The sequence below is a fragment of the Pagrus major genome, chromosome 17, assembly GCF_040436345.1.
Source record: "Pagrus major chromosome 17, Pma_NU_1.0".
Taxonomy (NCBI): domain Eukaryota; kingdom Metazoa; phylum Chordata; class Actinopteri; order Spariformes; family Sparidae; genus Pagrus; species Pagrus major.
The window spans coordinates 28,767,990-29,056,347 of NC_133231.1; the positions used below are offsets into that span (position 1 = coordinate 28,767,990).

Here is a 288,358-nt window from a genome sequence, read left to right on the forward strand (position 1 = left end):
TTTTAAAACATACAAGCCCACATCAAAATTCCACAGGCTCGTCCTCTGACTCTTATTATCATATCTATATATAACATTCATTTATAATTTACTGCTCACAGGCTCTGTGTACACCACTAATGCAATTTCATTTAACTCTCTTCCTTAATGCCACCTGTATCTACTATACAAGGACAGATAACAGATTGAAGGGTGTCAAAATTAATTACATTTAGAGCAGAGTTCTGCGATCCATCTGTCAGTGTGGCACATTTTAGAAACATACATTAAAAGAGTAGCTGCACCGTTAAAGGACACATGATTTGCTGAATTCATGCCACATTCACATGATGTCTGCATTTTAAAATACGGGCAGAAATAGGAGCTTTCACCTCTTTAATTTTTTACAACGACAACTTCATTTATATGTATGAATTCAAAATCAATCATTGATGAAATGAAACAGATTTGTCACTCGTTTCCTAAGTAAAGCTGACTGTGTGAATATGACAGATGATAATTCAGATTTCTATTAACCCAGGGTGTCAACATTGGTGGATTAGCTGTCCCCTGTGCTGTAATGTATGATGCAGAGGAGGGGGGAACTTCCAAGCCTTTGACAAACTCCTGCATCAGTCGTAATTACACAGAAAAAACTAATGTGAAAGTTTTTCCTTGCTGGCAGTTTGTGTTTGCGGTAAATTGGACATGAGCAGACTTAGAGATGTAGATGTACTGTAGAGGAGTTTTATTTACTTTTTAGCCTCGTGTTTCATTACATTTTGAAGGAATCTAAGTAAGTAATCTAACCCTAACCCATACAAGGGTTAGACTTAGCGGTGGCTCAGGGATAGAGCCAGCGTCTTGTTATCACAAGGTCGCTGGTTCAATTCCCCCAGTCTGCATGTCAAAGTGTCCTTGGGCAAGATACTGAACCCCAAACTGCTCCTGATGTGCTGGTCGGCACCTTGCATGGCAGCCACCGCCATCAGTGTACGACTCACTGTAAGTCTGCTGTATTTTAACCATTCTGTTTTATGTCATTCTCTCAAGAGTCCTCCAACTTTATGGAAGATAAATACTAAATCACTTCTCTTTTAATGCTCTTCATCTAGTCCTCCTTGGTATCAATTACTAACTCAGCAGTAGCCTCCAACTCAGATAAATTAGTGCTGAAGTCAAAGACTTGAGCTTCTGACCTGAAGATGATAGAGATTTACTTAATCCCTTTTTCAATAACCAGTATCGAGTTTCCCTCAAACACTGAATAAAAGCTGTCTGAACTCAGCAGGATCCAGATTTGATGGTGTTGAACTGTGTGAATACAAACTTTGGTACTTCATGTTAAGTGAAACCAGATAAAGATGATGAAAAATCATTTCACAGATCTCATCACCTCCAGCTGCTCCTTTACACATTTTGTTCCCTCTTTCTCCTCTTTTATTCTCCAGTTGGGCTTTTCGTCACTGCACATTGCCACCCAGTACGGTCATCGCTCCACCGCAGAGCTGCTGCTGCGTGCCGCTGTCATCAGGCACCAAGGTGGATAAGACCCCTCTTGGCATGGCTGCTTCAGAGGGTCACTCCATCGCAGTGGACCTGTTAGTGCGGGTGAGAAGAGACATCTGCTCGGTGTATGTGTATGAAGAAGATCTGATCATATTACATGAATGTTTTTTCACGTTGTAAAGATGATTGATTCTGAGCTCTAATGATACACAATATGATTTTAATAGATCAAAATCAGAACAACAGCAGGAGAGCGCTACCACCAGTGGAGCAAGCAGTTAAAACAACAGAAGTCAGTCAGTAGAAGAGTGAAAACATCTTTTCCACCAAAAAACAAAAGCCTTCAGTGCCATTCTTTGCTTTTCTTTCAATGAGATGTATTCTCCACTTCTGATATAACTGAAGCTATAGCATCTATGCTAACCTCTTTAGGAGCCGCCATTGTTGTTTTCAAACAAACAGTCGCTTCTCTTGCTGGTCGTCACACCTAAACCACGCCCGCAACCACCTTGACTTTTTTTAAATCTTTTTTTAATTTTTATTTTTTTATGCAAGATCACATACAAAGTGCAAATCCAGCTGCCTCGCAAAGTTATTCTCCTACATCAAACTGAAAAAAATAGTCTTGGACCTGGCTTTGTACGTGTGGAGGATTGTCTTGTTAAAACATGAAAGGACCGAACACAAACTGTTGCTATAAAGTTGGAGGCAAACTACGGTCTAAAATATGACTGTTTGTTGTTGAATTAAGAATATCCTGAAGTGGAAGTACGCGGTTTTGGCAAAAAGACATGAAAAAACTGCCCCAGACATGTGTCCACATACTTTTGGCCAGATTGTGTATGATATGAGATTGTACCATTTCCTAAATAATTTGTACATTTGTTATCGGTGACCCTGGTTTTAGTGTTTGAAATTGTTTCTATGTGCAGCAAACAGCCCTCAAACAGTTTTCTAGTTGCAGACACAAACACGTGAAGCCTGTCTGATGTTTGAGAGACTTCAACATGAGCGATTCATTTTTCAACCATCTAACACCGTTTTGGACATTATTAGATTGTGTACACTCCACCTAACCTTTCAGACATGCCCGATCGCAGACATCTGTGTTCATCACCTCCCTCTGTCTCCCTCTCTTTTGTCTTGTTTTCCTTTTCCTTTTCTGGCCACCGGGGGGCGCACTGCATCTGCGCAGAATGGCGCCAACATCAATGCCAAAGACATGCCGAAGATGACAGCGCTGCACTGGGTGGCTCAGCGCAGCCACAGGGAGGTGGCCGAGCTCCCGCTGAGGTACGAAGCAGACATCCACTGCCTCAGCAAGTTCCACAAGACGCCCTTGGACATCGCCATGGATACCGGCAACACTGAGGTGATGATACTGCTACAGGTGGACGGACGGAGGATGGGGACGTGAGACACAGAGACACTCGGGGGGGAGAGAGAGAGACAGACACTCAGACAGAGTTGAGAGAAAAACAGAAAAGGGGCAAAGATGAATCAGATGTCAGAGTGAGACAGACAAATGAAGGGTGGGTGAGACAAGGATGGATGAAGACAGGAAGAGAGAGAGGGGAAAGAGAGAAGGAGACACCATGAAGACGATGAAGGGAGGGAGAGGATGAAAGGGAGGAGAAATTGATGACAGGGAAAAATAGATATAGAAGGACAGACAACTGAGAGGGGAAAAGAAGGGTGAGGCAGGCAGGGAGGAGGACAGACAAGCAGAGACGAGTCAAGTCGGGTCATCTCTGTTTCTCAAACAGCAAACACGTTGTTGCAAGGTTATTAAGTAAGATAAGAGAACAGGAGACACTCGGAAAAATGACCAAGCACATTTCAGCCAATGCAGGTAAAAATGAAAACGGGGAGGAGAGGCGGCGAGAGAGATGGACAGATAAATGAAGGCGGGGAAGACAAGGAGACATGGATGGATGAATGAGGGGCTTGTGAGCGAGGCAGGGAGGCAGAGAGATGGACAGAGATTAGGGGGGAGAGCGCGCCCGACAGGAGGGGAGAGAAGAGGAGAAAAGGGGGAGGCAGCCGTGGAGATTAACCAAAAGACAGAAGGAGGAGGAGAAAAGTCAAAAGAAAATAAGAAGACGTGAAGTGTGAGACTGCAGGCGCAGACATGTTTGCACGGTGCCCCTGTGATTTCAAACATACGTTTGATGTTTTCTAAGTGCGACTCGCGAAGCTCCGGTCGGACTTTCACCGGCGTTGCTATGGTTTCAGTGGCCATGCAGCCTCGCTCTGCCAGACAGCCATGTTGCAAACAGTTCTTACCATAACACCCGTATTTAGACACCATTTCACATAAGATGGGATTAGGACCTCATCTTTGAGAACAAACAGGATCCACATTAATAATTAAAATAACAGAACTGTGTTTGAGGATTATGTTGAAATGAGCAGATGCAGTATTTCAGAAAAATGAGATTATAATAGGCCCACATGCTCTCCTCCAAAGGGTTTATGTAAGAGAGGTGTGTGTGGGCCTTCAGGTGCTACGTAGGCGGCTGTAGTTAGCGTTAGATAACGCCTCTCCCCGGTCATGACTCTTCAACTAGCCAGGATACAGATAGTAGGGCCTTGAGCAGAAAAGCAGCTGGTTGACCCGTACAGAAGTGCAGTGACACGTGTTTATGAAACATATACACCCACCTCAGCCATGAGTGTGAAATGCTCCCCTGACGTCAGAAGTTGCGAAGGATGAATCACTGTTAGTGCACCGTGATAACTCACCGCTGTGCTCTGATGAGGTAAAAGCGAGACAAAAATGGAATATGTGAACAAATGTTTGTATCCCACCCGGAAAATAATGACAGTGTTTCCCTCTGTCATTAAGTCTGTGCAGATAAAAATGTCTTCCTTTATTTGAAATCACTGCAGATGCCACAACTTCCTCAACAGCACTGAAAATGAATCACCAATGGCCAAACAATTTGTTTTAAACCTACTGCGGCCATCATATTTTATCCACCATTAACTGCTTGATTACTTTGAGCCGCAAAATGGGAATGTCTCACCATAAATGACTCTCACACCTGCAGTTCTCCAGGGCAAAAACTGTTTAGCTGTGACTCTTTCTAATAGAATGAAATTAGCAGCTAAAAGTGTCATTTCCAATTACGTAATACTGATATACTGGAGTGATGTCAACTAAAGACACTAACACCAGATGACTGCTCTGTTATCTTTTGTGTAAACCTTTGATGTCAGTTTCAGACCGATGAAAATGGAAACAATAGGCTCCTACTTTATACATCAAAGCCTCCCAGTGTTTCATTTTATGCCTTTATGTCATTTTTTAATTGGATTACACATTAATCTAAAATGTAATAAGAGATGAGAAACTTTATTATATGCCACTTTCTCCCTCAGAAGGGCCTGTAAATGTCAGTGTAAAAGTGATGAAAAATGAGGATTTAGGTTTTAGTTCTTTAAATTCTTACCTAGAATGATAACCAAGAGGTGATTTACAAAAAATCTTTAAGGCAAAATTTGGTTACAGTGCATTTTAGAGTGCTTTTAATCAATATTTTTTTAATAATAATGTGTCACATGACTACTTGTGTTGTGAAAGGGGTCACGCAAACTGATTATTGTTGTTAGGTAGTTCCCCACCACTTTATGGAGCATTTTAGTGTCTTTCAGCTAATTCTTTTGGTTTGTTGCAACATCCAACTTTAAAGTTATCATCCTCTCTTACTTTCTTGCTTTGTTTTTGGCTTCTGCAGGCAGTCGTTTTCAGTGGAAGCTCTAAAAACCATCTGTACACAATCTGCTCAGCACCAGACAACAGATAACAATTACCAACTAGCTGGTGAACATAGTGGAGCATTAAAAAGCTTAAGAACGGGATATTTTGCCCAGGAATTGATGTAGAAATAAAAAGCCAAAACAGAGTAAATGTGGGACTTAGATTCATCAGGTGGACACAAACCCATCTCTAAATGAATGCTAATGTTGCTCTGTAACTGCTAGGGTCTATAAACAAGTGTTTGATAACAAGTTAGCCAACTAAGAAGGTGATAATAAGTCAAGTTAGTTGTGTTTACATCTTGTTTCCGCTGTGCCCAAGTAGCCAAAAAAAATCAGTTATTTGAGGTTTATGTGCGTGTTATTTTCGGCCCCTGGAGTCCACTCTCTTGTGCAGCATATCAGTTTGTAAATTATTATTAACTGCGACAGAATTCAAAAGCTTCCGTTATGTGTTTGCACAGGATGGCATCCAGAACCAGATAAATATAAACTCAGATTCCCACTACATCATCCCGGCAGGTGGGCCACTCAACCCGTCAGAACTGATCACCACCACCAAGACAACTGCAGGCAGGCAGCACACATGCATTCATCACTTGTGTTAAGTTGCAGTGATTAAGTGCAGAAATGAAGAGACAGAAATGATGAATCAAGAGCAGATGGCAGGGATGCGAAACTCAAATTTGTGCAGGTGGGGAAAAAAAGAAATCTCAGGAGACTTACTGTGTTATCTCCAGAGACGTATAATCACATCTGACAACAAACAAGGAACACCTGGAGTGAACGCCACCATCTAGAACAGAAACAAAATGGCAGGCAGTTGTAAGAACAACAATCAAGATCCACCCATTCGTTCCTTTCATTTCATCCATACATGTTCATTAAAATCTCAACTTGTTAAACTTTTGTTTGTTACGTAACATTCTGGTTCATTTTTGTACAGCAGCATAATGTTGGGAGTAGTCGATGGCGGCGGCTGTTATCTAACAATACAGGCGAACTGTTGTCTTCAGGCAAGACAGTAGACGGGTCGACCGCTCAGAATGTTGTGGGCGACAGTGGGCGGAGGGTCATTACCGCAGTGACGGACCAACGCGGCAGTCTGCAGCCAGCGGCCCTGGGCGAGCAGTTCATCGTCACCCTGCAGGGGCAGCAGAGTGAGTGGGCTATCAGTGCTCTCCAGTACCCACCAGAACCTAACTGAGAACAGGGATGCACTGACGTCATAAAACAGATTTAAAAACAGCAGACATATACCAGAAATTAGCACAAGATACGCATCCGCAATCAGCCAGTTAGCTTATTAAAATTCTACAGACTTTACTGTGACACTGCGGAGAATTCAAGCAAAACAGAGGCACTGAAATTACATAAGGAGTCTCTTATTTATACCTGCTGGGACTAGTTCTGGCAACCTCAGGATGACATTGCAGTTCACTTGCATCTTGAATTCAAACACGACTCAAGTAAAAACCTTAAAACAAATCCTGAATACATTTCACTGCGAGTGGCAAAAACCTGCTTATTAACAGGGGTTTATATGTGATGGGAGGACAAAAAGGAAACAGATACATGAAACATCTTACAGTAAAAATGTCTGAATATGGCAAATACCGTATTCCAACATAGGTCTATGGAGGGAAAAGGAAAGTAAAACAAGTTTATCGTAAGAACAGGTAGTTTTTAACTGTATTAAGTTTAATTTCATGTCACATTCTCTCGCTACAGTACGTCTACCTCCCACAGAAACATCATAACTACATCAGTTAGCGTCACTAGATTTCGTTCCTTCAACCATCCTCGCTTATAGTAATAGCTCTACCAAAAGAATAAGCACCCCACTTAATCTTATATATATTTTTATGAATTATTCTGTGTATTATGTGTTTACGTCCTTCTTCCCGACCTGATCTGTAATGAGGGCCCTCAGACTGTGATGTGTCACTGTGCCTCAATGAAGGTGCACAGTACGGACAAAAATAATCATGAAGCAATTACAGTAAGAGCACTTCATGCTCTCTTATCCAGGGTGACCTACAGTGAGCAGATAGGAGCTCAGTGTTGGGCTCAAGGACTCTTATACAGAATGCATGGCAGGTGATGGATACAGCTTATCGTTTCTGGGAATCAAACTGGTGACCTTTATGTTTATAGAGAAGCCTCCTTAACTGCTAAGCCACCATTCATCCAGTTCTTTTACTACGTATTATTATGGGAAAAAAACTAAAAGCAGGTGAAAAATGACATGTCCCAAAATGGCTCTCTCTCTCTGAGCCACTAAAATCATGTGCAGACTGCAGATACAAGGTGATCATTATTCAACCTTTAAACATGGCAGCATTAGAGACATTTCTCACAGAATACATTTAGGAGCAGGTCCAGGATTTTGAGCCAAGAAAACATTTGGTTAAGGGGAAAAAAGCAAGTCTTTCTCTCCTCAAGAGAAAAGTGCAGTCAGCAATAATAATTGATTTGGGATGGGGTTGTTTTCTATCATCCATACACCCATACACTCCTTATTGAAACTGTCAGGTGACATTTGGGGACATTTTGTTTGCACCTAAGGACTTTAGTCAGGCAGCCTGTGGGAGGAGGCAGAAATTCAGGAGCAGGAAATCTGACTTTTAAATCTGTTTTAGGGTAGCCTGCCATCGCCACACCAATTTGCACATGCAAATTAGTCTGGAACCTCTCAGTTCATTTTTAGATTTCCAAGGGTTATTATCAAGGGGGCACGAGCCTAAATGCCTCTGGAGGCAGGTGGATAGACCTGCAACCGAGGAGAGCAATGAAACATTCGATCCAGCACTGAGCTAGTTATTGTGATAGCTGAACATGCACAGCTCAAAGATTATTTATAACACCCGTCTTTTAAGACTGCAAAGTCTGTCATTGTCAGGGAAAATGAAATGCCAATTCTGTGAAATGAGTTAAAGTTAAATATGTTTTGTAGCGGTAGTATTATTTCAGTTCACCCATGTTTTGTCACATTGGGGGACTTTGGTCCTAAATTTTGACACCTGTTGTCTTTGGTCATCAAAGATCTATATCGGCTGTCAGTGGAGCTTTCTCACAGTAACTGTTTTTAATGAAAGATTTCACAACGTTTCTCTCATAATTGTTAACTGTCGTGGGACAGAGCAAAATTACACAGTGTAAAGGAGTCTTAAAAAGTAGGACGCCTCTGTTGCTCTGATTTTTACCATTTTTAATCTGTGCCGTGAGAGTCTTCCAATCGCTGAAGTACTCTAATAAAAATGCCTCGTTTTTGGAAAAACAATTCTTATGTAATTTTTTCTCTCTGAGGCAATGGAGGGCACCTAAAAAGGATAATGCTGTGCAAAAAAATACAACCACCACACTTATTGGCATTGTATGTTTATGTATATAAAAATCCAAACACTAACTAGTTAATATTTGCATGTGAATTTATGCAGTCATTTATGTAAATTGTCCACATTATTTTGTTCTGCAGCCAGTGGAAGCACTTATCCTCCAGCTGCGCTAGTGAATCTCTCCAGTGGTCACCAGTAATGACTGTCATTACACTGGGCAGCTCCCAGTGGCCAACAGTCGGACAGTGTGGTGAAAAAATACCGTTGCACTCCTAAAACCCTTGAAGTGTTGGCACAAACCGGCTCAGAGGGAGGCGGAGCTGGTGTTTGATGTGATGTGTTCTCCAGCAGCTGTCTTCACACTTTAAGGACTAAAGCAGATTGTGGCTGACATGAATCTGACAGACCAGCTCCAAACGAAGGAGACGGATCACATCACCCCTGTTTTATCCTCCTCACACAGGCTGCCTGTAATTTTCAGAACGGATCTCAAATTTTAGCTTTAAAAGTGCTACATGGCCTGAGTCCTCGCTATGTTACGGAGCTTTGAAGGTTGTGTGAGCACTCACATAGCCTGAGATCACCTGGCGGGGGCCCTCGGGCTGTCCCAAGGAGACCAGAAGTGACAGCACCTCATCCGTTAGGGCCCGAGGCCCAGAACAACCTGCCTGAGGAGAGAACGGCTAGTAGAATCAGTGATGTCCTTCACCTCCTAAAATGCAGCTGCACTGACTCTTGCCTTCCTATTTTGTTTTCATGGGGGGATTTGAAATACCCCCTTACACAAACCAATTCAGCAGACTTAAAACAAAGACTTTCAATGCATGGCTTATACTGTTGCGTTGGAAGTTCTCATCTCAACTGAGGTGATTTCTGTTGCTGTTATACTGGATTGCATTATCGTTTTGTCCGACCAACCATCTATATACGATATACAATATAATTTATTGTCCCTGTGTGGAAATTTGTCTTGGACTCAAATGCTGCACACATAAATGCCTCCAACTTACAGTAAAATAAACTACATAAAACAAAACAGCACTAGCTGTGTCAGCCACAACAATAAATGGCACATACCAAATATTGCACCCACCCCATGGTAAAACACTTGTTGTATAATCCATAATTAATTAATTTGCAATGAAATAAAGTAAGATAAAAGCAGCAAAACCTCACATTTAAAGAGCTGGAACCCACAAATATTAAGCATTTTTTCTTCATGAATCAAAAATGATCAAAATTGTTGTTGATTCATTTTCTGTCATTCAGTTGTTGTTTTAGGCACAATTTTTTTTTGTGCAAAAACCTTTATGCATGCGGGCTGTATATTTGAACACAAAGACACAAAGAAATCCAATATTTCTCTGAAGGCTGCAGACTTGAAGCACTCTTGAATAATGCTGGCAATCATCTTTTCTTTGGTGCCAATGTTCACTGAAGTCTCACACGATTCGTCACCGAAATAGGCGGCAGACTTTTGTAAACGTCACTGGCTCTCGGGGATAAGAGGAATCACAGCTAAAAATCAATTATACACATATCAGTAGTTCCTCTCATATCCTCACGCGCAGCTATCCACGCTCACAGAGGGAACAGTCCATTCCAACCTGTTCAGAGACCATTAAATTAACTGGAGGCTGAATAGTGAAATGGGGCATTTGGAAAGGGAGTGAATTCAGCATAAGGCGTTTGAGCGTGCACAGCAGAGAATGAAAATAATTCAATTATCAGTGTCTTTCTTTTAATATGAGTCATGTTGCATAAAGCATGACTGTGATATTGATCCATAATGGGTAATGTTCCCGGCTGCCGCTCCCACTGGCTGTATAAGTGCGTGTTTAGATTGGATTATAATCTTTGTTTGGCAGGAGCTAATGAGATTTCAGTAAGAGAAAATGAAAGCTTTCAATTCCAAAATGATTTGTTTCTATTTTGGTTATCGCTCAGAATGATCAGAGTTTCAAACCTCTGAGGTGAAATATAGAGAAAAACAAAAGTATTTTTGGTTTTAGGAGGACTGATAGCTCCTACGGTGTCAGTGCATGTGTCATTCTTGTCAAATGAAGGATGTCTAATCACTCCTCTCTTGTGTTTCCTACCTCCCAGACGATTGTCTTCACTACTTACAGCTGCCTGTGTAACAAACTGGCTTCCTCTGTGCCAGCATGCACTGTGCGAGGAGCAGCTTTCTCAACAAACGATGCATGCTTAGTTCTGCTTCCACATTACAGCCGTTATCAGCCGAGGATGGCATCCACACCACTATTTTGACTTTTTAGAAATGAGCAAACAGTGAAAAGGTTTTAGTAAAGACGTAGGTTGTCTCTCTTACATAATAATCCAGAAAGCTCAGACTGCACATTTCTCCTCTGTGGGATCAGCTCGCATTTAAAATTCTGATCCGCTTCAGCTCACGGCCCTCCCTAAAAAAATGGGGGAGAAAAAAAACAAAAAAACCTGTGGATGTCTGATATCAGCAGAATTATTAAATAACACACAACAGATTCTCTCACAAAACAGAATTCACAGGTCGATCAGTCCCACGTTTTGCTTCAATGTGGTAAAATGATGCAGGTTTCTCAGGGAGGCGTGCAGCAGATGATTGCATATCAACATATTCAGCGTCGGTGTCAGGGAGATTGTTATTCTGCATGGCGTTCTGGAGGGTCTCGGCTCAAAGAGCAGCCTCGGCCTGGAGCCTGGAGACTAATGTGTGTGTGTGCGTGTGAGTGTGTGTGTAGCCAGACAAAGTGTCTGGGTTCACAGAAAACCAATTGAGACACCTGCCGGCGCACGACTGCCTGCCGCTGATAAAACAGGAAAAGAATATATCGGGCCTCCGGCACATATGGTCGCCTTGAAAAGGGCAGTGTGGTTTGGAAGAACCATTTTTTTCCCGGTTCTCATCCATTTTTTGTTTCTCCTTAACACCTGCCACTTTGACCGCCTGGTGAATGAACCTTATAAAATAAAACACATTAAAAAGGCAGTTGTTCACTCTGATCATTTTTATTACAAAAAAACGTCGGCTCCAGGCGAAAAACAGATCGAAACAAAAAGGCTCCAGTACAGACAGGAAATAGCTGCTTGAGCAACTGACCCACAGCTACAACATCAGGATTAAAGCACTTCACCATTTATCATGCACGGAGAGAGGCAGGAAATACATGCGAAAAAAAAAAAAAAGGAACACATCACCTCAGCACAACATCGCAAAACATCTGCGATAGGTAGGAAAAGGCCACAGCAGATCACAAGAACATCACATGTCGTCGAAAGGGTCAGAGTTCACTTCCTGTCCCGGCAGGAACAAGAGCAGGGAAGGTTTTTTTTTCTTTTTAACAGGTTGTATGACATCTCCGTGAAGTGCAAAGACACAGTCGCATCAGTGACTGGCTGATTTCCCCAGTGTCTCCGCTACCTACGATACTGTAAACAATCTACACTATAAGGCGCACAGTTGAAAAATTTGCCCAACGAAAGAGCCACAACATCAGTTCATAAAGGGTTTGATGAGAAAATGCATCATCTTCAACACCAACACTCTGCAGATCTGGCATACCAACTGTCAATATACCAACTGCAGGCAGTAAAATGCTGTTTAAGTTCCTTTAGATGGGCACTACACACACAAAAAAACAAAGACATTTAAAGACAAAAATTCATGAAACCCATTTTCTTTCATTTTTCCTAAAACATCAATCTAAACTTTAGTTTGCTTTTTTTTTTCAAATTAGGCACACGGTACAGCACAGTAAACGTTTTTTATCTTCAATACCTCTTTTGGTCGTTGACATCTAAAGACGTGGACACCGCACTTCCTTCCAAGACTGAAAGGACAAATTGTTTTTTTATCACACACACAGAACAGTTACAGTTACTCACTGCTGGCTTCTATCTGTCAAAACCTCTCCAGAACATTAAAGGGACTTTTCCACAACTATTTCCTTCTTTGTGATTGCCTAACCCTTGAAACAAGTCTTATCTAACTGTCTAGAAGGAAATGACCACCACAGAATATCTTACAAAGACATAAGGCAATAAATTCCTCTCATAGAAGAATTCACCACAGTCACACAAAGTCTTTCAGACCTCTAATTCGTGTTTGTCCACAAATGAAGACAAAATACGCTAAAAAACAAAGACCTCAACAACCTCGACTATTTACTCTGCAAATTCTTATTTTTACTAACTGCTTTAAACACTGATTGTCTACATTATCGATAAAAATCTAACGACGTAAACATGATAAGATGTAAACACTGTTTTTATCCAACTGGCTTGGACCGCAAAAAGATATTCAACCCTGTGAGGAGATGTGAGAAAAGTCTTCCACACATGAGATGGAGGAGGAACGAGGTAGTCCACAAGAGAACTGATGCCGGGGGAGGGGAGTTATGAGTAAGTGGCTCTGGTGCATCACTTGGACTTCATGGTAGTTTGATCAATAATCTTCATAGCATAGTTCTGGTTGTCATGTTATAGTTGAGAATTTTCTGATTTGGCAGGGAGAAGCTGTTGAACTCTGATTAGCCGACAAGCCGTCGAAATTCTTCTCAGTCTGAACTTTCAGAAGATTTCCTGAAAGCTGTTGTTTTCCTGATGAATCAGTAGTCATTAGGGCCAAAGTGCTTTTTTTTTTTAGCATCAAATTAGTTTTTTATTTCTATTTTTTTTTTTCTCCAATTTGTACACCCGCAGGACTCCTCAGACGATGCGATAATCAAACGTGTCCTTCTCAGTGTGGTCTGTCCAGTTGGATGAGGGCATGCTGCGGTACGGGTCCAGCAGGATGCGAAAACAGCGTACGATGAGCAGGGCCAGGAAGATGAAGAGCAGCAGCACGAAGACGAATGCCGCCTTCTGCTCCAACGTCAGGTAGGAAGGCACGTGATGGCCGCCGCCCGACGAGGACAGCGTGCTGCTGAAGAGGCCCTCAGCCATCCTGGGCACATCCATGCTTGATCGTCTCGGCTCCAGCTCTTTGACGGTTGCTTAAAGATTTTGGAGTGGAAGAGGGGCTCAGCGGATAAGACCTGCGAGAGAATCCAAACAGACGGATTATAGTGGAGATCGTGTCCTCTGCGGTTTGACAGATGAAACAGAAAAACCAATATGTCAAGTTAATGTAATCGTAAGAACAGAAAAAGAGTAAAATAACAGAGGAGAACAACAAAACAAAATGTGTCTTGGACCAGAACAAAGTGACGCTCAGATTGGTTTATTTTCGGAACTCCAGGCAAAAAGCCCGTTCTGTGAGTAAAGAAGGCTCAGGGGACTCCTCTGGCCTTGAATTTCTGCTGCTCAGGGGGTTTGAAATGGCACTTTGGAGTTTTAGTTATTCGGCATTTATTGGAGGCAACACTGAAGGTAGGCCTGTCACTGTTTTCATTAAAACACAGCCTGCTTTTTGAAAATTCAGACCCTGACTTCAACAAATTATATTCAAATGCAAACCAATCTGTATCTGCAAATCAAAGTCAGTGTCACCGTTTCGTTTTAAGAATGGATTACCCACCAGGTAAATGGGGAAACTGTTTTGTGCTAATGAAACTGAAGGTGACACTTTATAATACACACAAACAGTACACAAATATGGAAGAAACAAGAAAAGAAGAAGAAAGAATTAATCAAGAATGACTTGATAATGAATCGTTGATGATTATGCCGCACTAGAGAACTGACTAGCAGATACTATATAAATGAGTCATTAGGTAATAATTAGTTCATAAATATCCATGAATCAACATGCTGAGTACGTTCTTCATTAATTTCTCCTGATTAACTATGATCCAGCTGCTGAGTGGCACAAACTAGTAACGACTTATTGATTACAAATCACTTTATAATAAGTTACTCTTTCTAAGCCCCTTCAAGTAAAGTGAAACAAAACTAGTAGACCTGAAGAAACCTCTTGGATGAGAAGTGAAACATCTTCAAGAAACTGAAACAAGTCCAGTTTTGCGCCCCCATCGATTTATAAGTATTAGTATAATACTGAGTAATTAATAAGTAGACTCATTAATTACCTATTACTTAATCATTAGTTACTATTTTTGCGCCCCCCCAAGTAGAGTGACAATACCAAGTAGTTACTAAGTAGACTGATTAATTACTTATTACTTAATCATTAGTTACTCTTTGTGTGCCCCCCTCAAGTAGTGACATAATACTGAGTAGTTATAGGGACACTCATTAACTACTTATCACTTAATCATTAGTTACTCTTTGTGTGCCCCTCAAGTAGTGACATAATACTGAGTAGTTACTAAGTAGACTCATTAACTACTTATTACTTAATCATTAGTTACTCTTTGTGTGCCTCCCTCAAGTAAAGTGAAACATATTACTGAGTAGTTACTAAGTAGACTCTAACTACTTATTACTTAATCATTAGTTACTCTTTGTGTGCCCCCTCAAATAGTGACAATACCGAGTAGTTACTAAGTAGACTGAATAATTACTTATTACTTAATCATTAGTTACTCTTTGTGTGCCCCCTCAAGTAAAGTGAAACATATTACTGAGTAGTTACTAAGTAGACTCTAACTACTTATTACTTAATCATTAGTTAATCTTTTTGTGCCCCCCTCAAGCAAAGTGAAATATGATACTGAGTAGTTGCTAGGGATACTCATTAACTACTTATTACTTAATCATTAGTTACTCTTTATGTGCCCCTCAAGTACTGACATACTACTGAGTAGTTACTAAGTAGACTCATTAACTACTTATTACTTAATCATTAGTTACTCTTTGTGTGCCCCCTCAAGTGAAGTGAAACAGAATACTTAGTAGTTTGTGGTTTTAAGGAAAAGGCCAGTGATATTCTATATTTGTCCTACGGTCAACCAATCCCAAGAAAAGACCAAAACAAACAATGAATTTCTGCTAGTAATAAGTATTGTCTGTGTATCCCTCTGTGCCAAAGAGCTCCATTGTTGTCCAAAAACTATTAAAAAACACATCATTGAGCCTCGCTGTTGCACTTGAGTGACGTGTTCCTTCATTACCCCAACACAAACACGCCAGTATATTTTGAGTCAGTCACACATAAACTGTCCCGCCGCCAAAAAATACTCACTAGAGCAGCAAATGTGTATCAATCCAGAGTTAAAAATAGTCCCAGACAAATGCACTGTTTACTCATGTTTGAGTAACATTTGCTTAAAATTTGCTTTAGACCAGCTGTTTTTGGTACGTACTGAGCCTTTTAATGGGACTCATTGACAGTAAGAAAAACATACAGTTATACACACATTACCCAGAAAGTCGAGGAAACAGCAGGTTAACGGGCAGAAGATTTTGCCTCGGTCCAGCCTGGCAGTTAATAGATTTGCCTGAAATAGATTTGTACTAGCTCCTGGTCACACTGGGCTAAAGGCATAAAAAACACCTTTAAATTCAAAAACTTGGTTTCAATTCTTGTGTCATACAATGCATGTCTAATATGTTAACTTAGTTTGGTTGGATATGGTTAAATTAGTTGGATTAAGTTATGATTAGATTGCAGAAGTCAATTTACAAGGACTTCAGACAGGTTAGTCAGTTTTAGTTGCCTAGGCAGTGTACTCTTTAGCATTGGACACAATTTTCTCACAAAACACTTCCATTTTACCAAAATGTGGTGAAATGTAGTTTGAACAAGAAGAGCAGCTTGCGGCTTTCTGAGTGGATCATTTGTTCTGGCTAAAAGAGGCACAATACATTGAATTTGGAAAAGATCGCTGGCTTGTCTGTTCTATAAAAAGGGTTGAGGGCGTGGGGGGATTCATCAATCCAAATACAGCCAGCAGGACTGTTGAGCGTTTTTTTTGTCTCACTTGCTGCAAACCAGTTTGATATATAAATACAGCAGGGTCCAAAAGTCTGAGACCACTACCGTTAAAATGTTCTGTTTTGCATTTCCAGTGATAAAACCAGGTTTAACAAATTTAAGTCAAAGGTTGAACATTTGAACATTTTCATGTATTTCAATAGCTCAGTATTTGTTATGTCCCCCTTTGGCTTTGATGACACCATGCACTGGAGCTGGCATGGACTCCACAAGTTTGTGCAAAATCTTATGACTCGTGTTATCCGAGCATGATTTGACACAAAGCTCTGCAAGAACTACCTGAAGTGGACTACCAGCCCAGACAGTCCTCCGCAGGAAACCAAGCGTTCTGTGACATCTTTGTGGAACACGCTGGGATTACAGGTTTTACATAAACTTGTGGAGTCCTTGCCAGCTCGAGTGCATGCTGTCATTTGGAGCAAAAGTCTGTGAGACTGCTCAGACATTTAAGGTTGTTTTCATGCTTAAAGGGATTTTCTGCCATTTGTCATTTCTGTAGCTTTGTAGCTTTGGACATGAAATATATTCTTTAACATTTGTTAATACTTAATGCTTCACAAGTGAGTTCAAAACTAAATCTAACCAGAGGAAGCAACATGAGTCAGATGCAATTATCTAAACCAAAGTTTCCCAAACTTTGTGGCTTGTGATCACTTAGAACAAAGTAATGACTACTATTAACAGCGGCTAATTTAACGAGAGTATTTTTGTTTTCCTTGTTTCCTTTGAGTATTTTATAAAAGACCTAAAACAGAATGGTGGGTTGAAGAAACGGTCCTGTTTTCCTATCCTGCTCATCTTCTCACAACCCTCAGATTTAACTTTTCTGAACCTTTTATCTCCAGACGGGAGGTTTAGAATTTGACAATTCTGCTGCGTCACCAGATTTTTGGGGTTTTCTTTCTAAGTAAAATTTATAACTAAATAGGAGCCAAAATTAAGAAAAATAACACTCAAGTTGCTGAGTGTCCTTGGCTTTTCTTGAATGTTGAAAAACTTTCTTAATTGGCTCCACTTATCATCTTCAGACCAATTAGATCATAACCAGATTATCAATTGCCTCCGAGAGATGTTTGCGTAACCCAAACACCAATCTTTTCGGGTTGTGTCCTTCGGTCACGCTTCTGTGAGCGTGAAGGGCCGTCATACAGACTGCCAATCACATGGGAGGGGTTGCTGGATGTTATGAGACCGCTTGAAGTGACAAGACGGGCAGGAGAGCTGTCTCTTTCTGCCTTTAAAAAAAAAAGAAGAAAAAAATCCTCTGTAGGCAACTCTCAGGAGAGAGACAGAGAGGGAGCAGCCTCCAGCCCTGCCTCGCTGATCAGCAGCCTGTAATCCATCACACTTAAAACTCAAAAAATGATATTTCACAGCAGTGATTCATTGCCCTCGCTGTGAAAAATGATAAGGAACGGGCATTTTCTCTTTGTCTGCTGGTCTTCCAGCAGCGTTTACTGTCAAATCATAATCTTGTCCTCCAAGGACACAGTGAGGTTACGGAGTATTAGCACTCTGAGGCCAGAAATCACTCACTATTTGTTAGCAGGTTATGTAATGTACTTCAAAAGACTCCCCAACATTTACATCATCAGCAACTCTATGACTAAGTACTCAGAGTTTGGAGCTTTACTTGACAGAGACACACGAAACATTTAATCTTCCCCTGACAACTGTAGAGAGAGAGAGCAACACTTCCCATTTCAAAGTAAAGTCTGCACCGTTTGAAGAGCGACACATTTATCTGTCTACTTCGCTCATCAGCAGCTACGTTTAAAAACTTCTGTAAACCCAAAATAGCCTGCAGATGACAGGATAAATACACTTTGTCTGATTTCAGATAGTGACCAGCATTGTATTAGTGCACAAGCTATTTTTGTTCCAGCTGTACGGCATCAACGACGGTCGCTGTGGTGAGGAGATGAAACAGTGTCATTAAAATCAACAAAGAAGTGAGCGTGATACGACACGGAGACAAATTTAGAAATGAAGCCAATTATGTTAAAAAGTTGATGGTACCTGCAGGGCTGAGTGAGTGTGTTTCGTGACTATGACTGATGAAATGGTTTAGGAGAATTAATTCGACTTTATTTTTCAGCATGTTGTCGACCATTTCACGATATAAAAGGTCGTGACTGCAAAGACGACTGCTGAGTGGCTACAAAGGAGTTTTTGCAATGTAAAAATACAGTATAATAGGCACTAAACACTTAAAACTATAAAATAAATGGTCATAAACATGAAAAGTATGTACATATTACATATATTTGTTTCTATCTTTGTCTTATTTAATATACTAAGTCTCCTATAAAGTCTTTTTTTACACGTAATTCCACACATATTGTTTGTATGTGACAAAGTAATCTCTGAATCCATATATGTCAAAACATATGAGCAAGATTGTGTGTGTGTGTGTGTGTGTGTATCAGAGGAGGTGATGTGAAATGGTTTAGGGGAATTATTAGACGCCATTTTCCAACAAGTTGTCAATCATTTCATTATACAAAATGACCTGTTCTATCACATGACTGCAGAGACGACTGTTGAATGGCCACTGAGGAGCTTTTACAATGTAAAAACACACTATAATAGGCACTAAAACACTTGAAACTATAAAATAAATGGTCATTAATATAATAAAATTTACATTTTACCATTATTAAGTCTTTTTCACAGATAATTCCACACATATTGTTGAATCCATAAGCCAACACATGCTCACATTTCAATACAAAAACCAGTAAAACTGATCAAGATTTAGTAAAAATTGTCATTTCCATGTTTGTGTGTATCAGAGGAGGTGAAATGAAACGGTTTAGGGGGAATACTGGATCATTTTTCAACAGGTTGTCGATCATTTTATGATATAAAATGTCCTGTATTAGCAACAATCATCTCTGCAGTGTTAAAATACTAATATATATATATATATTATTTATCATACTGATCACGTATCAAGTCTTTTTCACAGGGAATTCCCCACATGATGTTTATGCATGATGTGACAAAGTCATCTTTGGATCCTTAAAAGCCGACACAAGATCACGTTTCAATATAAAAACCAGTGAAATTTGACAATTGCAATGAAAAAAACATACATGGGGAATGTTTTTTTCTAACTATAGCCGATAAAAAACATGAAAGCCTCATATTTCCTTTGTAATAAAATTCATTTTTAACATCATTTCCCAATAATCTTCTATAAAGAATTACACATTTTCATGTGAAGAAAATGGGGGGTGAACATCACATAATTACTACTTTAGGTGCAAATATAACGCCATTCTGCATAAATATGCATTTCATAAACGTATAAATGCAGGAGAATATGAATCGTCATGCTGATAAAGTTTCATTTATTTTTCCTGGTCCTTCAAGATGCATGTAATCCAATTGTGATCAAAGGTAGACACACCCGCAGCTCCAACAACGCAGGAAGGCTCAACAACAATTCAATGCGAAATGAGAAGCCGCCATTTAAATGAAAATAAAAAATAAAATACTGCACATGATCTGTCTGCTGCTGCTTATCTGCTGCATCTGTACATTGTGCTGAGCCGGTATATGATCAGCTGGACTCCTCAGCGCACACGTGGATGCATCAAAAACCTGTTTTTTTCCTCCTCTCTGGTGCGTCTGAGGGACGTTTCACACCTTGACAGCACAAAATCAAACAGACAATAATAATAAAAAACCACAGGTGAAGGTGAACGTGGTCGCACGAGCCGCCTGCAGGTGAGAGTGACCGGGTCTGTCAACACTAACCTGTTGTTATCAGAGGGGGAGCTCGGGGATCTCCGTCAGCGCTGGCTCTCCATCTCCGCTGGATGCCGACGCGTTTGTTCTCTTTCTCACCGAAACAACAACAACGTCGAGCGGACACGTCCTCTCAGAACCGCCGGGCTCCTCACTTCATGACAGGAAGGGGGAAAAAATCCTCCTTTTTGTCTGTCTTTGCTGACTGAGCCGGGCAGACCTCACCCTCTGCTGCTGCTGCTGCTGCTGCTGCTTGTTGTCTTCTGCTTCTTCTTCTTTTTTTTTTTTTTTTCTTCCCGTCCTCGCGCGCCGCTCATCCCCGCAGACTCACACGCGCAGAGATGTAGTGGTACCCCCCTCCCCGTCGCTACTGGCAACCTGTTGCCATAGCAATCCTCCAGGTAGGCTATATATGTTGCAAGCTGATGAGGGGGGGTGAAAGGTGTGGCCTTCATGTGATATATCTGATATCTGCAAATCACTGATGTGACACATGAACACTGATTTAAAGAGAAGTGGGTTGATTTAAAAAAAAAAGGGCTCGTTAAGAAGTTTTTAACTGGTTAAGAAACAGTTTAACACTGATGCCTCTGTGTGACCTACATACTATAGGCAAACAAGACCATCAGAGACAAGATTGGATTTTTGTTATTCACCTGTTGTCAGAATAAACGGAGATCTCCTCCAGAGATGTCCTGGTCTGGTCGTCTCCGTCAAAACACAACGCAGACTAAACTAAAATCAGACTAAAGGATTCATGGCCCGCAGACCGGGGGAGCCCATGTTTACACTTTTCCAGAGTATAGTTATGGAGTGAGTACCTCAGCCAGTTAAAGGTCTAGTGTTTAGGATTTAGTAGCATCTACAGCAGCTGCGTGGTTGTATACTGCAACCAACTGGATACCCCTCGCCTCACCTTCACCTCCATAAAAACACTCAAAACTCAAAAGGCCCTCTCTAAACTCTAGTGTCTGGTTTGTCCGTTCTGGGCTTCTGTAGAAACATGGCGGTGCAACAGGTGGACTCTGCAGCTCCCTCTGTAGATAAAAAGGCTCATGGTTCTGGCTGGATCTTGCAAATCCATATTTCCACGCTTTAAATTGTGCTCGTCTGAGGAGCTAATGGCGGCTACAGGTGTGGTTTGGATCTGACAACCAGCAGGAGAAGCGACTGTTCATTTGAAAACAACACGGCAGAGTTGACAAGAGTTTAGCGCAGCAGCTGCTACGAAGGACGGCGCTGGTGGTAGCACTCTGCTATCCTTTTCCAAAGTGTTGCTAGTGGCTCCTTTTTTCAGATGGTTCTGTGTAACAAACCATCTGGCATGTTCAGTTAGATACCAGAGCAGGATCAGTCAAGAGAAAAGAATTGACCGAGAAACAAAAAAAAACTAAATGTGATAAACGATGGATTCAAAACCAGTCTTCAATGGCTCTCTTACTCTTAGACAGGGATGTAATATGTCTATCACCAGGCAACATGACATGAGAAAGCAACATGAGAATTTGCGGTCTCCATTTCAGGGAACACTACCACTTCTGGGACAGCCTGAATCAACAAAAAAAAAAAGAAAGTTCCCTGTCGTTGCCAAGTGTAAACCCGCTGTGACGTAACCTTTTGGTTCGTGAGCTACTATTTTGTAGCCTCGAGCCGTCGAAATCTTTGTTTTTTCTGGAGCCCAGAAGTGACCATATTTGGGGGCGAGAGTGGGAGAGGGTATCCTGATTGGATCTGACACACCATGCTAGCAACTTGTCATTCACAAGGTAGCCACGCCCTAAATCATACCCTGCTTTCTTTGACTCTAAATGTCAATTTACAAAATGGACATCGTGCTGTGTTGGAGAAGACTTGAAACTAACGATTGAGACCATAAACTCATTAGGAAACTGTTTACTGAGGTGAGAAACCAAGTGAGAAGTAGGGTCATTTTCTCATCAGCTTACATACAATCAGACTTCTTTATTAAACCAGTGGAGTCGCCTTGCCAACTATGAGAGAGAATGCAGGTTTAGATGGGGGTTGCTTTAAAGTGGTATTTTAACAGCCCCTATCTTGTTACCACAATCCTTTAATTTCATTATGAAGACACTTTGTTATGGTGTGAAATCAGTGCTCAGCTTAGCCTCCAAGAAAAAAGGCTTTGTAAGAGCAAATCCATATCCAGGAAACACTCGCACACCCGTGGGGAGACCAGCACCGACTCTGCTGCAGATGGTCTGCTGGTAGCTCAGGCCGGATGTGGGCAGCGACTGTGTTGATGTTAAGATGTGATGAGCATCTCAAGCAGAAAAACACTCATCCTGTGTATTTATTTATTTTTTTCGGTGACAGGCGGGAGGGTGTTTGCTGTCTCACTCTGACCTGATCCAAATCCCCCTCAGAGCTGTGGGAGGACGTGACAGTCCATGAAGGGGTCACAGAGTGACTGTGCACAGCAGTCAGGGGGGAAATCTGTGGTTACATAATGTCTCCAGTCACCTGTCAGCAGCCAAACGTTGTGCAGCGTCTCCACCTGGTGGAGGGTAGTGAGGATTGTAGGTGCTGAGACGGATACAGAAAATGCACCGACACTCAATTTACAGGCATTTTAAAGTGTAATGAGATGTTTTTATTCCTTTAAACAGGCAGCATCCAAAGACCATCGCAGCAGAATGTCTTTGTAGATTCAACTTTTATTAAAAAGGCCTGAAATCAGTAATCTCTTTATGTGTGCACACAGCCCTTAAAGGGGCCCGATGAAACAATTTGTAGCAATTTACATGAATGAATCACTTCTTTATTGGCCATATGTGAGCAGATTGCAAGAAGAGGTGAAAAATGAGACCTCCTCCGTCTCTCTCGGTTGCCGACAAGCCTGTGGAGGGTTTGTTGAAATTGTTAAATGCTGCTGGATGGTGAATTTCTTTCAGAAGGATGGGGGTTGGATTTTTAGTGACAGTCCAAAGGATGTGACTTTATGCATGTTCTCAAGTGCCTCGTCTCAGTGCATCGCTCCTCAGTCTAGCCAAATGTTCGTTTAGAAACGGAGTCCGCTCACATGAACTAACGACTGGCTTCGAGCACAACACAGAAGTTCAGAGTGGCTGAACAGATCTAGTCAGGAGTTAAACCCTTGAAGGAATAGTTTGACATTTTGAGAAATATGATTATTTGCTTTCTTGCCAAGAGTTTGAAGAGAAGATCGATGCTACTCTCACATCTGTACGGTAAATTAGACGCTTTAACCAAGAGACGGGAGGTAACAAAATCCAGCTGCTAGCATTAAAATCACTCGTACGTTTTATCAGGCTGAGATTTCAGAAGTGTCGGTAGGCAGATTTTATTCCATGTGGGCTGGCTATAGCTTCTTATTTCAGGGATGGGCCTTGCCACAGGATTTGGTTTTCGATACCATGAGCCAGGATTCCCAATATCAATATAGATATTAATAGTTTTGATAGTTTTATTGTTGTTATTCAGCCCACGTACAAACATGAGAGTGGTTTTGATCTTCCCATCCGACTATTGACAAGAAGCAAAGCTATTCCTTTAATGCACATTCTTAATGTTAATTAGCCATCAAACCCATAATCCCATAAAAGACGACAAGTCCCCTGAGGATCAAATACATACTGATTTACCCCTTAAATTATCTTAATCTTTACATGAAATGTTTTTAAAAGCATAAAATTAGTGGATTCTGTTCTGTTTTGGTTGTAATTGTCTCAACTTTGGGTTCTGGAGCCCATTTTGGGTTGCTTGAAATGCTGTCAGGGTCGTGGGAGTCTGTATATGTTGTTTGTATACAAATAAATTGCATGAATAAGATATATTAGATGCACCGTACACTTAGATTACGACAAGTATACCCTACCCCACTTCATGTGACTACTTAACATCTGTTTAATAGCTGCACTGATGAGAATTTCAGGTCCAATGAATGAGGTTTAAAAGGTGTTTTAGGTTTTCATTTTGCATTTTAGACGAGCATGTAAGTTACTGTTACCATGACATTTTTAAAAACTCGAGACCTGACTGCCACTTCACACACAGTATGAAATACACATGTGTGATACACCACACACAACGTGGTTATGAAATCCTGAGTGGTGGAGTTTCCGATTGGACAGCTTAGGACAGAGGAGGTAGCCGATTGGTTCTCGCTGCTGCTGTGTCAGTCTCTCAGCCCTCAGTTCATGCTTCAGAAGACAAAGATCAGAGAAAAATAAGCGCCTACCTTTTGCACAAATTCACCATTTATAACAGGTTTCTGGAGCAGATCTGTGAATACTCAGTGAGCACTGAATCAAAGAGAGATATGTAATATGCAGCATATGAATGCATCCGTCTCTCCTCTGCACTGCACGTGTCAGCAACAGTTTGACTGTGCAACATGTGATCGTATCCCACTGAATATTTTAAAGTGAATCTGCTGAATCTTCTGCCACAAGAGCTCATTTCACTCATCGTGCCTGTTATTCTTTTTGATGAAAGACTGTGAACAAGACTTTGAAATATCTGCAGAGCTTTCTGTAACAAAAGGGAGTGTGGATCATTTAAAAATACAGTTTCAGCATGTCACTCTAAAGCCAAGTGCAGACTTTAAGGTCCTGCTGCACAGCTGATCCCAGACAAGACGTACTGATTACAAGATTTTTAAACTCCTGATTGGAGAAAACTGATCGGGATATTCAACAAAAGTCACTGTTGGGCAGAATAAGTCGGTCTTTAAGGTTCAGATTTGATGCTTTCTGCCTCAGACACATGCAGTTATTTATATCAAACAAAAGAGCAGGTTGACAAATAGCAAAGATGGTATCAGCCACACCACAAGGAAGGGTTGTGGAGAAAAAAAACAAACTGATTAATCTTTTATCTCACTGATGTCAGACAGCGAACACATCACTGAAATCCAGAAAGCAACTCAACTCAACATAATCCGTCGTTAGGTATGAGAATGCGTTGATTAACTGCAAGAAATACATTAAAAAACGATTCTTGGAATGAATTATAAATACAATGAAGCTTGTTTAATGAGTGCTATTACTGGAGCTAGATTACAGAATAATAGACTCCTGTTCGAGACATAATTAGTGCCTGTGTGTGTTTTTAATTTGGCTGTGTGTTTGTGTGCCCGCCTGCCTGTGGTTTCCTGTTGTGCATCCGTTGGATAATCACTTTTCTTCCGTCTCAGACTCGTCTCCAAGCTGCTCCAACTACAAGCACAATTCAAGCAGTGAACGAAAAATAACAATAATTAACATCCAGGGCTGCAGTGAAGACTCAGAACCAGAGGACCCGATGTGACGAGTCTAAATTTGTGCCGACTTGAGGGGTTTTGTCCTAGATGTAGGCAAAAAGTCTTAAATATCCAGTGTGTAGGATTTAGTGGCATCTAGTGCAACCAACTGAATACCCCTCGCCTCAACCTCCCCTACAGTGGCTGCTAAAAAAGTCCCTCTCTCGATCCAGTGTTTGGTTTGTCCATTCTGTGCTACTGTAGAGACATGATGGCAGCAAAAACACATTGATTCTTAGTTTCAGGTAATGAAGACAGAATTATAACCATTTTATTCCATCTCTGCTCCTAAATCCTCATACTGGGCCTTTAAGTCCGACTGACGACGCTGAGTCAGCCCCAATCTGCACCTGCTAAACTTCACAACTGAAAACTTCCAAAACTACTTGGTCGACTGCTTCTGAACTTTCAGTAAATATAAAGTTGAATCATTCTGATGAGTCAAATATCTCACGGCCGGGCAACTTTTCAATTCAGTGGATTGTTGTGTTTTCATTTTCGTTACGCCGCGATACCGAGGAGCGAGGCGGGTTCAGCTCATCCTGGAGCCCCTGCAGGGTGAAACATCTCCGCTCTCTCCTGTCAGCGCTCCATACAGAAAAAAATCTTGCAGAGGAGCTGCAACCTGACCTTGTAAGCTCCGATACCTCCTTCGGCTGGGAACCAATTTCCTTTGTCTGACTGCTAAATGTTGGGGATGCAGCTGCACAGAGAAAACCACAGGAAATGGATGAGAGTGAGGTGAATACTGATCATCTACCAAAACCAACAGCGGGCACATTATTGTTTAAAGCTGGCAGTGAATGTTAATTTATATGAGCTCAGCTGACTGCTTCCAAATCACATGCATATTTAAATTTGAGCATAGTGACTCATTTAGGGCTGAAAACCAGCAGAAAGACGAGCACATAGATGGACTATGCAAGCAGCTTATTAGGAGGCGACCTCTAGTGGCTGTAGTAATTATTAAGGCAGCAAAGGAGGCAGTCAGGTAAAGTAGTATAAAGACAGGGAGGACCTCGGTGTGGACGGATAGGTCGAACAAATGGTGACTGATTGTGTCTTACATAAGTAACTTAGTTATTTTAACCAAAACCAGAATGTTTTCCTAAACCTAAGCAAGTAGTTTTTTGTCTGGTACGCTTGTCGCTGGTGCGCTGCAACAGTCATGTTGTGTTGGGAATCCATCTATTCAGTCTTCTTGGTATGAGGATGCGTTTGTTTTGGACGACTGCTGCTAAAAGCTGATATTTAAACAAAACTGTTTTTATACAAGAGATAATTATATTTTTCAAAATTACCTCCGGGGTGAAACGAAATTCAAAAATATAAATAATTTGACACTAAAACCCTCCACCAAAACCCAGATTATAGAAATGAATTGATTGCAGTAATTAGAGATTTGAGAGTCAATCAACAGAGAATTAATTATCGTTTCAGTCACTTCACAATCAAAAGTTTTTGTTCCAGACTAAAATGTGGTGATTTAGAAAGAGATAAGAGGAAGAGAGGAAATCATTTTAATAATCTTGGAGGAAATTGCTCAAAATTAGAGCAACATAAGAATATTAAAACAAAACCGCAAAAGAATAATAGTGTTGCAGTAAGATGAATCGCTGATAATAGTGCCAGTGTGATACACCACATAGTGTACGATACACAGGAAGCTGAATATTTTGGTTCTGAGAAAAAACGCTGGAAGAAAATAAATCAGCAGAATAATCAATAATTAAAGTAAAAGCCAGAATTAATATTATACCTCCAGAAAAGCATCCAAAACAATATGTGACCTTGCCGTCTTCAGAATGATGTCTAACAGCCAGGTGAACACATCTTTAAAGCAGGACTCACTGCAGGTTACACTGACACTGGTTGAGTATAACAAGATCTTTTCCTCTGGCAGCAGACGTGACTATCTGTCCAGCATCTGCGTCTAACTGCCAAACCAGTATTGGCATCTGCAAAACCGATAACATTGCTGTAACCTTAATACACACACCCATCACACACATTGTCATCGTAACGGCCTCGGAAGAAAAGAAAAAAACGAGCACGTTGCCAAAACTGGCAGCCAACACATGCTGCATGATGTGATGCCAGCGACTTGGCAGCTGTCAGCTGAAACCTGCTCATCAGCACTCGATACCTCTCAGCAGCTCAGTTATCCTTTTATTATGTGAATCCTACCTGGCTTGTGTCAAGGTGGCTGTGAGGCGGGAGGAGAGATCCATTAAGTACACAAGCGCTGATCGACCCTGGCTGGGATGCCTGTCGTTGACCCAAAACACAGTCACCGGATGATGTGTCTGCCTCAGAACAAACACAAAATAAATATCTGTGCATGCTGTTCACTTCTTTTGCGAGATTTCTTTTGGTGTTTTGTCGTTTTTTAGAGTCTGAGTGGAAAATCACACCAAAAAATGGATTCTTATCTGTTTTTCTTGTTACGCCTGGTGTTAAAAATGATCAATTTTCCTGCGTGAAAAAAGGTCATCGCCTCCACTTCCTTATCTAAATCCAGGTAGAAGTAGGATCAGATGCTGTGAGAATTTAGCAGTGAGGATTAAACCAGGACATGTGGCCAAACAAACCCTAAAACCACTATCGGACTCTGTCACAGTTCTGGCTGCTGCAACAGGTCCAACATACAGACACACTATCAGGCATTTTACTTTGTTGTGAGTCTTATAGTCGGCTGTGGCCAGGCAGTCTGGTGAACAGACACATAGCGAGTAGTTAAAGAGGAAACGGGTTACAAACAAACAGGTGCAGGTGACAGGGATAGCTGGAAGGCACAAACACCCTTGGAAACACAATCAATCTGGCCAATGCTGGCTGTGAACTGGTCTATATATAGACACTCGGGCTGATTGTGACCAGGGGACTCCTGGGATTGCATCAGGTGATCTCTAAAGGAGAAAAACACACCGAGAGCGAGGCCTAATCCCGCTTTGAAGTCATTCCCGGTGAGTCCGTGAGGGTTTAGTGCTGCCCCTGTGTCAAAATGCAAAAGTGCACGGCAGCTCTTTCACCGACATTTTGAGCCCTTTATGACCACTTTCTTTCTGTAAGTCCACATTTCTGCAGACTTTGCTCTTATGCAGGTGTGCCCAAACCTTTTCCCTCTGAAGGCCATAACTGAAACCTAACGGCAGGGTCCGGGGCCAAAAGCAAACATCTACTGTATAACGTTTTTAAGATGCAAAATGTTACCAGGCTCCCAACTGACTTCAAAGTGTCCCTCTGCCTGTGAGAAAATGAACAATTAATTAGGGATCTACATATTTTAAGAGGCTTTTTTTTTCTTCTTATGATTTATATCATAATTATTTAAAGGTGCAATATGTAAAAACGTGTCATCTGTCGAATTCTTAATCAGAACAAATAGGGGGGCAGCATTTAACCAGAGTTAGCGCTAATTGCTGTTAACAGTAGCGTCCAATATCTAGTTAGCTCAGGTAGCAGTGGAGCTAGTGGTCTCGACTGTGAGCTTGGAGTGCCAGTGAAGTGAAGGTGTTGTCACCGCTAGCAGAGGAGCTTTGGACCACAACAGGCACGTTTGGAAGTATTCAACTCAGACACGTAGAGAGTCTAAAGATGACATCCTGTCCCTGAAGGCTTCACCCTGCAGGGACACGTGGTGACATCCCCTCAGGGTGGTGCCTACAGGACACACAGGCTGAACATCACTGAGAAACAGACAGAGGCAGAGTGACTCAGAGTTCAGTTAGGAAAGGTCTGGTGGCAAAGTAAAGCAGTGAAAGTATTCTAAATACAGCGAACACGTAAAGTGATATTTATATATTGTTTTTCTGCTTCCCCTGTCCACAGCAGTACATCACTTAGCTTCCTACTCCTGCCGCTCCTCCAAACTGGAGGCATGTCGACTGTCATCTGTTCTAGGTAACACACTGACTGTGGACTATCTCTTCAAGACTGAGCCTCACACAGAGACGAGTATATGATCACACAGAAAGACATTTTCAGGCTCAGACTCAGACACAGAGACAAATTCAGAGCTCAGACAGAAAAAGCAGCAGTGCACTTGATGTGAGCTGGACTTACTAGGACACGGAGTGACTAATAGATTACAGGGAGTGGAAGATGATGCTCAGATTGAGAGGCATACGGAAAGTGAGCTGACTGAGCAGCAGAGGCCACACTAGCTGAGGATTTTAAAAGAGAAACTGCTGCAGAGAAACAAATAAGCTGCAAGACAGAAAAGAGAATCCCTGACCAGCGAGGGCTGCCTAATGAGGGTCCGGGGGTGAACAACCAACTGGGAAGTAAAAAGACTTGACTGACTGGATGACTCGGAGGGTGGCCGGCAGCAGATGATCTGAAGTCTTACACAGCAGAAAATGTGCCCCGGGAACCACAGGCAGCAGGCCGGGGCCCAGGGGGGGCTGATTTGATGTGAGCTCTGGAAGATGACAAGCAGAGAGTCCACAAACGGCGCCCGCTGATACTGAGAATGGATTTCCAACCGACATGAAATATATAAGAATATGAGAACAAATGTGTTGTGTTTATACCACTGAACCTCCCTCAGTGCAGCTGTGTACTGTGAAGTGTTCTGATACGAGCGCCTCAGTGTTGGTGCAAATGTTAAAAAAAAAACACTTCTTGAAATCTGACTTTGACGAATATAAGCGTGCTTTAGCCTTTCTAACAAAATAATAAATAAATAAACTAAACTTCTCAGATGTTAATAAAAGTTGAAGAGAAACAGCTGCACAAACAAAACAATGAGATCTTTGTTATATATTTTGCTGAGCTGTGTGCTTAGATGATCCCAGATGTTTCCAGAAATGTTTACAACCAAGAGAAATCTGTAATATTACCCAAGGGAACGGTTCATTAGTCCACCTTTCACTATATCTTCCAGGGAAACATCAGATGATACGTCGGAAAATGCCAAACGTGACTAAACTTAACGTGAATTAAAACTTTGAAGAACAGTTCACACAAAATTGAGAATCCAGTCATTATCTCCTCCCCCCACGCTGATGGCAAGTTGGGTGAAGTTTTGTCGTTCACAAAATCTTTTTGGAGCTTCACAGCGAAAGAGTGTTCTCCTAAACAACTGAAGTAAATGGGGACTTTTAAAACTTTTAAAACGTAAAAACATGTCCCGAGATCCCAAATTGATTTGGGAAGACGTTATTTACAACGTCCTTTCAAATCAGTTTGGGATCTCAGGGCTTCCAGAGCCTTGGATCAGGCCAGACGAGCTGTATGGAGCCATTTTATGTTTGTTTTGGGTTGTTACATGTTTTAAAACAAGTCCCCAGCTACTGCAGGTGTTCAGGAGAATGCTGCAACGCTGTTTTGCTGCGAAGCTCCAGAAATGTTTTATGGAACCACGAAACTTCGTGTGACTTTTCGTTGGCTTGAGGGCGAGTAGACAGTGACTTTTGAATTTTCCCTTTTTGGGTGAGCTGTTCCTTTAACAATGAAGACATCCACTCTCATGATCCTTTGCTTCTTTACGATGCAGTCAAACTCATACTTTTGTTTTAAATTGAGAGACTCCTGTTGGCGGAAATAAAATACTGTGCGCTAAAATCAGGAACTATTTGATAAACTAATCATTGAAAAAGATTTGATCAGACATTCAACACTGTCTGTAGCAAAATAGTATCATGGTGGAATAAAACACAGCAACTGGTGTGCAGCTGCAGATTTATTTGTCGTAAGATATATTTTTTATTCACTCTCCAGCTCAGAGGAAAGACACCACCGACATCTAACTGCTCCTTTATTTCCACTTTTGCATTTCTCATAATAAAAAGTCAAACTGAGTCAGAAATTATCCTTGAAAAGACAAAAAAAAAAACACTATGAGCATCCAGCACAGACCTGAGAGTGAGCAAATAAATTAATCTATTCCTGAATGTGCTATTAAAGTCATATATAAATATCACACTGAATCATTTCAGGGTCAGAAACACTACTCGTGTATTTTGCTTAGTAAGTGTGAGTGTTTTTTGCCAGTAAAGCAGAGAAAAAATGGCTGCATATGAAACCGACTACTGCTGCTTACTCTGCTGAAACTCAAAGGGAAAAATATGACTGGCACATTTAATCCCTGTTAGCGAGTTTGGAGCGAGAGAAGTCTTGTTTGCTCTGCTACTGATTGTAGTACGGGGTTTTAAATATTCCTTTACTCTCCATATCTCACTTTCTTTCCTCAGACTTTCATAATGCCTGTTTGGCTCACACAGCTCTTACATAAAACCCCCCAAAAAACAACAACACATAATGGGTTTTGTATTCTATTTTGTCTTACATAAGAAACACAAGTTCTGACAAGTGTTTTCCAAAAGTCGACAAGTTGAACCAACAGAAACATCACAAACGTCAGTAACGACTAAATAACGAAGACAGAGGCAGATTTGTGAGCTTCTGCAGGAATAATCCTCATCTTCAAACTCTCTTTTATGTCCAGTGTTTCCAGAAAAGAAGAAGCCATTTGACCAGATCACTTCTGCTCATGCAACAGTGTTATGTAACCCGGCATTTGCATTTAAAGAGGTATGTCCGACACTTGAAGGCAGTTCACATTCAACTCGAGTGCCCCTCCACTCCGGGGACCGCTCGCCAGTTGCATTTGTGGACTGATGAGACGGTTTCTTGGAGCCTGTGGTCCTGCCCTATCCCCACGACAGGCGCCTTTCATGTTGCCTGCTTGGCTTACAGAGCTCTCAAATTAAATTTCTAATGAGGCCGCTAAGTGTGAGAAAACATGTCAGCTGTACACTTTACAAACTTTGGGATTGCTAAAGTTCCTCAAGACTCTCTCTGCGAAGCAAACTCCATCCAAGTCAGCCATCAAGGGTACTAAAAGCACAGCTCAGGGCGTTATTGATTTCCTCGCCGCTCTCAAGGCTTTTTCCCTCTGATGGGCTACTTTACTTGACACCTCTTCTCCCACAGCGGCTCGTCTTCATCGCTGCAGTATGAACTCAGTGGCACATCTCCCCTCCAGCTTTAATTAATAGCTTTGTGCTTCCTTCAGCTCATGTATTCCCTCAGACTAATTGCTGGCAGAAGCATCTCTGCTAATCCAATTTGGAGCCCTGAATAATCTCCAGGAGTGTCTCAGGCGTTATTGAGTATTTGTGAAGAAGCTGCAGGTCTAATGGCTACTGTGTGTGTGGATTTTTATTTATCTGATCTTACAGAAGGATATCCTCTTTTTTTGAGGCTGTTATCCTCAGTACCAGCTGCCGCTTTATGCCACGCTGACTGGATGGGACTGTTCTGTGTGAGTCTCTGGAGCTCTGTGTGTTACCGACAAGACGGCCTTAAATAAGTCACTCTTTCTGCCACTTCAACATAACAACACATATCAAAATGTTGATACTAAAGTGTAATTACTGTGAAATTCAGTGACCTCTATCTGATGCCAGTGATACTGTCTGTGCCGACATTTTTGCTCAAAGCAATCCAGTCCAGCTGTTTCCATCTGTGAAGTCCACAGCAGAAGCTGCTGGAGGCTGTCAGGTCACACGTACACTTCAGTAAGTCTAATATAAATGCAGTAATTACTCGTTATTATTCTCTGCTTACTTATAGACTAAAGGCAAGAAAGACAGAATTAAATAAAGATGATAAAGGTGAGAAAAGTTGTGTAACAGGCTAAGACGGATTATGAAATAGTAACTTTTCAAAAAAAGATTGTTTTTCAAGTGATAGAAGGTTATTTTAAAGGTTGTTTAATACATTTGTATGAGTGAATATGTGGTCTTTAAAGAAAAAGAAAAAAGAAGAGTGTGATGAAGAGCTAAGTGACTTTACAATTTATTCTCATTCCAGGTCATTTGTCCTAATGAACGACTGAATTAAATACGTGCAACATACTGAAGCAGGCGTAACTTGCATCTAAAATGTCAGCACTGCATTATGTTTTTAAGTCATTATGTACTGTATGCATCTATTTTCATGCACATTTCAATTTCAGACAAGAAAATCCAGAGAGGGAAACCGCCTAGTAGAAAAGAAGATGAAATATTGTCTGTGGTGAACAGGTTAATGTTGAGGTACCGTCTGCTCCTTCTAGTGCAGACAAACCTTCATGTCATACTGCTGCTCGCTGGTAGATGCCTCCACTTCACCAGTGAGCCTCAAATATAAAGAAACAACAGAGCAATAGATCTGATGGAAACATTACTGCTGAATGAACATACTTGTGATGGAGACTCACAATTTATTTTGCTGAAATGTCTGAAAAACATCAATTTTTTTCACTTTTAAAGATGGTGGAGTTTTACTGTAAACAAACAGAAGTTGTGCTTGTGTCACTCATCAGATCACACAGTTAGTATCTTATGAACGTGTTGAAGGCAGTTCCTTCTTCAAAACTTTTGCAAAGCTGCTTGAAACCTGCATTGTTTTACTTCCATGTTTGCTCTCTATCATTCTTCTTCTTCTTTCATGCCTTTGTCGGCCCATTGGTGTGTCTTCTTTCACCTTACTGCCACTCGTAGATCAGTGGAATAGTGTGACGCCATTAGCAGGACTGTGTATGACATTACTTGCATGCGTGTGGATGATCATGTGCATTAGTGAGAGCAAACAAAATGGCGCCCACTTATGAAAACATTGTTCCATGGCACTAAAGGTGATTTTAACTCCACGGGGGGCCTTTAAATACACATTGTCCTCGATGTACGTTTACAAAATTAAAGTAAAGTGACTGTACATGTTGGCACATCTTAAATTCAAGTTCAAACTCACAAACATTTGTTGTTTTATAAACTTTTGTCTTGAATCATCTGAATACATCATGAACATCAGATACATGTCTGTGTCATCGATACAAAGTCCTGTGCATTTAAATATACGACCAGAAACTTTTAACTGGTTATGAAACGGTCCACAATTAACAGTAATTCTTCCATATGACCCAGATATGCAAACGAGACCATCAGTGAGAAGATTAGCTGATTCTGAATAATTAAAACAGATATTCTTAATGTCTGTCACCGAGTTGGACTCTGACTTATCCGGGTCGAATAAGTCATAAAATTAAAGTTTTGCTGAGTGCTGAGGATGAACTGAGGAGTCTCACAGCCTGAGGAGAGAAGCTGCTCTGCAGTCTGGTGGCACGGCACTAAAACAAAGTTTACCTTCTTTCACCATCATCGTCTTTTATCCAGGAGCCACCAGAATCAACGAAAAAGTGAAAGTTCCTTGTCGTAGCTTTAAAAAAAAACACAGTGAATGACTCTTATAATGAGCCTTAGTCAGGCTTCAGGAAATAAATCAATACTTTTAACTTAACTCAAACAAATGCCACTTGGACTGTCCTGGATTTACAGAACAGCTTCCTAATAGAAACAAGAAAAACTGTAAGGTTCAACATGAGTCAAAAAAAGGGCTCTAACACCACATGAAAAGCTAAAAAAAGAAAGAAGAAGAAGACGTATGTGTTGGTAAAGCTTCTCAGACTCCATCAAGACTCCCTGCACCACCAGTCAGTGGCCACACGGTGTCAGTCTGTAGCTACGAATCTGCTTCCACCTCCAGCCGGCCTCCTTCAACAGAGACATCCAGTGAGTTTGAGGAATTAATGGCTGTGGTTAAACACTGTTTGGATGGGAGTCTGGGGGCGGTCAGTACAAACTGATGGTACACAATGCTGGCCCTCATGAGCTCCGGCCAACTGGACAAGTGTTTAATTTACTAAAGTGACTGTTTGGAAGAGTTATAGGCCCGTCACCTACAGCACACTGCAGAAAACAAACTGTATATTATATCTCACGCCGTCTGGTTCACATCCCCACATGCACACACACACACACACACACTCACACTGCCTTTGTGTTTTTTGGGCTATTACATCATTTCTGACCTCTACCCCTGTGAGAAGAAATCACACGGCAGCAGTTTAGCTCATAAAATGGCCCAGTGCTTTTGTCTTCATCCAGTTGTTTACCGTGTAAATGGATGAGATCAGAAGCCCTGATCAAAGACTGCAGTCGGTCCACTTGGTGGATAATTAGCTGGATTAACTAACCTTCTGATTGCTTCAACAAGGTTTTGTTGTGTCACACCATTTGAATTAATGAGGCAAACCGAAGAGAAACTCTGAACCGATGGAAATGGAGTGAAAGGGGACGATTGTCTCGAAGCAGAGCGATAAAAACGCCTCATTGGCCTTCAGTGTCCACTGTCTGCTGGATGGCTCACCTCTATCTGGTTGTCAGAATCAAATAGTCTCTTTGTTTTCGATACATTTACAAGAACTTGCACTTCTAACTTTGGTGTACAGACAAAGTGAGTTATATTTTGTAGTGAAGGCTCAAACTTGGACTGATAATAAAATAAAAAAATTTGATTTCAGGTCTGCAGAAGCTCAGGAACGGCCACGCTTGCAATTTTTTTTTTTTCACGCCGTTATCTCAAGAACACAAGTTAATTATTTTGTTATCTCGAGATAACAAAGCTCGTTTTCCAGCGATAATGGATTCATTTACTTCGTTATCTTGAGGAAACAAAAGGCCGATGTCTCGAGATAAGGAGATAACACACTCATAAGATCCACAAGAGTGGAAGATGACATGCACACAGCACTCTGGTTTGGTTTGAGACGTATTTTTAGTATTGAGAGCTTGTATAATATATGTGAAAAATATTTGAATAATAATAAGTACTGTACTTACGTTAACTCCTTTGTGTTTGATAACTGTAGTTACTAGTTACTTTGCAGATTGCGTGCTGCATCAAAGTCAAAGCAGCACACTTTTCAATATAATCTATTTTATCCACAACTGGAGGGGAGAAAAAAAACAACAACAACCCTCCACTAATTCAAATAATCAGAAAAATGCTGAATATTAGATTCGATAATCTGATAATTGGTTGAGCCATAGTATACAGTGTGTACATACATGTAAATATATGTATAATTTACATAATTAATACATAATTAGTATCACCCCTGTACTACTCATAAGTGTGCCTTTCACCTTTTGCCAAAGTAATATTTTAACAAGATGTTTACTTTTACTCAAGTACATCTGTTTTTTATGAACTTTTGCCATTTGTTGTAAGAATATTTCCCCTTGTGATTTGATATGAGGGTATTTATATCATGGCTAATTGGCTGAAACAGAATCTGCAGATTTTCTTCCAGCAGTGATCCAGAATGAAAATCTGCGAAATTCAGTGAAATGTGTGATAGACAATATTCAGATAACAAAGATTGTTTTTGAGCAAAACAAAGCAAACATAATACATTAAGACAACCTGAAATGACCTCAAGCAAGTTGAATTAAATGTGCACTACTTAGTTCTTCACCAGTAAATCTGTATTTTTCACATATTGTCAGACTGAACCACAAACTTTGTCCTTAATGCTTAATGAAAATGAAAATCTGTGGAAAATCTGCAGAGTTGACGTCTGAATCCCGCAGCCGCAGATTACTTTTCCCTTCTGATTTCGTTAAGGGATAGACAGTGGATACAGTAGTCAACTTAAAGCAGATAAAAATATCTAGTGGGCTTAGTATGTAGCCTATATATATATATATATATATATATATATATGTATATATATATATATATATATATATATATATATATATATTTATATATAAAAATAGGTAAGATTTAAGTGCAGTCTGATGCATTGATCAGTTACAGAGATGATAAAACTGCCTGCGTGGTTGAGATCACGATATAATTAACTTGTGATCTCGAGACAGCAGCATTAAAAAAAAATTATTGCAAGCAGGCCCTTCTGGGCTTCCATACAGGTCTGTTCAGGAAGTGCATCCATTTCAAAAGACCCTCAGTACGCGTGTGCAGGTTTCTGCTGGCTTTGTTGTAGCACACATTAGTCAAATCTTTAATAATGATCTTAATATTCTTTAACAATGCTGCAGCATGAAGGGCAATTATCATCTGCACTTCCAGGACTCCCTCACACAGCGGGAGATAACCACGCTGTGTGAGGGAGGTCCACGCCTAACAACCTTGATCTTAATGTTCATCTAACAGCTCAGCCTCATTGTTCTTTGATCCGCTCTCACTTACTGCGTAATTGGACTTTAATTGTTGTGTTATGATATTGCTGATTCCCTGCCACGGCCTCTCGTAAAAAGCTTCATGCTGGAGGACCGCTGGATGGCCTTTATTGTAGAGCGGCCATAAATGTGTAATAGTCCTTTATTTTTCCTGCAATTAACTGACACCAGATCAGCCGTAGCACACTAATCAAAGGGTGTTTACCCAAGTACATAATGGCATGATAACGTACCTATTATAACCACAGACTACTTCTAAAATTACCCACCAGTACGACCAGATCGAGTTCTCGGTCATTACTGTGCATATTATTCATGTGAGCGACTGAATTACAGTGGTAATCATTACTTAAAGGGGCACTACGTAGTTCTGGAGAAGAAATTCAGAGGAAAATAAGGTCCCTAGAAAACTGTTTGAAGCTAGAAAGGTGGCAGGGTCCGCCACATATAAACAATGTAAAACAGTATGAAATTGTCCTTTAAGGTCAGTTTGTTAATTTAGTTTGTTTAAGCATAAAAAATGTGAAGATCTTTCTCCCCAAAACTACATACTGCACCTTTAAATTTATGAAAAATACAAAAATTGTACATATTTTAACCAAATTTCCAGAAAATTGTTGAATTGAAAATGCACATTAATGTGTGTCCACTACTTTTGTGTGAATATTTTGAGTTGGGTCGCATCGAGATAAACGGCGTCCAGTCAGCTCCATTAAATCATTGCAGGAGAACAAGGCACAGTGGGGCGGTAAACAGACTTCCATTTTATGGCCCTTTTCATTTATTCCGACCGACTCTTTACGACACAATCACCCATTTACACACGCATTCATAAACTGATGGCTACAGCTGCCACGAGGAGAGATACAGCGCTTCCTGACCAAAATAAGTGCCCCACGATATTTTCTTTGTTCAGCCATTCACACGTCGATGAAACAGCCATCAGGTTCAGTATCTTGCCCAAGGATGCAGCCAGAGCAAAAAAAAATCGAACTACCACCTGAGCCGCTGTCGCCCCCAAATGACGTGATTAAAAGCGCTCCAGTCAAACGATAGACAACCATGTGGAACGACGTGCTGATTCATGTTTGCTTCAATTTATTAATTCGAGAAATGTTCCTCATCACTCCACAAAGCTTGAGTCACAGGCTCCATGTCACATTTTTCCGCTTAAGCCAAGCATTAAAACAATTTTGCAATAGTACAATATTAATTTTTAGCATTTTCATTCAGATTTCTTTACATGAAAATTGAAAAAAAATCAAATAAGGTGCTTGAAAATTCACTTTGAGAGGCAGTTTGTGCAATTAGGCGCCCCTCACAGTTTCTGAGTGGAACAGCACTGTCATAAATACAACTCCCAGGTCTTTAATAGTTCATCAGACGTAACTGTAGGTGCTAACTACAGACAAAACTCATTACGTCATAACAATCATATGTGTTTTGTAACGCTGTGATCCTGCCCTCTCACTGATGTAACATTGTGCAGAAACAGGTGATGGGGGGGTGGAGCGGCTGCGACAGAGACACCGTAGCATCAAAATGACTTTGAAGCTCGTATTTTTAGGTTAAAAAAGTTACATAATGTCCCTTTAACTCCACTGTGATTCAAGCTGCATCAATTGATTTTGGCCACTAGGGCACAGAAAGTCATTATGCTCACAGATATACAGTATCAGTGGCTTTTACAGCTAACATTTTAGCAAACGGTTGCCTCCTTGCAAGTGGCGCACCAAGCAGAGTTGTGTTTCTGGCCTCCAGATGCTCAGAATGCTTAGTATTCTCTTACCTTTAGCTCTGGTTTGGTGTCCATCAACTCCAGCTTGTGGCAGGTTGTGTACTGCAGGTTTATCAGCTCTTTGTTTGTTTTTGTTGTTGCCGAAAACGTCTGTCTGCTGCTACAAGGCACAAAGTTGATGAGAGCGGTGAGACGGGACCATACACTGCTGTCAATGCGTTGCAAAAGCAATGAGCTGAGAGCATAAAAAAGCTTCAAAGACTGGCAGGATTGGGTGATAATTAAAAAATATTGATTAGTGAACCTTCACCTCGCGCATGAAAAGGAGCCCACTGTGGCTGTATCAAGGTTGGAGTCCTGCTTTGCCAAAAGAAATCTGTAAATCACATTTAACCATGAAAACCCCCACATTTCTACAATCCGACAAAGCTCGCATGGTAATGAAGCACAATGGGGCCGACTGTGCCGCGTGTGTTGTACACAAACTAAAAGGAATGATCACATATTCATTAACCAAACACTTCTCACAGCCTCTCCTCCCCCTGCGAGAGCCACATGACTCATATGATGCATGTCTGTTGATTCATCGAACAAGAAAACAAATGGGTGGCGAAGAAAGAAATCAATGAGGTGAGTCTCGGAGATCAATCCTGTGGTTGCACTCCTGGCTTCCATTTTCTCCTCACACACACACACACAACCACACAACCACACACACATACACACACTCGCACAAACACTCATACATGCTCCACACGACCCCAAACTCATTTAGGGTGACAGAGACTAAACACGATACCGCCTGCACAGAGAAATCTACATCCCTCAAAACTGTCATCTCTTCAATCTCAGCCCGACATTAATGATCCTGAGACGCCGCCATTTTAAGACACGCAATTTAAAGAAAAAATGAGCTGGAGGAGAAGAAGAAATGTCTCAGGGTGAGGAAACTAGTGAGAAAAGGAAAGAGGGAGGGAGGGGAGGGGAGAGTGTTTGGGTTTTGCTCTGAATCATTAGTTCGATGGGAGCGCTGCTGTTCCAGGACTAATTGAGTATCAGCGTGAGCCATGGGCGGGTCAGCCTCGAAGCTGCTGCCGTCAGCACGAGCAGGTGGGCGGCCGGGAGAGGTGAGGTTAGCAAAAAATGGATGCGATACGGGAATCCCTTAAGTTTAACAAGATGCAGCTTTGAAGGCTTCAGTGGATGAAAGCAAAATAGGACGGCCCTGACTGTGGAGAGTTCAACATCTGCAGCGAACACTCTCCTTACATCAGTACTTTTGTAGGCTACCACAGTGGAGAGGAGGTTGTGTGGCTCGGGCACCTATTGCATGTGTGTCCGTCCTGGGAGAGGGATCCCTCCTCGGTGGCTCCTCCTGAGGTTTCTTCCATCACCCAGCTTCCCCCAGCCTGCGGTACCTTCCTTTTATAATATTAACGTAAATAGCAACTCACCATCCCTTCCTCCTGACAAGTCAAGTAGGAGGCAGTCAGCTCCTACACATGTAATTTGAAGGTGACAGAATACACACAGTACTGTAGAAATGTTGACATGAGACGTCATAAACTTACAAATGTATCTTATCTGTGGTTAACAGAAATGCACCTTAGTAACAATTTATTGGACACTGGGCTGGAGTTGTGCATCTTCAACTTATCTGAACCTTTAATTCCAGGAAGGTGTTTAAAAAATCCACTTATTTTTAGCGTATTTTTTAAACTAAGAAGATCAGAACTGTATTTTTTAGCATGTAATTTCATGTTTCTTGTTGCTCTTCACACTATTTCTGTATATAGCGCTGTATAAAAAAGTCTGTACAGATTCAAGCACCACCTCTTGGGCGCTCTTCTCCAGTTTATGGACCTAATATGGTCTCATTCATGTCCTTTATTAGACACTCTACTCACCTCTAAACAACAACAGGCCTGAAGCCACACGGCTACATAACAGTCCCACCTCTGTGGGCGCTGCATTGGCTGATACGTGTGTGGATGTATATGATTGGTTGTATTTTATATATATATATTTTACCTTGTTTAAATGTGTAAGTTTGTATTTTGTTTGACCCTGGTGACCCTGATGAAGGCCACAAACTGAAACGCATTGTCGTGTCAACGTCTGATAAAGTTTTATCTACATAATAAAACTGTTGCTGGAGTTTTTTGGCTTCTTTAGGCTTTTCCCTCCTACATGCACCTTAGAAGTAGGTGAAGTTTTGCCAGAAACCCCGACTCTGCTTCTACAAGATCAATACCGCTCTCATATGTATTTGAAATATGAACCTAGAGCTAGCAGGTGGTTAGCTTAGCATGAACAAAAAAAGCCTTCAACAACAAGAAGTAAGGTGTTAATGAGCGGTTCTGGCTGTAACTTTCTCTCACTGCGTTTCTGCCTGCTAGCACCATATTCAGCGAACACACAAGAGAGAGAGAGCGGTATTGATCTTCTCATCTAACAAGTGAATAAGGCTAAGTGTATTTCCTAAAAATTTAACCTCCTCTAACAGAAGAGTGGGCTGTTACGGTGAATTCTGCTCGTCATTAATTTTGACCTTTAATTATCCTTCAGCGAAACAATTTTCCATCTCTGACCACAAACTGCTACAACTTTTCATTTTTCTTTCGCCCCCACAACTCTGCGTCTGATCCTTTCAGAGAAATCTGGTGAAATTGGAGCACACTTAATCTTTTTTCTTTCTTTCTGATAATAATGGTATTATTATCGCTACACACACACACGTGTTCAAGAGATCGTCTGACTGCTGACTAGTTGGTGTAAAGACTCTGATATGAATTGAAGGGTTTAGTTTATTTCATGTGCACTAACACATCCATAACAAGATGAAAAGCGGCTGCTCCCTGCCGGTTAATCTCTGACACTATTGCAACAAGCGCCAAAGACTGAGTTTGTTATCAAGATCCAATTATGTTGTTTTTTTTCACTTACTTCTCTGTGTTCGCTGAAGTCCACGTGGTGTCAAGGTTTTTTATTCCCTCTCTCAGGGATGCAGATGACATATTTCGCACTGACATGCGAGTCACATAAACAATTAACTTATGACCTGCAGAGTAATAAGCCCCGATACCACAAACTCAGGAGAGGCAGAATACTGAAAGAGACAATTTTCTCTCTCCTGCAAGGAAAGCAGCAGAAACTGTCCTCTAATCTTCACTCAGTGATTAGAAAAAAGGGGTTGAAAGGGAAATGATGAGTTCGTGGGAGTAGCTGTAACCTCAATATAGTCAAAAAATAAGAGTGTGATAATGACGAGACAGAATATCTGACTTCATTTACGGTTGTGATTGTAATATTTCATGAGGGGAACTGTGACAGCTGCACAATTTATTGAATTATCAGTCAGTATAAAGACCATACAGGAGGATAATAACAAACAAGCATTTGATTTATTTAACATCATCTTAATCCTGGAAAACGCCTATCCTAGTCTAGCCCACAGTTTCCCAAGATGTCAGGATCTCTGTAAGTGCTTCTGGCATTCATCTATACGAGTTTGAACACACTGAATTATTTATTTATTTCATCTCGCCTACATTTTTTAATTAAAAAAATTGGCCTGCAGATGACGTATAACAAAACGGGTCTACATGATATAGTCTTACATGGTCCAATATCACTGAAAATGAACACTAAACACGTTTTACTGAGTAAATATTCAGTCGCCTGGCAAAAACAAATGCCATTTTGTGACCTTAAAATAATAATAGAAGCAAAAACTATATAGGGCTTTAAAAACCTGATATAAAAAACTATATACTGTTGGATTTTAAATCTCATTGGCTACATGATGCATTATTCATCCAGAGGCTGTCGTGTAAGTGGCTCAGGACAGAGGAGAACAGAGAGGCAGTGGGTCACCTTGTCTACACGACCACTCATTGGCTGTTGTGGGCTATAGGCCGGGCATAGAAGCTCATACCTGCCAAAATGAGATTTACAGATAAAAATGAAAAAGCATCCACGATCGCAGATATTTTTTTTGACATTTTGTCTCCCTTTAATCATTGAATACTGTGCTTTGGACTAAACATATGACTGAAATGTGGACATTTGGACTTTGAAGTATGCTGGAGTTTGAAGCACTACTGAAACACCTAGACCCTTTATTGGTGAGCTGGCAAAACTTTGTATGCTAGTTTGTTAGCTTGTTTGTTAGCTTGTTTGTTTGTTTGTTGATTGTACCTCACTGATGTGGTTAAATCTGAGCTCTCTAACGATCCAAAGTCACTTTGGATGAGGTGCAACCTTCAGCGAGGTGCTTGTTCAGGTAATACTTCATTACTTTATTTGTTTCAGAACTGGGCTGAAGTTCGCTTTAATGATTTACACTTTGTTATGAACGGGTCAAACAGAATCTAAATGGAGTGTTTGTAACTTTAGCCGAAGCGTGATGGACTCGTCTGCACTCTTTGCCTTTTACTTTCCTTCTTTAAAAGGAATTGAGAAATGTGCTCCTTGGCCCCTGAAGGAGGAATTTCACCTCTTCTTGGCTCCATGTTTTTTCTTCAGCTCATTTTTTGTAACGCTCAGCTTTCCAAGCATGAGGAACGACTGGATATCAGACGCCAACATCTGTCTCCTCATACCCATAAACCCTTGAATTTTGGGTCGTTTTCTTTCTCTATTTGGTCAGGATTATCTTCTCACTCTTTTTACTGCTTCACCACAGAGCAGTTATCTTGTTAGCCTGCAGATACTGTACTTACACTCTGACTTTCTCTGTGTTGCTCTTTGGTGTCATCTGGGTACCACTGGTAGAATTAGAGGAATAAACACTCTCGAGTTCAAATAAAAAACTTCCTGCTTACTTGAATACCTAGTCAGAATAAATATCCATGAGTACACGGGCTGACCTGAATGCTTCAAGGCTTCCATTGCCATGGAAATCATTGTTAAAACGTCTGTTTTTTACCTTTTTAAAGGTTGCGTAGGCTGCACTGACAAAGAGGCATAAGTCTGATAAAGAGCAAGAGCCTCTATTGCGATTAATTAGTCTCAAAAGCAGCACACATAATAGCGGGCACATGCACCACTCGATACAAGCGCACAAAACAGTATTTGTGACGAGGCGGCGGCTCGACCCTCTCTGAGCGCACACAACAGCTCGACACTCTTCTCAACACTCGTCAAGTTGACTTTTGACACTTTGGAGGCGGGAGTGGAGCAGACGGAGGCTGACGTCCTTCAATCCGGTCCTCGTCTCTCATTAGACTCATAATTACAGTAATAGTAAGTAAGACTCACCATTAAGCGTAACTTGGTTCAGCCTGAGAACTGATTGCTTTTGTTTATTTGTCTTTATTGCTTCCAGTAATATATTTTATAGCGTCATTTATCCATGAAAACCTTTTTGAGGTTACAGAGGTTAGTTTAGTTTTCTGAAATAAATATCTGTCAACACCATGGTCCAAGTTGTGTGAGAAAATAAAGAAAATGTGCCATTTCTATTCTATGTTCACTTTTTATTCATTTAATGACACTAATTACAGTAAATACATAGCATATTAATAACGTCAAATAAGATCATTAAGCAGGTTTAGTGTTTTTTTAAAAATCCATGTCATAGAGTAAGTCTTTTTGTGTCTTTATCTGCATGATGTCCTATAAAAGGTGTCAGAAGTCCTCTCTCTACAGCCCTGAACACTGTTTATCATCCTCCCCACAGAGAGCAACATCAGTTTATAAGACCTAAGCTCCAATATTAACATTTCCATATTAACAGTCAATCAAACGACCGCTTCTCAAGCACTGAACAGAGGGACTGCTCACTGTAACGACGACACATGGAGTCATCATCAAACCTCTCGCTCAGTGGAACATTTTAACCCCTTTTAGCCTCTTTTGGGCTCCAAACAGTGGAGTGGTTTGGCAGCTAAAGAGCCAAACCAAATCTAACAGCCCAGAATCAAATGTTGGTGGAGAGGATGATCTTCTTGGTATGACACCAAGATGAGACGGCAGCCAAGCCAGAGACCACTGTTCAAGACAGCGTTTCAACATTTGTTAGTGCTGCTTTAAAGAATAAGTCGTGACATTTTTTCATCCATGTTTGTAGTGGTAGTTTTTGTGCCTGTGACCTCAACAGACGGGCTGAAGTGGCTGCACTCTGTCTCGAGCGCGTTGTAACTGATGCCTCCAAGTTTTAATAAAGCAGCCGTATTATAAAGTCCTTCACCATTACAGCACCTAAATCTAAGCACAGCACAAAACTGAAAAGTGAACATGAAGAAATGCAAAGTTGCAACATAAGGAAACGTGACTCTGAATGAATGCTAATGTTGCTCCGTGTCTGTGTTGAAAAATAACTTTATAAGGTCTGATGAGGGCTGTGTTTCTGTTGATTCGTCTTTATGTCCCCCAAAAGAAATCTATTACTGCAGATTTAAGATTTGTCATTATAATCATCTGAAAAAATATCAGAAATTTTCACAAATTTATCAGTTTGCATGCCTGCAGCAACAATCTCTGAAGTATTCATCAGATCGGTTCAGCAATCAGTCATTTTGCTCTGATTCTTTCAGCTCTGGGCGTCGACTCTAACGGCAGATCGCACCACACACACACACACACACACACACACACACACACACACACACACACTCTGCCGTCACACTGTCAGCTCACACAAGTGAGAGCTGTTTACCAGACGAGGGTAACACCCTGAGCTGTTCCTCTTGTGGAAACACGATCCGGCAGCATCAGTGTCTGCTCATCGATTATGGCTCCTTCACCTATCGCAGAGAGATCGACACGAGCCCTCTGTTTGTCTGCAATGAGAATCTAATATCACAGCACAAAGGGGGGCTGCCCTGGTCTGTGACGGCAAACAGTAGCAGTATTTTCAAAAAGGTCAAACATCAGAAGAAGGACTTGGATGTCACTGTAAGAAAGAGTGTACTTATAAATGCTAACATGATATGATTCAGTTCAGCAGCAGCAGTGCTTCGAACACTTTTTGACCTTAGATAGTCCTGATTTTCTGTTTTAATATGGACACAGTTGGTCTGGCAGGACAGATTAGTGCAGACTGAGCTGTTGGATGATGGTTATCATTGTGGACTGGGAGGGAGCGCCCAGAACCGGTTGTGCTGGGGGATTTCCAGCTGGCTCCGAGAGGACAGTGATGAAGTCCAGGCTCGCAGAGAGGAGGTGGTGGTGAGGTGAGATGACGCGGGGGGGCGTGAAGGGGGGGGAACTGGGGTGAGATGTACTGGTGAGGACAGGTGCAGGGTGAACAGGTTATGGCAGGCTGAGAGAGTGTGAGCACAGATGAGCCTGCGTGTGAAACCAGAGTCCTCGTGAAACAGACAAGCACAGGTGGGTCCTTGTCTCCGGGTGAAAGTGTCTGAACTGCTGAGTCGAGACCTCTGCTTCGCCTGACCGCTCTGGATTGAACCGGTCACACGCACGCATAGACACGCCACTGTAGCACCCGGGGGTGTGCGTCAGGCAGCGGGCCACGAGTGCCAGGCATGCCAGCCATACCAGCCATACCGCATGACTGCCTACTGACCTCAGCTCTTAATTGTGGTGGAGGGCAGAGCCACAAACTACAGCCCAACAGGCAGCGAAAAAACACATCAGCTGCAACACACACTGAACATCGTCACTGTTTTCAGTTACAGTTTTCTGATGGCAACGCTGAACTTTAGTGAGAGGCATCAGTCTGATTCTGTTTTAATGTCCCACCCTGTCAAAAATGTGTTTTTCTTCACTACTGTGCCTCCAGTTGAATAATGTAGAATAATCTCTGTGGAGTTTGACACTAGAAGGCTGTTTTCACATTAATTAAGGGTAAACTTTTATCAGTGCTCATTGGATATCCAAAGGGTCCGCCTGTAAGCATGATTTGTGACATGACAGCTAATTTGGAAGCCGATCCCGGTCAAATATATTCATACATCTGAAGCCTCCAGTGCACAAAGACTGAGAATAGACTTTACATTAAAGTAGGAGACATCTCCTCTTGTGAAGCACTTAACATTTGCATAATCATAGATTCAGGATTTTTTAATGAGGGAGAAGGAGTAGATGTCAGTGTTAGGATTTTAACAAAATTAAAGAATTTTGCTTTGGAAAACAATATCAGAAACACATTATTGGTCAAAGTACAATGTTTTATTAGTGTGGAGGCGATCCTTACGTTTCTATTAGTATATAAAGGGTCAGTTCACCCAAATCACACTTAGAAAAGTGGTTTATTTGAATTTGAATAGAATTTTTTCTTTAGTTTTTTTTGTTTTTGACACTACATTTCTTTAACTCTATTCAGAAACAATGTGGAAATGCTGCTTGGATGAAGATTTTTCTATAGTATTTTTTCTTATTCTGCTTTATTTTTATTTGATTTACTTTTTTCTATTTTTTTTTAAAGGTATATTATGCAGGATTTTCCTCTCAATCATCACTTATGATGACTGAGAGTTAGTGTGAGGAGGTGTCTGTATCTGCTCTCTGCCTGTTTTCCTTTATCTTCTCAGTATTTTTGCCCGGTTCAGGAAGTTTCTGGGCATCAACCGTTGGGCAGTGAGTCATTAGCCTCCAGCAAATGACAGCGTGCAGGACTTGAGGTCGGTATTCTCTAAAAACAGTGACCAGGTTGCATTGCCGTCTTCGTCTCTCTCTGCTGCTCTCGGTCTGTCAGAAAGAGTAGCTGCTCTGTGTTGTGTGTCTGTTTGACCAAGGGTGGGGCTGAGCTACACACATACACACATACACGCAGAGCAGAGCATAAAAAATCCTGCATAGTACACCTTTACATACACATTTGGTGAGGGTGAGGGATAGTTGAAGGGAGGTTTTGGTTTATGTGCAAATGCTGCAATCTGCTCTGACATATGCAATATGACCTATCCGTAAATAAACAAGTGAAAAAAGTGTTTTTTTGTTGTTTTTTTAAAATGTTATCACTTCTAGACATGGTAATACAGTAGTTGTGGGAAGAAGAGCCAAGGGTTTGAGCTTCAGCAGCGTCTCAGAAGGTGTCACATTTCTTCTTCTGTTGTAGTCTCTGTTCTAGGCTGATAAGACTGGCATATTGATATATGAACGAGTGAAACACAGAGTGAGATAATTCCACTTGTCACACTAAGGTTCACACAAGACGATGTCATTCGAGTGGAGAAAACTGATGAAATATGAAACACGTGATTGAAGTGGAAGCTGGAAAATGAAAACTAGAATGTCAGCCAGCTCGGTTGTTTTATTCCCCACTTGTTTAAAGGAAGACAAAGACTTTAACACCACATTTACATTTGGCGTTAGCTTGTGATCCATTTTTGTATATTGTAACTGAAATTACTCGTTGAAAATACTTCCAGTATGTGTCCCGACCTGAGAGAAAGGAAACTGTAAGACATAAGATGGATGGAGGCTGGAGGACGCCATGCTTTTCACCGCTCAGAGTAAAATATCTTATGAGTGGTGAATGTTACATAGTGACATGTCGACAGGCTCTCTCTCTGACCTCTCCACTTATATTACCTGGGAAATTAAATAACACTCAAACAGGTTTGAGGAGACAAAACATTCTTGGAATAAATCTGGTTTGTGAAATTGAATTGCTGTTATCAAGGTATGAAAACACTGTGTGTATATTTGGTTCTTATTATATTTGTTAGTCCCTGAAGACATGATTTCAGCCAAACAATCAGAACAATTTATTATCAAACGTGCAAAAACCCAGCATCTTCACAAATAGCGTAATGTATTTTCATGTGAAACAACCAGTTGTCCTGTGTTCATTTATGACCCCATTGCTCACAGTAATAAGCTGATTTATCATTATTCTTCCCGACTGTTTTACTGAGATTGAAATAAAACCTTACAGAGAAAAAATAATAACTATAAGTCTAATCCTGTATTCAAAGCATGTATACCAAGTAAATAAAAAAATCAAGAGTCTACAGCAGCACTGTCAGGCTCTCCTTGGGAACAGTGTTGCTTCGCAGCTAAATGCTAACGTAATCATGCTAACCTTTGCTAATTAAAGGCAGAGTGAGCGATTCCCGAGAAAGATCGCTGACTGCCAGGTTTCTTTACCTTTCAGCTCGACTTCTCAGTAATAATTACTCCATTATTACAGGACACCATCTCCGAACTCAGCCTTCATTCTGATCTCATCTACCCACCTGTCTTAATACTCAAGATGGCTTCTGTAGTAGTTACTGCTACAAGAGGTGTGTCCAGGACCACATTTCAGACACACAAACTGTAAACAGTAACAGCCCTGTCATCTTCCATCACAGACTTAAAGGTCCAATTTGTAAGAATTCCCAACTTGTCAAATACTATGTGATGGCAGCCGACCCGACCTGCAATCCCAAAGCGTCAGTATTTGACGAGTTGGGAATGAGAGTCACAAATCAACTTTCTTACAAACTGGACCTTTAAAGCTCATCTCTGCAGATAACACCTTTCCCCGCGAGAAAGAACGAAAGAGTTTCTAAATGCAGCACTTGAAGCTCTTCATCTTATTAGATGAAGCTAATGTTCTTGCACGATTCTTGCAGTTTTGAGTTGTATCCGTATGGCTGAATGCATTTCTTGCAAGTAGCTTTGGATGAAAGTGTCAGCTAAATAAATAAATAAAGTAAAAAATAATATAACACACACTAAACAGCTGAGACTGATGACAGTATCATAAGGTTTTGCAGATATGTGGTTATACTCATGGCCAAATTAAATCTAACCCCTAACCTCTCCAGGAAATGCTAACGGGTCACCCAAAGTCCCTATAATTCATCATCTGAACCATGAATGTCCGGACCAGTTTTGGTGCCGATCCATCCAGTAGTTGTTGAGACATTTCAGTCTTGACCAACAGACCAACTTTGCCTCCCCTACTATGAAATCATTTTTGAGAATAGTTTAATAAAAATCCCTCTTTTCTCATCCTGTACTACATGAAAACATTTGGGTGAATCACTCTGCATTCTAGGGCTGTGACATAAATGCATCCAATCAAATGTTATTTGGGACAACAAGTTATCCCCGCCCATCATTTAAAATCTCATTACGCAGTTAGCGTGTGGGTCATAGTAGCGAGCAGAGTTATTACGAGTTGGACGTGCGTGTTCGGACATCAGTCGCCAAGAACTGTGTTCACATTTCTAAAGAATGCAGCTGAGGTGTCATTTATCATTTCTTCCCTCGTCCTCCACCTCCCTGATGTAACAGAGCTGGTGATGAAGAGGTGGGTGGAGGCTGATATTCACAAAGCCACGCCCATGACTCTGGGCCAATTACAATTACAAGGATTTGATTTAAATCCCACTTCTTCAACTTCGCCCTGCCAAGACATTCTGTTTCACTCCGAAATACAAAACACCACAGAAGATAAAGAGGCTCTCGCTGCCTTGACGTGACGTTATGGTGAGACTTGGCTGCAGAAAGAAGCACTGACAACACACACAAAAGAAAAACAGACGAAGAACACAATAAAACATAATCATGTCGGAGGGAAAAGCTGATAAAAATCACATAATAAGTGAACTTAAATTTTCGCAACAACAGAAGGATTCAATCCTAAAGCAGACAAAGAGGATCAGGATCCAAGCCCGGCCCGAGCCAAACACAGCAGAGACGGCTTCTCACTGAGCCGGCCCCAACATCCTCTATAAAATGTGCTGAAAAAGAGGCGGTAAACCAGATGTTTGTGAAATGGCCATCGCTCATGAGCTTGACGGAGGTGAGACGAAGGGCAGAATCTGTCAAACTGAGATATAGGTCAGCTGAGAATCAACGTTGAGCTCCGTGACTCAGTAAAATAAAGTCACATTGTGTTCGCTTAACAAGCACCGAGGTTTGATCCGCTCCTTCTGAGAGTCCTGCCTCTCGGTAGCCACAAGGTTGGTTTTTTTTAACTGTTTATCGCTCTGACTGGGTCCCTGCTCCATTCGATCAGTTAGGAAGGATTTCATAAGACGGACTGAGCTCCCTGTGATGTTCCTGGCAGCCCAGACATCATATAACAACTGTAATTTCTCCTCTCATTCGCCTCGGCATAAAAGGCTCTTTCATGGAAATGCTTATGAAAAGGCAGCGAAGGCGTATCAGATTGAGAAATGTAATAGTTTTCACTGAAGCCATTTTCGGGAAAAGAGAAGTCGGTATTTGGCTCGGCGGGGGAGGGTGGGGGTGAAGGGAGGCAGCGGACGGACGTCTTGTCGGTGTGTGTGTGTGTGTGTGTGTGTGTGTGTGTGAGTGCTGCAGCTCCGTGTGTTTCTGCAGCAGTGTTTATGGGGCATTTAAAAGCCTCCAAATGTGCTGCGGTTTGCGGCCTACGAGTCCTCCCCAAACCCTCCGGGCGAGCTGCCAGCGTGGGCTTACAGTTAAAATAAACAGTACAGACACAGTGGAGTGAGAGTTATGGGGGTTTTTGCAGCAGAGAGTGAGTTGCTGACTCTATTCCTGGCTTGTAAAATAACTTCCACGATTTTATTTTTATCAGGCCGATAAGAGTGTGTGGGCAATCCAACCGGCTCTCTTTAGCTGCACTTCCATGTAAATATTAGGTAAAAACCTCCTAAATATGTTCCAAGGCTTGCTAATCCTTATTTAGCCTCCACTTACTGGAGTTCAATGAGCAAAAATTAAAAGGATCAAACTCCAGCCCTTCAATGTACTGTCTTGTGTGTTTGCACAGGCTTTAATGAGCCCTCTGAAATTGGCAGATCATGGAGAGCAATTTGTACAGTTCACATCTCGTTTCATTGCCCCGTGGTTCAACATTCCACTTTGTAATTATATCATTACTCTGTATATTTGGTACATAAGAATGTTATAGTCATCGGACTAATGCTGGGATCAGATATCGGGATAATAACGGCCTGGCCTTTCTCCCCGTCCGATTTGACGTTTACAACTTGCTCTCGAAAGCTTCTCAGCTTCTGCTCACTCCCGCCCGATCTCCCTCTGCACATCACGCCGGCCGTGAAGTATTTGAAGCTATAATTGTTCAGGGTTCGACATGTAGTTTGACATTAGTTCATCACTGGGTCATACATTCTTGCTGTGAGAGTTGTAAGACCTGACCAATCATAACTTGGCTTTCTTTTTTTGTGATGTGCAAAAGGGTTATGCCTCCCTCTCCATATACCTCTTGCATCATATGGCAAGTTTTGGCCACGCCGAGTCAAACCGAGCCGCTCCGATTTGCTTTTCCATCACCAGTTATACTGCGGCGAGTTGAGCTGCCCCGCACCCCGATAGACCTGTACCGGAGCAGGGCCGAGCCGAGCCCGCCCCGCCTCCGAGCGAGCTGCGGTGACGTCTTGCGACTCCGGCCAACCCGAAACAAGCCCCCGATACTCAACTCATGTCTGTGCAGGAAACCTGAGAGAAAGATGTTTTTAACAGTCAGTGTGTTCAGCTCTCAGTACTTTATTCAGTGATTTGGATGAAACTGGGTCATGTTTCATGGAGCAAATATTTTCTGGTTTTTACTCTGCTGCCCTCGGGCGGCTCTGCCTGAAGAAACTCTGGACAGATAGCTTTATTTTTCACTAAAGTAACCGGGTGGTGGTACGTAACGTACACTCTAGCAACTAGCCTTCTATTAATCCATCTAAAAATCCATGACACCCAATTTCCACTCTAATTTTCACCCACATATGACACGGACACACCCCCTGCAACGTCTCCTTCCAGCTGAGGACTTATCTCATGGATCTATGACCAAATCCCATCTTTCAAAGACCGCACTCTTAGTAATATTAAGTCTACCTGGGGTCGGGATGTGAGGAGCAGAATGCAAAAATATGAACAATCATTTCCACCTGTGTTGTAACTGTAAGGTGATGCGTAAAGCCAACAGACTTCCACATGAAGGCACCAACAACAAATGTTTGCACATGTGATTACAGTTTTATGGATAAAAGGGAACCTGGACCGGCACTCGGCAGAAAAGGTCGGTTCTGTCTTTTCCCGTCTTTTAAAAGTTCCTCATATTTATCTTGAATGTATCCAGAAGTACAGACACAGGCTGGTTCTTGTTCATACTTTTATGGTTGCAGTTTGGCATTACGGGAGTTGCTATTTTGTTTTTTGTGAGCCAGAAGTCCATATTTGGTGAAGAGTGTGGAGCTGCAGAGGATAGTCAGATTTGTCTGAGAACCCAATAACTTTCAAAATGAACATCCTGATGTATTGTAGAAGACTTGAAACTGCAGTTGGGACCATAAACTCATTAGGAAACTGTTTACTGAGGTAATAACATCAAGTGTGAAGGAGGGTCATTTTCTCATGAGCTTAGATACAATCGGATTTGTTGTTTGAAACCAGTGGAGTCGCCCCCTGCTGGATATGGCCCTTTTTTTAAATTATTATTATTGTTATTATTTATTTATGTATTTTTAAATGTATATACATATATGTGTTTGTGTGTACATGTAAGTATGTATGTATATAATTTTGATTCATTATTTTGACCGAGAATGTTGTGTAATTGATGATGGGAGGAAGGACTTTAAATGGATGTCTGTTCTGTACATTCAATAAGCAAAAAGTCAATAAATATATTGTTAAAAAAAAGATACAATACTGTTTCATTTCTTTTTCATTTCACCGTGAAATTCAGCTCAACCCACATGAGATAGAGCTACTTTTGTGTGGACATTATGTGCTATATGACCGGTGTTTGTGCCAACACTTAAAATAGTCTGTTTTTCAGTTTGGCTCACCAGGAAAAAAAAAAGGTTCTTCATATATTTATTTGTGTTTATTTAAAAGGGTATTTATTGGACGGATTTGAAGGCAGAGCCGACTCGATGCTCGACCCGGACGCTCTGACAGTCGCAGCTTCTCTAATTAAAAGAAAGTAAACCTGCTGAATGGACACTTTTCAGTTCAAACACTGGAAACTGACCTGAGTAGACAGATTTCAGTATCATGACAGCCCCGAGTTATGATGCAAAATACTGGACAGTGTTGCAGAAAAGAGAGTCCGCTCTGCACAGGGACTGAATGTTAAACATGGCACTTTAAAGGATAACTGTTAAATACTCTGCAGACTTTTTACTGCTATTTTATATCTAAAGACCAAAACCAACAGTGAACGTCTCCTACTCAGTGTGATTAATGTATCCGAAGCCTGACACATCTTCTTCACTGTGGTTAAACAATGAAATGCATTTATAACTGTTCAAACAGCGAACCGGGAAGGTGGAGTGAAAAGCCGACTGTTAAAGAGAGCTGGGAGATTCAATAATTGCTGCACGTGGCGATAAAGACGTAAATTTCAGCCCCGTCGCCAGAATAAAATGTCGGCATTTAACGTTTCTGCAATCCAAGGGTACATTTAAACATGGACACATTGTCAGACATGGTCAGGTCCCGTTTATAAACTACTGGTAGTTTAATTTACACCAATGCATCGTATTTTAATGCTCAATTTTGCAAAGTAACTCCATACTCCCTCCAAACTGTAGGAGTGAAAATACAGAGTGGTAGGAAAGCCAGCCACCCCGTAGTTTCACTGAAGTACAGAACTTAAAGTCAGAGTGTGGTTACATCAGACCGTTGATAATAACCATAATGATGCCGGGACATCTAACCTTGAGAAAACACACCATGCTGACACCGATCTTTACAGGGCGGCTGTCGACATTTTAACACCCGCTCCTCCTCAGACGTGGACACACACACACTTCACACGCGATGCTTCAAAGGCTCAAAAAGTTAATTAGAAAAGGGACTTCTGAAAAGTTCTGCCCGACTCCTTCACCCCTGCCTTCATAATCCATCCTGGCAGGGAAGAGATCCAGCTGCCGACTTTTAACTGAAAACTTCCTTTACTGTCAACTTCAGCAAGATGTTTCTGTCACAAAGGAGATGAAAGGCGTGCCGGGGTGTTTAACAAACTCAAATTAATGCCCGCTTTAACGAGACACTTTCTCAGATCCTTTCAATCGAGTCTTAGGGGCAGGCAGAAATGCAGCCTTCGCATTTCATCCTGAGAAAAAGCACAAAGCACTGAGGTAGACTTCAGTCCCGCCGTTTAAAGATAAAATTAAAAACACAGGAAATACCCTCTGATCCTCTTACATGTTGGATGATGATGACAAAGCAGACAGTCATCAGAAACGCACTCGGATCAGCCCAACGTGCTGGTACAGATGGAATATCAGCTTAGCTAAGATAAGCTAATTTAACTAAGTTAGGTTAAGATAAGAGTTCATTAGCAACAATAATGGATGGCTTGCTCTAAAATTTTGGAATAACATTCATGGTCGTCAGAAGAAGAATTCATCATGGCATTCATCATTCCTGACTCGGTACAATACGAGTGTTAACATGCTAATTATTAAAACATGATAGTGTTTATACGCAAACTGTGTGTGTTTTCACATAATTAGCACGTTATGGAGCTAATACACTACGTTGTACGTGTGATTTATGGTGCGGTGTTGAACACTTTGAATGAATTTCTTGTGACAGGAAAGACATAAGTGTCGACTCGCATGATGAGAATTTTGTCGTTGTCACTGTCATATTTTGTAACACAATGTGATTGGGTAACAAGCAGTCAGAGGGATATATATATATATATATATATATATATATATATATATATATATATATATATATATATATATATATATATATATATATATATATATATACATATACATGTTGTGTTTGTGTTGTTATTTGTTATGTTATGTCCGAGTGTTTGGACAGATGCTTTGGCAACATTGTTGTCAAACTTTCATGCCAATTTTCATGCCAATCATGCCCCTTTGAATTTGAATATATTTTATATGTATATATCTATATCTATCTCTATATCTCTATCTATCTCTATCTTTCTATATCTACCTCTATATTTCTATATCTCTCTATATCTATATCTCTCTCTCTATCTATCTATGTCTATATCTATATATCTATCTCCCTATCTCTATCTCTCTATATCTATATATCTCTATCTATATCTCTCTATCTCTCTCTCTATCTATATATATATATCTATATCTATATCTCTATCTCTATATCTCTATATCTCTATATCTTTATATCTATCTCTCTATCTCTATCTCTATCTATATATATATATATCTATATCTATATATCTATCTCTATATCTCTATCTCTCTCTCTATCTATATATATAGATATAGAGATAGATATATAGATAGATGGCTGCAGGATTGCATTGTCGCCACTAGAATGGCTTGAAGTGTCCCCACAGACTCAAACTGTGGTCGGCCATTTGGCAGCCCTGCTGGCTTGTAATAACGCCACCTTCTCCCCTCCACTGCCTTACATGTAGCCATCTGCCATTCCACGTGAAGATGATTTCCTGGTAAACCCTTTTGATTGGTAACAACTTGACCTTTTCTCTGGTGCCCCCAGACCAAACTTTACATTTTTTGCCCCACTTGTGGCAAAGACTCCAGAGTAAAGTCGTCCACCTTTACCCCAGTCTTTAAACCACAGTTAGAAACTGTCGTTAATGATCATGTGAATGTGCTCGTTCTGGGTTCAGCACAGCTTCCGTGTTTTGCAGGATGGCGAAAGGGTCTGTATGGTTTTTACCTTGAAGCCGGTGACAGTGATGAATGAGACAATATGAAGCGAGGCCTTGGATAAACCCGGGAAACGCTGACGGAGGGCAGGAGCGTGACTTCACGTAAGGGGACGAGGAGCGGTACACGTGTCCTGAAACCAGGATCAGTGTGTCCGTAACATCTGCCTGTTTAATAGAAGAGAGCTAAATAAAAAAAAAATAAAAATAACTCCCTGGCAACTTGTCAGTGCCGGTGATTATTTCACTGACAGGTCTCGATAGTGAAATATGGTGAGAGCTTCTCCCCGGCCCTTTGCAGCCCTTTTCCGACAGAGACATAATGAATTGTGATGCCAGCTGTCAGCGGCTGCTGCCAGGGTGCAGATGTGGGGAATAGAAAGTGATTTTGAGGCACATACCACGATTCCACCGTAGATGTATTTTATAAAAGTCAGAGGGTTGTGGGGAAGGTGCGGGAGGTCACACTGGAATGGCTGACAACACAAAAACCCATTTAAAGGGGTAAAAAAAAATCCATGGAGTCACCAGACAGACAGATTAAGGGAGGCAGGGGACCGTGTACTGTAATTGGAAAATGTTTTTTTTCTCCGTCAGTCACACTACAATGTTTTCTTACCCTGTTTCCCTTTTTTTTTTTTTAAGGACATCCAAAGTGCAGACGAGGTCAGAGTCAATAATTGGATTAGTGATCAAAATGTTTTGCAGGGGAAAGTCTCCGGGGGGGGATTTCACCACATTAATGTTCACTAAAGGAAACAAAACACAGAAACAAAGAGGTAAAAATGTCAGTCTCACTTGCAAATTGCACAATCTTGAATCAGGGATTTGGACGTAGCTCCAGGCTAGACTGAGGCCTGTTTGAAAACATTTAGGCTTCAGCTGACGATGTGATACGCTCCTGGGAGAAGAAATAAAAAAAAACACAATTAAAAATTAAAACCTTTATCGTCTTGATGGCAAATCATGTCACAACATTTGTCTTTATAACAATGACTGCCATGACTGTGTTTTCCCCTCTTTTGTTTGAAAATTAACATTAATAAAACAAGTCTATTGCTTCACTTACTGGAAGAAAAACACTTTCACCTCCTTTGAGTGTATTTAAAATTATGTTTAAAGCTGCAGTGTTGAACTTTCGGCTGTGAGAGCAAATACACGAACACTGTTGAGGTGCTTCGGACGCCATAGCCTTAAAAACAATCCGTCGCTACTGTTGCACGAGCAAGAGAAAAGATTTTTAAATGGTATACCTCAAAATTGCACACAATTTTGTATCCGTAGCTAGCACGGCTGCTATTATTATCTAAAATGTTGCAAAAAGTTATTCTAGGGTCACATTAGGTTAAAATTCTCATGCCATGCTGCTTCTATAACATACCTAAAATGTCCTAAAATGTTCAGCAGCATTCAAGAAACATCGTTACGGTGATGAACTCGATAAACATTATATGAGCAACAAAGCATCTATAATTCTGCTTTAAGATCATGTCAGACTTTGTCTTCTGTCGCCATCATGTCCCGCCTGAACACACATCTTCAAATGTAAACACCAAAATCCCAATAATCAACAACACACCACTCAAATGACATTTCCTCAGAGTCAAATAACGACCTCATTTCCATCAGCACTCATTCATCATCAGCAGCCATGTGAGTGGAAAACGTGCAAACAGGCCTGGAGAAAAGCCCCGACCTCTCTGGGACTCTGGGCCATCGACTCGCGTTTTGTTAGAATCCAATAATTATGTTGCGGCTAATCGCTGTCCATTATCCAGCCTGGGTTCAATCTGCAACAAACACCTCAGTCTCTCAGTCACCTCCTCTCCTCACGATACACAGCCAGGGAACACACACACACTCACACACACACACTCACACACACACACCGACATGATTATCTAATAGACTGCGGGGAGGATAATTGCATAAACTAATCGATAGCACCTCATTAGGAGAACTGTTGCGGTAAAAGGTCAATCTCACCACCCATCACAGTCCTCTCACTGTGGATATTTAGAGGAAAACATCATTTTGCTTGAATGCCAGAATAGGTTTATCCAAGAACAACTCAGCGGTGATGCATTTACAGGAGGATGATACAGCAAACTGAGAGGCGTCGCAGTAAAGTTTGGCTCACTAATGTCATTGAAACGGCAGTGAAGCTCTTTTTTTTTGTGACCAACCTGCACAGACTCTGCAGTCAGACCGGAGGAACCTGCAGAGAGTTTCGGCTGCAAACAAGATAAGAGGATGATTGAAATTATGTGCTTTTCTAGTCGAGTTTCGATGCAAATCTCTGCTGTTTTATTTCCCCGGCGAGCTTCAGAACAACATTTCCTCTCATTTGCCTGAAGCCTTGAGAAACATCCACATGTGAGATCTGTGCCTCCGACATAACACAAAGATGAATTTAAAGAGATTTAACAGCAACATCTCTTTCTAGGAACAATGTCCTCATTATTCTGGTTAATACACACAATACTGTCAACAACTTTCTGATTTTTACACCATACTTCATGCCTTTTTTTGTCTTTTTAATGAGGCTAAACCACCTGAAAATACAGTAGACAAGTTGGCCTTTCTGTTTATTTCTTCTGGTGTGTCACGTTCAGCGTCACAGCTACACTGGAAACTAGGGAACAGTAAAAAAACAGCAGATGAGGAGACTCGACTCAACGCCGACGAAAAGATATTCAAGCGCTGCTCCAACGGAGACGGACAGTAATTTACAAACCAACGTCCGATTTCCATCACGGCCAATCAGACTGCTGTGACCGTGACTACTGCAGAGCCATCTGATCCAGGAACAGTGTTGGACAAGTTACTTCCAAAAATGCAATTCATTACACATTATTAGTTACTATCATTTTAAAAAGTGTGGTAGTAGGTTGGTGTTGTTCAGCTGTGTTTGCTCGGCTGCCCCTTAACCGAACTAACCATCCATACAAAGTTGGAAAGGGGAAAATGATTGGCTACAATCACGGGTGATTTATTTGTTGATAGCTATTAACAGTTTGTTCTTCCATGACTGCCAACAGTCGACTGGCCTTCCAAACTGGGAGCACTTGTATTACTCGGTGGGGACGTTTTCATGTTGTAGGCGGAAACATAACCAAACGGCAGACGGTGACCGATGAACTTCACAGGACAATATTCATGACTTGGATTACATTGATGAAAAAGCTTTTTACGGATTACAGGAAGACAAAAATTATCAAGGAATGGACAAAATGTAGGATTTAAAGACCTCTTCAGAGGGAGTCACCACTTTTTTCCATCTCTTTTGTGGACCATGCCGACAAATCTGAATAAATTATCCGTCGGTTCTTCTGGTTTCTGTTAAATGAACTGAGCGACTGGATATAACCTATAAACTCTCTCATTGTGGGCGGTAACGCGTTACTGGATATTGTAACTGTATTAGTATTACTGCAGATCCTATTAGAAATGCGTTATATCACTCTGTTACTGCTTAAAGTAGTAGCTTAGTGTGAAAGGGGTGTAATAAAAAACATGTTGTGCATGATGATATATCATCATCACTGTCACATTTTGTAACACTTGATGAGGATGATATGATGTAACCAAAAAAATATTCCAAGATTCTCAAATTTTGGTTCAAAAGTGCAAATAAAACTTTGTTATCGCATGTTGGATCAGTCTTCTGATAGTTTCAGTCAGATTGATCCGGTGTTAATAGAACGACTATCACTAAGCCTAAGGTTCTCATCCAAACACGGTGTTTCCACCAGCAGACATAAACTCTGCAGAAATGTCTCTCAACACGACCCTGAAGTTCCCGGCTGTTTACTCGCTGCAGGGGTGCGCTCACACCATGATAGTTTATTATCTCTTATGTAACGGCCTGCAGGGAGTCTATTAGTCAATGAGACTCAGCAGTTGAAGTCAGAAAGCTTGTTTTGTTCAGGCTGCTATTCACTCTGCCGTGGCGTCAAGTAACGACGGAAAGATTCAGAATATGGATCTTCCATTTAACCACTTTGATTCCGTTTGACCTTCTCGGAAACGCAGACGATCCTGTTTGAGTCGTCGTTCGTCCGGATAGATTCCTGCTTCCAGTCACATGTTCCTGGAGTGTAACGCCTCACAGTACACCAGCCTGTATGAGTTTTAAAGCGTCATGTATTTTTTCCACACAAACATTATGGAAGCTCCTTCAGTACTGAGCTGGAGGAACATTATGTCCAAGGTGATGACTGGATAATGTTTCTGTGCCAAACACACTGCAGGTGGTACCGAGGCTGGACAAAATAAAAAACAACACCTGTCCTTGAATAGTGGAAGGCACTTAGAGTGCACGCAGCTCCTCCAAGTTTCATATTTCACACTATGACACTTTATTAAAGGATCGCTATTTAAGGATAATTATTTAATAACTAATCATTCATTAATTCTTGGAAACGTTGTTCTTGTGTTATGTTGGATTGCCAATTTTGGAAGGTGACCTGTTGTGCACTGAGCAGCTTAGCAATTTATTCTAATATTTGTATTTTAGATGTATTGATCGTGCTGCTCTTTGCAGGAGGAACTCGCTGAACAACTGGTCCAGAATGCTGCTGCACGGCTGCCGACCAGGTCCAGCAGCATGACGCATATCACGCCAATTTTACAGCCTTCACATTGGCTTCTGGTTAATTTCAGGATCCATTTTTAAGTCCTTGTCTTCACATACAGAGCCCAGAACCTACCGTGCTTTTGAAGTGGTGGCTGTCAACACTGTGCAATGCTCTTCCTGTAGACTTACATTATGCGGTCTCTGTCGATGCCTTTAAAAAGCAGCTGTAGATTTATTTATTCAAATTGCCATTCGTCTCACCTGCTGGTATCAAGTGTTGTAACCTGTATGCTTCCATTTGTTTAGTTTTTTATGGTTTTGATGTTTTATTTAATCTTATGTGACCGTAAAAAAGAAAAACATTGTGTAAATACGCCCAATAACGGATAAAACTCACCTTCCTTGTGGCTTACCCAAGTAAGAAAGGAGTGCGCGATCTTCTTCACTTCATGCTGCCGGCTGTAACGTGCTCATTGTTGCCTCGTGTATTAACACGATGAATACATTTGTCCTTGTAGACTGCAGTTTGAGTTGTTTTTCCCACCCGGTGGACAAGCTAGCTGAAACACTACTTGGATCTCTCTGTAACCCACTGATTTAACAAGATACTGTTTTTATAATGCAACTCCCAGCAAAGCAGTGTCTTCTAACAGTATCTTTTAAAAAAAAAAAAATCCTGGACCTGCATTAAAAATTAAAACCTTGGCCGATGCCCAAACTTTCCACCAGTCGATTATTTTTGAAGACATCCTGGCAAACAAACAGTCCTTGGTGGAGGTAACGCAATATAACGTAACACCAGGTCCTAAATAAACTTACAATTGAGAGTTAAATCAACAGCTGACAACGAAACAAAGTCCTGTAAAGTTACTGTGTTTGTTTCCACCCCTCGTGCATCACCCACACACATTCACCAGTGAGACACTTGCATCATATTTTTAATTTTATTCCTAGTATAAGAGACATACAATGGTATTCTGTGAGACCAAATTCATATTAATTCAAGAGGCGTAGCCTGGAAATCAAACAGAAAAAAAACATAATACTGAATCAATGAGACCCCGCCCAGATAGAATGTATTTACACCAAATCAAATACTGATTTTAGAGCTTTTAAGAGGCGAGACCGCTCCCTCAACCCATACAATCTGTCACCGGCAGAAAAAATTATGAAATAAAAAAAAAAAAACACTTCCACTCATCAAACACTGTAGCTGCCACAATTCCTCTTATAAACCATTACGGTCACGACCTTAAATCAAGTTGGATGTTTTGTATTTGTTGTTCCAAAAAGCTATTTAATGCTCTGCTGCCTGTTAATATCCAAATCAACTTTTTTTTTTCCTTTAAACAAACGCTGCGGTCGGACCTTTATTTACTGGAGCTCGAGTATGAATAGTAAACTTTATATTGGCTCAAATGAGCTCTGGGAAATTTCAATCAATAAACACCACTTTCAGATACAGTAAATAACATAGTGCTGTTTTCACAGAATTGATCACGGTTCCAGTCGACCGTGGCCAAAGTGACTCTGCTGAAAAGTGCAACAGCGGAGAGTCTTGAAGCTGTGATGTTTCTGACGCAGAGGCCGACCGGCATCTCCATCCCCGAGGGAGACCCCTCAGGAGATGTTCGGCAGCGTGGCCTCCTGGGAACCAACACTGTATCGATCCGAGAGACTATCTCAGCTCGTCGGATCAGAGTTCATTGCACTTCTCCACGTTTCCACACATTCCTAAACAGAAACTTTGTTGTCTCCACTCCTATTCGCTCCCTATGTCGCTGGAGTTGACACCTGGTGTCGCAGGTAAGTCAAAAATCGACAGCGGTAACCATTGTAGAAGTCCAGTTTCATGTCTTCATCCTGCATCTACTCTCTTTGTATACAATTTAGTGTCACATTGTGTTTTAAACTATCTCTTCTGAATAACAACTAAAAAAATATTTATTACCATTAGTTTTGAAACAAAAAAAACACATTCCTGCTCCATCAGCCCCTCTAACATCGACTTCTACAATGGCTACTTAAGAGGAACTGTGAACCGCTCCCTTAGAAAACCCAAAGAGAAGCTAATGCTAATGCTAAAAGAAAAAAAAAAAGTTAACAATGGCACCTAATCGGGAAAGTGACACCCAGTGGAAAGTGACATAATATGGAGGCAGTTGAACCTGAACGTCTGCAGTCTCAGGCTGTGTGTACTCGCTTTGCCAAAACACTCCCAAAAGCATCTGCAGGCTCACACGTGTGGGATAAGAAAATCAAACAAGAAAACAACAAAGAAGAAATGAAGGGTTTCATTCCAAAACTCTGTATTCATCTCGAAGAATAATACATTTAATGGTGTTTAATATCTCTCAAAATAACAGATGAAAATTTGTGAAATATCACTTTGTAAAAAAAAAAAAAAAAGGCTCAATATACTCAAGATATAACATAACATATGATTCATTAGTGAGTGTGTTACAATCATACTCGCAGTTCTCATAACAAATAATTTTTAAATGACAAATATCTCATTCTGGAATGAAACTCTTCAAATATACAATAGGATACTGTATGACACGTACTGACGACCATAGAAAATGAAACACCTACAATATACTGTAGCATAGTAGCCATCTGAGCCCCTTGCATTTACCCCTACCCCCATGTCACACACTATTATTAAATAAGGCACACATTTACACATACAGTTAAAATTTGGCTAGTAATTATTCCTTTATTTACAACCAATAGCCACAAAGTTAATAATTATAATAACTGCAGTCCGTTCTATGTTTTTATGTTCATTCTCATTCTGCCAGATGGCACGGCCTTTTTTGACTTCTTGTCCTCTTTGGGTCCAGAATTTTTTTTTTTTTTTTTTTAAATGTCCTTTTCAGAGGATGATCGACCCACTAGATTTGCGGAGCACCAATCTTAAGAGAAACATTCTCAAGGGAACTTAATGGACCCGATTTCGTCACTTCTGACTTTGACATCTGCTGGGACGGGAAAAGAAAAAGAAGAGAGGAGAGAGAAGACGAGTATAGCTGCTTTGTTGAAGTATTTCCTTGAACAAATTTGGTTCAGTTTTATTAGCCAACTGACAGGGTTGTATTGATGATGTGCATGATTTGGTGACCCCTAAGATTTTTTCTCAGCGGGTGGTGGTGGTGGGGGGGGGGATCGTTTGATATGCCCAAAGATGAAAGAGTATAGTAAGGCAAAGACGTAACTACTTTCAGGGGAATTTTGCGGACTTTTCACCACAGGTTACATATACTGCATATGTATATGTATACATATACGGTGTGGATATAAACACACATATATATACACACACATGCATAATATAAACACATTCGAGGGTGGGGTGGGTGGGGACTGGTTACCAACACTACATCAGAAAAAGGTTAAGCAAAAGCATGAATCTAAGCATCGCAGGAGCCTCTGGCTTTTTAGTCTTCAAGATGACTGATGTGTAAAGTTTTTCCAACATCAACGCGTCCAAAAACTAAGTTGCATTGTAAATCCACACTGAGGACATTGGCAGCCTAATATAAGGAGGTGGCATCACGTCACCTGAGTCAGCAGTTCTATAATAAGCAAGTAGCTGAGCAATACCAATATGGTACAAAGATATTCGTTGGACAAAAAGAAGAGGGAAAAACAAGTTTGGTTGAGGCTTTCGTCCACAGTGACACTGGCTGCCACGCGATTGGTTGTGTTTTCTTGTGAAGGTCTGCAACCTCGAACCCACTGCTTTTCTTCAAAGGAAGGTTCCTTTAAGAAGACACAACGAGGGAGACTCCCTCTCTAGTCCAGGAGTGTTACCTCCTCAGTAGTTGAACTTCCCCTGTTGGTTGACTGGGGACGTGGCAGGTATGAACAGGGGCTTGGGAGGGACGTCAGGTTTGAGAGAGGAGGCCCGGCGGACGATAGCACCCCGGTGTTGGACCTCCTGCTGCTCTCCGTTGTAGCTGTGCTGGCGTGTCAGGTACCCATTAGGGATGAGGGGGTAGTGAACCTCGCAGGCGCTGCCCGTCGAGTTCATCCGTGCCAGGAGGGGAGGTGGCTGGTGGGGCCCACCGTTTCGTTGGCTGAAGCTGTGCTGGCGAGGGATCATTCCTCCTCCACCTACTCCTACTCCGCCTCCATTGGGCATCTTGGTGGCTGCAGTAAGCAGCGAGTGCCTCTGGGAGGAGTGCCTCCTCTCCAGCGTGGACTGGTGGTGTGGGGGAATGTCTGGAGGAACATCCATGCGTCGGGTGAGGCTGTCTCGGGGTAAGGTGGATGAGCTGTAGTAGGGGGCTGATTCTGTCTCAGGAATCTGAGGTTGGATGCGGTTGGCGAATGCTAGTTGACAACCACCGCTGGCCATCAGACCCGATGGGCTCATTAACTGGGAGTTCTTGCTGCCGCCTGCCTCGTGGATGTGCTTCAGGAGCTCATCAAGGGAGGTTACCTCCATCACCTTCTGAGAGTAACCAGGGTAAGGTTGTTGTGATAACACACGTTCAACATTATGGATTTTGCGCTCCTCTGGGTGGAGATGACCTCCGACAAGTGGCTGTCCGTTGGACAGGCCGTGGGAGTACGGGAAGACCTGCTGGTGAAGCAGGGCTGAGCTGGGCCTGGAGACAATGTTGTGGGACTTTGGTTCCTTGGCATTGTTGCAATTCTGGTTCTTCTCCCACTGGTTCTTGAAGGCTTTCATGCTCTTGATAGGCAGCTCTGGGGTTGAGTCTGGTGTAGGCAGACCAGACAGCTCTGAGGAATGGTGGAGATGGTGGTGGTGGTGATGAGGATGGACCAGGTCTCCCATTGTCATTGCGTGATGGCCATTTCTCCTCGGTGGATGATGCTCCTTGCTGTTGGCGAAGAAAGAGTTGTAGATCTTTGGAGACGACACCTCCATCTTGTCGTCCTTACTCTGGCTGTCCAGTAAACCATTAAGCTTAGCCAGACTGCGGAGCGACAGGGCGTGGGGGATCGGGGCCTCGGGATCTTTCGACAACTTCTTGGTCTTGTGGCCTGTGTGGTTACAGTAGCAGGAGACCAGGAAGCCGGAGAGGAAGGCGCCAAGGACAAAAGCCACCAAAACACAAGCGATGAGGAGAGTGTAATGGACACTGTGATTGGTCTTCTCCAGCTCTGGTGGTCGCCTCACACCTTCAAAACAGAAAAGATTGAGAAAAGGGTACTTCAGTTAGAGCTTTTTCTGACTGAGCCAGAAGAAGAAGAAAAAAAGACACATTTTCAAGAGCTAATGTAGGTCAAGTAGCAGCTGGGACAGACAGGTTGTGTTTACAGGGGCTTCACTACGTGGGAAACAGCATGGGAGAGGTGTTTGAACTAAGCTCTTGGCTTCCTTTTCCTCCACTGTTAATAGATCAATACAGTCTTTCTTTCTAGGACCTGTGCTTTCCACTCAGACTGGCAGAGGCCAAGAGTTCCCCAGTCAGTGAGAAATCAACTCCGAAATGAGTTAGAGCTTTAAATATTGATGGGAGCGCGGCAGCAGGAACCTGATGTCATTTTCACAGACTTTGCTTTCCAATGCGAGGATCAGGGGTGAGAGCACCTGGTATGATGAACGAGCCAAAAATAACAGGTCTACCCAATCGCTCACTGAGTGTGGCGCCTTTGCCAAAACAGACTCAAATGAGGTTGTCAAATTCTTTTCAAAACGAAGCTGAGGGAGCAGCCAGTGCATCAGTGCACCAAGAAACACAAGGTTACTTAGCTGAGGTAAATCTACCATGTAAATGTCCTTGGGTGATGTGACCCTAGCACTCTGTTTGCCTAATGGCGTGAAAGGCAACGACTATAAGAGGACTGAAACCTGCCACCTCTCGTAATCAGAGCTCATTTGCAAGAGGCTGCCGCCATCTGTGGTGTCAGACCCTCCTCTCCGCCGTTAATGACAGTTTCTGTGAAACTGATTAGTCTGCGGAGGGGGACAGCTGAGCAGCACCGAGGAGGGAGAAAATGCAGGTGTTGCAAACAAGCTAAATCCAACGGCTAATGAAAGCTTCGTTGAGAAACGAAAATGGAAGATGATGATGTCTAAATCAGGCTTGATGATAGCTTATGAGATGTTCAGACTGATGATGACGAGGATGATTGGTGGATGAGTATAGGGGATATCAGCTGAATAATGAGGTCTGCATTAGAGTGAATTTTTAATCTTTTCTCTGAATTAAGTGACCGAGACGTGACATAATGAAGGCCGTTTTCTCCAGAAGATTCTCATGTAGAAATTTGCTGTTATTCATCGCTGAATGAGTTATGACGTGGCTGACATGAATAAAATCTATATATAGTGTATAACTTCATATTGCAGTAGTACTGAACAATATAACCTTCTCTTGGAAATTTTCTGGACACTGATTATAGATAAAATAACAATATGGGAATCTGTTTTTTTTCCTGTTTTTGGCTAGAAAAATCAAGTTTTTAGCCAAACTGATGCAAAAACTGTTTGCAACATTGTCTGCAGAGGCCTGAAACAACAGGGAGGTTTCAGAAGGATCATTTCAAGGTACGTACGGTATCATCATGTCGGCCAATCCTGCCAGTTGCATCATGATTTATCAGCTAATGTGGAGGTGGTTATGTGATGAAGCCATGAAAAAAAAACCAAATCCTCCCAAAACTGATGAAATTCTACAATCCATTTGAGACCAACATCTCAAAAAAAGGAATTACATTCTTGGTGGAATGGAGGATGTGAATAAAAATCCTCCTACATGAACTGAGGCCAGGGGTGAGCCTTATTAAAAGGCAATGAGTGTGTGTTAGAAGGACCATAAAGGGTCCTCCACACTGTGTGTATCTGATTAGAGGCAAATTTTAGGGGGATACTACAGGGATGGAAAATCTGATCAGAGAACTTGGTACATTATTTCAGTCAAATCTTGTAAATCCACAAGAGATAAAAGCACCAATGAGGGAGTCTAAACTCAATCTTCTTAAGCCTCAAAAGGCACCTGCCGCCATGGTAACTGCACAATGCATGAAATGGAAAGACATGCCATTTGCCTCCTGTCATCATTACAGCTCTAATTTGACAGAATCTCATTACAAACGGGGTAAAGATACGGCACAATCACAATCAAACTAGTTTTTATCTCTCGTTGTGACGGATCTGTACAGTTTCTGGCAAAAGTTTTAAAAGAAGTTTATTATTTAGGACATTAAGTTACTGTGAAACATGGTCAGCTCTTTCTCCTCTTTATTATCTAGAGGTTGACTTTTTTCGAGCAGGTGTGCTTGTACAGGCTTATTATCTCATCATCATGTATCACCACACTCATTTTCATGGGGTGCTTTGCTGCCATTTTCCCTACAGAGAGAGAGACTGTGCCGCACTATAATCTTTCTGAAAATAACGCTTTGAATAGAGCTTCCAATTAAAAATGCTCAATTTTTAGCCATTTATTCTTATGATTGCCTCGACTTATGACCACATTAAAAAGTCATAAATCATAATTGCGTCCCAGTGGGAGACGCAATCAAAAGCGATGCTGCAGTGAGCCTGTTAATACCTCTTCTTTTAATCTTGGGCAATCTTCTTTTTTTTTTTTTTGGGTCTCATTACACAGGCCGCCAATCAGCTCTGCGGCGACGTTGCGGGTCCAAGTTTGTGATTCTAACTGATCAGTGTCCCGGCGGTGGTGGCGGCGTACAGCTTTTGTAATGAGCGGGGAAAGGCTGCTCTCATCTCAGTGTGCTTTGTGCCTCCTGTTACCCCTTGTGGCTTCCTGGTACCTGTGAGTCATCTGTTCCCTCTGGGCCACGACACAACTCCCCCCCCACACTTCCCTGTCTGTGGATACAGGCCTATCGACGGGTCCCTCCTGGTTAAGATGTATGAGTCAAGTGCCACAGCAGGGGGTGAAACACACAGCTGAGGTAAACACATCTAGAGCCTACCGACGACCTGTCACAACACGTTTCATGAACAGGCCGGTTGACTCAATCACTGGGTATGTGGGACATATGGTGCCACTGGTCACAGTGAAATTAATACCCTGTGAATCATACCGACAGCCTGGCAAGCTGCTAGGTGGCGCACAGGAGGTGCTGGTGAACTGTACACACTGACTTGGCTATCTTAACACTTTCTTTACAAGCGTCTGGAAACTAAAGACACTTTGAAACTACAAAAATATTTTCAATTTAGATAAAAAAGTCTGTTTGTGGGAAAAATTGTCACTTCAAGTCGAGGTGATAATTAATGCCGCTTTACGCACCCTTCAGAACTCCCCTACAATGTTTACACAGCTTCAGAGTCAGTGTTCCTCTCTCACGTCGTCACATTATATTTCTGTGTCAACTCAACATGGTCTCGGCTCAGAGACGGCTTAATATAGAGATACCCAAGTCTGCCAAAAGGTAAAAAAGACAGATGGGCTGCGTGAGTGGAGGCAAGGGAGGCAAAGGAAGAGAGGGATGGTGACAGCCAGGGGATAGAAAAAAAAGAAAGAGAGGAAGATGAAGGGATGAAATTCAACCTTGGTGACAAACTGGTGATGAAGAGTGGAGTAAATGTGAGAGGACTCAAAGATCCAAGAGTCAGGGGAGCAAGAGCAAAGGGAGAGAGTGGAGATGAAAGAGAGAGCTACAAAAAAAAAGTAAAATGGAGAGAACGAGTGAATGTATGTGCATGAAGCAGATTTGAAGGAGGAGGAGGAGGAGGATGGGGAGAGCGGCAGAGTGAGAGACAGACAGACATGATGGGGTGAGTGACAGACCGTCACTCTGCTGGGTTTTGAAGCCTGGTGCTCTGCGGCAGCTGTGATATGGTTGGAGAACAACCCTCGCGCTCCTCCGCAGCGCCGTAGGAAGAGAGGCGCTCTGTGATTGCATCCATATTGTTAAAAATAGACAGCGCGGTAGGTTATGTAAACAGGCAAGTTTTACATGGCGTCGCCTGCGCCGCGGCTTACTAATTGGCGATGGGTTTTTGCATGAGGGCGAATAAAGTGTTTTTATTTTTTTTTTTGCTGCAGGTGACGAAGTCTGAAAACAAATTACAATGGAAGTGACAACTTCTCTTAAGCATGTGAGTGATTAAGTAAATGGCTGCTGTCTTTGCCGGCTCCCACAGACATCTTAAATCGACTTCATTAACAACACAGTAGCCATAAGCTTTTCCATGACACCAATTACCAGTAATCTGAACACTTTGAAGTTCCCTACTTGCTCAATTGTGAAGGAAAATTCTTGCTGCATCTCTCGCAGCACATTAAAGAATCAGAAACTCTACAAAACTGGAATTTAAAACACAGCCAGGAAGGAACAGCTACTTTCTGTTTTTTCAACACTTTCAAGGTCAGATATGAAATAATTTAAACAGGAGGAGCAACTTCTTTTCTTTTTGCACATACTGTAACTTTCTTCATTGGTTTTTCTCAAGGGTGCGTTTAAAATGCTTTGTAACCTGGAGAACAACTTGTGTTCTATTTTTCGCATCGAGTGAAGACGTTCGGAAATAGCCCTAATTAGTTTCTGCTTCTGCAAGCTTACAAGTGCATGTAATTGTTCCCTTAATGGCTACTCCATCCCAATGAGAAGCCGACGAGACGAAATGGCCCCGGGCTTCATGGGAGAGCTTTACCCCGGCTAATGCTGGAGATTTATTTCTTCCGCACTAAAAATAACAATTTTTAACTCCTGAAAGACACCCTGAGGTTGAGAAATGGAAACAAATGAATTATTTTCATTTTTCCAAAAAACCTGGTTGAAAGGCAGAGCAGCCCTGCCCGGCTTCCTGCAAGCTTTAGTCATTTGACAGTTTTAATACTTGATGTCTGTGCACTGACAGACATGGTTAGCAAACAGAGCATGACCGTGCGTGTCGGTGTGGCTGCACACGCGCACACACACACACACACACACACACACACACACACACACACACACACACACACAGACACACACTGGGTATATGTGCTGGATGTGTGCAGGGTTCTGGCTGTTGACTGAGTGAATTCAATCATGTACACTTGTTATTAGGAATTTGCATAATATTCCACCTCAGTGCTCAGCCAATTGGATGCGGTTTAATATATGCACACGAGCTAAGGTGATATGGTGTAATGTAACAGATCCATTCCAATTGAAAAGTAGTGGTAATGAGCACTGCATTTCATTCCAGGTGTGCTGATGCATAGAGAGCATAGATTTCATTACAGCTTCTGATTGAATACTGGTAAATTAGGCGTGCTGTGGCATCTGGCAATCAGAAGCACACTGTCTGTATGAAGTCCTTCAATATTTACACCTGCGCTTTGAAGGGAAAGTCAAGTTGTAGCAAGTCAAGTAGCAGCATACATATCGATTCAAACACTCAAGACAGCAGAGTGGTTTGGTTAAAGGGGTGGTTCACTCAAATTATCAAAAACATATCTTCTCATTTCTCACAGACACAAATATCATGCCTCCACTACGTATTTTTTATAACCACATTTGAGGGATATTTGCAAAAATTGTGTGTTTATGTGTATATTCTGTGTACTAACAGTATTTTTGAAGAAAACCTGCTGACATAAAGCTAAATTTGAATATTTTTACACACTTATAAAAGGTGTTGGCCCCAAAAGTCCAGTATCTGTCAGGATGTAGTTTATAATAATTTAAGCATAAAAATGTCAAAACTCAAAAGCAGCACGTCTTTCTAGAAACAATCAGCAGACGTCATCATGATTATTTTTCAGTGAAACTAATTTCTACAGACAAAATTACCAAAACAAAAACTATTAATGGAAAGAAACATTTGTTTTGTGTGGAATCAAATGTCTACTAATATAATAATAACTATAATATGAACATAAATACCCCTCAGGTTGAATAAGAACACATGTTTTTTTTGTAATTTGGGTGAACCGACCCTTTAAGTAGCATCTGATTAATCATCACAAGCCATTAAAACCAGGCAGAGCACATGCACTGATGTCCTTTGTGTTTTTCTTTCGCTCCATACATGCAGTTGAATCAGAAAATTAAAAAGAGCAGCTGTTTATTTGCCATTCAGTGGGCGGTAAAGCAAAACGGTTCCAATGCAAACTTTCACCTGTTGTGATGTCGGTGACACTGGAAGAATCTTTGCTTTACCAACATACTTAAAGAGACAGTCCACGCCAAAGTCAGGTAACAGTTACAGATATGGTGAAACATTTTTAAACATTCATCTCGGTGTTGCTGTTTTAGCTTCATCACTGGCAACACATGAAGAACATGCACCAAACAAAAAAAAGGAGAGGAAGCTTGGACTCCTAATAACAATGGACATTTATCTTAAAAGGAACAGTTCACCAAAAAAATTACAATTCAGTCTTTATCTACCACTCCAACGCTGGTGAAACATTTCTGGAGCTTCACAACATAATAGCGTTGCAGCAACAACTGAAGACGATAGGGACTTCTTATAGAAAGTTAAGAAAACAAAACAAAAACTGAAAATGCTCCATTCAGCTCATCCGGTATAATTACAGGGAGCATGCCAACACCTTTAGATTAGCTTTAAAAAGGGTGTAAATAACTTCTGGAGACTTGGATTACGGGAGACAAGCTGTATGGAGCCATTTCATTTTTTTGTTTCCGGTTGTGGTTTACGTTTTAAAACAAGTCCCCATCTGCTTCAGTTGTTTAGGAGAACGCTGCAGCGCTGTTTTGCTGTGAAGCTCCAGAAATGATTTGTGGACTACGAAACTTCACCTTACTTTTCCCATCAGCATGGAGATGATGAGATAGTAACTAAACTTACATTTTTTTTTGGGTGAATTGTTCCTTTAACCACAAGTGTAGCATCTATTTTACCCCAATAATCTTTGTTTCACAGCTCTGTCTTCCTGTTAAAACCCACATCTATCATGTCACATATTCGCTGTCTTTGGAGTGAACTGCTGCTTTAAGAGATGAAGAAACTGCTCGCAGGTCACTCAAACACCTGCGCAACAGTTTCAGCCATCGGCTGTAAAAACCAGAAGGGCAGATCATAAAAAGACAGTGAAGAAAGGTCAGTGAGAGAGAATTCAACAAAGGAGGCAGGTACAGCTAAAGGGTTAGTCCAACCAACTAAAGAAAGGAAAAAGAAGAAAGAAAAAACAGGCAGGTAAATCGGGAGAAAAACTCCCCAGAGGTCAATGAGACAGATTAAGGGTAAGGGGTTAGGGTTATAGCAGCCGGGACGACTGCGTGGGTGGATTTGATCACTGTGGGCCCCCGTGGATCGCCGTGACGCTCGGAGCTGACGCCTCTCCATCCTGACACTGAGCTCAGCTTTAATAACCGACACGGAATAAAGAGCCATTAAAAGAGCCGGTTATGGAAAGTGAAGTATTCGGTGTGTGTGTAATGCCTTTAAAGTTAGTTTTACAGCACGTTGCAGTGTGTGTTTTTGTAGTAAAACATGATGTCACTTAAAAAATCGCAGTAAAGTGCTGGTGAGTGGAGCGAAGGGGAAAAAATGGCTTAGTTCTGTGTGACCTTTAATGAGCGCCATTACACCATGACGATGACTCAGGGAGTTCAAATTGGCAGCAACGTTTCAAAAAGTGAAGCAAATGTGTGCGTGTATGTGTGTGTGTGTGCACACGATGGCCTGACTTGTGATAAATCATGTAAGAGCAGCCAGCAGGGTCAACACAGATGAATTAAATCCGACAGCCAGCAGTTCTGTTTAACCGTCATAATGAACATGTTTCTGGATATGCAGCCTCGGTCTGACCCGAACTGATCTAAAGATGTATTAAATATTTTAAAATCCAACTTCACACACGCTCTGCTGTTTGAAAAAGTGACAGCTGCTGTTAAAATTAAATGGAAAGTAAAACTCTGGGAAAGAGTTTTACATTGACGCTGCTCAGTTAAACTCATGACGAATGAAACGTTTATTATTATGTATGATAAGTTTCTTGACTTTTGCTTTAAAGTGACTACGAGGGACTTTCAGTTTTTGTTGATTCTGGCGCTCCCTTTTGACAAAAGCGGTCCGACACCAGCGCCTGCTGTTGTAAATATCCTTGCTGGCACGTGCCGGCGGAGCGTGCATTTGTTTCGGAAGCGTGTGACGGAGAGACCGCAGGATGGATTGCGATGAGGTAATGTATTGATATGTGATTTTATGTGTGATATATGTGATCGGACCAGAGCACAGGCGTTAATAATAACTATACAAAAATAGCAGTCTTCTCGCTGATTGTCTCGTTTGCTGTTCCAGGTCATTTATAATCATCAGAGGAATCACGAGACCATTTCATAAACACTTATTATACAGTTATTTTTAATATTAAACCTCATATATTTGTTTCATTTTTTTTTACCTTGTTCTTACTATTACAAGATAAAAACATTACAACATTAATCATAAGAAATATTGATCCTGATCTGGACTGAAGCCTCTGTGAGGAGCAGATACGATGATGGTGGTTAGAGGGGACACAGCCTGAGCCCTCTCAGTGACTGGATGATCCAGGCGGTGTCTGTTGCCGTGGTCTTTAGAAGTATAAATAACTCTTTAGAAAAACTAGCTGGCATCGATGGCACCCGCAGGACGTCGAGCCCTTCTTCATGGAAAAGGTTCAACCCGAGTTCACTCTCTGCTCTCCTCATGTAGTGTTTTAATGAGTTTGAAAAATGCCTGCTTCACTTGATTCTATTATCCAGCCATCTCACTGGGTCAGCTAAATTAGCTGCTAGCCTGGCTTTTTTTCGTGCAGCCCACGCCAGTTCACCTAAATGTGCAGTGGGGTCACGGGAAAAAGGTCAAATCACAATAGAGGGCAGGAGAGGGGAGAAAACAGACCAAAGGTCCACAACCAGGAGACTTGTGAAACACAGTTTTGCTAAATGTTCGCACACAAAGGAGAGGTGGGCGTTCGCCGGACAGAAGCAGCTTCAGCACAAGCCTGACTGCTGGCATTTTTCTAAATAGCAGCAGGTCAACAGGTGTCCTGCCCTGGCTTTTTAGTCTTCCCTGGTGTTTACATAATGTAATGCAGCTGCCCACACGTGAGCCAATATATTTCACTTCAGCTGTCCATAACTGAGCATTAAATAAGAAAACAAATGTGGTGAGGATTAACAGGGCTGTGTGAGGTGAAGTGACTGGCTGCCTTTGTGATTTTTACTTATAGATTTTATATCTCGCTGACATTTATGGATGAAGTGGATTTACAGGTTTACTTCTACTGATGTGATCGTTGCGAGATGTTTACTGACGGGGACACTCTTGGAAGTTGGGGAACTTTTCTGAGCCGTCGTATCTGTCTCACCTGTCACGCATAATAAATGTGGACTTTTCTTCCACAGCCTCACAATAATAGAGCGAGTAAACACTGGCTTACTAACTGGTTTTGTTTTAAAGGAGGACGGCCAAAGTAAGGCTCTGCAGGACAAAGTTGGTGAGCCATAATATTAAATTTATCCCTCCAGATTCTTCTCAGTAAAAAAACCCATACAAATTAATACATCTAATATAAATCACTGTTTTTTTTCTAGGATCCCTGATTATTTTTTATTATTTTTCAGAATCGTAGCACATTTTCTAGTACCAATTTTGCATCTTAACAAGACAATAAGTTCAATTTAGTCAGCTAACTATAACTGGTGTGAGGGAAAGCTTGTTAATAGGCATTTTGACTTGTCACAGTAGGAAAAGCATAGAAATAATGAAGGCTCGGTTCCATTTAGCTGCTGGTCCTCGTCACATTGTCATGGCTTACTGGGACATTTTAACAGAGCAGAGCCGTTGTTAATGCTGCAATACCGGTGCTTTTTTTTACTTTATGACCCTACTTCACTACTTCTCAGTTTCCTGATGAATTTATGGTCTCACTCGCTAGTTTAAAGTCTTCTTCAACGCAGCGTGATGTTCATTTAGTTAAATTACGGTCCCATTCACAGTAAATTAGATGATAAAGAAGGGTATGCTTTTGGGCGTCGTCGTCCTCGGGTTCTCAATCAGATCCAATCAGGACATCCTCCCCCAGCTCCACACTCTTGTCCAAATTTCTTCACTTTTGGCTCTAAAAAAACAAGATGGCAGCCATCATGCAAAACTTAAGGCTTCACACAGAAGTCCATGCACCAGTGGGCGACGTCAAGGTCGGTTTACACTGAAAATCTTTCAGAGTGTTTATTCAACTTTAGTGTTTAGTAACTTTTTGTCTGGTATTTTTTCTCTCCTGATTGGCCGTCCTGTGTTTTGTCCACTATCTGTGTGCTTCTGTCTTCCTGCCACCTTGTTGCAGCTATGAGATTTGTGACACAGCTGCAGAGCCTCTACAGAAGGTTCAGACACAAAAGCAGATATGTGGTGAGAAATGGACAGGAAGTGAGAGAGAGATTGGATGCCCTCTTGGAACTGTGACGCCGTTACTTCCACACCAGCTCCTCTCCCGCCTTATCAACCCGCCCGCCCGACTCTTCTGATTGAACCGGCAGCATCACAGTCTCTGGCTGAAAATAGATTGCGTTGCTGTTTCTATTACATCCTACTCCTTCACCCCCCTCCCTCCCCTCCTCCCTGGTGTCCAGCTCCCTTGCTCAGGCCCCTGCTGGTTATTTATTTGTTATGGGCTTTTCTCATTTGAGCCCGAGTAGCTCATCATTGCAGCCAGAGAGTCTGTCTGCGTGAATGGAAGCTTCTTTTACTTGCTGAGGATTTATGGACTTCTGACATGGTGCCTGCGCAAGCAAGCAGCAAGTCGAGGACAAAAACTGCTTCGTGCCGCCTCTTCCTCCCTGAATCTCATCCAAATGAACCGTATCTTGTTCAGGAATATGTTCCAGAAGCGGAAAAATGTCCAGAAACTTTCTCTCCCTTGCTCTTATTTCTTCTACATGACCATTAGAGGTTCACAGGGACGTTTGGTTGCACTTCCTAACACAGTTTTGTGGCTCTTTGTCTTAAATTTCCTACTTTTGAAAGCTTGTAGTGTTAAATCAGTATGAGTGCCAACTGTCAAATTAAAAATGTAAGAACTAATGAGACTTCGAGCCTATAAAGATCAAGATGTAATTAAATATTTAGAAGCTTGTTGGAGTTTTATAGGTCATGTCATTTATTTGACGTAGCTGGATGGTGCGGTGTCATTGTGGAAGAGTTACATTTCAGGTTCGATGCCTTTAACAACGTGTGAAGAGAGAACTGAACTTTCATTTCCAGAAGTCAATCTCATTCACATTCACTTTGACATCTGTAATTACACAAATTCCAGCCCAACAATAGTCTGTGGAGCTGAAACGATGACTCAAATCAGTTTTTTTTCTAATCAAAATGCCAGAAAGTTGATGCTTCCAGCTTCTGTGATACGAGGATCTGCTGCCTTTCTTTGTCGTACATTACAGCAAATTTGAATATCTTTGTCAGGATGTTGATGAAACAAGCAATTTTCTGTACGTCGCCGCGGGCTCTGGGACATTTTCTACTATTCTCTGATGTTTAACAGAACAAACAGTTTATCTAGTTGATTCTTTGATTTATATGTTTTTAGTGGCCGTGACTGAACCGAGCCAGAGAATGTCACCAGCGATCCAGAATAAAAAGGCAGCTGAGTGGCAGGATATTAAATTGGATGTGTCATTAAATCTGGTGCTTTCAGTATTTTTGTTTGTCTGTGTTTGCGACCCCCGAGGAAAAGGCCAGCGTGCAGTCAATAGTTTTTTGGTCTCATTTTCATGTTATGAAGCCACATTAATCAAGGCGGTGCGTCAAGAATATTTGGAGGGACTGTACTCCATTTTTTTGTGGTTGAACTTTGCTAAAGTCAAAAAACGGTTCATATTCTAATATCACCATCTGCAGTAGATACTCACTTATCTTAAAATAGGGGACAGATATCCCCGGGAAAAGAAGGTTTCACATGCTCCAAGGAAATGAAAATTAGGTGTGTTTCCATCAACTAGTTTGGAGTGAATAAGCCAAGACATGCAAAGAGTAGTTTGTCAGAAGACAGAGAAGAAGAAGTGGAGCAATAAACATCGAAGAGGAAGAAACAAAACCAGTCGGCTCAGCCATCTACGAGGGAATCTTCTTCTTCTCTTGGAGTGGAAAAGGTGTTTCCATCTCCTACTAAGCGCATGAACTCTGTTTTTCAAAAAAGTTAAAAACCATCTTAAGCAGGCCGAAAAACTTTTGCAGAATTACGGAAGTTTCGTCAAATCATCCATTAACCTTTTCTAATGCGATACTTCATAATGTGAATAAAATATGCTAATAGAAACACGTCTAATGAGAGACTTCGTTAAGTTACAGCAGTGAGTCAGGCTGGAAAGTTCACGTCAGGTACTTTGACTCTACGCTCTCAGAGTCTCTGTTAGCCGCACGGGGAAGTGACTTTTGCTGCGTTCCCTCAAATGGGAATGGAAATCATAAATGTAAATGCACGGTCACATAGACGAGGAGATGCCACCTGACTTTGTGCTTTGCATTTTTTCCAGTGTGGTTGGAAAACACTGAGGGAATATTTGTGTGTGTTGACGAGCTAAATAAAAGATGAGGAGAGGCCACGTGGGAGCAGTGTTGTTTAGACTCAGGTTCTCTACTTAATTTGAGGAGTTAATTAGAGCCAATGCAGTATTTATTTCAAGTCATTAAATCGTACACATTCCTGGCCGGCTGTGTTTGAGCACACTGAGATGTACGGCTGAACATAACAGGACGGGAACATCCTCTTCTAAGACTCTTCCGAACCGTGTTCATCTCAGTTTAAGTGAAAGTCGCCGCAGCGGTACTTGGTGATATCGAACACTCATCATTCGGCGCCCTTCCATTTAAAAAGGGCTTTATGTCAGTGGAAGCATTAAGTGAAGCTCGTCATGTAAACGCACACTAATGAAGTGTATGGATCAAGAAAATCGATTAGCAAATGCTTTCCGTTCACTAAGAGATTGGTTTTGACTCGTGAGTTAAGTGTTAGTGAGCTAATGAAAGTGATATTTCACCCTGGAAGAAACATGGTCACGTATTAGCATGCAAACCCATCACGTGACTTCTTGAATAGTCGGCAGCTGCTGCTTTCTGCTTTTTACTGGTCGGGACTCACTTTTCTCAGCGACTATTCAACATCCGTCATTATCAGAAATTGCAAAGAGAATGTAGTTTTTGAAAAACTGCAAACCACGAATGGAGGATGTTAAAAATGATTTGATTTTTGAATTCGTCTCGGCTGTCAATTTTACATTAACTGCTTGAAATGAGTGCCATCGCTATGGAGACGCAGGCTGGATGATTGAGTTGATTCAGAGCAGGCATGCAGGCTGAAAACAGGAGACAGTTCTTCCAGAGTGAAACTTTTTTTTAAAGGTTATTTCTTGTTAGTGGTCAGTCTGGTTAGAAGTGTAACGATGAGGCGATCGGGGCCCAGCAGTGCAATCCCCCCTGCAGATTCACTGAGGACATCCCTCCCCCTTACCCTCCATCTCCACACTGATTGGCTCCGAGTCAGGTGACCCTTGTTCCCCCACTGGGGGAGGGCCATCAGGACCTGTACCTCTTTCAGGGTCACCTGCCTCCTTTGGGAATGCCGCCCCATGATAGGTTGTGCTGGCGCTTGTGGGTGTGGTCTTCCCTGTGGTTGTGACGAAGGGGGGGGGAGGAGGAGGTGGAGGAGGAGGAGGAGGAGGAGGAGGAGGAGGAGGAGGAAGGGGGCGACAGAGTGAGTGATTAGTGAAATGTGAATCAGCCCGGACAATCAACTTCAGAGAAATGAGTGGTGAGTCCTGAGTGGGGAGAAAAAAAAGTGTCACCCGTTAACATAAAGACCCAGTGATGATAGTGGGCAACATGATGAGCACACAGAGCACAATTTAATTCACCCGTCAGTTCACACACACACACACAGTGATGTCAAGTGCTGCGGCGTACTTTATACCCACACTCGGTCTCTCCAGGTGAGTTCGGCATTCACAACATTTGCAGTGACATATCCACGATCATCCACAATACGTTCCTGCTCTGCTGCTATTATCAAAAACACACAGCGGTTGTGACTCTTTAAACGTCACAACGCAGATATCTGGCAGTTTGTCAGAGGAGACTTTAAGGTGACACTAAGCTCATAAAATACATTCTTGAATGGTTTTTTACTAGTGCTGCGTGATACGGTGAAGAAATCATATTGGGATTATTATAACAGATATTACAATTGTGATGTGATTCATGACTAGTGGGAATGACTATTTCTGCACTATCATTTTCATTTTCACGGAAAGAAACTATTAAAAGCATGATGAGAACAAGATTTGTAGATCAGGGCATCTCTGCAGCACCACAGCACGTCTTTTACATACTTTACCTTTAAAACACTGCAGCTTCTACTATTTGGATACTGCAATTTCAATTTCATTATCATTTCCCTTATTTGTGCACCTCTAGTTTTAACACTGCAGAAAAGGTTTTCTAACTCCCGGGTCAATCAGGGTTTGAGAGAAGGACTGGCTTTCCCTCAGTAATCATTTAATCCTGCTTTTCATCTTATTTTACAGAAAAATCTCCCCGTCTTCCCTTTTTTTTTCATGCGTGATCACCATTAAAACTCCTCTGCGTCCACCCTGTTAAGTGTTTTCACAGATAAGTTGAAATAGATACTGGTGGCTTTTTTTCCCCTCCGCCACAGCTCTTTTCCACTACCTCACCCTGAGCTGAGCTGTTTCACAGGAAACTCCGTCACCTTGAGGCAGACGAGCAAACATTATGACGGCCGCGTTTGGAATCGTTTCAAACATATGCCGAGAAAACACGCTGGGCATTAGCTGCCACAGGCCTCGTATTATCAAACGTATTTATCTTGATGACACACTCCACATCTTGATTGCATTATTAGCTCTCTGTTGTCCTTGAGGTCCGACGAGCAGCATGCTGCTATTGGCTTCGGCTCCCGCACTAATAAGCCAGCCATAATGTTAGCATTCTGCAGATCTCACACCCAGACTGGAGGAAAAGGGCTTGTTCTCTCTCTCACTGTGAGCCAGTTGACAGCGTTCACTCTGAATGAGGTGCCCCGTCAGTTCGCCATCTGCGCCGGGCAAATTAAAACTGTACACCAGGGGGTGTTTGGCCCCGGCGCCTCGGACAATAGCTCCAGGATTTCATCATTACCTCAATTTATAACTATTGTGTTATTCTGAGTGTGCACATAGGATCATATTGTATCTGCTCCTTTTTCTGTTGCTAAAGTACACAAAAAAAAAGAGGAACATTTGATTACCTACACAGGCAGGCGTTTGTCTCACGCCCTTCCTCTCTGCTGGCTGCGATTGTTTGGGTGACAGGAAAGTGGAAGAAAGAAAACGTCCCTGCCTTTGGTGTGCTTTCGAACACAGAACGGAGCCCCTGTGTGACAACAGCTTTGTTCGGCATATGGGGTGTTTCATTGTTTGGGAAAGCTGATAATTGATCTTCAGCGCTGAGACTTAAAAGGCTTTTTGTGTTAAAAAAACAAAACAAACTATAAACACCCAAAAAAAACAACAGAGACCGAATCTGACTGCGTGTGGAGAACTTCAAACAGTGCAGTGAAGCGTCGGGGTGGTGAGAGGATTAAGCAGGAGCGTCGCTCATCAAGTCTCGCTACCGACTGAGTGGTAATTCCTCCAGCGGGGAGGCTTTACGGACTACTGAGGCACTGTGGGACTGTTGAGGTCCGGGCCGGAGCCTCTGGCAGACAAAGTAGCCTCTGTTCTGGGAAAGACACCGAGGGACTTGCAGGATGGATGGTTCTGCTGAGGCGTAATGGCCGACATCTTCCAGCATGATGGGCTCAGTGACGATACTCATCACTGTGTTGGATCAACCACTGCCATCAGCTCCCCAGTGTCCCAATTTGTGCAGTGACAAAAGGGAGCTGACTTTGAGCAAGTCTTAAAAAATGCTCCTAAAGTTGAGGCGGGTGCTTAGTTGTGTAGATTAAAGCGACAGAGGCTGGCCAACAGCTATCTGATTGAAAATGACTAGTTTTGAATGTTGCAGTGTTAGAAAATTGTCTGAACACCGCCTCCTCAATCTTATCCGAGTGCTGGCCAGCTTGGCGGCATTTTCCATTTCTATTCCGGCCATGCCAGGGGCTGCGCGGCGTGGCCAGCGGGGGAGTAATGGGACGTGACAGGGATGATGATCCTTCTTGATACAGGGCATTAGGCAGGCTGGCCAGCCGAGCTCCTGGTCCATCAAAAGGAGTGATGCTTCAGACAATGGCTTCAATGTTTACGCTGTCAGACTGGCTGAGAAGGAGAGGTGGCCATTCAGCTGCCTCAATAAAATATTCTGTTACCTCCCAAGTTGTAAAGTGCAGAAACATTTACTCTGTGGGCATATTAGAGAATAAATCTGAGCCTCTTCTCCACATAAAGTAACAGTGAGCGAGGAGGTGGAGGATCAATATGTTGTTCCAGGATATTTAAACAACTATTCATTTTCTTTAATGTTCTGGGTCGTATTCTTTATTTTATTTATAGCTTTGGCCATCGCTTTTATTGGCAAGTTTTACTCAGCAACTTTACAAACATTGCCGGCCAAAACGCTTTCACCTTGATTATAGCGCCAACTGATGGTGGACATATGTCACTTTTTGGGGTCTAACATACAGTATGTGTACCATTTTATACCTCCCCAGAAATACTGTAGTGCCACGTTCACCAAAACTTGGGCTTGGGCCCCTTAAATCTGTTAACCAAGCCGACCATTTTCAACTGAGACTTTGCTGACTGACTTTTATCAAACATATTGTGGAAAAAGCAAAAGAAAGTTGACCTACAGGCATATATTAAAGGGTCCAAGCCACCCGATTGCTGATAATAAAAAATTTAGGGTGTCGCCTGTATCACAAGACCACTTTTACCAGTGGAGCGATTACAATAGGGTTCCCAACACCACCGCTTTGCCTGCGATGCCCACTGTCCACCCGGGCTTGGACCGCCTGTCCTCCGTAAACATTTTGATTCTGATTCTGCTGAGTGACTTTCTGGTTAAACAGACTGCAGCTTTACATGACTGTGCATTTCTTGGTGCGTCCACTTAAAAGTTTCACCATCAGTTAAAGTGCCTTCAGATAAACTTTGGGTTCGTTTACAATTTGTACAATCATCTGACCGCTCATGTGCTTTTGTTGTAGTGATGACACAGCTTCCCAGGATCTGAACAATTTAACTGTTTGGGTAAATTGTTAAGATTACCAACAGTGACGATAGCCCAAACTACCACAATAAGACCCAGCTCGCATTAAAACAAATCTGTAACCCCTCCACTGATTTAACTCTGAATCATGGCTGTTAACGGACACAAACCAGCTGTTGAAAGAAGTAAACCACAATCTTAGCGTACTTAGCCCCTCAGTGGCGACCAGCTACATCACCTGAGGCCGTTAAATGAAAAAACAAAGACATGTCCACTGACCATACGCTGAATCTAGCGCCGTGTTCTGCTTGCGAGTGGTCGCCAGGACATCTGGAGAAAGACAAGGAAAGACAATTCAAAAATTATTCCAGTGTTTGTGGATGTTTGTGTGTTATGATTCGTAAAGCTCCCTGCTTTCTGGGCTACAATTCATTAATTCCCTAATGGGAGACAAGTATCGTTGAATTTTTCCTGTTTGTGCTTCTGATCACATCCCAGACACATGCAAAGGAGCTATAACAACCCACTTTGTCTTGTCTAAAAAACACTTCTGTGAGCAAATGCTTAATTAAGATAGAAAGATTGAGAACAGTATTCCAGCAGGGACTGTGAGCGAGGGCGGACAAACTACTCTTCAAGCTCCTTCAATATGAAATGAATTGCTGCCCTCGTTGAAATAAATACATCATAATGCTCCATTAAAATTGGTTAGATCCACAATCACTTGTGCCTGCTGTCGCTCTGCCATCAAGACCTGATAACAGTCAAAAGGTGTTTTTTTTCCTCCTCTCTCCTCCTTTATTGCTTATGCAAATCAGTGAAATAAATAAATGTTTCCATCTCACCGTGGCAGGTATCAGGGTGCTGACGGTAACCGTTCTCCACATCCTGTTCAAACCCGCCTCTGAAGAGTGAAAAAAACAAAAGAGACACATCAGTTCATTTGCATCAGTCCATTTCCCTGACTGTCCATTTCTAACAAAGCACCTCGTTGAGTCTTCCCAAAATTGGTTTTGCTGATGAGGACCTGCTCGGAGTGCTCCGTAACAAAATTTAATTTGTTTCGTGTCTGGCTGAGGTCAGAGGGCCTCCCATTTGTCGTTGGGACGGAGCGTTCGCCGGACCTGAAGGGAAAAATCCACCCTTGGATCTTCCTACAAGGTCGTATATCATCAATTTTGTGGCATTCAGCAGATTCCCGGCACTTAGTTTGTGATGAAGAATTGTAATTTACTCTTTGTGTGTCCTCACTTTCCCTCAGCCGGCTCTGCTCTGCTCTGCCTGCACTTCACTTAGTCATTCCCGGCATGTTTTTCAGAAGCAGGGCCTCTGTCTTCATACGCAGCACTTTCTGTAGCTGCACTGTATTTTAGTAAACTGAGGCTTCTGCTGGTGAAATTGGTACCTCCGCGTTCTCCACTGTATGATTGTTGAATGTCAGTGAGAAATAGTCTCGAGGGAAGTGTGTTGACACCAAAACCTGTCATTTACCACTGATATTTTCATAAAAACACTTTCTGCTGTTGAACCTCTCGCATTGCTGATGGCACGGCACGTGTATCCACAAAAAAACATCTATATTTTTCGCCAGCTTTCTGCAGCAGTAGGAATAATATACTGAGAAAATAAACCTAAAGATGGAAGTGTTGTCGTCAAAAGTAGTCCAAGCATGCTTGTGTGGATTTAGAGGGTAAAAGAAGGACGACGTGAGCAGATTCAGAGCAGGAATATGAGGTTGTGCTGAAAGTTTATTACTAACTGCTCTTACTATCACATGCAAGGACAAAATAATACGTGAATAGCCTGTTAGTAGATTGATTTTAAGTATGTTATGGATGAGTTTCCCTTTTAAGGACATCTGTGTAAATACTTCAATGAACTTAAGAGCAAAAAAAGGAAACAAAAGCTCAATCACTTCAAATAAAATGCTTCAAAACATTTTTTTCTGCAAAATGTTGTGCCTTTCTGAACTTGCTGCTGAGCGATCCAAATCCTTCTAAATTCGCCTTTTGAACCACTCCTCCAAAGTGACAAGAAGCCCCAATCTGACAATCATTGATTTTCTGCTGCTCTGATGGAAATGTGCCTACGATTGCTACGCTGTTCTCTCTCCAATAAACACGCCGTCTTTCACCTCGGAGTCAATCAGAAATCAAAGTCTCATCCATTGGACGGTTGAGTAATGAGATCGAGCCAACGCACGGTGGAGCGGAAGCGCCTCTAGCCGAGCGGGCGCTTCGCATCGTCGCCAACAATCTTCCCACACGTTGTAATGCACCAAATAAAAACAGACACGGGTTCATATAACTGCACAAGCACGAGCGTAATGATTCCAGTGTTCACACAGAGACACTTTGTACAAGCAGGCATGCACGCCTACTCTAAAACAAACCAATTAGTTCCTTATATAACCAACACAAACCTACAGCGCACACAGATTATATGCAAACAACAACAGAAACAAACTCCTCACACATGTCCAACACATGATCTTGTACATGAATCCTTTCTAGAGAGTCGCAGTCCTCTACACAAACATGTTGTACGTCTCAGCTCCTGAAAGAAACAACAGACGTCTAATTTGGAGGCAGAAGCCAGTGAGCAGCCAGCGAGCGAGAAACACTGAACTCAAATCAACTCAAAGAATTAATCACCTCAGTTTCTTCAGCGCGTTTTAAAGCAGCAACTCTGCCGACAACTGTCAAGTTTAGGGATGTGTGTTTGTAAAAAACCTGCTGCAGGGAGGCTGCTTAGCACACAGATACACACCTGGGGTACCAACATACACACTTTCTGAATCACTAAAAAAAACCTCAGCTCTATAGTGATGATAATCAAATCAAAGAATGCCAGGCTGAGGCTCAGTGTTCGTGTGAAGAATGAAAATATATCTTTCAGAGGATGTATTGTTAAAGCCTCGGAGCAGCTGGTTTGACGTCACACCATGAAGGGTGTGATCATATCTGCAGTTTTTGGTCTGAATCAGTGAAAAGTTTTCTTAAGTTCATATCTGAGTCGTTTACAGCAGGGGTTGTGAACTTTTGTCGACTTGCGATCCGTTCTCACTGTTACGAGGCTAAAAGGTTGTGACCAGTTCAACCGAAGAAAGATTATGTGTTTTTATCCAATTCTTCAAGGGGCCTGAAGAGGAAAAAACAACCACTGATTGACGCATAAAAACCAAGGATCAGGAGACGGCTTGAATATTTTGTACATACATTTACATTTTGTAAATAAAACATATGTTGGGATGCACTGGTTTAAAGGATTTTGCCACAAAGAAGCTAAAACCAACCGTGAACTCAACCTGCTGACAATCGTCTGTGTAGCGAAACCCTGTGACAGTCACAGAAATCCTTTCTGGTTCAGACACAAAACAAAACAAAGTCCCTGTAGATGTGCTTTAATCCACCTGTTTGTACGTATATTTAAAAAAAAATTAGGTAGGAAAAACACAAGAAAGACTTTTATGAAAAGACCTTGATAAGATTAATGGTGTAATGGGGACATCAAGAAATTAGTTTGGGACCGACAGAGGATGCCATGTGTGTCTGTACTGTATGCGTAACTATCGCTTGGCAAACGACAAACTGTCTACCATGCAGCGTGTCTCCTCAGGCTGTGACTTACAATCACTGGCTGGCTGCTCAGCGTGAGACGGAAGATGCACAAATCGACGGAAGACACCGACTCCCTTTTCCCCCCGTTAATGCGACTTTGTGATCCATAAATCTGTGTTAAAATTGGCTGGAGGAGAGCTAGTTAGCTGTTAGCAGCCAGCAGAGTGGGCAGCAGAGTCCTGTGGTGTGTTTGGTTAAGGCAGCTAACAGCTAACAGATTGTTTACAGCTGTTAAAGCTCTAAAGCTAACAGAGCTAACAGCTAACAGAGCTGAATGCACAGCAGGACTGAGCGTTTCTGTTTAGATAAATTGTAAAAGTACTTTTAATGACAATACTTTTAATCTAGGAACTAAAGATGATATTTAAGGAAAGAAACAACATTTTGATTTTGGGATGTTTTACACAGCGCGTTTAAAAAACACGCTAACAGCTGTTTCCAGTATTTGAGGTGGGGAAACGAGTCGTTGACTGTATATTACATGACTTTGGTCGAAGTTTCTAACCATCATCCCAGTGTTTACTTTTGTCTGCGTCATGTACCAAAATTTTCTCAGACTTTCCGACCTGAGAGGGAATTCACATGAATTTTCCCAGTCGGAAATTTGTTTTCCCACAATAATTCAGACCGTGTGTGAACACACAGAAAGCACCCAGCTGTGCTTCTCATGGCTGTAGACAGAGCATCGGTATCATACTGCCACTGCACATCTGCCAGAAAAAATATTTTAAGATCAAGCGTGTCTGTGGTGTCAGTAAATGCAACGTCCCTTATTTCAGTAACAACAGAAGCTTTTGCTCCTCATTGCTATAACAACTGATAAAAAGAGCACAGTGTCTGCGTGGAGCAGAAGAGACAAATTCATTAATTAAAAAAACAAAAAAGCCGTCGTAGTTGGACAGCAGCAATGAAATGATGATGCATCAGAGTTTCTGGTGCTCGAATAATTATGATTGTAGCTCGTTCCTTTTGAACGTGTCCACAAATGTCGCTGGAAACATTTTCATGGAAACAACTTCAGTGCAATCAACACAGAGACCGCCGTTTGTTCCTCTCAGTAAACACTGAAGTACGTAGCCCGAGTGGCTCAGTGCAGTCTGCCCGACGTGAGATTAACAATGCAAAAAAACAGTTTTTTTAAAGCGCAGGGCACTTTACACTCCGTACTGAAGTGAGTCAAAGCCTGTAAACAGAGTGTGTTAACCAGCAGGATGACAGGTCACCTTTACGTTTGAGGGAGCGCGCCAGATTTCTCGGCACTCTTCGCCATAATTGACCTTCTCTGGTGTTCATGCACATGAATAAACAGTTAAATGTGACCGTCGGGCGAGATTCATTTTGTTCTGCTCGGCTTTCCAAACACAAGGAAACTTCTGGCTGTCACGTATCCACATCTGTCTGCTTTTTTCCCATAAACCCCTTTCCAGTCTGGGGTTCGTGTCCTGTATCTGGCTCGGTTACACTCTTACACAAACAAAAACTGCAACACAAAATGATTTGGTAGCTGAGTTTTTCGGTCGCCATGTGATGATTAAAGGTCTCGTCTCACAAAAACAAACTGAACTGAATGTCCCCCACATGGTTTAGTGTTTTATGTGGAATCATTATTTGTATCTTGGCACTGATAATAAAAGGAGCTCTGCACTCAGTGGCACAATGATGATTTCATTTAGTAAATCAGAGGAATAACATTTTATTTTTGGCAGGCAGGCCTTTACTTTTAATGAATGCAGTGTTGACTAAACCTTAAATAACACGCCACATCGATGTATCCGCTGAAGGTGAGTATCTGCACAACAAATTAACACCTGCAGATGAGAGTCCATAAACAAGACAGAAACGATGGCACAAAATAATGATTTCACAAGTAGACGAGATGACGACGTGAAGAATAACATGAATACTGATTCGTTTTCAATCTAAAAACATGAAAGTTGGACGGCTGCGAATGTTTTGTCTCTGAATAAAATCAATATCCCGGCCGGCCACTTTCAATTATAAAAACAAACTGGTGTGAAACATGATAATTTTATTTATGTAGTACTTTTCAAAAGACGAGATACAAAGTGCTTTGCATGGACATTGAAACCTGGAAAATAAATCCCACGTGACATTTAGCTTTTTATTTCCAAAAAGGCGAGGACACAAATGATGATTCTAGGGTCGATTTTAATTATGATTTAGCATCATGACGCATCGGACCGAGCTGTTGTTGTCAGTCGGGAGATATAATTATACAATATGTGGTGTTTAATACCTTGATAATTGTTTGTTTTCTGGACTAGTCAGTGTCCATCCTTTATATTAATATAACCCTTTATCTAAAAGAAGTTAGGACGCCGTGGAAAACAAAAGAAAAACAGAAGGTATCGTTTGTGGTTGAGCTGTTGTTCCTGAGCCCATGCAGTGATATCCTTTATACAAGTGGTGAACCTCGGCCCATCATTACTTGTGAACGACTGATATCATCATGATACCATCACCTGTTGTGTTTTTTGGAGCAGTCAACAACTTTCACTGTCTTCTGTGGCTGCTGTACCGACTTGTCTGAAACCTGTTGCTGCATCAAATTCAGAATAAACAATATATCTACAAAAATCAATGAAGTCGATGAGGTAAAACATTAAATATACTTTCTTTGGACTGTTGTCTGCATATTTCAAACAGAGAAACATGTCTGATGTTTGCGACTGGAATCTGGACTTGACGTGTTAGCTGAAGTTCACCTCATCCTGACTCTGAAGTCTCTGCAGAGTTTTGCAGCTCGTGTTGTTTTTCGTCTTATGCATAAATTAAATAAACATGTTTCTGTTGTTTCTGATGTATTCAGTTTCACGTGGGTTTTTCAGGGTTTGACTGATGCCAGCTCTAATCTCAGCGGTAGTAGCTGTCGTCCATCATCAGCTCCACGATGTGCTCCTTCCTGACTGTCAAGGTCAAAACAAAACCTGCGTACGTCGGTGGAAATAGTCGTCATGTGTGCTGCTCCCACAAGCATTTTACATTTCATTGCCTTTTATTGCTGCTGCTGTTGCCTTTTTATTAACATTTGTGCCTTTTTTGCTTCTGACTAATTTGTACAACACTCTGGTCGTCTTCAAATGTGCTGTAAAAATAAAAGAGTATAGAGCCAATCTGTATTGCAATTAAAATACAAGTCTGGTGATATGATACAGACCAAAACCAATAATGAGCAGCTACCTTCTTATAAGTGTTGTGTGTGTATCCAGAGCTGGATGTATCCTCCTCCTCTGGGCCACAGGGCTCCAGTTTTTGTCCAAAAACTATTAAAAACACATCAATGAGCCACAATAATGCTCCTTCTCAACCATGAACACACACACAGCGTAGTTGATTTTGAATCAATCCCACATAAACCTTCCTAATACTTGTACCTGATCCATGGGCTGATAATAGTCTCCAACAAATACACACAACAAAACAAAATATCCGTTAACTGCTTATAAAAGGTTTATATCCTCAGTGATGCTCGGGGGCCACAGACAGGAGAGAAGAGAAGGACTAACATGTTTCTTAGTTTTGGTCTTTTCATGTGATTTGCGGCAGACAGGAGTCTCACCGGTTTAAAACAGACAACATCACGTCGATGCAATCCTGACTTCTCCCCGCTGGCTTCCTGCTCAATTTAGAAATTGATTTTAAGATTTCACTGAGCTGGTGTTTGGCTTCAAGCTACATAGCAGAAACGTTGGCCCCATATGAGTTAGTTCAGAGCCGTACATCCTCAGGTAGGGGCCCCTCTGGCTCCTGAACCACCTGCCTGAAGAGATAAATCTCTGAGAATCAGTGACTTCTTTTTAATTCCATTTCTACAGACATGCTTTTATGTCATGTTGTCTTTTTATAGCTTGTTTTTTGTTTTACATTGACATTTTGTGATGTCTTTTCTCTTTTACAGTCCTTATCTTTCATCGTCCTTCTGCCTTTTGTCTTTTTGTTTGAACGTTATCTAAACTTAATTTAGTCTTGTTTCTGTTTGGCCTCACCGTTTGTCTTTCTGTTGACAGCATCCTGCTTATGATTTGTCTGTCAAAGCACTTTGTAAACTCAGGATATTGCCAGACTTGTCCTTTAAGGTGTTTCAACCTGCACAGCTGATCCTGTTTCAGGATCTTTCTACGTCCTCCGTCCTTGGCCGTCCTTTGTTCTGGCATTGTGCTTTGGCGATAGTCATTTTGTCCGATGCATAATGGATGACACACAAACTGAAACACCCAGACAACAATATGAAGTTGAGCCGTCCAGTCAGACAATCTTTGAATGTGTGAAGAGACAGAAAGATGAAGAGGGCTGTGAATCCTCTCTCTTCTCTCCTCTCCCATCCTATCCTCTGGATCAGCCACAAATCAGTCATTAACATTTATGCCACCTCTGGATGAGAAAGGACTGCAGGACAAAAAAAAAAAAAAAAAAAAAAAAGAGACTGCTAGTCCATGAAAGAGTGATGTGAAAGAGGAGAGAGAAAGAGAGACAGAGGGAGCAGGAAGTCCCCGGAGGACGACGACTTTTTGAACCGCTTCATCTCAACTCTGGTCAGGCTTTTCTCATCAGTTCATCCTTCTCCTGTCCCATCACCAACCCTTTATCATCCTTATCCTCTTTCACCATCCACTCCTCTCCTCCCCTTCAATGATATATATGCACATATAAAGATGTCACTTAATGCTGGTTGAAAATGTGATGTTGCTTCAGCGCCACACACAGAGAGACAGCCTGAGCCCGAGCAGACGAGCAAAAAGAAGCTAAATGACAAACAGATGTTCTGCTCTTTGGATTCGAACTGATAAAAAACTCACACTTCTCTTGTGCTTTTTGTCTTTCCTTCACTTTGTGAATCCATCTATGCCTTGCTCGTTTTTTTCTTCCTCCTCTCTCCCATTTTCTCCTCCTGTCTCTTTTTTCTTCTGTCTGTCCATACTTCTCTCTCTGGCAGGGGGCTAATACTTGAGATTGGACTGGATATTTTTTGGCCGATCTCGCTCACGTTCTGCTCCATCGGTTTACAGTGCGGCTCCGTCCCCGCACGCTAAACGTAAATCAAACCTCGGCGAGCGGCTCGGAGCTCTTGGCCAGCGTGAAGCCACATCGGCACTTCCTCTGACTCCATCACAGGCACGTCTCACTTTGAGGACCTTCCCTTTGACAGCAACCACTAAACTCCTAACCTCAAACCACATACGTATCCCTAATCTTAATTACAAACTCCATTTAAATCCTTTAAGTCACAACTGAATGAAAAACTACTTATTAATCTCGCTTTGCCGACTCTTCATGCTTTATTACACGCACACTTTTAATAAACCGAAACATATTTCTATCAAATCTCATTACTTTTACTTCCTCAACAGCAGAACATCTTTAATGATTATCTCAGTGTGCGGCAGCAGGAAGCATAAATAAAAGCACCGACCCATAAAACTTTCACGGATTTCTAAACAAATTAAAGGCTCTTAGTACTGGATATCCTGCTTGTTTTAACTAATTAAATGGCCTCTCTCTCTTCACAATATTGCATCCCAACAGGAAGCAGAACATCAGATTTACCACTCCTCTCCCTCTGGATGCAAACACAAGAATACCACGGCTCAAAAGTCGACTGACAGCATTTTTTCTGAATAGCCTGAACTGAAAAAAAAAAAAACAGGTTAGAAGTAAGACGACATTTTGAGTGTTTCCCAGAATGTCAGCTACAGCCAGCAGCCTGTTAGCTCGACTTCGTCTTGGCCGGGGATAGTTTGAACTGACAACCAGCTCAGACTCCAGGAGGTAGTCGCTCCTGGCCAAGAAACAGTCTGGAAGATAACCCCCCCTGTAAAATGGTCACTTTTGCATTAAAGTTTTTGTTATCACTGCCAAACTTTTGCTTTAAAAAAGTATATTACACTGAAAATCTGTAGATATAAAAGTGTAAAAGTAAAAGTGTCAAAAATATGGATATTTCAATATAGATTCTGAAACACTTCAGTACTCATTTTCGGCGATTTTTCGGCGTATTTTGCACGACCAGCTGCCTGTTCGGCCTCAGCATCGTGGAATTTAGTTAAATTAGTTTTTTTTAAACTTAAATCTGTTATACAAGTAGCTAACTGCTTTAGCGCTAACTCAGTCAGCAAATAACGTTAGCGAGTGTGCAGTGGAGAAAGAAGTTTGCAGTGACGTCTTATAGTTGAGCAGAGGTGCAGTGTGCGCACAGTTCAGGCTCTTTGTCGGTAGATATACACTGCAGCTTTTTAAGACCCGAGCCAAGCTGTGTCTTGCTTCCAACCTTAAAGTGAAGGTTAGCCACATCAGTGTGATATTAAATATTTACTACATTCTGTTGTGTCAAAGGTATTGTATTGAAGTTAGAAATTCCAGTATTGTGACTGAGACTAGTGTCAAAGTCTTGCCACCTGCAGGATTTAAAATGAAAAGTTTGAGTCGTGGCGTAAAAAAATGGGTGAAATAGATCAAAATGTCCATAAAACCTGCAGCACGATCCATTTTCTCTGCTGTTGATCCACATTCATGTTCAGTTAATTCCAAACACTCACTTTCTCCAAAACACTAAGTACACAATGTCTCTGACCTGTTCTGAAGCTGCACCAGGAAAGAAGCTTTATTAGAAAAATGACATTTTTTGGAACATGGATTAAGTTGCAGGAGCGGTTTGAGGAGTTTTTAATGGATTTTTTTATGCTTTTCTTTGCTGCCACTGCAATGCACTGTAGTCACTGTGAATACAATCTGATCACAGCTGCTGTCCTTAACTAATGCAAGCTACAGAGCCAAGTTTCAGGTTTACAGGGGTTGAAACTCAAAAGACAGCTTGTTAGGAAATATCGTTGTTTGCTTTCCTGCTGGTAGATGAGAAGATCAGTACCACTCTTGTTAGCTTAGCACAAAGACAGGAAGCAGAAGGGAACAGCTCAACTCTGTATGAAGCTAACAAAATCCACGTACCAGCACCTCTAACGCTCACTAAATAGCAAATAAACAACTATTTTATTCTTTTCTCCTGACATAAGCTAACTGGTGGCTGGAAACCGATGGTTGTGCGACAAGATAAGACTCCAGGAAGTCACTGCGCCCTGTAATCAATAACCTCACCTCATAAAGTCCCCACTTTATGGTGGTTGGGGACAAACGATGGATGGATTTAAGCACAAGAACCCAAATATTATTCTGTCAAATACACAAATAAAAGAGGGCACACAGAAAAAAATGCATCTAAAAGAAAAAAAATCCCATTAGCCTCTGTCCGTGTGAGGGCAGGGAAAGTAATACGTCTGGGTGGCAAAGATGGGGATATGCAGTGACTCCAGGTCTGCACATTTTCAGCCTTCAAAATAATCTATTGGAAGCCAGTCCACAGTGGAAGGGTGTGTGTGTGTGTGTGTGTGTGTGTGTGTGTGTGTGTGTGTGTGTGTGATGGAGGGGTAAGTGTGGTGGGATGTCAGTCTACAAACACACACACAGTTCACACAACCAGTGTACATAAAGGTAAGAGTGAAAAAACAGCCAGCGTGGTGATTTAGGAACAGGTTGTACATCAACCACACAGGGACACGCACAGTCCTTGACTGCCAGGAGGCACACAGGGGCAGGAAATAGTACCTTTAACTGCACCTCCTCCTCCTCCTCCTCTACTCTTTACTGCATCCATCTGTCTGTCTATCTCTTCACACATCCGTCCATCCATCCATCTGTCCATCCAACCACCTATTCATCTTTTTTTTCCCCCATTGGGCCAGACAGTGTGGTACGCCGCTGTGTGATTGAAACACATGCAGCCAAACATCCGTTTTGATTTTATGACACAGGCTTAGAAAGAGAGGAGGAGGGAGAAGAAGAAGAAAAGGTTTATTAGTTTAAACTTTGGGTTTGATGACGACAACCCATTTCTGTGCATAAATCTCTGCTCTCTACACAGACTGAGAAAATGTCTGCAGATCAAATCATTTCAGTCAAGCAGTAACTGTCACTGCTTTTGTCACTTTTCTTTTCCCTTTTCCCTTCCTGGTTCTCTTATGTTTTACTAAACTAATGATAAAATACAGTCTTGACTTCTAAACCTGAAATGTCTTTCCTTGTTTTAAAGCTCTACAAATATGAAAAGAAAACTAGGATGTTGAACACAAAGAGCCTTACGAGTTTGAGCTGCAACCCACATTAACTTTTTCAGATAATGTCGGTTTCTTATCTAAAAGCATGGACACGTCTTGCACTGCACTCTGGCTCTCTGAATGAGTGACCAGACAAACATCCCGCGAGGGGAAAACTGCACTGATAATGTCAGATGAGAAGCTACATTCAGCAGCTAATTAGCTTCTCAACGGCATGAAAAAACCTGCCTGCAAATGTCAGGACGGGTCAGTTTGGATGCTGAATTTAGTGGATCCTTATTCTTCAGCATCACTGCTAACAAAACACTGGAAGTTACAGTCTGCAGCTCCAGTTTGTGTCTCATTGTGTCTCAGTGCTCCTGACAGCTCAGCTGTTGATCAATCATGTAAGTCAGGCTGAACGATCTGGAGGCTAAAGAGGCTAAGGGAGCATCCCAAACCTTTATTTTTGTCTTTTCATCCAGAAAATAATACTGACAACGCATTTAAAAAAAGAAAATCCCACTGAATAATTTCTGACAGCTAAAGAAGTCTTTGTGATTTCACTCACACACACACTACATCCGCCACCACAGGGTGTGGGTCAATATCTCAAGTATCAAATGGCTCCCTACCACGTCACAAGAATACATAAACTAAATGAAGTCGTATTTTTCTGACTGACTGTCTCCAGCTTTTCCACTGATTTCACGTTATTGATGTCAAATTTCACAGATACAGTAAATAATAACCTAAAAGGCCGATTATTTTGTCGCCAGGGTCCCTTAAAAAATCATGCAATTTTGAAGTTGGTGAGTTAAGTTCAACTTTATAAATGTTGTGAAATGCTGCCTCTGACAAGTTCTTAATTATTTGGGCGTTGTTTTAAATTCAGCAGACGTTAAACTTTCTGTGTGTAAATAACATGTCATGTCACGACACGTCTGATGGATTTAGAGCTGTCTGACTGTGGTCGGATCACTCAGGACGGATGGTAATACCCGGTGTGATCAGCCTAACAGAACTAATAACAGAGGTTATTAATTTTCATACGCGTAATTCATGTCAGGACCTCGAGAATAAACAAGATGGATACACGCTGTGGATCTCCAAGGGGACCGGCGGATAAGTAAAAACTGCTGCTCAGACATTCATCATGTTGATGTTGCCCTCTTGTCTAATTCTAGATTAGCTATTGATTATCAAGAGTGCGTCGTCCCAGCAGTGCACGCAGGTCCGGTTGACGTGCGCGGTGCTGAACAACTCACTCGAAGGAGATATGAAGATTATTGCTTCTGCTACACATTATTGGCTAAATAACAAATGTGTCCGCTGTGACTGTTGAGCGCGAGAACTAATAATGTCTTAATAGAAGCGTGTCCACCCCGTGTGCTTTCTGTGGCTGACCTCACCAATTATTACAACTTCGTCCAGAGAAGAATTAACAGCTGAAACCTCCTGCTGGAGTGTTTTTGATTACAAAAGCAAATCTGCACACTTCTGTCTCTTGGTGGTTCGTGTTTGGAGACGTCTATCTGAAAAGGGGGAATCAACAATGAATCTCATCGGGCAGAAAATTGCTGCTGCAACATTAAAGTTTAAAGTTTGCTGAAGTTCTGCATCCACCGGAACCAGTGATGTTGGAACAGGTGTTCAGCTCTCAGAGAAAAACTGCAAACGGAGCAGCTACGTTAACAAAAAGTTTAAGACAGTGAGCAGAGCAGCAACTGTTGGGGTTTGAGACATATTACATATGAAATGACGTTGTGAGTGTTATGTGGATGCACAGCGTGAGTTCGTGATTCACACTTTTGGTTTATAGCTGCAGTTGTTCTCTGCGCTTGAAGCTCGTCCAAGTTAATCCAAAGTTCCCTCACTAAAGACCCCTGAATGAACCTGTGTAATGCAAACAGCTGTCGGCAACAGCGACTCAGTAAAGTGGGAATGTAGATACTTTGCTGTCAGACACCATTTCAGACTTTATTTGGGCTTCACTCACTGAACCGTATAAACTCACGAACGTGTTGTGCTGTTCTGCCGTCGGTGCACTTTTGTTATTGTTCCCAATATGAACACGAATGTAAACAAATACTGTGTCAAAACAAACTACAGTAACAGCCACGAGGCAGAGGCGCTAGTACAGTTCTCTGAAATATGTTAAATTATAGAAATCAAACTCCGTGCGGACTACTTGAGTCATAACACTAAGAGCAGACAGTATCTTATAATATAGCAATGCTTCAGAGCACTACATTAGGGCGAACGAGTGCGACTGGCAATTTTTGAGAATGCACTTAAAGGAAACGAGAGACAAACACACACAGTGGTGAAGCAGCTTTTACTGATTTCAATGTCAACATTCGTTCAGCGCTGATGGCTGTAATGATGGTGTGGTGCTATCTGTATGCTCTCCCCTATAATAATAAGGAGAAAGTGGCTGTTATTATCATCTGTGTGTGTGTGTGGGTGTGTGTGTGTGTGTGAGACCTACTTGAAGCCAGGTGAGACGGTGGCACAGCTGCCTGACTTGAGCCACATGCAGTACGGGTCCCGTGAAGACAGACAGCTTCTGCACAACAGACAGAGACAGACACAAAGATGGTCAGTGACCAAACTCACAACACCCATCACAGTCTCTCAACTCTGCGTGATCACAGGTGGAGGGATGACCTTAACTGTAGGTTCTGAACGTTCCCAGAGCCAAACTCAAAAGTAGAGGTGACCGAGCATTTCCAGTGGCTGCTCCCAAACTCCTAAACAGTTTGCCTCTGCAAATAAAAACAGCTCGGGCTGCCGAAACTTTCAAGTCATTGCTAAAAACCTACCTTTTCTCACTGGCTTTTAATTCAAGTTAGACCTGGACACCTTGCCTCCACATGCTGTTGTTTTGTGTGCCCTGTTTGTTTGATGTTTTATTTGTGTGTTGTTGATTCTTGAACCTGTGAAGCACTTTGGTTGTTTTTTAAATGTGCTGTAGAAATAAACTTGACCTTGACCTAGCACAGTATGAACCCTGTGCCCCATAAGGATGAACGATCTGGAAAAATAAATATTTTGACTGATACTGCACTTGAGAAATGAAAAATATTTTTAAATGACCATGGTTTGATTTTGTCGTGATGATCTGTATCAAACAAAGATATTTTCTTGAAGGTCCAATTTGTAAGAAAGCTGAATTTTGAGTCTCATTCCCAACAACACTTCGTCAGCTGCCATCCCAAAGCCTCAGTGTTTGATGAGTTCTTACAAATTCTTACAAAAAACATGGACGATTAAGTCTGCAGAATGCAATTTGTACTCCCGCAGATTGTTTGCACATATTTTGCCTTTGACAAACTGCACTACTACATATTGAAATTTCAATGAAATTCTGATTTTTATTGAGCCCAGGCGTACCATGATACAGAGACAGAGGAGTCAAACAATCAACCAAGACAAAAGCATTAGAAACACATTAAATTGAAGATGAAATTGCTTCATTTTCATTAAATAGTTATCATTTACCAACTGACAAAACAAAAGAGCAATTATTGTGAGCACTAAATCACAGCACAAAGCTTTACATCTTTACTGGGACTCTTAATTCAACTCCCATATCTTCTTTTTTATGCAAATACACATTGTTTACAAGGTCTGCTGGTATTTAAATACACTATCTGAATCTGTTTATGGACTGGGTGAGAATGCATGGCAGGCGCTGTGCATTATAGTATCAGCATGTGCTTTTCTGTATGAATAAAATGTGTAATCATCCATGTTTGCTTACAGTGAGTGACTGAAAAAAACATCCCAACATTACTGCGTTCTCCATATCAGAGAAGACAGACGGGAATCAGATGAGCTTTTGATTAGTCGGACTGAGGACGTGTTGTTGTTTTTCTCGCTGGGCTGAAGGGAGATGGTTTTTGTTCTCTTCTGCATCTCTTACACGCTTTAAAGTACCGATCCATAATTGTTTTGACCGTGTAAATTGGTATCTACTCCCACATAATTGGAAGAGTTTAAGTAAATTCTGCACTTTGTGTTTCTCAACTGATCGTAATTGTGAAGAAAAAAGGGCCGATTTTCTCGTGTTTTCCGAAAATTGATTTAAAACAAACCCTCAACGGCGTCAGATAAATTTAAGAATAATTTAGAACTAAATCCTTTGTTTTTTGTGAGTAAATTAAATGTCAAATCACTTTATAAAACACAATGTCAACAAATTCTGCTCTTTTGTAGAAACAATGGCTCGTTTCTAACCTCTGCTGTCAGTCACTCTGCCTCTTGTTTGACTTTAAATTTGTAGTTTTTTTAATCCTGAACTCTGGAACGAGTTATGTCATCGTGTTTTAGTCTCTATCCTGCTGCTGCATAATTGCAAAAACAACGGCGGGTGTCAGTCAGAGATTAAACATTACTCTCCTCAGGTCTGTGGCGTTCACCCAGCAGCACCAACATAATGAGCATAAAGCACACATTGAACAAAAGACTAACCAACAAACAACAATGTTTACCTGCTGCCAATCTACAGTCGCTTTAGAGATGTATTTATCCTGTTAGGCTGAATAACGTCATCAGAGGTAAAAAAAAAGTAAGCAAACAATAAAAACGTCTGCAGGCCGCTGCCGGGCGCAGCGTCGTGTCACGCCGAAAACCTTTTACGGCAGTCAAGGAACGAGTTTTAATGAGTTTTAATGAGGACTCCTGTGACCCTCCCTTTTTAAATATCTAAAATTATTGTAACTATCTAAAAATGAGCTTGCAAGTGTTTCACCACCTTCACCCTCAGTCTGTAAACACTGTGGAGAATTCCCACTGAGAGCACATCAGTGTGTCACTCCAGCAGAACAGAGAGGCATCAACATAGAAGCTATTCCTGATACCACGCCTGCAGCTGGGAATATAAATGCATGCAAAGTATTACGCACACGCTGGAGGAGAATACTTGCATACATATGTTGTTGTTTTTTTTGACAAGATAAACAATAATACCTCCCGCTGACACCCGATCAGGGGATGCCACAGAGGCCTATAACCAGTTCAGATGAATTAACAAAGAGTGCACAGAATAAAAAGAAGCACATCCTGCAAAATGGGAAAAAAATACATGTTTGTCGCTGTCAGTCAAATCAACCCAGAACAGTGTTTTCTGTTCTGACGCCCTTCAGCAGGACAACATTTGTTATTGCTTCCAAAAAATGTGATTTTTGTGTAAAAATCATATTTCCAATTCTACTCCCATCCTCATTGTCAAGGTTCAAATCATGACCCTCATTCGTCATTAGTTGTTGATGTCGGCTGCATTTACGCAAACAGATGTGGACCGACATTTCCATTACGGGGTCGTCAGCCTGGTAGTGATTTCTCTTGCCTTACTGTGGCAATCCTGATATTATCACAATGCCATTTGCCATTTATCCACTGGAGATAGAAAAGCATGGACGCTTGTAGCTCTTTCACAACTTTAAGCTATCAATCATGTAATCAAATAGGGGCCATGGAGCCCGAACACCTCGCCCAACCGCTCTATGCCAACAAGAACAGGACACCCTAGATGTGAGCGTCCAAAACGGAGGTGAAGGGGTGTATCGCTGTCCTCCTTCCTAATGTGGACTTTGAGGCTCTACAACAACATCACAGTCCTTCGGCTTCTCCTCAGACAACAGCTATGAATCATTTGCATTGTCAAATAGACATAAAACATACAGAGGCCGCTGTAGGCTTTTTCACAAACAATTGATGCTGCTGTTTTTTTTAAGAGGACCGTCTCTATAATAATGCAAATGCCCTGCAGTTTATACAGACTTAGCGAAGCTCAGAAAGTTGTTTTTTTTTGTCGAGACTGTCGAGAGGTGTTTATTCAGCTCAACAGTGGCTTTGTGCTTCATAATGAAGAGAGGCGTCTTTAGGGCTGTGTTGATGAGGAATGTATTTATGACAAACTCCATAATTGTCACTAGAATAAGTGAATCGGCTTTATAATTATAAGTGTCATAAAAAACAAACTCGACTTTTGTTATACTTTGGTGCGTTGGGTACTTACAGTAACCCAAAAGTTTCCAACAAACCCAGAAAAATAAGTAATTTTGACCAGCAAGAAAAACGAAGACAACAATAAGTGGCAGCGTGGCAGCGCTCTCGTACTGTTGATCCGATTGGTTGAAGTTAGCCCGTCATAGACAGAGGGTTTCGACCAATCACCTGCCAAGTAGTTTTTGAAACAGTCTCAGAATATAATGTGCAACAAACCATCTGGCTGGTTTCAGTTTCCTGATTTGTGCCTCGACTGTTTAATCCTGCAGAATTCTGTCACACAGCACAAACCGCAAGTTCACGTAAAAAGATACTTAATGGATATTTACTCCACAACAATAACAACAAAGCGTTTTAAACTGACCACCGAGTTGAATCGATGCTGCCAAGAGTCTATTAAAAACTAAACATTGTGAGCTCTGGTTGTTTTTTTGTTCTCAAGCTTAAATTTCTGTTGTAGCGCTGAGTGGAACATATAAACATCAGAGTCAAATACAAACTTTCTTTTCGTCAGTAAGAACGACTTTTGGTCCCAAAAATAAAAAACCATTACACTTCAAAACTATACTTCTCTCTCTTCACCAAAGACTGACAGATGAGCTCTGGGCACCGAGGTCCTCAAATGAGTCTCGACCCGCGTGTGGCTGCCAATATGTGACTCTGCAGAGTGCAGCTTTAATGAATTATTCATGCACTTGCCATAAGGTATATACGCGCCCTATTCTGCCTCTCTTTTCCTCTCCATCACAGCATTCCTCTACAGTTACATGACAAGAATGGACCTCAGCACTGAATCACTGTGGGAAAACAGGCCAGTCGTGTCCAGCTGTGGTTTCGGTCAGAAGTGAAGTGCTCTTCGTCTGCCGTTGTTCTCAGATTTGCAGTTTATATACAACATGCTTTCGTGTGCGTCCCTCATCTCTCTTTAAAAACTTTAGACTTGTCTTCCGCCTTTGTGCTCGTATTCTGTCATGCTATGATGAACTGATAGGTGTGTACGTTTGCCTGCAGCCACAGTGCGTAAGGAACATCCATTAGCCGCCGAGAGGAGAAGGGATTTATCCAGCTTCTGAGGCTGCGGCTCATAACTTCCAGCTGTCATTTAGCCAATATCCTGGGAGTAACAGTCCTGACTTATTGGAGAGGGTTTCAGCTAATGTGACGCTGCTGCTGAACTACAAGCTACCCCAAGAAAATATGAAATAAACTGCTTCACTTTAATGTCAGTGGATCATCATCATCATTCATTTTCCAGAAAATGTAAAGAATGCATCTTTTGTCAGTCAAATTTATAAAATGGGCAAAGATTAAAAAAGGTAAACAGAATATTCAAAATCAATCACATCAAAATGTTTAAAAGCTACGCTGGTCCACATTCTCACAATAATGGCTCTACAATTGTAAGAGTTATTTTTTATTCTGCCATTATTCTTTTCTTATGTCCATAGCAACCACCATAGCAACAACAGAAAATGTTGCATTTTAACAATTTCTCTGGCAAAACCTGAATGAATCTTCATAATAACAAACAAACTTCAGATCAAACACATCCACTGAACAAAATATCATCAAACTGTGCTTTAAATGCAGAAACTATCTTACAATTTTGCATTTTCCACTGATAATTGTCAGAATAAAGGGTTAGAGCCATTTTGTGAATCTACTACTTTTTGCGGACCAATGTAGCTATTACAGATTTTGATGTGAGCCTGGGTTGGGTTTTACCTCAGAACAAAGTTGTCTGGGACCGTCCTCCCAAGAAAAAAACTATATCAGTCATTTCAGCAAATATCCAATACAACATTGGTTTACATTCGAATGCCAAAGCCCTCTAGTGGCCGTAGGAATTATGACTCTTGTCTGTCAGAAGCAAAAGTAGAAAATAATGTGACACTGTTGTAGAAGTCTGCAGGAGCTCAGGGTGGATGGACGGGTCAACAAAACGTGACGTGGGAGATCGATGTTCACTTCCCGTTTTCCTACCGACAGTCAACATCGGTCTCTATTAACAACTACAAGATCTTTGCCTAACCTTGAGTAAGTGGACATTTTGCACAACTTTATCACAACTGTAAGAAATGATGGCCACAACTGCCAAAGAGAAAAGCTGTAATAGACCAGAATGTTGCATAGATTCCTTAAATCTTCAGTCTCAACAGTACTTTATGGTTGACAGTAAAAATAATATACTTTTTTTCCCTCTTCAGAGTCACTTAGTTAATATAAAAAAGGAAATATCCAGTGGAGTTGAAAATCCCTGGATCTACTGATTTTAAGGGTTTCGGGCCCCTTCTGCCCTTTTATTGTATTTTTTATTAAAACTCCCATTTCATACAGTTCCTGCCCGCTGTTCAAAACAGAGCGTTTTTTGAAACCTAATATTGGCAGCAGGGCCTCGAGTGAAAAAAGAAACCTGACGATGCAGAGAGGGAGGATGAAGGACAGAGAGAGAGAGAAGCCATGAGTGAGAGAAATGCAGAGGCTGAGAGAAAACAGAGAGATGGGCTAAATCTCTTCTGGAGGGAGACAGATTCATTGGTGTGGTAAAGGAGGATATGGCAGCTGAAACCTGACCTCCTGGCCAGTGCTGATGAGGCTTACGGGGCCCCTAATCCCAGGATGAGGTGTGCTGTAGCTCTAGTCTCTAAAAAGGATCCAGGGATGAAGCCGGCACATAAGCTTTTCCCCCTCCTCTTTCCTCCAGCTTCAGGGAAAAAAAAACATGGCGGCCACCATCGCTGGCTCCCAGCCAATCAGCTGGATCCAATTTATGAGTAAACGATTGTTGAGAGCTTCTCCAGGCCTTTGCAATGAGGGGTTAGCATGCTATGGGGGCACATGTATTCCCTTGGCGGAGCTGAGGAGAGAAATCCTTCCTCTGGTTCGAAAGGGGGTTGAGGAAAAAGAAGGGGGGAGATGCATGGGGGCCAACATTCCTCAAAGCCCCAAAAATAGATTCTGAAGCTGGGGAGCGAGAACATTTACTGGGGCTAAAACATCGCCTGACAAAACAAAAGGCTGCAGACAGCGAGAGACGCTTGAAGGCTCTGCTGCGCTCAGCTCATAAACTCGTTCTAAAAGCAATGTCAGCGTCTTGACAGCAGCACTTTCAAGGTACCATTTACAGAATTTACTCCAGACAGTGATCGATGGCAACCGTGTTTATAGGTGATAAGTTGTTGATTATACTGAAAATAATTGTTTTACCATCTATCTCTCTATCTCTTTCAGTTTGAGGTAATTTATTATCTATTTGGTGTGAAAAATGTCAGAAAATAGCGAAAAAATGACCAAAGTGACATCTTTATATGTTTGTTTTGTCTAATCAACAGTCTCGAAGCCAAACATATTTAACTTTACAAGCATTATGTTTACATAAATGTATCTTCACACTGGACAAAAAGCCCAGTAACACCCTCTAACATCTGGCTTCAGTGGGAAAAGGTACAATCTGCATTCATTCCCAGGTTAATTGACTCTGTAGTCTCGGTGGTTTATTCAGCTCCAGCTCCCATCGACTTTGATGGAAACTCGTGTTATTTTCCCTTTAAATTCAATTTAAATGATATACACTATTACTATACTATATCACTATTAGAGCAGAGTTGTCTCCGTCTAAAGGCAGACTAAACTGAATAATCATAATAATATAATAATCATTATAATAAATAATACCTTGCTTTCCATTATTCAACACTATTTGTGAAATTCAGGCACATTTTTACTGTATTGAAAAGGAGAAAAGTCGACAATAGTTTCAAAATAAGGCCGACGGAGGGGATTACTGACACAAATGTACAGTAACCAGGTTATGGTGCATGTTTATGCTTAAATTCTCATGTTTGAGAACAAGCGAGCAGCAAGTTTGGGGCAAATATACTTGCTATTTCAAATATTACCAACTCTGTTGAATCCAGAGCTCACCAGTAAAGATACCAACTGTAAAAAAAAAACCCCAAGGACATTTATTCTATTCTCAAAACACACACTGAAATGGCCTCTACCTGTTGCAGCTGTATGAGAGCATGGGATCATCACATACGCTCAAACGCTAAGCTGAGGCAGGAATCAGATCAGAATCAGCTTATAGAAATGTACAACCTCGCCTCCAACCGCAGCGTCTCTCACATGACAGCCACAGCAGACTTCCCCCTGCTGCTCAGTTTAATCTTACTCTCACTTACCTGCCAACACCACAAATAACCTCAGAGTGCTTTTTGGGGAAAAGTGGAGCCCCAACCAACTCCATGAACCACGCAGATAATAGCATAAAATCTGCTATTTGGTACAGGCTTTTGTCCAAAAGCCTCTGACAGCATCATGAGTGGCCACATTTCTTCAATTGGTAGGTGTAGAGGAAATTGATCCTGCTGTACTTGAGTTACCTGGCAGTGTTATAGTGCCATTTCTTCCCGGTACACAGGAGGGAAATCTACATTAATGGGAGGCTGCAGCACTGAGTGTGGTCTCACTCGGGCTTCTGGCTGAATGTGAGTTCCAAGATTTTTTGACTTGTTTTGTTTCTGTGACCTCCGACTCATTTTTCTGCCTTTTCCATTTGTCCATTATTTTGTTCTCCAGTATCCTGCAGGTAAATCCATATGAACAGGACACTTTTTAAACTTGATAAAATAAATGCACTTTTTGAGCCAACTCTAGTCTTAAAACTCCATCTGATCCATTTTCAGGAGTTTTGTCTCCGTTTTGTAAGCGTTGCTTTGGGCTTTTCCTACAATATATAATTATATTATTTGATTTTATGTGAATTTTATGTTAATTAGTAGTATGAATAGATAAGGGACTGACTGCTCTCTTTGCAGCAACACATCCAAAACTTTTAATAACAAAATAATGTTAAACAGGAACTTTTAAATTAGACTTTCAGTAAATGCAATACAATGAAATATTAAATGCAGCTGGTCTGTCACCACTTCCCTTCCCTCTAAACTGAGAAATAAAACTGCAATACATTAAAATGCAGTCGGAGCAGGTGAAGAATCACACAGCTGTTCATTACTGCAAGTATCTCTTATGATGGCAAATATTGCGATATTTGATCAAATCTAATATCTTCATGAAATAGAAGAGAGACATTTCCCTGGATGGTAACTTATGATTATGTTAATTCTTGATAAATCTTATGAGAAGTTTTATTAATATTGTCATTTTAATCTATAAATTGTCAGTAAATGAAGAAAAATCTTCCATCTCAAGCACCCAGAGCTTTGGAGCTGACGCTTATCTGGGTCCAGGTTGCAGCGGCAGCGAGTTAGGGCTGAATCCAAATGTCCGGACGTCACTGCTCTTGCAGACTTTACGGGCGCGTTCCCAGAATTTCTGAGTTCTGAGTGCTGTCCAAAACCCCGCTATTCATCCAGTCCACAAGTAGCCTCAAGCAGACTTTCAGAGAGTCCTCATGGGGTGTGGACTTTACTGATTTAATTGCAATATGGACATGACGTGGTAGTTTTTCTCTCCAATTGTCAACTAAAAAAATATTTCTTTAAAATGTCACTTGAATCACGTTGCACTCAGAATTCATTTTAACATTGTAGTGTTTAAGCCCATCTAAAACTGCTCACATAGCTGCCTCACACCCTCGTAGACGTGTCACAGTCACAGTATGTAAGACTGAAGTCTGCAACAGCTTATTCTGCTGCAGTCCTGACACTGAATATTTGGATTCAGCCTATGTGAGGTAACTGAGACGTCCTCCAGCTCCTCCTGACAAATCCTGAGATGTTCCCAGGCCATATGGTGGGTGAAACACCGCCAATGTGTTTTGGTCTGCCCTGGGGTCTCCAGCATCCAGGAGGAAGTCTAAACCATCGACACAGACTCCTTTCTACAGGAATTAGACGTGTTTCTACTTGGTCATCCTCCCCAACTCCCTTAACACGGCTCATGAGCACTCATGACCTCCTACCTGAACGCTGCCACTTTAAGGCAGTGACTCACTCTCAACCTGGGAGGAGCAATCCACTGTTTTCTGGCAGACTTAGAGGTGTTCAGTTGCTAATCAAGTAATTGGTCAATCAACTAATTGTTAATTGTGAACCCCTCACTGTGGCAGACAAAAAAAAAGCTTGGCTCTACAGGTGACTCACTTCTTGCAGGTGCTGTAGTCGGAGCAGCGGCTCAGCGGCACTCGGATCACACAGCTGGAGAATGCCACAAACAACGCGTGGTGATCCCGATCCAACTCGAGTCCCAGCACCCGCCTGTCCTCCCCCTGCACGTTGCATCTAGGAGCACAGATAAAAACCCCAACTGTCAAGATCAGACGTTTTCGATTTCATTTCATTTTTAAATCAGCGCCGCAGACGACTGGCACAGTATGAAAATTATACAGAAAGCCGGCTGTGAATCGAACTCCGTGCAGATAGGCTTCACAAGGCGTGCAGTCAGAAAACAAAAGAAGACATGGAAAAAAATGCATCCCCTCTAGCAGAATGATGCAAAGTGTTACAATAGATCAAGGCACAACACAGGGAGCAGGAGAGAAAGAAAGATACCAAGTAAAGGACAAAGACAGTAAGAAACAGAATACAATTAAGGAAAAACATGAACACAACACGTATAAAACAATGTGTGGATAAAAAAAGACAGATGGTCTGACTTGTTGGGGTTGTAGACGTCGATGTCCTCCAGGAGTTGAGTGTTGAAGGATGCGTTCGCTCCCTCGGTGCTGGCCAGGATTTTCAGCACGTGGCCGTTGTCTGAGCCCAGAAAAACCACTGTGTAGTTCTTATACGGCCCCGCAGACGTGTCCACCGCTATCTGGGTCAACTTGAATCTGCATGAAAACAAGGAAAAACACTATTATTAATGCAACGTATTCAAATATCCGTGGGAAAAGATGCACTATCACCACACACGCTGACTCAAAGTAACCCAAGATCTTCTAAACCAAAGCTGTCACTTCACACTGACGTAAATTAGCAGCAGCTAACAAAGCCAAATGTGCTGGTTAGCATCTCAACATTGTTGTTTTGTCAAAGTCGATTTCCCATGGTAAACAAAACAAACAGTGGGCGAACACTGAGCTCATTGTATAAAGCATCAGCGTGCAATCAATCACTTCATCTACCAGCCCACCGTTCCCTTCCTCTATCGCCTACATCCTTTAATCCCTTCATCCTATTAATTTATCTACCCATCTATCAGTCCACCCACACCGATCCGATCGATCCATCCTTCCTGTTGGTTAGCAACTTTCTTCAACACACACTGCAGTCCTCTTTCCCAGCCCTGGTTTTCCCATTTTTCGTTTGTATTTCTGAGGAAATTCAGTGAACTGCTGCTTTATTTGGAGCACCACCCTGCTTCATATTCATCCAGCTCCACAGTCACACCTGGGAGCTGCCCAGTATCACCACCGCTGTCTCCACTGGAGCAGTTGAGGATTAAGAGCCGTGCTGAAGGGCACCTTGAGTCCAGTTGCTTGTTGTCAGAGGGATAAGCTTTGCTCATTCATTTATCTGCCTGCTTTTTTCCCTCTCCGGCCCTGGGATTTAAGCAAACAATCTTCCACTAATAAACGCAGTAATTTTTGTTGGCATCACATCCGTTCTTTATTCTTCTGTAAAGGACACCAGCGGCTGCTCCTCCGTCCTCACTTTTCCCTCAGTCCCTCCCAGATGGTCCAAAGGAGGGCTGGTGTGTTTACCCGCATCGGCTTGACTGGCACGTCCCCGCAATGACTCGGTAGTATTGCGTGATGCGCTTCTGGTTAGATTTCATTTATCTAGCTGCTCTCCAGGGAGAGACGAGGCAGATGTGATGTTTTTGGGGCCAGATGCGAAGCGGCACATGTTTCCCCAGTGTGGAGCCGCTGCAGTGTCTGGCTGGCTGTCAGCCTGGCTCTGCTTCAGGAGGCATGGAGGAGGCTCCTGTATACTGTCGGTGTGTGTGTGTGTGTGTGTGTGTGTGTGTGTGTCTAAGGCTGAATCTGTGATGTGTGTATCTGCAGTGTGTATTTCCGTGTCTGAGGTTTAAGCAGTGCTGACCGAAACACTTGTGACACTTATCAACAATTCAACATCCGCCCCATCGTCATCAGATACCAGTGGATGCTCAAATGTCACACACACACACACACACACACACACACACACACACACACACACACACACACACACACACACACACACACACACACACACAGGTCAGCACTCGAGGAAGACCCCCCGTTTCACACGGCTCGTCATTGGTGTGGGCTGAGAGCGGCCGCAGAACAAATCCGATGGGTTTTTAATGAGGGACAAGGTTGTGTGTTCCACCTGAGCTCACTCATCGATACCAATCACAGCCGCAGGAGTGGAAACACAGCCGGTACATAATGTTGGTATTGAAAATAGAAAATAAAACCTGCATAGTAACCACTAAAGAAAAGACCCTGGCCTGTTTCATAACTGCAGTCTGAACAGCAACTGTGACATCCAACTAATGATTATATTTTCTATTTCATTTAACCAGAACGTCCTCAGTGGAGTCGACTGAGCATTCGAACAAGATCTCTGCTAATATTTCATTGATTTACGTTGTGTAACGTGACATGTTTACTAGTTTACATCAGTAACGTGGAAAACTGAAGCCGAACAGATTCCTGATAATGAACGAACAAATGTTGATCTTTTCTAACTCAGAAGTGGATGTGAAAATACTTTAGGAGCTGGATGAATGAAGTGATTAAGCTTCTCCAAAGTGAGAATTCACAGCCTTTCTCTGTTTACATCATCATCATCATCATCATCACATAGTCCCAGATTTCAAGATGACGGCTTCATTCTGCTTGTTTATCAAACACAGAAAATCTGGAAGCTGGACTCTGAGTGTTTGTTTGGTAAATGTGCTTGTTAAAAGTGACCCACATACAGTACGGAGCTGAAACATTCAACAGAAACAGTATAAACTCTTTCCTCATTGACCTTGATTTTGAGGATGCTGGGAGGTGCTGGCGTCCTCTTGATGGACTCTTCCCTCAGTGTTTGACTATTAAAATGTTCCCCATTGAAGCTCTAAGTACCGAAACACTAGCTGGTAATATAATGAGTACAGGTGACCTTGAATGTGCTGGATCTCTCTGGTTTCCCTCTAAGTCACAAGCTTTTTCACGCAGACTTTATGACTTTTTTGGCAGCACTGTTAACAAAATCCGTTAAACAAATGTCATACCTGCTGGTGGTGCGGGTGAAGTAGGGTCTGTCGTTGACTGAGGGAACCGACTCGTCCATGAGCGGGTACGACTTGATGAAAGTCAAGGTTTCGTCAGGAAAGGTGGTGGATGACTTGAAGGAAGCGGCTGAGCCCTCACCGGCGCAGCATCCCGGTCTGTACAGCAGCAGCAGCACAGAAAATAAATATGAGGAGTGAATTCAGTTCTGCGGGCACAGATGTAAAAACACTGGCAGCTGTTTGTTGTTGGGGACAAGCAGGAGGGGAAAACAGGTGTCTTGTGTGACTGCTTGTTTTTTGTTCAGAGATGTCTGTGCAGAACAATAACAGCAGCAGCTGCAAAGCTCCGCTGTCAGAGGCAGAGAAAAAAATGTTGTTGGAAAGTGACAGTTTGCTATTTAAAGATGGCTCTCTTACCTTGGATTTGGGACCTGCTCCTCTGGAACAGGTGTCCAGGCTGACTCACTGTTCCTCTGCTCTTTGAATTTGCCACTGAAGGCCTTCTCTATGTCGTCCATGTAGAAAGCACAGACGGCTGAGCCGGTGATGCTGTTGAAGGGGCCACAAAGAAAAGACGACGTTACAAAGAGCGAGACAAAGGTCAGGGAATCAGCCCCGTGAGCCGCTCTGACACAGCCTCTGTGTTTTTAATGAGGAGAATACAGCACATGACGGGCTGTCACATGAAAACATGACTGATCCTGTGAGTGTTGGCCTGCCTTTTTATTTCTGTTTGCTTTAAATGTTTTTATTCTTTGTAAAACAATTTGCAAATGTATTAATTATGTATAAAGAACCACGCAACATGATGCACTAGTTTACATCAATTTAAGTGTTTTTACATAATGTTATTTTGAAAAAAGTAAGTAAGTAAGTAAATTACAAATACAAATCAGAAAATACCACCTCATATATATAAATGTACGTATATCACATGGTTTGATACGTTAATGTTAAGTGATGAGCTAATTTTGGAGGCAGGACTGTTTCGGATCAAAGAAAACAAAAAACAGACAAAACTACAGTACTGGCACTAATAACGTCAACGACGTTGGTCCCGACCTGTTGGCCTGCGTGGTGAAGACGCCGAGCACGGCCGGCCGGTGGTTGATCTGCAGCACGTTCGTCAGCGACTGCAGAACATCAAAGTAGAAGAAGGAGTCGCCGGGGACGGAGCAGTTCAGCCGGGCTTTGAGGAACGACGTCCAGTAACGCTCCAGCACTCTCGGTGAACCGCCGTTGTCGTTCTTACAAACACGCGCCACTCTGGAGAAAACCACCTGAGAGGACGGGACGAGAAAACTTCCTTACAGGTGACAGCTCTAATTAATACATCACACTGTTTATGAAAAACGATCCCAGAGCAGAGCCAACACGGGGGAGGAGAACGTGTAGGAATGTAGTTTGCATGTGAAGCGATGTTAGTCGACTTCATTCCACCTGTCACACAGTCAGACATCAACAAACATCACAACGCGTGAGTGTCTGGTCTCATACGAGTCGCTCACCTTGCCAAGGGTGGTGTACTCCACTGCGATCTCGCTGAAGAAGAAGTACACATAGTTCCCGTACTCAATGGCATGGAGGAAATGGGGCTCTGTGGGGCGACGTGAAGAAAAACATTTGTGACTGGCAGTGATGCCTTATTTCCAACATGACAGAGCATTGTGAGCAGGTCGGGAGAGGGAGCTGGAGGAAGACTCGATGCTTCGATTTTGGAAAATGGCTCCAAGAGAATTGCAGGACGGTGTGATTTAAAATGGAGGACAGAAAGATAAGCAGGTACAAACTTTACAATAGAGAGATAACATGAAACAGCAGAGCTGGTGCTGCATCAGTGCTGATAAAAACACCTCCATAACTAAGCTCACGTCAGAAATGCAGTTATTTTTAGGGTTTCACTTCTATAGCATTGTATGGAGCCTGAATACATAATTGAATCCAACTAAAGTCAACTAAAGATGTTCAACCCCGATTCAAGAAGAGTAAGATGCTGTAAAATGTAAATGAATCAGAAAGACACACGAACTGAGTTTGCTAACAACAGTTTTTACCAAGTGTTTTCCTCCCTATTTTCCCGGGAGACTCCTGCTTTTCATTGCCCTCTCCTGGTTTCCTCCCGGTGTCACAATTCTCCCATATTTCTCCCGATTTATGACAGATTTTCAAACTTTTTCCCCTTTAATCTATCGTAACCTGTTTCTGTGTGCAGTCTGCTGTGCTGCAGCACTTCTCCCTCCTCAGTGAGTGAGAGACAGACGGAGAAAGGAAGAGGAAAAAGAAATGTTTAAGCACAGTTTAGACGCCCCAGAGAGAAGAATTCACTTTTTATTTTTCCGTAAAGTTTAAGCAGAAAAATCTGCCATGTAGATTTTTCTCTCAATCCCAGCTGAGAGGCTGATAAACGCAGGGAAGTGGTGTACAAAGATTCAAAAGGGCAGGAGCCAAACAAATGAATAAATGAATAAAAACTAATAAATATTACTTTATGCCACAGATTTCTGCAAGTTTACACTAGAGGGCGAATCATTCTGTGTTGTTTTCTGAGAATTAAAAGTAATATTAGTTATTATTTTGTTATTTGAATGCAGGAAACAGTCACTGAATGTCAAGCTCCCTGTTTCTGATACAATCACCTGTTTACCTGTGGAATGATCCAAACAGGTGTTTTTGAAGCATCCCACAGCTTTTTACAGTTTAACTGTTTTGGTTTGAGTATATGTCAGAAAGGATTAGCCAATCATCACATTCTGTCCTGAATTATCTTCACACAGCATCTCAACTTCTTCAGACTCAGGGTTTTATCACTTCAAATCATTTCTGATATTTGCAGCTGGAATCCAGGCTGTTGGCATAACTTTTTACTTTCTTTTAGAAACTTATAAAAACTACTTAAAAAACAGCAAAGGTGTCAGTTCAGATCCACGAGTCAGCTGAAGTTCACCTCTCTCCGACTCCGATGTCTCTGCAGAGTTCACGGCTCGATGCTGTTCTCGTCTTTCCATCCAACATTACAACATAAAACTCGCATTAATTAGCATGTTTTGTGTTGTTTTGATGTTTCCACTTATCACATGGGATTTTAAGGGGTTGATGCCAACTCTGATCTCAAGTCTAGCAGCTGTCATCCATCATCAGTTCAACAATATGTGCTCCTTTCTGACCGAGGTTCAAACTAATCTTTTCTGTACTGTGTGTGAAAATATCATATAAAACATAAACATACTGTATATATATTGTATTATTTGATATACAGTATGTTATATACAGTATACTGTATATATCACAGTAGAATAACAGGTGTACTTCTGCATTCTTGCCGTTACACAAGATACTCTGAGTATCTCTTTGAGTCCGTGAGCTTTAATAATTGAATATAATATAAATCTATATCTGGAACGATTAGTCAATTATTAGTAAAGTCAAACATTTGAAGGCTTCTCTGAGTTTCACATGTGGGATAAATTAAGGGAATAAATACTGAAAAGGACTGAAAGGGTCGACACAACAATCCCTGATGGTACGCACCACGAGCAGGAAGATAACTGTTGTATGGTGATGATCAATTAATCGAGAAAATAATTGGTAATTGATAGATAACAAAGTCGTCTGTAGTTTCAACCCTTCATAAGACTTTAATTATGAGATTTGGACAGCTGAAAGTGACGTGAGACAATCGAGACTGTTTCACTTGGAGAGCGAGATGTTTGTTTCTCTAACAAATTATTATTGGCTGAGTAAAGACAGCAGCTTGCAGAAAAACACACAGAAACTCGACATGAACCGAGTTAAGTCTGGAGTCGGGCTCCAACCAACAGTGATTTTCATTTTCAATCATCCGTCAATTATTGTCTCAATCAATCTTTTAGTCATTTAGTCTATAAAATGTCAGAAAATGGGAAAAAATGTCCATCAAGATGACGCCTTCAGATGTCTTGTTTTGTCCACAACCCAGAGATATTCAGTTTACTGTCATGAAGGAGAAAAGGAACCAGACAGTATTCACATTTAACAAGCTGAAACCAGAAAATGTTGATGTTTTTCCCCGTAAACAAATTACTCAATCCGATTAATTGATTACTGAAATAGCTTATTTTTAAATTCATGGTAATCGGCTACTTCTGATATAATCTGCGGCTGTGATCGCTGGCTAAAGATGAAGCAGCCTGCTGCCTGAATGCTTCGTACAAAAAGGGCAAAGAGAGATACAAGATTTGAGGGGAGATTTGTTCTCCTCTGAGCTCCGTGAATCCTGAGGATTCTGCAGACTTGGAATCTGATCCAAAATGAAGCCAGCTATCAGAGCCAGACCCCAGTTCACTGTAATGTTGACATATCTGAGGAATAAGACACACCAACTACCTCACAGATGCTCACCTCGCAGCCATTTGGAGTCGTACTTGACTGTACGCAGAACGGGGCTACTCTCTCCCAGACTTCTGTAAATCACTGCATCGCTCGCCAAGAAGTCTGTCATGGTGGCCGAGTAGAAATCACCACCTGAGACGAAAAAGAAAAAGTAATGGAGACACACTCTCTGGGATCACAATTTTTGAGAACAACCCCACTTCTTTCAAGTATCTATTTTTGGTCACAGGTGACTTTTATTGCCCTTTAAAAAAAAGGAGGCACAGGATAACACATGTCGGAGAATGTGTCACTTTTAATAACACCCCGTGTGAACTCTGCATAAATGTCAGTGGAAACCTGGCAGGACTGAGTGCAGGTCTGGCTGAACTTGACCCTCGATGTGTTCACAACGTATCAGCTTCCTTCACCGCTATGATTAAGGAAGAGAGTCTGACCACAAACTAGAATCCATCAAGAGGCAAAATTCAGAGTACAGCCTGCGATGATTCACTGCACTGAATTAAATATATCAAGACGTGGGGTAGCATTTAGTTTTAGTCTATTAACATATTTTTAGTTTTTTATTCTTTGTATTTATTCACTGGTGGCTATTTAACAAACTGTGCTGATGTGTTTTACAAAGTTAAGTGTTTTTCTACTTTTCCCAGCAACAACTAGTTTCCGTTTATTCCTTTACAATATGAAAATCAATAAACAGACTCTTCAAAGAGTGAACTTCATGTCTGCATTAACCTTTGTCAAGGTTGCATCATAGTTGCCTTTCAAATCAATCTGCATTTAAACTACATTACTACATGAGAACAATGTCAGACTGGCAACTGTTGATGCAGGCTTGTTGCTGATGTTCGCTGAAGTTTTAACAGTCTGTTTATTCATTTTCATACCAGGAATCCAAAGTATAACAAGCACCTGAAAGTGTTAAAAACTGTGAAGTACATGTCATTTATATTTAACTAAAACCAGTCCGATCTTTTAAAACATGCCCCTTTACAGAAATGATCAAATAAAAGATCCTTCTGAACATATATAACACTTTGAAATTAAAGACTGCTTCATTTTAAATGCGGTTTGATTGGCTTTCCTCACTCAACTATTAAAATCCATCTAATCATGCAAATGTGCAGCATTTGAAGTGATGCATCCCCCCTGCAGAGCCTCCACAGGCAGATTCATCTCAAGTGAATTAGTAAATGTATTCACAGTCAGGTATGGTGATTGATTTACCATCGAGAACGTCATATTTTATCTTCAGTAAACATCAGCAATGAGAAGTGTATCGCTGTCAGCCTCGCCGGTTTAAAATCTACAAGAAAAACTTAGTAAAAAAAACGTACAGGGTGGGATCATGGGAGTTGTTGTCTTTATTGCTAAACAACCACCATTAGTAATGACAATCTGTTTGATGTGATGAAGTTATGTAGTAAAGTTTTAGTACCTTCCACTACTGTGTCAATGTCTTTCTGAAGAATATATCACAGACATGAAAAAATATAAATATCACATGAGGGACCGTGTTCATCTAATCACGTCCTCATCACTACTGATGGCCATTATCACAAGCAAACTGAATGGAGAAAGAAAGGGTAGCCTAGGGAGCCGTTATGACAGATCAGCAGCTGTGGGAGTCAAACCGGCGACACTTAAACCACAGGACAGTCTGAACAACCCACTGTGTCACTCTGACTTACTCACCTGCAAAAAGGCCGACGTTGGACTGGCGGGACTCGAAGGGACACCGAGCCTGTCCCACCACCTCCTCCCCTTCCTGCTCCAGTGTCGACATCTAGGTGAGAGAGGAGGCAGGTAGAAAGGAAAACTTTATGAGGAGCTGTAAAGCTAACCCGACAGAAAGATTGAATATAAAAGACCGACTGTAAACATGAAAACAGCGTTAGTGTTTACACTTGTAAACCCACGAGGTCGCTGCTGCTGCTGCTGCTTGACCGCTAAAGTCTTTAATGTAGTGAGAACTGTAAATATAAGGGACTTGTAACCAATTCAATGTGTGATTATGAGAGGCAACACATGCATCATAAAGATTAGTTTTATGTGGGTTATTTTTTGCATGTGAAGTCCTGCTGTCACGAGCAGAGAGGACAGTTTATCTCTAAGCCGCAGATATTTAGCTGCTATTTTCCAAACTGCTGTTAACAAGATTGTAAACCCCAGGTAAGACCATGAGCAACGCCCAGCCGAGTGTGTGTGTGTGTGTGTGTGTGTGTGTGTAGTGGAGGTTGAATGCATGCAGAGCAGATTCAACACCCTCTGCAGCGACGAGGTTCCTGCACACACACACGCACACGCACACACACACACACACACCACATTAACAGCACATTAACACATAGCTTTGTTTATATGATGGCGTGTTGCCTCCTCTGACACAAGCAGTGTGTGACTGCTGCTCTATTGTTGTCGTGTGAATCACTGCGAACCCTCAACACAAAGATCATACATGAGGAGTGGACACAATAATAGAAACACAACCTGAACTTGATGGGCGGCGGTATGAAAACTTGTATTATATTATTATAAAGATGCTTGGGATAATTGATAATAATTACATTCCCAGTATGTTTACTGTTTCTATTTTAGACAATAAAGATTATTGTTAAACTGTAAAATAACATTTCTTTGTCACAGTTGTTTGATATCCATATTTGAGGGATCAAATGCAAGAAATGTGAAAAAAATCACCCTCCAATCAGCTGTTTTAACAGACAAGAAGTGGAGATATCTCACCAATGACTAAGACAACGTTCACTGCATATATTGGCTGATATCTTGTTATATTCGTGGTATTTTATTCAAGAGATTATTAATTGATGCATTGTGAAAATGTGGAGTGCAGACGAGGATTTATTTGTTTTTTTGTTTCCGTCTAAGATGACACGGTGGTGGGTTAATGGCTGTTCTGTGAAGATGTGATTATACAATCATCCAGAGGAGGAAGAAATAAGAGATCCAACACCTTACAATAGAGCTGCCCCCAGACGTCTGCACAAAACACACTTGAGATTTTTTAAAGGGGGACGTGTTCACACCTCTGAACCTGACGCAATCCAACACAACAGCTCTGCCCTAAATAGCACTTATGTGACGCTTTCGAGTGTCGAGTCTCCTGTTTGTGTTGTTGTTGTGATGAATTGCATTATTTTGCAGAGTTGCTGCTTTAATTGGATCTACCTCCCGTACAGCATCAGAGGTGAGCTCGGGTTAGATTTGGTGAAAAGTGCTTTTCAGAAATAAACATGAATAAAAAAGCTGTGCGGCGAACAGGCACAGCTCGGAAAAAGATGCACAGACTGAGTGCTTTTAAATGTGTTTTTCCAGTTTGGCCTTTACAACAGGAAGCAGAACACATGAGGAGAAACATGACCAAAAAACACATGTGACCGAGAGAGCACATGCAGCAGGGAACTCGAACGAAGTTTCCTTACGCCTACTGCTGGTGCTGTTTGGGTCACATTGTTTTGGGTCAACCTATTCAGTGGTTTAGCTTTAATTTTTCTCGGGAGATTTCCGAGCCGGCGACAGACAGAAAAGCATAGTGATAGCAAGACTTATCTGGGATCAGTCCGAACACTGATGGCGTCATTCTGCAGCCATTACATAGTGCAATCAACATTTACTTAATAATTACAGAACACATTCAAGGTAGAAATGTGTGTATTGCCAGTTTGTGAAAGATCTTGGGTAGTTCTCCAAAATAAACTCCATTAATGTGACGATGAGCTCAGGAAGGTCATCAAAAATTGTCATACACAAATACTTGTGAATACTTGATCAAGTGACAGATGACAAAAACAAAGTATCAGCAGGGTTGTGACCACGGAGCTAGAAATAAACATGGTTAAAATAATCATTCGTCTCTAATCAGCAATCAGAAGATTTGTTCCCCTCAAATTAAATTAAACTCTGTTTAAAATCTAATTAGAAATCAGCAGTATTGACCGGACGTCTCGCCTGCAGAGTGACACGATGTGAAGTGAAACAGCAGTTTATTAATCAGAGGACCTCAGAAGTCGGAGAGAACTGAAGACTCTACAAAGCCGTGCAGCGTCTGAAGGATGGTTACCCCAGTGGGCAGATGAAGACAGACGGATTTGACGCTTCACGGGTTTGTTGTATCACAAACGCATGTTGAAGACAGCCTCTCTGTTGTCTGCAGACCAGCTGTCTCAGCAGTCTGGTCAGTGAAGCTGCGTGTTCATAGCTGGGCATCCATTCGTGTCTTTGACCAACACACACACACAAACACACACACACACACAAACACACACAGGCGCCTCTCACTCAATCCCCCCTTGTCCTGCACAGATTTTTCTTAGAGTCCCAGAGACAGATTCCTTGATATGATTTACACTTCCTCCCTCCCTCCCTCCCTCCCTCCCCAGCTGTCTGGATAGTCATCTCTTGTACTTTTTATTCCAGACTGGGGAAACAGACGAGGGGAGGGGGAGACGCAGCTGGGGGGGGGGTTGCAGACAAAAAAATCTGAGGATGTGTTTTGTGTAAATCAGACGCTCTTTACCAAAGGGAGTCTGTGGCAGGGAGACATGTTGCATCAATCGTACTTCTGTGGATTAACATTTGGACCTGTGACGCTGAGCAGTGAGACTGTGCAGGTACTTTGTGACACCTGAGACATGATTTTATAATGAAAAGAATTTAAAGACTTTCAGGCTTTAGAGATGCACTATTTAGTTCATGAGCCCCGAGACTAGACTGGGTAATAATTCAATATCATCAGTTTATATGAGCCGTCCTCGTCGGGAAAACGACCATATAGGTCGAAAATGCAAGCAGCCTATTACAATCCATTGTTATGTTTGTTGTTAGATAAGGTCATGTAGGACTGAGGTCCTTTCCTAAACCAGACCAAGTAGTTTTCTTACCTAAAGCTAACCAAACAGTCCATACATCGAAGGTCCGGTACGCCTGTCACTGTTGTTGTTCATGTTGTTTAGGACACAGTGATATATGTCCTTTTGGGAGTTATTCACAGTCGTTAAGGTGTGAGGATGTGCTGGTTTATAGAGTTTACAGTTTAAAACTAAAAATTATAAATTGCATTAAAGCAGGGACAGCAATATAGCAGAGCACACTTCCAAAATATTCACTTCACTTGTTAAATCCCTCCCCTGAACAGCAAGTTTCCAATCATATCATAGAAGCCATAACTGAGTGTAGGGATGGATTAAACGGTGTGTTTTCCCCCTTAAGTAATAAATTAACATTAGCATGACTGGCTAGCTAGCTTGTGACCTTACAGCAGTGACCTGGTGTCACATTCAAGACTTAGGATTTAATTAGGTAACCGCATTATCATGGTGGATCCCCAGTAAGAAAGGAGCCATTCAAAGACTGGTAATGGTCCTGAATGCTAACTGCTAGCTCAGAGTTCAGGGTAATGTTAGCAGCTCTGTCAGGCTCTGTGTTCAAGTTAGTGAAAAAACACAGTCATTTCCTCCAATGTCGAAAGAAAATTTAAAAGATGTGTTATCCAACTTGTATTTTGTTTTCAAACCGAGTCTTCTTTTAGTCATAAAGTGTATTTTATATTATCTAGTCACTGTTGTTTAAACTGGTTATTATCACAGGTTCAGAGGTCATCCCTGCATCGAGTTTACAGCGGGAGGCAGCCAGAGTCGCGAAGATCAACTCATCATATGTTCTCGCGAATTCATCCTGCCTTGCTTCAAACACAGTGGTTCAGACGATGACAGACAGATGGTCCGTCCAATCCCCTGCCAAGTATTTTTTGAAAGTACCTGCCCTTTTCCAAATAGTTTCTGGTGGCGCGTTTCCAGATGGTTCAGTGGAACAAACCATCTGGCACATCAAGTTAGTACTGAGTGCCAACACTGTAAAATGACACAATCTCTAATCCACAATGGGAAAAACATGCTTGTGTTAAACCCTTTAAATGATTTTCGTAATGTATCCTGATAAGACACCACAGAAGGATCCTGGTTCCAACCCCCCTCTGGCTCTTTAACGCAGACCACTGGGTTAGTTTTTAGGTCAGCACGCTGGAATAAAAAGCCCAGTGAAATGTCTTGAGTTATTCAGCTCCCCTTTGGCTCTCAGTCTCCCCCCACGCTGTTAGATTTACAGTCAGTGCTGTAGGACGTGTACTCCCTCCTCCTGTAATGACCTGCTGTGGATCACAGTCCAAACCTGTGATGTCACCTCTAAGGCTCTACCGCAATGTCATGTTGGGCCTCAAACTTCTTTACATTGTCCTTAAACAAATAGCATAAGTGCCTTTCAAGTAAAATGTAATGTAGTCTCATCTACTGGCATGAATTTGTCCCACTCCTCACTTTCTTCATCTGCTCTTCCTTCCTCTCTCAGCTTGGTTTGTTTCGGAGGTGTGAGAGAAGCTGTTGTGTTATTACCATCATCAGCATATCTTGTGTTCTGTCAACAGATTGCTCGCTCTCTTGTCTTGTTGAGCCGACATATTATTCCAAGAACATTAAGTGTTTGAAGTCAGCGGGCTACGTTAAACATAAATATGGAAACATTCACAGCCAACAATGTGTGCTCAGCACAGACCTACTGCTGATATCCGACTCTTCTGATGGCTGCTTCATGTCTACACCATATCTACACATGTCTGTGTTTCTCAAATGTTGTCTTGATTGTTCAGCCCGTCCCTTTTTATGCAATTAATACTTTTCTTGTTATTTTCACGTGTGCGTCTGCAGCTTGAGCTCACAGCTGTTTGTTGTATCGGCATTGAAAACACGAACTGAAGCTCCGGCTGCCAGACTTCTTTCATATCTGACAAATGCTGCATTCGACCTAGATTGACCCATCTTCATAGCTGTGTTGTGTAGGTGTTATTTCATAGCAGAGGTCCCTTTCAAAGTGGTGTTACATTATTATTTTTTTCTATTGTTCAGGTACTAGCAGCCAATCATAGCTGTGCTGTATCTGTGTCAGTGTATTGATAGTACCGGATGATGTGCGAAAATAAACAGTAGAGCAGGAAAAGTGTGTTATATCATGTTTTTTGTTTTTCTGACCTTAATCTTTCTCAGTTAAATATATTTTTATCTGTATTCATGTTTTCATCCATGGTAGTTTTTAACAGTGAAGGTGACTGATCAGATTTCCTGTTATCATCTGTTATGTCATTACATAAAGGGCATCTGAGCCAAAAACTTACGTGTATGTGAAGAGTTTATTTGTGAAAACGGATGAATAAACCTGGATCGTGTTGAGTGATATTACCTTGATTGCACAAATAAACATAATTTAGAAAAAATAAATAAAAACAGATGACTGTTTAACCCTCCGTACGTACACCGATCAACCAAAACATGAGGTGAAGTGAACAACATTGATTGTCTCGCTGGGAAACTTTGGGTTCTGGCATTCATGTGGATGCCACTCGACACCACCGATCCAAACACCGCTGCAGACCAAGTACATCCCTTCATGGCAGTGGCCCTCCCAGCAGGACAGTGCGCCCTGGCACACTGCAAAAACTTCTCAAGGAAGGAGACAAAGAGCTCAAGGTGCCTCCAAATTCCCCAGATCCTAATCTGATTGAGCATCCATGGGTTGTGCTGGAAAAAGTCAGATCAATGGAGGCCTCACCATGGATCAGACTTGGCTCTGACCTGTCGGGGCTTGGACACAAACACCTCTGGGTTTGTCCTGTAGTGTCTGAGCACCAAAGGCACTGGCAGCGGATCCTTTGAGTCCTGTAGATTGCGTGGCAGGGCGTCAGTGGATCTGATTTGTTCTGGGACGTCGCATGAATGCAAAAAGGACCTGAGAAATTTGGAGGCCAGGTCGCTGGGCACAGAGGGGTGTACTTGGTATTTTTAACGGTGTTCGGGTGGGTGGTGCATGTCAATTGGCGTCCAAATGAATGCCAGTACCCGAGATTTCTCAGCAGAACATTGCACTGTAACAACATGATCAATGTTATTCACTTTCCCTGTCAGTAGTTTTAATCTTGTAGCTGATCAGTGTATAAAAAAACAAATAAAAGTGATTATATCAGACTTTTGTTACTCTCAAATTCCAATATCACTCAGGCTCTGTTGTCTGCCCCCCTGTAGGCTCCATTTCTTGAGATGTCGTGTGTAAAACTGTGACTTCATGCAGCATTTTGCAGTTTTCATGATGTACGAGTCGTCCGTGTGAGCCTCTGCGACCCGTGTTAATGTGTGTTTTCGACACGATTATCCCCGATAATGACACTGTCACAAAAGCCAGCTCGGCGCTAATGTGATACGAGTTTAGTTTGCAGTTTGTCATTTCCAGTAGCAACTTCAGTAACAGGTTACAACCGAAACAGCACACAAGGGCAGCGCCGAACACACCTTATAACAGCTGCAATATCGTCTCTTATCTGTAATTGAGGCCAGGAGGCAGCACACAGTGGTACAGTATCTTACCTTATAGTTACGGCAGGTGGGGTTGAAGGCGTTGGTGCCGCAGGCGAAAAGCGTCTCGTCATTGCGCGGCACCAGCACTTTGATATAGTTGTAACATTCGTCCTGTCAGGGGGAAAACAGCTTGATGTTATTGTACATTAGGGACAGGGTCCGTGTTGGCTTCTGGCAGCAGATGACAGAATGAAAGGCAGGATTTGCAGCAGGTAGACAGCGCATTTTTACTGGCTGACACACACACACACACGCACAGACAACCTTCTCTCTGTTTTACAGTCATTATCGTAATCCCCTGGCTGTTTCTTGTGGTTTCACTGCAGCTCTGGGGAGGAAAATGCTACAACGAAAGCCCCAGTCTGTCGTCGCCTGATGGATATGCCACTGATTCTGATAAGCTACCTGCACACCTTTGCTCATTACAAAACTTGACTGTGCGGGGAAACCAAGGCAGAAGCAAAGGAAGACGGCGAGAGGAGAAAGAAATAAAAGCAAAAAACAGAGAGGGAGGAAGATGTGTATGGAAGAATATACTCACGCTGTTCTTCCCCCTCACAGTGCACTTCTCCACATCCTTCGTCTTCCAAGTCAGTTTCTGAAAGACGAACAGACAGCCAACTGTCAGCTCAAAGACAAGCTGTTTTCTCAACCGTCCCAGCTTTCTGTTGCTCCCAATCGTTCAAGTGCTATTACGAGACAGCTGTGATGAAAATCTCATTAACTTCAATAAACTGACGTGAAGAAAAACAAACAGAAGAAATAGCGAGGACTGCCTGCAGCTCGTCAGTGGGCAGCTAAACATTGTGGTTCGTCAGTGATAAAAATCACTCTGTAGGATGAGTCTGGATCTGTGAGAACAGTATGTTTGCATGACTTCACTGTCTGTATCATGAGCAGTCCTTAAATAATTAACATACTGGCCAAAAAACCCTGCCTTTAGTTCCACTCACTTCCTGTATCACTGCTAATCATCCAGTGGGCTGTTACAGAAAAAAAAAAGCTCCATCGGCTTGTTAACAAGCTCTGCCAGTTGAAGGTTTAATGTGCTCCTGTCCATGGTTGGATAATTTACTGACCCGAATTTTCTCAAAGCTCATAAATAGGACTGAGGATGCTGCTGGTTGTGTACACTTCTGTTTCAGGTTATTTCTTTGTAAATAGCTCCTCACAGTATCCGAGCACACATGATGCTTGATGTCTCATTCAGTGGCACTTTGGTTTAATGGGACAGCCTTTCCAAACAGTAGCAGAGCAGCAATCTTATGCTCAATTTCCAATTTTGACCTCTCTCCTTCGTTTTCCAGTGACCCCTTGCCCCTAATTCCCACTTACAACCGAAGTGAACCAAGTGCTGGTTCTATTCTGGTACTGGTTTGGAGTTGGTATATTATATAAGGCATATATATTATGCATAACTAAAAGTTTTGACTGTACCTGTACACCTCTATTCAGATGGTGCACCCCTGTTCTCTTGCAGACACTCTTACTCATTTTAAATGTATAATAGCTCCAGCTTTTTATAAATATGCACGTTATAAATTACTTTCTTGACATCGAGTCTGTGCATTTGTTCTTAGACCGAGCTGTTTCCACATATCCTGCTATAAATTGTCTGCATTCTCTGCCTGAATACCTTTTAATCTTCTCTTTATTTTTCCAGTGTGTCCTTGTGTCTCCACCAAATGAAAATATGTGTTAAAAAAAATGAAAAAACAAAAAAAAAAAATGTCAAGAAAGGAAGAAATACTGCACAAAGCTGGAGAGACTTGTACATCTCCTCCTTTTCTTTTTTGTTCAGGTCATAAATTGGACTCAAGGTGTTCTCAGCTACAGCCTCACAATAAGCCGACCTGTGGTATAATACATTTTGATGCCTTATTGGGGGCTGAGAGGTCACTCGGCTTGGACAATAAGTCCCTGAAACACAATTTGTCCCACAGGTCTCTTGTTCTCATTTTTATCAGAGAGCTTTCAGTCCAGCAGTCAAATCAGAAACTACTTACAACAACAGGTGAATGCAATCTAACTTGTCGGGGGAACACGGGAGAAGTGGTACTTGATGAAGAAAAAGACATGCATCTAAATGGAGGAAGGCTCCTGTTTCATTTCCATTGTGATGAACGCGTTAAAAGATTAATGCTGGCACATTTTTCATTTTTCTCGTTATCAACAAATCCCCTGAAAAGGCCACAACCACAAAATGTTAATCATCGTCTCAGAGCTGCAACAGGTTAGTTTATTCATTGATTAGCTGCTCGAAACAAAATGAAACAGAACCTATTTTGACGATCAGTTTACTGACAAACATTTTCTGGTTCCAGTTTCTTAAATGTGAAGATTTACTGCTTATCTTTGTCATCTACATTAGTTAACGACGAGTCTCTTATCTCGACAAAAGAAGCAATTTCAAAAGGCCACTTTGTGCTGCTTTGTGATGAGCATTTATCACAAGTTTTTGTCATTTTATAAGTTAAACGATAAATCATGAAAGAAATCATTAGTTGCAGCCCTGTCCCTTGTCACTTCTGTCTTTAAAAATATAGTTTCATTTAAAAAAAAACTAATTAACTAAAACAGTTATTTATTTAGCAAATTATAGCATAATTATTTATAATCATTTTCAGCAATTGATTGAAACATCAGATTGGCTCAAATTAAACTACGTTGGCTGCTATCGTTGTAAAGTCGGACCCTGTCAGCCGGTGCAACAGTGACGATACTTGTTAAAAGTATCAGTCCAGTCTCGGTCGTGGTCTTTGTTAACAATATTGAAAATATAGAAAAGTTGGGAGCCTTATCCTTCTCCTGATTTAAACACTACATGGAGAGCTGCAACGATTGTCAACTACCAAATTAATCACCAACTATTTTGACAGTCGATTAATCAAAAAGAGTCAAAATTCTCTTATCTTCTGCAGTAAACTAGTCTCAGCCCTACATGGTCTCAATAGTGAGGATTAAGTTATCAATATTCTGAGCAGGATCTGACAGACTACTTGTCATTTCAGGAGCCAGCACTCTTCCCCCTCCAGGTCCACAGAATGGAAAGTCTCCGGCGCGACTTTGTGAAGATCTGACACGATTCAGCAGGAGTCAGCATTATGGTAATAGTCCCTGCCTTGTCCACGCTCGATTTGGTTTACTAATAATTACTTATGGCCACCCAGGCCTGGGGAGATCAGTGAAGGGCAGAATATGAATGAGCGTTGGGTTGAGAAAAATGAAGAGCTGTTTTTTTAAAAATGAGCCCGAGCGAAAAGGAATGGATCTGGGATGAAGAAACGGCACCATTCTCCGGTGATATGAATCAGTCACAGACTAACGATCGAGCTCAGATGGATAACAGGAATGGGAGAGTGAGAGTGTAGGTACGGTCCCAAATAATTTTCCACTCAGTGCTGCTGTCACACTGGAGGCTAGTTTGAGCGAACGGCTAGAAAAAAAAAACACATCATATACAAACATTCAATATCTGAGTTCTCATATAACATAAGTGAAAAGATGGACTGACATTGTAGTGCTCAGAAGTTCCCACATTTCTTTGTGCCACAGTCTACAACCGAATCAATACTTCAGAGCTCCTTGACACGGAGCCGAGCCCTTATCAGAATGAATATCAGTGTTTAGCACTAATCTAAATACGAGCAAACAAAAAGTCCGGGCCTCGGAGAGATTTTATTTAAGTGCAATCATGTTTGACAAATGAGATTCAGATAGGAGGGGGCATGGCACTTCAAAAGCCACAAGAGCCTCGCTTGCACTAGTATTGGATATATGTCTGAACTGAGATTGCTTAATACTTGAATGAAAAAGTCAGGCAAAGGGTAGAAGGGAGAATAATGAGATACACACATTACATAAGATTTTTTTCTGTGAAAACACACAGAGTGGTTCAGAAAACAAGAACAGGACTGCTGTCTGAAGCTTAAAGGGTCGAGCTTTACATCAAATCCTGCTTTAGAAGAGATATACGTCTGAACATCATCCAGAATACTAATATTTACCCCATGTTCAGTTAGGCGTGAGGTTTAGTTTTCTTATATCTTTTACATATTGACAAAAGAATCTCACTGATCACTGATAACTCTGAAGGATCAAGAAGTATCAAACGTCAGAGCCATGAGCCTTATTCGCACAGAACTAGTATTACCAGGGGACCTCATGTGATTGAGAAATAACCTCACTACATCAGGGTTTCGTGCGGCGCGTTTGTCTTTATTTCACTCAAATGTACCGCCATCACCTCCTGGATTTATGTCAAGGCATCAACGTGACATCAACGTTTCAGAAGCAAAGCGTCTGTTCTTCAGCAGCCACATTATTAATACAGTTCGGAGTTGATTCGCCCACTCTCTGCACGCGTTAGAGTAATAAATACATATTTGCAGCTCATTTAGATCCAAGTTAAAAGATGTTTTGTGGCTCTACTTGAATATGACCTTCTCTGTCATCTTTTAAACATCAATCCAGACGATCTCACGGCAGAGCGGTTGACTGCAGTTCGACATATGAGCCGTGATCACATTTCATGCTATCTTAGTTGTCTGACAACAGAAAACAGATGTTTAAGAAGAAATACGAACCCAAATCACTGACGAGTGAGTCATGTCGATATGCATGGGACTAATGTTATCACATGACCTCTGTGTGTGACGAAATATGGTAGGTAGTATGTGGTGGAACTTTTGCTTTATAAATCACGGACATCCATATTTGCAAAGGATTGAGATTACAGACATCTTCCTAAATTATTACAAATTATTAGAGGTCCTCAGGTAATACTAGCCCCGTGCCAATAGGGCATTGAGGAAATCAACAGACCATGGTCCAGGTAAGGAAGCAGCTGACATGTACAAGTCACATATTAGATTAGAGCTGACATGAATGCTTCAAAGCATAACCTCAAGTTTGAAGAGGGTATGACAAATCAGCAGACATTCAAAACTCGAATACTCGCGGCTAATCGTGCTGAACCTCTCTTGCTGAAAAACAAGAGAGGTTCTATGACCCAGATATCCAACTTTAAAACAGAGGTGACTCTGAATGGCAACAGTAAAGACCAGAACATTTTCTTTGGACAGACGTTCCTACCTGCTGTGGGATTATCTGCTCAGTTGAAGAAGCGAGATTGATGGCAAACACATGGTCCCTGCAAGAGACAGAGAGTTAAGGCACCATTAGTTAGGCCGTCTCCACATGCTTTTTGTCAGCCCTGATGCTCTTTGAATGCAAAGCTCTCATAAGCCTCTGATCCAACCATTTCACCAGAACCTGCTTTCCAGAAAAAATGCTTCTATTTGGCTCAATAGGATTGATTTTAGCTGTTCAACAACAGAGGGTGAAAGTGGATTAAGAGGCAGCGCTTATTGGCTTTTCAACTTCAAAACCACAAAAAAAAGTTTTCCAACACCAAAAGTTTCCAAACTATCGACACAACCCATATAAATCACTTTGTGAAGTGAGGCATGCACTTTGTTGTATGCAGCTGTGGAAAATATTAAGTCCATTTAGGTACATTAGTAATCTCCATACCTTTTTGGACGGCGTTCTTGGCAGTGAGAGCACTGCAGTTTGAGACGCAGCCAAGAAACTGCAGCAGAATTTATTTTGCACAATGAAAACAGGCAGAGGAGGTAAACCCTCCTACTTTTTAGATAATTAACCTCCGACATCTTGATCGAGAGGGGAGCGAAGTGCAATTAGGCCGAGTATACATACTAAAAATGTTTAAAAGTAGTTTGGTGTGGAGGTGCCGCCTTAGATGCCTTATACAGTATTAAAGGTTCGGGTGCACTGAAGTCTGACTGGTGCTCACAACAGCAATAGAAGGATTTATTGGTGAGTCCTCTGGAAGTTTTAGATTCATAAATTACTCTTAAATTGCACCAAAACTCTCTTTGCCTGCAAGGCCCCGTCCTTTATACAAAGGTCCCTCAGTCAAATTACCACAAATTCCTCTATGCATGCTGCAACATGGTTTTATTACATTCTCCTTGGTGTTCTGAGGTCTGATAAAAGGTTTTTGTCTTTCTTTGTGTTGTCTCTTGCTAACTGTGATAACTTTTTCTCCCTTGCATCTCTTTCAGGAGTTCTTGACTAGCTGACAGTGGATTAAGAACTGAACTGACTTTATTCTTAATAATTCTTTTAATTGGTTATTAAACAGTCTCATTTTAATACCGATGCCTCTAGATGACCGACATAAGCAAACGAGACCATCAGCGTCTAGATCGGCTATTTCTGTAAAGTTCCTATGGTTAATCATAATGCCTGTCACTGGATCAGATCAATCATAACATCGATTTTGAAAGAATCGGTTCAGTAGACTGGTGGTGCGGCACTAAAACAAACTTTACTTTGTTAATGGATTAAACACCTAAAAATCAGTAATTGAAAGAGGAGGTTAACATACAGAGTGTCTGTAAATGTGGAGGAGATAACCACACATGAAGTGATGGCCTACTCTTGATTTTCTTCAGAGCTACATCAAAACCTTTTGTCATCTTAAACTAGCAGGTGAGTGAAGACGACTGACCGGGCAGCGATGTAGAGCATGTGGTTGATCCTCAGCATCCTCTGGAAGTCCAGGCCCAGGCGGACGGTGTCATTGTCCGACATGAGTCCCTGGAAGCTGGGGTAGAGGTAGGAGGCTGCGTGGGCGAAGAGATGGAGAGGGAGAGAAAAAAGTTCAAGTACTCATAGCACCAAAAGATACCAGATAATGCCCATGAAACAGTCCACTCATATCCAGTTTGCCGTCTACCATTTGACTGAATCCATGTGAAAGCAGCGTACCCTATTTTGCCAATTTGAGCTCCTTCTTGTTTCAAAACTGGAAAAGACGGTCAGAACTCAGCTGACCTCAGTTCAATGAGAATACTGAAAATGTTTGCAAACTGTTTTCCATGCAGGCCGGCTTTCTAAAACATGTAATCTATTCTCAGTTGTCAAAGACTCGAACATTTGTTCACAGCAACTCAGCAAGCTTAAAAACAACATTACACGTTTGGATTTTAAAGGTCCAGTATGTAGGATTTAGTGGCATCTAGCGGCAGGTTGCAACCGACTGAAAGCCTCATCGTCTCTTCGTCCCCTTTTTCAGGAGAGTAAGAGAAAAACGCAAAGTGTTAGGTTTGTCTGTTCTGGGCTGCTGTAGAAACATGGCAGACTCTGTAGAAGATGACCAGCTCACTCTATAGATATGAAAGGCTCATATAATACACTCATGAAAACATAATTATGATCACTTTCTATTACTGCGAATAAATCCTTCTAAATCCTACACACTGGACCTTTAAGGAGACATTAGACCAAGGTTACAATTTGGCCCATTGTTCTGAAAAATCCAGAGCATACACTGTATGCTAATGTGCACTTGTGGAGGTGGATGAGCAGCAGAAAAAAAATAGCATCCAAAGTTGCAAATTAGCTGGTCGTGTCAGAGAAGTCAGTCTCATTTAAATAAATGTCTCCTGGTAAACATTTCTTAACAGACACATCCGGGGAGACGCGAGTCAAGTGAGGACAAGGAGGACGAATCCAAACCTGTCTCCGTGGAAAAATCTGTCGTCTGGTCAACTCGCATTTAGAAAGCACTCGTCTGTCTCTGGAGTCAAATGAAGTTCAACTTATTATCGTCGTGAATGTGATTTAAAATTCACTGAAAAAACCTGTCAAGTAATACGAGGTGACTAAAAAAATACAAAAATAGTGCATGTGTGTGTGCAGCAACACATAAACTGTGAGAGGACGTGAACTGAGGGATGTGGTGCAAAGAGAAAGAGTATCAGTATCATCGTTCTCCTCCTTCCCCTCCTGCATTTTAATTCAATCTGCTTTTTTTTCCATTTAAAAACAGTCGACTAAGTCACTCAGGGGAAGTATTAATTTAACCAATGGGAGCTGGTGTCCAGTGCTTTAAGTAACAGAATGACAGCCAGTCAATAGACGGACGGACTTGCCTTTAAAACGTTCAATAAAAAAGAAAAAAGAAAAAAAGAAAAAGATGCTCCAGGCAGAAATAAAATTGGCCGGCTCAGTACTGACACCCGACTGTCTTCCACATCACAGAGACTTCCCCCGCTGCTTCCTTTTTTTTATTTTTTATTTTTTTATAACCGAGGAAGGATTCAGCTCAAGGCCACGGCGCTTTGGATCTGTAAAGTACTGTATTAAGTGCCCTCCAGCCTCCCATCTGACCTGGGCTGCTGTTGAATTAGCAATCCCCGCTAGAAACACACCACAATCTGAAATTAGTCTCTCTACAGGGAGCCATACATTCCCCTAACCGCCGGTCTCGAATCGACTGTTTAAAGATTTAAACGCCTAATGTCTGACTGAGCGCTGGACCTCGCTGTGCTGTCTAGTGAAGAGACTCCCAGTGGCTCAGCAGGCCCGCCCCGCTATCCTCCCCCTGGCAAATGAGGATTTCTAATTACTCTTCAGCACTTTGCACATCCTCTAAAGTTTGGGGGGGGAGAGCAGGGGCCCTGCTCAGAGCAAAATCCAGTGGTAGGTGATGGTGTGCAGAGTTATTTAAGACCACTGCCTCTGGGAGAACATGTACACCAAGACTGAATCAAAGCAGAATCCCAAACCTTTACAACTTCATACCTTCCTATGAGGACACGGCTTTGACACAAGGTGCAGCAGCCTGAACGAATGCTCCTGACAAACGCTTAGCGACTAGCACCGCGACAATTAGTGGACACAATATCAATCTGAAACTATTTTGATAATCAATTAATCATTTCGATGCACAGTGCGTCACTTCTGCTGCTCTCAAATCAAAACACAACAAAAGAGTAAACAGTGTGGGATCATGGGAGTTGTTGTCTGTCACTGCTAAACAGTCTCCTCGCTGATCAAAATCAATCTGACGTGACTCAGGCAGAAATGTTCATGGACCATTCGGCCGTCTGCCAGCTTCCTTCTTCAATCTCTGACTTTTTAAAGTGACAGTCGACCAAATTAAACACCATTGTCTTCCAAAAATTACTGATTTCTCTGGACAAAAAATATACAACAGAAGTCATTTTTAGACATTTTAAGGCAAATATGTTAGATATTAAGGGACAAAGCCAAATATTTGGTAGTTTAGCTTCCCAAATATGAGAATGATACTCCCTTTCCTTGTTTTAAATTATTGTAAAGTGAATATCTTTTTGGTTTTTGGACTGTTGGTCAGAATTGACATCTGATGACACGATCAGGGCTCTTGGGATCAAGAAAATAATGAATTTTTGAAAGATGAATCAATGATGAAAATAAATCTGTGCAGGCCCTAATAAGTCCCAAATAATAATAAATGAATAAATTGTATTGTGCACAGACATCTTATAAGCTGTAAAACTCATGGATGTATTACTCAAAATGGAAATCATGGATCTCATTGTAATACCTGTTCTTCTGGTCCCCGGTTGTATTTGTGTTAAGATTATAGCACTGTGTACCCGTGTATATCAGGGCTGCAACTTTATTTTCATTGTCGATTAATCTGTTGATATTTTCCTGATCGATCAATTAGTTGTTTAGCCAGAAAAGGGTCTGTTTGTTTCCCAAAGCCCAAGACGACGTCCTCAAATGTTTTGTTTTGTCCACAACTCAAAGACATTCAGTTTACTGTCATCGAGGAGGAAAGAAACCCAAAAATATTCACATTTAAGAAGCTGGAATCAGAGAATTTTGACTTTTTTTACTTAAAAATAACTTCAAACAATTAACAGATTATTGAAATAGTTCGTGAGTAAATTAATAGTGATTTATTATTGCATATTTTAACATTTTTAACAGTAAGATTCTTTTAATAAGTACCGGGTAGATGAGATGAACAATCGTGTGTATATAAGAAAAGATGAAAAGATGGAAGAATTTTTCAAAGTGTCAGCGTGAAGTTTTATTATGTTCTAAATCAAAAGATTCATGTTGAGTGAAATTGTCTGATTCAGTCCTCGACTGCGACACAAACTTGAATGACTTTGTCCTCCGACGTCACACTGTCTGACACCGATGATCAGAACATTGGTTTATGAAGCATCCTGCTGAGGATGACATTTTTCTAAGAGGAAGAAAAAAGTGAGCACATAAGGTCAAATATCATCTATAGGCATCTCCGGTTTAACAATGTCTTTACTTGCCCTCAAGACCTAAACTGGTCAGAACCACTCGGCACACGGTCCGTCACAAAGAAAGACAAGATGCTGCTGAGGGGAGTCGTCTGCCCACTTCCCCAAAAGAAAGTAGTGACTCGGGTATGATTTCATAGACTTCAGCCTGATTTAGTACTTCGATTCATAATGGACGTCTCCCAGAGTTGTGAGGGACCTTGTGGCACGCTGTCACCTGCTGGAACCAGAGGTGACAAATTGCTCTCATTACACCTGGGACGGAGCTCCACATATAGCGCTATTAGCGCAGCTATTTCTGCTAATGGTTGCGTTACTCTCTTCCAGATAGATCAATTACAGTGTGTGGGCCATGGTCCTGGCGCCCTCTTAAATCAATTATGGGCCATTACACTTAGTAGCCTGGACCTCTTCTGTGGACCTCCCCGGTGATTGGGTGCCATTGATGGGTCCCCAGGTTGGTCCGATGAAGCAGTGTCTTGAGAGTGCCACGGATGGCCGAGGTCCTCCTCAGGCAAAACCTTAAATTAACGAGGTTTTTACTTTGTGAAGCTGCAGTTGCATGTAGGACTGGGCAATAATTCAAATCTGGCTTCCATTGACTGTCATTGTAACTGTAATGAGGGAACATGTTGTGTTGTAGCTAATATTTACCTTGGTTTAGTAAATATTAAGGTTGAAGAACCAGAAAAATATGTAGACCAGTCAACAGACGTGTTTTTTTTTTTGTTAATTTAATGATCTGCCTCTAAGGAACAGGTGAGAGCCGCTTCTCAGCAGCAGACTATCCCTCAGAGAACTAACCCAGTAGCACTGTAGACCCCACTGAGACAAAGAAAGAGTGATGTCGACGGCACCAGAGGCAGCCGGGGAATAACAGCATCTAGAGACAGAATATTTCATATTCAACTCGTTAAAATTAAGGGTTTATTTTGACCAAACCACAGCTGGTGATTTGTAGGACAGGACAACTCTCTGTGGAGTTTGCATGAAGTGTGTTTTACGATGAGTCTTACTTTGGTAAAAAAGAGAAACTAGACGTCTGAAGGTTTACAGTTGTATTTCTCTGTTTATAAAAGGCAAACAGTCGTATGAAAAGTTATATATATCTTGTTACGTTTTACTCACAGCTCCCATATTGGCAAGCTGTAATTACAGAGACACCTCCGTAAATATATCGCAATCACAGATTGTTGGGATGATGGTGGCCGGCTAAAAAAAAAAACGATGTCTTTCACATGTACAGGGCCTGTTCTTCTACAAATGTAGTTTGGCACAGTTGGTGTGAACTAAGGAGAAAATGTGTTATATGTACTGAGGGTAACTTCCTCGGACAGTTTTGGTGACAGTCATCGTGTATCGTCAGCAGAGGTTTAATCTAATTCCAGCGGCTGTTTGGTCCGTTCCACAGTTTAATTGACAGTTTTCATGCCAGGCTTAACAAACCAAACCAACCAGGCAAACACATCAGAGGTGGACTGAATTGGCTTCATCCCACATTGCCCAGTCACAAGAGGTGTGTTTGGTCCAAACCAATGTGAAAAGGTTTACAGTAAAGTGATTTAGATGTTGAAGGAGTTACAGCTGGCAGTCTCTTGTCACAATTCCTCCTGCAATTCTTGCAAATACAGTTTATTTCCAGGCACAGACCCTCACTCCTTACAAACTGCGCCTCAGCTTTAACTGAGAAAGGTCTTTTCATGCGTGTTCCTGATGTTGAGTCCTGAATTGAAATGGCCTTTTTTTCCCCCACACGAAGGCAACAAAACGGGACTAAATGAGTTAAAATGCCAGCAGCTGCATAAACGTCTGCAGATTTGCTCTCTGCGAACATGCCCTTAAACACATCCACCTCTCTAAGCCGTGTTCCCCAGTGTTGAGATATAATGCCTCGGTTTTTACTTTTTACATGTACTCCTGCAACACGGATCACCATGGCAACACAACAGATTTTTTTGTTCGACTTACATTCTCTGCCCACGATGCTGATTGGTTCCAGGTCTTGGGGGAACGGCGTGGCTCCTGAGGACAGCTGAGGTAAGAAGGCGGCTAAGGTGAGAGCCAGGACGGCTGGCAGGACGGGTCGAGGCGAGCCGGGCGTCGGCCTCATTTTGGCGGAAGATGAGACCTCAGCAGAAACACATGACCCACAGCAGATTCACCTCCCACCTGGAGTGAGACACAAGGACATCAGGGTTATCAGTTGGCGTGTCAGAGCTAACCTCTGTGTTTAAACATTCACTCAAAGAATACCTACTGCGAGTTGAAGTGGATTAGAGTACTCCCTTACCCTCATTAGTAAATCAAGATACTTCTAAATCGTGGCAGAAATTCACCTGCAACAATTACGTAAGTGAACAATGACGGCAGCGATGTTTAAAGGTGGCAGCTAAGTTCTTATTAGCATGCACTGCCTTATGTCAATGCGGTGATGTGATTGAGTGTCCGCTGAACAGCTGAGATGCGAGGCTGCAGACACACACATAAAAAAAAAAAAAGAAAAGAGGTAGACGGAGTCAGAGAGAGAACCAGAAACAGCCAGAAGAGGAGGCTGGCCCGCTGGGGCCCTGAGCACCAGGACAACTGCCTCATTTACCTCCATCCAATGTCTTTCACAGGTGACTTGGCACAATTAAACCCGTCGCTCCACCTCGCTCCACCCGCCATGACATCAGGCCCTGACGGTTGCATTAACCGAACAGGTCATAAGGTCTGTGAGCTGTGTGTGTATTCAAACAGCATCAGTAAAACAACCTCATGAAAGTCTCGGGTTGAGTCCATTGATTAGCTGAAGCTTCTCCGTGTTAAAATTCTTCTCACGGTCAAAAGAAAAGATGCTCGTCAAACTGAAAACTTCGGTGAGATATAATTGGTTGTCTTTGTGTTCAGTGCTGTGATAGAATATGGATCCATCTGAGGAGGTCCTGGCCTCTCACTAAATACATGCTGGGATGGATTACATGACCCGTAAAGCCGCTGTGAGCGTCGTCATCGTTTTAGCTAACCCCTCCCTCCTCTCTCTGTCACCACATCTGCACAACTTCTCACTTTCATTTTTCTGAGGCCGCTCTCTTTACCTCTTCCTTTTCTTCAAGGGTTTTTCATCACTTCATCACACACACATCATCGTAACTTTCCCTGTTCTGTCATTACTGTTGTAGGAACCAGAACAGGAAGATCCTGCTCTGCAGAGCAGACAGGACCGCCTCTTTGTGGAGGTCTCTGTCCTGATTGGATAACAGATTCTCTTATACTGCATGAGCGGAGCGAGGAGAGACATTGGTTACTGACCGAACAAGGAATATGGAGGTATTTAATACTTATTTTAATAAAGATAAATAACTTACAGCAGCTTTAAAATGAGGGGTTTAGAAATTCAAGGATGGATGTAAAGAAAAACAATGATGCAAATAATGGAGACACATAAAGATACAATGCTGAAATGAATTAACTTGAATACAGTGTAATTAAAAAAGTGGCGATATATGCGACTATAAACATACACAAAGTGGAAAAAGTCAAACACAATCAAATCAAAGTTAGAGGGCATTAAGTCACATCACATACTCTGAAAATCTAAATCTGTTATTTTAATATTAGTGTGATGATGTCCAATATGTAAATAATCTATTATTTTTATCTGCACCATACTACACATGTAGTATTCAACAGGTTCTTTTAAAAAGGAAAAACATCTAATCACCCATTTTCACCAAGTGTAATTAAAACACATTATCATATTTTTGAGATATTCTGCAACTATCCTGTGAACCAAGCAACAGGGCTGAAAACAATTACTCCTACATGGTAACCATGAAGACAAAAAATGATAATATTCCAAAAAATCTATTTATATTTGCTGCATTTGTTGTTCTAGACACCTTGTGCCCAGTACCGAGACACAGAAAAAAAAGTTGGCTGATAAACAGGAAGTGATTCATTCATTCTGGAGCACAGAGTGACACAAAAAGCAAAAGACAATGAAAACAAACTTTGCAAACACGAAAGTCAAAGATAAAGTTGTTAAAATACCGCAGACTGTTTTGACAAGTGATCGCAAAGAAAATTTAGAACAAAACAAAAAAAACAGCAGTGACAGCTTATCACAAAAGATGTTTGCAACCTCATCCACCGGCATTAATTCAAAGTCACAGATCAACATCCTCGATACATTATTTGACAAAAGACTCCCGAGAACTCTTAAAGCTCTCCTTAAAGAAAGACGTCTTTCTTTAAGCTCTCCTTAAAGAAAGACGGTTATATAAAAGTTGGTGTCGAGTCTCGATGTCGGGATAATAACCAGCTCGAGGTCATTGTGCACAAGGCTGAGATTGTGCACAAATGTTAATTTCATGTGTTTGATCAGAGGGAAGCGGTAGCAGATGGAGGGCAGCGAGATGACCTGAAGCTCACCACTCACTTATTAAGGGCAATGTGTCCTCCACGGGGGTTCTTACAAGCCTGCCCAAGTTTATGCACTGCGTCGATTGCCAATCAGACTTGGACTACATGCTTTTAAGTGGGAGCAGAAAATTAAGTCAACAGAGACGCGAACTGTCATCAATATTGATAACAGTCGGCTTCATTTGAATGCAGAGGAGAAAGCTGCATTTAGCAATGAGGTCGAGCGATGATCACAACGCCATAAATCGAGGGGAGTGGGCGGCTGTCTGCTTGTGTTTACTTTGAGAATTACAACAGCTTGTGTGGTCTGCCTCGGGCGATATATGAGGACAATATACCTGATGGATTAGCTTCATATGCCATGATTTGGATGGGTTTTTTTTCCGAGGCGGGCAGGACAGCCATTTACACAAACAGATTATGTTATAGTGGAATCGCTGCAAGAGACAAAAATCCATGAAAAACATCTCTCAAAATGTCATAAACATTCTGGGCAGAAAGAACTTTGGTCATGCAAATGCTCGAATTACCCTCAATACAGCTGATGAACACCGGGCACGGCAGGCAGAGCTCATTTACTGACAACCTGGGTGCTTAGCTAAAGAAAGGCAGCCAGCAGAGTGTGATGAGGATGATGCATGCAGAACAAGACAACCGAAGTGAGTACAAGAGCTTATGCAAGACTAGTCGTACACACTGAAACTCAAGTTATCAGAAGAAGAGACACACCAGTGTGCAGACCAGCAGACTCCTGATGACTTTAGCATTATCCTGCATTTAAATAAAGTAAGAAGAGTTCAACGAAGCTATGAGGAGACGCCTGGTGACAAGACGAGAGAAGGGGCCTCTGGGCTGTATCAAACTCAGGATTAAAAGGACTGATTGCCAAGTCATTACAACACTTGCACTTCACAACACAACACTTGCATACAAAAATGTGTCACACTAAACAGACACAGACAGACAAACACGCCCATCACTGACACAATGTGATAAACAGAAACAAACTCCTTTGTCTGCAAGTAGCTGTAAAACAGGTTAGTCTGAGCTGCGATGGCCTAGGGGAACGGATCAAAAAGGGAGTTGGCCAAGCACGTGTAAAGGTCTGTGATGATGTAAAAACAAATTAAACTCCTGCGTCAGAGTATAGACTGACGTTAAGGAATCATTTCCTATTATTTACGTGGTCAAGCCAACCTAAAACACCTTACAGGCAATTTACAGACAGAATTTTAAGATCATAAATAATGTTGATGATGGTTACAGAGCTGCTCCACGAGATTCTTTGTTTCGTTTCGTTGCTCATAGGATACCGCCTACTTTAAATTATAATCTCATTAGTTTTGTTTAATCGTATTAATTGCGTGTCAACATTAACACATAATGCAGCAAAATAAAAAGGTAAGGAACTGGAAGAAAAATATAAAACATCAAGTTGGTACTTTTATCAAAAGTAAGCCAATTTATAGACGCCCACTCCTTGTTACAAAACAGCATAATACAGAACCTCACTTGTTCTGCCTTTGTTATATTTCACTGACATTCTGGTAAACAACTATATTCAGAGAAATATATTTTAATTAGGCTCAAATATGCAACAAACATCTGAGTGATTTGACAAAAACTGCACAGTGCTAATCTGATTTGCTTCTGTTCGAGCTCTGGCATTGTCCTGAGAGCACATCCCCTGACGTAACAACCATATGGTGACATATACTGAAAAACATAATGTAATATATTTAAAATACATTTTAATATATGGAAGGAGTCCACATATATGAGACAATATATGCTATTATATTAAAATCAATCAATCTTTATTTTTATAGTGCCAATTCACAACAAAAGTCATCTCATGACACTTTCATGAAACCATACTCCTTGATTCATTTATTAATTTGTATTAATATATTGTATTTCGCTTCAAGAATATTTTACAAAATGAAATGAATGTACATTTTGATAATATGTTGGTAATAAATACTGAAATTCATTAAAAATTGTATTAATACTTTACATGTATAACTAGATACAGTACATAAAAACAGTGAGTATCTTTGTTTAAATGTAGTTAATATACCATTACATCACATTATTAAATACATATTTCAGTATATATGAAAATGACAACAATTGACAACAGTCTTAGTTGTCACAAATAATGATGAATTTGAAAAAAATGTATGTATGTATTGTGATGATTAGATTATAATTCGATCTACACGTATAGAAAATATATTTCCGTTGTGTAACGGTCTGGAGTAAAATGGCTGCTTATCCTAGTTGACCTTTTGTTGGACACAGCAGAAACACATCTGCTGTCCTCGAGCTCTCACTGTTACCTCCCATGTAATCAACAGTTCATCTCCCCTCTGGAGCTCTGGACTTTCTTAATTGAACCTAAAACAAAGTCTAATCAGTTAATGACTTTCTGTGCAGTCTGAGGAGGGAGTGGACGGCCGATGAGCCGACAGCTGTTGAAGGGAAATAAGCCTCCGCTTATCCCGTCTCGTGTTTGCCCTCTGTGTTCTAGGGTTTGGACGGGAGGACCCGGATCATTTTGTTTTTAATGAACTGGACTTGTTAAGCCATCTGGGAGACATTGGCAGTCGAGCCCTCTTTGGAGGAAAAGGGGTTTCTGGGACTCTGGGGGCTCTCCATTGATTATCTGACATGCATTTGGATTAACCAACAGCGCTGCGTCTGTGGATTGATAAGATTTATCCACATAGAATTTTTAGACTCTCAAGGCTTCTGACTGTGGTCATGCAGAAATTAGATTAAATAATAAGAGAGACTTGGTCTTTTATTGGTTGGCACGGACGAGGACACGGAGTAATTTGACTTCAAACATAAACTCGTGCAAGTAAATATGTTTCCAAAATTGCTGCTTGGCCGGGGATAACAGTCCTATAAAAAGTCCACATTTATCCTCAATCAACTGCACTGCACACACCATGCACTGCACCTGTCGACTCTTGGGACGTCTATTTTCGGCCAACACCTGTGAAAACAATTAACTAGTGGAGCACAATCTAATGCAGAATGAACCTCTAATATTCCCTGACCTAACCAGAGCTTCAGCTGCAGGCTCATCCACTTGCTTTTTGATAGCTAAAGAATAGAGTATACCTTTCACCTCACCTCTGTGCATTTAAAAAATCTCTCAGCCGCTCGGCTGTGAAAATCTTGAAGCTCCACTCTGACATGTTTGTGGTACACACTGGCCGGCATAATGAGCGAGCACATCCCCAGCCTCCTCGACCAATTTCAGACACAATTAGCTACATTACCCCTTTTTCTCTCGACACACCACTACAAAACAGATTCTTACGCTGGGTACTATAATAACACCGTCTGAGTCTGTACCAAACAAATGTTATTCTCAAATCTGGAAGAGAAGATTTGTAGACGAGGACATCTCTGCTTCATCATAATGCTACTTTGCCAAACATTGTAAATTTCGATGACCACATGATAAGTCAAGTGTAAAGTATGCTTGAGGACACGATAATTAAGTTTTATCACCATATTAAAGCAACACAGATAGTGTTAAGCAATAAAGCCGCATGAGCAAAAAGACTATAAAAATGACACACCCTGGTTGTAGAAGATGCTGGGAAGCTAACAATGCTATATAGTTAATGCAAATCAACACAAGGAGCCTTGCATTGGAGCTTGTGGCACTTAAACGGTAGATAAGTTAACATCACAGTCTCCATGACGCCAGTGATCTGAGCAACAATTACTCTTGCTTACTGTGGTGTAAATATATCTTTACAGAAGCACACCACATCTCGTACAATAGCACACACTGAAAAATGAAATAAGAGTAGTAATTCTGACTGAAATTGTATTGTCCATGAGCATAAGGAAGTAATAACAGGGTGTCAAGTTATCAAGCTTTCCTTGCTTTCCCAGACCACGACATTCAAACCTGCCTGATGATCTGCTTTCCCTTTTTGTATTGTCAAAACAACCACATGAGAATTTTAATGTGACAAGAAGAAAAACAACACATGATATGAACGGTGCGTGGTGAAACAAACATCTCATTGTTGAGGCCCGGGCCATATTGTTCCCTCCCTGCACTCGTTTTTCGAAAGGTTCATCAGACCACCGATCTCATTGCAGTCCCATGACACGAGTCACACAGCAGTTCACCGTCTGCACAGAGCTGTTTTTCTCTTCACACTCACTACCCTCCCCAAAGTTGACTCTGCACCAACAGTCAGAGCTGACATTTAAACATAACAGATGTATAAAAAACCAAAATGTCCTGAGGGATCTATCTCAGTAGTTAGTGACTACTGACCACAAATATTCTTTCCACAAAAAATATCAGCTTTTGTGTGTGTTTGCAGCCTTTCTCTTCTTTACCCAGCAGTCATTTCAACTCTGCACTCAACCCTCTCAGACAGGGGGGAAACTTTGCTAATTAGATTTCCAATCGCTAACCACGTAGACATCGTCGGGGCCAAATTGGAATTGGGATCAAGGAGCATTGAGCAATAATTGAGAGAACAACCCCCACAGGACACGGAGGTGGATTGTATGGGCTAGTTTCAGACGTGTGTTACAGCGAAGATGAGTTCTCTCTAGTGTAGTGACAACCCAGCTCCAATTAAGAATGCCTCGGAAAAGATCACTACGGTTTATCAAGATATGTAGCCTTTACATGTGCCTGTGGCGCTTTTGGTTATTTTAGTTGAGAGTACATGAAAATGATCAGAGGTCAACAGTGAGAACAAGAAATTCATTATTATGGAAATAAAAGCCTCAACACTTTTCTGTGGGTTCTGACAATGATTTCAAGACGATGATTTTTCTTTGTGTACTAAAGATAAACTGGAATTTATGCCTCGGCGCACCAGTCAAGATGCAATTTATCTCCATGTCCGTCCGGACTATTGTATGTAATGAATGTAATTTTAAACAAATAATTAGGTGTAGTTCTGAGCGAAATGGAAGTTAACACTATATTGACATGTTTAGTTTGAGAAACATGCCATCCTCACAAAAATACTATTTTTTACAGAGGAGTACTGAGGACTGATAGAGAGCTCTGCCACATGGTGTGAAAGCAATCACTTGAAGCTCAACTCAAAATCAGTCAAATGTCTTGTATGTGCCTGCACGCTTGGCCAAAAGAGCTGATCCTGATGAAACACAAAGAAACTACAAATCCTAAAATGTGGATGCTTCAGAAAACATGTTCAAAGATCTAATCAATCACCACAGTTTCAAGGTGGACACCCAAGATTAGTGTCACCAATTCGGTATGTCACCAAATGTGAAATATGGCCACAATCTCCCCTTCTGTTCCTCAGTCATTTCATTAAACATTGGCCTGAAAAATCTGACATTTGTGTGAAATTTTGTCATAATTAGAGTCTGAATGATTGGGTTATGGGCACAAATGTGTTTTATGAGGTCACAGAAACCTTGACCACCAAAATCTAATCGCTTCAATCCAGGTGGACATTTGTGCCGAATTTGAAAATAATTCCCTCAAGGTGTTTCCTGAGACATGCGTCCACGAGAATGGGATGGACAGGCAGATGGATGAACAGCCTGAAAACATAATTCTTCCAGCCACACCTATGGCGAGCCAGAGTCATAAAAAGGGTGTTAAAACCACCAATTGTCTATGTTCACGTAAGATAAAAGGTTTGGCATAAATGGCAGCCGGTACACCTAAAAATGGAAGTTGAACGCTTCGATATCGACAGGCACAAACACTATGGCTCGCTTAATACCATTATCTGTCATTTTTACTTTTATTCTAAAATCAGATGTCAGAGTTTATACTTCCAGCGGTACCTGTCACCGAGCAGGCAGATGCTGTGTATAAACACTTGACACAGCCGAGACATCTAAGCTGGGCTCTTGAATACTAACATGTCAAATAAAGGACTTGGGGATTTCAGTATTTTTCAAAAAGGTCCTGCAGTAGCAAAAACAGAATGACTCCAGGGGATCTCCTTGAAAACATTTTAAAAAGTCCATTAGCATCCCTGGTCGAAGAGAAGTGATGGCTGGCTTCTTGCCTTTTTACCAAGAATAGAAAATCAATGGTCCCTGTAGTCCTTTAGTTCTTGGATTAGTATGTCAACTGCCTGGTGTCAGTATAATGTAGTCTCACTCTCATAGTGTCTGCATTGTGCCATGGCAGGGAGAGGGCAAGATGGCATCCGGGATGAGATGTGTCTGTCAGGGGAGGTTGGGACCCTCCTTGCCATCAATGCCACTCAGTCTGTTCCCAGGGGAACGCTGCTTTAACCTCCGAGCCCACAGAGTTCAGACAAGTGACGGGTTGTCCTGTCGCAGAGGCCATTGATTCTCACCCCGTGTCAGACTACTCTCCTCTGTCCTCATCGAAAAATCCCCACAGATTAGAGGCTGCTTTATACTTGGGCTTCCGTGGCAGATCTTTGGAGGATTGACGTCAAAGTAAAACTAAGCTGACAGCAAGAGCCAACAAAAGTTCTGAAATCGGTTTCAGCAGTGCACGGATACAATGTACACTATCAATTTTGAGCGATTGGACAAAGTATACAAAATGGTTGGCTAACATCCACTGCTTTGTGCATAGGTATCCTTTTTGGAGAAAACGTAGCACTGCTTCCAGTCAGGCCTACTCTCAGGACTTCTTTCTACAGACAGTGAGCTGGCCAGACTTCACACAGAGGGATCTATGCCGGACTCAGACAGTGAGACGGTTCTCTGATCGATCTGCAGAACCGCTGCAGGCGTCATCCATCGTCTTCATGTCTATTTGCAATGGCCTGAAAAAAAGAAAAGCCCAGAGTGCTATCAGTGGAAGAAGGATCAGGACTGCACCAGTGGAATCCTCCTCGATTGTCTGCCTCCCGTTAATTATTTAGATTCATCTTCACAGATCTTATAATTCCCGGACCATTCTGTGCTCCCTGCCAGTCAGGATGCTCCTTCAATCTTTGGTCCTCATGGAATTTTCAAATGAGTCTTGCCTCGGGGTCACCAAATCAAACAGATCACTTTAAAATATGCTGGGCAGCAATTGTGCAAAGCCATCTCCCTCATCTCTCCTTCCTTCTCTTCATACATAAAAGTGAATGTTAACTACCCTCTTCTCCTCTCAATCTCTCTGTCATCAATAATTCAGAATGTTATTGAGAAACACTACCTGAACCCTGTATTGACAGAAATCCAAGCACTGTCATTCCCTCAAGGGCGTCATAATTGGATACCCCCTGAGGCTACGGCTGCGAAATGCAGAGCAAGAAGGGGAAAGCAGTCTGAGTGTTGTTGTTTTCTGTATTTCGTGTGTTTCCATTTTTAACTTTCTATTTAAGGGACTCCGATCTGACCCGACAGCCCAAGACAGCCAGCTTATCGACTTCGAGGACAATCCCTTAGGATTGTTTAGAGGTGGGCAGGAAGGTGTTCGAGTGTCCTAACTGTACTGAGTGTGCTTGCAAAAGGAACTCAATGAAATCACTGAACAAAGGGCAGCTGTGACATTTCATCAGTTGGGAAGGATATTTACATGACACAACTGTGTTTCTACAATTTAAATCAACATCACATAATCTCAGGACAGCACTAAGCTGCATGAAAAGGATGATTAATCAGGCTGAAAATGCAATAAATAATATGAACAGGTATTTCCCTGATATTTCTTGTGTTCCCCCCAGTAAACTGACACGTCATGGAAGACAACACCCCTGTTCTAACGCTGTACAGTGCTCTGATGCTAAAACAACAGAGAAGAGAGAAGATATCATCTCCTGTCCCAGAATACTTTATTCACAGTGCTTCCTGAGCCTGTCGTGATTCACACAGAACTGCTGACCCACACAAGGGCACAAGAGAGGCACAAGCTAGCCAGATGTAGCATACACTCAACAGAGCAGGCAGGATGAAAATATGCTAATAAAATGCTTTTGGAAGGGAAAAGGATGGGAGGAAAGAAAAAGGTGAATCTTTCTCGTTGCCAGGAGATGGGCTCTTTGACCAAACTAAAGCTCAGAGAGCACTCTCGGTTTGGGCTCCGAGTCAAAGAAAAGCAGGCTGTGGTGATGTTTGTTGGTCTCCCTGCATCCCCCTCAGGTGTAGAGGCAAACTCAAGGGAAGGGAAGAGCACAGAGCTAAGGCGTTTGTTTGCAGTGCAGTCCTTTGATAAGATTGTGTGTGAATCTATACATACAAATACACAGTCACTAATTTATACTTTTATCACGCTGTATAGAGTTTATAGCGAGTGTTGGCATAGCATCCATTCTGCTGTCAGCGCAGTAGGCAGAAAAAAACACTCAAAATAAATCCTGGGAAACTAAAAGAAAACCTCACTTGTCAGCAGAACTGAGCCAACATGACAACATGAATTAGACTTTTTGTTGTTCAAATGGCAACGCAGGATACTGACCTTACAAGCAACCTTGAAGAGTGAGTTGGAAGCACAGTGAAGCACATCATGCTTGGGATTGCTGTTATCTGTGCCAAAGCTTGATTACTAAAATAAAAAAGCAAACACTATGGTGTACGAGGGGCTTTTCAGCAGAGTAGTGCAGCAGAGAGAAAAAATCCAATAGAATAAAATCAGATAAGAAAACAAGGAAATATGGACTCCTAATATAAAAAGGGTGCTTTCCCACTGGAAAAAACCCAAAACCAACCCCAAACATACCCAAATCCAGCCAATCAGATATCTGTGATTCGTACAGAATGGCTGCTTACGGGTGCAAAGCGTTCGGTATTTGACGACGTGAGAATGAGACTCAAAAGTCAACTATCTTTTCCAGCACACACACTGGTTTGCCTCACAACACAACAACTAGGTGCACTATAAACTATTTTTAAAAAATGTGTTATAATGGGTCACCAAATATGCTTGGGCAGCCGTTAAAATACCTGGCCGGCCGGCCCAAGTAAAGTCTATGTGTGGGAAACACATACAAGTGCAAAGAAAGCCCTATGAAAAAGGTCAGAGCCATAAGTCTCCGACAACAGATGTGATAAATGGAAAGGACCTTGGCAAGCAAAGCAACTCACATAGGTTTCCTCTTCATTCATCTGATTTGTAAAGACTCAGTCAGAGACAATAAATGTTAAGCCTATGGTGAGATAATATGAGTGGAAACACATGTAACTTTTGCTAAGCCGTTGCTGAGGATGCTTCAGCTGAGCACCACCGCTTTGAGGACTTCACGGTGGCTTTGTGTCCGTTCACTCGGTAGCGGACAAAAAAAAAAAAAAAAAAAGAGAGTGAGACTTCTCTATTAACACAGCGGCTCTTTGATCTCCATCTCCCCTGTGGCACCAATTAGATTGCAGCACCGTTTGCGTTTCAAACTCGTTGCACTTCCTATCTTGAAATACATCCTGCATGAATTATCAATCTACCGGAACTTTTTATTCCCTCTCGACAGAATGTGAATTATGAGCGGCGTTTCTCAAAACTTTGGCCCGTTCAAATTAAAGATTTCTACGAGTGCTGAAGGGATAAGATATTGGATACCCAGGTTCCCGCATTGATCACCGCCGCCTTTACTCACTGTGAAATCTTTTATTTCACTATGATGCAATGAGGAGGCCTTCTACTTAATTCTTTTGACAAAAGAAGAGGTCGCAGTTTCAAGTGAGCCAAAATAGAGCTTCCTGCTCAAAATATAAAACACGGGAAGGCAGAGTAGTTGAGAATTGATCAAAGCAAGATAAATAGCTGTGAAGATTCTTCCCCTGCTTTTATCCCTTGTTAGCAGAGGCAATCACACAGCCGTCACCCACAAGATCCATCCCTGTCACATTACCCCAACAAGATTATAAGGAGGAGAGGCGGGGGGGGAGAAGAGATACCAAGGGAATGCGAGGCAAGAGTACATTTGGCGAATTTCAGTTGAACAAGAACAAAAGCAGCGAGCCCTGCTTTTATAAATGAATGATTTTTGCAATCTGAGTGGTCGATGCTGATGAAGGGAAATATAAATCAAGGGTAAGTGTGAGGCTTCTCGGCGAGAGTGCCTCACAGAGATAATGGCATCATCATGCCTGTGTGGTTCGCTGTTCCTGAGAAGATTAAACACTTTATCACTGTCTTTGGGACAAACACTCCCGTACGTAAAGCATGCATCCAATTATTAGATGCCTTTTATGCTCAAACCAGACATCCACACGTCAGCTTCATCACACACCAGAAGCCTTAAGAGGAGGGATGAAAAGAGACAGCAGTCTTATCAGGACAGCACTACCTTTCAGGGCAGTAGCCCACGGTGGCAGCTGACCTCACTTTTATTACCGCTGTCTCACACTGATGATATCATCTAAACACATAGTGAAAGACCCAGAAGCTTTCAAGCTCAGTTTATCTCATTTTATAGCTCTAACAACTCCGTCGCTCACAAGAAAAGTCAATGGCCATGGGCGACCGTACAGCGAGGAGCAGTGTGGCTCCTCTCACCTCTGCAAAGGCTACACTGTGTCATGAAACATGGGAGGAAGACGGTAGGAGCTGGGGCATGAAACAGAGAAGTGGGACATGAACAATGACAGTAGGTAAGACAGTAAATCTAAATGGGGAAAAGGAGGTGGAGGATGGGAATGACAGCGTCTCACAGCTCACTGGTCTGGAATCTGCCAGACAATCAATTCCACCAGTCAGATTCAGGCTGGCAGCTCCTGCTTCAACGGCACCGAGCATCACGGGCAGCACTAAATTATCAACAGTGCTGAATTACATTAATGGTGAGTCAAAGTCATGAGAAAAACGTATGACAGGGAAAAGTACAAACTGACTTATTGTACGATTGCCAGCAATTTTCCATTTGGGGAAATTTATTATAGATTATGTTGCGATGGACACGTCAGCTGACTAACATGGTGGCACTTATTAGCTTTAGTTTTTATCATTAAGCTATTTTGGTGTTGAAGATTTATTATTTGTTCTTGTTTTTCCTACTTTTTGTACACAATAATGGTCAAAAACGATGTGAAATTGCTTCTTTTTTTTTTTTTCAAAGGACCCCAACCCTGCTCTACCCCAACTACCAAAAAACATGTGCTTAAGTCTTCCACAAACTTTGGTAGTCTAAAACTTATATGTGTCTACTTGAATTTGACAGCTTGATTCAGCTGAGTTCTCTGGCTCACGACTTCAAGGTCCTTTTTGAACAATGAAGCCACATGGAAGTGGTAGCATCTGGCGCGCCATATATAGCAAAACAATGGCTAACCAAAGTCCCAGTTTGAGCTCTCAGACATGAGCTGCTGATAGCGTTCGCAAGCCTGATAAGCACTGGAAAACAACGTTGTACTGTACATGAACAAGGCAGTGAATGCAACACAATGGCCCCCACCGAGTGTGGTAAATGAACTTGCAGATATTTTGGGCTGACAAACTGTTTTCCTTTATGTGTTGATGTTAAGGAAACACTGCCTGCACTTGATATTGCACATGTTTTTAAGTTACATCGTGAATGAATCTTCAACATCCTGCTTCAAAACACTTAGGCTTCGTACCTCTTGCTTAAGGTTGTTGGAGTCAGAGGTGGAGAGACCCACCTCGTGAAATGACAAATTAAATAACGAATGGTGAGACCCGGTCGCCTCACTGACAGATCGAATCTGATTCACTTTCTGCTGTTGTATCGGAGGCATCGATCTCTGTTGTCCGTTGTTCTCCTGACAACGTGGTGTCTCTACTCGCTCGGCAGCACTGAAGTGTTTCTAAGTTAGACTGCTGGCTGCTTGTGTTCCTTTACGTGTCTGATGTGTCTGGGTTGAAGCACAACTCGGATCTCGGCTTAGATAATGTAGCCTTTCCAGCTTTTAAGGAGGATAAGCTCTTATCTCGGTCTCAATCCCCAACAGTCATTAGAGGTGGCAAAGCCTGCTTAGAAGTCCATCTAATTAGGGCTCAAATCATCCTTACCTCCTTCCAACATGACGATCACTGAAACGACACTGAGGATTATACAGGCATTGTGTTAGGATGTCATTACATCGGTCTTGACTACCGGCATTTCTTTCAGCTTGCGTTTGTGTTTTATGATTACAAGAAAAGAGGTATGTTCATACGACGGTCACCATTTTTACTCTGAATAATTAAATATCAGAAATATGCTGCCAGATGTCTGATTGTTTGAAAATCCATGTTTCCTCGACAGACACTTCTTTAAAGTTTCTCAAGTCAAGAGTCCTTTTTGCGACGCTCTGTGTCACCCCGCAAATACAAAACAACACTTCACAGTGATAGATCAAAGCGGCGCATGTAGTATTCATCTGTCGACTCCATCACCGTTCCTGAGCCCAAGTGTTCGACTCATCTGCATTTTAGGTTTTCAGAGACGCGAGTGAAGCAGACACAAAAGAGAATAAAAGAAGTTGAGAATAGACCAATTCACACTGGCAGGGGAGAAAAAGATGGACAGGAAGAAATAAGACGGAGGAGAAAACAAAAGCTCTCTGCTGCCAGCAGACGTACCACTGACTGTGATTCTACTCTTCCCCACCCACTCCTCCTCTCCTCTCTCTTCGTCTTACACTGGGTTTGACCAAGAAGCTGTAATAATAGGAAAGTGAGAGGACAAACGGGGCCATCTATAATGGGGCTAGATACTGGCGTGAGCGTGCTGTTGAGCCCGGGTGGTGGTGTCATTAAGTGTGAGTGCGTGATAAATGCACTCTGCTTGTCGGATTTGAGATTCTCATTAGTCTGTGTTCAGAAGGAGACCTGGGGCCATTACTCTTGTGGCTGCCTTGACAAGAGGCTGAATGTGTCCGTGTATAAGAGCGAGAGCGAGAGCCTCTGTTGGGATACTCGTGTACATAAAGGCACTTTATACGACGTACCGCGCCCACTGCTTCAATTCTCACACAACAGCTGGTTCTATCGATTGACTTGGCAATTTTTAGATTCAGTCATGATTCATAAATGTAGTGTTTCTGACTCGGTAAATGATCATTTCACACTGATGCATCTGAATTTTGAGTTTATGTAATGTAAGGTTGTTGGCAGTCATTACCCGTACCAGCTTTGTATAGGGCGTATCATTAAGAATCGATTTATTCTGCAGAGTAAGGACCGCACCAGCATTTAAGCAGATCAAACTGACCTTTGCAGGTATGTTTACATGCGGTTGAATGTGCCACAAGCAGCTCATTAGCTGTCCAACCTGCAAACTGACGGTAGCAGAACTCTTTCCCAAGGTAAATGTTAGGGCTAACATGCAGGACTGGATGTGTACGCAAGTTAGATAAGAAGGAGACTTGAGCAAGAAAGCTAATAAAGTCTGGAGCTGTTGCATCAAGCTGTTATCTAGCTAAGTGTGACTGTCTGCTCCGTCTGATACAACGCTGATTTTACTGCTTTATGCAGGATTTGATCGGCTGTATCAAAATAAAGTCTATGTAGAAGGATACCTGATGGTAATCCGTCAAGTTAATGCAAAATTGATGGGTGCCATCTGTGAAGTTTAGCTCCGTGTCCAAACAACATCTTTCAAGTTTTTCATTTTCACCATTTCCCGTTTTATTTTGTGTCACCTCTGTGATTACCTGCCCCGCCCTAATGTATTACACCTGTGTCTCATTCCCTCCTGCCCCTATATATATATATATATATATATCTTCGTCCATAGTGTCAAGTGTTATAGCCATAACTCCAATGTGTAGATTTTTGACTTCCTTATCAGATTTTCTGCCCTCTCCTCACCAATTTCTGATATTATCGAACTATCTGTGCTATAGAAGATAGCAAAGACAGTTGGCCTCATTGTCATTTCGATAATATTCGGATTAAATGTGCAGTCCTCAATAATATTTAATTAAATTACCTGACTCAATAAGCTGTGTGTTTGTCACAGTTATCGTAAATCTTTACTTCCTTATTTGCTGCTAACCTCAACTGAACTCACACCAAGATCACAACAATCATTTCAGACTCTCTGCAAAGTTCTTATGCAGCTCGCCGTTATGCTGTACAGTTCTCGACTGACTGTGGCTGCCAGGAGGTTAGTGACACAAGGAGTCTACAGGGGAAAAAAACCAAGGGACATGCTGCACAACATAAACACTGTGTGAAAATATACTTTTAAGCTACAGGAGTGTCTGACTGACACAACAGAGCATGAGGACATTAAATGTGTGATAGCAAAAGGATATATGTACCCAGGAAACGTATTCCCTTATCCACCGGCACCTATGTGACAGTATGTCATGTCAATTTTTTTCAAAATGATTCCCTTCAACAGCGAAGGGGATGAAGGAAGGGGGAGCCGGCAGCTCTTGCCTGCCTGCGTCAGAGGCTGTAACAGTCGTCTGGACGTCTGGCCCGATCAATACTCAGAGACAAGCATCTGCCTGGGTCTCCTGTTACTGTACCTCCGTCCTCAAAGCCTTCTCAGACTGTTCTGCAGACAGTCGTGTGCTGCTGGCTCATATCGGTGGCCGGGCTTATCATGTAACAACACAGGAAATGTGATGCCACGTAGGGCAGCCGCTGACACTTTAATTTGCCACTGGTGATAGGGTTTGTCAAACTATTCCTGGAGTTCATCAGCCACCTGGCCTTATTTGCTCACTCCACTGATGACACCTCAGCCCTCTAGAGGAATCCTCTGCCACGATGACCTTGATGCTCAAACCGCTGCATATTTTTTCATTATGTACGAGCCTCTGTTGTGCCGAGTACTATGTTGTTCTTCAAGACTATGTGCTGGGTACTGCGGAGTCTGTGTGAGAGCTATAAAAAGTTTTCCTCTTTCAATAATTGACAGCTTCACTCGCCTCAAGAAGAACAGCGATGAGACTGTTCAGAGAGCTGTAAAATTTAGCGAGATAAAAAAAACAAAAAAAAAACACAAAAGTCGAACTGAGAGGGAGATACAAGCTATCGGGTAAATCTTCATAGATTGGAGAGAAAGAATACTAAAGAGAAAGGTAAATAGAGAGACAGGTAGTGAGAAAAGGTTGTTTGGAGTTTGTTTGTTTGGGGGAGTGTCTGGGGTATTAACAGGACTCCTCTGACTTTCAAGTTTCGGAGAAGTCTGCAGATTCTAATTTAAGATAAAACACAAAATCAGTACTGTATCCAAAAGGGACGCTGATGTGGTGTGCAGGGTAGCACCAAAAGAATACATCTGCATTATTTGTGAAGCTTTAATGCTTACAAGTAAATATTTACTGTATTTTTTTTTTACAGTGCCATAGTTTGTTCCGTTTATTTGTTTTTGATTTAAGACATCTATCAGCAGAAGAGTTTTACTGCTGGGTCAGGACTGAAGAGCTTTATGTTATATCTGGAGCAAAATCAAACTTGGAGCTGAACTCTGGTCCTGAACGTTATTGCACAACAGTACGTCTGAATCAAAACATAGCTGATACAAAAAAATAGTGCTGAATATCGTCCAACAATAGAATAACAGAATAAGAAACTTTTTTGCCATATGTTAAATTTGAGTTGTGCAATGTTGCCCTGAAGTAACTCTGGACGTTTCAAGCTGAATCGAAAGAGCAACAAAAAAAAGCTTCTGGCAGGATGTGACAGAGAACATTTGCAACTTATCGTTTTTAATGTTTGCTCACCGAACTGTTTGACAAAGTATCACGGAGCACACCCAAGAACCCCATAAACACTGTTCGACGTACACTGTTAAACTGTGAGAATGTTTTCTGGTGCCTTGAATTTTGTTCAACTTTGTGGCCTGTGGTCTGGCTGCCATCCAAAATCAAAACAAATGTGTTTTTAAACGGACTGCAGAAGAAATCCATATTCACTTTCAGCTGGAATAAAGGAAACTGAAAGACTTTGAGGAAAGAGACGACACTAAATATAAATAACATTTACTACCCCGCCTGGGCACAAAGAGAGACAGCTGGTTTATTGGATCAGGAGCTGGGATATTTACAACTAATAAATAGTACACTGCCTCGCTAATTTGTAAACTTGTAAGGCCGTAGTTTCCAACTTTTTTTGTAAGATGTGCCTCAACAGTCCCGTCTGACCAAGTCAAGTACACCTTAATCCTACTGCAGTATGAGGCTTCAGCAGTCTGAGACTATCCCTTAATTTATATTACCTTCAGACAAAATTCAAAACACATTGCACAGAATGAGCACTGTGAATTTTTGCTCCCCATAACCTCTGTTGGAAGCATGTTAGGAAGAGATCTCTTAGTGGCCAGCATGAACAGGAAGGATGATTAAAGTGATGCTGATACGGTCACCTGATTAAAAAAAAAAAAAAAATGCGAACCTTTCCTTTAACAACTGCTGTTATTCACAAATGAGGCGTTTCTCTGGAGGAGGAATGAGCCAGATTCACTTTAATCTGTGTGATTTTCATTTCCCCGCTTCTGTCTCAGTGATTTGGAGCTGCAGATGTCTTCTCTCTGGGCTTAAGCCCTTTTCGGCCATATGCTCTTGCCGCCCCGGACCATGACACAAAGGGTTTTTAATCAGTCTTCTCGATGACGGAGCACATTCAGTCATTAAAAAACACACGGCTTTGAGGTTTCGCTCGAGCCTCTCTCCTTCCAAGTCTTCTGGCTGCAGCTCGGCCGGAGAGCTATACATCTACTGCTGCCTTTGCAAGAGAATTTGAAGTTCGCCAGTGTGAGGCTTTCTGATCTGTTTGAGCTGGCTGGATCCTGATACTATCCACAACACAATTTTCTCACTTGTTTGGATAAAGAGTGCATTTAGAAAGACTCACAGCCTGATGTCTATCATTTGGCAAGATTGTCTCCTTCTGGTGCACTCAAATTGTTTGTGGATAAACCCTGCTGTAGACAAATTTAACTCACTGGAAAACAAGTAACTGCAGCTGCAGCCTGCGACTATGTTCCTCTGGTTTAACTACAGTGGGAAACAGGGGCTAATGTGACGTTACAAATGTCCTTGTCCATTGATTTGTATTGCAATCTAAAACAGGAAGAACATCCAGGAGTCCTTCATTTTGGCAGGAAAAAGAAAAAGGAAAAAAAAAATACAATTTCCCTTCAGTAAGCACGTGCAGCGATTCAGAGTCAGTGCAAACAGCCAAAAGCTAAAAAATAAGAGATCCTATTCCTTCTCAAGCAGCTATTTTGGATCCCAGCCAACTGTCCAAATAGATCAATATCAGTGTGCACAGGAGTTATCTGAAGGGTGAAACTGACTGAACTTTAATGGGCAAATGTACAAACTTTATTATAATTGAATTAATTTGAGTTTTGCCCTAAAAGTAAACATTATTCAATAGCGTAGAGCATTAGCATAAATTAAGACTAATTTGAGACTAACTCCAAAATAAGATTCACTATTTTTTGACCTTTACGTGTTGTGTAAGACACAAATGTATTAAACTGTTGACCCTGCGCTCATTTGAATTGTAATTATAAACAGCCTTGAGTCGGCTTTGGAGGGCTTCCTGACTTTCACCTAAACTTCAAGTCATCTCGTCCTCATTATCCAAATTTGCTAAACGTTTCAAACCTGAGCGCAGGGATGAATTTGCTTAACACCCACAGCACCTGACTCCAGTTTCCTGACACAGATGTTTAGCCTGAGTGATGTGCAGCGGGGCAGCAGCCATGTTTGCTGACGCTGTAGAAGCAGTTATGCTCTTTTAGAGGGATTTCTTTCCCATTACAGGGAGATGATTTATTTAAACTTGGCTGCAGATTTGTTTTTGCACTCCATGTTCTGGGAGCTTTTTGTTTCTCGATGAATATGGAAAATGTAAACACTGGTCCTGGTTATGGGGAGTGAGGCCTGCAGATTGTTTGTGCTGACAGTGAAAGAGCTGTTATCACAAACGGAGGGCTGTTTTTCTCCTCGCAGCTTGCCGTCTCGGCTCGAGCGCTGACACGCGGTTGCATTTGTGTGTGTTCTTGTAACACACTGGCTCCTGTCCAGCATCTCGGAGGGTCGACTAGCGTGTGGACATCTCATAAAACATTGCGTGCTGTGTGGGGTTTGTACACGTCTTTTTGCTAAGCTGGCTAGTTTAACTAAGCCCCGGGAAGTTGCATCACTTCGGCTTTCCCACGTGAGGATAATTAGCCGCTGATAAACATGAAAGTCAGCAGAAAGTTTCTTTGAAGTTTGAATATTAGTCTGAAAGGCATGTTTCAGAGGAAGGTCGATATTGTTCTCCCTGTAGTTATAAAGCTCATCAGATCACCGTTGAATACCAGCACAAATGGTGATCAATAACAAAATTATTCTTTTCAGTGCATGAGAGGAAAATCATGAAAACCATTTGAGAACTTTGCTCTCGTGTTTTCTCAGTTTTTCTGCGTGTACCTTTTATCTTTCCTCTGGCACCCTGAGGTGCTGAGGGAGCATCACAACTCCCACACAGATGACTCTGCAGATGCCTGTTAGAGAGGCAGGGAATACATCACATCTGCTGATCGATATCCCTGCTTAGGGCTCGCGGGTTCGCTGAATATTAAGCACCGTGGGAAAGTTATCCTGTCACGTTCCAGGTGAGGAGAGCCAAAGCCCGCAATTATCCCATCTACCCGCCCACAGAGCCGACGCAGGTTTTTTTAATGAAAAGAGAATCTGATCCATTAGCAAACCAGCTTCATTCAAAAAACCTGCATGTTTTATGGTTAACTACATTTGGAGCCATGATTTACCTGCTGTCCTCTGCTTTTAGTGATGTTCACCTATGAACAGAAGCTATCATGGCTAATCTTGACTTTTAATACACCACATCTGTGGTGCTTAACTGAGGCTTCCAACAGACATTAACGCAAACTACTGATTGTCTTGGCCGAACCTTGGATTATTAAAATCACAGCTTAGATGCTCAGTAATACTCCTGTAGATTATTTTACCAATGCAAGGCAGCTGGATTTGCAAGATCACGAGATCATGTAAGCCTGCAAACCCATGCTAACCCGAGCTATGAACAGGCACGAGCGTTGAACCAATCAGCTCCCTGTGAGGAACTACTGGCAGCGAGACGTGGCAGCTTTGGGTGTGATGACCAGCAAGAGAAGCAACTTTTTTTGGAAACAAAAAATGGCGGTTATTTTTACAGTATTCCTCACTGGAAAAAGAGCAAAGAACGACAGTGAAGGCTTTGCTAGCTGGAGAGATGTTTTTGCTTGTCCAGAGAGAGTTCATCCAATCACCTGCCCAGTATTTTTTTTGAAAGTGCCCGCCCTTTTCCAAACAGCAGCTACTTTCCACGTGGTTTTGAGAAACAAACTAGCTAACTACCTTCCTAGTTAGTCTACACTGAATTACAGTCTGACCAGGTTTTACTGGGAGATGGTGGAGCTGCCATGGATACGTCTTTAATTTGTATATCCACCAATGTAGTTTCTTCACCTGATGAAGCAGCTTCATACACTGTTGAAATGTCCCTGTGAGAAAACTTAAAAAACTGTGAATTACATTACCACGGTATTCAGTTATCCATTTAACAACCTGAGCGGCAGTACGTTCTGCAGAAAGGTCAAGAGCTCCAACATGAAAAATCCTTGATTCTCGAATTTTAAGAAGGTTCACCTCTTCATTTTTTTATTTTTACATTCCTGTGAGCTCAGAGACCGTTTCCCTGTTTCAGCCCCACATGATTTCAGCTAAGACGGGTGTATTTTTAAAATTCCCTGCCCAATGCAGCTGTAAAGAAAAACCCAGTTGGGGAATATTTTTAACATCCCTGGGACACAGCCTAATGAGCAATGCCAGTCCTGTCAGACAAACTATGATCTTACCAGAAGTCATATTGCAATGAAAAAAAACACCCATGGGGATTGTAGTCAAACTGTAGCAAAGCCTCATGGGTAAACATTGTTAAGACAGCAGCTCTGTAAATAGAACAGCCTGCTTACATGTACAGACCGCTGACATGTACAGTACATCAGTGTTGGTGCGTCCCGCTGCAGTAGGTGGTGTTGTGGCTCCCACCAGCCTACCATTAGTCTGAGCTCCGTCTCTCTGTCAAATCCCTCAGCATCTTTTCGCCCCTCCGAGCGGAGCCAAGCGCAGAGCCTCTGACAGTTAGCAAGCGCCTCGGCTGCACACATCATTGATACTAATGGGGATGGAAGGATGGTGTAGGGTGGCATTGTGTGTCAGAGTTCACTGGGGTGTGTGTGTGTTTGTGCATATGGGGGTAAACCAAAGTCAGGATTACACAAGTGGAGTGTGTGTGGTCGCTCTGCGGCACGGGTATCAATTCATGTCGCTGCAGCAAATGGCATGACAACCAGTCTCCTCCCCATCACCATCTGCCTCCTCTGTGCCAATTTGTCACAGCACATCCAAGTGTGGCCATGCCCTCATTTAACATTGAGCAAGAGCATGACTCGAGGAAGAACAGAAGGAAGAAAAAGGAAAGAAGGAGAAAATAAGGGCACTGACAAAGACTGTAGCCCTCGGGGGGAATGGTGAGGGAGGTCAACAGGAGTTTATCAGAGGGCAAAGACATAGACATGTACACAGGGGGGGCAACCTGCTGACTCAGTTGGCTCAGGCACAAACCACATACCTGCAACTCCCGGGATTTAAGTCTGCACCAGGACTTTTGTCACATGTCTCCTCTATCTGCCAAATTTTTCAACAGCTTTTTATGTAAAACCAGAAATCTAAAACAATAAATAAATAAAAAAATAAAGGGAGACAGCTGCACTCTCAGTGTGGCACAGATTTAGAGGAATGTTTCCTTAATTTGGTAGCTGAAAAGACAGGTGCTAAAACTAGTTTCCTGCAGAGAGGTGGTGGGGTGTAGAGCGTGGTGTATGGAAAAAAAAAATAAAAAAAATAAAAAGAAATCATGGACAAATATTAAAAGGAAAAGTTCACCCAAAATGAAATTTCAGTCATTATCCACTAACCCCCATGCTGATAGAAAGTCAGTAGAAGTTATGCTTCATAGCAAAACAGCATTATAGCATCCTCCTGACCAAAAAAATGAAAGAAAAATGGCACCATATTACTTGTTATTTACACCCAAGGCACTCGGTCAAGCTCAGGCACCCACTTCAGACTTTAAGCTTCACAGCAACACTGAAGGTTTTGGTTTAAAAAAGGGTGTATAGCGTCTTTTTAAATCTATTCGGGATCTCAGGGCTTCTAGAGACTTGTATCAGACCACACATGCTGCATGGAGCCATTTGAGTTGATAACGGCTGAATATTCATTCTTGGGTGAAATGTTCCTTTAACTCGTAAGAATGCCATTAATCAAATCATGTAGGTTTGAGTTTCATTCCGTAAAAGTTGCACGAACTGAAACAGAGGGCAGCTTTTACCAAGAGTTTTCTGATGTCGTGGTTTGGTACACAAAGATCTTTTTTTCCCCTGTAAAGCATGTGGGCCAGGAGCAAATGTTCATGCATCCAAAATATGCATCAAACTATGCTTCAGTCGTAGTGGGAAGGACACAGAGCCTGCATTGTCGAGCGTGTGGGTGACAAGACACGAAAGCAATGCCACTCCGTCTCTTTCTGCCTCCGTCTCCCTCTCTCACAGTTTTGGCACGATAATACCTCTATTCAACTGAGCGGTCTGATCATGTTTCACGCCTGTGCACCCGCATTGACTGCCGTTCTGTCCCATTTCACCCCCTTTGATACGTCTTTCTGTCATCAATAATGACAGGCAGAAAATGGCCGTCCACAGCGGGGCCCTCGTGCCACCATGATGCCAGCGATGCAGTTCAACACCTCACGCCTATACAACCCAATCGTCTTAACCAAACCATCATGTATTGTTTCCCTGCTGTCAGCAGAGAGCGATTGCAAAGTGGTGGGCTTCCTTTCACTTTGACTGACGCACAATACTCCACAATGGCCCCGTGTTGCACATGTGCACGGCCAGCCAAAAGAGGGATCACAGCACAATGGTGGTGCTTTGAAAGTGGGCATGAATAAAGAGATAGCCCAACGTGAGCATTTGTACTGTCAAATCACTGCAAATAAGAGCTCACGGGGGACAATGCCACAGCTAGCCGTGGAAACACAATGTGTTTTTTGTTACATTAAGTATGTCGACTTGTTTATCTGTCTACCTGGGCGAGTGAGGCCGAGCTGTGATTGAAAGCTCTCAGGAGTATTTTTTTACCACTTTGGAAAAAACACTTCAAATCATGACCTGCGCTGGCTTACACAATCAGGTATGGGTATAATAGGGGAAGGCCATTAACTGGCAGACAGCTTTCTCTCAATAACTGAGGCAAATCTGAGGCTCATCGGGCGTGAACTTCAAAGTAATACAGAAATAACACATTTGTTTCTTAAAAATGGCTATAATAGATATTGTACAATAATATATAAAAGGACAAAGTGACACCTACAAAGCATTATCACCTGAATCTGCAGCATTATAGTGAGTTTCAGCTCACTGTTTTAGTTTTACTCACATCATCACTCTCATAGTGTCGTTTTTGGCCACAGCAGGCAGCTGTTTTCTGTGGAAAAAGCTCTAAAAAGCCACTTTGCACTATGTGTTCAGCAGAGAGACACAGTTAGAGACTAGCTGGTGAACACAGTGGAGCATTTAGCAGCTAATAGAGTCAGATATTTCCCATGGGAGCTGGTAGAGACCAAAATTGGAGCTTTAAGAGGATTTGGATGGTGGACTTACATTTATCAGTTGGACACAAATGTCTCCAAATGCTGGATGTGTAAATAAGCAACCGTGTGTTCAGAAGTTCTCCATATAAACTTTAAAGTTGAGGATACTGTATGTCGGCACTGTGTTCATAATTTGTTTCTTTTTACCCCAAATGGCCCAAAAAAAAAAAATGTTATTTCAGCCTTAAGTTGAAACATGAAACCCAAAAATCTGAGTATGTAAGAAAACAGCTTTAATTAAGAATTCATGTTCAGTTTTCAATAGTGTAATTAAGACAAGCTGGCATGAATACGAAATGATACATTTTAGAAGTGATTAAAAGAGATCCAGCCAATAAAATATGACCAAAAACTTATTCTGTTTCTTAAAGGCTCAGCTTCTTGCTCCGGGTGATGTGGTCTGACATGAACATGTTTTTCTGAGTTCTAGTCTTCAAGCAGAGCTCATTGGTTTCCACTACCACTCATATCTGATCAAACCACACAAACACAGATGTGTTCAGCTCTTATTAAAGGACATATTGCATTAACTTCGTTGGTATCATGTGGTATCTGTGCTCCGTCATCTTGTTTGTTTTCTTAGGGAATATATAGAATATTCTTGGAGTTTAATTGATCTTCGTCATGTTAAAAATACCACACACACTGATAGTTCACGGGGATACGGTATTGATCCCTGATTGTGGAGTCTTTGTGGTGTTTTTGCTGTTACCAAAACCACAATGAGGTCAAAACAGCAAATAAATAAAACAGCTCAAAGTAGCAAGAACAAAAAAAAAAGGTTGAGGAATCATAACTTACAGACAGATTATTCACGTCCAATGATCCACCAATCCACTGATCCTTAGCTCCTCCTACTTTTCCTCAGGGAGTGACCTCAACAGGGCGGGTCCGGGAGGTGGGGTTTCTGAAGATGAAGGGTTATTTTGGTCGGTGGGGGGTCAGGGGTTGAAACCCCCTTTTGAGGCTCTTCCTCTAAGAAGACTCGGTCTTCAAAAACTTCCTGTGAGAACAAACACAGAGAGAAAAAAACATGAGAATAGACAACAACACCAAGGAACAGCTGCACTGCAAACACACTGCTGAAAATCCTCCGGGGTTTGTGTCTTTTTTGCTTAAATGAGGCCACTGACCCGCAGAGCCTCGATGGAGAGGGGGGTCTATGTCCTCTCAGTGTAATCTCCTCAGTCACTCTGCTGTCATAACATCACAGCTAACACAAGCACAGGCCATAAACAGAGCCAGATGTGCTGGGTTCAGAGACCACAGAAAGATGCTAGAAAGAGCTTTTCTTTCTTCATATTACCCAACTACTATACAGCCATTTACTTTTGTTTTCATATGCTTACGTATTAGATTTTGTCTTTGATGCGACTCTTATACGATTAAAAACAAAGTTTGTTTGCTGAAATATATAAAACCAGCATATCAAAGTGTGTGTTCAAGTCTCTACTGACAACAAATATAGACGAGCCACGAGTTCATGTAGAAACATTCGCCCACACTCTTTGTGTAAATACCTGTATACAAAGTGTCAGCAATCCAAATGCACCATGTGGTTTTACATGCCCACGCTTATGGTAAACTGCGTGGGCACTTCATCCAAAACTTGTTTTCATAACCGACAATATGAAGCGAATACTGTGTAAAGTAGCTGAGGCCTAAAGGAAGACAAAGCTCAGAAAAGAAAGAGCGTGAGATCCGATGTGGTAGAAAGTGACATGCCCTCTTTAGTTCTTAACCATCTTAATCTTCATCGACAGCTGTTGTGGTTTCCCAGCATCACACATTCATAAACGCTTCTTTTCTTACAGGCTCCTCAGGTCCCCCATCACTCATCACGTGGTAACTCTTTTCCCCACAAAATATTTTTGTCCTTTTTGAAAAAACTTTCTTCGTTCGCCCGCAGCTCGTCTCCGCTCTCAAGAGACTCATTCATGTGGCGCTGCTGAGGTTTACACCGGCGCTGCTCGGTCGTTAGCTCACCTCAGCGACTGTACTGTCATCCTTTAACCAGCCTCCCCACAGAAAAAAAAACACAATCAACACAGAGGAGAAGAATTCGTGACAGATGGAATTCAGTGTAAATCCATTCATGCAAGTTCAGCAACCTCTAAACGCACACACACACACACACACACACACACACACACACACACACGTTGTCTCTGATGACCAGTGGTGACTAATGGCATGTGGAGGTCCATGGATTTTCTGGAACCCGGCTTAACTCCTACGCTGACTTTTTTCTAGCTACACTGCACCCTCATGGCACACAAATGAGGAGGGGAGGGATGGAGGTCGTGACCGCAGAGCGATTCCTCACATCCTATTGCCATGGATAAAGCATGTCCAGCTCACTGACTCACTCGCACAACGCAGCAGATGAGCTGCATTGCTTTCCCCAATCCCCTCCCGAATGAAGCAGCTGACTGCAGCTGCCGTGAGCTCAACACCGCTGCCGACTCCCATCGTGGCTTCATAAAAGCCACAGAAGGCCTGTAAACACTTAACAACCCCAGCCCTCTGCAAATTAAGCAGAGCGGTGTGACAGCCTTGGCACGCTGGCTCGCGGTGACTGAACCTGTGTGGTGCCGAAATGGGGGGACGGCACTTAAGTCAGAAATGCGAGGTTGGTTAGTGGAAAGGTTACAGCCGCCGCGCCAAATGACACAAAGTCTTAGTCATGGGAAGTGGCTTGGTGGAGCGAAGGCAGTGATGTCAACGCTGAGAACATATTTAAAGATTACTAGGCTCCATTACACACAACTTCTGACCACTTACTTCCACTTTTCCACACATTGGCCACAGTGTGGACAGACCGCAGCTGTTCTTCTTGTCAAAAATCATCATCATCAGACGGACTGGCAGATAAGGTCGAAATCAATATCCAACTGTTAATCAGAATGTTCTTTTACACAACCGGCAGACGGATAGGTGAAAGTAATAAAGTCTTAGTAAGGTGTTGGGTCACCAGAACTACCTTAATGCTTCTTTCCTGGAAAGCTGAAGAGAGGAACACTATTTTTCCAAAACACATTTCTTAAATTGGTGTTTTGAAGATGATAATGGAGCGCGTCCAATCCAACATTGGTATCGGGGTTCAGATATCCGACTACTGATCCAGAGCCCATATTCTGATGTTTACATATCCCGCCTGGGGCTAACACTGGTGGAGCTGGTGGCAGATGTTGCAACGGTATTTTGAATTAATGGTGTTTATCTTGGGTATTGTAACAGTCGCACATTGGACTATGTTCTGCAATCATTTCAACAGTATGTGGACAGTCCCACCATAAGGAAAAACATCTTGGATTTGTGCTATGGTGACATTACCAATGCATTTGCCAGTTTACCAATGCCAGTTCATACCCAACTTTTTACCACTATACCAGTCAAACCAATCAAGAAATATCCAAACTCCAAACCCTGGACCACTCCTCGAGTTAAACAGAGCCTGAGAGAGAAGCGTAAAGCTTTCAGACTGGATGTGAACTCATAGATCTGGTGGACTGTGAGCACTGTGGCACGTGTATACATTATTTCATGCAGAAAAAAAACAAATCAATCAATCAAATCCCCTCATAAAGAGGCAGCTTAATTGGTTTAGTTTCTCCACTCATTAATTTAGCGTTTTCCTTTACGTTGTCACCGTACATGAAGGCCAGTGACTAACAGCTAATTTCAGAATCGATTTATCCGCCGATTATTTTCCTCGATTTAAAATCCACAAACTGTTTGTTCAATAAAATGTCAGAAAGTGATGAAAAATGACCCTCACAGTTTCCTAAAGCCCCAGGTGACATCTTCAAATTGCTTTTTTTTAATCCAACCAACAGTCCAAAAACCCAGACATTCAGTTTACAGCAATACCTCACAGCTGGGACTATGTACTCGTCTGAATTTGTGATTGTAGAAGGGACAAATGATTCAGCAATTATTGGATTGATTTTCTGTCCATTGACTAATCGATTAAACCAAATAATCAAATCATCGATCAATCAAAATCATCTTAACGTGTAAAATAATCAAAGTGATGTCACTTCTTTCTCAAAGAAAACAACATGTAGACTGGATAAGCAACATGATTAACAGCAGCTGGCACAGAGGTTCGATGGATTAGTGTTAGCAGATTCACTTAGAGAGGACACAGGAGGGCCCTGTGTCTGTCTGCTCGATGTGGAAAGTGAAAACTAACCAAGAGCAAAGAGGTTTTGTTGTTGGTTCACTTGTTTTTTTCCCCCCACGCCTGCACAGACGAGGTTCCAATATCGATTTTAGTGAATGAGATCAGCTGGTGGGATTGTTATCAAGCGCTGTAACTTCAGCTGCCGGGGCTATTAGACGGGGTGCTCATATAACGCATGGGAGATGAAGGATAACGTTGCCGTGATTATTTCATTGCCACGCTGCGATTATTGTGCCCCAGCTTTAGCGGCGTCCTATAATTTCTAATCTAATTTTCTCGAAATAGTCCCACAGAGAGGCCCCCTTATCCTGCCATAATAGTTTTGAGGTGAGCCCCATTAACCAAATGAGCTTTTCGGAGCACAACATTCCTATTAACACCACTCATACAATCCCTCATCTCCTTCAACATGCACTGGGAGCCTCCCTGCAGACCCCATGCACCACCAAGCCAACCTCTCACTTTTCGGATTTTTGCATCTATTCTACCTCCCCTGAGCTGTTTTGGCACAATCCTTCCCTTACCAAAAGTACCCAAAAGCCCCCTAAACAGATTCATCCCACACAGACTGACACACCACATTCCCATCTCCACTCCCACCACTCTGGATATTTCCCCGTAGGCCGTGCAGTGCTCACTGGGTTGTGGTAGTGATCAATGGCCCCTGGCTGCGGGCGTCAGGGGGGCCCTGGGCTCCAGGAATGGAGGTATTAATAATGCAAGGTCCAGGCCTGTCATATCCTCCATTAGCACAGAGGAGGCGGGAGGCCCAACGGCTGATTGATTACTAATTAGATTAATTGCCGTCTTTTAAAAAAGGAGGAGAATGTAATAGACTCGGGGGCCTGACAAGTGCAAGGGTAGAGGAGCCCGGCCGGTTGAAAAATATCCACCGAGACTGTTTAGAAAAGGACTTTTCAGATTAGGAATGTATGTTTCCCTCTGAGATGAGTGTACAATTCAGGGAAGAATAGCCTGAGTCTCTGTAATAAACAAGAATTCAATCAAAGTCCAACTGGCCTCCTATAACGTTAAAAATGTCTAATAAATTGCTCAATTCTCTGCAGGCCTCTCTCTACAATGCACCAGAAACGAGCTCAGCTGCACTGACCACACCGCTAACTGAAGAAGACACTGGTGTTATTTCCCCGTTTTCATTTGAGACAATTTCCCTCCTCCCATTCCCATATTTGTGTCTTGTTAGCTATCGCTATCTGGAAAACACGACATGATAAGGCCCACTACTCTCCAGTTTTCGTGTAATGTGGGTAATGATAGTGTTGCTGAACACAGCCATTTGCTCAGGGTGCAGAGGTGTGGGGGAGATTGAGTTCCACTTAATCGCCCCGCTGTCCTTTGGAGATAAAACTAATAAAACACACATCAAAGCGGTGGCATTTTAAGTCTGAAGGGGCAAAGTCTAAATGCTGAAGCTGCTAAATGAATCTGCAAATTTATTCATCGACATGTTTTCATCTTTTTCATCCATAGAATGTGTTTTATGTTAAACTTGAAATGTTTAATATACTAATTATTGTTCTTGCTGCAGCAGGCTGAAATCAGTTTTCCACTATTTCAGACTGATACTTGCATTTAATTAAAAGTTCATCACTGGCCTCTTAGCGTCACTGTATAACCTCCAACATGACAAATGTGATGCACTTTTGTTTGAGGACATATTTATTGCAGAATTGATCAGGACTAAATTGGCAGTTTGTGGGAAGATGCTGCACTTAATTTCAATTATCCTTGATTTTAATTAAATGGAGGTGTCTTACAGTCAAAAGTGTTTGGGGGGAATTTTCTATCCTGATATCAATATTTTTGGAAAAACACTCACGACTTTATGAAAACTGGTATTAAGCTTAAAAATCAAAACCATTAAGCCCTGTGTCAACATCACTGCTGCACTTATTTCTGATTCTGAAATCACATCTTCATTCCCAACAAGTGGCGAGGCAGGCTTGCACGTATGAGTTTCTGAGTACGAGACTAATTGGCACATTGGTATGGCCACACTCATTGCATACACCCACACTCAACATAAATAGCCTCACACTTCTGTGGGGATAATGCCTTCCAAATAGGGAGCTGCATTATTTGTCTCAGGCTGCCTCTGCACCAGTAGACCATGGCGAGTTGCATCCTGCTCTGCCGGCTCTCGCCTACCTCGAGGGAGAGCAGTCCAAGCATGCATCGGTATGTTTAGCACGGTAACTACCGTTTTTAACTTTCTGGAAACAAATGATTTATTACCAGGAAACCTGTAAAAGATCCAACAGTAGAAAATGACAAGGTAAGCCTGTTATGCCGCATTGCAGTCTGTTGTCAATATCCATCTCTCAACTCTGACATAATGATGTCATCAGTAACGGGGGATGGACTGCCAATTATGTGCCTCGCCAAACTTAGGGCCTGCTTTTTTGGACCCCTTATCTCATGTCATGAATCATAAGGAGACTGGTCTTTATCAGTATCTTTGACAGTCAAATGGGTCTCTACGCTTTCTTGTCACAAATGAGTTCTTGAGGGGCTGTCAGGATGAAGTGGAATATTAGACCTATTAATTATTCTGCTCGTCCATCCTGCTGGGAGGCATCTCTCCGAGTCACTCCCTCATTTTCTGACAAAGTTCATCTCTGTTCAACTCCACTGCTGTACCAACTGTCTAAAGAAGAAGTTTTGTTGGACTGCCATCACTGGAATCTGTTGGCACATCATCCCAAAGGACGACAAGCCAACACATTCATCCGCCATTCAAATGAATTGCTGTTGGCCTTTAGATGCATCGAGGAATGTTATCAGAAGCACAAAAAGGCTGGTAGGAAAGTACAATGGCTAGCTTGGCATCACCAGACTAATTCAGAAATGTGTATTAGTCTGGAAGCTCTCAGTTCATTGTCAATTTCCAAGGGGTGTTGTCAATGGGCGCCATCCAAAACGCCTCTGGATGCAAACTGAAACCTATCAGAGCAATGAAACTTGTGACTTGTGACAAGTTGGGACGGCACTTGGTCCATTTTCAAGCAGGAAAAAAATGGAAGCCTTGTCACAAACTTTCACAAAATATAAATGGGTAGTAATAGACAATCTTGACTTATGACCTGAGTTTGATTGAGTTCCCTGAGCCTGGATAGACATTCAGACTGGACACAACTGAATAGACCTACAACCAATCAGAGCAGCAATACACGAGACAAGAGATTTTTCATCATATCGAACCCACTCCATATTAGATCAAAGGTTGTGACTGGCCTGTCACAAACAAGAAGGTAGGGAAATCTGTCTCAACGGGAGGACGGCCAGAGGTATCTGGCAGAGCAAACGAAACTTGAGCTTGCACATTCGTCTGCTCCCCAAGTTACAAAATAGCATCTAACTTTGAGAATCAGGCCAAAATCCTGAAAAACTCAACACAGACAAACAACAAAACCCAATTCTTTCGACAGGCATGACTGACCGATTTGAACATCTCATCCACCTCAGCTTACAGTGGGTTAATACTTCAGGTACCAACTTCTGATTTCCTGAGCATCTGACATCATCGACGCTGGGAAACGCACCCAACTGAAGGTAATGCCAAATAATCAGATTTAGACTTGCATGCAGTTTGTGGCCCAGTACTTGCTGGAAGGTTTGTTTGTGGTTGATACTGTGAGGTTTGGCTTGCTGTCAAAATATGAACCTCAGCGGTACTGTCACTGAGAGACTTCGTAACTACTGAAATAAAGCAGCCTTTTAGCAACAAGTCTACAGATTTGGCAAGATAGCTTGCCTGTGGTTAGGGACCATAATCTGTTTAGGCTGTGATTACAATAAAAGACAAAGTATTGAAACAATGCAAGATCTTACTCATCAGTTTTATAAAAACTCTGACTGTTTGTGTGTCTTTCTGCCTTCACTCCTGTCTGTCTGGGTCTTTACCTGCTTTCTCTCCTCTCCTCCCTGAAGCCTAACACCTCCTCCTACCTCCTCCTCGCAGCCCCTGTGGCTCACTGCAGTGACGACATGCTGTGCTAATTGAAAGCGACCCTGACTCGTCCTTTTTCCAAACCGCTCCGGCTGATGCCCCGTTGTTTTCCTCTCCGCCGGCGGTTGACAACTGGCCTTTCGGCTGAGGCGCTCTGCGGTGTGAACTCTGGCCTTGCTGTTTCGACCTCTCGCCTCTCCCTCTCCCTCCCTCTCTCTTTCGCAAACACAAAACCGGGTCCAAAGCCACATGGAGTGGGAGGAAACCGCAGCCTGGCACCTTTTTCTTCCTGCTGTATGATTCTCAAGTGCAGCAGAAATGATTCTGGTGAATATTGTTCCAGAATAAATGGAAGCATTCCTCAAGAGGTTAAAAACAAACTTGCTTGTGGTTTGGCTGCTTCATGCAGATATAACTGATGCATAATATTGTTTACACAATAAAGAGAGGTCTACAATTTGAAATTCAATGAAGATGCAAACAAATCCGAGCCGTCTTTCCTTTGAACGTGCTCTGCAAACTCTGAAGGACAAAAGCACAAACGCTAACCTAATAGACGAGCTACAGCTGCAGCACAGACAACATGATTAGATTCTCCTCATACCTAATTCCTTTATCAAAAAGCAGTGATATTCCACTAAAACAAAACGCTTGTACCTGCAGTGTTTCAATAGAGGTGGGCTGCTCTTATCACCCTCACTGAATAGGACTGGGGCCCATAATGTAATAGCCTAGCAGTGCGCTCATAAATCACCTGAAGAGGCTGTATGCCACATGCACTGACACTCCCAATCTGCCAACCTGTGTCTTTATTAAAGAGCACATTATACTGAAAGGAGCCTCTTTTCCCCAGTCACCCCGCTCTAAACACCTCAACTCGTATATTTATGCAAACACAAAAGGTACAAATACCTTCCTCTGCAGGCACAAACACATTTCTCTGATCTTTCATATACAGAATTTGTGTAAGTGTGTGTGTGTGACTGCGACAAACTGAGACTGGCATTGTTTATATATCTTGTCACCCTCTCGCGTCACAATTACAGCAATTGTCTCCCTCCCGCTGAGAGAGACACATCAATTTGGATGTATGAATGTCTGTTCATATTTGATTTGCCTTGGTAAATCTCTTTAAATGTTATTGGCCAAATAGTTGAGACAACAAAGTGTGTCGTTCATTTGTGTCTGTTTGCGTGTGTGTGTGTTTTGTTCATGTGTTATATTTGTTTTTTGTCTCTCCGTCCTTCCAGTAACTTTGACAGCTAAATTGGAAAGTGCCAAAAGTAGACGTCATGCGAGCCGACAATGAAATAACAATAAAGCGAGATGTGGCATCGCTATAGGCCCTATATGTGACAGAGAGGAAACATTCAGCCCTTCAATTTGTTCTAATCAAGACGAGGGATGGGCATGAGCACTCGAGTACCCGATTTTGACGTCAATATTCATCTAATGTATAGAGTTATTGCTTATTTTTAATATAATAAATGTAAAAATACATTGAATATCTGCACGGATCCATATAGAAAAAAATGATAGAACATTTTCCGTCAGACGATCTAATGTTACAGGCAGAATGGTCAAGTATTTTGACAAATATGTGCAGCGCAAGCTATGTAATATTAACCTTGTGTGACATAAAACAAATAATTTAAAGTGCTGTATCGCAGGATAGAGGACACAGCACTTTGTATTACCATGACCTGGATGACAGAGAACCTTCATCAACACGTAGAACAAACAGTCCGGTGATAAACCATTTGTATATTAATCACAAGGAGAAAACAGCGGAGACATAAGTGGTAATCGCTCATCACCTCATTTGCTACCAGTGTTAGCACAGAGAGGGTTAGCTGGCTCAACAGGAAAATGGTGACTGAAGAGGTGCTCCTGTTAAGGCTCGTGGAAGGAGAAAGTCTCCACAAGATGATGCCGTTTGTTCGGCCAGAATAAAAGCGGCAAACAACAACTACGAGAGTGGAGAAGATGTTTGAGGAACGCAGGGTTAAACTCAGAGCTGATCTCCAAAGTGTCGACAAGCTAGCTCACATGTAGTAAGTTTCATGAGACCTTTAGGTTTACTTGAAGACCTCCGCCCTACTAAACACTTTGTGAAGTCAAAACCATAAAAATAGACTTTTTTTCTCCATGTTTTTGACCCAAGAAGGGAATTAGTTGTATTCCCTCCACTGTTAACAACAACAACTGCAAAGGGGCTTTTGAGCAAGGCACTGGAAGTGTCCTTGAGAAGCTGCCCAGACCTCAGTAAAAATAAACTTTGAGGCAGTATTTAGAAAGACATCAAAAATAAATGCAGTTATTCCTATACAGTGTTTTTGTCCCAGTCTTTATAGCATACTTGTACTCAATTCATTTCTTGGCTGCAGTACTGTTTGTGATGTGCTCTGGTTGTATACCACACTCCTACAGGATAACAACATAAAATAACCCTGCTCTCTATTACAGTATATGTGCCTTGAAAAATAAACTAAAAGTATAAAAGAAAAATGGTGCAGCTCCGCTGTATAGGAACATCCAGACAAATAGCATTGTCTCTATCGTCTTTAGAGTTACAAGGTCAGTCTTTACCTATGTTGCTCCCATTAGATTTGACGAATGGTTTCTGTAATAACAGTGTCAGCGTTACATTGCTCAACTCGCTCTTTACAATGCTGCTAATCAACTTCTCTCAAGTTTTTTGTTGTGCCCCTGGACAAAAGATCTGATCATTTGCTTATGATAAACACAAAGTGAGGAATGAACCTCGAAGGAAACCAGAGATGTCAAGCCTCTGCCTGCTCGCTGAGCTATACCACTATTTGTGCCAACTAAATGCGACTAAAAATTCTGCAGGCTTGCCACAGTGCTTCCAACCAAAATCATGCAAATCATGAACAGGGAAAAAAACACTAAATCCCTTTCTCCCACTCAGTTCTCGCAAACACAAGACATACCCGTCGGTAAACACCGGCAGCAGAAAACACATCCTGCAGAAGAAAGCCTCACTGCTGAGAGACACAAATGTAAACAATGCAAACTCTCAGAAAATAACTTGTTACACTCTAGAAATAAAACACTGAGGATGGGGATTTAACAAAGGCACGAGTCAGGGCTGTTCGTTGGGAGGTTTTTCTTCTCCAGACTCCCGCGGCTGTAATCGGACCAGTGGCAGCAGTCCAAGGCAATCTCTGAGGACCGTCCTCACCCACAGAGCTGCTGATGCAGATCTCTCTGGCCGTGTGCACACTGAGGCTGAACAGTGTCCAAATCCTAAAGTTTTTTTTCCTCCATGCCTTAGCTGAAACTGATGTTTTCTAATCAGTCTGACCTGCACAAACTTACACGGACAAATAACCACACTGCATACAAATGTTTACATTCTCTTACTTCATAGAGCATTTTAAACAGTTGTACTTACATATTTGCAATCAGACATGTAAATGTTTTCTGTCAATTTATCTGCCTGTCTGTCTATGATCAGACTGCATATGTTAATTTTCAATACACGGGTCTCTCTTAGAATAGAGATCTCTATCTTATTGAAACTACCTGTTAAAAATTAAAATAGGATCATGAAGATAAATGGTATCAAATTGGATCTTGAGGCCGACAACTTACAGATGACATATGTTCATTTGTCTGCTCAAGTTGGCATATACAAAAGTTAACGTGACTATAACTCGAGCCAATTAGCCGAGACAGCTGTCGAGACAAAACGAGTGTTGGAATGAAAGATGACAAGATCCGACAAGATAAAGAAAAGTAATCAGTCTGGTTGGTGTCTGGGTTGATGTCTCAATTGAGCCAAAACTCAAATTCCAGTCATATTAAAATGTGAAAGGAATGTCAAGCCCGCTGTGTGAAGTTCAACACCACCACATTTTATTGAAGCCACAAGATTTAATTTATAGTCTTTGTTCATTTATGATTTCTTAATGGTTTCTTGTAAAAGTGCCGTTCTTCCTCTTTGTCTTCAGTTCTCTCAGATGTGATCAGATGTGACAGCATAATTAAATAAAGTTGTTTAAATGTTTAACTCCTCCTGTTTAGAGAGTGTCTTGATTGGCCGATAACGGAGAGCTGGTGAATTATGCACCAAGATAGTCTCAAGTAGTAAGAAAATGTTGTCTCTGTGCAGGACCTTCGCTTATCTTTTGCTTTCGGAGTTGTTTTGCAGATGCACAGATGTGTTCCTTAAAACTTTCATACAGGTGAGCATGACAGCTTTTGATAGTGCAAAGTGCTTCAAACCAAACAAGATCTTTTGTTATTGTAGCTCTGCGTATGCGTGCCTTCTTTAGGTAACTGCAGCAGATATGGTTTGCATACTTGACTACAGTAGATATGATCCACTGACGCAGACAAATCCAGATATGAGCAGTTATCTCGTGAGGGTCACGTTGTCGACCGCACGACACGGAGGAACATTTCCTTTTCCTCAACCTAAACTGCCTCGGTCCCACCTGTCCCCTGTATCACACATCCTGTCAAAAAAAAAAAACTGGTCAGCAGAGGATGAGCGGTGAGAAAGCCGGGCTCCCGCTGCACACATTCTGTATCTTGACAATACAGATCAAACACGGTCTCACAGCGGCTGAGGCTGAGCCGCTGTTTGTTATATTGTCTGATGTGGAACGTGCAGACACGCAGAAGCACGGCGAAGGAGAGCGAGGCAGACAGGTAATCCAGGATTACAGCGCCGACATGTCATTTCCATGGACGTGTTATTCCTGCTCGATCGTCTTTCGTGTGAAATGTAGGGTGCAACCCCATCTGTCTGCTCCAAACTCTCCTCTGGCACCCATCAATGGTGCGCCGTGGACCAGCATAGACGACGAGATAATGAGCTCCCGTTGCCTTGTCAACGCTGTCCCTTTTTTTTCCCCCGCAACGACAGCCACACTTTTACCATTTGCCCACAATCCTGGTGTACAGAGCTCTTCAGTAAATAAGGCATCCAGGTGGTAAATGAGATTTAATATTGTCTTAAAATCTACTGATGTACAATCCAGCCACAGGTAGTTGGACGAATGCTCGTGGGTGAGGTCACAAAGAGAATAAAAAAAAAAAAAAAAAAAAAACATATTTCAAAGTTAAAGTTAGCTTACAATCAAAATTCAAGAGGCTGGTACGACTTGCAGTGCCACATAAAGTCCTTTTATGTCTGAAGCACCGCAGACAGACTTGTCCTGCACTTGGCCTGCCTGAGTGACTCACTGAAGTCATTTAATGCTACAAAAGGTTCAGCTAAAGTGATATTTCACTCGTCAGGAATGCTTTCAATTTTTGAGTGCTTGTTCTTAAAGTTGCCTTACAGGTCCCATATTGTAGAAAGTGGGGTTTTTCCATGGCTTTTTTTGATTATACAGCACGGGGTCTGTAAAGCAGGTCGAGGTACTTTAAAAGTATCAAAAAAGCTCAATTCACAGAGAAATGCACACAGTCTGTATTCAGAAACTTTCAACAAGCAGTCAGGATTTACATTACGCAAGGCTGTGCTGTCACAACTATTCATTCACAGCCCTTAGCCACCGGTGCTTCAAAAACACTGGCAGAGCTGATGCGTAACCATGGGCGGAGACTGCTCAGGCCTGTAACAGCTGACCAATCAGAACAGTGAGCCTTTTTTTTTTTCAGAGGAAAGGTTTAAAGAGATGGAGCATTAGGACTGAGATGGACGTTATTAGAGAAATGATGCGTTTTTTGAACATTAAAGCACGTTAATATTTTCTTATAGACGACCAAAATAAAAAATATAAACCTGAAAATGAGCCTTCAGGTGTTATCTGACTCTATACTTTCAAAACAAAGTTGTTGGATGGTGTAAGGACAGAAATTACCAATATGAACTGAGCTTCGAAAGAGTTTTCCTCATTATTTCGCCTCCTCTTCACATCAGGTGTAAAGAGTCTGCGTTCATTTGTTTAACGAATGTGCTGCCACTTTGGCCGGGGCTCTATCACAAAAAGGAGCGCTCCATCTTTAAAGACCGTCCTGGTTGAATGAGCTTCAAACAGAAATGTCCGTCAGCCATCTGTATACATAATGTTTTTTGGTAATGACCTCAGTATACTAACTTCAAACCGTTTTATTATTATTATTCTTTTAATTAAAACGTGTGTACAGAACTGAACTTTATAAATTCAGGTGTGTTAATCATAATCTACCAACTGAGAATAGATATTGGAGTGAGGACGTCCCAGGACAGTGTACTTTATGTTTCACAGGAGATCAAGGTGACACATTTCATGAAATAGTAATTTGTCCTGGTTTTGTCAATTCATTTAATATCATTTACTTTTTATTGCTTTTATTTGAACAAAGAGTTTAAAAAACAACCACTTTTAGTAGTTAGTTATCTATCTCACTACATAACTACCTATTTGTTTTTGTTGTTTATTTATTTACTGTCTTCTTTATTTTATTGTATTCATCCTTTAATGATCACTTTTTTATTTTAGTTTCTTTGGGTGTTGTGCTTACATCCATACCGTAATACCTTCATGAGAACCATGACAGAAAAAATGTAAAGTCTACAGTATCTCTATAAGTTAAAGGAGGTAGTTTAAGAGCATTTCCCTGTGTTTATGGTAGTTTTTACATTGTCAACAAGTGTGTTTTACAATCATCTATAATGAAAGTTAAAAGCCTGTGACTTCGGGTAACGTCGACGGTGAAGCGGCTCATAAGCTCTCACGCAGCGACAGACAAAGTGTTAAACAACAGCCACAACAGAAAAAATAAATAATTACTTACTCGGTGACTCTTTTTAAGCGTTCCACAAGTGACGAATGTGCAAACGTATGTTTTTATTCCATAGGTTTATCCAACTGACGCCGTTTTCTCCCTGGTAGTAACCGTTTAAAGCGCCTCGCTCGCTCGATCGCTCACCAACAAATGTGGTTGCTTTTGAAAGGAGAGTGGGGGCCACATTCCTCACCTGCATCGTGACATTTCCTGTAGGGTGGCATTCTCTCCCCTACCTGAGTGTCACAGACTGTGGTGTCTGACACGAGAGTGTTACATTCCAGCACACACACAAGACACACACACTGTCTGCCATGATGAGGCAACTACCAAGACACACACACACACACACTGTCTGCCACGATGAGGCAACTACTTTCAGCTCAGACATCACACACACTTCAGGATCCGTGCTGTTTATCAGCTCGTTATGAATGACGCTCCGAAATGACACCAATTTCCTCTTTTCCATCTATAGCGCAACATTTAACTCTACCAGTCAATTCTGCATCCAGACTCCCATCTGTTTAACAAGCATATAAGAGTCTGAATGTAGTCCTCAAACAATCAGCGCCGACGTAATTCTTACCAACTGCTTCCTTAATAAAAATGTAAATTTGACAGCTAGGTTTGTCTCTCTCAATATTTACGTAGCATTCATCCAGAATCTTTTTTTTTTTTTTTTAACTCAAATGTCTTTTTTGAAGACAAGCTGCAAAATCAGACATGATTTCCAAGACATCCCTGTAAACATCACTCGGTATATTCAGTGTTATTTTACAGTAACTGTAGAAGAAGGAGTTCTGGCACAGCGTTTGGACAAGCTAACGTTTCCCTCCCCTCTCTGCCCTCTCTCCCAACTGACTCTTTATTTCTGTTTGAACAAAAAAAAAAAATACGATATTTCCTTTACAAAGCAGCTGCTAAAACAAAGACACAAGAAGTAAAAACACAGCAGCTGCTGATGCCTACCAAACACATTTTCTTTCTCTGTGGAGCTCACCCAAAGGCAGAGAAGATGACCTCTCACCTGGTTTTGTAAGAGAAGCACAAAAAAGCTATTTCTCCCCCCGTCCGTGCAGCGAAAATCAGATTCCAAATCGATATGAATCCAAATTGGTACGTGTCCAGCAAGAAAAAAGGAGAGCTGTTCAAAAGGAGAGAACTGAAGAGAAAGTGTTCAATATCAAGAGTGCAACAACTTCGGCTGCACGGACGCTTTAATTCAGCACATGTGCATATTAGGAGCCTTATTCCAACACACTCGGCTTCACTTTGTCCAAGTTAAACTCTGAAACATGACATCACTGTTGACAAACTGTAAACACAAGGGCGGTAAATACATAGTGCCAGTCGAGGCACTTATTCTCAACTCCCACAGAGCCCGTTGCCAATTGCATGAGTCATAACAGTTAAATGAAAAGACGAAAAAGGCCGGCCCCTTCATGTTTCTTTGCAGGGTTTGTTCATTAATGACTGGGGCTCTGCCCTATGTCAACATGCCGGCTGGTAGCAGCGAAGGCTAGAAGGGACATGAGGTGGTGCTAACACCCGCCGCCATGTCGTGGCCTGGCACGGGCCTCTCATTTGGAAGGGAGACTCATGGAAATCAGTGGGGCTTGGCCCCGCATCACTCCTGCCTCGGTCTGCTAATGGCTTTCCAAGTTTGGGGCTGCCATTTGTCAGCTTGACTGATGTCCGCGCCACGAGGATCAATCTCTTTCCATCATCCATCTCTTCACCATCAGAGGAAAAGTACGGCGCTCTGGGGTGCGGGGGCCAGAGCGGCGTGGATGTGCTTCCACAATCACACTCCACAAACACAAAAATACTTGAGCTTTAAACTCGCAGGTAGGAACGGATGCATACTGAGTATTGTGAGAGTAAAGGAATACATTTACTGCGTGATATAAAACAAAACAACAAGGAAAAACTCGGCGCTCTCTTTTTGTACATAATAGAAGAGCATCAGACACATCCAAAAAAACCACAGAAAGCAAGGCGGGCTGCTGAGATAGGCTGCTCCAATTCCGGGAACGTTCTCAGCGGTATATGAAAAACCAGAGGTCCGACTCTCCTCTCTCAATACATTAAGTGATTCTTATTGAAGCTTTGCAAACAGGAAACTTAAGACTGAAGAAGAGAGAGAAAGCAAGCGGTTCTGCCGACGTGAGAGAGAGAAAGCGTGAGCGAATAAGGTGTGGTGAGTGAATGTAAAGCAGGGAGGGAAAAGAGTGGAGACAGAAAAAGGAATAAAACATAGTTAGGGAGCAACAGTGTGAAGGGAACAGCTGAAAGAGGTTGCAGGGCCCCAGGTGAGCCCTGTGGTGGGTCATTTCACAGCCCTGTAGGCTGACTAACACTGACAGGTCAGCTGGAAGACTCGCTGCCAAGAGAAACCCTCAACGGAAAGAACAGGACACAAGGCTGCGGCTCAACACGCACTCTCACACATACACACCTATGAAAACAGTACATGAACACACACACACACTCACACACATACACACACACACACACCTCTCTCTGCCTGCACCACAAAATAATTTCCTTTTCAATCTGCCACACAATAACCGAGCCACTGTTTATTGACCTTTACCATGATGCCTTTTCACCAGGCAATCGCTTCTTTGGCTCGAGGCGCAGAAATACAGCTCAGACTGCTCGACTCGGTGCTGTAAATCCACCGTCGTGCAGCTGGGTTTTCTTACGCTCACAGCTCAGGATTCCACATCAGGATGTGCGGCGAGCGCCTGGGGGAGGGAGCGCCTCCCTGACAGCTACGATGATTGGATCATCAAAGTAGACAACTTGATGTTATAACCGTCATTAATGCAGTAACAAATCAATTAAAAGGGAATCACAGCACTAAAAGGCCTGAGAACACATGAGTGCCTGAGAGGCGTATGCCTGCGCAGGCTGTTATTCACAACATAATAGTCGATGGTCACAGCCTCGTTCAGACCCCATCCTGACCTCTGGCTTCCAATTTCACAGCTAAAATCAGTTGCTTCTCTGATTCTTATATCTATAAAGGCTATTACTGTTGTTGGCCTCCTGATTTCCATCAAATTCAAGACACAAGCTTATTCCCTGGACATTTAGTTGTGTCCATTCCCAGAACTAATGCTGATTTTGGAAGGAAAGCTTTTACCGTTGCTGCTCCCTGGTATTTCTTTAATAAATACAGTTTTTATCCCATTTGATAATTTTTGAATCATAGTTCATAAATAATCAACGTCCTGCCATTGTATTTCATCCTTGATTCATGAGACCGTGTGATCTCCACCTCGCCAGGCTTCAAGGTATGGCCTTGTGGATGAACACACAACGGTTCAGACCAATCAGCGTTCTTTGAAAACCGACTGGCAGCTACAAGTTTGGTTTAGATGTGACTGTTCGTTTGAAAACAACAACGGCGGCTCCTCAAGACGTGAACGGATCTGCTGTGATGGCATGGGTTGTATCAGAACTGGAGAGGGTCTTTTTTCAAGAAAGGAGAGCAAAGAAATGCACTGGAGGCTTTTTCTTGATGGAAAAGATGTTTTTGTTTCTTCTCTCGAATGATTATGGTATGAGTTTGATTTACCAACTGGCTCCACTGGCGTAGCGCTCTCGCACTGTTGATCCGATCAGATGAAGTTAGCCTGTGATAGACAGTGATAGACAGATGGTTCGTCTAATCGCCGGCCAAGTATTTTTTCAAAGTGCCTGCCCTTTTTCCCAAACTGTTTCTGGCGGCGCCTCTCCAGATGGTTCTGTGTAACAAACCATCTGGAACGGCAGGTTATCTTTTTGGTTGGACCGTACGACCATTTCATTTACAGTGAAAGTGTTTTGCGTTTTTGCTTATATGATTGATAGTCGATTGTTGAGTCTTATTCCCGACTCGTCAAATTCTTTCTGCTTTGGGTTGGTGGGCAGCACGTCCTATCGACCCAAAGTGTCAGTATTCGAGTCGGGAATGAGACTCGATCACCAAAATGCTCTAATCAATTCGTCAACTTGTCTGTTGAAAAAGCAATTTCTGATTTTGAGTCTTTCCTGTGAGAATAAAATTGTAATTCCACCGGCTTAAACAGACTGACACAGGGAGCAATTTTCCCTCCCAATGGTTCAATTCATTGGAGATTTTTACATTTTCTTTTTTGTTTCAAGAAGATTTGGATGCTCTCCATTCTTCCCAGGGATGAGAATTAGAGGCTGTGAGGCGGCGGCGGCGGCGGTGGATCTGTTGAGGTGGCAACCCTTCTGCCGCCGAGCGAATGCCCGTGACAGCGCGAGTCCCATTTGGCTGACGAGCAGCAGGGAAGCAGGTGGGCAGGCTGAGGCTTATCTGCCAAAACAGCCGGGGTTACACCACACCTCCCGCCGCAAGAACTGCCACGACTCAACGACCACACACAGAGAGAATGAGAGGGTAGCAACAGGAAGCGAGAGACGGGAGAACAGAGAGGTAGAGATGCAGCAGGTTCTGGGAGGAGATCAGCAACACGTTAAAAAAAGCAGGATAATCATTAGATCCTGTGAGCTGTACGACGGAGCTATTTGTAGAGGATAGAAGTAGAGGATTAAGTGTTTGAGGAGACAGGCGAGGGCTGGACCTTCTATCACAGTATATAAAATTTTATATTATGATATTCATCAAGATTATCACTTTTAATGCTGTATAGCTGCAATGATTAAACTACTAGTTGGAACCATTAGATTAATTGCCAACTATAAAAAATCAAAATGTGAATATTTTCTGGTTTCTTTACTCCTTTTTGACAGTAAACTGAATATCTTTGGGTTGTGGACGAAACAAGACACTAAAGGAAGTCATCTTGGGCTCTGAGAAACACTGACCTAATATTCTTGACTATTCATTTTATAGACCAAGCGACTAATAGATTAAACAATGTCATGCACTGACAACAAAACAATACTTAGAGGTAGATAAACCGTTTTTCTACAAACCCCTATTTTTTTATTGAGTTTCACCAATTAATTTTTTATGCATTTTGATTTCTTACAACAAGCAGCCAGTCATTTGTTCAGGTTCAAGTTCTGACATGGCTAACTTTCATGATTTAGGTTAAACTTATTTTCAAACGAGACTCAACAGACTTAAGAAAAGAGGGAAAAGACGACATTTAACGTCTATTTCCGTTATATGTAGTCAGTGTTGAGGTTTGACACCCAGTCCTCGCCTTGATTTATTAACTTTTATGGAAATTCAATTGAGAAACCTTTCAGAAAACCAGGTGGGAAGCACCACTGAGCAACACTGATAGTCAGTTATTGTGAGGTTTTTGTTTAATTAATATCAATATACGATTAGGAGAGTTAATGTTAATTTAGGAGCGACTTTTTAACAAATCCTGTATCTTCTAGTCCTGAAAACAGCTGGAAAAAAGCTCTACATTGTGTCGGTTTAACTGTAATGGTTTCTGAAAGAGACAAGAACAAAAGAGAGTAGGACACAAGGACAAAACTGATTAGAGGCAAACAGGAAAAACCTCTCCGCCCTCTTGTGCTCTCTCCACCCGTTACTTAAAATGACACCAGCCTCGTTCACCTGTATTCACCACATGAACCTCTCTCTGCTCCAACCTCACTGAAGCCGAACTAACTCCACTGCAGCACACTATCATTTCCACCGGGGGCATTGCACCGTGCCCAGAATCATCTCCAGGGCTTCTGAAGTGCTGACTAAGCAGCGGCAGGCTCACTGTCAGGGAGGCTCCGCTGGGCTTTTTGTGAGGAAAAAAGTGTGAATGTGAGATCCCAGGTGTCACTTTAATTGAGACCTTGATATTGCCGTCTGGGCGGAGAACGAGAAAATTGTAGAGCAGGTATGGCAACGTTATACTAGTGCAGGGACAGCTGATTACACAGTGGGATAACTGTGAATGAAGCCCAAAACAAGGACTTTATCCGCCTACATGTTTCATTAACGCACTCCAAAGTCATGTTTTAATACCACAGAGGGGGAGAAGCATTATCCAAACAGCAGAAAAAAGAGAAAAGGGCTCTGTCTCCAGATGAGTCTGCTGCATATAAACAGAGGCTCCTCTTCTCTTTCTGCAGTGTAACAACATTACAGCGGTCCCCCCTTCTGATTGATGAAAGTGCCATGTCTGCAAGTGCCTCTTTTACATAGCAGAGAGCCTCCCCAGGAGCCCGCAATTCATCATCTGACAGTTGGACGGCTGCATTCATCTTAATGCATTACAGACCAAAACAGGTCCGAGGTCACACACGGCTGCCATGAATCCCTCCATCTCACTGTAAAAAAAGGGGGAGGAGAGATGAGAGCGCCGGGGATCTTTTGAGGGGGGGCCCGCAGAGAGATATGAGCAGAACAATACTGTCAGTTTAATGTTTGTATCACCTTACTAACAGTGTCTGCATCAGGACAGGCCATCAATACCGCCTGTCCTGAGAGACCGGAATCTTTTACCGGTGTTAAAAGATGAATCTGCCTTAAAAACACTGTGACGAGCACTGTGGCGGCACATTTTGCATTTGTGAGGCACCTTTGTTGTAAGATGGTGTTCCAGCGTTAAAGAGGAGCTCCGCAGATTTTACACAAAAACGTCAGAGGAGTCATGAGAGTAATTAAACAGCAATAGAAAGAGTTGTGTAACTAATCTTCTGCGGCGCTGGAGGAGCTTTGTCGAGTTTAATAACGACCGTGATGATGTCGTAAGAGTTATCTCGGCCTGGAGTTCAACAGACATTTACCAGGAAATGAGCGTCTAATGAAAACTTGCTTTTGTTTGTATTCAGGGAAATGTAGGATCAAGTGTTTGGGGCTCTTGATCCACATTAAGGATATCTTTTGGTCACCGTTGCTTTGATTTGACGAAGCTCTCTCAATCCATGAGCCTAAATCAGTGGAGTAACCCTTTAGTGTTCCAGCAGGTGAATGAGCAACACGGCATTTTTTTTCCAGCACAGTGTTTCACCGGAGAACAGATGGGGGGTAGAGAACCATGAAGGAGCAAAGATTTCTCCCCAATTTTCTTTCACGGCGGCGGAGGTTCGACCATGTCAAAGTCGTGCTGCTGGACGCACAGTGGACTGCTGTTTGACTCTGGTGAGAGCAGAGAAGGATCAGTGGCAGTTTCCTCCCGTCCAAAAGGGCCGCAGCCATGATCATACAGCTCACAATATAACAAACATGCCTTTAAGCTGTTTATAATCACCATGACTCTGAAACTGTTGCACTAAAAGAATAAATTACTTCATATTCTACATAAAATAAGTAAAGTAATAAATGTTAGAGGATTTAATTTTTCCTTTGATACATACTGTACGTGCATGTTCTCTAGAGCTTAATCGATTAGTTGTCAACCATTATTGATAATCGAATAATCGGTTTTAGTCTTAGTTAAGTTGTCTAAATAAAAATTATCTGCTTCCAGCTTCCTAAATATGAACATTTTCTGGTTTCTTTACTCCTCTATCACAATAAACTGAATATCTTTGGGTTGTGGACAAAATAAAACATTTGAGGACATCGGTTTGGGCTTTGGGAAACACTGATCAACATTTTTTCACAATTTTCTGAGATTTTATAAAACAAAACAATTAACTTATCAATTAACCGAGAAAATAAACATGCGATTAATCGACCTAATGCCCTTTCCATTACTGACCAGGTGAGTTCAGACGCAATGTATCATCCTTTCTTCGTCTATATCAAAACCTGTCATGAGGAGGTTTAAAAGCAGAAGGAGAGGAGGGTTCAACACCTTGAGGAACACAGTCGAAACAGATGAGTGTAGTGTAATAATTAAAATTTGTGTAATGGCTAAAAAGGTCCCAGTCTCATGCCCTAAAATACAAACTATTCTTCTTTGCCGCATTGTGGACTTTGAATTCAGGACATTTCCCCAATGCCGAACTCTTATCACAACTCCAAACCCGTACAGAGTGCAACAGTGTGCAGAAAATTAAAAAATGAAGGCGTGATGGGAAGAAAAAAAAATAAAAAAATGAGTGAAATTAATTCAACCCCTCAAAATTTCTTTTTGACATTCTTTACAGTTTCACTCTGCGACGCACGTACAAGGTAAACTGTGCAGCGAACTTGATAGTTTGAAGGCAGATCTGAAGCTTACACTCTACTTATAAAACACAAGAAGATGTCAAGATGTCAGAGATGTGGTGAATCGAGCAAAAATTGCTACTTTTATAAGTATACTTATGCTGTCTCTTTAGGAAAAGGAAAACAATGATAAGGACGACAAAATTAACTCAGGGGTCGTCTGTAGGACACCATACAGCGTTAAAGTCCCTGCTACCTATGGCTCTGAATAACAAGGACACTAAAGCAAAGTGTTTGCCTCAGCAAGTGAGCAAATACTTCTTTATTTTCTTGCTTTGCCTGCTCTTCTTGGCAAGTTGGTGGGGGTAATTGGCATGCAAGCTCCAGTGGGGCCGTTAGATGAGCCAGGTCCCGAGCTCGGGCACAGAGCACAACGGCTCCGCTGTGCCCGCAAAATTAGTTTAAAGCTGTGATTCAGCAACAGGCTGAGACCTGTACAGTGCCACTGATGCTATCCATCACTGCAAATCCATTTCTCTGGCAGAGCAACTGAGCCGCACCACCTCCCCCCACCTCCCACACACAGAACAGCACAGCAGCAGGTGGAGAGACATTTTAAAGAGATGGGGTTCTGGTGCAGATGTTTATGGGCTTAAGTTACCAGTTTATCTGATAATTGTTTGGGATCTTCCAACCATCTGAACCATGCTGGCCATCTTAACCACTGCTGCAACATCATTTCGATTAAAACACAACAATATTTAATTAACTAGGGATGCACAATTCCTACTTTTTATCTTCCAACACTGATTCTGATGTATAAAACATCCGAAACACCAGATATCAATCTGATACGGTGTTTGGGATAGGGCTGCAACTAACAATTATTTTCATTTTTCGAGTAATTTGTTGATTAGTCCCCCAATTAATCCCATTAATTATTTAGTCTGAAACAACAATAAACATGCAAAAATGCTCGTTTCCCAGAGCCCAAAGTGACGTCTTCATATCGCTTCCTTTGTCCAACCAACAGTCCTAACCCAAGCACCCTTCATGTACTTTCATACATGACAAAGAAAGCAGCCAATAATTACACCTGAGGAGCAGGAATCAGCTAATTGTTGAAACAACGCTACAGACTTAGATGAAGATTTACCACAGCGTATTACAGAGGAGCTTCAAATAAAGGCCTCCAATAAAAACTAAATATTACTGTGGTGATAAGTCATGCTAGAGGAAGAACTTAAACCTGCAACGATTAATGGAGTAGTCGACTGAAAGAAAACTATTTTGATATTCAATCAGTTGTTTTGTGGGAATGTGAAACATTTATAAACGTAAGCATTTGCTGCTTTTCTTTGTCATTCTTGACTGCAAGAGTCTTTGAAGATGTCACCTTTGTTGCAATTTTTTATGACATTTTATAGACTAAAGGAGTAACTTTTTTTTTTTAAATAATCAGCACGTTAAATGCACAATATGTAATTTCTGCTGCTAATGGTCTTACGATCATAACAAAACAAAATAAGTAGTTTGATGACAACAGTGTAGCAGCAGCGTAGGGATCATAGGAGTTGTTGTCTTCAAACAACTTCCATTACTGATGAAAACTCTGAGGTGACTCAGGCAGAAATGTTCACGTTATGTTTATTCACGTTTGCCGACTTCTTTCCTGTAGGTTATAGTGACAGGCGACCAAATGAACCGCATCATTACCTTGAGTAATATTATGGATTTCTCCAGGTTTGAACACTGCTGAGACATTTGGGATGATGTAAGTACATAACTCAATGTGACATATTATATCTGTAACAATAAGGAAGATAATTGTCAGTTAGAGCCCTAGAAAAAAAAATGAAGGTCAACTTAATGTTGCTGATGCTGATGGGATAAAAATGTTATCATATCAGTGTCAGCTCAGGTCAAAACCAGACCTGATACATATATATACTTACTAGTGTAACCCCCTATAAAAGATGATTGGGGTTTGGAGTGGGAGTGAAGGTCAGGATTCACTAGCCACTGTTCAACTATGTGAGTGAGTCAAAGCTGATGTGGGAGGAAGACAATGGCTGGAATAAGAGGATGGAGCTGAGGAAGGTGGGGGTGCCAGCTGATCGAATCTTCTCATTAACTTTGCCGAGGCCTGGAGAGAGCTGGAAGAGGAAGAGGGGGGAGGAGGGAGGGAGGGAGGATCGGTTTAATGAAGACTCCTGCCGCGAGGGTTCGTCTCGCCTACTGTGCGGCCCTGTGAATAAGCCTGGCAGACAGATGGGCTGAGGAATTGATCAGTGGAGACAATCCACAGAGACCTGCACAGACTCAGAGGCTGTGTTTTAGTTGAGGTGGAGTACACAATCAAGGATATCAAAGACGGTGAAATGTCACAGGAATTTATTAACAGTGGGAGAAAACTCCACCTACAGTAGAAGGCACAGAGGCACACGCTCCAAATTAGAGTTTCATTTGAACTGACGGCGAGGGAGGGACCCCAACATCAAAACCAAAAACACACATGCTAATTATTTATCACATTTTGAGGGCTGAAAAAGAAAAGGCTGCTGAATCAGTCCTTGAAAAGATCTGACCGGGCCGCTGATGCTGAAGCCACAGACATCTAGGAACGGAGGCTATTTGGTGTCTTGGCCCCTTCGTCTCCCTGCCGTCCTTCTGAGAGCTGTCCCACTTTTCATGCCGGGCTCTGTGTGGCATCTATCTTTCACACGAGTGACAACGCCCCCCAACCCCGCGCTGCCACTCTCATTTTCGTCGTCTATTGTTCCAGGCTCAGAGATTTAGCCCGGCACAGCAAGCTCTGCATTTCTGTCATCTCCACAAGCTCGATACTTGCCTGCACTGCTGATAAGCAGCCGAACACAGAGGTGATGAATAAATCACAATACAGCATAACTGAACCAGGAGGAGGCCTATTTATTTTGGTGTATTTTTGGTAATTTTGGATGAATTCTGAATCAAATTCGGTGACCAGCTTCCTGCTGTATCATTCAGGCGAGGTTCAGAAATCACTGCTGGCACTGTGACTGTCACTCATTTCATAAGTGCTATCGGCAAAGAAAGGCACAGAACAGAGCAAAATATGTCAACAGTCTTATGTAATAAATTTGCATCAATTTGGGTTACAAGGAAGATTTCACATCTATTCCACAACACATTTATGCTCTTCAGTAAGCTTATTTTAGACACATGAGCCAACTCCAGTTCATTTTTATCAATCAGGATAAGGAGAACCTTCTTTTCTGTTCTTCTCTTCACCCCTGCTGCCTGCCCTCTTCCCGTACATGTAGTTCTTTGTTTCCATGTATCAAGGATGTTTCTCTGCCTTCAAAGCATTTTAGACTAGAGCTATAACACAAGAGAGTAACATGTGTACCAGCAGAGAACAATGATGTACTCTACAAACCACGCTTCCTTTGTTGTCTGTAATTTTCTTTGAGTTGTAGCCACAGTCCTGCTTGTCATACAAGTCCTTGTGCTCAGACACTAAAATTACCAGCTGACGGTGGAAAGCAGTGATGGGCAGCGAGTGAACATTATTATTGGTTACTCAGATGCAGAAAGAAACAGGGTACATGTGAAAACACGAAGTACCCATGCCTGTTCTTGCCTGTATGGAATTTTTGAGATTTTGAAATATTTTCTGTGGAAATTTGGTGTTAAGAAATGTGTAATTAAAGAGCCGTCCACACCAGGAATGATAACTACATCAATAAATATAAAAACTGTCCCAAGTATGACCAAGAATGACAACGACAGTGGCCAACAATATCACTGAGATCACTTTCAGAGCGATTTGATTAATGACAGAAACACTGACAACCAATCAGAGTCCAAATTTACAGGGTATCACAATCACAACTAATTAAACATTTAAGCCAACATAATGTAATGTTAGGGTGCATATTACACACGTTTTGATTTTGATACTGAAACCGATACCCAGATTTCGATGCTGGTTCCTGAACAATACTTCTTCGATGCCAATTTCATAAATGATTACGTAACACACTCTCGTAGCGAGCCCCGTCCCTAGGCAACACCTAGTGTTTTCCTGTATGCCTTGAGATAGCCAATCACCAGCACTATAAGATCTTGGTACAACAAGCATGCTGCATGCTTACTGGCTCACGGACACTGATGAGATTAACTCCTAAGGTATTGAAATTTGGTATTGAATGACAAGACATTTTTCGATACTCAATGGTATCGAATTCGTTTGGTGCCATAAAAGTATTGTCGATACCCAGCCATAGACAATCTCCAAGAAAAGAAAAAGATTTGTGTTCAAAAGACAACTGTTCTGGTTTTCTTTATTTTTCTCAGCAGTAACATGTCATCAATATCCATTTGCCTAAGCTGCCGACACAGCTGAACTGCCACTGTACACAGAACGTTGTCGTTCATCAGTGTGGATGCTTACATCTAGATCATCACAGTGCTAGTCATCATTCTCGGTGTGGACGGTTCCTTGAGTGTGCGATTCCTCTCCTGTCTTTTTAACACGACTGTAGCGAGTCGACAAGAAGCCAGTTCATGAAAAGTTTAACTTCCATTCTCCGAGGAATACTTTTGACACTTGTTCTCAAATTAAGACACAAGAGTTTGCAGCTCGAAATAAACAACTGCAATTGAGTAGTTGAGTAGAATGAAATGTAATCACAACAGTGGCAGAAGAAAATAAAAGAGAACCACCTACAGTTTGACTACCTGCCAAACTTAATGAACAGAGTCGAGTAAGATGTCAAACAACTGCCTGCACAGTTTGACAGATCTTTGGAAAAAAACACCAGAAAAATGTCAATTAACGAAAAGGATGGCACCCAAATTATAAGAGAAACGTTTTGATCGCTGCACCGAGATCAGGTTGCGGGTTTGTGACGCATTTCTTTGACATCCGTCAGGACTGTAACCGACCTGGTAAAAGAAGTGCACAGAGCGCGACAGATTCTTGTAGTTAGATGTGTGGATGCCCCCGAGGGGCTCCAACACCTCCAACAGTTCAGGCCTAACACTGTCACCATGGTTACCACTGCCTGACACCTCTGGCGATGGCAAATAGAGTGACCACAGTGGAACATTTGAGACGACACTGGCAGGGGCCTGTGTGTGCATCGTCACACAATAAAGACCTCGGGGCATTAGGGAAAAGTCACTGAGAGCCCGGTTACATTTCAGAGGAAGTAAAGAACTTCATGGACAAAAACGGCTAAGGGTGAAAAGGGGAACAGCGCTGGCAGGGTGTCCATCTCCAGCTGGCTTATTGTGGAATGTTAATTAGGCCTGCGAAGACAAGTCACCTCCCTCCTAAATGTCACATCCTCTTGGGGAGAGCCGGGAACGGCGACGGGTTTCGTTTGACTTCTGTCGGGCAAGCGGTGTTGTGGTTTGTTTGCCTTTTCCAGCGGCAATTTCTTTTCTGTTCCCTTTTACCCCGAGCTTTTTCTCTTAACATTCTCCGGCTCCTTCTCTCTGCCCTTCTGTTATGCTGTTTACTCTGTGATGAATGGCTCTATTTCAAGTTGAGCTTTTTTTTTCTCTCCCCCTTCTTTTAGCTGGAATAGATTACAATCTGTGCAATTGTGCGGAAACAAGATTGATCTTGCTAAAAAACATTGTGGAGGGGGGCAGGGAGGAAGGAAAATATAGACTGCAACAGCACTTCACTCTAATGTAGAAATTTTCAGACCAATTTCTCTGATGAGGGCTTTTTAGACCGCTATGGCTCTTGCAGAAACAGGTCCTGATAAGAGGGCTTGGAGGCCAGCAGAGTGGTGTAAACAAATTTTGTTGTGGTTTTCTAATGAGACATGACACAGTGAGAAAACTGTGGCCTTTTAAATGGCAGACACCGTTATCAGCCTGGTTTCATAGCCTCGCAGGGGCAGAGGCTCAGATAATGGGGCATCAGCGATGAAGAGTTGGACAGGGCGACCTGCTGAAGCTTAATATGAGAGGTCGCTCAACCAATGAGTTCATGTAAAAAAATGAAACAGTCTGTGGGGCTTTACCACCGACATGAATCACAATAAGTTCCATTAATCATATTCACATGGCGGCCATTTTCCTCTGACATCATCCTCAGGGTGGACAGTTCAAATGTTGTACTGCTGTGCTCCAGGTTGCAAGTCATATAAACACGGGACAACTGTTATCATTTCAACTCTTCATGGTTGATCAGCAAATGAAAGGACAATGGTGGTGAAAACCCAGAGGGACATCGAGCCGATCTGATGACCCATTAGCTTCGTTAGACAAAAGCCAATATTAGCATTTAACAGCTTCCTAGCTAACATTACCATTTGATTGTGTTACAGGGATCGATAGGAAAGGCATGAATCAATTCTAGAGTGCAAACCTCCACCAAGGATTTTCATCAAGAACCATGCAGAAATCCACTAAAATGTCGGAAAACCAACCTATCTTACACGTTAAAGAAAGTGAGAAAAAAATCCTGGATCCGTCCCTTATATCCGTGAGCCATCTTTCATCCAAGTCTCATGGAAATCTGTTCAGTAGTTTTTGTGTAATCCTGCTGACAAACCAACCAACCAACAAATAAATAAAATGTTCCACCTCACAATGTCAAAGACAGTGAGAGAAAATTCATCTTTTTCAGTTGCTGACCAATTGGGAAAGCTGTGAAATGTTTAACAATTTGTGAGATTCCCCTACATTTATATGACTTGCAACCCCTCAACACAGCAGCTCAATACAGTATTATCCCAGCGTTTGAGCTCCTCACCCTGAGCGTGAAATGAGAGGGAAAATGGCTGCCATGTGAATATGGTCTATTGTGAGCAATACTTTTCTTAATCAGGTTTCTGCCTGAGCTTGTTACAGCCTTGCTATTTTTTCCATGATTTATAGTTAATATAGTGTCTAAAGAATGGCCTAGGGTACCCATTGAATATTAAGCAATACCTAAAATTACTTGAAATAATAATTGCCTCCTCACAATTCAACCAAAATTAATCACACAGGACGAGTGGTTTGGAAAATGAGTCCTTTCCTGCTCAGGTGAGGAAAGAGCGGTGGTTTAAAGGCAGGGATTCAGGGTTGTTTTGGTCATGACAGTTAATATAAAGGAAAAAAAAAATCGCAATATATGTGGAGGCACAAAATTAATTTATGTGCAATTCTGTAATTAAACGACTCAGTTAAAAGAAGGGAAGGTATTGAAGGGGTGGTAGTAGTGGGCATTGTCGGTGCAATAACTCACAAGCCTTCAGGTTGCCTCTCCTCCCCTTTTCCACGAGTAAAAAAGAAATGCTTTTATTCTCCAGCTGGGTGCCGGGCGAGAGTGAAAAGAGAGGGGAATGAGTCTTATGGAACAGTGGAGAAACCCTGTCCAAGGTCTAGGGAGTTGAATGGTTTACATGCTGGCTGCCAGCTTACGTTTCGTCTTAGTGTCACAATTTGTTGGGTAGCATCGCGGATGCTCTAAAAAGAGCGGGCTCTCTCCCAAAGCCTCCCCGGCGGCTGCAGAGTTGCTAAACGTCACTCACGATCATTCAGCCACCAGGGAGAGGAGAGAGTGTAAACAGAGGAGAGGAAGGAGAGTTAAAAAAGGACAAAATGAAAGAAAGAAATAGAGAGACAGTGACAGAAAGTGACAAAGAGGGGGAGGGAGGCGAGGGGGTTGATGGTTGGGATGAAAAAAAAAATAGACAAGGGAGTAAAAAGTAGAGAGAGAGACCGAGAGTGAAAAAATACTCATGCATGCTAATCCTTGTCTCCTGTGGTGCTCTGTCTAATGTGAGAAAAGGCTACTGAGCTGCAGAGCTTGGAGCCGTCAAGGGATTGGACATGTTTGCTATCCAAGCAAAGCACAAACAACAACAGGCCATCCTGAAGTCGGCCAGTTTATGGGCATCTTACAGCAGTGCCCAGGTTTTTGCTGCCGTGTTCACAGTTGGAACAAAGAAGGAAAGAAAAAAAAAGTTTGTTTCTGTCAAACTGGAGCCGTCTGCAGGATCCTTGCCTACTCTCATCTTTCCTGCACGGGTAGCAAAGAGCGTGGGAACTGCTTTCAGAGCATCGAGCGGAGGCGGAAGACTGACCCTGACTTATCGACCAGCGCTCGCAAACGCACATCTTCATGCCTGATGTGGCCACCTGCCAAACACACAGCGCGTTTAAAACAACTATTGATTAAAATAAACCTATATACATATTTCCCCCCCACCACTAGTGAAGCTATAAGAACAAAAGTGATATTTACATAACAATGCAGTCCTAAATTAGAACATTACTCTTGATCTTTTGGATCAGAAGCTGTTCTTGCTCAGTTTTCACTCTATTTAGAGACTGATGGCACCACACGCTTGTTTTCAGGTTAAATCAGGCTGCACGTCGTTTTTTAAATTTCGGTTTCTATGCGCTAAGGAGAAATCATGTCAGATTCACATTACATATGCTGATGGCAGTTCGAGATGGTGTTTCAACCACACAACTTGAAACATGCTATACTTTCGTCAAACTTGTTGTCAGGTCAGGAGAGGAGACATCAGCCACTGTCTTTTCCATCCCCGACGACAAAGTCTCAAAAGTCGGGCGCACGGTGGCTGGTTTTTATGTGCAAGGGTTTTGAGACAAATCTCAAAAAGGAGCTCCATCTCCTGCCTTTTATCAGTCTTTTGCTTCTTTTTTTGTGCAGCCAACACAATGTCTCCTTCAAACACAAAGCATTTGAATACGGATTTGGATGTAGATTACCATGGCAACTTCGAAGCATTCAGGTCAGCCCCAAGTGAAACCACTGGATATATGTAATGAGACCATGGGACATTTTTCAGTCCAATTACTGGCAACAACACCGGACATTCTTGACAAGACCTCAGGATATTTCTAGCCGTGTTTGTGACGACAGAGCCAGGTAAGCCAACACTTCTCCTTAACCTAACACAGCGTTGTCACGACATCAAATTGAAAATTGAACACATAGAAATGTAAAGTTGCGACATAAAGGAATGATAAGTTTATTATGGTGCTTGGCTTGGGACCAAAAGATCGTAAATATAATGAGTACGAGGGGTCGACAGTGTGCAGGAGTTTTTGGTGCTTTTACTTTCAGTTTTTGATCCAACAGTCTCTACGGCTCTATGGTGTGAAGGAATGTAGTAAAAAATGTATGAAAATGTAATTATTATGAGGAAAGATCTGAGGTGTTTAGGAGTGCCTTGTTTCTGTGATTTAATCATGAGCACATATCAGTTTCTCTGATGTCTGTTGAAGATATCAGTGGAAGGAATATGCTTCAGTGATTCTGGAAGAATTTCACTCTTCAGAATTTGGTATGACTTTTGAAGTCATGCATCAAATGGGACTAAAGGTCAATGCAGTTCAGCTTGTTTCAACTCGAGCCAGGTGAGGTGTGAACATCCCAAGACTGGTGGCTGTCACACAGAGCCACTGACAGTGCCAAAGTGTCAATCAGTCTGTAGGTGTGTGCCTCCAGAGGTGGCCTGTGTGCACCAACACAGCTTGCCGGGGTTTCCCTACATCCAGAGTGAATGACAGCGAGGCACTGAAGAGGCCCCTTTCTCTGAGCTGACACCGCTGATTTGAATATCAAAACATGATGTAAAATGGTGATTAAAAGCCAATTACAGCTCGTGTCAATGAAAAGTCAATTAAGTGTTTCAGGGGCTGTGAACGGGCTTTTTTTGTCAGGATAATGACAGGGGGAGCAGAGAACAAAGGGGAAATGAAGAGATACAAAGGAGAGAAGCAAAAGGGAAAAATGAAAGAGATCGCTGAGAACAAACACAGCCGGAGTTGAGGCGGGGGCAACACTCTCAACACAGTCAGATGTGCGAACATCTTCTGCTGTAGACAGGATTTCTTCCTTTCCCGTCACCATGCAGTCATGAATTATGAACAATTTGCTTAAAGGCAGCATTCAATTAAGACTCAAACCCACTGGGAACCTAAGTGGGAAAGCTTTCTGACAAAAACCTTAAAAAACAAAGCCACCCGCCCCGTTATTTAAATGAGTCCATTATAGAGTCCTAGAGCCTCCCTCCTGGCCAAGTTTCAGCTGATTGATCCTGAATTACTTATTTATTCACCACTAATGAACAGTGAATATGAAAAAAAAGGAGGAAAGCAGGGGTAAAAAAAAAAAATTATTGAGGCATGGTGCATGCTACAGCTGCCAGGTTTTTGATCATCCGCCTGGAGCCTGCAGGAGACGCCGTGTTTGCCATGTTGAGATGCAGTGGGGGTGACACGCTGCTGCAGCAGCCTTCACACCCCGGGAGACGAGGCTGAGGCTGAGGCTGAACACGCTGCCATCCCGATGGGCTCCCCCAACAAGAAGAAATAAATAGCTGAGAGGCGAGCTGGTGCTGCTTAACCCTGTGCTTTAATTATTGAGAAATCCCTGAAATTGCCAGAACGCACAACACACTCAACTCAAGAGGCTTGTTAGAGAGTAATGAAGAGGTTTGGAGCGAGAGGGGATCATTTTAGAGAGGTGCCAAACTGGGGTAGATCTCTGCTGAGAGGATCTGTGTTGGTGCTCGTCTGCCTTTTTTCCTGTTTTTGTGTAGTGAAAAGCCCGCAAGAAAAGATGAGTAACACTGAGCGCTTCAGTCCGGTCTTTAAATACAGCGTCGCTCCACAACTTGGCAGTCAACGGTCCCACTTTCTCCGCCTCGATTTGCTGCGTCGCTCTAGCCATCCCTCACTAATTCACACAAATCACCACCAAATCAACTCCAACAGCAACACAACCAACAGCGAGACATTCCACTCACACACACTAACACAAGTATGCAACTGTAATCAAGCCCACAACACAGTGTTTACAACAGAGCGTTTTTCTCCCAAGATGTGACGCACTGAGCAGAGTCTGGCAATAAAGAGGGGAGCTATTTAAAGGAAAAATTTGACAGGGTATCAGTTGGGGGTCAGTGACACTGCGAGGGCCAGATGGTCATCTAAGTCTGGCTTGTCCTCTCCCAACAGCCCCTGCCTCTGTACCCAATTTGTTCAGTGTTATTTCCAGGAATAAGTGGTGGATTGTTGTGCTTTGCATTTCCTCTACATGAACTCTTAGCTGTCGTGGCCTCTCTCACACCCCGGGAACAAGTAAATAAATTAGGGAGTTTTGTTCCCTATGCTGCTTGGGAGAAACCCCGAAACCTGTTCATCAATTCATATGATCCTGCTGAGCAATGATGTGAATAAGGATTAACCTGATCAGCTGACAATGGCTCATAATCAAGCACCTGAGTAAAGAATATGTTTGGTAATCCGCCAAAAACAGCTTTAACCGCTGGCTCACAACACAAGCCTAAACTTGTTATTTATGCGTGACAACTCCTGAACACAAGCTTTTCACTTTAATGTTAATGGAGTGGGCCAACGCCCTCATAAACTGGTCTGGCTGTTTGCAGAATCAATGTTGTCAAGATTGTGCCAAGGGGGCGAGAGACGGATCGCTTTGTTTTGCTGACCAGTGCTGTTTGTAAGTGTTTTATTATTGTAATCCTTTGCCATTTAAACCTTTAATAAAAACTGGCAGCTAACATCCAGTAAATGCATCTCAGACAGTGTCCTGTTAATTTGTTTTCCTGTAAGGCGAGAGTTTAACGCAACAGACAGAAGCCACAGCTTTTTGCTGCCTCATTGAAAATCATCAAGCACCTGGAAGTGATTTTTAAACCTCAACCACCGAGCAAACACAAATATTTAATAAATATGATACACAAAAAAGCCCCAGAGTGAGCTCAAAACACTGCTATAGTAAGGCTTTACACTTGATGTGCACAATGTTATTTTTAGCTGTAAGTTCAGGTAAAATGATTCCTTTCATTTCATCAGATTTGTGTCACGATGTTAAAATAACTAGAATCAGCACCACTCAGGTAGAATCTGGGCTGTCACTGAATATTTTTTGAGTTTTCTGACATGTTATCCGGTTCCCCAGTCGCACAATAAGCCGTGATTTATACCACTTACGCCTCACGTACCGTTATCAAAGCAAGCCACGTGTCATCTCCATCTGTCTTTTCTAATGTTTAAGTGGAGGAATCATTTGTTATATAGAACTATGAAAAGGAAAAGCTTCATAAAAACAAACCATTAAAAGGCACGTTATTAAATCTGTGTTAGAGGTGTGAACACATTACCGACGGAAATCAAACTAATTCCAGATATAAAATCTTTTACAACAGAGGTTAATTGCTAAAGGCAAAGCAGAGCTGTACCTATTTATACCTAATTGTACTTAGATGTAGATTATATTTACATTGATGCATTGTGGTAATGTAACCGCTGGAAAGCTGTATATATTAATTATGCTGTAAAAACCCAACTAGGGACAAGAATTTGCAATAGCCTGAAACTCTCTGTGCAGTACATAAATTGCATACTCGGTAATTAATCTATGTTTAACTGAATCATCCCATTAAATAAAATTCAAATAAATAAATACATAAAAACTAAAATTGTCACTGGCCTCTTGATTCCATTACAACTAACCTGTCAATGACACATTCGATGTGTATCAATATCTCATCCTCAGTTTTCCATATTACTGTGCATAGCTACATTATCAGTAATCAGATAAATATAAACTCCCTTTTTATATATTGTCCTTTTCAACATTCTACAATATAAAAACTGCACCATTTCAATGCAAATATCAGTGTGAACCACCTCATCATATAAACATTACAAAAACAGAGCGTGAATCCATCTGCAGTGCGTGTGTGTGTGCTGTATTCTACAAAAATAAGGTTTTTCACATAGCAGCTCTAAGAAGGGGCACTTTGTGAAACTGTCAACCACCACAAACATGACTGTCGCACACCTCTTCTCGGAGTTAGACGCCAGAGGTGACATCGCTTCCTCCTCAATCCCTGGCTGATTAGCTGGGCCCTCTGTGCTCTTTATGGTCGCAGACATTAGCTGGAGGTGACAACGGCTAACTGGGCTTTTTTCGATTTTGTGGTGCTACGAAAGTATCAGTCAGTTTTTGCGAGGCAGCATGTATCTTGTCCAATTCGAGCCTCCCAGGAGTTTTCATAAAATCTGAACCAGATAAAGCCGCTTTCAGAAAACTGGGTGCACTCTTGGCTGATTTATGCCTCAATCCGTCACTTCTCCCACTATGTAAAAGGAACCTTGACCTAATGTTTGCCCACAAGTCAATGCAAGAGAGCAACATAATGTAAAGATCAACAATCAATGTCAGTAAGCTATGATTTTGTGTAGGTTGCAAACTCCTGATTGTGTTCTGTCCCTGCATCGATGCAGAATTTTCCACATCCGGATCTGACGCATCTAAAAATCAAGACATTTTCCACACCTTCTCTACTCTGTGGTGTAAATATTGTAGTATCAGTATCTGAAAGTATTTCCGTTCCTGTTTTCCTGCAATTAGGTTAACAAATCACTACCAATTTGAAACTAGCACTGCATCTGTTGGAGAAGAAATATTACCTGTTTATTTTCTGGCAGTTGTACTGACAGCAGATCGTGTGGGATGAATGGGTGAGGAACTATGAAACAATAGAAGACAGTTGCATGCAAATGTATGACTCTCCTCTCTCAGTAGTTTATGTGTGATCATGCACACGGTTCCCACAAACCAAACACGTCAACAGAGCAGACTCGCTGGAGCTCAGCTTTTGATCGTCATTGTCTGTTCTTTGGCTAAACGAGCTTTGATGAGCGGGGTGGGGGGACAACTGAGGATGTGAGTTGTTTATGTTGCTCAAGAGGCAAATTTCATCTGTTCACTTCGTAATAGCTTGGACAGTCGTCAGCACACCAGCACGCCAGAGCCCTGCAACATCCCCCACATCTCATCAGTGGTTTTTGTCGAGCAAAAAAGTGGGGGGTTAGTGTACAGAGCGTGCACTGAAACTGGATTTTGTTCCATTATGCATGATAACAAAAGCCAGAGACCGGTGGTGTATTGCGGTAAGCTGCTGAGACTGTGGCCAAAATGATTCGGCCACAAGGAAAATTTCTCAATGCTTGCTGGGCCAAACCTTAAAAAACACTGCATGACAATCCATAAATTCTCTTCTAAGAAAGAGAGAGTTCACTTCTAGCTGAAGAGCTCCAGCATGGTTCAGTGCCATTACCATTTGAAAGGGGAGAAGATGAGTGCAGTAGCGGAGGGGGTGGGGGGGGAGATAGACCAGCGTGCAGAAAGAAAGGCTGAAGGGGGAGTGCGGAAAGGGAAGAGCGGCTGACTTGTTGAACTTGGCGCATGGATGAGCTTCATTCGTCAACAGAGCACTACATCTACTCCCTATTCAGGTTTCGCCCTTGAGACAACGTCGGCCTGGTCTGAGTTCGGTATTATACAGTTGGAGAGCGTATCAGAGCTCGTGTGGGGAACTGAGAAAAACTCATCAAGCTCCCAGGCTGCGCTTTTACAGTATATACTCCTACCCAACAGTAATATGAAACAAAATGCCAATAAAGTTCTGTTTTTTAAAAAATATTTCTTTATCATTACTGTGTGTCCATTTTCTGAATTATGCATATGACCTTTGGGTAGAGACATAAAGTGATGACTAATTCATGAGATTATGGAGTAGTAGACTGCCGTGGATGTTAAAACTGGTAGCAGGGCCCAGGGGAACATGCAGCAATAAACATATAGTCTGTGAGAGGGTATATGGTGCAGTCAGAGAGAGGGAGGACGACGATATGTTTATTGTACGGCTCTGTATCCGCAAAATTTGATTTGAAATGAAAAAAAAATGCTCTGAGGTTTAAGTGCTGATTTTCAGATTTTGCAGCTCTCGAAACTTAAAGGCAACCAATGAATTTTAATGGTCAAACAGTTGCATGCTCTTCACTGGCTGAGTCAGTCGTATGACCTCACTCTGACTGATGGGTTTGGTTTGTTTTGAGTCTTAAGTCGGATCATTCAGCAGAGCATCGCCAGAGAAGACACACCAACAGGGCGTTTCTATTGACACTTTTGGCCGAGCAAAGTCAAACAATGCCTGATTAGTGTTTCCATTACCACTGAGATGCACAGAGACGCACTCCAGATCAACCATCTCCAGAGTGAACCAAAGTGCGCCTCCAAGCAAGAAGGAGGTGACGTCTCAGGAGCAGGGCCCCAGGAGAAAGGGGTGTGTTGCAAGACCTCACTGATGTCTGAGCAAAAGAACAGAGTGAAAGAAGCTTTTCAAAGTCTCTGCGTGTTCAGCCTGTTTTTTGTAGCTCTAACTGAATCTCTTTCGTTTCTCCCCTGCATCCCTTTTTCTGTACTTTGAAATGTCTGCTGTATTTTGCCACTTCCTCATGTTGCTTTCAGCCGTTTCAGAAGTCGTGTTTAGTTACTGCTGATAAAAAATCCCAGCACTTCCTAATTTACCTGCTTCATGATAAAAGCTTCAGAATTACTAAAAACTGTGCACACTAATTCTGGAAAAATTGTAGGAAATGAAACGTGTTCATCCCCAAATTAGCGTTGTTTGACCACTAGTTACCCCAAATGCATCATTAATTAAAGACACACCTTATAACAGGTAGCTCTGCCACACTAGGCTGACATGTCAAGACAAACTGAGTCAAGCCAAGCCAGGTGTGACAGATTTGCAACCAAATGTAAACTATGACGACTCATTCAGGTAACTTGTTCCTCAACTTTATGGTGTGTAAAATTGGGGGGACTTTGTATAAAGAGCTAAAACTACAGTTCATCCTGTGTGAATGCAAGTTCTCAAATCAAATCAGTGAGCAGCTTTTAAAGCTCACAGTTAATGTTTCCATTCCAGCAACAATGCGCTGCTGTTGAGAGCCAACACAACAGAAAAGATTAGCCATCAGCAGCTTCTGACCTGTATGAGATGAACTGTAGTCTATAAAATACATAGAATATCATGTTGTGACAATCTTTTTATTTATGGCACAAAACAAATAATACACCCAGCCACACATACACGATCATGAGACTTTTTCCAGACCTGTGACAGTGTAATTTCCATACAAACTAGTTTTCGGGTGTAGAGGACATTGAGTACCTGCCCACTATTGAATATTTTCTTTATGCAAAATCTTAGATACGCCTGCGGTCCGGGTTCTCGTAGACCACAATGACGGGTCACTTCCAATTCACCATCTGTGACTGTTGTGCTGAATTTGAATCCTGAAATTGAATTTTGTGCTTTCATGAAGGCAAAGTGACTATAAATATGTACTTTTGTGAAGCAAAAGAACCCTTCCTCACACTGTGGGAATGGAAAAATGAAACTGTGCACTCCCCTGTGTTGCTTTTCTCGAGAACCAGTTTGTTTCCACCTTGGGGCAGGCAGGTAGGTTATGACACCTGTTTCCACCTGCTGTGGCAAAGTTGCTCCCTGCCAGCAGTTTCCTCCCTTCTTCCCTTTTTAGCACACCTCCACACCCGTTTGGCAACAAATGGAGTTACACACAGCCGCAATTACACACACACACACACACACTCCTACAGAATCACACATAATCACGCACCCACAAGCCTGTTAACGTAGCCAAGCTATTTCATGGAACGCTGAAGCACAAACACTGGGCACAGAAGGTGGAGTATATGCTGCAGAGTGGCGAGTGAGAACAGTCGGTTGGTCGAGAGCAGGGGACATTTCCGGAGCCTTTGGGTGACTACTACTGTTTGATAGCCACTATGCTAACACTTGAGTGACTCACTTAATGCCAGAAATAATTCATTGTTTCCTGAGAATGACAGAAACAGCATTTTGATGACAAACGGTCCCCCAGATTTATGCTGTCAGACTTAACAGCTTTATAAAGAAATATGAGTCATCCTTCCTTTGAAACTGAAAAAAACAACAGAGGTAAAGGAAGATGGAAAAAGGCTTTAAAGAGCTCTCCAGATATGTTTACAACATGAAATTACTCTTCTTAGAAAGGAACAAAAATCCAGATTATGCAAGTATTTCTCATGTCAAAAGTTTAACTACAAGATGTCACTTTTAATTAACTGTATAAGTTGCATGTTGGACCACGATTGGCTTCCAGCTTTTTACCCCGGTTCCAAAAAAGTTGTGGGCGCTGTGTGAGATGTGAATTAAAACAGAATGCAATCATTTGCAAAGGAATTGTGTTTGCAAAACAACAGTTTTACGATTTGTGCCTGAGCCCATGTAGTAATATCCTTTTAACAATCATGTGTTTCACAAAGTGGTGAACCTCACACAATCCTTGCTTGTGAATGACTGAGGCTACATCCCTGCTTTGGAAGGGAAAAAAAACAGGCATCAGCCTCGACTACCAGCAGTTAATTCAACGTAGCTGACAAATTACCAGCACTCCTGACCTTGTTGTCTATACTTGCAGCTGTTTTGCAGTTTTGCACTACTACTAATGCTCAGGCTACAGTGGGCGTGGACAGACATTGTTTTAGCTTAACGACGCATTAGTGGGGATGTAGCGTTAGCCTTTCGAGGATGCCCTTTTCATACCAATATGATACTATCACCTGGTACCAATCAACCTGTTTACCAGTCTTTTGTTGGTCCTGTCCCAACTTGTTTGAAACCTGTTGCTGCCATTGAATTCACAATATGTATATATTTACACAAATCAGTGAAGTCGATGAGGTTTGGTAATGTTTTGAATTGACTATATGTCAAAAAGGATTAGCAAACTATCACATTCTGTTTATGTTGTAGTCGTAATATCATATAAATTATGCACATTAATCATTCTTCACAGTCAAGCTCACACATGTGACCACAGTGTCACAACAGTGTCACAGTTTCAGTCCTCCTAAAGAACTGGTTTGTGACTGGTAACCAACAGGTGTGGCACAAAAAACATGTTTTAGCAGGAAAAGGTTTCAAGCACATGCAAACGCTCCTCGAGTAAAGTAAAATGACTTGGCAGCAGAAAAGGCCTGAGTGTTGACGACTTACAAACAATCAGGCGTTCTTCAGCCCTCGGTGTTGACAGGAAGCTGCGAGCCAAGCACCGGACACCACCTCAGCAAAAGCATCCTTGACACGGCAGCGTGAGTGTAATAGATTTGAAGTTCTCCACTTGGAGCTGGAGAGTGTCGAATCACCATAGAAACCGAGATGGCTGTTTGGCAGGTTTGAGTGGCTTTTGGTTTGAAACACTTTTCAGTTTCAGGGGCTTCAGCTCCGGTGCTACTTCTCTCGAGGTTATAAAAAAAACCTCCAATTGCACGCTGCTCCCGTTCTCTGATCATCCTCTTTTTTTTTCCTCCCCCAGCTCAGTAAGGCAATCATCACAGCCCTGCGGTGCGAGAGCGTCTTAGCTATGGCAGATAAAGGCTGGGAGATTGTCAGTAATGACGGGTCCACCAGTGCTGCAACTTCCCAGAGCTGCTTGTTTCAGCAGTAATTACGATGGGGGAATGGTGCACCGTGACTGGCTCTAAAAAGCTTACCAAGCCTTTTGCTTGTGATGCCATGTCAACTTTTTTACAGTAGGCAAGTCAGGCGGGTAAGTAAAAAAGAGGACTTAAAAGCTAAACAAAATGTGTGAAACAAAAGAGGTAGAAAGCAGAGGCGGCAGGCTCGGAGCTGAGTGATGTTGAGGCCCGGGCATGGGGAGGGGAAGAGCTACTGAAGTCAATGAATAGGGATGAGATTGGATCATCGGCGCTCAGTGTTCTCCAATCACAGCTCTGTTGAAGAAGCTGGAGGGTGAAATGATAAGACAGGTGAAAAGGAATACAAGAGAGAGGACAGAGCAAATAATGGGGGAGGACGATGGGCTCCAAGAGGCAGGAGAGGGAGTGATTGAAAATAACCGCAAACAGGAAGAGAGGACTGACAAGTGTGTGTGTGTGTGTGTGTTTGTCTGAGAAGACTCTGCTGCAAAGGAAAAAAAATCTATCATCCGTCTTCCCCTGTGTCACTTTCTCTGAAGCCGGCCCTCAGTAATCACCTTCTTCACCCTCTCAACTGCTTCATCCTCGCTTCCTGTTCTCATCCCATCCGCCCACTCTCATCCCCTGATCTCTGAGACACACATGTGCTTATGAGGAGAGCGCTTAACCCCCCTCTCTCTCCATGGATGAGCCCCGCCGAAAGGTGTGCGCCGACGTGCAGAGAGTGCTCCGGTTCTTCATCCCACAGTTGGGCAGAAATTGGATATTGAGTGCAGGCGTGAAGCACGCTGAGAAGGCATGAATGAAGATGAACAAATTTCAAACACCTACACACATGTTGAGGTATGACAGGGTCGATATTATTGAAAATGGTAGGCGTTGAGGGGGGGAGCTCGGTACAAAGGGAGATTTAGTGAACATGTCCACCTGTGTCGGCCGCCATAGAGAAGTCATCTATCATGGGTCAGTCACACGGTACAGAGCTGTGGGCTGAGGGCGGTCATGATAAAGGGTCGCTTAATTCTAGTCAGGCTGCTCTGAGAAAAGCATCAAGATAATTGCATCCAGTGCGAGAGCAGAAATGAAAAACTAGGTGGTTATTTATAGGTTCAGATGGATATAAATATACACTTTTTACTGGGGAAAAGGTCCCACAAGGCCCAGGATCTGTTTCCATGCATTTAAATCCTATAAATGTCAGTTGATTGCATGTTTTATTATCACACTGCTGGACTTGCATCTATTAGGTAAAACAATTTACAATTTTAAAGCCATGCTGCACGCACGCCTGTAGACTGGACTTGCCACTATAGTACATACTGGTGTTTTGTAACTTGTTTTTTTAATCAAAACTTTGTCAATTTAAATACGTCACATCGGTTTTTTGGTGCTTGTGTCTATTAAACGTTCTTTTACTGATTGTGAGATCTCACCCTCATGTTGTGTGTCATCATGGTGGTAGTTAAGAGGCTAAGTTGCATTGTGGGTAATGTGACACCAGGTTTCGAAAAGCAGTTTGAAAACCATGTTTTACTCTTTTAGCTGAACCAAAAATATCCGCTTTTTTATTACACACAGTCATATTCCTTTTCCGAAACCTGGCACCCTCATTTCCCACAATGCAAATCAGCCAATGAGTGACATCACTGTAGGTAATTTATCTGATAACATGCAGCTTTTTCTACATGCAGAAACAAAAGGCTTCATACTGCTTTTTTCACACTTGCATTAATACTCTGAAAGACCCAAACACACTTTAATGTGTAAAATTGGTGGAGTTACCCTTTAAAGCCCAGACAAAAATTCTGTGACTGAAAAACCTGCAACAATCACAAACAGACACATTGATTCCTAAAAAGCAGAGGGCATCAATTTAAGCATCTTAACTTGTCAGCGGCCACCACCTCAATAAACAAACTCTATTAAACCCAAGTCGAGCACATTTACATTCCAGCAAACAGCTTGCAATTACCCGTTTAGATGGCATACGATGGCAATTAATACAGCAATCTTCCTTAATGCCCCACCTAGGGAATTTGTAAACATCAATTAGAAGAAATAAGAGAGCCTCTCAGATGAACAGCCTCACGCTCTGCAGCAGTCACAGCATGATATTGGCAATAAAAAAAAAAATGTAAGAAATCTCTCTGGAAGCTAATGTTACATCTCCAAATGAACCACCTCCACCAAACCATTTTCAGCCTGAAGGAAATTATGGAGGTGGGCGTGAAAACTACCTGAATCTTCTCAACAAAAATCAGACGGAGGAGGAAGCTGCCTCTATAAAAAGGAAAAAGGAAATGACCCAGCTCCAATGCTCTGCTGTCAGTATGACTAATCAGACTGGCCAGTCCATATTATGCCAACAGCTGCTGGTCAATAACCACATACTGCATCAAGTGCACCCATAAACCACTGGCCTTTATGGTCAATAGAGTCTGTCTTCGATGTCGTCTTCGCTGCCCTGTGGGGGCGCGAGACGGGTGGACTGAGAGCCTGGACAGGAAACACTCAATAATCTGTTGTGAAGCTGCAACTACAGTATTGATTCATCTGCCAATTATTTCCTCCATTAATTCTTTTGTCTATAAAATGTTAGAAAATAGGAAAGGGAATGTCCATTTTCATTTCCCTAAAGGACAAAGTGATGTATGCTGGAAAAACCAAAAGATATTTAGTTTACTAGCATACATGATGAAGAAAAGCATCAGATCCTCACATTTGAAACGCTGGAATCAAATGTTTGGCATGTTTGCTGAAGCGACTTAGACAGGAGGACATGAAGGATGTTTTCTATATGGAAAATATAGAAGAACAGGACAAGAGTCCAAATATTTCATACTTTTCCAACTGATGTGATCTATGAGACAGTAAAATAAGTGGTAGATTCCCTTCCTCCTGATTATAATGCGAACACTTATAGTCTTATTTTTTATTGTCTTTTATAAAGTACACTTATTGGTTTTCTTTGTGTCTGCAGATGACTGTCACCATTAATTTATATTTTCAGGGTGTTTCCCCCTGAGAATGTTGGGACCTAATTACGGACAACGTATGCCTGAGTTGTTTCTCTGACTGCACTGTACGATCGCACTTGATTAAAAGGAAAGAAAAAGTTCCTGAAAAGCGACTCAACCGATTAATCATTTATCAAAATAATTCCAGATAGATCCGTGTTTTTTTTAGCTCTAGTCTGCTGCCAACATGAACTGATGGGTACAGCAGCTGACAGAACGTTACATTTATCAAATAATCACTTGTGACAGGGAGGGTTTGCTGCTTTTCTCCATTTTCTGTCAGTGTGACTTTAATATCTTTGGATTTTTTACACTGTTCAGACAGAAAAAAGCAACACAAAGACGTCACCTTGAGCACTGGGAACGTTTGATGTTGTTTTTGTCTTTTTAAAATTTTGGCATTCTTTAGACCAAACAATAAATCAATTAATTGAAGAAACTAAACAACAGATTTGTGAGAAGCATCAGTAGCTGCGGTCCTAATTCCAACTTCAAAAACAAAAAAATGAAGAAAGCACATCAAAGCCCATCTCTCCTAGATTGGTGCCCCGCGGGCAGGTTTCAAACTTTTTTTCTTTACAAGCCGCTGGTCAGTGGTTACAACAAAGTTAACTTCTCGGCTACGGCTCAGAAGAAAGTAAACAAACTGCAGGTCTGATTGCACCCTGAGCATACTGATATCATCTACAATCCATTTTAAGTAAGCGGCACTAATAACATCAGTTGAATGGAATAAGATAAAACTATCAAAGCTGTAACTAAGGAAGCCATAGTTAATGACATAATCCTCCTTTTTGAGCTAAAGCTAACTAACCTTTACGAAGGGGTTACCTCAGGGTGAAGCTTTAAATGGCTTATTGACATCTCACGCTCACACGCTAGAATGTGTGTGTGTGCTTTAAGGTCTGACTGAGGTCTCGCTCCTATATCGACTGCACTTTCTGAACATCAAGAAGGGGAGTAATGTATAATCCCGAACCCCCGGAGTCCACTTTAAGTAATTACCGTGTTGCACATGCTGATGAATCTGTTGAACGAGTGAGATGGGGGAGTTCAAAAGCTGAAAGAAATCTGCAATCATACTTCATTGTAATCGAGGCCTCAGACGAGTGACCCTTTTTGAATTGGTACAGCAATTAAGACACTTGATTAGCTGTACTTAAATGGTGGGAACAAAATATAAAATGTGTAACGCGCTGGGCAAAAAGGCTTAAAAAGGCTCAACCACTTGTTTTAGAAAACAAATTAAAGGGTACCGTTCCCCCTTGAGTTGAGCTATTAACTGATGTTGTCACTTGTATTGTTATGATTCTTTGCATTACTTAGATTTAGGTGATAATTATGCTTAAAGCTTTGGAACCAAAGCTTCCACAATACTTTAAGGGGTGTAAACAGGTGTTGCCTGACACCTCTACCCCATGAATCTATTCAGTGAAATGAGGATCCAACGTCTGAGAAGCTGCTCAGTGGCAAACGAAGCAAAAAAATAAAAAGTTCAACTTCCTGGGTATAAAATTACTCAGATGTAGAGACTTCAGTCCGCCTACAACCAGTTTAGCCATCTGCTAACTTGAATGTGGATAAAATGATTTGATCGTGCAGCTCTTCTTGACTTTACAAATGTTATCGGACTAAATGAATCAATTTCTGATAGTGAAACAAGTCATTTTGCGGGGGTTGCGACGATCAAATATCAACAGTTTTGTCAACATGTAAGCTCATGGGAAGAAGTCTTTTTGGGCCCCTCGGCATCACAAGATGTTGTAATTACACGTTTTAGCCACTATGTACAATTGGCTTCTCATCCTGGGGGCTACCCTCCACCATCAGGTTCCAGTCCCTTTTTGTCTGTCTGTTTGGGTTTGTTTCTGTTTCTGTTCTCTTTGGTATCATTATGTGGCACCATCAAAACTATCCCAAAATAGCCTTTGGAAAAACCTCTGGAATACTTTCAGGTTTATGGCTGATTATTCACAATAGGCATCGGATACGTTGATATCTTAAGAAAATGCAAGTCAGACTTCATCTAAAAATATGTGCATCATGTCTTAATGTTCAGATCTGACTGATATCTTTGGAGGAGTGTGACTTTTAACGCAGCAGCAGTTGTAGCACTCGGGTGCTGAGGATTGTAATTACCTCCAGGAGCTTTGTGCCACAGACTGTGCTGTTGAATTTCAGTGGTACATTAAAGTAAAACAAGCCTCAGATGAAACTTGAAATTCAAAGCAAAATATCTGTGTTAATAAGTTCCTATTTTAGTCTCGAGAGTCGGAACATGCTTAGTGCTCGTTATCACAGCACAAAGCAAAGTGTCAGCACAGCCAACTGCACACCATTATTATGGACAAAAAAATGTTAATATCAGAGAATTCTCTTCATCTTACATGAACTCGCTCTAATCTTGTTCGGTGTTATCTGAAAATAAAGCAGAGGATCAACATCCAAAGGCATTTCCATCAAATTACAGATTTTTGTGGCCAAAAAAATATTTCTGCATTGATACATCAATGCTTAATCTCTAGTTTAGTGACAGATCTTGGGAATCTAGATTTCCGGTGAATCCAGCTGAATAATGTTCAACCGATGAGATGCTGATAAGATCCCAGAAAAAAAAAAGATAAGAGAGTTCACAATGTACTGCGGTCTGCTTTCTTTCAAAGTGAGTGAACTTTTCTGACAGTGTTAATGGAGCTCTCCTTGCACTGTGAATTTTGGCAGCAGTTTGTTAAAAAAAAAAAAAGCTGAACCCCCGACCGTGGCTGCAGACTCGTTAGTGTTTACACATCTTCATAGCTCCTTCTTGCTAACAATGTTTAAACTTTTAATGTTGAACCCTGAGTCACACTCCAGTTCTGTGCGGAGCATCTCGATTGCGTTTCATGCTGTTAATAGTTTTTGTCTTTGCATGTGTAGGTTTTTTTTGACAGAATAAAACAAAGCAAATGCACAGCTGGAACAAACAGACCCTTGCATACATCATCACCCACTGATGTGAGACCTTTATCTCCCCATCAACAAAGTCTTTTCTCCCAAGACCACAAAGATCACCTCAGGAATGGCACAAGAAAAAGCTAAGGTGAACCGCCTCGCACTCTTTGCCTGCGGTGGACCTCATTTTTCTCCCACCTCCTCAAGTCCCTGTATCCCTGGAACTTTGAAGTCCAGCCAGCAAAGGGCTTTGAAAAAGCCCTGCAATCTCCCCACCATGACCAGGCAGAGGATTAGCCAAGCCCTGCAGGACAGAGTGGAAAGAGGACGGAAGAGGGCTGGAGGAGGAGTAGCGCCTTTTTCCACGAGGGCGAGTGTATGTGCGAGCAGCTCTCCCTCCAGCCAGAGCTGCGGGGGATTAACAAGCTACTAAGGAAGCAGAGAACAGACCTCCAGCCTCCTTTTTCATGAGCTCCGAAGAAACCAATTTATAGCAGAGAACTGAGGGGGGCCGCTAATTCTCCCTATAACTGCCTCCTGTTTCAACCCAAAATCTTTGTTCTGTCACTCACAAAATCGGCTTTCGTGAGATGGAAGACATTTTCAGGATTCCCAAGTCATGCGTCTAAAAAAAGGTCTCAGTCATTGAAAGAGGAACTTCGCTGACTCCGAAGTAACATTTCAATGGTCGCAGAGAGGGAAAATAAATGCAGTTAAGCTCCTAATCGGACCATCGGACTTGATACGATCAGTCATGGGCGAAGTCAGCCTGGAAAGTTTGTTTTCCCTTGTGAGCCATAACAAGAGAGATTATTTCTCTTTCATCCATCCTGAGCATCCGATATATGCCGACACTTTAAGGCTGTAAGTATTTCATAAATGTTCCGCTCAATACATTTTCAAGCCATGCATCCGCTGGCTCTCAATCAAAATATAATAGAAGCAGAATAGGTGCTTATCAAGTGAACACTGTTTAAATGTGTCGGTGGAATGGCTAACGTGAAAGAACTTCATTGTTTAAAGCAAGCGGGCGAGGAGAAAAGGCTTTTCTTAGTATCTCCTTTTTACAAAAGGGAAAGTGAATTCCAGGAGGTTATCAAGCAGTCACCAGTAAGATGGGCTATTGAACGAATCGCAGCCGTGTCTCATTGAAGTGCAACCGAGTCACGAAAATCTACAGCATTTCAGGATACAATACGACAGCGCAATCAATAAGTAATAGCAACTTAGCTTACCAGTGAGGAAGCAGGAACAATAGGCCTTGATTTTCAAAAGCACTGCTACACTGCTGCCTCCCCATCAGTGCTTTCCAAGTAATGGGGTCTTTTGTCTTATCTGTGACTGAGAGGAGCTTGAGGACTTTGCCCTTCATCCCTTTGTTGTTACAGAGTCTCCTGTGGAAATGGAAGATTGGCCCAAAGGCGTGGGTGTGCGAGGAGGAGCTAGGCGGCCGTGCGAGCACATCAGACTTGAGCGGTCTTAATAAAGCTTCCCTCTATCCACCCCAGAGATCTCCTCACCCCAATTATACGCCTGACACCTCTACCCTCCTCCTTCTCCTCTTATTTCTCACAGCCCCCTCCGCACCATCCAGTTCCCAGCTCTGATCGTGCCTCTCCCTTTGCTGGGCTCGAAGCCCCAGAGGGCTGCACAATATCAGGCTGCTGGTGGCGTTTGCTTCACAGTCTGCTGCCTGAATTGCATTAGGAGTGTATCGCTCCTCGTATTGACAAAAGATCTCTACTGTTCAGCCAGTGACCGTGTAAACTTCACTAACTTCAAGAAGCAGTCACATTTCTTTTAACAACACTGTCTGGCAAAGTATTTTCATGAGCACTTCCTTTTTGTGATATTAAATCAGGATATTGCTGAGGAAGTTACATCTTTGAATCAAACCCATGACCTGTCACTGCCATCTAAGCCAAACCTGTGGAGGCATGAATAAGGTCAAAAGCAGATGTGATGCAGTCGCTTCAAGCTACACAAGACCATTTTCACGCATTGTTGCATTTTTGGGGTGTGTCACCTGAAAAATCGCATCGCAACACAAGCGCAAGTCTGAGTGTTAGAGCCTGAAGGTGCTACGGCGTGAAACAACAAGAGAATGTTGACCTCTTCTGTTTGGGTTCACGTCCACTCTCAATAACCACGGCTTATCAGTTTGCTGAAGCTCTGGCTGAACATGTTTGTGTGCATATCTATAACAATTCATCACCTCGTCTCTCCTTGTTTATTTCCTTTTCTTTTCCTTCTGTACACAGGTACAGCAGTAAATGCTCATGTGGTCATGGAAACGCTCTGATAAGCGCTAAATCGTCCCTTTGAGGATTGACAATTTGTTACCTCCACCTGTGTGTAAGAGCGCACAGGTGGTTGAGTCGGTTTACTTGGGACATGTGTTTATGCCGGCTGGGCCAGGCGTCAACATTTTTTTACTTGTAGAATTGTGCAAATCTTGTTTCCGCCCAAAAACATCTGAAATGATCGGACAATCAGGTTTGTAAAGTCTTCTCCTATGTTCATCAAAATAACATCTGAGACAGCTGAGATCTGTTCACTTAATTCATTTCCATTAAAAGTTGGGGGGGGGAATTGTTGATTTCCAAAAGTTGAAAAATAGTCAGTAAGAATTTCAGTAATTGATTATTATTTATATCATTTCTTAACAGAAATGCAAGAAAATTCAGCGTTTCTGTCCATTTATATATTTTCTCAATCCTCTATGATAGCAAACTGAGTTTGGGCTTTGAAATCCCAAGTTAAATTATTATGGTCATTTTTCACTATTTCCTGATAAGTACTATACTGACGGATTAAATGATTGGCCTAGAATATGATCATCAGATTACTTGATAATAAAATCAATGGAAAAGAGCTTGGATAAGTCTTTCATGTCTGGGTAAAGCTGCACAGACTCTGCAACGAGACATTCTCAAACCTTGTACAGTGGTAGGCACACAGAACGTTCCCAATTATTAAAAGCTTTGTAAGTCAATGAATCTCGTGTTTACAAGCCATGGTTCACTTGCAATCGAACAAGTGTGAACCAAAAAACAAAAACAAAAGAAAACATGCCTAAAAGGGGTTACCTTCTCTGATGAGGTACGAAGCAAAGCAAATTAACTGCATGCGCGATCACACACTAATGCAACACAGTCACATCTACCGGCATACTAACAAGTCTAACAACTGAAAAACACAGCACTGCCACTCCTGCTGTCTATTGTCACTAGTTTTTGAGACATTTTTTGGCTGGTTTTACCTTCAGATGCTTTCAAGGTCACAGCAGGCCTGCATCTGGCCAGCCATCTGTTTCCAGCCATCCCATGAGGCGTCCTGTCATCGGCGCTCCTTGGCCCTGTCCTCTACTGTCCACATTCGAGCTCGCTGGGGAAATGTCCGGCCAGACACAATAGCGTCTCAGTGATTCTACAAGTTTCTGATGCATTTCTGCAGTTGTTTCCGCTTCGACTACCTGACAACCTCGCAACAGGATGACCTCAGCCAGGTGTGTACACATCATTAGTATGCAGTGTACTCACCGATCACTCAATACTGTAGGTAGTCAAGTTCGTTTATGAAGCCCAAAATCACAAGTTTGTCTTAAACCTTACAATCTGTGCACCGTATGACATCCTACTTCCTTAGACCACTGGATCAGATAAAGAAAAAACTTCCATTGTACCATTGTACAGGACAAATGGACATGCAACACGTAGTCAGACCTAGCAGTAGAAATCCAATGTAGAGAGACAGACGACTATGAACCACAACACTGCAAAACTAGAAACTACTAGAAACTCCAAGTAAACTGAAGCCATTTTCCTGCCCATGCTTGTTCATCATAAAATGTGATAATTGGCTTTAATAGATCTCTATAACTTTAAATAATCATGACTTAATAAGCAAACATTTAAATCAAAGTTCAGAAGAACACATCCTTAGATATCATATATTAACAGTTTAAAAAAAACTTAATCTGCTTCATCAAGACTCAAAGAAATTAATATCTGACAAATATCTTTCGGTTTTAGATGAAATAAGACAATTGAGGATCATCTTGGGCTTTGGGAAATACTGATTACCATTTTATAGACCAAACAGCTAATCAATTAATTGAGAAAATGAGCAACAGATCAAACTATAATGTAAATAATTCTTTGCAGTTGCAGGGATTTGCAAGATTCATCATAGATTCATTAGATTCATAAACGATGCTCAATTGAGCCACGCTGACTCCAAACCAGAGACAAAAGCTCAGACAAAAACATAAAATACAGGTATCTCTCATTAAAAATAACCACACTTAATCAAACTTCGACAGCAAAATACTCCGTCCATGTAGGATCCCTGTGCAGCTGGTGAAAAACTAATTGAGAAAACATAAAAACGTAACACCACTGCAAATTGAACTGTGAGCACAATGCTTTCACAAATAGGAGTTTGTCCTTGGCTGAAGAAAAAACCTTTCATTAAAAGTTCCAAATATTTAAAAGCCAACTCCTGACATTTGATTAGAATCAGTAGATAAGTGATTGAGTAGACACTATCTTATTTAAAAAGCTGTTTCAGTAGCAGTATTTCCACAAAGGATCCTTTAATTGAGTGGTCTCTGTAGATGCCTCCTAAAAGTAGACCTCTCTCTGTCACATTACATCCAATTCAATCCAAATGCTGAATTTAAAAGATCAGGGAACAGAGACTCCAAGCTTCCCCAAATTAAATCTTCAACGATTAATTACACAGGATCCACTTAAGACAGAAACAGCATTTGTTACTGTACCTTAGCTTTCAAACAGCGATCCTCCAAGCAGGTGAGTGTAGCAGGTTGGCACAGGCTGGTTGAGACAGCAGCTGTCAGAGTATCTGTGAAGGAAAAATAAAGAGATCACTATTACATCTGTGTTTGTCTGTGACATAATGCTGGACAGCTTACAGGGATGCAACCTAAGCCTCTATGAGCAGTCGGAGCAATTGTGTTGTATCTTACTTCAAAGCCCTAACAATGAGTAACAATCACAGATGATTATATACCATTACTACTGGATGTACGATTCTTTTCATCGGGAAAACGTCAGAATGTGACCAACAATGTAAACCAATTTCTTTTGGACTCTGGGGAACAGACTTGGTTGGCGATGTTGCATGAGAACAGGTTGCTTTTGCAATAAGTGAACACAATCTTTTGACAAATCCCAGAGCTCAAACTAGCCAAATCTGACGGTGGCATCTCAGTTCACAATCTGCTCTGGCAATCTGCTCCCAGGAAAACATTCCCACCTTGCCAGTTCACAAAACTAAACTGAACTTCATATGATATTACAAAAAAAAAACCCATTTCTCTCTGCTTACTGAGATGTCAGAACTAAAATAAGCGCCTCGAGGTAGTATGCCTCCACGCACAGGATAAGTTGCAGTTTACATCTGTGTCTGTCCAGATTAATAATATACTGTATGTAGTGAAACCCCACAGGCTTGTGGTGGACTACTGCTGCATGTCTATTAGTTTGTTAGCTCATTGAGACAAAGAAAACAGAGTCAAATTTGATTGTATGTGTTCAAATTCTTGTCCAATAAAGCTGATTCTGACAGAACAGAAGGTTACAGCCATGACGATATTTATGGATGTTGCTGCAAAGAAGCTGCAAATTCAAAAAAGGTTGATGCTTCACACACATGTTCAACCAGACAGCACTGAAGATCTTTACAGTCAACACAGTTTCAAGGTGAGCACTAAACATATGCGTCATTAGCGATTAGCATGAAATACGGGTAATGGTGTTGAATAATGGCCAGAAAAATGTTTTTGAATAACTTTATGATGACACAGAGAAGTTGACTTTTGATCATCATCTTATCCTATTACATTTGTGTGAAATGTTGTCAATTAGTGTATGAATGCTTGAGTTATGGCCAAAACTGTGTAAATAACCTTTGACCTTTGGTCTGTGACCTCCAAAATACAATCAGTTCATCCTTGAGAGCAAGTGGACGTTTGTGCCAAATTTGAAGAAATTCCCTCCAGGCGTTCCTGAGATACCACTTTCATGGGAACGGGATGGACGGACAGACGGATAATCGGAAAACATAATTCCTCCAGCGCCAGTTATCGCCACAGTGAGGTATAAAAAGTGAATTTTCTGAATAAGTGAGAACCTCACTGTGCTTGATAAGCAATTTTCTCTGCTTTTGAATATGCCAAGTCCTGAACATATAGCAAATGTATTTAATTTCCTGCTCCATACAGTCACTGCTGATTAGTTTTCAACTGAACATTAAGCATAAAAAAGCAATCAGGGGTTCAATCTCATGCGCAATCACAGTGGGGTTTATGTGCCAAATTCAAGGTGTGAAAGACATCACAATAGGCATTGAAACTATTTGTAATCTTAGAAATTCATTAACCTGGCCATTGTTCCTGAAAGTCTCTGTGTTAGCGGCTCTCTGTGCAGCTTCTCCGTGCCTGAACCTGGAGATAGACGACCATAATCATCTATTCAACTTTGCCTGCTCTGAAATGTAATGACCTAGTTGGATCCTGACCTGCACAAACTGACTAATTCTGACAAATGGTGATGATGGAGGTTTTGACCTCAGGCGAACACATTTCAAGTAGCGGAGCCCTAGAAGACTTGCAGAGGCAGCATCCTCTGGATTAGTGAGCACACCAGCTGGCAGCCACATGCTGATGATGGTTCAGTTAAGGTTAAGGCAAAGCCAGCTCGCCCGCTTATTTTCCTTCTCCGTGCTCTCAAGTTCTCTTTGTTTTGACAAAAGGAATACAAGCCCCGGATGGAAAGACCGACTGCTGTGTTGTGTATCAATAACAGCCTTTCCTGGGTAGAGTGACTCTATCTGGCATATGGTCATTATTTTCTTGTTTCAGTGGTATAAAGATAAATGTTTACAGACAAAAGTCTGTGCTCACCATTTGCAGGAACTAACAGATCAGCTCTGAACTTACAGGACTGCCTGGGAAAAACACCACAACATCAAAAAGGCAGATAAGGCTTTGTGGGAAACAAATTCCAGTGCAGGCTAAAACAAAAAGGTTCCAGACTATCTCTGAAGCACTTAAAGTTCCCAGACTACAAATTGCCCCTAACTGCATCTTGATTAATTTAGCAAAGTGCGTTTGTGCTTTTTAGCAGAACCAAGAAGGGTGCAGTAACGTAGATCAGCTGGCCATCTGCTCGAATCGTGCCAACATGTCTTCCATCATCATCATCATTCACTTGCAATTTAGCAGGTAGAGGGCATGCAAACAGAGGACAGTTCAACGCTGGGAAAAGTCTGATTTTTCAAGCCTCACAGGTCAGAACCATTGTGTGGTGATTGGTGCCAACATAAAAAAAAGTAACAGCCAGCAGAGGTGCCAGACAATCCAGTTTACATTTTGAATTATGCTCAAAAGGCAACAAAAAAAACTTTAAAGAGGTGGGATGAAAAAGGAGGAAAGATTCCCTGACCAAAGTACGCCAGTCCAGTCCAGCCCGGGCTCGGACTCAACACCTGACGAAATGCCTAAACACCATCCTTCAAAGTGAAAATTTGCAAACCACAACTTGGACCCACAACTGAGAGTATAATCAAAGCAATGCTTGGCCTCTGAACCGTTGGACCGGATGTTTGTTTTGCTTGTTTGCTTGGGCTACATCAAGCTCTTAGAGTACGTAAGTACTGCAGAATCGTTTCTGGACTCTCTACTCGACAAAACCTCACACATGTGGAATGACTCTATTGCTTCGGTAAATGGATCCAAGACGGTTGGATGGGAGATGATACCACAACATCTCTGGTTATGTCACCTCCCATTAACAATGCAAGAATACACAACATGTGTTCAGAGGAATGCAGGGAAGGAATGATGAGCCCTGTTCGAGTTGCATTTGTTGATGACTGTTTATTTGAATATACTAAAAGTACCAGCTGGGTGGGGTTTGCATTGGAAATACAGGGCTAGAGGGGAAGATATCTTCTTAAAAAAAGACATCTTAAGATTTCATTCTCATGCACACTTACCCACCCTGTTAATACCCCGGCAGAAGTTTGATTAATCAACTGAGCCCACTCTGGGAAGATTTCGTCGCTCGTCATCCCAGCTCAAAACTCCAGGGTGCCTGATCTGGTCTGAGGATCAGGCTTAGAGGCTTCTTGGGATCATCCAAAGCTCAAGACCATTACAATTAACTATTCTGGTGCCGATTTCTTGCAAGCTTTTCTTCTCAGCTCTTATTTCTTCATTTTCTTTCCTAGCAAGTCTTAATTAAGGAATTCGTTCAGTGACTACGGGAGTGTTCCTTTTCACTTTGGGTCTCTTTAGTGGCTGCTTGAGATGTAGGAATTGAAAGAGGTTTTAATTGAAAGAAGTTTTAATTTAAACCAAATTAGTGGTAGTTAAATGAGTAGTTTTTCTTGGGTCTTCTTTTTCTCTTAAAGAAATTAGTGACGTATATCAATCTTTAACCAAGACAAATGAACCAAACAGGTTCCCGGTTTCTTTCTTGGCTTGAGAACAAAGTATATTGTAATGCTGCAGGGGGCACGGTCCAAAGTAGATTCAGCCCTGGAAAGTAAGCTTTCAAAGCTTTCAAGGCTGAGATCAACAACTTGATCAACCAAACACGTACAATTTTGGCTATTTTTATGGATTCACTGCAAGTCAGTCTGGATCAGATCTTCATTTAAAATCAGATTGCTAAAAGTCTTTATTCAGCGGTTTAGCAAAAGGACACGATGATCCTTGTAGGTTTGGTGTTTCTTCAAGCAGAAACAAGTCGGCTTTAAATATCACTGTCGCCCTGATAGGGAATATTCAGGTTTGAGTGTAATGATGAGTTCTCCTATTCAGTCTTGTTCGTGACCTTTTTCTATTTGACTTGAGGAGATGGGAGACATTTAAATGGCATCATGCCATTGCAGATACTGGATAAGGACATGCTTTCTCTTCATAATTACAGTTGCACTCTGGATATTTATGAAAATTAAACATAGATAGATATCATGGTACGTCGGCAGTTCTTTAAAAAAAGTCAAATCTCTGTGCACTACTAGGGAATACAGCATATTTTATGTTTTCAGAGGCTTATTGGCTAAAAGTGAAACAATTACCCTGAAAGACTATTAGATTTCTGTTCAATGCTGCATGCAGTTTTATGGGAGGAAATAAAATAGAAACAAATATGACTGCCAAGGGTAAAACCAGTGAATTATTGCATATTATCTTTTATGTATTTTATTTCATTTAACTCAATTAATGCAAATGTTATAATGTTTAATCTCATTTTAACCTTAAACTTTTATATTTGTCATCGTTTTACTGTTTATGTTTTTATTTAAATGGAAAATCCCATTTTATTACTGCACTGAGCCTTTTTTTATAGCCAAAAGTAAAAACTGCCACCATAAGGTCAGACGAGGCAAGAAACACAAGTAGTCAAACAAGTCAATAGGGTTGTAAACAAACAGTTATATAAACCTTTTAATTTGGAGGAAACCGAGAGTGAGTGCATCCGAAATATTGAAATAAATGACTTGAATCTCAATATTCTGAAATCTGCTAAGACTGGGCAACAAAACCAAATATTATGATATTTCTTCAATTTAATGACTAAGTGGGTAAAAGCAAGTATTAGAACAAGTAGAACAATCTGGCAAGGTCAGAAAAATTGAATCCCGTTTGCTGTAATGAAGCCTTTAAAACCAGGAAAAGATAACACTTTACACACCATCATAATAAGATAACAACAATTGATATATTGCATGGCCTTGTCCCAATCCCTCATTGAATAGTTAGTATTTTAGGGTCAGAGCTGAGCCACGAAGCCTCTCTGTATACTGTGATGTGAATTCAAACATTCAGTTTAGGTAATGATTTAACCCTTGACCTTCGTTTTCTCTTCCAAATACAGATTTTGTTTGAAACCTTGTGTTCCTGGCCTTTCAAGCTTTTTTTTTAGCGCTGTCACTGTGTCCCCAAATATTAACAATTAACTTGGTCACAGTAACATTGTTATTACATGACCAAAACTAGAAAAAAAACACCATGAAAATTGAATATCCCTTCAGCTCTTAAGTCGCCTGTGAAGCTCTTTGAACTGCTCTAATTGGATGATTTATATAACTGTCAGTAGCCACCAGGGTTGTGCAATTTTTTTTCTCACAACTAATAAATCTAGCAGAGGAACTGAAAAGTGTGGCCTCTACCTTCCACAAAATGCCAACAACCAAGTGATCATCTGGCAAACAGACCACACTCCTGCCCTTTCTCCACTCAGCTGTCTATTAAAAGGGAAAACATGTGGTCTAGTGTCTTGTTTCAGGGAAAGTGAAAACACACACCCGCCGAGGTACACAGCGGAGCAGCGGAGTCAGACATGTTATGACTCTCGGTGTCTTTCTCCTTCCTTTGTACCACATTCCCTCACTCCACATCGCCACATGGGGTAGGGGTAAATGACATGACCCCTCCCTGCGATCACCAGACGGGCCCTCCGTCCCTCGACACCCACTCAAGAAAATCAATCAGTATTCAGGTCATGCCACAGCAACGCCCCCCCCTTAACACGTGACCTCTGACCCCAGCAGGGTTCTCCTCAGAGAGCGTGACAGGGATTTGTCCGTGCTGCCAGTGTCTGCTCCGTGTCCGATGCTAACTGAGTCCTCGTGTTGAGGAGGAGGAGGGTGGGTAGAGGAGCACGGCCTGACCCTGTCCACCTCCGACACAATAAATCCAGCTGAGGAGTTCAAGGTGGCCTGACCTGCATTCGACCCCGTCTCTGGAAAACACAGCAACAAGGCTCCAGCTGAGCCTCCCCCCGATATGCCCCAGAGCTGAAGGGGAGAAACAGAGGAAGCGCTCGTGTTTTCGTGGGCACCGCCAGCACGCAAACCAACACATTTATTCACTCATATTTCACCTCGCCCAAGTCTGTGACATCCGAACAGTTGGGAGGCCTTGTTTCTGTCATGGGAGGTGCATGGTGTGGGGGAGCAGAATTAGCATAGCGTAATTACACTGGGGAAAGATCCAGACTCCAAGGAGCAAGACATAACCCATAATTTGCCATTGTGCTCCCTATGCAATTGACAGTCGGTCTATGATATTGGAGATAAATGTCGGAATTCAGGCTGTTAGTTTAACTGATGGTGCATTCAGTATGATAATAACCACGGTCTTGCACACAGTGAATCTGATGAGCAGTCCCGCAATAGCTCTTCACCACTTTCCCCTCCCCTCCATGGGGTATTATCATGCTAATCTAAAAGAGAAGATATAAAAAAAAAAAAAACATTTCAGTGAATGAGGAAGTATAATAGGAAGCAGGGAGCTCTGGAACTGCGAGGAGACAAAAGACGGTATATTCACCCAGCTCCGCCTGAGCAAAGCAGGGGTGACGAATGGACACAGACATTATGCCGGCTGGTTAATTAAAAGAACATAGCATAATTAAAAAGGTCTTCCTGGTGAAAGGACCGCCTCGACGCACTAACTGACCTGTGTCTGCTGCACATGTTGGGCAAGGAGCAGTCGGTCTCTCTCCTTTTACGCATTTAATTTTCACATCAGAGGGGCTTTTGACTGACGAGCGGCAAACGCAGAAGTGGAGCTCGCCGCGGGAAGTGCGCCAGATCTTGGTGGGGGTGCTGGTGCTTGTTAAATGACTCATGATTTCCATTAGACGGTGAATGAAACTTACACAAGAGATTTGATTGAACGTAAATCCACATCTCTTGCGCAAAACTTTTTTTAAAAAAAATGTTTAAATCATGAATGTCTTTAGGTTCAATTACTCTACAAGTACTACAAGTTTGAAAATTGGAAATTGAAGAACTCTCGACAACTTGAATAAAGCTAAAGTGTGGATTGTTCATAACTAGGTGTACATCTATATAAAGAGGCTTAGATCTTCAAAGACTTTGTGGTGATGGCTGAGTGTTTATCTTGTAAATATTAAGACCTGGAAATCAAGTTTGTGATTGCCATAACTTTGTCAAACTACATTTTGTAGCTTTCTTTCACGCCAGTAAAGTAGATATTTGAATTTAAATGAGTGACAACAGAAAGTATTTACTCTCTCACTTTACTCATGTAGGTTTGGTGGGGAAAGGCCTCTGCCAACAGGTTTCAAGATCTGGTTTTACAACAGCTTGAGCTACACGTCAATGAGATTTGAACCTAGCTGGATTTTTGCCACACGTCGGGTCATCCAACTTGGTCCGTGCCAAACCTTCGCCACAGCACTGGGGCTGCAACTAACAATTATTTCTTTTAGTCTATGAAATGTCAAAGAAATTGTGAAAATTGTCATCACAATTTCTCAGAGCCAAAAGTGACATCTTCAAATTGCTTCTTTTGTCCAACCAAAACCCCCAAAAACCCAAAGACACTTTGGTAGGGAACACACATTCTCCATTTCTGGCTTCTTAAATGTGAATATTTTCTGGTTTATTTCCTCCTCTGACAGTAAACTGAATATCTTTGGGTTGTGGGCAAAACATTTATAGATGTCATCGTGGGCTTTGGTAAATACTGATTGACATTTTTTCACCATTTTCTGACATTTCATAAAACAAAGAACTAATCGCTTGAGAGACGGATTAACTGACAATGAAAACAACCATTAGTTGACGCCCTACTGTCGTATTGAACCAGGCTGAAATATTGCAAGAGTGAGGAGAGGATTTCTTGAAGCAAGCAGGTGGCAACCATCAAACAAGGCCATGGGCGTAGTTACATTTTCTGCGAATGGACAATGGACGACGGCAACTACCACAAAGCAAATATATGCAAGGATCCATACAAGGTAAATTCTTTGCAGCTTGCAGCATTTTGTTTATTTTACCAGTTATCTTGCAAGAATCACGACACAAGAGGAGATTATTGCTTTTCAACTTTTCAAAGTCAAAAAAATTCTGCCTCAAAGAAGCGGCCTATAAACAGCTCGTGTCTGATAGCCTTCCAACTGGACTTCCTGACATTTCGTCCTCTTGGTACCTGTAACAACAGGCCCACACCAACGCAGACCGTCTGTGTTTTTGCTGGAGGGCTACTGTCAGCCTCAGACATGTCCTCAGAGTGAAAGTGTGTGTGTGTTGCCCCCTCATTCCTTTCACCCGGCCGCCTGTCAGGCAGTTGTGACATTAAAGCAATAGCGTGGTTTGGTGGTGGGTGCTTTGTTTACCCCGAGCTGGTTTTCATGCCGTCAGTCACCACACACTGCCCCTCAGGGACAGACGGTGGAGGCAGAGTTGGAAACGCAGGAGAGCAATGAGGAGAGATCAAACAGCAGCTGAGGATTCATCCTCTGGACCGGGGAAGTGGCTCGTGTGACTGAGTGGGAGGTGTTTTGTTGTGTTTGTGTCTCTCTTTTGGCGGAAATAAAGTTAACAGCCTCAGAGTGAATTAACGGAAAATGTTTATAGTCAGCCACATCGCATCACCGTCAGAGTCGGTGTTGCACAATTACGGCTGAACTCATCATCAGCGATTACTGAGATTGTGCTCATGTTCGGAGGATCAAAGTTGGACTCTAATCTAATTTTCTGACCCTTTTCATCTGCAGCAGATAGTCGACATACAGTACCAATGCATCAAAGCTGCCCATGCTGATAATCAGATGTGTAAAGCAAGAACGCATTTCCATCTGCTTTCTTACCGACCACATTCACAGCAACATCATTATCCATATCCATCACAGAAAGGTCATGTTTATCTCTGAAAGCCTCTTTTACAACAACAGAGGTACGACGACCAGCAGGCTGAGGTTTCAGTTTGTTTACAATATGCATCATTGATGAGCAGCCAAACATGTCATTGGGTTTTATGTGTGTTAGCTTTACTACCGGAACAAGTAGTCAATTAATAGACCACTGACATAAATTAAGTCATGAGTCATTTGCTTTACAGGTTCCCTTAGGATTTTGTGCATTTTCTGATTTTTCTACCTTACAGGGCAGCTGGATTTCCGTGATGATGTGATCTAGAAAATCCATCATTCCTTCAGGCTTCAAGCTATGCGACTGTGGCAGCACACACAGTGGTTGAACCAATCAGAGTCCTGTGAGGACTAAGCAAGTGACTGAGTTTGAAAACAACAATGGCGGCCCCTCAAGAGGTTAGCATAGCTGCTGCTAGCATCAGTTGTATCAGAACTGGATCGTACATTTTTCTTGAAAGAGGAGCAAAGAACGGGACTGAAGGCTTTTTCAATCATCTCTCGAGTAGCAGCTTCAGCTGTTTGTACTGTTCATACATTTCTATTAAAATAAATACATTAAAGCAACATTATGTAGAAATTCTTTGCGATATGGCACCCCCCCACAGTTTGATTGCAACACTACTGTCAAAAATACAAATCCCAGATCTGTCAGATGTAGCGTAGGCGCTAACTACTGTTACTTCATAACAATGATATGTGTTGAAAACTTGTATGTTGCAGTAAACATGTCTGTAACGCTGTGATCCAACCCTCTCACTGAAGTTACACAGTGCAGAAACAAGTGATAGAGACACCATTCAACCGATTACAAGACACTGAACCATCAACATGATTCTGAAGCTGTTATTTTAAGGTGAAAAAGTTATAGTGTTTTTAGGAAATAGTTATTTTAATATTCTCATTAAGCATCAATGCTAATCTGTTCGAGAAAGACTCATGATGCATCTCTGAGGAATCAATTTTTTTTTTTCTGACCACAACTATGACACAGCTGCAGGAGTGAGTCAACACATGGTTAATAAACTGACACACATACACACTCTCTTGGAATGGGAATAGTTCAGGGCACTGTAGGGGAGGAGGAGGTGTGTTTTACTCACCCTGGCCGGCTGCCCGGTTTGGATTCATATGACACTAACTGAAACCCCCCGATAAACCCCCGCGCTCTCCCCCAAAGACCCGTTTAAAAATAGCATTGATTCGATGGAAACGAGCCCAGAGTTCTGAGAAACGGAGGAAAATGACCAAGCTAAGTGTGGGCGAGCAGACTTATCTTACACCATGTCCTAGCCAAATATTCACTGCACATATGGTGACCACTAAAATATACACAAATAATAGCGTGAGAGCTAAAGTATAGATCGTAAACAGCCACCATCAAACCCCCTAAAGGCTTTGCACGCAGGTAAAACACTTCACATGCATACAGGCACAGGGATTCAGAGTTAAATCTTAAAAGCAGCAGCGCATGTTCTAAATTTAACACATTCCTGATTTAAGCACAAGGGTATGCAGAGTGTTGTTTGTGGAAAATCAGCCACAATTCATATCTGCAGAGCGCAGGGTGCATGCATAAGAAATCGGATAAAAAGCCTGGGGGAGAAGGAGAGTCGGGAAGCCAATCTGAGTTTCATAAAAGCGTCAATGAACCTAAAATTAGGGGCTTGCAAAGTTTAACTTCCTGCCGTCCATTCAAAGTGTGTACAGTGCAGGAGGTGCGACGGGAACTGGCCAACTTTTCTCAAGGAACAAGGTCAAACGGCTCGGCTATTTTTGGAAAGTTTGGAAATTAGAAGCAGTCAGGTCCCCGCTGAAAGTACACAAGTCACCACTTAGAGGAGAGCCCATTTAGTTTATCAAAGACGTGTGACTACTCAGACTTTCTGTGAACACTTAAATAAATTAAATTTGTGAATACCTGTCACCTACCGAGCGTACGCTGAGCGGGAGCGGGATATGATCGGGACGTAACTGTGAGAAAAGCAGCAACTTTGGATGAAGAGGACAGAAAAAAAAGGGGGCTTATCTAGGGTTTTTAATTTCCTGCTTCATTTCACGTTTCAGGACCATAAAAATTCTCATTTCGAAAAACTGCATTAAGCAACAATGAGACATGAACATAACTCAGAATTACTTCTATAGTATCTAAGCAGCGGACCCCCTCCCCTCCCGCATTCATCCTAATTGCTTTAGCCAAGATGTGACAAGCCAGACAATTGCTGTGCAACGGATTATCAAGAGAAACCAAAAAAATAAAAAATATGATCAGATATTCAGTCCCTCAGTCTCCTTCTGCCAAAAACTCTTAACCCACACTGCTCTGAATCAACCTCTGTTGCGTAGATCTGCTCTGCGGCCGCAGGAATGAGGACTGCTTTCCCAACAACAACACTTCTTTACAGGACTTCGTACAGGAAGTAGTTCAGTTTGATGGATTTCTGCTGCATTTCACTCCACTGGGACACAAAACACAATCAGAATGTGCTTCCAATTAGTCTTTCCCTTCGTTGCCAAACTTTGGTTTTTGGTTTTTTTTTTACATGTCCACTGTAAACTGTACAGAGCTGCAACGATTAGTTGATTAATCGATGTGTCAATCGAAAGACAATTAACTGCAAACTACTAATTGATTAAATTAATTAATATGTCAAGCCAACATTTGCTGGCTCCAGCTTCTTAAATATGAGGATTCGTTGCTTTTCTTTGTCATTTATGACAGTAAATGAAGATTCTTTGGGTTTTGGACTGTTGTTTGGAGAAAAGAGACATTTTGAAAGTAATCATCACATTAATTGATAAAGAAATAATCATTGGTTGCAGCCCTGAAAAAATGGTCGTTAAATTTTCTTTAGATCGACTAATCAATTAAATTAACTCAAGTCCCTACAGACTGCGAGACCAAATCTGTTTATTTAAACACATTACATTTTTGCAGCTCGGATCCAGACCACATTTGGGTTGAAATGCGATTCGGACGCTCGTGACGGATTTCAAAGCGTCTTTCGTTACACTTGCGATGTGACGCATCCAATGACGACGTCCAATCCAGAGTCATGGAGGTGCATCAGAGCAGCTGAGCAGGATACAGGCTGCTACTGGCAGAGCAGCAGTATGGAGGACAACACAGAGAGCAACAGTCAGTTAACAGTTTCGCTGGAATAATCTGTGTACTCTACAACGCAATGGCATGATTGTTTGGTGGGTGAGATGATGGATCTCATGTTTCTCGTGCTTCCGTTTTGGAAAGCCGAATCACCAGCGTACATCGTTACTGACGCCTCTGTTGTTACCACAGCAACCCATGCAGATAGGTTGGTGAGGTCTGCATATAAAAACTCGAGCTGATCGCTTGCAAAGAATAGTGCGGACACTCTGTCTTGACCTAATTTGAGAAATAAATCTGATTTGTCTGCAGTCTGAAAAGGGTTTAATTGTTTCAGCTGCAGGTCGAACAAAACAAGTATTTTTAGACAGCACCTTGGCCTCGAGAAGCTTGTGACAGGCATTTTGGCATTTCTACTTACCGAACTATCAGTTAATAATGAAAATATCATCACTTGCAGCTTAAACTCCAGTCTGAACGTCAGCAGGTCATTCAGTGTCACAGCTCGACTGCTGTACATTCACACTCGCAGCTTTCTGAAGCCACACAGCCCTCGTAAGATTACCTGCATTAAAAACGACATTAAAAAAAAGTTTTCTTATCTTAAAATTGCACAAAGCAGGAGCTCAGGCACGCAGCTGACTCCTGAATCAAACCTAAATTAAAAGAGTCTGGCAGAGAAGTTGGTCCAACTCGCAATGCGTTTAAGCAGCAGACTAACGAACGGTTGAAAACAGAGCTGTGCCAAAATACAGACGGCTGACGGCAGATTCTCAGGCAACGGCGGCCAACTTCAATGAAGCCAACCTGTTTTTTCTATCATGTCTGGCTCAACCTTCTTTTCTCTCAGTTTCATCACTCCATCATTTGTGAGATTCAAATCTGTGTCACCAAAAGTAGGATATGTTATATTCTCCCCATGATATGCAGCCAAACATGTCAGGTAAGGACGACAGATCTCATTAAAAACATCAAGTATATTTTGAGGTTTCGTTTCTTCTGCGATGAGACGTGCAGATTAAAAAGGCGACATGTGTCAGTAACGACTTCTTGTATAGAAAATGTGACAAATGTCTGCTGTGCCTATCGTTCTTTTGAAGAGTGCAAACCAGATCAGAGAGAGCTGAGGGGAGAGGCCCTGCGTGTCTGGTAGGCCTTTCCAGGGAAATAACCTCCAGCACAAAGATGGATGGTTACATTTCCTGCAGCAACAACAGCCGTTTGTTTGGAGGAAATGGGAGAGTAACTGGGCTGTTAGTACAAGCTGTGATAGCCACCATGGCTGAACAGGCAAAGAAAATAACTCCACTAACAGAAAAGGAAAACTTCACAAATTGAAAATCCGAGGAAAAGGACGTTACGGTGCTGCCCACGCCGCTTGATTGAGAGCCAATCTCAGGGAAAACGAAGCTCAGAAAACCCACATCAACGAGCACACAGCCGCGGAGATGGAGATGTGAAGTGAAGGTGATGCAGTAGAGGTGGGCAGTATGGATAACAGTCACCTTTATATTATGATATGGATTTTATGGAAATTAAATTCAGCATTATAGATTAAAAAAGGGAATTTTGTAAGAAAAAAAATCAGGGTATACAGTCATACTGATGCCCAATTCTTGCTTGGCCCCCCTGCCCACAACCAACTAATAAAACCTCGAAAGGTTATTTGTCATAATCAAAATCAAACAAACCAGAAATCAAAATGCAACTGATGCACCGTGTGAACCCAGGCAGGGAGTCTGCTGTCCGTTTTATTCATCCTCGACAAGCAAGTGAGCAAAGAGCAAAGAAATCATGGCATCAGCTGCCTCTCCTGCTCCGCTAAACAGAACGTGGACCCATCCAGGTGCATGCTGGTCCTTTTATCTACCTACTTATACAAACAAGCCTATCCTGCTACCTGATTCTTACAAAAGAAGAGAGAAGTAGCAAAAGAAAAATACTTTCTAAACAGAGCAAATACCAAATAATTTAAATACCCAAAGCTAATAATAAATAGCTTCATCGCGGCGATTTGCGCTGGACGATGAGACCATTGTAATTAGTTTGTTTGTTACATGTGAAATGGAGCCTATATTTACTTAGATTTTGTTTATTTTAACAATTAAATAGATAATAATAATCAAATATAATGGATTTGATTAACATTTTATGGCAGGTATTTCATCTGTGAGACATGTTCATGCATCTGAAATGTGCTTAACACATTTTTCAAGCAAAACTGTCAAACATTTGCAGGTTCCAGCTCCTTAAATGAGGGGAGTTGCTGCTTTTCCTGGTAATATATAATAGTAAATGAAGAGTCTGACTGATGTTTGGAAGAGAGGAGCAATATGAAGAAATTGTGACGTGCATTTTTCACAATTTGTTTACACAATTAACCGTGAACATAATTAGCAGGTGATCTATAACGACACTGATCATTAGTTGCCACCCTACGGATGCAATTTCCCCCGAATTTTAAGTTGTTATCTCGCTCCGAATTATGACTCAGCACAGTTCGGTTAAAAATGGTTTATCAAAATTAATTTACCGAAAATGCTAAACAGACTTAAATTAGATCTGTGTGAATGCTGCCAGTTTCAGTACATTTCCATTTTAAAGCAGTTAAGGGCATAATAAATGATGCAGCAAAAAAAATCTGATGATTCCCTAATTTCTCCATGTCTCGTGGTGTACATGATTCATCTTAAATAAAAAACATAACTCTCACAGTAATGTCTAATTTCCCCACCAGCAGCAGCAGCAGGAGGGACAGGCGATTGGGAAGTCAGGGGGGTGATTTGCTCCACTTTCAGCCTCGCTGGCTAATCAATGATGCAGGAGGTCTGCCCTCATTATGAAGTGATTAAGAGATCATTTGGAGCAACAAACCAATGCACTTGTGCCACCCACCCCCCTAGCCCCCCCCCCCCCCCCCCCAGCCCAACCAACTAAGAGTTCAACAATCAATAAGTGGTATGTATGGCCAGAGGCTATTTACAGAGACACTTGTTTCCTTATTTTAGTCGCTTCCTCCCGTTAAACACGGCGGCGAGGAGAATCGAAGTGAATTTAAAGGCGAAGTTATGCTTCTGTTCTCTCCATGGTGGCGAGAGGGGAAAGTGCTCTGATGTCTGTATTATCTTAATCTGCTGGGAGTTAATATTATGCCACTGAGCGTTAAGGTTTTTTAAAATAAACAGGATTCTGGGGGATTGTGGGTGATGCAGCTTGAATGGGAGTTTTGGAGGATCTTTGCGCTTAGTCATCAGCCAATAATCCTTTAAAACGATGAAAATCCATGCACATATGAAGCCGCATTAGCTACTTCTTCACATGAAATATGCATGAAAAATGACAAGGATTCATTTTTTGGATGATTCATTTTTTCTTTCCCTTTCAAGAGAGATCCTTTTTGTTGTGCAGGCTGCATCCAAGCTGCCCTGTGGGTAGCCTCCTTGTTACACAAGTCAAAGAGTGTGTGTGTGTTTGTGTGTGGCTTTGATACTATATAATGAATAACTACTCTCTCCTTCATCTAAAGGGCAACTAATACAGAACTGAGGGAGGCAAAAGCATGAATCTTAAAGTATCATGACCACAAACAACACACAGAAACCTTGGTGCACGACTTTACATAGAAATGAAACAAAGGAGGATAAAAGTCTTTGAAAAAAACAAACAGCTTCTGAGGTTTTTTAACAAAGATTCTTTCATGAGACCCTCTTCAGCCAAAGAAATATAAATCGAAGGCAAATTGCTGACATTGCGAGCTACAGGTTCTATTTTCCCCCTCTAATTGCTGGACTCCATCCACTGTGCTTCATGAAGCGTAACCAGACAGTGATCCAGTGTTCCTGCTGCGCTGCTTGTGGCCGTGGCGGGTTGGCAAGCGGAGCCAGAGTCCATGTTTCGACAAGGGGTTAACGTTTCTGAGGAACAGCTCGACAAAACCACAGGAAGACAGCCAGTCTGGATGGACGGACCGAGGCCTGTCACTTGTCCAGTTTTGTGGTCTGCCGCCTCCCGCCATCTTTCTCTTCTTCCCTTCTAGCCTTTCACTGAACTCAAAGCTTTTCCTCCCAAAATTTACACACTCATCAGCCTGGCTATAATTACCAGTCCTGCACCAAACCACACCAGGACCACAGGAGGAAAGCCGCTGCACGCCTGTTTTTGGGATCAGAAGTAATTACAAGCCTGCCAAGGGTTCAAATCTAATAGCTGATGATTGGACTGGTGGGAGAAAGCATAGTGAGCACTGAAAACATCCACTGTGTTCACCTCCAGAGAGCTGCAACAATAATAAGGAAACAGATGTAACTAAATTGGCAGTGTACATTATGTCTGTACCACAGGCAATCTGGAAATTAACTTTAAATATAATTCAGGCCAATGTACCTGGGAGATACTGTGCACTGAATCAGCAAAAAGATGAGGGAAAACTTTTTCCTCTGAGCACATTAGAGAAGTTATTTCTGCTCAGTTGGAAAAGTGGCTGAAAACTATTGGAGGAAAAAAAAGAAAAGCCACACACGACGAGGACAGTGATGGAGGACCCACTTCAGCCACGCAGCAGAAGGCACGGGGGCAGGTCTGCCTGCTATTCTTAACCTGTGCATTTGTAACGCTTGATGCAACATGTTAATGTGATTTCTTGCCAGCTGTGGCCAAACGGGGTCCGACCTGGAGGCCAAGGCCCCGGCGGTCTCAGCAGATAGCCTGGACCGGCCTGTGCTGCGTCAGCCCTGGATTATGGATGACGGGGAGCCTGCGGGGCTGACAGGTAATAATTCACTCCCCAGGGGTCCCACACCCTTCACTGGACACAACTAGCCGGGAATGGCTGGGGGGTGGAGGGGAAGGGACACAGCCTTGGAGCTCACATCCTCATAGCCCGCCCTCTTCCCCATTTCTCCACTATCCACTCCAAGAAACCGGGTTCTTATTGGCTGCCCAGTTGCCAAGGGTAACCAGCCATTATCAAAATGAAACATGAGGTGCCACAGACCGGTGCCTCTCTCAGGTGCAGGGCCAAACAAAGTCCCATATGTCGCGGGTGAGGAGCTGAGATTAACTGTTGCTTCCTGAAGCACGGCACCGCGCCGGCCCATTCTTCAGACACCGGCAGTTGCACAATGCTGCCATGTGCTTAGGGTCTGAGACACTTCAGACAAATCACTGTTGTCGAGGTGCCACAACAATAGCCCAAAAAATATTATCCAATGCTCTCAAGTTCTACTGAGCTTGAAATGGGGGGGAAATGAGCGTGAGGGCAGCAATTCCGCGAGTTCAAGTTCGCCTGAGGATTTAATGTAACATGTCCTCATATTTCCACTAAAGTTCTGTTTTTTCCTTGGACCGAGCCAAACTGCAGACTAACTGTGTGTGTGTGTGTGTCTGGGTGTTATATGTAGCTATGTTCACATATTGAGCACTTTATCTCGATGATGAAAATGGAAATAGGCCTGCAGAACGTCCCCCAAGGGCCACAGTCCTCAGCCCCATGGTTGGGAGCCTATTTCAACCATCATTACCCTGAGGACCCATTAGGAAGATGCCATCTGCACATGCGGGGCCCCTCCGCCGGGGCCTCTTGTCATTTCAAACTAAAAGCAAGTGCCGAAATGGAAATCGGAAATAAAATTACAAACTGGGCTAAATGCACCATTAACCATGCTAACTGAGCGACGGACCTATCAGGGCTTGGAAATGAGAGCTGGACGAAGAGCGAGCAATTTTCAGAGGTGACGAGGAAATGAATGCACCGCCGCCGCTTTGCTCTCTCTCTCTCTCTCTCTCACATTTATGACTGTAACTCACTCGTCAGCAGAATGTGACTTTCCTAATGGTGTTGTGTTAGAAAAACAGAGAGGAGTTGATTGTTTGCGAGCGCCACAAACGGGAGTTGAATATAGATTTGACTGCACTATATATAGTGTAAGTAGGAGTGCATGGCAGACATGCTGGTAAGTATCAAACAGACGCAGGAGCATCTCACTTCTCTCCTGCAGGGCAGCAGCAGCAGCACCTCTCCTTGTCACCACACCAGTGACATGTCAAATAAAATAAACCTGAAACCGCACTGCAATGTCCTCGGAGCAAGCGCAGAGTGCTAAGTCACTGTACGACTGCGGTAGGAAAACCGCAAGCCATCTGTGGCCTCCCCATCCATGATATCACTGCAGCAGCTGAGATGTGCAGGGAGGGGGAAAGAAAAAAAAAAAAAAATCACAAGATCCGACCACACAGTTTCCACTTAAACATCTGACTGCTTGTAACAAGCGGAGTGCATGTTTCTGCCACAACAACCAAAAACAAGACTGTGAATGAGCCAAAGTTTCCTGTGCTGTTCAATCAATGCAATGTGACCCTTTATAGGGGTCGACCCATATGTTTTTGTCAGGGCCGATACCGATCAATCAAGGAGACTGATAAGCGATACCTGGAACTGACATACATCTGCAGTAAACATTTAAATCTTGGTGTCAAAATCTACCGACTACAATTTATTCAAGTACTCTAGTTAAAGGTGCACTATGTAGTTTTGCGGAAGACATTTAAGCCAGAAGATAAAGATCTTCTTTGGAGTAATGTCATGCATAAAAAAACTAAATAAACACTATTAGTTTTCATGAGTGAATAAACAAACTGACCTTAAAAAGGACAACATAATTTCATACCGTTTCACTTTGTATATGTGGCGGACCCTGCCACCTTTCTAACTTCGAACAGTCTTCTGGGGACCTTATTTTCCTCTGACAACAGCTTGTTTATTCACTTATGGAAAAGATAAATATTATTGACCTCATAAATATGAGTTTGAATTTCTTCTCCAAAACTACATAATGCCCCTTTAAGTTAAATGTTGAACATTTTCTGCTACTTTATACTTCCACTACATTTATTTGACAACTTCAGTAACTCCTTAGTTTGCAGAATCAGATTGTTCAGTGTTGACAGGCCGTTAGTTTTTGACGTGTAACCAATCAGATAGCTTTATGGGTGGGACACTGAGTGAAGATGCTGCATCACAGCCAAACTTCAGCATTTTTTAAACAAATGTATTTTATCGCCAATCAGACACATGAAACACAAGATACCAACACTCAGGAAAATGCAGGATATTGGCCGCCCATAAAAAAATCAGTCTATCCTCGAGCCTTCAGCCAAACATGCATATTTAAAATGCCTTCAAAACTTTTATTTTTTGCAAGGCCAGAGACAGGATCAGTGGAAAAAACAAAAATAAAAAAGGAGCAAGCTGCCTTTGAGTCAGACATGAGGGCAAAAAAAACAGCCTTGCAACAAAGAAGAAGATCGAAGAAGACGAAGGAGAAGAAGAAGTGGTGTGTCTGTCTTGTTTCTGCATACTAGAGATTTATTTATTGTTGAAATCTTCCTGAGCTGAAACTGAACACCCACTGAGGGGCGATGAGCAGGCTAATGCACAACAGGCTGAGACAAATCACGGTCCCACTTTCAGCTAGAGGGGGAAAAAGGCTGGAGAGCAGCTCGGAGCACCTATTCCAACATAAATAACCAGCAGCGAGGGGGAACAAACACAGGTTTCTAATCTCTTTGTGCATCGTAGGCAAGACTCGAGTCCGGTGCAGACTAATGCTGCTGCTGCTGCTGGAAGTCTGCGTGCAAACAGCAGAAACCTGTTAGAACAATGAGCTCATCGTTTCCCCCTACGAGTTTGGCATTAAGACAAAAAAAAAAAACTGCAGATGAAGTAAGCATTTTATTTAGCAGGTTTTTTTTCTTTTCCAGGGAAGCTCACACTTGATTTCATGATGTTATCTGCGAGTATGTGTTGCTTTTCTTTGCACAAACAGGTCCTGGGGTTGAACAAATATGGCTCGTTTCCGCTGGAACAAAAAAAAAATAAAACCAGGGGATCTAAATTCAATTAGTGTCTCGGGCAGGAGGGACGTTATCAGCTGCTAATAAGCTGTAAGTTGCAGGAGGAGTCCTGCAGGGACAACCGACAGACAGACAGACAGACAGGCGGCGAAAACATCATTTTTTTTTTAGTGTTGCATGTAATAAAGCGTGCATTCACAGAAATGCGTGACATAAATGCCTCACCACAGCACGGAGGAAAACAAAATGTCTTTGCAAAAATCAGTGTAACGTCAGCTGATACTGGCTCCTAATTTCTGCTGTGCAAAACAGAGCCGAGCAGAGGACACAGAGAGAGAGAGAGAAAACAAGCGGCTTCTCCGGACCCTGAACGCAACTTAAGCGGACTAAAAAAAAAGAAGAGTTCTGCTCACGAGACGTGTCAGAAATGTTGTGTTTACGTGATTAAAATTAATGTAGACGTTTTGTACACCCTTAAAAAGGCAAACTTGGGGAGCATCACACTCCTAATGAGTAAGTGAGCGCAGCTGCAGCAGCAGCAGCAGCATCGCCGAAGTCCTCAACTAGCAAAGCCGAGCCACTTCTTACCTTATCGTTTCCCCTTCGTGTCCTCCAGCGTGAACAACAACACACAAAAAAAACACACACAATGCGTCGTTGTGTCTCGGAGAAGACAAGAAAAGCGGTGAAGAGTTTAGTTGTCGCTAGTTGTGTCTCCGTCGGGCGGTTAGTAATCCCAGAGCGCCGGGGCGGTGGAGAGTCGCCCCTCACTGCTGTGACGAGACTGACGCCGGACTCAAATCACAACACTCGGGCAGCCGTTCAGGCCACGCCCCCCCCCCCCCCCGCCTCGCGCTCCACACGTTGACAGGCGTTCCAGCCAATCACGCAGCGGACGTTGGAGTCGTGTCCACTCCGATTGGTTGACCGTTCGAGTTCGTTGCGTCGAGGCCCCGCCCACCCCCGGCTCACTTTTCTCCCAGATGTTGAATGCCTGAACATCAGCGTAACTCTCTCCAGCCAATCAGAGCGCAGGACGGGGGGGGGGGTTTAAACACATGGCTGTTTTTGTGTGTGATACAATGTTACAACATGTTAACATATGACAGACATTTTATGGAGGATCACAGGCGTCATAAAAATATATAATTAAAGACATGATTTGTAAAATTTCTGCATCAAAATATCTGATAACAGCTGGACCTTTTGTTTTATATTTTTTATATTTCTCCCACAGAGATTCGTAAATTTAACGGTTTAATTTCACTGCCCGGAGAGAGTCGGAGAACAAGGAAGGAAGTCAACAAACCTGACTAAACTTAACGTGAATAAAACCTTCAAACGTTTTCCTCCCTGAGTCACATAATCAGAATCAGAATCAGAATCAGAAATCCTTTATTTGTCCCGCAAATGGGGAAATTCCTTAGTCACAGCAGCCAAAGGACAGTATCACACTTAAACAATAATAAAAAGTATAAAATAAACAATATAATAGATATAAGAAATAAGAAATCTAAATAAATATATTATTCTCAGCAATGGTGGTCGTTTAATAATAAAGACAACAACTCCCATGACACCACGCTACGTCTTTGTTTTGTTTAGATCGAGAGAAGTGGCAGAAATTACATACTGTGCGTTTAAGTACACTGCGAAGTATAGCATAATAATAATGATTTTACTTAGAGTGTCACAGAAATAATAATCAAGCATGTCATTAATTAATAACTAATTGTGCAGCAAAAATACCGTTAATACATTTGTGTATGAATCTGTGAATAAATAGACTCACTTTCAAAGTAATGCATTATTTTATTTTTTTAAAAGTTGGTATTATTAAAAAGAAAGGTATTTAAAAAAGAATTTGCAAATGAAATCCTTCAATAAATAGTTCGCATTAAAAAGAGGATTTCCAAAGAGTAAGTACATCATTCCAAAAACATGAATTCATAAATAAATATTGTGAAAATCTGTTTGATTAAAAATGCTCTTAAAATGAGAAACTAATAACTGGATTTGCAAATTGAAATTAAGAATACAGACTTTAATAAAGCATTTTTAAAAAAGGCAGAGTCCTTTACCGTTTGCATTTCCATGTCCGCTGCTGCTTTTATTATAAAATGAGTCATTAAATAAAAGCGATGAACTCATGAGTTCATCGCTCATTTTGCAGTCTGAAGGTCGTTCATGAGGTCTGAAAATGACTACTTTAGGAGAGCCGCTCATGGTTATTGTCATTTTCATTTCATCGGTGAAATTATCTTTATTTGGTCAAACCCAAAGATATTTAGATCTACAACAGTATAAAAGCCAAGTGAAGCAGTAAATCCACTTCAGTCACTATAACAGCACGAACTGTGGGCATAGAAATGCAAACGCATACACACATTAAGTGTCTCTTTCAAGTAAATCATGTTCCTACAGGAAGCTTCTATGTCCAGAACGCACTGAAAATGTCAAGTGTACGTCATCTGAACGACACACGAAGAATAACGAGCTGAATACAATCCAGTCATGGACACAGCGTTCCAACAACAGTTCATCAGCTGGTGATGACGATGCGCGCTACATTCCCAGAAGCACTAATGAGACACCTGTGCAGAGATTGGCAGCGCTGAGACATTTAGTGTGACTCTGCATCAGCGTTTGATGATAATCTAATAGATGGCCGTGGAACTCACTTGACTGATTCATCTCTAGCTTTCATCTAGCGCATTTCCATTTCAGTCAGTCTTTCTTGTCAAAAATGCTCTTGACTTGTAAAGAAAGGACAAACAGTTCAAGTGGCTCCTGCAGCGATTGTCTGCACTGGTTGTGATACCGTTAGCCACTTTGGTAGTCAGATAACTAAGATGGCCTCCTTTTCAGGTCGTGCTTGTTCATTACATTCCTCTTTGGCCTCAAGCCGCAGGAAAAATAGTTGTGAGTTTTTTTTCGGTGGGCTCTGACTCAACACGAGTAGATTCGCTCCAGTCATTTCTTTTGGCAGTGCGAGGCTGCCTGTTGTGGTGAGGCTCTTTCGAGGGGAGGAAGAGGACACTAGCTCAGAGGGCCGTGATCGCGTGGAGCTCACTCAAATCTTTGGCTACCCTTAGTTCTCCAAAAATCTATGGCAGCACTGGTTTTGGCAGTAAAGAGAATTAATACATCAACAAGCTGTTCTCTTTTTGAACCGTCATAATTTTCCTCTCTTGTCTTCAAATTAACAGAGCATGCGAACACCTTTGGAGCCTGGGGGTCCGACGCTTGTAGACTTCCACATGTGTAGCGCACACATGCTGTGATAAAGTGGTTGCTGACGGTTTGTGGTATTATTAAAGGAATAGTTCCACATTTTGGAAAAATGCTGAGAGATAGATGAGAAGATTTATAACACTGTCATGTCTTTATGGTGAATATGAAGCTATAGCCAGCAAATGGTTAACTAGCCGCTAACAGCTAGCCTGGCTCTGTCCAAAGGCCAAAATAAATCTACCCACCAGCCGCTCTAAAGCTCATGTTTTATATCTTGTTGGTTTATTTTGTACAAAAGTAAAAAAAAAAACATGTAAGTTGTGTTTAATGAGGGTTATGTTATGTTGGGTTATATTTCCAAACTGGCATCAATCTTCTACTCAAACTCTAATTCCCAAAATGTGAAACTAAACTTTCAGAGATCTCTCAATCTGTGAATCCAGCAGTAATTTTGTGATGAAGGTTCGTGATTGACTCTCAGCCCGACTCGTCAGCTGATATTTTGTGACTTTCAGCATACAAAGGAGAGTGAACTCGTTGCCTCTTTGCTGTCTTATCTCACAAAAGCACACATCCAGCAAAAAACAACAGAGGTGTGGAAGAATTTGAGCACAATAATTGGTTAGAAAAGGGCAGCGATGCTGTGGCCTGTCATCATCATTCAAACTGCTGCATGCTCACTTGTTTGCATAGAAACCTGTAAAACTTGTGCAAAGGCACAAACATACTGCGGGACAAACAGCCTTTATCTGCAATTTTAAGCCTGATTACTTATATTATAGACGTGGTCGACCATAGTTAAAGGTAACTTCAGTATTTTTACAGATGTAAACATCCTTAATGAAGCAAAAATAAACAAGATATCAATGTAAAAACAAGAAATTCTTTAGTTTTGTAAAACAGCGTTATTTTTTCAGTATGTTTCTGGCACGCTTGCTGCTGTACTATTACCGTTTTGTTTTTTACATTTTATTTTTTTACAGTGCATTTCCAACAGATAACGTAGGTTTTCTTTAACTACAAAGGTACTTTCTTCAAATATCGTCAATATATCGGGAATAAAACGCGATAAAACAACAACGTAAGGGTTGAAATGCTCAAAGAATGGATGTCTGATTCAGAGAAATGGCACCAAAAAACATGCATTTTGTCTTAAACTGTTCATAATGATCATTGCTAAGTGCTTTAACAGATTATTATCACTATCACAAACCTACCACTTAAATGCTCACAGCAACACTTGTGCAATACCCAAAAGCACAGGGCCCATAACCTAAATACCAAACGTGCTAACAAATACAAGATGTTCTTGTGACCATGAGAGGAGTCTTAAGAAACAATCCTGCAAACCTATAGTCAGGACTGACGGTCGTGCTGCAGGAACATCAACAAATGCCTGTGTTGAGGGAGGAACATGTGAGCACAATGGCTGAATTCAAACCGCCGGAACGACTCGTCGACATGCGTCACCTTAGAGCCAATTATGAGAAAACACACACAAGCTATATATTTTGTGTTTGGTCCCATGGGTCTCTTTGAGGAAGCACAAGCAGATAAATCTAAAGAACAGGAATGGAGAGGTGTCGGCTGTGAATCCAGCATAATGATTACAATGTTCCAACAGAGCCTCAATGTCGTCCTCTCACAGGACGCCAAAGACGGTCTATAAACCACAGACAGTATATACCTGTGTTTACTAGGAAGCTGGGCTTATCCCTGCCTGTCAATAATAATTAATATATGTAAATGTATTAATGCTATTCCACTGGGAGAGTATAATACGCAGTAGTTCGGATTGATGGTTGAACGCAAATGGACTGAAATTATGTGCAATTTGTCATTTTCCACTCTCGATCTTGAGAATATGTGTATGTGACTGAAGGGTACTGAATGCATAGGAACAGTATACAGCATGCTAATGTCTATTGTTTCTGTCTTTAACTTGAGCTGAGTACAGTGGCATTGTTATTCTGTTACAGGACAGTGTAGTGAGTCTCATCATGTGAGGAGTTTTAAGCTTTTTATTTACAGACATGTTGAAATATACATGACATGGATGTAATTGACGGCTCTACAGATAACTGGACAGCAACATTTTTTTGCAGTTTGCTCTGGAAATCAGCACGGTTGTTTTAAAAATGACATTCAACTTTAATAGAAGAAGTAGAAGTAGAAGTTCAATATAATGTATTCAATCATTATATATTTGGTTTCAGGTAACGTAATATTTGGTTTGTCTGAAGTCTGCAATCCACAGACATCAGCAGACAGCTGGTGGTCTCGATTATTGTGTTAGAATGTTGATACTGGAAGATTAGTCATGCATCACGTTTTTTCACATATGCATGTCAACTAGTCTATTTTACACAAGTTATCTTAGATTTTTAGCCATATAAATACACAAATAAACAACTCTGTTAAATGCCACAGTCATATAAACACAAGCAAAAGACTAGCACGCTAATAGCTTTAGCAATACATCCGCCTAGCCTTGTGGAAGACTGTTCATATGCAGTGAGTGCAGAGTCATGTAGCATTGGCTCAGAGGCCTGCGACGGCCACATTTACTGTCCTCTGTTGTCAGAGCATTTGATTTATTGATTGCTGTCGGGTTGTTAAGAGATTTCCTACAAATATAACAAATTACTTCCCAAACCGAGCTTAAATAGTGGCTTTCTGTTTGAATGAAAGCTCCTGTCTCCAGCATGAAAGTCAAATTGGCTATAGATGCCTCTCCAGCATCCTCATTTATTCACCTGAGCATAATAACAGCACGCTGCTTTCTGCTTTGGTACTGAACGATGCTGCTGGATGCAAACGGTGCGCTGCAGAATCATCACACACTGTCATTCCTTTGGATGCTGGGCTGTTTGTTCTTTGTTAAGTGAATCACAAGATCATCTGGAGTCAGGCAGGCAGCTGCCAGTCAAGAACATGTAAATGTGTGACCACAAAAAAAAACTTTAAAAAAAAGCTGAAATTGGGCAAATATAAAATGAGCTACAAGTCCTGTTCACTTGATGTAAATTAATTAAAGCTTAAAGTCTTACACTCACACCTCACAGTCAGTGTTTCATTTCAAATCAAGTCTAATGTGCTGCCGTACAGAGCTGAAACAATCCAAACAGGCCATTACAGACTGCGCAGTATATAGATCACACCCAGCAGTAATCACATCACGTACAGATTAGGCAGCCCTAATGTCAAGGCTGCATTACCACAGAGTGAAAGTAAAATATACCCAAGGCTCCTGATCTAAACGTCTATTTTAATGTATTTATCGGCCCACACAGCTCGAGTATGAATAAGCGGTGACTTCACAACAACGAGCAGCCATAAGGAGAGGCTGGAAATATGTCGAGCCATTTGGCTGTATTAGCGGTATGCTGTGTGTATCTGCTTGTCTGTGTGATCTTAATCCAATACTGGGATTTCATAATCCCCAGCAGGTTTCCTCAACTAAACAAAGCTTAGGAGAGATTTGGTTTGTTTGTTTATCATCTGAATCGAAGTCAAAAGGTCAGCTTCGGGACAAAATGGAAAGGAGGATGAGCGGAGCTGTGATTCCTCACTCGCTTCCCTCCATCACTGCCAAAACACTGAGCCTCAGTCAGGAGTGTTTCTGCCGTCACCAAAAAAATGTCAACTGGATGCACCTCAGCAACTCACACAGACGTCAACACATGCCCGCTCTAGTGTTTGTATCCACTGTTGCATACCAATGATTTTGTGTTAAGCCATCAAACAGTAGCATATGGCTGGAAGAGATGCTTGTCAAGCTCCTTCTGTTTCAACAGTACTGATAGTGATGTTATGATAATCTCAGTGATAGTGTGAAAACTTATTTATCACCAGGGCATCTGTGGCTGCTGATGGTGAACGCAGTGATGGGATGTAACTGAGTACATTTACTCAAGTACGATACTTAAAGGTGCCTTATGTAAGAAGTTCAGTTTAAACTACATTTATCAGCAGAATGGGATATGTGTTGTGTTACAGAGAGTCCTTCTGATGTTAGCATGCTAACCAGATAGCCGCTCTGATTGATAGCACTTTGGTTTGGAGGCTTTGGTCCAATACTGGCTCGGGTCCCTCCTCTGTACTGTAGTTTCAGCTCAGGGAAGTTTGCGAGCCTGAGTCTTATAAAGAAACTAAATAAACTCTCAAAATGTCAAGAAATTAAATATTCTCAGACTTTGTTTCCTTACTAAACAGAAAAATAAAACTATTTTAGAATTCAAGTTTCTCCCTTTTACGTGAAACTGGCCTCCATCAGTGTCGGACACTGTGTCCGGTTCCGGTTTGGCCAAATGCACCGGGAGGCTTCTGAGCCCGGTTTCATTGCCAAGTCTAGTGCTGCTCCACGCCAGCATTCACCAACCACTGGTGCTCCAAGATCCAATACCAGGCAGGCTCGAGTCGGTTAATTGGCCCGCTAGCTGCACAGCTAACTGAGTTTATGAGCCAATTCTTACAAATTGCACATTTAAGTACAAAATTAAAGTATTTGTACTTTACTTGAGTTTTACCTCCACTCCTTTGCATTACTACACTACAGTTATCCGACAGCTTTAGTTACTAGTTACTTTACAGAATCACATTTTTGCTTTAAAAACATACGAAGAGCTTATAAATTATGTTTTAAATTAAACTTCCCAACAATAAACATAGAATAAACAAAAACATTTCATGGTTCCAGCTTCACAAATGATTTTCTGCTTTTGCTTTGCTTTTTTTTTTTTTAACGTCATTTTATTTGTAATAATGTTGAGGTTTGGATGGTTAGTAGGACAAAACCAACATTGTACAGGCGTCACTTTAGGCTCTGAGCGACTGTGACGACATTTCTCACAAGCTTTTAGAATTTTTACAAACAAAACAATAAATCGACCACAGAAGATTAATACATAATGAAAATTAGCTGTGGTCCGATACAAAATACTTCACTTCAACAAACTTCAAGAGTAAAATCCTACTTTTACATTAATGACAATCATTTAATGATATAATATATGATAGTAAAACAATACTAATACTATACCTCCACCACTGACTCGTAATGTTTCATGTCCATTATCTGGGGGTTATGACTTGTTATCTTGTCATCTTGACATCAAACTGTTACAGAATCATAATTATTCTATTATCTCCAAGACAGCAAATATGTGTACATATTTATTTTTCCAAAGCCCAGTATCTCAAGATAACAACTTAATTATGATGGCATTTCCAGGGAACAAATATTGCTTTTCGGGTGATAACTTAAAAAAAATGTCTCTTCCTCTAGCTGTTCATCTCTCAAATGTCTTTCTCTCTCAATGACTTTGAAATGATGATGAGTACATCAAATATCATGACCACCGCCGCTGGTTATCTTCTGATATTGACATCATTAAGTCATCAAGATCATGACATGATGGTTTAACATCTGAAGACAGCAAGATAATAAAAACTGAAGATAAACACCCTCAACATTTGCTATATTCATATTTTTTATGATGTGAAAAAGGGGGAACTTTGAGTGACAGAGCCTTTTCACATCTTTTAGCTCAGTGTTTCGATTTTATGGCCCACAACTTTACTGTTTTGGTTCATTCTTACTGCTCTAACAACCTTTTATCCAAGCAAGCAACACAAAAAGGATCTGTTAAAGCAACATTATGCTACCTGCCTGGCACCAAATAGCAGACAAAGTTAGCGACTAGCTGGTGAACAGGCTAAAGAACAAGACATTTGTCTGACCAGGTGGCCAGAAACATGACTGAATAAAATGCTAATGTATCCGCTGGATGTGTGAACAGGTTCACAATAACGTCTTTATAAGGTGATAATATGTCAGTGTTGTGTTTATAGATTGTTTCACTGCCTCCCAAAATCAACGAATGCTCAAGATCAAGAGAAAAATAGAAGTTGTGATCACAAGAAATTAATTACAATGCCATAATTATGTTTTGCAAATTCATGAAAAGGAGCCCAAAAGCTGTTAGCAGCCACAACAGCCCCCAGCTACACTGTAAACAAGAGTGGCTTGTAAAACGCTGTTCAGAATATTTATCACACGATGTGGAAGAATATCAGTAAATGATGCTGTTTGTTGTTGCTGTTGAGTCAGAAATGGAACGCTGCCAACCAGATCGGTTAGCCTTTAGCCTCCAGCAACATGTAGCAGGTCACATGCAAACATTGGTTTTGGACATCAGTCAAATATTGCTGGATTTATAAATGTGACATGATGCATCCGACATAATGTAAGCCACAGCACAACTGTTGGAATCCACAATAAAACCCAGAGCCAACACTGAAGTGTTCGTCTGTAAATGATCAAAAGTATTTATTAGTTTCATTCAGTCCATCCATGTTGTGTTTTCTTTTCTGAGCAGCAGATCCAGATGTGCGTCACACTGGTGGAGTTTCACTGTCTGACACAAGGACACTCCAGCAGAGTGCACACTTGCTGACACTGCAGTTTGAACTCCGGTCCTCCGGCTGAAGGACACACTGACTCTCTGACCACGAGGCCAACGAGCTGTGGTCAAAACACCAGCATGTGGTCACCACCCGTGTCGGTGAACACATCTTCAGGAACCTCGTGATGCTCAGCCACGAGCTGAGCGATGCACGTGGTCAATGGGTTTGTTTTTGTGTGTGGTCTTTATGGCACATGAGGAACACATGGATGGATTTATGCTTAAGTAGTTTTTTTTCTTTCTTAATTTCTGAGCTCAGAAAAACTACCATATAGGTTGAAAATGAAAGCAGCTTATTATGACCCCTATTTTATGTCTGTTTTTAGGCAGCTATTTCTCTCGGCTGTAGTAGTAATTACAGCTGAAAAAGAGGAAGTGAGGAGAAGTTGTAGAAACAGAGGAGGTCGGGGATGGACGGTGGATTAAACAAGATCAGGATATTCATGCAGGAGACCACTGTTAATGTCCACTGAATTATTTTTAACTTACCAACGTAGTGAAGTTATGTCATGTATGTAACGTAATGTAAGTTACTTAGGTAACGTATGTATGTTTGTAATGGAAGTAAATGATTTTAACTCCAACCATGATCTTTTCCTAAACCTAACGAGGCACTTTTCTTGCTGGAATAGGTGCTGGAAAGTGCTGGAAAAAAAAAGTGGGGCTGCATTAGAATAAATGCTAAAGACATGAGATTATAAAAACTAAAAAACATGATACAGAAGCCAGGTAGATGGCTTTTAAACATGATAAAGGCCCAATGTGCCCTTCCAGTAAGTCTGCCAGTGCAACAGGCTGAAAGACGGCTAAATTATATATGTAATAAACTGTAATAACTGTATTTACCTGAATGTGTGTGTTGTGAATACAAAACTGCCCACTGTTGTGCACCACTGGTTTGGGGGAGAATCAGTTTATCAATGAATCAAATCAGGACACAAATGGTCCGGCTGTGGATGTGTTGTTTCCAGCACATGGATTCAATGTACTGTAGGTGGTTTTGCCCACAAGCATCTAATAAAACACGGATAATATGAGTGTTTAATTGGGTGAGAGTGTGACTCTCTGCCCTGAGGGACTTTCTGGTGCCGCTGGCCTCCTGATCATCACAGCACGGGCGCCAGCATTACCTGGATGAATGGGTTTCAGCACCACAGAGCGTCCTCACATCCTCAAATTTCACCTTGAGGCTGGAAGTGTGTTGTCCTGCTCTGCTTCCCTTCAGCTGGTCATGTCCCTGCTGCCCCCCGACGTCTAGACAGGTCACCTGAATCCATAAATTTAGCAGACAGTGAAGACAATGATAGAAAGCACGGCTTTAATGTTGCCACTCATGTGCTTTTGAACGGGTCGTATCTGAAGCTCTTTCTGCTCCACAAGACTCTTTTGAGCTGGCCCCGTGTTTTTAGATAAAGCAGCTCAGCGGCAGCCACGGTCAGAAAATAATGGTATAAACATTGTGAAATAGGTGCGACATTGAGGCACAGTTGGAAAAAATAAAGAAGATAGACAGATAAGGAAAGATACTGCAGCCTCAAAGCCTCAGTAGATTATACCATACAAAAGATGTATTGAATTGTCTGAATCGCTGAATGATCCGAAGGTTTCTGTTTCTGTTCCTGACAGACAATCCAATAATAACGGCCACTTCACACAGCTACTTGCCAGGTGTGCAGAGTTGTGGATGTAAGAAGTTTAAAGTTCTTTCTCAAGTTTTCTCCTTCAGTCACACAACTGAACTATGCACAACTTCAACACTTTGAATGCCTTGGAGGACAGACTGGAAGTGTGGACCATTATCTTCATTTGTACGGCTCATTGTGTCGAGATTACAAAGACACGCAATAGACTGTGGCCACCAAGTGTGGCAATTCAGAGCTGGTGTTAATACACGGGATGTTATTTTTGTTCGTTTTAAAGCATGCTGAAGTCTTTGGGTTTGCCCTATTGAGGATAAGGTTGGTAACTTTCAATATATTTGTCGAAAAACTCAGAACATCCCAACGGCAATCAATAAATCAAATGCTCTGACAGATAAAAGAAATAGTGATGACAACAATGCGCTACAGCCACAGTACACAGCCTCTGGGCCTGTCATCCAGCAGCTAACCCGATTAGCACAAAGCACACAGCAGTCAGGAGTAACTACATGTCTTTCGGACTGAGGTGTGCTCGTGACGGCTATTTTGCTTGTGTTTATGTGATTGTGGCATTTAAGAGTTGTTTATTAAAAAGCTGAGAGAGCTTGTGGAATTTAGCAAACTCGACGTCGGTATAGTCTGGCAGTGCACATTCATGAGTTTTGTGGTTTTTTTGAGTGGCTCTGGAGGGAGGAGGTGGGTTTTTTGTTTGGTTGGATACTTTCAAAATGTAGCTGGCTTTTGCTGGTTTCTAAAATCTTACAAACTCCAGCTTTAAAGCAACATTACGTACCTTAAAATAACAGCTTCAAAATCATTTTGATGGTACAATGTCTTGCAAGAGGGTGAATTATGTCTCTGTCACAGCTGACCCGCCCCCGTCACTTGTTTCTGCTGTATGTTAAGTTTTCAAGAGATAACATTGTTATGACGTAATGAGTTTTGATGTAGTGAACACCTATAACTCCTGACAAATTGTTACAAACCTGGGATTTGTATTTACAACAGTGGTGTTGCACAAAATGCCAATTTCTACCTAATATTGCTTTAAAAGCAGCATTTTGCTGAACGTCTTGTATTTCTTGAGCTGAGGTCCTTGTTTTTTTCCAAAAAAGACTTCTGAAGATGTTTAATTTTGGATTTTTATGTGCAAAATGGTGTTTTTCAATGTCCCTAATAGTCAGTAACCCAGGGAAAACAGTAGTCCTTAACGTAAGATACAGTGAGGTTGGTACGCTCTGAAGTAGAAGGACGTATATATTCACTGGACAGTGACAAAGTATTTTAAGTTGATGTAAAAAGCAGGAGTGCATTAGAAAGACAGATGTACTGTTCAGACTTTATTCACTTCTTAATTCCATTAAAAGGAATAAAGTCTTTACTGCACATCCTTCATTCCTAAGTGCTCCTGTTTTATACACCAGTTACTATACTGCAAGGTCTCACATAATACGGTATACTGCAGCTTTTTTTTTTTCAATCATCCACTTTCATTTACAGTGGAGGTCTTACAGCTGACAAATTCCAGCGGGCCACACGGTAGAATCGGCTTCACGCCCTCCAAGCAGATCACAATCAGTACCTGAAGCCAATACTGAGAAGGTCAAGGGTTACAACCACAGCACCCCCGCGAGCGCCTCAGTGACAGAATGATGAAAGGTTGGGGCAAACCGGAAATAGAGGCCAAGTGGAGAAGTGTGAGGGGGGGTTCTGATGAGAATATATCAGAATAAGCAAAGTGGAAAGATGTAGAGACGGGATAAGATTCAGTGTTTGGAGGAGAGGTTGCTGTGAGGTGCTTCTTGAAGAGATGAGTTTTTAGTCTACAAAAGAGAGCCGGGAGTTACTCCTCTATTATGACTAGAATAGGAAGGTCATCGCGCCATTAGGGAGTCGACCCTGGGTGGATCGATGACCGGTAAGGTGCCGGGGAAGGACACCTAAGTGAGAGGCAGAATACAGAACATGAGATGTGTGTGTGTGTAGTTTGTACCATAAACTAGAAGGTGAGGGAACATGGACTGGGGTCAGTGTGAATCCTAACCAGGCACACAAATTGATAATTCACACCCTTGAAATGATAAATTAGCTGGACATGAATAATCGAGAGACGTCGACAAACCTAAACAGCAGCCAAATCCTGACGTGCTGCCGTGTATCTGAGCCCAGAATCTGTATCAAACCCCCGCAGCCCGTTGTGATTGTCCCTGATCTGACAACATTCGCTGTTTAATTTTGCACTGCGTTAACAGAAGCACGTGTGAACCTTGAACAGCAGCCAAAACTGCCACAGACTGAACAAGGAGAGCAGAAAGAAGAGTGTGAAGTGGGGAAAAAGTGCAGCAAAGGCTCTCCCGCTGTTTAACATCTCTGCACCCCAAAGAAGCCTCACACATCAGGCCTGTAATAAACACTGCTCCTGTGAAACTTTGATTTCCTGAGCTGTTTGTTGCGTCATGTGGTCTCTGACAGGATGTGAGGTGTTTCTGTGATTTTTATCTGTCGTCCCTTCCACTAAAGCTGGATTTATTTTTCTGTGTTGAGAGTTTGAACAGTTTCAACACTGCATTTTGACTGTTTAACTCGCAATCAACGCGTCAGAAGACAAAATTGTTGCCGGTGTGCACTTTACATGTTGTAGAAATCAGAATATTACAAAATGATGTGCTGTGTTTTGGCTTCTGATGCTGGGAACCCAGATTTTATCCTGCTGGTCCTGGGATTGAACTCGTGACCTTCAGATCACAGAGCTCAGGAGTATCACCTGTGATTATCCATTAAGACGCTGCACATTATGAAGCCTGGAGTTTGTGTTTACCTCTCACTGTTATATCTTATCTATATGTAAATGTGTAAAATCTAAATTTTGGTGCCTGAGGTGGTGGACTGTCTGAGAGGCCTGTCACTCAGGGTAAACACCCTCCAACAGAGCAGCTTCTTTAAGTCTTATTATCTTCTTAATAAAAATATCATCTTTAAAAATCTTCTACTAAAACTTTTATGGTAGAGTCTGAAGCTCCCTTTGGAACGAAAAAACAAACAAGACATTTGGAGGTAAGGGAAGAAGTTTTGAATTTCTTTCAACAGTCGAATACAAATAAAGATGACGGATGATGAAGATGAAGATGATGACAGCTAAAGTGAGGCTGATTTTGTTTTGGTAATCTAATATCATTCGGAAACCAAACGGCCACACTTGCAATAATTTAAAAAATAATTATTGAAATCACAAGTTAATTTGCTTATAATGTTGGGATAACGAAGCTGGTTTATTCCGCGGCAGAGGGTTAATTTATCTCGTTATAATGACAAAACAAAAGATAATTGATTAAGAAAACATTCATGAAATTCATAAGAGTAGACTGTGATGTTCACACACTGCTCTGTGGGGCTGGTGGGGAACCATATGACTGTTTTATGAACTTCTGCAACTTGTTCTATGAATGTTTTCCTTTGTAATTTGATATGATTATAATTAAACAAATATATTGATTTACATCATGACTAATCAAACGAAAGGGAAGCAGACATATTACTGTCCTAGGCTACAACCAAAAGACAAATAAACTACCCACACTGGGTGTCTCTAAAAAACTTTCCAAATAATGAGAGGAAACCGGTTGATCATCTCATTATCTTAAGATGAACAACAGCTTTCTTTACACCACCATTTTGCATTACTATTTGCTCATGTATTTTTTTTTCAATAGCACAAAAGGACAATCTTCAGAAAAAAACAGACATAACCACAAAAGAGAGAAAGCTTTGTCATCATAAGAAAAAAATGCCTGCATACACGTATATTTATACGAATATACATATACAAATACACGTATATTTACATTTTTGAACATGTTATTCTGTTTTCCTCTGCAAAAAAACTCCTCTTATTATCGTAAATTCTCTGATAGATTATCTTCCGCACGTCGTCCCCTCATGAAGAGAAATTGCTTGACAGAATGTAAAATAAAAAAAGATTGCATCAGATTTATGACTGTGCAGCTTTCTTCAACGTTTCCTTGTGAATGAGCAGCTCGCTATAAGCCTGTGTTTATTTCCTCGGGGTCTTTAAGATAATATAAGAGCATATGGCATAAGAACCCATAATAACAACATACTGTATGTAGGCTGGATCGCAGCCTCTTACAGCTGCCATCTGTGACGCAGCGTTAGTGCAGTTCTCCCACAATCATCTCAAAGTACACTGTACAGCTTCTTTCTATACCATGTCCTCACACTTCTGTCTCACATGAAGCATCAAAAGTCACTTTCTTTGCCTGACTGTTAAAAGCAATCATCGTTTTTCAAACAGCCGCCTCGTGAGGAGTCTTTAAGTTTGTGGACAGTTCCTGGGCGATCAGGGTAAAACACCCAAAGTGGATTTTTGAGATAAACAAACAAAACGCCACGCTTTAAAAGATATTATTTTTTTTCTGTAAAAAAAAAAAAAGCAATACACAAAACAGGAAAATGACAACATGAAAGTGGCTGAAATTGGGGCTGAGATGGGAAACGAGTGGGGTAATCTGTGGGAGAGTGTTTCTCAAAAAGCACTTCAGAAAAGCATCGCCTTGGCAGTCGAAGGGCCCCAATTTACAGAGGAGAGGATTACAACACCGGATTATCTCAGCGGAGTTATCAAGGCTGTCCCCCCCCCACCACAAATAGCATCATTACCCATCTGAACGAACGCAAGCGTGCAAAAAGAGGGGAGATGGAAGAAGTCGAGGAGGTGGAGGAGCAGCTATCTTCACACTCCCTCTGTTACTGTACGCTGGTGGATCTGCCTGATGGCTTTTTAAGGATTTCGGGGATTGTTACACTGATGATTGCTCAGTTCTCGGTCGCTCCGAGCTGATCTGGTACACAAACACACCACCTGCACACACATGTAGCACACAAAAGAGTATTGTGAGGCTGAACTGTGACTAAAATGGGAAATCTGAGTCGCAAATTATGATTTCTCACAATTTGGACGTGGGGTTTCATACAGCTAGTGATTATCAGAGTTATATTTGTGCAGATGTTGAAGTCCAAGTCAGCTTAAAGTCTACGTCACTTACAACGTTGTGAATTTTTTTCCTTTAATTTAAAAGTTCACCCCAACAGCAGTCACGCCGCCATGTTCAGTCAGCGGTGTGATACAATCAAATGATCCAGAACAGCTACTGAGCAGCTTCTTAGCGGACCTTGCGGTGAGATTGTTTCTGCCAAAACGCTGCTTCCGACGTCAAGAATGAACTTTTCCATCTCACAGTCTAATTCAGCCTGGATGAGAAGTCCTTAAAGTGCTCGGAGGAAAATGAAACTACTACTACTGCTACTGAGTGTACCTTGTGGAGGGCCTGTTTTGACAAAAGTAAGTAAAAACTCTCCAAAAAACTAATCAAACTTTGGGGGGAAATGGGAGAAAACTTCGGACTCCATCTGTCCTTGGATGGCAAGGGCCTGATTTGAGATGATTCTCAGAAAAAATCTTGTTGCGTGTGATGCCAATGTTTTTTTCAGGCAAAGATCATGATTGCGTTTCAAAAATAACTTCTATTACGTTATTATAACTTAATAACTCGCCCTTCAATGGAAAGTAAAAGCTGTATTTCTGTTTAAAAGATGCACATCCTGTATATCAAATGTGTCACATGCCGATCGACCCACTCGACCTCCACACCTTTACTGTCCACCTCCCTCATATCAAACACATTGTGCCACCTGCATTACAGCGCTATACTTCAGCATTAGACATGATTCATGAAGTGTGGCGTCCTCGGGGTCTCTGGGAAAAAACCTGTCACAGAAAATGCACAGAAAAAGCTTGAAATATGCCCCAAATTTCACTTTTCATCATCTTTTCAGTTACTGATCAATCAGGAAGTGGTGAAATGAGAGACTGAGACTTTTAAATTTAAATTGTAAGAGCTAAACAAGTTTTAACAACTTAACATTATTAGTCAGCTTTACTTGATCATTTTGAGGTAATAAGTTCACTTGATTTTTTAAGATAAACTCACTTTGTCAGATTTTACAGTGTACTTAGAAGAAGGATATCACTTTGATTCTCGTAAATTCCTTCTGCTTAAACAGCCGGGGTTGATTTTATATATTATAATTATTTTTTTAATGTTTTCGTGTTCAGAAACATCCATATCATCCATATCCAGACACTAATAAAATGACCCAATGGGCCAAAAGGTGCAATGCAACTAATGTGTAGGAAACAGTAGACAAGAGTGTTTTGAAAGAAATGTAAGTAAATCTTATTGAACATATCTACAACATATGTAGTGATACATGTGTTTCACTTGTTTTACATGTTAAATGTGGTACAAATTGTCATTTGATTGAATAGATCAAAGCCGACGGTTCGGCTCCGTCGAGCACTTGAAGCAGCTCAGATATGACATTTGTGATTTCAGCTTGGCACTCGACCACGACCTCGCCGCTCCCCGGCCCTGGACTTGTTGTTTTCAGCTCAGCTGTTTTGTTTCCAGTCCGATCATCATAATGACAATGAGGACTGAGGAGAAAACAGAACTTCAGGCAGCTGTTTCTCTTATGTAACCAAACAAAGTGTCTCATTCATGCTGCCTGTCACTTAGCAGTCATGTCTAGACGCTGTTTTCCAGCGACCTCGTCTTGTGTTCGTCATCGAGGGCTTTGTCTTAGCTACTTACATCATACGGCCATGCAAACGACCAGAGCTGCAATATGCCGAGCTGACCCCGGGCTCGCTGCAGCGGTTGCTTTGTCAGAAGGTTTACAGCATCGTATCCATCAAACCCGAGTAGACAATCGCAGAAACAGCACATGGTGATTTAGCTGTGGAGCTCTCTGAGATTCATCACAGTGACACACGATGCAGCTCACCTCACAAGGTCACGCTGAAAAAAAAAGTGCCGGTTTGATACTGGAAGCACTTTTGTTCTGCGTATGAAAAGTTCTGAAATTTTCTGATCAAAGGTGAAGCGAGGTCCCTCAAAGAGAAGCATTAACTCATGCTCATCCACCCACCAGCTCCACAGTCAGATAGGTATTACAGACAAAGAGGAGAAGCTGCTGTGGATGTCGACAGGCAGGCACTGGGCCCTTAAGGGCATGTGAATAACAAATGAGAATGATTTTTTAGTGGGAGTTAGTGGGAGTTTGGGCTGGCTCACTCCGCGGCCCCAGCCTCATCTGCCAAAGCTGCGCCCGGTGGGCTACGGGTCGAGGCTGGGTAAGCGGCCTCTTACACCTCTCCCCGGGGATGTTTACCAGCCAGGCTCGGCAGCTCACATTGGGTCGACCTTCCACTGCCTGCTGGCTCCCTGACTCCCTCTCTCTCTCTATCACTGGTGGGCAGTTAAACAGCGAGTCACGTTACAAAATGAGCCAGAAAAGCCCTCTTGCCCTGGGCAGATCAAGGGCGGTATTTTAAACAGATCAGATCGCACCATTTGCAGCCTTCTACAGTGTGGGGTGAATAAATCTCTGAGCTTTTTAAAGAGCGGTGATTAAATGTTTTACTGCATCCGTCTGCCGTGCCTCCAGAGTGGGAACTGGTCCGAGAGCAATATTTTTTTTGTTCACCATTTGTTTAATGACCGGCAATATCGATATCTTTTTTTTTTTTTTTGCACTGCAGAGAAGTCTGGAGTCAAATATTGGCCTTGTTATTAAAAGCCTAATCTTCCACAGCCCTCAATATCAGTTTTCCCGACAGAAAGGTTAGTCAGGCGCTCTCGTTTGTCGAGGGGGGGGGGGGGCGGCGCAGATGAGCAGAACGTGGTAGTTGTAGTTTGTCAAGAAAATGTCAAGATAATAATGTCAAGAAAATGTCACGATAATATCAGAGCCAATAAAACATGACTGCTTTGGCTCTTTGAATATTTATCCTTGTATGAGGGATTTTTGTTTAGAACGCTGTTGACCTTGGCTGGGAAGCCTGCGTAATTGATTTATTGATTTAGATTTAGGTTTAGCCTGAAAAAGTCCTGTGGGGAAATTAAATCTTTACAGAAGCAGAGAGATGTTTGCGGTGTAATTGCTTGGAATTGTTTTTTTTTTTTATGGTTTCTTATATGCAAACATACAAAAGCACGATAAAACTGACAAATCAGCAGGCTCTAACCTGCGTATCTGTACAACAATGCTTCATGAGGTTCTGAATGATATGAACAGAACAGGTTCTGCTTGTCTGAGAATGTGCTTTTACTGTGCTTTCCGATTGAGTACGTGGAAAAGCTCATTTTTTCGTGACCTCATGTTGAGGCAGTGTTGTCATTTCTTGCCTTTTAATTTAGTTTTCATTGGTAAACAGCAGAAAAAAAACATTTAACTGAAAAACAAATCATATTAAACTCGGCTGTACAAGATATGAATGTTTCCTACTTTTTTGCGCAGAAGAAATTAATGACTTCTTTTCCATTAAAAAATAAATGGAAATGGCTTTTTACACAATTTGTAACATCTGCGTCACATAGAGACCAAAGGCACCTGGGAGTTACTCGCTTTCTGTTGCTCTCTACTTTATTCCACTTTAAGTCCACAGAATAACATGACAACATTTAAAATGTTTGAAAGTCTTCAGGTCTATCTGAGCAAGATTAAAAGAAAAACTGAAAAGTAACCAGTCCAAGAAAAAAAGACAGTTCTCCTGTGACAGGTGTCTTATCTTTAACTTCTCTCTTCTACCTCTGCACATCGCCTGTCCAACATCCTTTCAAACATCCCATGCAAAAAGTTAGATTTGTTAAATTTTACTCTTATTTATCGTCACAAGTCTTCAGATTTGGTGGAAACAGACACATATCGACTGGTCAGTCAAAAGCTTCCAGGCTGCTACAGCTTGTTTACAGCGTCTGTTTACACAGTAACCAGACTCAGGTTGCCGTGGAGTCGGAGTCTATTGTTTATTGACATTTTACAGCTCAATCGCCAGAATAAAACAGTGTCATTATATGTTTCTGCAAAGACCTCGGATACGTTTGTCCGTGCCAGATGATCGTATCAACATTTCTGCAGTTTGTGTCATATCATGTACACATTACACATGTGTGAGCTAAGGTGATGGTTGTGGCACTGCAAAAGACAACTGGACATCTTTAAGGACACATCAGGACATTTTTTCAGCAGGGTTTGTGGCAACGAAACCAGATATTTAAACATGTTAACATGTCGGGGAACCTCCAGCTGCGTATGTGCCGACAAAACTGTGTTTTTAACAAGATGTCGGGACGTGTCCAGCCGTGTTTGTGGTCAAAAACAAAGCCACAACATGAACTATTAATTTCCCTTACCAAGTGGTTTTTGTGCCAAAGCCTAACCAGACCACAGGCACAGCATTGTCACAACATGATGTTAAAAATGAAACCCAAAGAATCATACTAGTAAGATAAAGAAATGCCAAGTTTGACCATTTTACAACGTTATAAAAGATGCAGTTTCAGATTTATCCCCATTATCGTGCTCTAAACGAGAGCGCTGGTGTTGGACCGGATCAGCTGGTAATTCCATGTTTATAAAACAGAGCTGTGGCGGCGCGGCAGCAGGGGTGAGGAGGAGGGGGGGAGGAAACATGGTGCTGATTAGCAGCAGAGAAGGTGCTGATGACCCATAACTCATCAGGGCTTTTCTCATCTGCCTCCTTCCCCACCCGCTTGTGAAGCACCTCTGTCCTTCATGCCAACTTATACCTGTTTACGACCCCACATACATACATGCTCTAACACACAGAGGCGTATATGCAGCTCAGACAGACTAATTAGACTGTCAGGGAGACAGAGGGGAAGGGGGCTAATGTAACACTACACCCCCCCTCCCCTGGTGGAGTGACACCAATTAATGCAGTATTGCATGTGACTGTGACTGGCCCCCGTCCACCCCACCACCACCACCACCACCACCACCTCGGTGTGACAGGCGCACTGACACATCACGGCAGCCTGACTCTTTCTTCAGGCTGTTGTGGAGAAAAAAAAAAAAAAAGCAAGCAAACAAACACGAGAAAAAAAAAAAAGTCACCACAGGAAGAGAAGTGGCAGCGGTATGATGATGTGGGTGAAACATATTGCGTGTTTTTTTTCCCCTCTTTCTAACCTTTATTTGTGCAGGCAGGCTTTGGCACACTGAGATCAGCAGCTGTCACACTGATGAGAATGGATGTGTTCGAAATGAGAATCCTTTATGAAGAGGTAATCCATGACATCCTGTTTTATTTTTTTCCCTTTTTCATTTTGTCTCCATCTTTGTTGCTAAGCGCTCACTGCTGTGGCGTTTCTGCACAGTGTTTCTCCAAGAGATCACACGTCAATCAAAAAAGTGTGGGCAGCATGTGGTGGCTCCTTCCTTTTAATTTTCTGTCGATGAGGTTTTTCTTTTGCAGGTGGCGCTCTTTTCTTCTTTTGTTCAGGCGTCTATCGCTGCTCGTGAACACACAGTTCTGGTCATTCCAAACAATATAATACAAAAAGCCTCACTTCTTACACTGATATGTTTCCAAACTGGAAAAACAAATGCAAGTGCATGCAAAATTATATTTTACATTAAAATGCAGCAAATTAATTCATTATGCTTACATAATGCAAACATTCAGCAAATAAAATATTCCAAATATTTTATCTAATATACATTATTGGTATGATAAAAACTTTTAAAGACAGCAATGCAGTTTAGCGACAGCTTTTCAACATCCAGCAATTACAACGAAACTTCTGAAGAAATTGCCTTGTCTATTTTTAGATGAAACGGCCACAAACGGCCATATCTTTTATACATTATTGGTATTATTCAACTTTTAAAGACAGCAATGCAGTTTAGCATCAGTTTTCCAAGATCCGGCATTCACAACCCAATTTCCTCAGAACTTTTCTTCTTTTGTTTTTTTATGATACTGCCACAAATTATTTCATAATGCTTACAAAAACCCATGATTTTAATCATATGCAGCAATTATGGAGCTGGAAAAAAGGCAATACATGTAAGATTTTATTCTATATGAAGCTGCTGCAAACATTATTTGTATTATTTAACTTTTAAAGCCAGCAATGCAGTTTAACATCAACTTTTAAAACATCCAGCATTCACATTACAATTTCTTCAGAGATTACTTTCTTTTGTTTTATATGAAACTGCCATCAATTATTTAATAATACTTACAAAATGCACAGATTCAATAAACCTTACACTATTCCATATCTTTCATACATGATTTGTTTTATTAACCTTTTAAAGCCAGCAGTGCAGTTCAGCGTCAGCTTTTAAACATTTAGCATTAACGCTACAGTTTCTTCAAAAATTGCTTTCTTCTGTTAATGAAGCTGACACAAATTATTAAATAATGACTCACCAAAAAAATGTTTTAGTCATATGCCCCAATCACATGGGTGATGGCTGAGACAAGAGTTGTTGTACTTAACTTTTTAAAGTTTAGTCTTATATCAGCAGAGACAGGAGCAACAAACCATAACATTTTAGCATCCTATTTTATTTGCAGTTTTTATCTCTTCCTCCCTTTTTTTGCTGCTGAAACGGCTATTTTATTTCTGACCTTTAAATGAACAAAGACCAATAAATCTGTCTTCACTGCCGCCCTGCCCGACAAAGAACCGTTAAATCTATACCCACAAAAAAACTTAACAGTATTTTGACACAAGCATATTAGAAAAAAAATGTCTGCATCCAAACCACCACACAAACCTCTGAGGTGCAGTGATGGGTCAGAACATTCTGATATCTTTCCCATCACGGTCAAAGGTCGAACATAGAAATCATAGATAAACATACAGCCCAGACAGCTTCATGTTAAGCCTACACACACTGTGATACCACCCAGGAGGAAGTGATTTTGTGCGTGTTCCAGAAAAGAGTTTCCCCACAGAAACGCTTCTTGGCTGGTGGAAAGACCCATAAAACAGCATAGACCATGAGTCACTATAAATTTCACTGAACCCAGCACTAATGGCATTCTTTCAGGTGAAGTGCCAGCTTCTCTTAAAAAGGGTCATTTTCAAGCACATCTGTGGATCGACTTTGGAAGCGTGCATATTTATTTTACTTATTAACCGTATGAAGTGTTTCATTTCAAAGCACCATATATTGAGAAAACATTGTAGCCACAGACGACTTTTCTCATAATCAGCTGCTCTGAGACCAAAGATTTAACTACCGACTTGGCTGCGGTGTGTGCGACGCTTTAAACCAAAAGGAAACCAAACATAATTTAGTTCATCATTCACTGAACAGAACACCCATTCACTGCTTTAAAGGAGTAGCTCAACAATTTGGGGAGGGGAAGAAAAAAAATGCCTATTTGGGTTTCTTGCCGAAAGTTAGATGAGAAGATCAAAACCGCTCTCATGTTCGTTAAATATGAAGCAGGAGCTCGGAGACGGTTAGCTTCACTTAGGATAATTACTGGAAAGGGGAAGCAGCTAATCAGGCTCTGTCCACCTACCAGCACCTCTAATGTTGAATTATTTCTCGGGTGTCACAGAGCAGCGGTACAATACTTCAGCAATCACAGGAAGCGGATCGTTTTTGTAAAACTCCATGACTCTGATTTGCAAATCAATGAAAAAACTAAACATTGTGCTTCTGATGTAATGCGATACAGGAAATCAGACCGATTCAGGCTGATTTATTGTCATGTTTGTTTCTCTTCAAACACAAAAGACAAGCTCAATTTGGAAATACACATGAAATGTGATTATCTGAGTGGTTATAGTGGTATTTAGATGTTCGGCTTCTAAATATCTAAATAGAAAAAAACCAGAGTACTTGTTTTTTTTAATAAAGCTGTTTTGCCACAGATCTGTTTGACATTTAAAAGTCCACAACGTCTCATTAGTTTCGGTCGCGTTGTTGCCTTTTGTCGGGAATCGGATTGAGTCACTAAGTTTGCGATGAAAAATATGAAAAATGGCAGCTAAGACACAGACGTCATGATATAGAAGTGAAGAGAAGTCCTCTGTGTTGGTAAATATTCATGTCGGAGCAGATTTCTGAGAGTTGCGGGAATAAAGCCTGACTGCCTGCAGTGACAGCCGCTCCCTCTCAGCTGCTGCTGTCGGAGGATTACACTCGTGATGCTTTTGAATGTGTTCATTACAGCAGACAGCAGATATCTGTGATTTCACACGGCACATAAATGGCCAACAGAGAGAAAATGCTTCCCTCATCGACTCCTTTTCTACTGTTTCCTGACTGTTGCCCTCTGCGGTGACTCCTGTACTCAGAGCTCATTTCAAGGCAGGGCACGTAGCCGCAGACCCTGTTGCACCTACTCCCTCATATAATACCTCAACAGCCATAATACATCCCCTCGCTCTGTGTACCATATATATCTGCATAGAAATACCGTGACTGTTTTTATTGCTGTGTAATTTTCTGCAATCCCCCGGACTGAGCTGCAGAGCGGGCTTCAATGTACCTCTGATAATTGCTGTCCTTGTACGTCACCTTGCTCAAATGAGGGTCAGTCACATGAGTTAAGTCGCTGAAATGGAGAAGATAGCAGAAGCGTGAAATAGATGAGAAAAGGACCGGAAGGATGCGGAATAATATAAAGTTAAAGAAAGAAGAAAGGAAACAGACACAGGTAAGAAGGAACAGAGAGACAGAAAGGTCCCAGCTTCAAGAATCTGGTGGTTATTACACACCAACAACATCTGAATATAAAGTTTATCTTTGGGTTTAAAAAGGATCGATATGACCAAAAACTACCACAGATGTGAAGGGGACACATAAGCTTTTATTATTCTTATTTGCTATCAACTGACTCAGTATTGAAACAGTTTTGCGTCGTCTGCAGCTCTTTGCAGCTTTTAACCTCCTTTAGCTCGTTCATGCTCATGATGCATTTATGTCACGGTAAAAGAAGGGGAAAATGTCTAATTGTTACTACTTGGTAGCATCGACACATCATTTCTTCACGGCTAACCCTCTTCCTTGCACTGAAACTAGACGAATGGAAAGGGTGCCTAAAGATGTGTCGGTTGTGAAACCAAACAATGAGCTGAAAGACACATCGGTTGGTTTTTCATAGCAAGCAAAAGCTCTCACACTGCAGAAAGTCATTTAACTGTTTGTTAAAACAAAAATATTGATTAATGCAGATTTAACATTTGAGTTGACGGATGTGAGGTCCAACCGACCTGACTGCCTGAAAACCTGACCAGACTTGAAAAGTCCCTGAGACTTGATATTATCGACTCTTGACCTGCAGTCAGGTTATGAAGACTTGAGACTTGACTCAGACACACCTCATGGCCCCTCTGGCATGTGTTTGTTGATGCCAGTATTGTAGCCATTAGAAATGACCCATATTTTCATATTTCATAAGCACTAGTAAGAGACGAACAATCTGGCTGTCTCACGGCTCTCAACGACCCTGCAGGGGTTCGATTCGAGCAAATAAGCTCAGACAAACAGTGTTCGCTACTCGGCGAACACGGCAGAGAACTTGGTGAAGACAGTCTGGTGTCCAGCAGCTATGGACACGGATATGTTCATTCACTGGATGGACCACTCCATAACAATATTCATATTGTTCTGTGTCTGCTGGATGTGTAACAGTTGTTTGCTAAAAAGTCAGCTGTTAACTATCTGTCTGCCCCCATTGGTCAAAAACTGCCAAATGCCATTTTAAAGCCGAGATTGAATGAAAAATATATTGTGCACCTTTTTATGATATATGCCAAAAAAAAAAAAAACAACACATTTTAAATCCCAATTACATTTTCTTCCTGTGAAACAAAATATGACGTGCTTACGTAGGGATGAACCAACCAATGACATTTACCCATCAATCAGTCTTCACCTGTTATTAGCAAGGAGCTTAGATTCAATGGTGAGTCAGCTAGCATCAGCAAAGGTATGTCGGCGTGTCCCCGGTTGTTCACCACCTGAAACCTTTCCGTTTCCCTTAAATACAGATGTTAAGCGCCCGTTGGCCAGAGCTTATTCCCTTATTCCCGCCTGTTTATCCTGTTTCACCCCGAATTAAGTCAAGACACAGAAACATCACAGCTATCATGTCTCGTATTGGAGCCGTGGACCTCCGATACACCTGCCGCAGAATGTATAACATTACCTGAAGCCCGGCTGCAGCTCATCTTTTCATCACAGCCAATCCAATATCTTTTCAAATCCCATTACCTCATAAAAGACATCATGAACTTTACATACAGACAGGTTTCATTTCAGCTGCTTTTCCGCCCCGTCGCCTCGCACCGAAAAACCACGCCCGTGATATCTCGCAGCGGCCCCCGCGCGGCTCATAACATGCCACTTCCTGCCTAGTCATAATTCAATAAAGTTGACACGGCCGACAAGCCACAGCCGGCCGGTCACTCAATCTCATCCCTGCCCATTCTCCTCATTGGCAGATAAGAGACAGTGATTGCACTCTGTCACTTTTATTCCCTCGCTCTGTGGAAGAGAGATGGGGCGGCAAGGAGCGAAGGGGGGAGCGAACTGTGGCCGCCTGCTGCTTGATCAAATCAGCCCTCCCGCACTATCCCCCCACTGCCAGCTCCCCCCCCGCCTTGACTCCTGTGTGCCTGCTGGCATTTGAAATGTGAATCTCTCGTGCAGCGGTGGAGAAAAGTGAGAGGGCTGCAGATGTCAAAATGGTGGCATTTCTTAGATGGCGACATCTTTCTTTTCACAGTCTTCCCCCAAGAGCTTTTGGCTCCGAGCGGAAGATTATTCAACCATCAGAAGCTATTTCCACATTCTCTTTTAAGGTATTCAGCTGATTCTTTGTCATTTTTTGACTGCAGGGGCAGCCGTTGATGGACTTTTACAGGAAGCTGAACTTTCGAACCCGCAGTTACAGAAGCTCCAGAAGATCAGGGTCAGTCAGCATTCCATCCCACGCTGACATTACCTCGAGCCTTTACCTCTTAACCTTTGACTCCACGGAGACACACAACAGGGCAGGAGCCAGGGCCTGGGTCAGCTAATGAGCTGGTGTGTTTGTGTGTTTGCGTGCACACGGCTGGGAGGTTGCGGAGGTGGTAATCAGGTGCAGGAGGGGGGGATCATGGAGGGTTTATGATGTGGTGGTTGAGGAGGTGGATGGAGGGAACATATCCAGAGTGAGGAGCTCGGAGCAGAAAGTGTTTTAAAACTGAAAAGAGTTTGTACTTTCTTCAGTTCTGCAAAGGTTTTTTTTTATGGTTAAGGCATAATTATGGTCCATTACAGACTGGCTCATAGCTTTGTCCATCGTTCAAAACATTGAGCCTCCTTTACTTGCAGGTAAAACTCAAATTAGCAGTAATAATACCTCATGGCACACACACACAGAGAGAGAGAGAGAGATAGAGAGGAATTACTGCAAGTACAGGAGGTGAAAGTTGAACTGAGTTGCTCTGTAAACTGTGATGGATTTTCACAAGACTGAGTTTTAATCATAACTTTGTCTTCCTTTTAGTGCAGATCCTGCGCTCCTTTGGAGCATCAGTCTTTGTGTGTTGCATTAACTCTATGTGTGCAAATAATTCAGATTTAAGCACACAAATGATAAACTGCATTTATTGCGATATATTTTTGTTATTTATTTCTATCTAAAACCCTCACAATCTGCCTCTAGCTGCAGATTTGAGGTGTTCACACACAAGATGATTTCTGATGAAGCGTCTCAATTAAAATGGGGTCCTGTACAGTTTATTCTATTGTGAGCAGTAAATTGGTATTTTAGAGAATCATCATCATTTAGCAGCATTGTAGATATTGTGTCATATCGTGTATCGTCCCATAGGGGGAAGTTGAACTACTATCACACACAAAGCATTGCGTTAAATAAAATACCAATATCAAGGCCTAAACTGTCCTTCACGCAAATGTCACGTGTGAAATTTGCCTTTTCACACGTGAAAATCACAATTTATTTACAATTTACTATTTTCACATGTGAACTATTCGACAGAGCAGGTGTAGAGCAACAAGAAATGGGAAGAGAGAGGGGACAACATGCAGCAAAGGGCCACAGGTTGGAGTTGAACACCACTGAGCCACTCAGATGAAGACACAGCCTTCGTACGAGGGTCGCACAGGTGAGCTACTGAGGCCTCCGTGATGTCCGTCAACACGTCGATGTTCCGACCGTGACTACTCAGTAGTCATTGCTACATTATTACATCAGCACTCTGTTCCCACGGGTCGGACTGTGCCCATCTTTGAACTCGGCCTTCATTTTGATCTCAACTACACACCTGTGAAAGCTTGAGGACTGCACCTCACAGGGCTGTGATGCTACCGCGCTGACTAACTCTGTCCACAGACAGTCGGTCGAAACTGCTTCCTGTGTTAGTTCACGCTACATTAGATGTCTCCATGACCACATGTTGCAATAATAACACACAGACTCACAAGGTGCAAACATTACCAGCCCACGCTGCCACGGGGGATGAATATAACAGAATATATTTAGTACACTAAAAAGTGATTTCAGGCACAGCTTTGGTTTCAGGGTGGTGGTTGGATTTAGTATTAGGCTTCAGGGTCTGTTCATCCAAATAGAGTATTTTTCACTTCACCTTCTGGTATCAAGCTAGGCAGATATTTTGGAAATGAAACTACTTTTTTTGCTGAAGAAATAATCCCTTAAAAAAAGTGGACAACACCTGTTGTCTATTGTTTGTTCACCACGTTAATAAAAATTGCATTACATTCGGTTTGAGAGGCCAGAATCACAAAGCCTCGACACATAAAACCACAAGTTTCTCCAAGGTCAGACAGTATTTGGAATAAGGGAGAACATTTTCCTTTTTTTTTTTTTTCAATTTGAGTGCACTGACCCTTTAAGCTAGTGTTAGCAGCGAGGGATGCATTATGTCAAGGGGGGGTCAAGTGTAGAAATCAGTGTGATTAGCTGATGCAGGAAGCATGGAGGACAGAGGACATCAGGGTAGAGCAGGGCAGGTCACTCCTGGAGGGAAAAAACCTCCTGCTGGGTTTGTGTGTGTTTGGATGTGCGTCTGTACTCTGTATGTGTGTGTGTGTGTGTGTGTGTGTGTGTGTGTGTGTTTGGACTGAGACACATCATCGCTGCCCTGAAACTCTCCAAAGACAACCTGAGAACAAGATAATGACCTGCTGGATCTGGCTGAAAATGTTATGGCCGTCTGTCTCACGCTGGGGTTTTTTTCTTGGCAGCAGAGGAAAGTCAAACCTCTCTGAACAGACACGACACTTTTACCCGGTGAGGGACCTTGGTATGATTTCTGTATAACTCAAAGGTGGAGTAGCATGTCATGCAGGGGGACTGAACATCTTAGAAGTCTCTCCCTGAAGGTAAAATGTTGAATATGATTTCCTCACATGGCCACATCACGGGGTCTTACCTTCAAACAAAAACAGAGGAAATGACGACCAGCTTAATGTTGTCAGACCACAGAGCTCCGGATCAGCTTTCCAGTCACGTACAATATGTGAAACAAGGACGTGGCACATGATGCATTTGATTACCGGCTTCTGACTGACCTTTACCGTTTCTGTGTGGAGAAATGAAATCTGTCTCCCGCGGTCTCTCTTCCACAACTCTGCTGCTCCTTTTTTTTCTCTCCCCCCCTTCTGTGGAGCGAGCGACTGTAGCCAGACCGCCAATGTTCAACACATTACTCATATCCATATTCATAAAGTCGGGCATGTCAGCCACCTGTTCGCCATTGATCAGCAGTTATTGTGGAGAGAGGCTCACAGATGTACAGATTCGGTGTTTAAGCAGCTCCGCGGTGCCCCAGAGAGGAACAAGTCTCGACTCAGTGTTCACATGTCTAAAGGTGACATTCAAAGAGTTACAACAGTTTGTGATTAAAGGTCTGGCATTTTCTTTTCTTTGTATCTTCTCTCATTCAGCTCATGATTTCCTACATTTCCCAGGATGATTTGCAGCACCCCCAAGAGAACAAGTGTGGACTTGTTGCATTCAGCTATATGAATACAGACGCTGCAGAGAGCTGTAATGATAATGGAGTGACGGCTTGTTCATCTGAGTAAAACTGAAACTGGAAACTGTAGCTCCAAGCACCAAACACTTCCTGTCATGTAGCTACATTACATTTTGGTGTATTCTCCTGCAGGCGTAGAGGCGGGTCACGTCTTAAAGCGCCTCTCTAGTGCAGTAGTAAAAAGACGAGAGAAGTCTGAGTCGGGATGTCTGCTGGGGTGGATGGACGGGTCATAAACCAGACTTTCCCTGCGGAGGCAGAGGTTTGTGAACCAAGTTTGACCAAGAGTCAAAGACTGATTTGTTCAAAGATTCTCAGTCAGCCAGGTCGTAGTATATTTAAATGCTATACGGAGGAAACTGGACTGAAGACGTGTCACCTCTCATCCAATGGGCTTCTTCAGCTCTAACCGACTAGTGGGGAGTCGCAGGCTTTTGACTTAAAGTTGAGGAAATGATGTAATTTATGACGTAATGTGATGTGACATGACTTACGTTACTTTATGTGACTGAACGTAGTTATTTCAACCCAAAGTAGGATCTTTTCCTAAACCTATCCAAGTAGTCTTGGTGCCTAAAACTAACCAAACGAGGACATAATCACAACGTTAAAGCTTGTTGTTGTTTAAGCTAACAGTTAACACTCCCCTCCCTCCTCTCTACGTCATCACACTTGTAGGACTCCTTTTGTTTTCTCAAGGCAGCTCTCTTTGCCTGTTTTATTTTCTTCATCGCTTGTCCTGTTTGGTTGTATAAGCCGTGAATGGGAGAGCTGGTATTGGCAGCTTACTCTGATCCTGCTCTCTGCGTGATCACAAGCAGACTCCTCCTTCTCTTTTTGGGATTGGATAAAATGGGCAGGGATACCAGAATTTTTTTTTTCTTTTAATGCATGAGCAGGGGAGGAGAGATATGGGTCACTGACCAGACAATCTTTAACAGTGGTAACTGTTGGAATAAAGAGCTATTTAACACTTATTTTAATAAGAAAATAACACTTACAGCACCTTTAATAACAGTTCAAAAGTCAGAATATGGTGTGAACTGTTTGTCAGCAGGGTTTATTTTGAATGTCCAAGTAGACGTTGCATATATATTATTGCTAACTTGACCACGGAGCCGTTCACGAGCATCATGTGTGAAAACAACACGGTTTCCTTGTTCAGGTCACTCTGTGTGTAGTACCATCAGTACCTGCTCGAAGCTGCACCAGTCTCCCGAACACCTACAATACCCAAACCTTGTGAACAACTCGTACAACTAGACTTTTAAAAAGTAAAATGAGGGATGAGTCTGCAACTGGATGGCCTATTTGCTGCCTCCACTATATTCTGAAACCATTTTTTGGTGAATAATTCAGGAGAAATCTGACAGAAATCTTTCCAGAACAGCCCCTGTGTTCTTCCAGTGTGAAAATTGGAAGCAAAAAACCCAATTACTGCTGTTCAGTGGGAGCTGTCAGGAGAGTTGTTGCATTAAAGCCGTTAGGGGTCAAGCTAACGCATTAATAAAACCATACACGCGATAATTTCAAGACATTATTCTTACAACAATAAAACAAACGTGACGCCTGCCAAGAAAACAAAAAACACCAGAGAAAGAAAAAGAACCGCAAGCTGCGAATCCTCTTCAGTGATAACTTTGAATTCAAACTGTTGTTGACTTTACTTTGACCTTTTGTAGAGCGTGAATTCTCTTCTTCTTATTATAATTTTTCCTATTATCATTTTAATAATCCTCATATAGATATTATACTTTCACACCTTTTCAAAAACGTGTCCACCTGCTGATTCTGCTCAAGGCATCTCCAGACGAAAATAAAACAGTACATCTCTTTAATTTGTGGTGAAGCCAGGTAAATATGCTTTAACACTTCTGTAACTTGTTCTTTATTACGCCACAAAATGTAACTCATGTTGCCCTTCACCAGTTTTATTCTGGTAAAGGGATTTCTCCTGTTTGTGCAACAGGGTTTTCAGTGATGGAAGAAGTACTCAGACCCTTTAATTGAAGGATAAAGGGCTGTCCACACCAAGACGGATAACTAGAACAATAACTCTAAGTACACATAGATTGTTTTAAAAGTCTTTCTAACTGCAGTCGATGGCGGAGTCCAATGACAATAACGACAGTGGGGAACAATATCATTTGAATCACGTTCAGAGCGATGTTGATGAACGATAGAGACACTGACAGCCAATAAAAATCCATCTGAATTTATGGGGCATCACTTCGCTTGACTTTGGGGACACTTTCCTACAAAATAATGTTGCAGGAGTGCCTTTAATATTGGCTTCCAACCGCAACTGACCTCTTTTTTTAATGTAAGCTAATTGTTGGCATTTAAGAGATGCAGTCTTGGATATTTACTGAACTTATTGAATGCTTAGATAACGTATATTAGGATGAAAATTTCACATCATTTTACCTGAGACATACTGCCAAACAGTCTTTGGCACTGATGGAGTGTCTGAAGTTTGTTTTGACGTCCTTTATAACGATCGCAAGGATAATTTATGTTGACTCAGCCAAAAGTATGAAAGATGACGACTCCCCTAACAGAGCTCTGGATTCTCCTAACTCATCTCTCAATCTTTGTAGAGTTTCCTAAGACCGTATCCTTCTGTGGGCTTTCTTTGCAGCAGTAACAGGTAATCAAAATCCATTTTCCTGAGCTGCTGACACAGCTGAAGCATGCAGCACCGCTTTATTGGCGCCACTGTTTACAGAATGCTTTCGTTCTTCAACAAATCACTTATTAGCTCACTAATTTGAACCCAAACCACAATCTTTTCCTAAACCTAACCAAGTACTTTTCTTGCCTAAACCTGACCAAACTGGGCGTGCATGGCATAGGTCCAGTACACCTGACGCTGTAATGCTGCAACAGACATGTCCTTTTGGGAAAGGTAATACCTTCCTGTACCACATTTCTTCTTGGTTTTGGTAATACATCATGCTCTGAATGAGGATTTATTGCCTTCAACAGATCAAGTCCCATAATACAGCCTCATACATTCATAACTACATGAACATATGAAGTGCATACTGTATGTACAGTATATAACCTCTCAGCTCACATACACCGAAATAAACTTAATAACCCCGACAGCTCAGCTCTCAAACTCCCAGCAAGTTAAACTCCTCTGTGATAAGAGTCTAATAAGTAATCACAGTAAATGAGGAGACTGCTGAGCGAGAAAAGGCAAAAATAACCACTAGAGGGAAAAACATCCCCTCGGAGCAGCAAAATCTTCCCCATGACTCAGCTGTTTTGATTAATTTCCGGCATTAAGTGCTGAAAACTGGAAATCACTTTTGCTGAACAGAAGTTACATAACCGGCGATCAGCTGACTTCCGCCGCCAAAATGAAGTTGCGCTGGCCCTTCAGCGAAATAAAGGGAGTGCTCTGAGTTTAACCTCCTGTCAGAAAGTGACAAGTTTCAGCTCCCAGATGTGGAAGTGATCAGAGAGGATCTTACACAAACCCTTTGCACCCCAACTAGCCCTGCTCAAACATCACTGAGCTTCAAAGAGGATGTGAGCGGAAGAGAAGAGACCAACGCTCCTCCAGGAGAGAAAAAGGGGACTCATATTTAATTCAGCAGTGCAGAAACTCACCCACGGGTGCATGCTTAACATCAGTTTCATCTTTGTTTTTGTGTTAAACAAGAGGATTTCATGGATCCATATCATCTCCAACTAGCGCCGCAACTGCGGTTCAGAGACAAAAACTGAATACCGCATAACCTACTTTTGAAATGGAAAAGACATGCTAATTTCAAACGGGAGGGAAAACTGGCGAATTCTGAAAGGAGTGTTTGCCATGTGGGTCCGTTGTTTTTTAAAAACTTTTTTCATATCACATTCTCTTTTAGAAAAATCACAAGGCCAAGAAAAAAATATTCAAATTGCCAGTGATCCCTGAACCCAACTGGAGTTTGAGTTTTGACAGCTCTGCCACAGTTCTGCATTAGTTTCTCTGCCCTCTTTTTACGGAGGAGGACCGTGTGTTTCGACACGTTATTACACCATGAGCAACTACTTCCATTGTGATCACCAGTGATAGGCGTGCGTGTGCAGTTTTGACAAAAAAAACAGTTGAATCATTTGCTATTGTCTAACATATTAAAAGCCTGGGTGGTGCAGTGACTCAGTGTTTGGTGCTGTTTCCCCACAGTGAGAAAGCTCTTGGGTTGAAAACCCGCTGCCAACTCTGCATTGTCAAGCTTCTTCCCACAGTCTGACAACAGACAAGTAAACTGAATTAAACTGTGTGATAATCTGATATGGTAATGTGTCAGGGATAATCAGCAAGAGTTGTGACAAAGTGCAGATGATAGCAGTGACATATATTGCAAAGAAAGTGATCACAGTCAGGGATTTTATTGTATAACCAAACTTGGTCTCTCTAAAGCAGCAGTGGGCAATCTTTTTTTTCCCAGGGGGCCGCATGAGAAACCCAGATTGTTGCCAGGGCCCACGCGGTACCTCTAATTTTACCATTTAATTTAATAAAACTGGATTAAATTATAGAAAATACTGTGCACTTACTCTTATTCTTCAGCATGTATCATATTGCTTCAGACAAAAACTGTGTGGTTTGGCCTGGATCTGTGTGTCGGTTATACAAAAATTACCAACAATAGCTTAGTGAGTCCTCATTTTCTCTTCCAAAAACAATATTTATATAAAACAAATCCAGACAGTGTGTCCTCAAGGTAAACAATGCAAGCAGCTTATGACAACCGATATTTCAATTTATTGTAAGGTGGGGACCTCTAGCGGCCATAGTAATTAGTACAGCAGCAAAGGAGGAAGTCAGGAGACGTGGTATGATAAGCAAAAAGGTCTGCATAGGGAAGGGGACGGGGTGGACACATGGGTCAAACAAGCACAGAACTTTAACAGAAAACTGTTGCTTAACTGCCATATGTGATGTACATTAGTTAGTTAAGATACATTAACCCCCACCACAAACTTTTCCTAAACCTAACCAAATAGTTTTGTGTTGCCTGAAACTAGCCAAACTGTGAGCGTACAACGAAGGTTCGGTACGCCAGTTGCTGGTACGACATGTCGTTTTAAGGAATGGTGATGAATGTCATTTTAGGAGATACTGTTCTGTGTCTAGGCCACTATTTTACAAAATAACGCATAACCTCCAGCCAGTCGTAATCAAGTATTCTCCATGGCTGTGGTATAAGGTGTAGTACAGTATACAACGTGTATTATAATAAAGCAAAGTATTCATTTTTGCTGTTGTTGCTGATCTGATTTTATTAACTGAAAATAAACACCTGTAACCTTCTTTAGCTCTGATAGCTTTGTCATCAGGAGATGTGATGCATATATTGTTGTATTCTGTCAAGTAAACACCCTCTGGTGTGGTCAGAACCAGCTGGAGCTGAACCCGCTCAAGACCGTGGAGATGACAGCAGACTTCAGGAGAAACCCTCCTGCACTCAGACTGCAACGGACAATCAGGTCCGCAGACAAAAATAATTGGAGTCGACCTGCCCCCCATGCGGGACTTGTACCGGTCCAGGGTCAAGAAACAGGCAGGTAACATCCCTGCAGACCCGTCACAGCCCGTGTTCAAGCTCCTCTCCTCCGGTAACAGTCAAAGTGTCAGAAAAAACCACTGTGCAATAAATCCTGCCAATGTTTTTAATGTAATGTAAATACTGCGGAAAATTCTGCACTCCTTATAATTGCACTATTTTTTAAAGCTGGTTCTGATTCTGAAAGCTGATTTTTTACATTACTGTAATGAACTTTTCAACCACTTCATACCTGCAGCTGGTGGACCTGTATCTCATTTAAAGCACAGTCTTGGAAAAAGGCATGCTGTACACGATGTGAAAGCACTGGAAGAGGATTTTTGGCTGCCTCAAAGCCATGTGTTACTGTAAAATCCTGGGGTGGATTATCTACCTTGGTTACTTCCAAAATATTTGAATCAGAGCATTCAGTGTTTACTTTTATTAAAACGCTCAGAAGCAAAAATTATGCAGCAAAAGTTGGCATCTAAGAAGTTGTTTAGCAATTTGTCTGAGAGCACCCTTGAGCCAACAATGTATAAATATTCATTAGAAAAAAATCACAAATACTGGAAAACGAAGAAGCGAAGCAACGTGATTGGCTGTTGTTAGTGAAAAAGCATCTGTGTCCAGCTGCTGCAGGTAGTCAGGGGTAGAAACGCACCTTTTTATCCACTTAAGTTTTCCTGTTTGCCGTAAATAAATGGGGCCTCTTTGTTCTTTACATGCTTACTGTGTAGCTCGCACTGTGAACATAATGTACTGTAATGAAAAGGGCCTTTATACAGCACCAGTACGACTGCATAGGCCAGCGCGGAGGCATTTAAGCCACTTATAATGTTGCCATGAGGACGTTATGATGTGTGCCAAGATTAAATGACGCTACTCATCCAATCAGCCGCTTCGATGTACCTACATGTTGTACGAGGCAGTGATGAGGAACCAAATGTACAAATGCATGTGAAGATAAGAGATACGGTGAAGAAAAACACAATTTATTCTGTTCGTTCAGTTCAACAACAAAACAATCTTCATTCAAGGATCATGTATTTGCTTGTGAGATATATTATGCAACATTTTTGCAAAACCTTTGTTATATATTGTGTTGAGTTGTGTATTTACATCGTCCTTCATGCCTATTAAGTGAATAAACCCAGAGTAATATGTCTACAAGATAACGGTGCTTTTTATTTGGTTGCTTGTCGCTGTAACGTCCAAGGGTGAGTCAGAGATTCACGTTGGTTAAGTTCGACATGACTAAACCGACACACCCTCACATCTAAACAACTGAATAGGTCAATTGCCAATCACTCCCAAAACAACATTTATCAACGTTCCCTGGGAAAACAATCTCATATTAATAACCGTTTCACATGTCAGGACACACACAGTTCATCAAAGCAACACAAGGAAAACAGTAAAGAGGCATCCAGGTCATATCAGGGACGTATTCCACCTTGAGGATTATTTAAAATTTGTAACAGACTTTCAAAGGAGTTCGAAGAAGCGACTGCTTCTAGAAATAAAGATCAAACCAGCAGAAGATTATCGAAGGTGTCTGCAATATTTGTTTTACTCTTGATTATACTTGCACTTTTAAAAGATCAGGAAGAGGTCGGCTCAGACAGACTGAGGAAGAATCTACTAACTTAGAAAATGTGGAAGATTTTATAAGCTTTTAAATGCACAGTAAGTCATTTCACACAAAAAATTTGGGTGGGATCATGGGAGTTGTTGTTCTCTTTATTGCTGACGTGACTCACACAGAAATGTTCACAGACGAGTCAATGATTGAAAGTTTAATTTACATAATGTTTAGTCACATTTGCCGACTTCCTCCCTGACTTCCAGAGGTTAAAGACACAAACATGAAACAAATGTTTATCTTGAATAAAATTAAAGTTTTATGAGTTTGAACATCGTTGGAAACATTAAGATAATGGAAGTTCACAAAGCAACAAAAGATTCAACAAGGTCTTTTTATTTTAAGACATTTTAAAGCAGAAATGTAACATATTAAATCTTTAAACCAACATAGACGTGTTATCTTAAAGGCAGGGGTGGAAGTAACTTATTACAACTACTCAAATTACTGTAAATAAGTCATGTTTTGCAGAACTTGTACTTAAGTATGCATTACACCATGTAATCTATTTAGTTACTTCTAAAATCATAATGATTGAATGAATCGACTTGAGAAGAATACTTTGTACTTTTACTAAAGTATCATTTTAATACCATTAGTTTTACTCGTAATTAAGTAATATTTCAGTCATGTAACTGTACTCGTACTTTGGTACAGAACATCAGCGACAACTGAGCAAACTTTATGTGCAGATGAAGCACGTGTTACTTGGTCAAAAGCTCCAGAACAAGCGAGTATTGGACCTCGAAGTGAAGACTGTTTTGTCAGCTCAGTTGGTTAATCAGATCAAAACACTACATTTTATTTTGACATATTTGTATAATGGAGCTGCCGGTGAAACCACAGATTCCTGTGGCTCCATTTCATAAACTGAGACCTAAAAAAAAACAGTATATCTATCATACTGATGAATAATGATGTTTTTACTCAGGAATAAGTGGTTGCCTTTGGTAACAAAACACATTAACTGCTACAACTCAGGGCCATATTTAGGCCATTTGCATGATGAATACTTTGATACTGTGACATTATAAATTTCACTGTCTCTATCATAGAAAAACATCCATTTGCTAACAATCATCCCGGGTTTACCGGAGCACTGAAGCACTGAAATACATTAAAGGTCTTGTGTGTTTATTCTATATGGATTTGGTAACCTTTTCCCACCCACACACAGGCTGCATTCTCACAAATAATGTCCTCACTCTGTATCGCACTGTTTACCGCTAACCTGCAGCTCCCGCCAGACTGAAGGGTCTCTGTTTATGGGAGGAAAACAAAGTGCAGCCTGCATTTTCTAAAAAGCATCGGGGCCTCTTATGTTTATATGACGGCGGATTTGAGGGTACAGTTGGCATGATGAGCACAAAACAGAAAACTCCCGGCAGAAAGACGGAAATAATACGAGACAAACACAGAGAGCTGTGTGTGTGTTGGGGGGTGTAAATTGAATTTCATGAGCGAGAAAGCAGGGAAGAGATGCACTGAGACAATGTCAGAGGTCTGAGAGAACAGAGGGAGAACTAAAGAGAAGAATCACACAGCAGAGGAGACACCAATACGTCTTTCCCCGACCTTAAAGTCCATGGCACAAACATTTGGAGCCTTATTAGAAATGTTTCCTGTTCTGATGGTCAGTTATTTTAAGAACTGGTTGGTGTTATCTTACAAAATGCAAACAAGACTGCATTAAAAGTATTTACCTGAGTGTATCAGATGACTGTGATTGCTGAGACTAGTTGGTAATCAATGGTATGTCTCCAAAATGCAAAGGATATGGGTTATAAAATACCCTGGGAGGACTCTACATCACTCTCTAAGATTTAAGCTTCTGGGCTCAATTTCATAATTCTAATTCTATGTATCGGCTAAAGCTAACCTACATCTGCTGGCCCCACTGCTTTCACAGGCAGTTTAACCTTATATCATGACCCCCATTAGTAGCTTATACCTATACCTGTTTATATGGTTCCACTAGTCTTACAAAAAACCATTAATTAACAATCCAGTGGTATCAGAAACTCAACCCAATCACCACAAGAAATGTAAGCTAAGTACATTTCTGCAAAACCACAGATAAGTTAAAACCTGGTCTACGTAATAAAAAAAAACCCAGATGGTTTTGTGGCTGGAGATGCCAGTTGCCTGCTTGGCGACCTTGTGGCCTGTAATATCTACAGGACCATCAGGAGCCCCATCTCAGTGACCTACGAGACCAAGAAGGATCAGCAGAACTGCATCTGTATCCAAGTTTCATGAACAAGCATTCAGTAGATTTTGTGTCATCTTGCCCACCGACCGACCGACCGACCAATCAACCAACCAACCAACCAGTCGACCAACCAACACTTTTATTTGTCTTACATACTGACCTTATTAATAGATCTTTTGTGCATTGCATTGTGGGACAGTAGCACTCTCTGCAGCAATATTGAAATCCAACTGTTCATTTGTGTCTGCATGCTGGAGTATTTTGACAGAATTTTTTTTTTTTTCCACTTTTCTAGCGTGAATACACAGAACCAGGGAATCATACAGTATGTGCTGTGGTGTCGGGACCCACAGCAGTAGACTGTCAGTTAACTAGCAGTCGAGGAGAAAACCAAAATCTGACCGGCAGCTAAATGAGCGATTTGCAGCAGCAGTCAGACTGACTGACTCTGTTTGACCAGTTCAAGACAAACATGAACCGTGAAAATAACTGTTTTTCCTCTGCTGAGACCGACGTGGCAGACAACCTGCTATTTGTACCTGTAACGGTGGCTCAAACTGCTCCAGGAAGGAAATTTACAACGCTGGCATCGGTGTGCTTCCACACCTTCACTGCACCAGTTCTGCCTGTTATATTGCTGCACACTTTTTTCTGCAATGTCCTACTTGGAAAACACATAGACCCACATATAAAACCTTTTATCTGCTGCCACTGGTAACTGATGGGAGTTTTTGTTTTTCGAAAGAGAAAGTCACGGCCAGAAATCTCAGAAGCTTGGCCCGATAATTGTCAAGTCACTGGAATTAATCAAAACCCCATCAAGCCTTTCCAGATATATGATCATTCTGTGTCGTGAGGGCAGTAAAAATCATTTTAACTGCTCATTTCAATAACAAAAACAAGAGACAAACAGACCAGAAGGCAAACAATCAGTAGTATCAAAACAGTACAGAAGTAAATGCCAGAAATTAGTTATGTGGGAGGGAAATGCGAAGCAACATATGGGTCCAAGGCCGGTGAGCAGAGGTAGCCTAAGGTTTTTGTAATGATTTAAACGGACGGAGAGGCTCTGGGGAAAGAACAAAGCCAAAGGCCAGAATAGAATATTTTGACATTTCCACACATATCGCCAGCTTGAATGCAAAGTGGTTATATTCACTGGAATATTTTAATATATCTTGTGGGCTTAAAGTTAGAGATTACTGTAGTAGCAGAGTAATGCTGCAAACCACGACCCTGAACTAAGCCAGTCTGATCCGGTGTCAGAGACATGAGGACAATTAAGACACAGCAGCACCGACAGACGCGATGGCCTTTACTCTATGTATACTTCATTAAACAACACTTAAGATGGGCTTATTAGTGGTTTGCAGTTTGCACACATGAGAGGAGCACAGTAATTGAGCTATAGCCCAAAAAATGTAAAGAGGAGGGGAATGTAAATGGACCCACAGCTGATCCATGCACGTACAAAAAGCCAGTATGTTTGGGTTTGCTGCTAAACAAAAGTCAGCGAAAACTGGAGCCTACGGTGTTGAATGGGGCCACGAAGAAGTTCCTGAGATTTATCGTAAACTCCAGCTTTGTATTTTAAACCAGTGATTCCAAACTTTGGGGTCGGGACCCCATTCAGATGGGGCGCACAATGATTAATGGGACAGGAAAGAAGGAACAACATTGGACTGCTTACAAATTTATCTTCATTTTTCCTGACGTACTTTGCCTTTATCTTGTAAATAACTCGACAGCTTTGCCTTTTAAAGCCTCTAACAATTACTCAAAAGCAACAATCTGAGAAGTTAAGTGTTGAAAATCCCTCAACAGCTAATATATGCAACCTGCAGTGAGCAGTCGCAAGTAAACGATTTATTTTAAAGGCTCATGATGTACTTGCCTTTCTGCAATTTGTTCACATACTGCTAGTTTTGATTAAAAAATATATCTACCAGGCAGAAGGTCAGGGCCAAATCATCCTCAGACAGACACAGCATAAACATGAGGACGTGGTTTTGTGTGAGGTTAATGATGAGATCACGGAAAAACAAGCAGAAAAATTGAAAGAAAATCGTTGTCTGCTGCTGACCGTACATCACCTACTGACTCCATCACTGTTCATGTGCTTAAAGATCCTCTCCAGGCATATTAAATACACTTCTTTGAATAATATGAAAATCCTGAGGGATATCAGGCCGTATATCAAGATAAAACAACATATTTGATAACTTATCAGCTACTGTCGAGCTAATATTGGCACTTCTACTTCTAAGTTTCATTTACCCAGAATTATGTTACTGTAATGTTAACTAAGTCTGAAAGTATAATGCACTGACCGTAATCAAGACCGCTAACATTACTGAGCAAGCTTGACTAACATTACATCCAGATACTTTCACTTTCTGTTGTCTTTTCAGGTGCTGATCACTCAGGAAGCTGTAAAATGACAACAATTTGTCACATTTTCTACATTATATTCTCTCTATAACAGTATTTGAGCTTCCCGCCCTGAGCGTGACATCAGAGAAAGATGGCTGCCGTGTGAATATGGCAGCGCCTACTCACTCCTCAAATACAGCAGTGCGGTCGATAGGGCTCAAGGCCGGGCCTCAAAGTTTTGCACTGTTGTGTAAAGTCTGGAGTTAGTTATTGTAACCCAAAGAGCGATCTTTTCCTATCCCTAACCAAGTAGTATATTTTGCGTGAACCTAACCAAACTGCGACTGTTCGGCGACGTTAATAACATTCGAAGCGTTCAGCAGCTTTTATTTTGGAAGTGTAACCAGAAGTATATTACGTAGTGTTGCGAACTTGACCACTGAGCCTTTACTTTGAAAGCCTTACCAGATGTTACATATAACATATTAGTGCTAACTCGACCGTGGAGCCCTTCACGTTGAAAACTGATGCTAGAAGAGAAGGTAGAGCGTCAAACAAGCTTCAGACCACCGACCAAGCTACCGAATTTGATGAGCTGAGAGAAAGAGATGAACATGATCGACAACCTTCAGATCAAATCCAGGAATTTAATTTCACCTTACAAATGTATAAATAGAGGCAAATGTGTGTGATACCGATGATAATACAATAATTAGAATTTAGAACAGCGTTACCTTGATATAGTCGTGTGAGGAAATCAAAGTATTCAAAGCCTCAAGATGTTCATCATGTTCATCGGTGATTCGCCTATTAGCTTTCGGATAAAATTAAATACAGTAAAATTCAAATATATGTTCTTAAGTTATGAGCGGTTTTGGCAGAAGTTACCTGTTTTAATACATCTTCACATGAGATCTGTAAACCAAGAAAATTCCCTACTAGATGTTGGTTCTGGTGTTTTCTCCTCGGTGAATGACAGCGTACGGCTGCACAGAGCACGCTACTCATCCAGGGAAGTATCTAAAAATACTCGGTCATCGTGAATACATCTTTATGTATTAGTATGTAAGACACTGCAGGGGTGGGGAAGTGCCGGTAAGAAATACCCGTAGTATCGAGTTAAAAGTCTTACCTCGCCCTGCACTAAAGCCACGACTGGCCTCCCCTGAAACCTCAGAGCGGTTTGGTGCCGCGTGCACCACAGGCGAGAATTTTAAACAGGTGTTGCTTGATTGAAGCCGCTCTTCATTACATAAAGGTGCACTTCAAAGAGGAGGGGGGGATTTTTCTTTCCAGATAGATTATTTTAATCAGCCGACTCACATGCAGCAGTTACATTTTCGTAAGGCAACTTTTAAAGGAACTTTAAAAGAAAACCTCACCTTGATCCATCTGTTCTTAACCATTTTTGGGCCAATTTCCAAACTTCTGTTTTTATCAGAAGTTTAAGAAAAAGTGTTTTTTTTAACCCAACTCTCTGCCTTTGAGTGTCACGATAACATCTTTGAGAAGTTTTCAGTCAGGTTTTAGAGCTTTACAGATACCTCCTCAAGGTAACCGCTGACGGCCTCGGAGCAGCGGAGCGGGAGGGTGCAAATTTCATTTTTAAAAAGTTGCAGATTGATTTCAGCCAAATGCATCCAAACTTTTTAATGGATGTTTATTCGCTGCTGCCTCTGGTACTCCATTGTGATGAAACAAATCACTGGTTTGCAGGCTTCACTTCATCTAAACGTTTTATTTAATGTTTATTTTTTATTTTTTGCAGTTTAGGCTTAAAGATCCCTCCGGTTTGACGATATCAAAAAAAAAAAAAAAATGCCCCAAAACACAAACAGATTTAAACCCAATTTGTCCAGTTTGTTGCTGAGTCATCCTGGCAGCCAGCGGCAGTCAATGCCACACTTTTTTTTCCAAATGGTTCAATATCAATAGAGTACTGAACTTTCTGACTTTAATCTTTATTACATTTGGGGTTTGTGACTGACTGAAAAGCTGACTGCTGCAAATTTGACTCAGGAAAAAGTGCCTTCAAATCTTTTCCTAACTCCTCTTTCTTGTGACTTTTCAGCTTTTGGAGCGGGTTCACTGCTGAAACACTGAGAGACTAAAACTCACAGAGGCTTCTGATTGTTCAGCAGATCGTTAAACTCTACTGAACACAAAATCTTCCAGATTGAGTTAGTGGATTCCCCTCTAAGCACCCTCCTCGCCTCAGGTCATCCGTCATTGCCGGACCATTACTATATCCGTCTGTGATATGATACAGTATGATATTAATATTTAAGAGTGACGATGAAATGTTAAAGCAGCTGCTCGCAGTTAAGTCGTGTACAGTTCTAGTTTAGGACAGTTCAGTAGACGAACGCTTCAGTCGAGTCTTCTCAGGTTCTTATATTTGATGTTAACCTTCATGGAAAAGTGTTGGTAGGAGCAGCAAGGTCGGTCCACCACTTTGGTGATACTTCAACGATTGAGAGATAATGCAGCTGTGCCACACATCATATTTAACTGGGTCCAATGTTATTTGTCTCATTGTGTTAAATGCCTCGACTCCTCTCTGCTCACGTCTCTTCAATGCCTCCTTTGCTTGCGTCTCAGGTAAGAGGGACTAAGACGTGAGGCGAGGAGGTGAGGAAAGCTGAGACGAGGGGTCTGTCACCTTCAACAATGTTTGTACCAGCAGAGAACAACACAAAAATAAGAAAATAATAATAAGGAACATTTGTGACTCTAAAAGGTTTTTCAAACATAAGTAGCTGCTGGATGTGAGATATCTACACCTGTGCTGTGAGTCACAGTGAGAGCTTGGAGGCTGTAATTATATTTTAATGGCTGGGTCTATACGAATGACTTAATTTTCCACAGTAGCTAATGCGTACGTTAACATTCAGTGTAGTGGCTTATTAAGTTGGAGACAAAGTGTTCAACTTTTCAAGCTAAAATTCACTTTGACAGACAGAACCTAAAGTGTTTGGACCCGGCAGCTTTTCCACTTGTTTTCTATCTGTTTTCACAGGCTATAAACTAAAGTTCATTTTACGCCTTGGGGTGTAAACAGGAAGTCTTTATCAATGCCTCCATTCATTCAGTGAGCTGTGGGAAACAACTTGAGACACGTTTATTTTTATTTTTTAATCTCTGCCAGGCGTCAGACTGAAGGGGGTCATGTGTCTGGTCATGTGTGGCTGTGTGTGTATCAGAGTGAGGCTCAGGCACAGTTTTTCCTTCTGAACCCGACCGAGACCGAGATGGAAGTTACAGACCCCCGACCCGAACTCGACAGGCGTTCTGAACCCGATTCGAATCCGATGCAGTTTATGAAAGCTGAAGCACCTGTGTTGAGTTTCTTTACCCTGTTGTTACCATGGTAACATCTTGCCTGTTTAAAGTACTACGCAAAAAACAAAACAAAATATATATACATGTATCTTATATCTATGACATGACCGACTGAATCCGGACATCATTTCTGAATTTTTTGGGTTTTGGTTGGGTATCCATGCTCTAGTGTGTATCTGTCTTCATACTGCTGGACCAATCAGCCTAGTATTTCTTGTGCATGATTAAGGCTGTATGCTCAAGGACCTCTCCCGGCTGCAGTGATTCACAATTTTAGACCGCTCTGTTTAATCCACCATGGACCGCTGACTTCTCACTCCTCTTAACAGGCTGGTAGGGGCCGTGAATGATCAACAACTGCTGCTAGGGACGATGCAGCAAATGGCATCGAGTTTTCTGTGGACAAGGTTTAACTAGTCTGTTTTAGGCCACATTTTGGCCTTTGTCATGACATCCATAGAGAATTTGGTCTCATCTTGAACTGGAGCATCTGTAGATTAATCTCATACCATACCTGATATGTTATGATCCACTAAAATGACCTGACTGTGAGTGAACTCCTCTGGTTTTAGCATTAAAAGTATATAAGACATTAAAAACAGCCAGTCTTTTGCCAGAAATGGGCTACTGCAGATGGACAGGAATTCGGCTGATGTACCAGAATTATGGCGGGTCTTAAGTCAAATTAAAAGTGACTGTATAGTAAAAATACATTCTTAAATTGTATTCTTTGGGTATGTGAACACATCCAGTCACTCAGCACAAACTTATTATGACATGAGTTATCATTATAACACACTGGCTCACTCTATAAATACTTTTGCAAATCTGTATTTTAATGGTATAAGGACAGAGACAGCAAGAGAAGAAGAAAGAGGGTTTAGTACGCTAGCGAGCCCATGCTATCAAAAGCCTGAACAAATACTTCTGTTTCTGTCTCCCTCTTCAAAGTTTAGGCTGCTGTTGAGGCCCGTTAAAGTTAAAGGACTTTAAATCAAATCTATTATTTTTGTTAATTGAGCTGTTTGTTTATTTTTTCTTCATTTTGAAGACGGAGAACAGAAATAGAAAATAGTTTTACAGTTGAATTGTTCAACGTGGCCTTTCAAAGAAGTTCTAGCACATTTTTGAACACTTGAATTGTTGTTTAATAATGATGTCATATTGAAAAATTGTGATGAGCACCACACTGTTGCAAATTGTTGATGCATTTGTATTGTTTGTTATAAATAATATTTGGCCATTCTTTGTATGAATTTGGGAGGATTTTGAGCAATTATTGGGCTGGAAAACATGAAACCAATCTGGCAACATTGCAGACAGCTCTCACTGGATGAGACACTGAAGAGATTATGATAATTGTGAGGCAAGTTCTGTAGTTTTTGGCTTGGAAAGTGTCAGTCACACTGAATCTGTTCTGTGTTCTCACAGTTGTTTGTTTCTTCAATTTTGAAGCTGTATTTTTGTGATCGTGTCGGACGGGAAAAACTTTCCACAAAGATGAAAATCTCTCTGATGCCAACAAAAGCAAAAACTTTGAAAGTTTCTCAAATATAGGATTTAATGCAGAGCTGTTGTTTTTGGATCGTATTACACAGGAGGGTTCTGTATTTCCAATATGATCAATAATATCAAGAAGGATTTGTTCATTAGCTGGCTGTCAAAGGTTGTAAGCCAGACAGGTAATCAATTGTTCAACCTGACGAATTGACGCATGCAATCATCTGAAGATGATGTTAACAAAACCTGGTATTTGTGGTGTGATAAAAGGTCAGACTTGAGGTTTAGACTTAAGATATCACTTGTGATGCCCAACTGTCAACACATACACATAACAATGACCAACATGAACTGTAATGGTCCTCCTAACCAGTGTTATCTGTGTAGTCTAAGCCTGATCGTCTTCCTCTGTGCCCCGGAGCTCTATTGTTGTCCAAAATCTATTAAAAACACATCAGAGAGCCACGCTTGTTGCACTGGGTGACATGTTCCTTCATTACCATGAACAAACAAGCTGTTTATTGTGACTCAATCCCACACAGACAATACAATACAGAAAGTGTTTTAATCTGTCTCTGAAAAAATGAATATGTTGGCAATTTTGAGAAATCTAGAGCAGCCCCAGCCTTATCCCCTGGAACTCAGCAAAAAAACAACTATCCAATAAATAAGATTAAAGTTTCCACTGTCCATGTCGGAGTCAACCGTTCTTTTTCAAGGCCAGCAAAAAGCCTCTGAAGTCATTTTTCTCTGTTTCACTACTTTGACACAGTTGCTGCCCTTTGGCTCTCTGCGGCAGTACAGTCAGACTGATCAGTTCGGCTAAAACTTTCTGTGCCTCATTGCGCTCAAGGAGCTTACTCCCCGCTGGGAGGCAGCCACAGAATCCGCTCTCTAATAACGGCAGCGGTGACGCAGCACACAGGCTCGAATCCTGCCCGGCAAATCAGCGTGACAGCTTCTTTAAGCCGCTACATCGCCGCTCCGGGCCCCCCTCTGTCATCGCCGGTGCCATCCCATGTCACTGGGAGGGAATGTGGAGTGAATTAAGATTCCTCAAAGTGCCGTATTACACGACACGACTGAACCACCCAGCCTGACTGAGAGCCGGGAGGGGGGGGGGGGGAGATGGTGGTGGGACTGTTGCCGTGAATTCATGAATGTGCAATGGTAGCTAGAAAACACTGTCAGATTAGATGAGACTTTAAAGGCTACAGTCGCAGAACTGGGTCATAGCAGTGGGTGGACATGGCAATAATACAAATAGGAAGATAAAAAAGTAGAAAAAAGTGAAAAAGTTACAGTAAATCATCATTGAACGTTGTGTAACATTGACAATAAGGCATATTAAGAATATATCAATTAAAGTCACTGTTCTCAGCCAGTGGTGTCTGGACACGTTATCAATTTAACACTACAGTGTGAAGGCAACATACTGAGGATCAACAACCAATACTACCACATATACACATAACTGACCTGATGTTTGATGTGTCGGCAGGGTTGTTATTGTCTCATCACAGATCTGTTGGTATCAGCATTTATGGGATGAAATATGTTTATTTTATTTCATAGTCTAAGATGATTTATTTGACACAAGATTGCATAATGAAATAAATCTTGCATCACGGAAACACTATTTGTCAACTTCGACTGCTTTTGAGCACCAAGCATCAATGACTCTCTTTTTAAAATAAAAAGTATATATAGAAAAACACAAATTAATAAAAAAAAGGACGTACAGTACAAAAGAGGGGCATCATATGAATGAAAGTTTACGGTGCAATGATGGAATAAAGGTTAGAGATATGAGCTTGTGACCGGAGGAGACGCCAGTTAAACCCCCAGACCGACGGGATAAGTCTAGGTGGAGAAAGTGAAAGGCAGCGATTTGCTCATTACCACCACTGAGGTGCCCTTGAGCAAGGCCCTTAACCCAGACTGCTCCGGAGGAGCTGCTCAGTGACCAGCAGATCAGACTGAGGTTGTACTGAGCAGCTTCCAGGTGAATATGTAACTGTGTGAATGTGATCAGGGCTGAATATAGATATTCTCAGTACGACCTCGGTCTGATCTGCCGGTGAGTGAGCAGTCGGGGTTAAGGGCCTTGCTCAAGGGCACCTCAGTGGAATACACACCCACCCATGATTGTAGATGAATATTGAAGGTTCAGCCCGAGTAAGGCAGATTCTCCCTTTATAAAACACTGTGTACTGTCTGTTGTTCACTGTTGTCCGTGAACCCTTTTCACTCTACATTTTTATTCAGAAATGAAATGTGTGATTACTGATGAATTCAGCCCCTGTGTGGATTCCCATCCAGCTGTAATAGTGAGTCATTTAGCTGAGGTTAGGGGGGTGTTTCAAGTAGATCATGTTAGTGCAGTAAAATGTTATCTTTGTTTCGATCACCCCCAGCATCCGACCATATGATCAGAACAAAGTGGGCTAACCTAATTAATACTAATCCCATCACTTCAGCTTGCAGCTCTATTGCTGATGATGATCGTTATCTACGGGAGGCGGCGCGTCGGAGACGACACGTCTTTAATCACGAGTCGAAACCCAGGCTCAAAACTTCTGGGGCTTTAGGGTACAGCAGAGGGGTAATTAAACTAAAAGCTGACAGAGTACAAAACACTTTAGTTTGACCTCTCGCCCGCTAGTCGACTGGAAGTAACAACCCCCGGGTCCCAGCGGAGACTTCCTGGTTGAAAAAAAAGGTAGAATCACTAAAGTAAATAAATAAAAAGCAGCAGCTCTCTGCTGGACAGGAACCTCCTGCCTGCAGGTTGTTAAATATACAGTAAGAGCCCTAAAACACTATACCTGATACATGCCTGTGCACACTGACAGACAGGCACAGTGTCCACATGTACTGTTCTGTAGCAATACATCCTCACATGCAGCTACATGTGTGAGCACACTTGGAAAAGAAAGAACACACATATGCTTTTACTTAACCATGAGGACCCTCACTGACACAATACCTTCCATAGCGCTGAACCCTGACCATGAAGGATCATTCATGTTTATTCCAACTTGGAAGTTATTTTGGTCGGTTCAGCCATCGGTTCTGTCTGTTATTATTACAATGTTTTAACCGCTGAGATCTGGGAACAACACAGTGAGTCTGACTGGACAAGAGAGAGGAACAGTCTGTGAACGAACACTTTAGCCAGATTATTTGAAGACAGATCAACTGAAATGTCAGTAATAATCCCTATTTTACAGGAAAACTGTAAAAGTGCAAAAGGCCAAAGTTGGAGCTTTAAACTGATGATATTACTTCCAGTCAAGCAGCACCTAATATTTTCAAATGAATAGGCTGAAGGACACATAATGCTCAACCTGATCACCAGGATAAATGTTGGTAATGTAGGCCTAGATTTCTCCAAACCACAGATATGTTGCCACTTTAAGTTTCTTTGGGTTTGATCTTTAATGTTATGTTGTTGCTGTGCTTATGGTCTGGTTAGGTTAAGGCTCAAAAGCCACTTGGTCAGGGTTACATGTAGGGAAAGATCGTGTTTTTGACTTTAAATATCTGGTTTTGTTGCCACAAACCTGTTTTGGAAAAGTGGTCAAGAAAATCAAGTAAGGAGGGTGTAAGGTGACACTTTGACTGAGTGGCTTTCTTACTTAGCATTTTAGCTACCTGCGGGTCTGCTTACAGATCGTATTTCTTGTATTTGCAGTAAGCCAAGCCTACTTAGAGTCCCCCTCCAGGAGGCTGGTTTCACACTCATTGCTCAAAGTGTAAATTTTCTCTGAGCCCATTGAAAATCAGATTTTAAGAGCCTATGAGCATGACCTGTGACATCACAAATAGTTTAGAAGCCAATCCTGGTACGATATTCATCTTACACACGTGTGATGTTGAGACTTGAAGCCTCCAGTGCACAAACACTGACAGCGTGTCCAGCAGTGAAACTGTGAAATGAAAAATATTTGCATACTCATTATTTTCTGGTATTTTTAATGAGGGAGAAGGAATAGAGGTGATCATCAGGAATTTTGAATGTTGTAATTATAGATTTTTCTGTAAAAACCATGTTAGACACATAAGAGAATATTGATTTAAACCTTAATATACTGTATGTGTGAAAGGGGATATTTAAGAGTTGTATAAACTGGAGTTGCTGTTTAACATGAATTAAATTTAACCTTAAAGTGTCAGATTACCATCAGTAAATTAAAAAAACATTTTCTCACTTAACTCTGGTAGTATCATGCAGATTGTCGTTGTTTTAAAATATCTGTCTCTGAGATTTTTGCCTCCACCCAAACGCAACGGAGGTAATTTAATTTGTTGTGCTTTTTTTAAACTAAAACAATCTCGTGTTTTTCCATAGACATCTGTGGACAGTTCTCACTGAACCCACCGTAGAAGGATATCTCAAAACTTCAGCATATAAAACAAAATCATCAGCACGACGAGACGCAAGTGAGAAAATCTACACATTTTAATTTGGGTGAACTCGCCCTTTAACCCAGAAACAATGTCTGAACCCTCAAACAGACCTTTAAAGGGCAGCGAGGAACAGGTCAGATGGTCTCACTTTTCGTTTCACACGCACGCACGCACACACACACACACACACACACACACGCACACGCACGCACACACACACACACACACACACACACACACAAAGCTCATCCTAGCATTTTTACTTGTGAGGACCAACCCTTGACATCCCACCTTTCTTGTGAGGACATTTTTACTTGTGAGGACCAGGTAAAATGTCCTCACAAGTAAAAATGTCCTCACAAGAAAGGTGGGATGTCAAGGGTTGGTCCTCACAAGCATAGCAATACAAACACACACACACACACACCTTCAATCTGTAGGTACAGTCTGCTTTTAAGCACACCTACAGTAAGCAGTGAGCCCCCGACGCAAGTTAATCTCCCCATCCTGACTCCCCCACTTCACCTCACACACACACACAAACGCATGCACGCACGCACGCACACACACACACACACACACACACACACACACACAGTCCCACAGCAGCCCCAGGCTTCCCAGCGAGTGGCTCGATATAATGAAGAACATGTGGTTCAGTCAGAGGTGTGTGTGTGTGTGTATGTGTGTGTGTGTGTGTGAACCTGGGGGTGGTGCTTGCTCAGAACTTGATCTCAAGAAAGTCTGAGTATTTGGGGGGGGGGCAGAGCACCCGCAGGGATGAATGTTTAAATATGGCGAGCAGCGTGGGAGTGAAACCGGTGAGAAGTTTTTTCCCCGACACAAGATGGCCCCTCATGTGCTGACACACAGAGAGGGAACTTAAATTAGCCTCCTGTTCAGAATAATGGGCCCGACTCTTAATTGGAAAGGGAGAAGTGAGTCCTCGCAGGCACCATTCTGACATTATATCGATGTCGGTGTGACGAGGCTGCAGCAGAAATCCTCCGCAAATACTTCTGGAAGTTCATCCGCGGCTGAAACCTGCACGAGAAATAATTATCAAAATGTTTGTTAATATGAGTTACATTCTTACTGTTATGTTGTAAAACTGTTTGTCAAGACACAATTATCACATCACCACTAATGGTTTGAGTCACGCAGATAGTTTCAGACAGATTTTTTGAGGTTTTTACACTGTAAAACATGCAGGAATTTAGTGGAATCAACTAATCGTCTCTCATTATTTTTACACAAATATACAAGTTTTATTAATTTCAAGATTTTTAAACTTGAAATTTCCTATTTCTTTTTATTTTCAGACCACTTCAGAACTTTCACTGCAAAATGAGTTCAATCAACTCAATAAAAATAAGTTTGTAAATACAGATGATGAGCATATTCACACACTTCCCAGCATGCATTGTTCAAACTCTCCTGACAAGAAAACATATGAGATGGAAACTTGATGTGTGTCTTTAATACATTTTCAGATAAGCCGGTTGTTTGTTTTCATAATTATTCATCAGTGTGACTGAACAGTTGTTGATTCAGCCCGATCTATCTGCACGATGGGAGAGTGAGTCAGAGTGGATTTTACACCCTGCATGCTAAAGAAAAAATCCAGGGTCTTGAAACAATTAGCAACAATATCGCCGTCGTCATCAAAATTTCTTGTCACGGAGCAATCAGGCATCAAAGCCAGAGGAGAAAACAGACACTGGATTCATCAGATGCTGATGGTAAACAAACATACTGTAGATTCCAGCCGAAAAAGAAAAGTACTGCCAGATACTATATGTGGCACAGATGTGGGCAGTAATCTGAACTCATGGAGGGACTTTTAATCTCCCTCCGGAGACACAACATCAGCGACACACGAGTCACACATGCTGTGATTGGTTACATCTGCAGACGTCCCGTATCTCCAGGACATGCTGCGTGGGATTTTGTGATCTACTTATGTGATGACTTATTTATTTATATTTGTGTTTATCTGTCCTTTGATGATTATTTAAAATGTATGTATTTTTCTTATTAAATTACTTCATAACAATCATTATTATCATGACGCTGCTGACTGTCTTGGCCAGGTCTTTCTTAAAGAAGACGTCCTTTTTCATCTCAACTGCACTGCTCTGGTTAAATAAAAGGTTGAATTAAAAAAAAAATTTAAGTAATTGATTCAGTGATCTTTAAAATACAACATATCCGACTTTGTCAGGGATAGAACAAGAAAGTCCTTGACTCATTTCCACTGCTATCCGTGGTGTTTACACAGTGTACTGACCTTTATAAAGACAGAGACAGACATTCAGTGTCTGACCTCCTGATATATTAGAAAAGTAACAAAACAAACTATTGATTCTTTCTAGACAGCCGACAAAAGCAGGTGAAAAATATCTTTCACCAAAAATAAATCACAGAATAGAGAGCAGCTTTGCAACTCAGTTCAAAATTCAAACATTCATGAGTGGAACACAATGACAAAGAGGGATTTATAACAAAAAAAATATATTTTTAAAATCCTTTTTCAAAAGTACTTTAGCCTTTAAGATAGTGACAGTAGAGAAGATAGAGATAAAGGGTATTACATGCAGCACAGGTCCCCGACCGAACTCAAACCAGGACCATTGTGATTCTTTGGCGAGCGTCTTAAACTCCCAAGGCAACCATTTTTAATATTTTTGAATTCATATTTTTCATATATGATAATTTATTCAACAGCCGTATGACCTCTAAAAGACCCAGAGAGTTCACCGAGTAAAGATCTGATGTTGACTGAAGCAACAAGAGTGAATAAAACCTCTGATTCACATCCAGTGTGATGATGTACTGCGAACTGAAGCGTCTCAATAACATGAGCAGTTTAATGATGTCACTTTTCCTTCCTCTTGCACTCAGATCCCTTTCTACTGCTCTACTCTGCTGTCAAATTGTCTCTTTGTGTGTTTTTGTGATAATTGATCAATTGTTTAGAGCCTGACTGATATATCGGTTGGCCAATATTATAAACTTCTTGTCCTATACACGGCGATATGAAAACTTTTCTTTATCGAACATAACGCGAAAAAATATTTTTTGTAATTTGTAATTAAGGTAAGTTTACTGTCATATTGGACAATAAGGTTTATTATTAAACTGTCAAATATCTTACCTCCATTACAGACATATCTCTGTTACAAGTGTTTGATAAGCATATTTGAGGGATCATTGCAAAAAATGTATGTTTTATATATATATATATATATATATATATATATATATATATATATACATATACATATATATATACACATACATATATATATCGCATTTTTGGGGTCAATATCGATACCAATGTTAGTCAGATTAGAAATTGCAATATATTGGCCAATATATACATATATATATATATATATTCTGTGTATATAAGAATATCGGTCGATAAACAGAATTTTTTTATCTGACTAATATTGGTATCAACGTTGACCCCAAAAATCCAATATCAGTCTGGCTCTAATATTGTCTAATTGCATGTCATCATACTGTCAAGTGTGTGCTTTGCCTGTATTAAATGAGCCTTTATGACATAAAGGCCTTCTAGTGTTACTTTATCAAACTGGGAACACTTGTGTAAATAGATAAATCTTCATTTTTTATATTCTGTAGCCTTTGAACGTGTGTCTCCTCCTCCACTTCCACCTAGTGTTATTCTTCAATGTGACTTTGGTTTCATGTTGTTGTGTTTCTCATCTATTGAAGATCAATAAAAAACATATCTTGAAAGAAATACACACGATAATCCTCTCCGCACACAACCCTGCTGCCTTTTCTGAATGTGTTGTATAATGCAGAGTAACATTTTTAAACGTCTTTTTCAGGTGTTATCGCTCTTTGCTGTCAGACCAAGGTCAATGGGAGTGCACGGCCTTGTCTCTTCATTTTCTGACAGCTTAATAAAACTCCTCATAGACTTCTACCCTTTCTCTGTGGCCTTTTTTTTATTGCCCCCTATCACACCTAAGGCTTTTTCCAATGCATACATGATAAGCCAGTTTTGTGCAAGCGTCAGAGATAAAGAGTGGTTCTCTCTCTTTCTCCCTAAAGCTTCTGTGGAGAAAACAGTCACACATGGGAGTCGAAGATAGAACAAATCAAAGGCCGGGGGATACGAAGAGTGTAAGGTTGTGTGTGTGTGTGCCCTTGTCTTTGTTATTGGTTCATGCATTTGTGTGTGTGTGTGCAATGCATGTGTGTGATATGAGCTCTGACCTGTCACTCGGTCTATAATAAAATTCCATAATAAAATTTGTTGAGTAAAACTTACAGACGCAAATCTGTCACTAGCCAATAATCCACCGGAGTCAGGACAGTCCAATTTAAAAAGGTACAGAGGGTATTTGCTCCGTGCTCCCTCGTCCGTCAACACCTGGCGCAGCACTGCCAGACAGCTGGAGTGGTGAGACCGAGGAGTTCCCGCGGTAATTACAGAAGCACGTGCAAACGCAATTATACATGTATGACGACAAGCACACGAAAGGTTAGTGTTCCCAACCGAAAGATTAGAAGAAGGGTGGACTTGGATTTGTCTCTTTTTTTCAGATTTTTGTGCTTCTATCATGGGTAAATAGCCGATTCATAAATAAATGCTCTTAATTTATTTACGGTTTCTGTTGGGTTTACTATCTGTTTGGAAAATGCTATGTACATACATTTGACATGAGATAAAACTGCACCAGAAAAAACGTTTTTAATGTTGTTTCGGTATCTGACTTCTTGTCTCGCTCGATCTGCTCTGTGCTGAATTCGGCTGAATTGATGCGCCATTCTCCGGCATCCGGCAAAAATAAAGGGTTTGCGTATCTGCTGAGAAAGGCTCTGGACTGCCGGGGCTGCAA

At 41.7% G+C, this 288,358-nt stretch overlaps 2 protein-coding genes across 4 annotated transcripts; both read right to left on the reverse strand.

Annotated features, from left to right (window-relative positions):
- Positions 1-13,295: 13,295 nt before the first annotated feature.
- Positions 13,296-13,547, reverse strand: LOC141011393 (cortexin-3). The gene has a single exon (XM_073484539.1). The coding sequence runs from the start codon at positions 13,545-13,547 to the stop codon at positions 13,296-13,298; it is 252 nt and encodes an 83-aa protein (XP_073340640.1).
- A 48,737-nt stretch (positions 13,548-62,284) lies between these two features.
- On the reverse strand, positions 62,285-232,934 carry sema6cb (semaphorin 6Cb). Of its 3 annotated transcripts, none has more exons than XM_073485694.1 (21): positions 232,766-232,934; positions 212,286-212,368; positions 161,057-161,258; positions 135,262-135,462; positions 129,705-129,819; positions 128,261-128,318; positions 123,708-123,764; positions 123,176-123,277; positions 116,445-116,535; positions 114,759-114,881; positions 111,890-111,978; positions 111,444-111,661; positions 110,799-110,930; positions 110,382-110,537; positions 107,824-108,000; positions 107,312-107,449; positions 97,681-97,758; positions 84,310-84,368; positions 83,744-83,794; positions 79,845-79,922; positions 62,285-66,513 (listed from the first exon to the last, which is right to left on the reverse strand). In XM_073485694.1, exons 4-21 carry the CDS (start codon positions 135,401-135,403, stop codon positions 65,180-65,182), a joined length of 3,198 nt encoding a protein of 1,065 aa, XP_073341795.1. In that variant the 5' UTR covers positions 135,404-135,462; positions 161,057-161,258; positions 212,286-212,368; positions 232,766-232,934; the 3' UTR covers positions 62,285-65,179. The 3 variants fall into 3 exon arrangements, with proteins under 3 accessions (XP_073341795.1, XP_073341794.1, XP_073341796.1); XM_073485693.1 differs by having other exon boundaries at positions 79,767-79,922; XM_073485695.1 differs by lacking the exon at positions 79,845-79,922.
- Between the last annotated feature and the right edge of the window lie 55,424 nt (positions 232,935-288,358).

What these genes read in the sequence shown, in the direction of transcription:
- LOC141011393 (XM_073484539.1), bottom strand. Translation starts at nt 13,547, where the DNA reads ATGGATGTGCCCAGGATGGCTGAGGGCCTCTTCAGCAGCACGCTGTCC.
- sema6cb (XM_073485693.1), bottom strand. Translation starts at nt 135,403, where the DNA reads ATGAGGCCGACGCCCGGCTCGCCTCGACCCGTCCTGCCAGCCGTCCTG. An exon ending in CAGCATCGTGGGCAGAGAAT is followed by an intron (nt 129,820 to 135,261) that starts GTAAGTCGAACA and finishes TCGCCCACGCAG; the next exon opens with CCTCCTACCTCTACCCCAGC. An exon ending in GACGTCTACAACCCCAACAA is followed by an intron (nt 107,450 to 107,823) that starts GTCAGACCATCT and finishes CTGTGCTCCTAG; the next exon opens with ATGCAACGTGCAGGGGGAGG.